This window comes from Eurosta solidaginis, chromosome 3 (assembly GCF_040869045.1).
Source record: "Eurosta solidaginis isolate ZX-2024a chromosome 3, ASM4086904v1, whole genome shotgun sequence".
Taxonomy (NCBI): Eukaryota; Metazoa; Arthropoda; class Insecta; order Diptera; family Tephritidae; genus Eurosta; species Eurosta solidaginis.
Genome location: NC_090321.1, coordinates 67,150,587 through 67,404,062, shown reverse-complemented (window position 1 = coordinate 67,404,062; position 253,476 = coordinate 67,150,587). Strand labels below are relative to the sequence as shown.

The window sequence follows — 253,476 nt, the reverse complement described above, 5'->3', positions numbered from 1 at the left end:
TTAGCTATATTTTATTAAAATAATTTGTTAAAAATAAACGATTGTGAGCACACAAAGAAATCTATTTGTACTATGGGACTATTGTGAATATTTGCACTCATTACCGACAGTTGCTATTGTACGCTAGATGGCAGCGCACCTGTAAGTTTTAATTGATTGGCGGTAGTTTCTATTATACACTAGATGGCAGCGCAAGCTGTAAGTTCATAGAACAGCTGATTTCTGTTGATATTAGATAAGAGACTTTTATATTGATTGCGCAAGATGCGCACGGGTCAGGCTCATTGAAGTATAATAAAAAACGAGGGTCTCTTATATGATGTATACATGGAGCATGATTTAGTGCATAATTCGAGTAACATCGTCTGCAAAACACATTCGTAATAGATTATAGCAGCATTTAAATCAAAAACAGCTTCTTTCGAGCTGCAATATTTGTAGATTAGGTTGTAGCCCAACACATTTTAAACCTTTTCATTACAATTCTCATTTTTCTTCACATGGTTGTGACACCGAAAGTTAACAGACGAATCTGTAACCATCCTTTGTCCGGTTTGTGCGCTTCACTTGGGACCTGGACCGTAAATACCTCTTCCAATAAGAAGTGACATGCCTCTCTCCTTTCTTTCAGGTCGCCTCGAAAACAACTCTGCATACAGGGCACGATGTTAACGACCGTAGTAACTCGTGGTGTATATATAATAAGGTGGATTTCCCTAAACTCGACCTCATGATGTCGCCGTGCAATGGAAGCACTCTTCTCTCTAATTGCATATAGCCACTGCGCAGACCTGTATGCTTCTAACGAGCGGGAACGAATGACGTTGCTCGCGTTCGAAGAATGGGGAGAAACACCTCCTTTGAAGGTAAAGCTTAGGCTTTATGTTTTAATTCGCTACACTATGATGATGTCTGCATAAAACTCGTACAGCACATTACTATATATTGTCCGGTTCTCACCGCCGCCCCTGCGTAGAGGTCATTAAATTTGTCGAAGGTCTTTTCCCTCGAGCACTCCCAGAGCCGCCTTATCAAAAGCTGTCAGCTACGCTGTTTATGTACCATATGGTATTACAGGTACCATAGTTGGCTTGCAGAGCATGATTTTCGTTCCGGACTTTATTTTTCAATACCCAAGTCAGTCCAAAGTAGTGTCTGTTGGAAATAGTGATTTTCGCGTCACTTCTAGGCTGATATTATTGTTTGGGTTAAAGATGGACTTCAAGTAAACAATAATTTACTATTACGTAATTATGGCTGCCGTCAGTGAAGTTATTTCCAAGATGACAGCAGATACATCGTGTTTTTCTCATTCGCCACTAAACGCATCTTTCTCGCTTCTTTTTCCAGTTTGAAGTAAACAGAACGTGTGGTGCAGGTGTCGACGCCGACAATGTTAATATCAATACCAAATTCTGACTGAGCTGATGGTGTTGCTCAAGGTCATTTTATACAGCCGTTTAAGCTTTACGGGGAAACCAAATTCTGACTTAGCGGCACGTAGGCAGCTCCTTTTCGTGTGCTGAAGACGGCTTTAACATTGGTCATGCCTCGCCTTTGTTTTTTAACCTGGATATGGTTATTCTAATCGCGGTATAGTCGTGTAGGAAAACATCAAAATCATCTTCATCGATTGTGGCCTCTCCTAAGAGAGTAGATATGTAGATCTTCCTCTCGTAATCTAAGTACTCTCTGGACTTCGGTTACCTGGTTGCCATTTTCCTACCTAGGGAATATTGCCTTGTTCCGAAATTTAACGGGTGTTATTCCAGCTGGCTGTCACCATGAGCTCTTTGCACTTACACCTTTCTCATCTTATTGTTGTGTAAGCTCTGGGAGTATTCGAGGGCAGAGTTTCCCGGAAGATTTGTGAGCATGTCTGTTATGAAAACGGTGTGTATCGAAGGAGGCTGGGTCATATTATGAGAATATAAGAAGATGCTGCGACTCAGAACCGGCACCCGTATTTTGAAGCAAAGTACTGAGTTGGGAAGGACAGATAATGCTCCCAATTGGCTTCAGTTATCGCGAAACGAGGATAGCTGGCGTGACTTGTAGCGCAGCAGCCAAAATCGCCTAGACGATTAAGCGCCAATTAGTGCATGATATGATGAATGAATCTTTGGTTAAAGAACTTTCTTAACTTTAAATTCATATTTTGGTTTTACTTACATATTTACTGTTGTCATAAACTAATTAAAACTAAAAAGAATGCCATTTAAATCAATTTAGCAATTGACAAATTGTATTAACATTCCCAACATTACCATGAAATCAGCGTCGCACCTTAAAAAGCTTTGGAGTGTAAATAACAAGGAAAAGAAAAAATATATAAAAAACAAAAATAATTAAATTGCAGTATCTAAAACTTGCATTTGCCCTTTTGTGTATAGTGGCACTTGTCAAAGAGAGTGAAATCTGGATGAAACTGTCGCACCGTACGTAAGGCAGTGTGTATATTGCTAACATATCTACTGTCATTAACCTGTCTTGCGAGCACCCAAGTAGGAAGTATAAAAGCTAATATGTCTCCATTAGGATTGTTACGGAAATAAATTTAAAGGAAACATAGTTGCCAAATTTGCGGAAGTGAGCTTATCAGAACCGAAATCGGGGGTCGAGCAGGGCACAAGAGGCACATATCTAGTTAAATATAAGACTACGTTTACGTTAAGACCACGCACTAATCTACAATAAATCCACAATAGTTAATCTAGGCGTTCACATATAGCCCCCTGTATATGCTAACCACTTACCCTGCAAAAAGCGTTGGATCATGTGGTCCACTGGAGTACTTACCATTGTACTCCATTGTAATGCAGCAATGGACCAACTCATATTTCTACACGAACATATTGTAAGCCGATCATTGCTCGTTTTTAACGATTGTAATCACTACACGATGTTTATTGAACTGTGGGTACTCCATGTATTACTCTGATGTAATGCGGAGCTGGAGTATATGGTCACGTCCTAGGATATCGCAATGTTAATTGGACCATATTTTTTATATGAATTGTGGTTAATTTTGGAGCACTCGGTTGGTCCATAGCGAGTACTCCATACATACATGCATGCATGGAGTACTCGCGATTTTTGCAGGGTTAGCTACACTTATTGAGAAAATCGAGTTTTTATGTGAAAACACTCCCCACTCAGCATTTAGATGATTAAATTTTGAATTTCCCTACATATAAATACAATTTGATTACTCTTTCTAACTAAATAATGAGTTGTCATAATCAAATATGCATACTTTTGATGATGAAAAACTGAAAAACATTTTTCGATCACTTTTTGTAATCATATTTGAAGTCCTTTGATGATTAAATTTTAATATTTCATAAAAACCAACAAAAAGAATAATCAAATATGCTTATATTTGATGATCAAAAACTAAATATAGTTTTTCAATCAGATTTTGGAATCATATTTGAATCAAATGTGTTTACTTTAGGTGATCAAAAATTTATAATCATTTTTAATTCAGCTTTCTGAATATTTTCTGACTATAGTTGTTGACTGAATACTGAATTTTATACTTCTTAAAATTTTAATTTTCATTAAAAATCTTATTTTTTTCACATACACACTTTTTTTCAATCATGAAGTTCAGAAAAAATATTTACATAGTATATAAAAAGATATTCTTCAAGACAATATAATGCCAATGCTGCTCGACCGAAGAGTTCTCCAACCATTTCTCCACCTTCGGCTTCCCAGAAAATACATAATAGTTGGACAATATAAAGGTTGTGAGTTATTTGAACCCCAGGTAAGTGAAACTCTCTTGACATATGTACCTGGATATGTTTTCAACATCAGTATCTTATTTCAAGATATTGACGATCACATCTGATGTTGGATGTTGTAGTCGCGGGTGTATATCGGTCATGTTTGTTTGCGAGTGACCTGTGCTTCAAAAATGATTCAAAAATCTCAACCAAAAATTGAAATATGTTCACGAATATGATCAGAAAATGACTGTGAAAAGCAGTCAAATATTACTCTAAAACACCTAAGGCCCAATTTTACAATGATATCCAATATGAATAAAAAGCGTTTCGAGATAGGAATCATAAATGATTATACAAGAATAATCACATTTAAGGTACATACATTTTTCTCCCGACGATACATTAATTTTCCAACAGAAAATGCTTTTAAATTTGAACGTTTTTAATCATCTTGGGGTAGATAATTAGATATTTTATGATCAAAATTTTCAAAAAATGCTGGGTGGGTCATATGGCATCGATAAAGGTAAGGTAAACAAGTTTTAATAATTCTTATTTTTGATTTTTCATGTACGGACACATGATGGGGAATGCAAAACCAGCTAAGCCTTAAGCTGCCGAATGATTAACCAAAAATGGATCGCACGAAATCTCGAAATCGCAGTTTCAGATCGACAGTTGCTGCGTTGATGGTACACAACGTCCTTTCGTCGTGATTCGGGACAGAATTGGAAACACGTTCTTTCCAACCTTCTAATAAACATTGCGCATTAGTTTGAGATACCACTCATAATAAAATAAAATAAGGCCAAACAAAAGTTGGAACAGGGGGATTGGAAACACGTCCTTTTCAACCTCCCATTACATGTTGAGCTGTGCTGATCGGAATCTTCATGCATTCCGACAGCGTCATAAATGAAAATATATGTTCAAAATTTTGTTGCATTATGCTGAGAGTACTGGAGGATTGGAAACGCGTCCTTTCCAACCTCCCACAAAAGAGTGACTCCCAGACTCGCCCGTTTGTCATGCTAGTAAATATGCTGATCGGAATCACATGGCATTCCGACAGCATATTCAATAGAACTAAGTGATTCTAATAATGAATTGTATTTAGTAGTTTAAGTTTTAGGCCTAAACAGCTGTAATAATAATAAATTAAATTAAATTAAAGGCGAGGTATTAGTCAAATTAAATTACCTTCATAGTTTTAAGCTCCTTCTTTTACCACGTATCTACTTTTTTTATGGATTACGCAAATTGTTCAATAAGTTTTCTCGCTTTCCAGAAAATGTCTCAATTGCGGATTAACGAATTAACGGGATGACAATTTCGGTGTATGTAAACTTGGTCTTACACTAATCCAATAAATTCTCTGGACTTCGTTCATATTTACCGACCATTGAAGGGGAACGTAATATGGGAGTTCTTGTAATTAAGATTTACGTACGAAAATCAATCTCGTTTTATGTGAACCTGAGACGTCCCAATCAGATTACTTAATTACTAATTTGCGCTTAACCGTTAACTGGTGCCAATTGGTCACACCAAGGGAATTAAATCTTTTCCACCGGGTCCTTCCAACGAATGCGGGTTCCGATAAAAATACTTTTTTAGCCGGCGCATCATATATCATCCGCATAGCATAACCTAACCAGCGTAGCCGCTCTGTTTGGACTATGTTATTTTATTATTTCGAAATTATGGCTGCCAGCAGTGGGAACTGCTGTACAATAAATTCATTATAGTTAATCTACTCGTTTACATACATATGTTTCATCACTTGGAACTAGCATATTTGCTGTAAAATTTTCCTGTTACACTTTGTTTCGTGCTCTTTTATTCATCATTCGAACAAATTTTTCCCAACCTTGCTTGCTTCTGTTTCACAAAGACCTTTTTACTGATCGACCTCCGCTATAACTTCGATTTTAAACAGTCAAACACGAATTCGAAATCAAGGGTCTTAATCAATCGCAAATTCCAATGCGACCGAAGTTCCGTAGCGTTGCTAGTACCCATTCCTATACATTAGGGTTGTTCTAATAAATCGAATAAACGATTTTTTCTAGTCTCACCTTTTCAAATGGCAATATCAAGGTCAAAAATAGTAAAAAGAAATTTTAGTTCCAAATGGAGATGGTTCAAAGTTAAGATTTCTCTATGGAGACCTAAAAAATTTAAACTACATTTTTTGCTTTCTTATACCAAAACATAATTTTACTAAGGTTGGCGATATCAACATCATCATGATTAATTGGCGCTAAACCGCCTTAGCGGGCTTGGCCGCTTCTTAACAAATCACGCCAGCTATCCCTGTTTCGCGATAGCTGACGCCAATTGAGAGCACCAAGGGAAGGCAAGTCTTCCTCCACCTGCCTCTTTCCCCTTCCTCTGCTCCCAAGCCGTGGTGCCGACTGAAATACTTTCATGACCGGAGCGTCTTCATCTATTCACATAACATTGTACCAAAAATTTTTGAATATAAAGATTTTGCATGCGCGAACTTCGGTGGAAAGCAGCGGAGCGTAACAAAATTCTAGTAGGTCACTTTCACCACACCAAAAACTTTAACACAATTTTTAACATAATTTAAGCACAGAAATACACTGATTGGAGTTTTAGAGAGTAAAAATGTGAATTCTGAACACATTAGATGAATAAAAAGTGTACAAATAATTGTTAAATAACAAATACAGACAGTGGTAGTTTAACAAATTCTGCTGTGGTAAGTGGTGAATGTGACCTACAGAATTTTGTGAAGCTTGCCTCACACGATTTTTCGTCCATGCAATGTCTCTATATTATATCGTTTCTGATTATACAGCCTTTGGGCTTTTTTCGCTGCACTATCTTCATATCTGTTTAAAGCTCACCATTAAACGTCCTTCGATACTCGCCGTCGGCAGCACGGACAGCAGCATAAATCTGCCGAAGAACTTCTATTTCAAACACTCCAGAGCCATCTTATCGTCTCTCGACAGCATACATGATTCCGAGCCATACATTAGGACAGTTATGATGAGCAACGTGAAGAGCGTAATTTTTGTTCGTCGAGGACTTTACTTTTCAATTGCCTACTCAGTCCAAAGTAACACTTGTTGGCAGGAGTTATTCTCTGTTTCATTTCTAAGCTGACATTGTTTTCGTTGTTGATGCTGGTTCCCAGATAGATTAAGTGTCTCACAGTCTCGAATATATATCCGTCACCAGTGACGTGGCTGCTTAGGCGATTCTGTATGGGATGACAGGAAGTACTGGGCTTTGTACTTACATATTTGCATCAATACCCACTTTCTTCCTTCTTCATCTAATGCGAGGAAGGCAAAATTCACAGCGCGTTTGTTCAAGCCAATGATATCAATGTCATCAGCATACGCTCTTATAATAGATTGTGTCATCACGGTTTCTCCTGCTAGAGTTATGTATCTTCTTCAGCATTGTGTTAAAGAAATTGCACGAAAGAGTCGCCTTGTTAGAAGCCTCTATTGGTTTCGAATGGCTCGGGCATGACCATTCAAATCCTTGTGGAGCCGGTGGCGTTGCTTAACGTCATTTGCCAGGGCATTTTTAACTTTGCAGGGAACTTAAATTAAAGCATAGCAGCATACAATCTACTTCTTTCCGCGCTGTCTAAGGCTGATTTCAAGTCAAAAAAAGACGGTGCGTATCAATTCCCTTATCGTGAAGGTGAGGTCTGAAGCCGCAGTGATAAGGTTCCATAAGTTGGCTGACTATGTTTCAGTCTTATGCACAGTGTGCTAGACAGACATACGTTCACCCGACCATATTTTGCATTCTCTTTCCCAACTCTTCGGCTTCGTATTTGAACAGCTCGGTGGGAAGTCCGTCATTGCCCGGTGCCTTGTTATTCTTTAGCCGGGATATTGCCATTCTCACTTCGTCATAGTAAAGGGCAGGAACGTGTTTTCCGTCATCGGCGATTAGTCTATCGGGTGCGTCTTCTCGCTCTCTCGCTAGCAATGAGGAGAAGTTTTCTATCCACAACTTAAGCACACTCTGTACGTCAGTTTCCAGGACGCCATTATCATTCGTGCAGGGATCTGAATTAGCGATTTCACATATGATGAATTTCATATCAAAGGCTGAAAAAAACGTACATTTTGAACCCGACCCCCTCAGAATTTGATGAAATTTTGCATGGGGTTACATCTTACCCACCCAAACACAACCTCATTTTTAGAAATTGCATTTTCGAAAAATTGTGGTGCCACGCCCGGTATCGAAATATCCGAAAATATTAGAAAAATGACGATAATATGTACTTTTAAAGTGTGATTACTACGGAATGGCTTTACCGATTTCAAAGATATTCATACCATTAGAAAGGTATTGAAATAATCTTTCAAAAAAAAATACACTGTAAAAATTTTTAGTACACTGAAAAAAAATTTTTTTTTAAATAAAATTTAAAACTGAAAAAACACTTCAAATATCAAGCGGTTTTGAAAAATAAAATTTTATTTTAGAAAGGTCTATTTAATATATATAACATATCTGAAAACTAAAATGGGGTTTTTTTTTTAATTTTTTTAAGTAAATGCATCTCTTGGTTACTTTCTCATATTTGGATATCACGCGTAAACTAATCAACCGATTTCAAAAATTTGTATACCGTTAGAAAGGTATTAAAATCACCTTTGAAAACATATACTGTAAATATTCTATATTACACTGAAAGAAAACAAATTTTTTAATTTTTTTCAAAATTTTTTTTTTTCAAACTGGGAAAACACTTCAAAGACCAAGCGATTAAAAAAAATTTTTTTTTTAGAAAGGTAGATTTAATATATATAACATATCTGAAAACTAGAAGGGTGTTTTTTTTCTTTTTTTTTTCTAATTTATTTAAGTAAATGCATCTCTTGGTTACTTTCTGATATTTTGATATCACGCGTAAACTAATCAACCGATTTCAAAAATTTGTATACCGTTAGAAAGGTATTAAAATCACCTTTGAAAACATATTCTGTAAAGATTCTATATTACACTGAAAAAAAATTTTTTAAATTTTTTTCTACATTTTTTTTTTCAAACTGGGAAAACACTTCAAAGACCAAGCGATTTAAAAAAAATTTTTTTAGGAAGGTCGATTTAATATAAAAACGAAGGGTTTTTTTTCTTTTAAAAAAATTTATAAGTAAAACCATCTCTCCCACCTTTTCCTTGTACGTGAAGTATTCGAGCCGTTGTTTTGATGTTAGCTAGGGTGCAGCCCATTGGAATAAAAATTTTTTACAGTGTATTTTTTCAAAGGTTATTTTAATACCTTTCTAACGGTATACAAATTTTTCAAATTGGTTGATTCATTTACGCGTGATATCCAAATATGAGAAAGTAACCAAGAGATGCATTTACTTAAAAAAATTTAAAAAAAAAAAACCCCCATTTTAGTTTTTATATATTAAATAGACCTTTCTAAAATAATATTTTATTTTTCAAAATCGCTTGATCTTTGAAGTGTTTTTTCAGTTTTAAATTTTATTAAAAAAAAAATTTTTTTTTTCAGTGTACTAAAAATTTTTACAGTGTATTTTTTGAAAGCTTATTTCAATACCTTTCTAATGGTATGAAGATCTTTGAAATCCGTAAAGCCATTCCGTAGTAATCACCATTTAAAAGTACCTATTATCGTCATTTTTCTAATATTTTCAGATATTTCGATACCTTGCCACGCCCACAATTTTTCGAAAATGCAATTTCTAAAAATGAGGTTGTGTTTGGGTGGGTAAGATGTAACCCCATGCAAAATTCCATCAAATTCTGAGGGGGTCGGGTTCAACGCATATTGGATTTGATATGAAATTCATCATATGTATGTGTGTATACCATTTTCGGTCCCGATTGGAAACAGTTAAAGGGTGTCGCATGGTACACTAGGCTTTAATGGCCGTTTAAACTTGACGTATTCATATCCATATAAAACAGCTGATCCAACCAACCTTATGGAAATCAATGTAATTGGTCAATGGTGTCATACCATAACGCCTTAGCCATAACCATACCACAGCCAACCAATTGGATTTTGGGTTTTCGCCAACCTAAACATATTTGAGTTGGAGAATTTATTAACTTTTTGTAGATTTTATTTATTGTTTTGGATACGTTTTGACTAAGATACTTTTTTTTTGTTGCATATGTTTGTAATTTTTTGCGTTTTCTTCATTTTTATTTCACGATTTTTAGGTTAAGGCACCATTAACTTATGCCAATTGATATGGATAAGTAAAAATATGGTTATGACTATGGCGTTATGACTATGTCAACTTTGCCATACCCTTTAGCCGTTTCCAAGCGGAGCCAAAATGTAAAAAAAATCGTTTATTTGATTTATAAGGACAACCTTAATATACATACATACATACATACATGTGTATGTTAAGCTCCACATCTCCACCCACATAAAAAGAAATTGGTAGAAAAATTTGTGTTACCATTTTTGGAAAATGTCGCCGATGACAACAACATACACAAATAACAAATTAATAAATGCGTAATAATCGCACAAATACAAATTTCAGTGCATGCATATAATAATTATAATTTGTTTAGAGCTACACATTGCTCCAGAATAACACTCAACCAAAGGAAAAAATAAGAGTTATTGAAGGAGTGATACATTTTAGTTAGCAAAAATGTAACTTTTACATCTTGCATTAATGTGTTTGATGTCAAAACAGCTTTGCCTGCGGTGTGAATGCAAGAGTAAGGCGTAAGGTGTAAGCGTGAGTGCAGACCTTGTAACGAATGTTTCATTCAGTTAATGTGAGGTATTTATTGACCGGCCAGCTCAACACTGTAGCGTAATGAGGGAACAATGTACGTGGTGGTGATTTACAAGCGATATCAGATAGCAAATCAAGGCGAAGAATGAAAAGGAAAGGAAAAACGAAAAGGAGTGGAAAGAAAAGATCAAAAGTCAAAACTGAGGCCGGAATCAAAACCGGAAGGTGTGTTTTCAATTTGTTATCCAAGTATTAACGGTTTATTATCGATGAGTAATCGGTTTGTTATCGAAGGGTTATGGGCGTGTTGTCAATTCTTTTTGGACGAGTTATAGGTTTTTAAATGGGCTTTCTGACTTCGGACACTCCAGCCTTCTTACCACTTTCGACTTTATCCCGGACAGGACGGAGTATTGTATTCCGATAACTGCTACCTATACAACCTTCACCCCAGTCATTCCTCCGAGAGAGGAGTGGGGAAGAAGAATTATCTGGGGCAGGGGACCGGTTAACTTGTTCACGGATGGGTCGAAGTTGGACGGAAAGGTTGGTGGGGGGGGGGGGGTTGTCTTTTGTCAAGAGCTAAATATAAACCGCAAGTTTAAGTTGGCAGTGTATTCAAAGCGGAAGTTGCTGCGATTAAGGATGCGGTGGATGAAGTGCTATCCAGTGCTGCTACGGTTAGGGAATTTAACATCTACTCTGATAGCCAAGCGGCTATCAAGGCCTTGAGCTCAACTACAGTGCGATCGATGGTGGTATGGGAGTGCCTGACCTCGCTTACGATTGCATCGAACTATTTTAAAATTAAGATTATCTGGGTCGCAGGCCATAGTGATATCCCGGGTAACTGCCAAGCGGATCTCTTAGTCCGCATCGGTACAACTGAACCGGATGAAGATGGCTGTAGGGATTTCGGGATTCCGCTGGCTAACTGTTGATTGCTCCTCCATAGCTGGGCCTCGAGTCAGCTCAGCAAACGTTGGGCGGGCACCACCTCTTGCAGGGTAGCAAGATCTTTCTGGAAGAAAGTGGATGGCAGGAGGTCTGCTGAAATAATTGGGTTCACTGAGGCTCACCTATCAATGGTCATTGGAGTTTTGACAATTGATAGTCCCATGGGTATCCATGCGGTACGTCTTAATATACTGAAAACTCCATCCTGCTGCAGCTGCATTGAGGATGATGAGGTGGAATCTTCAAATCACTTGATGCTTGATTGCCCAGCTTTTGCAGAACTAGACGAAAGTATTTCGGTCGCCACTCACTTGGATCTCCCGAGGATTTATCCAAAGTTGAGATCGGTATCATTCTGAGCTTTATCGTTGCTACCCAACGATTCTCTAAGTAGCTATACCTACGTCACCGTTATTTTATTGTATGTGGTGTCACAATGAACCTTCGTGTTGTCCAAGTGAGCTTCCCTTATTAGGGCAACTACCACAGGTTTCCGAATAGGAATGAACGAGTTATCGATTTTTTATCGTAGTGATATCGAAAAGTTATCGATTTATTATCGGACAGCTATCGATATTTTATCAATAACCTATCGGTTTGTTATCCATACGTTATCGAAAAATTGTCAATTTACTATCGAAAATTCATCAATGTTATCAAAAAGTTATAGGCCGGCCGTGGTGTGGTGGTAGAGGTGCTCCGCCTATCGGACCGAAGATCCCGGGTTCAATTGCGGGGTAAAGCAACATCAAAAACTTAGAAACAAGTTTTTTCAATCAGAAAGTGTTTTGCCCCTCAGCGGTGATTTGGCAAACACTCCGAGTGTATTTCTGCCATGAAAAGCTTTTCAGTAAAAACGCATCTGCCTTGCAGATGGAGTCGGTGTAAAACATGTAGGTCCCGTCTCGCCAATTTATAGGAAAAATTAGTAAGAGCATGACTCAAATTGGAAGAGAAGATCGTCCTTAAACCTCTTCGGAGGTTATTGAGCTTTGTATTTATTATTTAGTTAATTTGTTATCGGCGTGTTATCGATTGGCGGTTAAAAGCCAATAAGTGATGAAAGATGGTAGTGTTTTCGATTTGTTATCGACAACTCGTCGGGTTCTAATGAGACAGATACCGAAGGAATTTCAATACAATAACAATGACAAATCTGTAACCCGTCGACAAGCAACGAAAAACAAAAGCCGATGACGCGGCGATAACAAGCGGATAACAAACCGATTACTCGATGATAATAATACGCCGATATTAAAACAATATCTGGTTGTTGTTGGTTGTCACCGATAAGAAGCCGATGAAGCTCTTATCAAACAGCGCGAAATTATTGGTGTCTGGTAAAGTTACCTCTGTTGGGGTTTAACTTCAAACCCTGGGAAAGCTCTAGTTATTAAAAGCGTTAGTTCTATAGATCCACGCTGTATGTTTACACATCGAAATTGACGAGTACTTGGTACTCATGCCGTTTTTTTTGCATTCTCCCGCTGGTTAACCTTATTAAATCGTAAAAGCAGCAATTATTTTTCGCTTTACTCGTATGTAGTTTGGAGCCCTGGAGATACGGGAAGTATATTAGTGCCCACTTTATCCGGCGCACATATACATACATACGTTTGTATGTTTGCCTGTTCAAATGTTGCACAAATGACTAGGAAGGCGCATGCACGTCAGCGCTATAAAGCTTTGCGCAGTGAATGCAAATTACTTTGCTAGCAATGAATGAATGATAAATGTGTGCACACTTAAATCGACGTATATAGCTCGAAATTATTTACACGACAAAAATTCATAATTGATAAAATAATAAAAACAATAATGTCATCAAATATCTAAGTTCTGAATAAGCTAAATTAGAGATACATATACGATAGGAAATTGAGATTATGCATGTGGAATGCAACTAAATTGAATGACAATAAAATGTTTTGAATATTATACTGTTTTCACACAGAAACTTAATGATCTCATTTCACCTGCTAATGAAATCGTAAATTTTTTGCTTTCACACAGAAGTAACTGCTCGATTAGTATGAAGGATGAGACAGACAATCATGGCGGAACGATACAAGGTGGGAGCATGGTGACATACCTACAAACAAAAAAAATTCCATGTACTTGTAAATTCGATGGACAAATGTCAAAATCGTACTGCGCCGGTAGTTGATGTATCAAATCAAATAAAAAAGGTTATAATCAGCTGTTCGATGCGGCCACCTTGTATCGTTCCGCCATGCAGACAATGACATTTGCTTTGAAAACTAAGAAGCGGAAACGGAAGCGGAACGCTGCCAACAGAGTTGCATTGTGCTTTTGACTTCATTAGGCATTCGATTAGCTACTAATGAAATAATAATGCTGGATTTTTGTTTATTGTCAATTACTTTATTTGACATTCCCAAGTGCTCATGGTTTATTAACAATTGTTTTTGTTTTTATCGGCCTATTGATAAATCATTCAAGGTTTGCACCAGATGGCGCAACACTGAATAAATATAGTTGGTAAAAAGGAATAGAAGTAGCAAATTTGCCAGTCAAACAAACACCGCTGTATAGCTAAATGGTTAGCGCAGCATGCCTAAAGCGTACTGATGATGAAGGCTTAGCACCCTTCGAAATGGATCTATCTGCGCAGCTATGGCAGGTTGTCTGAAAAATTTTCTACTTACTATTCCAAAAATAAAATACAATTTTTCAAATTTAGAAAAATTAAAAAATAACAATAATTATCATTAGAAAAAAAATTATTGTTCTGGCTTTGAGCTCGATTCGAACCTTGAATGATTTATTGAAATTATCAATTGATTAATCAAAATTTTTACTAATCGCAATTTAAGTTACTAAATTAATCGATTAGTTCTGATTTTTGTTTGAATAAGATGTAAGTTTTTTCGAGTAAAAGGTCCTGTTTCAGAAAATTTTTGAAAACTCCCTATAACAAAAAATGTTTGAAGAAGACCTTGTCCGTCCTGATGTCATGTTGTTTAAATTTTTCCCAAATTATTAAATAAATTATAAAATTAAAAATTGCTTGAAATAAATGTTTTCATACATTTAAAGCGATACGGGCAATCCCCGGTTAACTCATATAAGAAGACCATCGTATTTGAAAATTATTTTCAAAAACGACATACATACATACATATTTCAAAATTGTATTTGTGAAAATCTAATTTCAGAACCGGGTGAAAAAAGTCCTATATCAGAATGTCTTTCAAAAACGTCTTTTCTCAGCATAAATTCAATAAATATTTTACTTGAGATAGGGTGTTAATGGGCGTTCTGCATTCTCTATCTAAAATAGGGCGGTATACAATAAAATTCTGAGATAGCGCTTCCTTTAACCAAATTCTGAGAGAGTGTTTTTTGAAAAATTTAATAATCTTATATATGGTAGCGAACACGAAAATAGCAGTGACAATTTTATCAAATTTCGCCACTTATATTCTTCTTTTCTATATTCCATAATTTGAGAAAACTGTTTACGAACATTTCTTTTTATTTAGAATTGTCTAAATTTTTCGGGAGTATGCAGCTTTGCAGCGCAATAAATTTTAGTCTACCAAAATACAAGTTATAGGTCTTTTAAAATTCGTACTTTGTTAAACTTAAACTCTTTGGGTTACAAAGCTGCATATTCAAAAAAAAAAAAAACAATATTCAGAATTCTTTGTCGAATATTAGCATCTCTATGCTGTCAGTAAATAATCAAAACAACAAAAACAGCAAGCAGCCAAACTTATATACATGGAAATATTAAAGCAAGCAGCCACACTTATGTACAAGGCAACGAAGAATATTCCATACACAGAACCAGCAGCTTGAAGCAGAGCGATTATTCCACATGCATATATGTAGCCGGCAGATAAGAGTAGAAGTAGTTACTTACACATAACTAGCATATGGCTAGAAGAAAAAGATAAACTACAGATATACGTATATACATAGCCAAATAACCAAGCATGAGATACAACTGTTCTAGAAGGCTTGATCGTGAAACGTCTAGACCTTAGGAGAAATAGGCGAACGAGGTAGCCGAAAGTATAAAAGCAGCACAAGCTGAGGAATCAGTAATCAGTTTGATTTAAACACGCTATTAGTGAAGTATAATTGTGATTGTGAAGTACTATTCCCAAAGTAGGCTAATAGACACCATTTTGCAATACTGAATATTGGAGTTATTTATTAGACAAATCAGCGATACGAAGGTTAGCAGAAGGTGTATCTATAATTATCAGGAATTTCCCAGAATTCTTACAATACTTTAAAAAGTTCAAAGTTTTCGGAAAATTTTATCAAATTCTTAAATTCTCTCGAAAGTTATTTTGAGATTGATTCGCATAGTTTCAGGTAAAAAAAGTCTATGAATATAAATGACGAAATTCGACAAAAAACGCCTTTATTGTTATTTTCGCGTTAGCCGCTGACCGTTTTCAAACTGTAGGCGACATAGGATGGTCGGATTGAAATTCGAATACATCCGACAAAGGGCGAATGCGATTAGAAAATAAATTAGTTGGGTATATATACGTATTATATGTATAAATATTATTTATTAAGTTTGACTTGAAAACACAAGAAGAAAGTAACAAAATTTTTTTGAAACAATAACTTTAATTTCCAAGTTCCTTGCTTGTTTTGTGTTTTAATTTTGCATTTTTAAGGTATCATTGACAATAACACAGGCCGACAGCATCTCAGACCCAGAAACCAGACTATATATTTCCGAAGGTTTATGATGTGCTGTATCCAAATCTGGTATCAAAATTGCTCTATCAGCTCTGGTTTTCGAGATATCCTAACCTAAAGGTGCAAAAAACATCGTTTTTGCCCATATTTGAGGTTATTTAACCTTGCAGATGTTTTTTTTTCGCCAAAATTAAAGGATGGCATCTTTAAATACAAGTCTTCTTCTTTCAAATGGCGTTGAGTTTGCTCAAATATCATTTTTTTTCGCTGAGATATCGCATTTTGAAATTTTCAGCATATCATAAACCTTCGGAATTATATAGTCTGGTTTCTGGGTCTGAATGTTGGTTAAATTTTGTTGGCCTGTGTAATTTAGGAACACTTAACACTTTTCATATCGAACGCAATTTTCGCTGTTCGTACAATATTAAAAAAAAGGGGATTCACAAAATGTCACAACATGTCATATTATTATAATGTCATAAATTTATGGCAGCGTCACAATGAACTTTTTCATATATGTAGACGCGTTCGACGCAATCTTATGCATGATAAGTAGATTGCACGTACTTTTATGGTGATCGGCAGATCGGGCGAAACTAGCACCACCTGACACACAAAAGTTGGCAATCTTCAACTTTTGCCACATGCAAAGCATAAGCAGAAGAATGAGACATTTGTTTGGCCATGAGTGCTTCCACACTTTGCAGGAGAAATTCTTTTTCCCAGTCCTTGGTACTTTTCCAAAGTTTTTCACAAATAAAAACTGCATTTTAACAAAAGAATAGAAGACGAAATATGTTAACTGTAGGGTTATCTACTTGTAATAAATATACTTTGTTATATTTAAAAATTTTCTTGAACACAAGTTTATACGATAAAACAAAAAAATATGCAATTAAATAAAGTACAAAATTAAAAAGTGATATTTAAGAATAATATAAACCTTATATATACTTTTTACTTTATTAATTTGAATATTTTTTTGTTTCATTGTATAAACTTTTGGTCGAGAAAATTTTTAAATACTTCAAAAAATTAAAATTATTATTATTCGAATTTTACAATAAATGGGAATAATAAATATACTTTGTTATATTTAAAAATTTATTATTTTTAGATTGTTTATGGCTAATTATCAAAAAATTGAAAATATTTTCAGTCATCAAAAATATATTTTAAAAAAAGAAAGTTTAAATATATTATTCAAAATTAAATAGAAAATTATTATTTTCTATATTAACATGTATTTTTCTCGTATAGTGAGACTGTTTATAAAAGTTCTTCACAAAATTTTGTATGTGAATGAACAAGTCGATATAAGTTTCATCTGATAAGTCTGAAGTGCTGTTTATATTAAGAAACGCAACATCATTGTGGATAAAACAAGTGTGATAACTTCTGCATAGACGTCAAAATTACAAATAGAATGGATCACCTGATTTTTATTTGACTATCGCTTTCTAATTCTGTATCTCCTTCTATCAACCGCTGAAGATAGCTGGCCCTATGCGCCGCCATATTGAACATTCTGTCAGGCAGTTGACGGATAAGATATCACACTTGTTTTATCCACAATGCGCAACATCTTGCGTTATTGTCGCGATGCATGACAGTAACAGGCCAACCTAATATAAACGCACGCAAGTCATTTTTTGTCAAAAATGTCTCATGCATATATAAATTGTATGCGAGCAACCGAAAATGAAATTACTGCGTAAAAAGCTAACTCGATTTCCAATTTTTGTTCTGCGTGACATTTTGGTTTGACGTTTGCATACATGTTTTACATTGTCGCAACGCATGCTTATTTCGGTTAGGGCAAAAAAAGTCGTTTAATTGCGTGCGTTGAAAAATCGCAGTGCGTTTTTATTAAGTTGGCATGTAATGATATGTCTACACGGTACAAGATTTCGGTAGTATGATTTCGTAAATAACATTCCTGTCTACACGATTATGCTTCTTTTTTGCATAATTTCAAAACACATTTGTTTTCGTTTTTTTCCCCACAGCTGAATTAAATCGTTCAAGATAAACATATGTTTTTGAAATTTGACAGCTAGTGCGGGCAGACCATCGATTATTTTGTGTAAATTGTAAGCGACAACAGAGTCGCTCAGTAAATTGCACATAATTTGGGTCCAATTTCGATGAAACTAAGAAGAATATCTAATTTCGTTTGACAGTTTTCGCATAACGAAATTAACTAATTTCGAGCTAATTTCGGCGGAAATTAAGAATCTTCCGAAATCAACTTGATTTTGGGGCCTTGGAGACATAGTATAAGATTGCGTTGAACGCACCTATATGAAAAAGTTCATTGTGACGCGGCCATTATGACCCCGACAAAATTTATGATATTATATTTTACCATATGACGTGGCCACTAACGGTATTGAGTGAATCCCCTAACTTAACTTTTTTAGCATAATGTATGAAATTTTAATTTAATTGTGTGTTTAATTGTAAAGTGGTAAATTATTTAGATGAAAAGAGAAAATAATTTTAGTGAGTTCATTTAAATGATGTTTTGCGGCCACCGCTCCATATTGAAGTAAAAAATTTTTTTAAACCTAATCACATAGCATGAAGTGATAATTCATATTTTAAAAATATTTTAGTATCTTTTCTGATTTTTTGTTTTAAATTTTCCAGTTAAAACTCAAAAAGTCCCAGTTCAGAATTTCCTTTTCGAACTCAGAAATTTGACAATTATAAGGGGATCCAAGAGGTGTAAAAAAAACTCATATATTCTTATCATACTTTGTGAATCCTCTATATATTTGGGATGGTAATCGTAGCGCAGAGTCTTATCGGCGGCGTCTGACCTCCATAAGTCGGATTCCTGGTGCAAACGTCTATCCGCTATTCATATTGAAGCGACATTTTTTTATATCATTCATCTGTGCCCACACACCGACGGAGCAAAAGTACGATAAGGTGAGATGCATTCTATGAATACTTAGAGCGCACATACGAACCCTGGCCCTGCCATGATATAAAAGTCGTGCTTGGCAACTTTAACGTTAGGGTGGGCAAAGAAGGTGTTTTGGACCCACAGCCAAAAAGTTCAGCATTCACAATGAAACCTCTTCTAATGATCTGACGCTGATCGATACCGCGGTTGTTCGAAACATGGACATATCTAGCACGAAGTACATGCATACAAATATTCATCAAACTACATGGCTGTCCCTCGATCAAAATACTCACTATCAGATCGTCCACGTTGTGATAGACAATATTTTAGATGTCCGCACAATCCGAGGACCTAAAATCGACTCGGATCACTATGTCGTCGGCAAATTATGAGGAAGTACGGTACCTGAGAACATAGCCGTATGAAGCAAAAAATCTGTTTGCTTCAATGATATCCAACAGACATCGGACCTCTATGCCGGGAATTTCCCGGAAAATCTAGTTCTTAAACCAAATAACCAAAACTCGAGGAAGAGGAACGCACTCTACGTAGAGGAACGCGCGTCAATCTAGCTCAACTTCGATCTGCGTACTGTAATGTCCTGCTTGCAATGTGTCCCCACATGACACCAACCATCTCTTCAATTGCAATGTGGAACCAACGCCTCAAACACCCCTCTCACTATGGTCCACCCCCGTTGAAAGTGCAAGTTTCCTTGGACTCCCGTTAGAGGATATTGATGACAATTTGTGATCGGTCGCGCCTATTGGATGGGCGAAGCATTGCCACAACAATAACAACAATAAAGCTGCCTAAGGGGCTACGTTAAAAGCGAACGCAACAAGAAGAATGTGTGACGGTATCGCGACTTGAAAAGGGAAGCCAGACGCCTTCACAGAAAGAAAACAGCAGTGGCAGAAAGGCGCGAAGCTAGGAACTGCTACCCACTAAGAATGACGCTCGCAAATTTTACCAAAAAATTCGGCGACAGTCAAAAGATTTTAAGTGCGGAACAAACTCCTGTAAGAATTAAAACGGTGACCTTGTAACCGATATGCAGAGAGTACTTATATTATGGAGGCAACACTTCCCTGTCCTCCTACAGCGATGTACCGCCCAGGGATGGTGAACCTGAGCCCGCAATTGATGATTATGGAATGATCATCCGCCCACCCGATTATGACGAAGTCAGAACAGCAATAATCAGATTAAAAAACAAGGCGGCGAGAGCTCATAGCTTAACTGTGGAGCTATTCAAACACGGCAGCGAGGAGTTGATAAGGCGCATGCATCAGCTGCTTAGCAAAATATGGGCACAGTCCACTAGTAGGGGTCCTGCTAACTGGGCCAACTATCGCGGAATCAGCCTTCTTAGTATCGCATATAAGGTCCTGTCGAGCGTATTGTGTGAAAGATTGAAGCCCGCGGTGAATCGGCTGATTCGACTTTCTCAGTGCGATTTTAAACCTGGTAAATCTACCATCGAGCAAATTTTCGCTATCCGCCAAATCTTGGAAAAACACCGAGAAAAAATTAGCACGACCTTCGTCGATTTTAAAGCCGACTTCGACATCAAAAAAAGAAGCTGCTATGTCTGCATTTGGTTTCCCTGCAAAAATTTTACGTCTGTGCAAAATGACGTTGAGCATACACCATCAGCTCAGCCAGAATTGGGAAGGACCTCTCCGAGCCGTTCGAAACTAACCAGGTTTCCGACAGGGTGGCCCTCTATCGTGAGATTTCTTTAATTTCGAAAAAGACTTCGTTTAATTGGGAGCCAGCATTAACAAAAACAACAACACGACCTTTGAAATCCACCGAAGAATCACTTTTGCCAACATGTGCTACTTTGGACTGGGTAGGCGATTGAAAAGTAAAGTTCTCGCTCGGCAAAATAAAATTATGCTCCAAAAGTTACCTATCTTGCCTGATATATGGTGCAGAAGCATGGAAAATGACAACATCTCATGGGGCGGATATACGAGTGTTCGAGAGAAAAGCACTTAGAAAGATTTACGGACCTCTACGCGTTGAGATTCAAGGGTTTGATAAGCGCAATACAAAACTTTATAACTTCAAAGCTTTCGCAATCCAATTGCCAACTTCACCTACACGAGGGGAATCCTGTTACAAATATGAGTGTATCATACGCATATTTAGCAGGCAGGGGGTGGGAAAGGCGGGATGGCCTAGAAGGATTAATGTGGTCATATTAATCGTTTCCGAGATGGTCGTGCTAGTAACTTAACGGTGCTTTGTTGCAGGAACGTACCGGATCTACATATATCCGGCAAAGGACCATCAATATCGATAACACTTCCCAAAGCCTTCGGGGAGTGTCTTTATCGTTAAGTGCCGAAGAAGATTTAATGATGAGCTGTACGAGCTTTACGCAGATATCAAAATAGTCTAGCGAATTAAAACACAGCGGCGGAGCTGGCTATGCCCTGTTAGTATTGGCGCGTGTTAGCAAAGCGAAAAAGAGGCTGGCACAACTTGTTGGGCGGCCATAACCGAACGGTTAAGCGCCATTGAAGTAAGTATATTGTTCTGATTTGGTTTATGTACACTTCTCAAGGTGAACTTAAAAAAAAAAAAACGAATTTGCACTGTAACGTTTCGAAAAGGATACAAAAAATTCTGAATATGTACTGCTACTTTAAGAGTCTTAACTGGAAAGGGTATACTTTTTCAGGACAAGCGTCAAGTCTATAATAAAAAACTATTCAATCTCTTCTTTTATTAGAAAAGTAGATGTCGCAGCCGTAACCTTCGTAGATTGTTGCTCTGATTTTCCATCCTTCATACGCATATCTTTGGCCTCCGTATTTTCTGTTCTAGCGTGCTTATCATTTGCTGGTTTTGATGTCGGAGCGACGGTACTCGTTGTTAACGGTATTGATATATATTGCTGCCCACTGCCATCTGCAAAGTAAACGAAAATGTTAATTTACAATGTATGTCTTCTTTTTCATATTATATAATGAAACAATTTCCAATTTTATTCTCACCTTCTTCTGTATGCAATTGCAAGTGACCAGATTGTATTAACTTCATTAGCATTTCTTGTGGCAGACTAGACAAAGATGAAGTCGTGTAAGTTAAACCTTCAGCCGTTGATGGCATTGCTGTTGTTGCTTCATTCTTTTCTTGTTGTACATTTGAATTTTGGCTTAGTTTCGTTTCTCCTGGTGAACTGGATGATGACAAATCTTCAGCGACGGCGAAGTTAATATTTTTCACAGCAGTCACAGCGGGGATGGAAGTACTCATTGATTGCGGTTGCTTAACACTTTCAAATGTGGTCGACACGGATAGATTACTATCTTTGACTGCTTGTAAGGCGGGTCCAGGTGATTCTGCATCAGATGAGTCGTCCGACTCATTGCAAGACGAAAGTGGTGATCGGCCTTCCTGAAAAGGAGAAAAAAAAGGAGCAGGAAAAAAGTAAATAAGAAAAACATAAGTATCTATTAAATAAGTTTGCAAACATTGCTTAACAAGTAGGTGTGTTGTTATTGTAGCGATAAGGACACTCCCCTAAGGCCTTGGGTGTTATCGATGTTGATGGTCCTTTGTCGGATGCAGATCCGATACGGTCCGGTAACAAGCACCATAAAAGGTACTAGCCAGACCATCTCGGGAACGATTTGGTATGACCTCCCACTCCCCTAGATCCATCAGGAGTTCGAGGTCGCCAGAGCCTCGGCTGTTAATTAAACAGGATTCGCCATGGGCAGGTGAGGTTGGCAATTGAGTTGGAGAAGCTATGTATTGCGCTGGCAACACCTCGAAAGGGTTGCGGTACACAACCTCTTGAATCAAGTTGGTATTTTATTCGCCTCTTACGACAGCATGAGCTTCAATTGTAAAGTTCATTTGATAAATTACTTTTCTACATAACACGTGGCATCGCCGATTAAAAAAAATGTCTCCCAATTTCCTTTTACAATAAAACTTAGTAAGTGAAATATCATTGATACAATAGATACTATTTTTCGTTAAGCTATAGCTTTTTATTCTAGTCTACGACCTTTTAAACTTCTTTTATATAAAAGTAGGCGTGGTCCTTAGCCGATCCCGTCTATTTTCACAAAAAAATATTTCCTGCTATAGGGAAAATCTGTGTACCCAATTTTATAACGATATGTTAATTTTTCTTCGAATCATGGCTCCCGAAACATAGACATGCTTAGTCATAAAAAGGGGCGGTGCCACGACCATTTTAAAAAATTTGAGGTTTTCCTATTTGTTGTTATAATTTCACTTGCGAAAAGATATAATTGATATAACGCTCTTTTTTGCAAAGATATAGCTTATTTTATTCGTCCACGACCCCTTTAAAAATCTTGTATATAAAAGTGGGCGTGGTCTTAAACCGATTTCGTTAATTTTTTTCAAAGCATTCCTTATAGTAAAGGCAAGCTCTCTGCTGAATTTTGTTATGATAGGTTTAACGGTTTTTGATTTATGATTAATAATATGTATTTGTAAAATTGTGCCACACCCATTTTCAAAAATGTTTTCAAATTTTTTTCAAGAGTCAATCAAATTTCAACATTCTATCTGTATTATTTACTAAATAATTAGGTTTTTTGTGTTTTCTAAAATCTTATTTATATAAAAAATTTCACTAATTTTCAATACCAATCTATTCTGGGTCCAGATAAGCTCGTGTACCGAATTTGGTGAAGACATCTCAATATTTCCTCAAGTTATCGTGTTAACGAACGAAGAGACGGACGGGCGGACGGACATGGCTTAATCAATTTTATTTTCGATACTTTTCCTTCCAACCAAATTACTTTTTATTGGTCCTCAACGAATCACTTGCTTTCTCTTTAGTAGGTGTGAAAGATCCACCTTCCCAACCTCTGCCAGACTGTCGAAAACCCTGCGCCCAGAAATATGGGTCGTCTTTTCTGCAATCCTGGACATCGGAAGAGAGAAAGGTCGTAAGTGGGAGAACTAAAAAGCATGGTGAAGGGAGACGGAGAGGAAAGTGACTATAATGCTAAAGTATACGAGAGCCAACGTTTTGGGCCAACAAAATCTGACGGAAATTCTTGTAAGTAATAAAGCTAGTATGTTTGAGATAATCAACAGCTCTCTGGCACCATTAAATGTCGATAGTTACATCGATCTAAATCGAAATTCCCGGACCCAAGCTGCCGCCTTACCAAGAGAACGTGAGCCTAGAGACACTCATATCAGGAATCTCAGCTTGGATGTTATGCGGCTGGTAAATGAACACAAACGTGCCAAAAAGTAAGAGCATCTTAAGAACTGTGACCTCTCTACGGGTGTCGGTAAATTGTGGTCAGCTGCCAAATCCTTGTCTAACCCGACAAAATACATTGCAAAAATATCCATTGCTTATGGCGATAAAACTCGTATAACAATCGAAGAAATGGGCGAGCGCTTTCTGCCGGCGATTTGTGACGCATTATTCAGTAGACAAGCCAAGACGTCGTGCCAACAGACGCGCACAGAAACGGAAGCACGACTTGCCGCCCATAACCGTCACCCCCAGAGGTTAATAAAGCCATTCTAAAGGCCATGTCCTCCAAGACAATAGGCCCATACGGTATAGCTATGTCAAAGCTTCATCACTTTTGCGATGAGGAAGTAAGCTACTTGACGCACGTTTTCAGCTCCTCGTTGAAGTTCTTTGTCATTCCGGAATAAAGGGGAATGGCAAGAATAGTCCCACTCGAAAAGCCTGCAAAGCTAGCTAACGAAAGCGAGTCATATCGATTGATATCACTTCTTAGCCATTAGCGAAGACGTTAGCAACCGTCCTGCTACCTCAATTCGCTTAGCCACCCATCAGCATAACTTCCGCAAAGTGCGCTAAACGCCATAAAAACCCAGATAAATTACGGACTGAACCAATTACGGACAGCCAACCACGACACACCGCTTCCTTCCAGTTTAGGAGTGAAACCCCAACACCCCAAGACAATTAAACAGGGCCGCCACAGAGTGGTGTCCTATTCCTACTTCTGTTTAATTTCTACTTCTCAAAGCTGCCTTACACACCATCAGCTGCTATTATCTTTTTCTATGTCGAGGACTGCAGGAATATGGCAGCAGGACCTGGTCCTTCAATAGACGATTTAGTTTCCAAAATAAATAACTATATCCCCAGTATCACCGACCAAGTCCATGGCCATTTTTTACGACATGGAAGAACAGATGACGGAAATATTGGACCTTCACATCGATGGCCTTATACTACCGACTTTCAGTACCGACTAAAGTACAAATCCGCAATAAAATCCTTAAGTCGCCTGCCGCCAGCACTTGGGGAAAGGAAAAAGAAACGCTGCTAGCAACTTACAAAGCAATTGGTCGGCCGCTCATGTGCTACGCGTCACCAGTCTGATCGACTGATCTAACAAACACACACTGCCTCGGGATGTCTTCTTATGACCCCTGACCATCATCTACATAGTGAGGAAAAAGAGCTCAACATAAAAGGGCATCATGAAATGCTGAAAAGATAGGTTTTGATGAATTGCCACAAAGTTAGACATCCCAGCAAGCAACTGCTTGATCTAGACCCGCCTCCAAGAGGGATAAGGAAACATTTGCGGAAGCACTATGATGACAATGGTCCAACCATGTAGAAACTGCTAGTTGCCTTGAACTCCCGTTAAAGATCTTAGATGAAAAGTGTTCGCACCTATTGAATGGGAGGAAGTACTGTTAACACAACAACAACATTTAAATTCACAAACCAAGCCCAAATTTCCCTTAAGACTTACATACACCACTTTAAAGCCCAACCGTACAAATGTCAACTGTTGCCGCCGCCGGCCATGTCAAAATAGCAAATATTCAAAAGCTTGCTCGTATGTATGGGATATGTAAATAGCTTTTGTTGAATCGTGTCACCACCCGCCCAAATGACAACAGTAACAAAAAATCGCTAACAAAGAAGAAGAAAAACGCAGTGAAAAAGTCATCACCCAAAGACAATACGCAAAACCATACAACACAAATATCGTACTCTGGGGTACAGTAGAGTTTGGCAGGCGAACAATTGTGCGTTAGATTTAAAAGATCGCAAACGCGTAATACAATTTGCATATTTGTACGAATCCAAAGTAATAGTATGAATGTATGTATATATGTATGTGTGAGTGTATTCATTGAAGCGCAACCAGGCGTAATGCAAAAGCGCCATGATCAATGAAAACTGATCCCTTTCGAGCTTTGTTACTAAAGCTGCTGCTAGTGCTGTTGCTGTGAGCGCTGCTTCTGTTGCTGCTTCTTATTCGTTGGTCATTTTGGCAGCGCATTTGGTTTGTCATCAGTTTTGTTTGCTGGCTGGTTGGTTGTGGGTTGGTCGGTTTGGTTGGTAACCTATGACTATTTGCTTTGGTTGATATCAACGGCGGCAGATGTAGAAGTTTCTATACCTAATGCTGTTGTTTACAAGGTTGGTTGGTTTCCTAAACTTGCTATGCATACGTCCGTCCGAATGTTCGTTTCAATTTCAATTTCTGTCGCATTTGCCGCAATATTCGTGAAATCGAGAAGGTGCATGCAACATGCACCTATTACAATTTACAATACGTTTATGCATACACTTAATACGACTATTGTTTTACGGTTTCTAGTATACTCATAGTTTTTTATGTTTGCGTATACGGATATACCCAATTTGCTTTAGAACTAGGACGTGTATAAATCTGAGTTGTCTCGACGTCGTTATGGTGGAGTCGCTTGGGCGAACTTGAAACGAAGGCCTTTTTCCACACACCATGAATTCATCTGAATGCCTCTTCTCAGCGCGGCAGAATCGACTTATGAACGAACCTCAGCAGATTATGTGGCTTGCTATATTCCCGCGGTAGGCAAGCCTGAGGCAAGAGGCGACTAAAATCCACAGACCCGAAAGTTTTATTGGTCAAAAAAATCGTTCCCGAGCCAGTGAATCAAGTACCAGAAGAGGGTAGTACAGGCGAGTACTGGATTTTTAATCGGCAAAGGACTGCCCATATCCGCAACACTCCCCCAAACTTCGAGGAGTGTTATTGCGTCTACAGCTACAGCAACAGAACGTAAGCAACTGTGTTAGTAAAACCGGAGATATATACCCCCGAATCAGGGACCTCAATGGGACAATCAGGGAAATGGTGGTCCAGCACGGACAAAAGAATCACCTAAGGCCTAACGACAAGGTTTCTAATACCATCTTCGGACGAAAATATATGTGGCTCCCTACGGCGAATAAAGCCAAACACCGAGCAGACAGGCAGCTGCGTGTACGGAGAAATTAACATCAAAGCAGTTACGGAAGCAATCAACAGAGCAAAAGCGTCACATTCAAAGGTTTAAACAGTATGGATATGTTCGTGATAAAACACCGTGGACTCGGGGAAGCAAACTATCTATGAGAAATCCTTAGCCTATCATTCCAGAGCCACATCTCTCTTTTTACGCATTCGTGATAAACACCGTGGTGCGGAGTATTACGCATATGGGCACTGCTTTGACAAGCATGCCTACCTCGAGGGTGTTAAACGCCCCCAAACCAGAGGGATGTGATTCTTTGAGGTAATTGGAAGAAACATGCGAAACACTGGTTCAGAAATCGTTTTATTTTAATGTACGGTAGGTATATCCTACTCACGTCAAGTTGGTATGATGGCCAGGACAGGAAGAAAGCCAGAAAGTCTTAAGGGTGTTTGCAAAGCTTATTACAGAGTAACCTTCTTCTCCTTCAAAAACAGCTTTGATATTTATGTCAACCTGTTTCCATTCCAGGTATGTTGTAAAGGGGTTAGACTGAATGTAGTCTAACACCAGATTGGCGTGTTGATAAAGTCACTGTTTAAAGAGAGTGGTTGGCGAACGATGAGGAGGAGTTAAAAGCAGTTGAACAGTTTGAACAGATACATATGGAATGTTTGAAGCCATTGTTTTTGTAATGACAGTTGTGACTGAATATGTGATTGGCAGTATCAGTAAGTCCAGTCGCGGTGATGTCTTCAAAGCCGTCGTAGCTGTGACCTTACTGTCGTTGTGACAAAATTACAGGTACATGAATATTAGGCAAAAAAAAAAAGCTCATCGTGACACAAAAATCAAGGTATTTTAAGGCGATCTCGTCATGCGAAGTAAGAGCCAATTCTGGAGAGTTTGCAAAGGCTTAACCCTCATGTGAGCAGAGATAAAAGAAGACCAGTGGAACAATAAGCTACATATATGATAATTTGAGCTGTTGTTGAAGGGTTATACCATACATCAAAGACCCCTCAAAGGGAGGCGGAGACTACCGAACATATCCCCTTGGAACATGATCGCATTTCCAGTCCAAGAACAAAATTCTTCAGCTCACCATGGTCAGAGCGTACATACATACAAACCCTACCGCCGAAGGAAATATGTACTAAACAGCTTGCGGAAAGTCGGCTTGGTCGAGGTGATGTGAACGAGATATATCTATGGTCGCTTCCTCAACTTAAATATCTAATATGGGTAGGAAATTATTAGTGAGAGGTGAAGGACATATTATCCTTTAAACAGCCATCCTACACTGTACAAGATTCTTTCGTTGTTCATCAACGAGTCGTTTCTGCCGGTCCACCGGTGAAAAAAATTATATCCAAATCGAGTCGATATCGACTTTAATTCGAAGTCGTTTAGCTTATTGGGCATTTTGCTCTTCATGCATTGTGTTGTTGTTTTGTTGTCGTTGGTGGTGGCGGCGGCACGCTTTGCTTTTCAAATGTGCAAAGATCTATGAACATGTGTATATACAATTCAAATGTCCAGTATTCAGCTTCTGGCCGACAATGCCGTGTAAACTGTCTTAGAATTATCTAAGCTTTATGAGCTCAATTACTGTCAGCCCATTCACGAAATCCAATAAGCTACCCAAAACCATTGCATTCGTAGCGAAATTCATTGGTTGTTTGTTGTTTTATTTGCTGTTGTTGTTGTTGTTATGTAGTTCGCGTTTGCGTGCGTGTAATTAATAGATAAAAGTTTGTTGCGGGATTTAGTTTTCTCAAACTGTATTAATTAATTTTGTATTGCGGCAAATTGATTAAGAAATATGTAAAAATAAAATAAAATTTTAAGCGCTGCCTTTATATAAATGGACAAATATCAGCGAAAACTGTCTCCTTATATAAAGACATATTCTTGCTAAACTTTGATTTTTAAACGGTTTTATTTAGCTTGACTTGACAGGCAGGCCGCACGGCCGCATGGCCGCATACACGGCCGCATGCGCGGCCGTTGTGAACGAATGTTGTAATTGAAATTTAAGTAACTTCCCGATAAGCTACAAGCTTGAAACTTGGAATATAGTTCAGAACCCGATGACAATGCAATAATAAGAAAAAAATCGCCGCTAGGTGGCGCAAGGATCGATATATTCGAAAAAATCGTATTTGTGGTCCGATTTGGCTCATATTTGGAACACATAATACATACAAGAATAGAAATCGACCTATAAAAAAATCGCCGCTAGGTGGCGCATGGATTGATATATTCACAAAAATCGTATTTGTGGCCCGATTTGGCTCATATTTAGGACACATAATACATACAAGAATAGAAAGCAACCTATGAAAAAATCGCCGGTAGGTGGCGCAAGGATCGATATATTCACAAAAATCGTATTTGTGGTCCGATTTGGCTCATATTTGGAATACATAATACATGCAAGAATAAAAAGCGACGTATGAAAAAAAATCGCCGCTAGGTGGCGCAATGATCGAGATATTCACAAAAATTGTATTTGTGGTCCGATTTGGCTCATATTTGGAACAAATATTGCATACAGTCAGGTAGAAGTGACATCAAAATATTTTGGAGTTGAAGGAGGGACAAGCATACGTGGCGCAGAGTCAAGTAAAGTCTTTGGAAGGATTATGTATAGAGGACTAAGGTTGTAACAAATCGTCAGGAAAGAGTCCTTGTAATAATTAGTCACTAAATGAACTAAATAGAATGAGAAATAATAGGCAATTAAATAAAGACTAAAAACTTGAAAATAAAATAATTAAAAAAATTTGTTAAGTTAAACGGTTTTATTGAAAAGAATACTTAATAATGAAGTATTAATAATACGAAAAGCTAGAAAATAATTAGGTGGGTCCTAAGTACTAGTCATCACACTCCTTATCAATCTAGGGCGTTGATCAGACAATTAAATAATAGCGTTGGACGCGTCAAATTTCTATTGAAAGTCCTAAGTAAGACCAACTGAACCTTAATCAGGTTATGCTACGCCTCACATTTTTAGAAATTTCACGCGCCCAACGCTTTTATTTAATTGTCTGATCAACGCCCTAGATTGATAAGGAGTGTGATGACTAGTACTTATGACCTACCTAATTATTTTCTAGCTTTTCGTATTATTATTACTTCATGTAAGTATTGTTTTCAATAAAACCATTTAACTTAAAAATTGTTTTTAAATTATTTTATTAAATTTTGACATAGAAATTGCAAAAATGTATTTATGAGAAGTAAAAATATAATAGTGGAGCGCACATTACTTGGATTGGAAAGTTTGTAGGAAAGGCGATATTATTAGTCAATCAATTGCGTTCCAGTTTTATATTTTTACTTCTCATAAATATTTTTGCAATTTCTATGTCAAAATTTAAAAATCAAAGTTTAGCAAGAATGTCTTTGTATAAGGAGACATTTTTCGCTGATTTTTGTCCATTTATATAAAGGAAGTGCTTCAAATTTTTTTATTTTATTTATATTTTCTCCTTTTGTCCCTTTGTCACGGCGTCTTAATATATCTGTGAAGTTTCATGTTTGTAGCTCAATGAGAGTTACTTAAAAATCGATCTCAAAACTCCAAACTTCCAAATACTTATTTAAATATTTCGATCCGTGCGCCATCTAACGGAATTTTTTTTCTCCTTTTTACATTTTCTCGGTTTCTTAACATATCTGTTAAGTTTTACGCTTGTAGCTCAATGAGAACTTACATAAAAATCAATCCCAAAATTCCCTTCTTACCGTTTGATTTTTCTAAATATCTCAGTCCGTGCGCCCCCTAGCGAAACTTTTTGTATTGTGTCATCGGCTGTCATCGACCTCTGAATTAAGCTCTAAATTTTTAGCCTCTAGCTCATTGAGAAGTTACTTAAAACCTGGTTTCAAATTTCCAAATTATCTAATTTTTTCGATCCGTGCGCAGCCTAACGGAATTTTTTTCTCCTTTTGTTCCTTTGTTACGGTGTCTTAACCTGTGTCTGAGGTTTCATGTTTGTAGCTCAATGAGAAGTTACTTTAAAATCGATTTCAAAACGCCAAGCTTACATAAAAATCAATCCCAAAATTCCCTCCGTTACGTACGATTTTTCTAAATATCTCATCCCGTGCGCCCCTTAGCGAATCTTTTTGTATCGTGTCATCGCTGTCATCGACCTCTAAATGAAGTTTGAAATTTCAAGTCTCTAGCTCAACGAGAAGTTACTTAAAAGCTGGTTTGAAAATTTTCAAATTCTTATCTAATTCTTATCTTATTACTACATGATTCCCTACCTGCTTTTTGAGGGAGATCTTAAGGCCACAATAGAGGTGGACGGTTGGCGCAAGGGTGCGCAAATGGCGGACGAGGCGATACATGTGTACACCGATGGTTCCAAAATAGTGGAAGGAGTAGGGTCTGCGGTATACTGCGCTGATCCGGAATTAAGCAGATCCTACAGGCTGCCGGATTACTGTAGCGTTTTCCAAGCGGAAATATTAGCCGTAACCAAAGCAGTAGAAACCCTGGAAGAGAATAGCTTAAGCTGCAACCGTGTTAACTTTTATATTGACAGTCAAGCAGCAATTAAGGCAATAATCTCGCATAGCACAGCATCTAAATGCGTGTTAGAGTGTAAGCAGTCTCTGGAGAGAATCGGGACAGGGAGAAGCATACATCTATATTGGGTCCCAGGGCATATGGGAATAGATGGGAATGAAAAAGCGGACGAATTAGCTAAAAAGGGCGCATCCCTTGAAGCTTGCTCCGTAGACGTCCCAATTAGATTGGGCGAGATTAAGCGAAGGCGAGAGGTGCACATGATCGACCAAGCAGAAAAGGCGTGGGTTCAAGCGCGGGGCTGTAAAGTGTCGAAGATTATGTGTAGGTCTTACAACCTTAGACTAACACAGTTGCTTCTATCATTAAAAAGAGAGGACTGTAGACTCATGACGGGTATTCTGACTGGACACTGCCTTCTGGCGTCACATGCCTTTAAATTAGGCTTGGTCAGTGATAGCAGGTGTAGGAAGTGCGGGTTGGAGGAGGAAACGATCGAGCACGTTCTGTGCTCGTGCCCTGCACTTGCCAGGCTAAGACTCCAGCTATTAGGAGTGATACAGCTGTCAGATCTAAAAGCAGCAAGTGGCTTAAGTCCTAGGAAGATTCTAGTATTTGCCAAGAGGACGGAGTTATTTTATAACATAGGTCCTGCTTTTTGATAGGGTTTTTCAGTTTGGTCGTTAAAACAAACTTCTGGTAACACTACGGACTCAATCAGTCTATGTGAGGTCCTCATGGACCGGCCAGTTCAACCTACCTATCTAATTATTTCGATCCGTGCGCCACCTAACGGATTTTTTCCTTTTGTTGCATTGTCACGGTGCTCTAACCTATGTGTAAAGTTTTACGTTTGTAGCTCAATGAGAAGTAACTTAAAAATCGATTGTGAGATTTGTGTGAAAAGCGGACAAACATTCAACCGACCTAATATAAAGGAAGTAATAAAAATAAATGCGAAATTAAGAACTGTCATACCAAAGCAAAAATGGACGGTCTCAAGCTCAGTCAGAACTGTTATTCTTTAAATTGCTCAACTTATAAGCTAACTTTAGTTATCGCATAAAAATAAGCCTCTCGGGTGTGCAACTTACATAGGCCTCCCAAACAAAGAGGTATCGAGTGAATAAATCCAAAAACTCTGAAATATCTGCTGATAATTATAATTGTTAAAGATTGCGTACTCGCAGTAGGATCAGACAGAAAGCACCCGAAACCCAAATAAGTGTAGAGTTATTCGCAAAAGTTCTTTAGTTGGCGGAGCGGTAGCGGCCGGGTGATTTTTTATACTTAGCTGAAACTGTTACAGATAACGGCGAACGTTTTAGGAATTATGATTTGAAGACATGTGGTTTGAATACCTGGACCCTTCCAAAGAGGTCAGTATCTCTCGGCTTGTTGATATCCTCCTGAAAGCAAAGGCTGACATCGCCGATGTACAGCTGTCGGAATGGATGTCTATCATAGTGGGAAAGAGATCTCACCGCTAAGCGCTAACATTCACAGCTGTCAACAAGCGTTGCATAGCTATCCGCATCAAAGCAAGATTTTTATTTATAACATTTATCCGAACCTACGAATCAGCAGGTGAAGCGTCTCACGTGGATAATAAATCTTTCTATTTTTACAAAGAAATCTTTCATGACATTAAATCAAGTATGCCGAATTTTACGCGAGGAAGTGGTCTTTGGTCCTAATGGCGGAAAACTTAGCGCCCACTATGCAGCATCTGAGGTTGATTGACTTCGTCTTCTCTAATTTTGTTCCTTATGATCGGCGAACACGAAACCAAATTGATCCCGATGTGTTCGACGGCAGGCATATCGCTAGTATCTTGGATTCTACTAGGTCAGAATAAAGCTGATGATTACTCCACTTGACTCTTAAACCTGTTTACTAGGACAATTTAACAAAGAAATGCGGCTGCATATTTCATAGGCTTCCGAGATGGTCGGATTTGTACCTTAATGGTGCCCGGGACGTATCGGATTTAAGTCCGGCAAAGGACCATCAACATCGATAACACTCCCCAAAACCTTCGGGGAGTTTCCTTATCGCTACAACGACAACAACAATGTCAGTTTGATAATCAAACGGAAAATAGCTCCTTCCAACAAGTTCTGATTTGAACTGAGCAGCCAATAGTCTTCCGTCGGCGAACAAGTTACGCTCTACAAGCCACTCATCTTACTTGTGCGGATGTCTGGCTCGGAATTATGAACTGTGTCGACAAAAGATGAGAAGAGAAAGATTTATGGGCCTGCCAGTGATGCCGAATGCGAGTTTGGAAGGAGGTATAATATTGAACTGTATGAGGTTTGGCGGCCACCTTGGTGTGATGGTAGCGTGCTCCGCCTACCACACCGTATGCCCTGGGTTCACACCCCGGGCAAAGCAACATCAAAATTTTAGAAATAAGGTTTTTCAATTAGAAGAAAATTTTTCTAAGCGGGGTCGCCCCTCGGCAGTGTTTGGCAAGCGCTACGTGTGTATTTCTGCCATGAAAAGCTCTCAGTGAAAACTCATCTGCCCTGCAGATGCCGTTCGGAGCCGGCATAAAACATATAGGTCCCGTCCGGCCAATTTGTAGAGAAAATCAAGAGGAGCACGACGCCCCCCAGCGGGTTAGGGGATCAGAATATACCCGCGGTAGGTATGCCTGTCGTAAGAGGCGACTAAAGTACCATATTCAAGGGGCTCTGTAGCGCAACCCTTCAGGTTGCCAGCGCATTATATATGTCAACCTCACCTATCCGCGGCGAATCCTGTTTCACTAACAGACGAGGCACTGGCGACCCCAAGCTCCTCATGGAATTTGGGGGTAGGGAGGGAGGGAATGGCATGAAGGTTTAATGTGGCCACATAAATCGTTCCCGAGATGGTCGGGATAGCACCTTAATGGTGCCATGGTACCGTAGCGTACCGGATTTGTATCCGGCAAAGGACCATCACACCGATGACACTCCCCAAAGCCTTCGGGGAGCAACCTTATCGCTACAACAACAACAACAACAACAGGAGCACGACGCAAATTGGAAAAGAAGCTCGGCCTTAGATCTCTTCGGAGGTTATCGCGCCTTACATTTATTTATTTTTATGAGGTTTAAGCAGATATGAAGATATGTGTAACGAATAAAACAAAAAAAACAAAAAAACACTACGGTTGCGAAAGTATTCCGTATTTGGAGGTAGAGGTAACTTATCTCTGGAAGTACTTATCCTAAAGCACTGAAAATTGGTAAAAAAAAGGATGTGGTTAATGTTCAACGCCTCCAAAGAAATGTGAGGTAATGTAGGAGGGAGTGTGGCACTACTCATACAAATCCGATGTTTATACTGTATATCTCTGAGAAGAAATAGAGGGTGAGAATGAGGCATTGCGAGTAGAAGTGAGAGTGGGAATGGCGGTGGGAGTGACACTGGCAGTAGAAATGAAATGGGAAGGCGGAGGAAGACAAAGTGGAAACGAAAGAAAAGGAAGGAAGGAGAAGGAGAGGGTGGTGTGTGACAGTGAATGAATATGAGAGGGATAGGGAGAGGGGTATGCAATAAATTTTGTAAATACACTAGGCTCAAAATTCGGACAGAAAAAACATCTGCCAGATCCGCTATATATTTTATATAAAAATTTCATGCCTCGGCTGGGACTTATTATAAAATGACTTCCGATTAAAAAATTAGCGAGCCTGAAGCCGCTCACAAACTAAATGAAAATAACAGGGTTTTTTCACCTATATTTTCGTGCAGAAAATAGCAGTTGTTTTCCGAGCTTTTCACTTCGCTAGGAAAATAACGTTTATTTTTTGGGGCTTATTTCAGGTCGCTCGGAAATAACAGTTAACTACTTTCCGAATTTTTATTTCATTCAGGAAATAACAGTAACTTTTCGAGTTCTTTATTTTGCTCATGTACTAGCGGCTATTTCTCGAATTTTTTTTCGCTCAGGAAATAACAGTTATTTTTGAAGTTTTCAATTTTGATCAGAACGGAACAATTATTTATTAAGTTTTTTATTTCGCTTAGAAAACAACATTTATTTATTAAGTTTTTTATTTTGCTCAAGAAATAAAAGTTATTTAACAAATCTTTTATTTGGCTTGGAAAATAACAGTTATTTTCGGATTTTGTCTTTTTGCTCAGACAATAAAAGTTGTATCTACACAGAAAATAAGAATAATAGCTATTTGGAATATTTTGGTAAAAATAAAAAATAAAAATCCATTCATTTATAAAGTTTGTGTTATAAGGAACGTATCGGCATTTGTACTTCTCACTCCCACCCCTACAGTCTGATTGTTTATATTTGTATTTAAGTTAATTAACAGTTATTTCAAATCACTCAATTTAACAAAACTTTGGTAAAGTAAAAACAATAATAAATTATTGCATGGAAAAATCATATATGTGACCCGGCTTATGAAAAGGTGGCTTAAGACTCAAAAAAAAAGGACAGCTGTTAACAGCTGTTTCTCGAAATTTCTTTTTTGAGTCATAAGCCACCTTTTCATAGGCCGGGTCACATATATTATTTCTAATTGCTGTTTTTATGTACCTACGGGTCCCTTTTTCGCTCTTATTTGGAATACAAACCTAAAGGTAAAGTTTTGGTTGGTTGTAAAGATGGAGATTCGGGCTTTTAGCGAGCTTTGGGCAATTTTGGTCGTAATGCGTTTGTTTAGCTATATTTTATTAAAATAATTTGTTAAAACTAAACAATTGTGAGCACACAAGGAAATCTATTTGTACTATGGCACTATTGTGAATATTTGCACTGCATTTCCGGCAGTTGCTATTGTACGCTAGATGGCAGCGCACGCTGTAAGTTTTAATTGATTGGCGGTAGTTTCTATTATACACTAGATGGCAGCGCAAACTGTAAGTTCATAGAACAGCTGATTTCTGTTGATATTAGATAAGAGACTTTTATATTGGTTGCGCAAGATGCGCACGGGTCCAGCTCGTTGTTTATATTTGAATTTAAAATAATTAACAGTTATTTCAAAACACTCAATTTAACACAACTTTGGTAAAGTAATAACAATAATAAATTATTGCATGGAAAAATATAAAAAAATTGCCAAACAACATCTTTCTATAGAAGTTCAAACCTTCTAAATATGTGACTTTATGCATTAGCTCATAAGCCATGTAAATACTTATGAGTTTATTGACTTTCTACAAACGATGCCATTTTGAATTCTTCCAATTTGAACGAAATAATACGTATTAAGTAGTTTAAGAAACAACAAAATGATATATAATATTAACTCCTTAACTTTGTCAGCAACTGTACAAAATGGTCACTAATACTTGTAACTGCTGCCATATTAGCTCTCAGCCTATCTATGTAAGTATTTCCACATATCACTTAAAAATAGCAAATTCTTTTCCACTTCATTTTTTTAGTTTATTTTTGCTTCCGTTCCGTTTGTTGCTTTTTTTCCACATTTTTTCTATTTAACGAATATCTTCATGCACATCCATACATATTATTGTATTCATGCAAGTAAGTTTGTTTGTATGTACATATGTATGTAAGTATTACCAAGTTCCAAGTCAAGTCATATCAATATATTGAACATTTGGCATTTATACACATTACCGACATATTTATGTATGCATGTAAGTAGTAGGTGTCACAGTAGTAAGTCGGTCAGCTCAACTGTCAAATAAAATTTGTCATGCCGTCAAACTAAGCTCAACCCTAAAACCGATAAAAAAAATGTTTTAATAGCAGCAAGCAATAGGAAAAAAATATCAGAAGAAGATAAACAAAAATTAAATACATATGTACACAGGTGAATATGACAATATAAGACACGCCCCAGAGTGTAAGCTTAAGAGTAGACTTAAGGCTTGAATGCGCACAATACCAACTTTATACAAACACAGCTTTGTTGCCCTGCTCTTTCAACAGGAAAAAAAAGAGTCAAATGCGTTGAAAAGTCTCCAATTTCTCATTTTTTGCGAGCTCTTTCTTGTCTTCATGATCTCTCTCGCGGCCCATTGATGTGAGTGTTGCATGTGGCTTACTCAGTTACTAAGTTCCACTGTGTCATCGACGATCGTGCCAATCAGTAGCCGTTTAACGAGTCAGTTTTACGCCGGCACTTTTTTGTTAGTGTTGGTTATGGGAAAATATTTTCAAAGTTCTTAAGTGGCTAAGTGACGTTGGTGTTAAGACTTAAAGTGACTTTTAAATAAAGTAAATTAAACTAAGCTGCGACTTCAAAAAAAAAAAAAAAACAAAAAAAAAAAAGTTCAATAAAAATCTTAATGTAGGTAAGTTGGAATTTTAATTAAATTATTGATTTTTTTTATTTAAGGCTACTTGAACAAATTTATTCACTGTTACAGCCCGAAGTGCGCTAGTCATCCTAGTATTTTCAACAACAAAAAAAATCTTAAATTTTTATTTTATTTTATTATTGGTTTTGGGTTTGCAATTAGATATTTATATTATAAATATCTGTATTAATTAGCGAGGCATGCCTATATTGATTTATAAAATTGTTTTTGTTATTGTTATTAGAGAAAAATTACGAAGTTTACAAACGGCGATGGTTACTAGGACATGATTCTGAATTTCACGTCTTCTTACTAAGCTCTTGGAGCGCGCCTATAACTATTCCACACAATTAAGGTTAAAAAGCATATAGAATAAGTATGTACCTAAATGGTGAATAAAGGAATAGCAACAAAAAGGCAACACTTAGAGACTAATTGCAAAGCGAGCAGCGGGGCATTCATATGGCTAAGTGGATAAAGGCATCTGCCTTTACACTATTATAAAGTATGAATGTTAGAGATTTCGAGTTCAATACTCAGCTCCCGAGAAGCTAGTTGATGAAGAAGTGAAATTCAGAAACATGTCCTAGTAACCATCGCTGTTTGTAAACTTTGTAATGTTTCTTTAATATATATATTATTAATAACTTTTTAAATTACACTGCGGAACAAATTTCCACTTTTCAAAATTCCAAGGAAATTTTTATCACATACGATATAATTTTGTGTGCTGATTTTAGTTTTTTTGTAACAGCTCTAGTTTTCGAGATATTTTCGACTACCCGAAAACTTATCCCACAGGAGTAGAAAAGTGCAAAAACAAAAAATGCAACAATTTACAAAACCAAACCTCAATTTTATTACTTCATTTATTATTTGCCTTTGTTCTTTCATTTTAAACTATTGGTTTTTGTATTTGTTGTTTCATTTAACGAACATTTAAAAAAACCTACAATAATGTCAATAGAAGGACTCAGCGAAAGTGATCGACATTATTTTGTTTTTGTTCTTAAACTTTCGTTAAATTAAACACCAAATACAAAAACAAATAGTTTAAACTGAAAATGAAATTGAAATTTGCGTCTTTCGCTTTTGCACTTTTCAATTACTGTTCGTTCGTATCGGCTTTGACTAAAGAGTATTTATTGTGTTTTCTTATAATTAAGATTCATGATTTGCATAGCCATTTAAATCGGTTTCCTAAAAATCTTGGAGATTATGGTGAAGAGCAGGGTGAAAGGTTTCACCAGGATATTCGTGTTATGGAAGAGCGATACCAAGGAAGATGGGACACGCATATGATGGCCGATTACTGCTGGAGTCTTTGTCGGGATCTTGAACAAGACCCACAGGCAAGAAAGTCTTATGAAAGGCAATTTTGTGCTGATACGCGGTAAATCATTAAAATTAAGTATGTGAAACTTTCTCATTTTTGTAAGAATTTAACACCTATACGAAAATTAAAAACTAGAGCTGTTAGAAAGAAACAAATCAATATTTCGTAATCAGCACCCTTAAATTGACTTAAAACGACTAAAAAAAGTGGAAAATGTTTCACTGTTGACCAGTGTTATCTTTTGAGTGCACACTTTTTATGCAAATAATCAAGTCTATTTGAAAAAGCGACCCTTAATGTGTTCAATTATAATATTTTATTTAACAAGTGGGCTTGTTGATTGAAAGATTTGATTACAAGCTTAAGTCTTTTAAAGCGCAATCGAAATTTAAAAGTGTGGCTTGTGTGGGTGTATTGGAGTCGAGCTTGATTTTCAATGATTTTGTGATGGCTTCGCTTCTTGTCAATTGCGTAATTTTTAAGTTTTAGTAACATTTAGTAATCGGACATTCTGCCAGAACCACGGTTAAAAAGCTGTAGTTAAGTGGTTAGACTTTTAATGCATGAAAAACGTAAAGCAATCATACAAACTTAACTACTCCCACTCCTTCGCGAGCAAAAAGAAGCTTCTATTTTTATACTTTTCATGTAAATTAAATGATATATGTGACCCGGCCTATGAAAAGGTGGCTTATGACTCAAAAAAGAAATTGCGAGAAACAGCTGTTAAAGATACAAAAACTATCGAAACCAGAAAAAAAAAGTGGAAACATTTTTTTGGAGTCATAAGCCACCTTTGCGTAGGCAGGGTCACATATTTAGTTTGTAACAAATATCAAAATTGTAAGTCCTTAAAGGAGAAGAGATAGACCCAAACACCAGATACCGAATTGATCAAGATGACGATCTGAGTTAATTTAAGCAAATCCGTCTGCTTGTTTGAACTCAAACTAGTCCCTCAATTTTGGAGATATCTTGTTAAAATTTGGTGGGCGGGTATATTTAAGTGTCACATTAGACATTTATCGGAACGCCACACATATGTACCATATATCCCCCTTTTAACCGATTTTTCAGAAAATAGGACTTTTGTCATATCAGATTAAAGCTTTACATTTCAGCAAATGTTTATGTATACGTCATATATTGTTCAGATAAGTGAGTCATGGTCACAGCTTTATCATCCAGACCACAAGAAAAGTGAAATTTTGTATCCTCACACAAAGTAACGATCTATTTTTTAAACGAGTGTTGTTTACGAATTTTGTAATTGAAACTTAAGTAACATCCCGATAAGCTACAAGCTTGAAACTTGGAATATAGTTCAGAACCCGATGGCAATTCAATAAAAAGAAGAAAAAACGCCGCTAGGTGGCGCATGGATCGATATATTTTTGGTCCAATTTGGCTCATATTTGGAACACATATTACATACAGTCCGGTAGAAGTGATATCAAAATACTTAAGAGTTCGACGAGGAACAACGTGGCGCTGAGTCGAGGAAAGTCTTTGGAAGGATTATGTATTGAGAACTTAGGTTGTAACAAATTGTCAGGAAAGAGTCCTTGTCCTTGAGCCACTAAATGAACTAAATAGAATTAGAAATAATAGGCAATTTAATAAAAACTAAAAGACAAAAATCAGCGAAAAATGTCTCCTTATATAAGGACATATTCTTGGTAAACTTTGATTTTTAAATTTTAACATACATAGAAATCGAGCTCAAGGCCTAACAATAATTTTTTATCATTATTATTGTTATGATACATTTTTTCTTAATTGAAAAAATTTTTAAATTAGAATAGAAGAAAGAAAAAATTTTAGACAACTGCCAAAGCTCGTTGTATAGATCCATTTCGGGAACTGCTAAATTCCTTCATCGGCAACGTTTAGGCGCCGCTGCTATAACCATTCAGCCACCACAGCGGTTTTTTGTTTGTCTTCATTAATCCTACTTCCATTCTGGTTCGTGCCAATTGATATTCACAACACTGCGACATCTGTTGCAGAATAGCTGTGAAAATTGGACTTGTTTGTTGGCAATGCTGCCATAGTGTCATATTTTATTGACACTTTTTTCCCCTGTGCTCTGGGATGTATTAACAATTTTTGTTGTTATATCGGCCTACTGATTTTAAGATCGCGGGTTCGAATCGAGCTCAAGGCCTAACATTAATTTTTTATCATTATTATTGTTATGATAAATTTTTTCTTAATTGAAAAAATTTTTAAATTAGAATAGAAGAAAGAAAAAATTTTAGACAACTGCCAAAGCTCGTTGTATAGATCCATTTCGGGAACTGCTAAATTCCTTTATCGGCAACGTTTAGGCGCCGCTGCTATAACCATTCAGCCACCACAGCGGTTTTTTGTTTGTCTTCATTAATCCTACTTCCATTCTGGTTCGTGCAAATTGATATTCACAACACTGCGACATCTGTTGCAGAATAGCTGTGAAAATTGGACTTGTTTGTTGGCAATGCTGCCATAGTGTCATATTTTATTGACACTTTTTTCCCCCGTGCTCTGGGATGTATTAACAATTTTTGTTGTTATATCGGCCTACTGATTTTAAGATCGCGGGTTCGAATCGAGCTCAAGGCCTAACATTAATTTTTTATCATTATTATTGTTATGATAAATTTTTTCTTAATTGAAAAAATTTTTAAATTAGAATAGAAGAAAGAAAAAATTTTAGACAACTGCCAAAGCTCGTTGTATAGATCCATTTCGGGAACTGCTAAATTCCTTTATCGGCAACGTTTAGGCGCCGCTGCTATAACCATTCAGCCACCACAGCGGTTTTTTGTTTGTCTTCATTAATCCTACTTCCATTCTGGTTCGTGCAAATTGATATTCACAACACTGCGACATCTGTTGCAGAATAGCTGTGAAAATTGGACTTGTTTGTTGGCAATGCTGCCATAGTGTCATATTTTTAAAATCAGTAGGCCGATATAACAACAAAAATTGTTAATACATCCCAGAGCACGGGGGAAAAAAGTGTCAATAAAATATGACACTATGGCAGCATTGCCAACAAACAAGTCCAATTTTCACAGCTATTCTGCAACAGATGTCGCAGTGTTGTGAATATCAATTGGCACGAACCAGAATGGAAGTAGGATCAATGAAGACAAACAAAAAACCGCTGTGGTGGCTGAATGGTTATAGCAGCGGCGCCTAAACGTTGCCGATGAAGGAATTTAGCAGTTCCCGAAATGGATCTATACAACGAGCTTTGGCAGTTGTCTAAAATTTTTTCTTTCTTCTATTCTAATTAAAAAAATTTTTCAATTAAGAAAAAATTTATCATAACAATAATAATGATAAAAAATTATTGTTAGGCCTTGAGCTCGATTCGAACCCGCGATCTTAAAATCAGTAGACCGATATAACAACAAAAATTGTTCATACATAGAAATTGCAAAAATTTATTTATGAGAAGTAAAAATATAAAAGTGGAGCGCACATTACTTGGATTGGAAAGTTGGTAGGAAAGGCGATATTATTAGTCAATCAATTGCGCTCCACCTTTATATTTGTACTTCTCATAAATATTTTTGCAATTTCTATGTCAAAATTTAAAAATCAAAGTTAAGCTAGAATATGTCTTTATATAAATAAAAATTAAAAAAATGTAAGCGATTGCAAGATTTGTATGAAAAGCGGACAACTTTATGACTATCAATAGAAATTTCCCTTGCCCAACGCTTTTATTTAATTGTCTGATCAACGACCTAGATTGATGAGGAGTGTGATGACTAGTACCTAGGACCTACCTAATTATTTCTAGTTTTTAGTATTATTATTAATTAATATAAGTATTTTGTTCAATAAAACCGTTTACCTTAAAAAAATATTGCTTATTTTATTTTTATTTCATTTCATTGTCTTATTCTACTTGAAGAGAAGCTCGCTTAAAATCGCGCCTTAGATTTATTTTATTTTTTTTTATTCTACTTAAATTTATTTTATTTTGACATTTTATTTAGTTTAGTTTTATTATACTCAGTTGAGCAGAGCTCACAGAGTATATTAACTTTGATTGCATAACGGTTGGTTGTACAGGTATAAAGGAATCGAGATAGATATAGACTTCCATATATCAAAATCATCAGTATCGAAAAAAAATTCGATTGAGCCATGTCCGTCCGTCCGTCTGTCCGTTAACACGATAACTTGAGTAAATTTTGAGGTATCTTGATGAAATTTGGTACGTAGGTTCCTGGGCACTCATCTCAGATCGCTATTTAAATGAACGATATCGGACAATAACCACGCCCACTTTTTCGATATCGAAAATTTCGAAAAATCGAAAGTGCGATAATTCATTACCAAATACGCATTAAGCGATGAAACTTGGTAGGTGAGTTGAGCTTATGACGCAGAATAGAAAACTAGTAAAATTTTGGACAATGGGCGTGGCACCGCCCACTTTTAAATGAAGGTAATTTAGAAGTTTTGCAAGCTGTAATTTGGCAGTCGTTGAAGATATCATGATGAAATTTGGCAGGAACGTTACTCTTATTACTTTATGTCTGCTTAATAAAAATTAGCAAAATCAGAGAACGACCACGCCCATTTTAAAAAATTTTTTTTTTTTTAAATTCAAATTTTAAAAGAAAAGTTAATATCTTTGCAGCATATAAGTAAATTATGCCAACATTCAACTCCAGTAATAATATGGTGCAAAAAAATACAAAAATAAAAGAAAATTTCAAAATGGGCGTGGCTTCGCCCTTTTTCATTTAATTTGTCTAGGATGCTTGTAATGCCATAAGTCGAACAAAAATTAACCAATCCTTGTGAAATTTGGTAGAGGCTTAGCTTCTAGGACGATAACTGTTTTCTGTGAAAAAGGGCGAAATCGGTTGAAGCCACGCCCAGTTTTTATACACAGTCGACCGTCTGTCCTTCCGCTCGGCCGTTAACACGATAACTTGAGCAAAAGCGATATATCTTTACTAAACTCAGTTCACGTACTTATCTGAACTCACTTTGTATTGGTATAAAAAATGGCCGAAATCCGACTATGACCACGCCCACTTTTTCGAATTCGAAAATTACGAAAAATGAAAAAAATGCCATAATTATATACCAAATACGAAAAAATGGATGAAACATGGTAATTGTATTGGTCTATTGACGCAAAATAAAACTTTAGAAAAAAACTTGGTAAAATGGGTGTGACACCTACCATATTAAGTAGAAGAAAATGAAAAAGTTTTGCAGGGCGAAATCAAAAGCCCTTGGAATCTTGAAAGGAATACTGTACGTGGTATTACATATATAAATAAACTAGCGGTACCCGACAGATGATGTTCTGGATCACCCTGGTCCACATTTTGGTAGATATCTCGAAAACGCCTTCACATATACAACTAAGGGCCACTCCCTTTTAAAACCCTCATTAATACCTTTAATTTGATACCCATATCGCACAAACACATTCTAGAGTAACCCCTGGCCCACGTTTATGGCGATATCTCGAAAAGGCGTTCACATATAGAACTAAGGCCCACTCCTTTTTAAAAATACTCATTAACACCTTTCATTTGATACTCATATCGTACAAACAAATTCTAGAGTGACCCCTGGTCCACCTTTATGTCGATATCTCGAAAAGGCGTCCACCTATAGAACTAAGGCCCACGCCCTCTTAAAATACTCATTAACACCTTTCATTTGATACTCATATCGTACAAACAAATTCTAGAGTCACTCCTGGTCCATCTTTATGGCGATATCTCGAAAAGGCGTCCATCTATAGAACTTAGGCCCACGCTCTTTTAAAATACTCATTAATACCTTTTATTTGATACCCATATCGTACAAAATAAATTCTAGAGTCACCCCTGGTCCACCTTTATGGCGATATCTCGAAAAGACGTCCACCTATAGAACTTAGGCCCACTCCCTTTTAAAATTATCATTAACACATTTCATTTGATACCCGTATCGTACAAACAAATTCTCGAGTCAGGCCTGGTCCGCCTTTATGGCGATATCCCTAAATGGCGTGCATCTACAGATCTATTGCCCACTTCCTCTTAAAATACTCTTTAATACCTTCCATTTGATACACATGTCATACAAATACATTCCAGGGTTACCCTAGGTTCCTTTTACAACATGGTGATTTCCCTTACTTTGTCTCCACAGCTCTCAGCTGAGTATGTAATGTTCGGTTACACCCGAACTTAGCCTTCCTTACTTGTTTTCATTTTATTTGATTTTGTTTTTTATTTTTTTATTTCATTGTAACTTTATGTATTGAAATTTATTTGTTAATTTTTTTTTTATATTTTATTTCGTTTTATTTTGTTTTATTACTTCCTTCATATTAGTTTCGTTTGATATTTTTACGCCGATTTCCATACAAAATTGGAGAATATTGCAATCCATTTTTGAGTAACTTCGCCGATAGTTGGAGGCTTGAAACTTGGAACATGCATTACAACCCGATGATAATTTACCATGAGGGAATAAAAATTTGCTAGGTGGTCCAGGGATCGTGCAAATTAAAAAAATTAACCGAATTTGGAAATTTTGCTTTCGAGCTATATGGAACGTTCCGATAACTCAGTGACCTGAAACTTTAAACGAAGATTTGGGCTATATTAGGTTGTAATATTTAGGATAAAGGAGTTTTCTAGTTGGGACAGGGATCGAGATATTAAAAGATACTTAGAAAGTCCATTTATAAATGTGCAATCTTGCAATCGCTAGTTAAGTAACTTCCCGTAGAGGTAGATTCTTGAAACTAAGAACATACTTCAGAACACCACGACAGTGCAAATGAGGAAAAAACTTTCGCTAGGTGGTCCAGGGATCGTGAAAATTCCAAAAGATGTGCGAACGTGCACATTTTTCTTTCGAAATTTCAGGAATTTCGCGATAACCCTGATATCTGAGACTTTGGGTTTTATTAGGTTGTAATATTTAGGATAAAAGAGTTTTTTTTTAACATGGGACAGGGATCGAGATATTAAGAGATATTTAGAAAGTTCATTTACATGTGGAATCTTGCGACCGCTATTTGAGTAGCTTCCCCCAGAGCTACATTCTTGAAACTAAGAACTTACTTCAGAACCTTATGATAATGCGACACTAGGTGGTCCAGGGATCGTGAAAATACAAAAAAATCGTGCGAACTTTTGCTTTCGGGTTTGAAATAACTTCCCGATAACCCGGAGACCTATAACTTTCAACGAAACTTGGGGCTCTTTTAGGTTGTAGTATGTAAGATAAACGAGATGGGACAGGCATTGAGATATTTAGAGCTATTAAAAAGTCCACTTCGAATGACAATGCAACAAAAGGGGAAAAAAGCCGCTAGTTGGCGCACGGGTTGAGATAATTGAAAAATTCATACGAGATTTATAATTTTGGGATTGGTTTTTAAGTGGTTTCCCGACAACCGAGGAACCTGAAACTTTGAACATAGCTTACGGCCCTTTTTTGTTATAATATTAAAAGTAAAAGATTCTTCGAGATGAGGCAGGGAACGAGATATTTATAGATATTTTGAAAATTCCTTTAGAGCATTTGTAATTTTTCGATCGATTTTTAACTAGAAATGTAAAAATTTACACATGGTTCAGGTCACTGTTGCAATGCAACAAAATGAAAACAAATCCGTTAGGTGGCGCGCGGGTCGAAATATGTGGGAAAATCTTACTGATAGGATGGAATATTGCGATAAGTGTTTGAGAGACGGGGGTCGAAACATTTAGAATTTTCATACGAGATTAGAAACTCTGTGATATGTTTCTGGGATAACTTCTCGATGAGCTAAAGACCTGAAATTTAAAATATGGTTCAGAGTTCAACGGCAGTTAAAAATGTGTAACACAAAATTTCACTAGGTCTTGCACGGGTCTTCTGAAAAATCGTGCTGATGATAATGCATTACATATATGTATAAGGGGAACATTTCGATGGAAGGGGGAGAAACAAAAAATGTTTATTTAAACAAAGACCAATATAAAAATATTTATGAGGAACGACGTGCCCCAGGATTGAGGCGGAGATATTACAGATTTCTTTCCTTGATCTGTTTAGTAGGTCCTCTTTTCTCCTACCTTGCAGGTGTCCGAGTAGTACCAGGTGGGGCAGCAAACTCCTTGAACCTGCGCCATATAAAAATCCTGCCGTGCCCCTGCTCTTGCCTATGCGTCTGCCTTCTCGTTGCCCTCAATTTTACTTTGACCAGGCACTTATATAAGAATTATATTTACGAAGTTATTTGCGGCTTGAAGCGATCTCTAGCACAGCTGACGTCCTTAGATAAAATGATGGTGGCGTTGAGCGCCATGAGCGCTGCTTGGTTATCTGGCACACCTCGCATCCCTTCACAGAGTTCTCTGACAGAACTTCTGCTTGGAAGATACTAGCAAAGTAGGGAAGACGAACTGACAACGACAAGACACCCACTCCGCATTCAATTTCAGAAGCATCTGTGTAGAGTGAATCCTCTCTTGAGGAGAACTTAACCATATAACTCCTGACAAAACTTAGTGATGGTGTGTGATAATTTGACGACGGAGCTACACCGGGAAGCCTTTTGAAGATACTATTGTGGCCATACTACCTCGAGTTCAAATAGTCACATTCACGAAGTCCTACTACCAACAAGTAGCACTTTCACGTATGTGAAGGTACAGAGCTAGCTGGTCGTGGAAGCTCAACGTGGAGGAGAAAAAGAAGAAGGCCCCGACGGCACTTTACGCATGTAAAAGAATGCTGGGGTGTACGTGGGGCTTATCGCCCTCTCTTTCTCTTTGGGTTTTGACAGTGATTGTAAGCCCTATTCTATACTATGAAGTTCTTGTTTGGTGGAAAGCCACACAAAAAACAACCTACTCAAAAAATTAGAGGGGGTATGCAGACTATCAATCCTTAGCATTACGGGAGCCCTGAAAACAACCCCGGCGGCTGCACTGTATACTATTTTGCATATTCCACCTCTAGACCTGCTGGCAAAGGACATAGCGTTAAAAACTGAACTAGGCAGCTTGAACAAAGACCATATGGCCATAGTAGCAGGACGAACAGACTACGATATTCCGTATCTGCCCTTCTAAGGGCTCTTAGAGGTACAATACAATACAAACCAAAGCAGTATAAACACTTGAAGAAAATAGCTTAGGTCCCAGAGCATATGGGAATAGATGGGAATGAAAAAGCGGACCAGCTAGCTAAAAAGGGCGCATCCCTTTTTGCTTCCTCCGTAGACGTGCCAATTAGATTGAGCGAGATTAAGAGAAGGCGAGAGTTGTACATGATCGATCAAGCGGAAAAGGCATGGACACAAGCGCGGGTTTCCAAAGTGTCGAAGATTATGTGTAGGTCTTACAAACTAACAAAGTTGTTCCTATCATTAAAAACAGAAGGCTGTAAACTCATGAAGGGTATTCTGACTGAATACTGCCTTCTGGCGTCAAATGCCATTAAATTAGGCTTGGTCAGTGAAAGAAGATGTAGGAAGTGCCGGTTTAAAGAGGAAACGAGCGAGCAGGTTTTGGGCTCGTGCCCTGCGCTTGCCAGGCTAGGACTCCAAATATTAGGAGTGATACAGCTGTCAGATCTACAAGCAGCAAGTGGCATAGGTTCTTCTAGTAACTGCCAAGAAGACGGATTAGTTTTCTAAAATAGGTCCTACAGCTAGGGTCCACAAGAGAGGATAGAGTACACCCTCTCGATGGTATCCCCTAGTGGTCCCAATTGCCTCAGTTGTACTTCATAGCTCAAGTCTGATTTTTCTTCTTTTTAGCATTGATAGCACCCAGCGAATGATGGTGGACTTATATCCTTGCCATTTATAGCTTGCTCGATAGCTTGATGTGCTGTGTTATCGAAAGCTCCTGAGATGTCAATAAAAGCGCAGGGGACTTTATTTTTAGACTCCAAAGCCTTTTAATTTTTTTGTATGAGGCTACGAATAGCCGTCTCAGTGAATTTTTCTGACTGAAAGCTTAACTGTGTCCAACCCAGCGAAGAGCTTACTGGAATTCTCATCTACAGGCATGCGCTCATTCGACCATATTTAGCATACAAGTTGATGCATGCTCTTCATCAACTCGACAGGTAGTCCATTTGGACGGGATGTTGGCATTTTTAATTAGTCATAGTCGGGTGGCGAGAAGCATATTATGTCACCAGTAGACGGGCTATCGGGGTTTTCACCTACTTCTCTATCTTGCAATGGGGAGAAGGGTAAAATAATGTTACTCTTGGTAGTGTCTGCAAATTTCAGTATCTTATGCAAAAGAGTAGTTTTCACAACTAATCGTCTTTTCTAGAATTCTCAGCTAAGCTGTACCGTTATTTATAACCACATTCAAAGACACTTATCGCATTTTGCCTTATTGCATAATAAAAGTGATTTATCAAAATATTCGGTACTTCATATAATTCATAAAACTACCGAAAAACGCTACGCACAGCACACGAGAAAGGCATTATGGATATGGGAAGTTAGTTTGGCTGAGATGACCCCCAACGGCAATGATGATCGGATGGAAAGTGATTTCTTGTTTTGATTATGCCGACTCTGACTTGCAAGTGAAGACAAGGAACAAAGTAATGTATGTATGTATGTATGCGTGTGCGATTGTGTGTGTGTGTTTCTACATATATTTGCATAAACCAGTATGTAAATTTTAAATGCTTAAAATCATTGTTTGCTTAAACCGTATGAAGATCTTTTTGCTCGTGCTGTCTGTTGGACCAACTAAGCTCATATGTACGAGTCGTGTACATACATAGGTCCCATACAACATATGACGACGTCGTTATGTACGTGCTTCGCGTCATGGCATTACAATCAAATCTAAATTATCTCTATATTACATTATTTCATATTATTTTTTGCGGGTCAGATGTCAACGACATTAATTTAAATGCAGCGTCAATAAATAAATAAATTTTTTCTAACATTGCAACAAGCATTAACTTATAAATGTTTGTTTGTTTGCCTGTGTGTGTGTGTGTGTACTTTATTGCTTCTTTGTCTATCGGTTTTGCCAGTGTTTTGATGTAATATCTTGCGAAAGGACATAGAAACAAAATAGAATGTTCACCCGCAATCGCCAAATGGGCGCGTGAGTCCGTGTTTGCTTAGAAGTAAATTTTTCTACTCAGTTTCATGTGCTTGACTAACATAAATTTAAACAAAAGACAGTTGAATAAATTTATTCTTTCTTTGCTAATTTTTTGTTTGTGTTTAACGTAAAATTACGCACTTTGTGGGTTGGTGCCACTTTTTGCCATGAAATAAACATACATATTTTTACTTCCTTTATAAAGCTTAAGTCGCTTTCATGTTTGTCCGGAAAAGGAATCGATTTTTAAGTATATTCCCGTGGAGTTAGAATCCTGGAACTAGCATCATTAGGTTACGCCGGGAACGTGATATTTAAAAGACTCTTTCTAACTTGAAAATGTTGCGGTCGAGTTTTAAGTAACTTCCCCAAACATCGAACATGCTTCCTTAGAAAGTTTGTTAAAATGCAATATTTGAGATAAAAAAAGTAAGATAAAACAAGTAAGGACTGTCTTCGGCTGTGCCAAAGAATTCATACCTTTTTCATGAATGTGGCTGAACAATAATCTTATCCCATTCGTAATATCCAAATAATCGGCTGTATAAAATATGAAATATATAGTGAACAGATGTACATACCTAAGCGATTTTTAAGATAAATTAAAAATTAAAATTAAATAAAAAATTTTGAAGCACTTCCTTTATATAAAAAAAAAAAAAATTAGCGAAAAATGTCTCCTTATATAAAGACATATTCTTGCTAAATTTTGACTTTTAAATTTTGACATAGAAACTGCAAAAATATTTATGAGAAGTTACTTAAAAGCTGGTTTTTAAATTCGTATCTAACTATTTCGCTCAGTGCGCCACCTAACGGATTTTTTTCTCCTTTTGTTCCTTTGTCACGGCGGTGTCTTAACCCATAGTACAGGTTTACAAATATGATATTTATGAGAAGGAAACAATTCCTTTCTCTTTCTTACACACTGCCATTTGACACTTCGGTCAGTGTCAAAATATTGTGGAATTCAGTGGAACCTGCGTGGAACATGCGTTTGACACTGAACGAAGTGTCAAAATTACCGGGGTTGCTGTCGTGGAAAGCGACGCAGGGAAACAAAAAAAGGAGAGGAATATCAGATATGGGTTGCTGTGATGGTAAATATTTTTAAACGAATTTAATATGAAAATGTACCTAGTGCACCTATATCGGTCCTACAGAAAATTATTCAAAAGTCTTGAATTGGGGTATCTGAGGACGCGTAGTTCTTCCAGTATTAAAAATACAAACACGAGTGCTAAGTTTTTCTACCCGTTCAAAAGTTCTCCGCGAAAAACAGTTTCAAACCGAGGTCGACTGCAATAACCCGTCCAAAAATGTGGAAAGAGAAATGAAAGACGCGTTTTGTCCCGTTATAAATAGTCCAAAGCCGAAAAAGTATTCGAGTTATTGGAAGCGAGGCAAAACGCGTCTATTAATACCTTCCCCGACAGGTTTGGTCGTGTTTTAGCAATCGTCCCCGGTAATAAAGTATCACAATTTGTTAATTAAAACTGTCCAAAACATATTGATTTTAAGGAGAGATGTAATTAAGTGCTCGTTTGAAAGTAAATAAGGATATTTCTTTGTAATTTTACGATAAAAATTTTGCGCAGTTTTCGTTAGCAGCTACTACACTTTTCTTGGACCTAAGAAGTACAACAGTGCCAAATAGCATCCACAAAAAAAAAACGAACAAGAATAGGCATTTTATCAGGTGAGCGTGGCAGTGTATGTGCGTGCTGCTACATATCCTACTTGTAGACATTTATAATGTCTTAACCTTAGAACCGTGAGTTGGGCACTCAGTGCCCATATTAGGTTTTGATGTTGATTTACTGGGGACCGGGAAGTCCTATTAAATTTCTTTTTGGCAGACTGATAAATTGTAGATTTGTTTATGGGATTTTAGGTGTATAACTGTTAAAATAAAATAGTAACGGCATTTCATATGGTTGGTTCTCTGTACGTGAATTGGGGCACTCAGTGCCCATAATATTTCTTCATATATTTTGTATGGAAACATAAAAATTTCTTACGGATTTTGGAGGATATTCTGCATTTTTATCAGTTCTGCCTAAAAGTTTCAAGTGAACAGTTTGATTTCATATTTTATAAAAATTTTGTTTGAAATGAGTGAGCAATTAGCAGTTTATTTGGTAAGCCTACGTCGGGAATTAACTGAAGAAGAAGAGGAAAATCTTGCAAATTATTTCAATGAGCACGACAACGATGATGATGATGGTGGAAACGACCCTACATTTGAAGGCGATGATGAACCAATACCCAGTGACCAGTCTGACTTTGGAGACGAAAATGCACCGCCCATTCCAGACCCACGGTTTGAAGAATATGACCACGAGGAAGCACCACTAGATATGGATCCCGCTGAAAACGTATCTTTTTCAAGTTCAGCTATTGGGAGAAACCGTGGAGAAAAATATTGTGGTCAAGGAAGGAACGACCGAACTGTATGGTGGTCAATGCGAAGTCAAACTGAAGAACGGCGAACAGAACTGGCATTGGAAATGCGCAGACAATCAACGTCCATATGCACTGAAAGATTTGAGTCAAAAAGAGACACATTCATACGTGTTTTCCCAGTGTCTCTTGTTGAAGGTATTGCTCTTGATACGAATAGGAAAGCTAAAAGAGTAATTGAAGCCAATATGCGTCAAGCAGTTCCAAAAAAATTAAGATATTGGCAGGACACGAATGTTGATGAAATATATGCTTTTATTGCAATAATTTTATACGCCGGTGCTAAAAAAGCAAACTTAGTTCAATCCAAGGATCTTTTTCATAAATGAACATGCCCTTTTATAGAGCAATGATGTCATTGTATCGGTTTGAGCAATTGTGCCGCTTTTTACGCTTTGACGATTCCAGGACTCGCGCTGAGAGATTACGGCACGATAAGTTGGCGCCTATTCGTCATGTATGGATATTTTTCTTGGAGAATTTGACGACGCCCTACATTCCATGTAAAGAATTGACAATTGATTTGCAGTTACTTTCAACAAGAAACCGATGCAGTTTCCGCCAATATATTCCATCTAAGCCTGGAAATATGGAAAAATGTCAGTAATCGCTATTTGGATAAGGGTGTGAATATCACGATGGACAACTTTTTCACAAGCTACGACTTGGCAGAGGAATTGCTTGCACGGAATACGACATTGGTGGGCAAAATAAGAGGAAATAAGCCCCAATTGCCAAAGCTTTTTACATCTTCTGAAGAAGCAAAAAAAAGGGGTATATTTGAATCAGTGTTTTGCTTTTCAAATTGAATAGAATTGGTGAGCTTTACGTCACATTCAAAGAAAAACGTCCTACTGCTTTCAACAGCCCATGCCAGTGAAGAAGTGAATCATGTGACAAAAAACCACAAGTCATACATGACTATCTATAATGAGCATAAAGGAGGAGTTGATACTTTTGACAAAATGCTACGCGGATTCACAGGCAAAAGAAAAACAAACCGCTGGCCCATGGCATTATTTTATAATATGCTGGACGTTGCTGCACTCAGGCTTTTTGAGCATAGTAACCCTACATGGAACATCCATAAGTCTAAAAAGCGCAAAATATTTTCGAAAGACTTGGCAATGGAGCTAGCACAGAAACAATTGCACAATCGATGCAAAACACAAATTAATTATACAAATAAAATTGCAATGGACTTGATAGATTTTAAAATAGTTCCTTCAGTATCGAGATCGCGTCCAACAGTACAGGTAAGTTTTCCTAGCTTATATAATTTCAAAATGATTTCATTATTTTCCTTTCCCAGGTAAACACTTGAAACGACGGTGTGAAACCTGCAGAACTGCTAAAGTCGACAACAAAACAACGGCAGTTTGCGACCATTGTCTTACTCCGACCTGCACCAAACACTATTTAAGGACTTGCGAAAAGTGCTACTTCAAAAAATACAATGCCGGCGCTGATACGGACTCAGATATTGGTGAAGACGAGGACAATATTCCAACAACGTCAACAGCAAATCAAAACGCATCAAAAAGACAGCAGAGAACTTCGCCCATTTGAGAGATCCAAAACTTAAACTTTATAAGATTTTTACTTTTATATTTTAAAAAATATCTGTTTATAACAAAATAAATATGTTTCATTGAATTGTATATATAAATAAACGAAATATTGGCTTTTTCATAAAAAAAAACCTCTTAAAAAGCTTAAATTTTCATACAAAATACATTACCTTTCATGAAAATGAAATGGTATATTAACTTCGTCATGAATCTCAAAATTGTAAGTCCTTAAAGGAAAATAGATAGACCCACCAATAAGTATACCAAAATGATCAGGGTGAAGAGCTGAATTGATTTAGCCATATCCCTCTGTCTGTTTGAATGCAAACTACTCCCTCAATAGGAGGACTCATGATAGCATATAAACTTATAAGGTGTAAAATTATATCCATTTACACACGCTGTTATATGAACGCACCTAGTAATACTCTTGATAAACTTGATTGTTTATCAGCTGTATTATTGCCGAACAACATTTTTTGATTGTTATACAAATTAAAAAATGCCAAGACTAAGTGAAAAATCAAAACTAAAACGCCTTTACTTGCTGATGTTGGAGATTTTTGATGAAAATGCCGTCTGTAATGTCTGCAAGGTTGCATTCCTTTGAGTTTACCGCGTTTACACAATGAAATGTGCGCGTAAATTTATACAAATTGTGTAAATGATTTTTCATACAAAATTTGACAGCTCGTGCGTAAACTAGATAAATTTATACGTTTACACACTTTATAAGGCATTTATACGGTTACATGAGTCCCCCTAATGTTTGAGTTATCTTGATAAAGTTTGGTCAGCGGGTATATTTAGGTGTCTGGTTAGGCATTTGTCGGAACCGGCCGGATCGGAACACTATAGCATATATCCCCCATATAACCGATTTTTCAGAAAAGAGGAGTTTTGTCATATCTTTCCTCAATTTATCAGATTGAAGCTTCAAACTTCATCATATACTTTCGTATATTGCACATATTATTGTCAGAAAAAATGGATGAGATCGGTCGTATATATAACATATATCCCCCATAACCGACTGTTCAGATAAGAAGCTTTTCGTAATTACTGCCCCATTTAACAGCTAGAGGCTTCACATTTCACCGAAGGCTTGCGTATAGAGAATTAATTTCTATGTGGTCAAGTGCAATTATGATGTTTGTGGTAACCTGACGAGTTTAGAAGAAAACGGAATTAAGTGATCGGAAAAACATGACGCCGAAATTCTTCTGCCAAGCCGAGTACGTTATTGTGTGGAGGTAATGTAAGGCTCTCAGTTGTCTGCGTATTGTACCGAATATAGCAGGGGTGGAAGATACGGCAATGGAGGCAGATACATGGTTGTACACCAGTAGCAAAAAGAATGTTATGATCTGGAAGGATGGACGTCGTAATATCAAATCGTTGCTGAGAGACAGCTGGTCCAGTACCGGGTCTGTAACCATCAAAAGACTGTCTGAAAACACTCCGAGAACGCGGCGAGGAGTGTCTTTATCTTTCCTACTACAACAACAACAAGTGGAAATACAAAAGTAATCAAGAGTTATTATATAATACAGCCATATTTAAATTCAATGTCGTCCCTTATTGTGAGTACTTGAAGTAGCTTCGTGTTAAGGGGCTGTTTCTTTAGTAACAGACATTGATCGAGAGTACTAAATCTTTCGCGTAGACTGGTTGACATGGGAATGTGCAATGAAACTTGACTTCGCATAATACATCTAATTGGTATTTAACATATATGCGATTGGATAAAATAGTCTAGACAGTAAAGTAGCAATGAAGAATGAGAACACTTTTTCATAACAATCGCGTTGTGAATACAGCAATTAAACTCAATATTTGACAACAAATTAAAAATTATATCGATCACCAACAAACGATTGGCGGCCACCGTGGTGTGATGGTAGCGTGCTCCGCCTACCACACCGTATGCCCTGGGTTCACACCCCGGACAAAGCAACATCAATATTTTAGAAATAAGTTTTTTCAATTAGAAGAAAATTTTTCTAAGCGGGGTCGCCCCGCGGCAGTGTTTAGCAAGCGCTCCGGGTGTATTTCTGCCATGAAAAGCTCTGAGTGAAAACTCATATGCCTTGCAGATGCCGTTCGGAGTCGGCATAAAACATGTAGGTCCCGTCCGACCAATTTGTATGGAAAATCAAGAGGAGCACGACGCAAATTGGAAGAGAAGCTCGGCCTTAGATCTCTTCGGAGGTTATCGCGCCTTACATTTATTTTTTTTATTTTAACAAACGATTTGTGTGTAGGCTGCTCGATTTCAATTTCAATTCAAGTCGAAATGTCACGAAAGTCTCTTCAACTAAACTCTCACCAATTGTTTCTTATTATTATGTGTTTTTTTTGATTTTGAAAACAAAGGTCGTATTGCACGATTTACTCTTAATTGCAATCTAATTGCATTCTTTGTATATATTTTATAATCAATAAAAATAGAATTTTATGTGGAGATGTGAGCTCCCACCACAACATGAAATCCGACTGACCAAATGCCAATGTTCAAATGCATGGGGCTATCGATGTGTGTATATAAGCATGGATATTTGTATGTATTCAAAAATAATAGACTTTGCAACCACGGTTAGTCGTCGGTCAGTTTTGGCTGTCAGTAGGAGCACAAAACGATCTTTAAATCGCTTTAAAATATCTTCACTCCACACAACATCGATCATATTGAGTACGTATGGATGTATGTATGTATGTTTTTATTGATCTTGACTAGCATATGCCACTGTAGGCATTTATACCCTGGTTCGCTATCACAAACCATTATAAAACAAAAATTGAGGAACTTCAATAAAAATGGATACAAAAACAAGTAAGGACGGAACTGTGGCGAAGACCTCATACCTTTCATGAATGGAGCTGTTTTGAAATTTCAAAAATTCATAGAATCTGAACAATCAGTTGTATGGGATACATATTACACATACGACCGATCTTGACGATAACGTATGACATAACTCTAATCATCTGGGAAATTTCAATCTTCGAGCTGTTAAAATGAAGATTGAATAACACAAACCCTCTTTCTCGAAAAACCGATTGTATGGGGGATATATGTTATACTGGTCCGCTCCGGTCAGTTTCGGCAAATGATCAATCGCACAGCCAAATATACCAGCTCACCAAATTTCATCAAGATATAACAAAAATTGTAGGACTAGTTTGCGTTCAAACATACAGACGGACATGGGTAAAACAACTCACCTCGTCATCCTGATCATTTCGGTATACTTATTGGTGGGTCTATCTCTTCTCCTTTAAGGACTTACAATTTTGAGACTCCTGACAAACTTAATATACTATTTAATTTTCATAAAAGGTATAATTACAGGAGGTATCGACTAATAACTACGATCAACTTTCGCATCTGAATTGCGCGGCATATTTTCCGATGAGAGACATTAAAGTAAAAGGCTATCACGGATGTAGCAATATATACCTAGTTTCTTCAGATCCCATTGTAGGCCTTTACACAGCAGACAAAAGACCCATATTATCCTACGGCCCGATAGTGTGGTGGCATGCCCTGGACAAGCAATACAACATTAAAAAACTAAACAAAGTACAACGGGAGGCCGTGCAGGGGTAACAGGAGCACTAAGGTCGTTTCCAAAGGCTGGACTCAACCTCCACATACGTCTTACAAATACTACCTCTGCCATCAGACTTCAGGAGTCTAGATTCTGGAACGCGAAACAGTATGGCCACAGCGGTATCCTTAGAAGGAGACCCAACGTTGATTCGACAACAGATAATTTTTTGCCTACATTGAGCTTCAGCAATAATTTAAAGGTTAGAATACTCTCGAGAACGGATTGGTCAGCCGACATGGTATGTAAGGAAGGTGTCACCACACACACTGATGTGTCCAAAATGGACTGCTGTGTTCAGCAGGAATCTTCTTCGAAGAGCTAGAAGTCACACTCTTAATCCGTTTTCAAAACTTACCTAGCATCTTCCAAGCAGAGCTACTAGGAATGGAGGACCTGATTTTTCCTGCTGGAGAACTCTGCAATCGGTTGAGAAGTATGCGCCTTCTCAGATAGCCAAGCAGCACTCATGCCTTTGGATCCACCCCTCACGTTCCCAACGGCTGTCGATAGCTATAAGAAAATGCTGCACAATGCAGCAAACTCAGCGAACATTACACTCACATGGGTATCAGTTCACAGGAATATAGACGGCAATGAAAATCGGATGAGCTGGCAACGTCCTTGCTTACTTTCGTATCTCGTGAAAATCGCTATTCGAAATTAGTACTCTACAGACTCATTTAGGATCACCAAAAAAGAAATTGACCGGACTATATCGAAAAAGTAGGGTTTACTAAAATTGTCGAGGAAAGAAATATTTAGGAAGATAGCCACAATAACAGGGCACTAGCCATTTAACCTACACGCAGAAAAAAATCTGCGAGTAAAAACAAAGTCATTAAACAGTAATTGAATATATATTATAACGAATTCTGGGAAATTCCTGATAATAATATTCCTTCTTCGAATAAATAACTCTAATATTCAGTATTGCAAAATGGTCTTTATTAGACTACTTTGGGAGTAGTACTTCACAATTACAATTATAAATAAATAAAAAATAAAAAAATAAATGTAAGGCGCGATAACCTCCGAAGAGATTTTAGACCGAGCTTCTCTTCCAATTTGCGTCGTGCTCCTTTTTTAATTTTTCCTACAAATTGTTGGTACGGGACCTACTTGTTTTATGTCGACTCCGAACGGCATCTGCAAGGCAGACGAGTTTTCACTGAGAGCTTTTCATGGCAGAAATACAACCGGAGCGCTTGCCAAACACTGCCGAGAGGCGACCCCGTTTAGAAAAATTTTCTTCTAAGAGCATTCGGTGTGGTAGGCGGAGCACGCTACCATCACACCATGGAGGCCACCTTCTTCTTCTATAGCGTGTTCTTTACTAATAGCGTGTTTAAATCAAACTGATTGACTATCGCTTGCATCGCGCTGCTTTTATGCTCTCAGTTAGCGTCGTTCACTTATTTCTCCTAAGGTCTGAACTTTTCAAGAACATGCCGTCTGGAACAGTTGTATCTCATACTTGGTTATTTGGCTATATACATGTATATCTGTAGTTTATGTTTTTCTTCTAGCTATATGCATGTGTATGTGTTAGTAACAGCTTCTGCTCTTATCTGCTGACTACATATGTGTATGTGAAATAATCTCTTCGCTTCGAGCTGCTGGTTATGTGTGTGGAATATTCTGCGTAGCCTTGTACATAAGTGTGGCTGCTTGCTATAATGTGTACATGTACGTACGTGTGGCTGCTTGCTTTGTTGTGATTATTTACTAACAGCATAGTGATGCGAATATTCGCTACAATATGATAATTTGACCGCTACTTGGGGCCGACTTCGGTGGTCAGGCAGCATAACGAACCATCATTTATAAGTCTTAAGACATTATCCGCTCTTTTTAGGCCTTTAGGCTCATGCTTTTAGGCTTTCTTACCGTGTATTGCCTCTTGACCTGACACGCATATAAATTATATCTGATCAGTGACAACAAATATACGAAGTACGGTCTGCAGGATGAAACGTTGTATTCTTCCTTGTAGGGAATATATTAAGGGTCATTCAACAGAACTTGATCAGTGATATTTGATTATTAATTTGAACTGGATTTTAAGCTGAATGAAACGCAACTATGAACTCTTTGCTGAATCCAAAGATGAATTTCATTAAGGGAAGTTTTTACGTCAATGTGGATTTATTGAAATATTTTATGGCAAACTTTGAAGGCAATCCGAACATCACTGGAGAGTTTCAGGGGTTTGGTGAGAGCAATACATAGGTTGATAGCTTAGCGCTTTTAATAAAATTAATGGTTGAAAGCAACATCAATGGAAAATTGTATGGCAAAGATTCTCACAACAAATCATACCTCCACGGATTATATTCAAGGCGGCATAAATAGGAAGGTTCCCCATATGTGCAAAGAGTATTAAGAGCATAGGTCAGATAGAAAATAAAGCTTGAGCTTGGTTAGATTGAGTTGGAGCTAGGTTAGGTTAGGTTAAATCAAACTGAACCAAACGGAAAACCCCCAATTAGGTACCAGGACTTGTGTTATAGAACAACTCCGTTCTCTTGGCAAACGGGCTGAGAACTCTACCGTTTTTGATCAAGGGCTGCAACCTCCTCTGCCAACACATCGCCATTTTCATTATATTCTATTCCTTTATGACTGGGAAATGGTCCGGTATGAGCAAAGTTTCTGCTTCTTGCACTCCAGGCTACTTTTTAATGAAGTAGTGTGTGAGATTATTACCTTAATCGCCGCCTGACTATAAATATATGTACAATGGCGCTTAAACATGCATCATCCAGAATTTCTGCTGCAGAAAGACACTGCAGTAATCCGGCAGTCTGTAGAATCTAATCAGCTGACAAAGCAAACAACCGACCCGACCCCTTCCGTTAATTTGTAATGATCGTTATACACGTGCATATTATGTTTTTCAATTTCCGTATCCATGCGCACACCCTCTGGCTCTATTGTAGCCCCAAGATCTCTTTCGAAGCTTAGACACGAGGCCATGTAGTCCGTTCGACTTATACTGCCATACGGCCTGCACTCAAGCTGCCACTAGGGTTTAAGCCTTGTTGCACTTCCCAAGGCTATATTTTAGTCCATTAGGTCTGCAAGCGGTGTGTCTGACATGTCTTGCTGCTTTCGGGGTAGGTTTCTGGTATGCGTACTTTTTGTGTGAGAAATTAGTCGAACTGTTCTAAGATTATTTTTAATTTCACAATTGGGTATATAAACATAAATTTCGCCCGAATTGACGCTCTCTTACTTGAATTTGTATATGACTATGCGCTTTTACAATTACTTAAAAAATAACAAAATATTATAATTTTTTTTTGGAAACTCGCGTAAGGAGTCGCGCCACAAAAAGTGTTGCATAAACAAAAAAAAAAATAAATAAATGCTTTATGCTTAGCTTACGAGCGTGCTAAACGCTAAAGTATATGAATATATGCTCACAAGCGATTGACTGACGTTTTAGAACGAGTAGTGCCAGTCGACTAGTTAGTCTGTATATTAAAGCCATTACAACAAACAAATTGATCACTTTTCCAGTAGTTGTGGGTATAAAAAATAATTTTGCAAGCTTCCAAATAAGGATGACACATGTGAAGTGAGGAAGCTATAACTTTGCTCAAAAGCAATGAAAATAATTTGCGTTTGCACTTTCCGTTTGATTTAGGTGAAAATTACAAAATTTCATCAAAAGTGAATCGTTGAATTTGACATATACAAGAACAATTTTGATTAGAAGATCCATATGGTCTGATATGGATGAGGTGGTGACGACAACAAGCAGTGGCAGTGGCAACGGTGCCAGTGGTGCCAACAACAACAACAACAATAACATCGGTAAACAAGCGATCGACAACAACACAACAACCAAAAATCAACAACCGGCAATGTGAACTCTACCAATAACAGCACACACACACGCACACAAACTCTCATGCATATAGCCAACAAACAAAAACAACAATCAACTACGAAATCAAACTGCATGCGACTAACGACCGACGATGGAATCGATTTGTGATTACCCGTTCGATGGGCTGAATGTTTTTGGTCGACGATCATCGTCAATGATTATTGTTTGTTGTTTTTATTGTTGATTGCTGTTGACTGCTACTGGCGTTTTCTCATTGTTGTGGTTGCTGCTGGCTTATGACTTGCGGTTGCCGACGTTGCAACACGCGCTGCAGACGCTTGAAGTGTGGAGATCGTTTGGGGCATTTACTCATATCGTTATCGTCGATTTGTATGTATAAATGTATGTATCTGTGTAAAAGTTTCGGGACACAAAAAAATAACATCAAATTTTATGTGCAAAAAGCGCCAGAGCGCAAAATCAAAAGGGCAGAGTTACAAGGCATGATCGAAAAATACTTACAGCTGATAAAAAGGGAACATCTTCCCAACTACTTAAAAGCCACATTATCTCACAGGTTGATTTAAGATTGTCTTATAGTTTTTTATCTCGGGGTTTGATTGAAAGCTGTCTTGATTATATTAATACGGCGATATGACTGCAAGGAGATGAAGATCGAGGTTTCTATGACGTGCTACCTTTAATTTTTTCTGCAAGTTTGTCGGACACATATGGTTTATGTCGACTCCGAAAGCCATAAAAAAGCAGAACTACACTCGGAGTGTATGCTAAGCCACTGCCGAGGTGCGACTTTGTATAGGAGGTTAGGTTAGGTTGTTGTTGTTGTTGTAGCAGTGCTTCGCCCCATCCAATATGTGTGACCAATCACACATTGTCATCAATGTCATCTAACGGGAGTCCAAGGAGACTTGCTGTCGAGTCGAAAAAAGTTGATTGCTGTTTAATTGTTTTCACAGTTCGACAGTTTCTTCCTCTCTCGTTAACTGGCGCTAAATCGCAAATCAAGGGGTACCACCTGGTTCTCCACTTGGTCCACCCATCGGAGCGGGATTATTACTGTATTTGACTCTGAAATATCATTATTTTTTGTGCTTTTTCTAATTAATTTATAGCAGTAGTAGAGAAACAAGCCTCGGGTACCAAGAAGCATGAACAATTTTTGTTAAGGATATCCATTTTGTACGCTGAAATTTCTTCAGTAAATTCTGCCTTCTCTGCAATGCTAGCTTAAAAATCAAACATAGATAAACTCTTGTCATTAACGCTCTATTAATCTCTCATCGTACCTCTTCTAATGTATCGATCGGAATCATGGACCGTGTCGAGAGACAATGGGATGGCCATGTGTACGAGAGAAAAGTCCTGGCGACGATTTATGGTCCTCGCCGTGATGCCAACCTCATGTTGTGGGAATGCACGAAGACGCTCTGACACGGATAGTATACCTATCGGCACCCGTATTTGAAGGCAGACGAAGGGGGAGACCTCCAGTAAGAAGACTTGATCTCACTTGGTGTCAGTTATGTTGAAACAGGGATGCTGGCCTGATTTGTTATGTAACGCCAAAACCATCTAAGCGCTAATCGAAGTCACCAATACAATGGTGCATAGTCATTGTGTATGGTCCTAAATAAAGTCGAAACTATTTTATTTTGACTATGAATATGAGCCAGTGAAGGTAAATTTTATAAAAAATTACAATAAATATATTTTCTGCCCATTTTGATTAATTAATCAATATTAACTGTAAGATTATCAAAACTTCAAAGGCTAAAAAAAATCGAACGATTGCAGGGGCCGAAACTGTTATTCCTTTTATAATATAATTCCTTCCAAAAATATTAATTTTGGACTTTTAATATATTTGGATCAAGATAAAAATTATTTTCGGATTTTTATTTTTTGAGTCCGATAGAACTAGTTAAACTCGGACTTTTAAAAATAAAAGTCCGGAAATAAAAGTTAAATCCGGACTTTTAGTTTTTAAGGCCAAAATAAAAGTTCCGCTTGATAACAAAGAAACGGCTTATCCGAAAGAAATAATTTTTTTTAATTCGGATAAGCCGTTTCTTTGTTATCAAGCGGGACTTTTATTTTGGCCTTAAAAAATAAAAGTCCGGATTTAACTTTTATTTCCGGACTTTTATTTTTATGGAAAAAGTTCGAAAAATAAAAAGGATGCATAATTCGACATGATATTGCTATAGGGATACCTGGGAACTCAAACATTTTCACCTAGGAAAATTTTTTGACCAGGACTTTTTCGACTCCGATTCCCTGAACGATTCTTGAAAAAAGATTGATTAAATCGATTTAAAATCGAATCGAAATCAAGCTCTAAGTGTACCTGTACAGTGTACTCTCTCCTAACGCACATCTCTCTTAAGCGGACAATTTTTTCAGTACCAAAAAAATCCTTAAGCATTTTTTAAGTTTTTCCCTTTTGAGCGGACAACCCTCCCATAACAGAACGCGGACACTTGCTTTTTACCCCAAAGGGCTTTTTAATTTCCCATGACCGGACAGCTTACAACACTTTTTTTTTCATTTACTCTTTACCATATTCGTACAGCTGTTGCTTATTCACTAATACGTGCATGGATGTAGAGAATGCCCAAATACGAAGAACCTGTTTTCAATACAGTAAAAAACATAAAAATGTATGTACCTAATGCATACACCGTAGTTAGTATCTTCTTGTGTGTGTACGTACGTGAATCGCAATGCCCAAAGTTTTTTTTTTTTTTTTGTTTCGTGGAAGGAGGAAATGCTTTATGCACTGACCGGGATATTTAAGCCTCACTGCGAGACTCTCCGAGTGTAGGACTCCCTTCTTCCATGAACGCCTACCAACTAAAACCTAACCTCCCACGGCCCGCGCAAATCCCCGTACCTGACCGCGTTTAGCATTACTTCGGGTACGGGTGCGCGCTGCGTGAGCTCTATGGCTACTCTCACGCTAATGGGCTAGGCATCCGTCTTTTCGTACTGGTAAGTATATGCCTCACATATGTGCTGACCGTATCCCATCTGTCTCTTCGACAGGTCATGTTATTAATGACACTTCCCGGGGATAGGTCGCCAAGTACCTCTTCTACCCTCCTTCGCTGATGGGAGAAGTGCCTGCATTGGAAGAAGGTGTGGCGTACATCGTCTATGTTCCCACAGTACAGGCAGCTCGGGCTATCAACCTTACCCATTCTGTGTAGGTATTTGCGGAAGTAACCGTGTCCCGTTAGAAACTGGGTCAGGTAAAAGTCTACCTCTCCGTGCGGTCGCTTCAACCATGGACTTAGTTCAGGGATTAGTTCCCTAGTCCACTTTCCTACGATGCTGTTGCTCCACAGATCTTGCCAGCGTCGGATCGATTCTTCTCGCGCCTGCATGGCAACAGCAGCTCTACTTGCTTGCGATCCGTTGTCATATATTGTTTTTCTTTCCCCAACGAGAAGATATATCGGTATGGTTCCCGCAACGACCAGGACAGCTTCAGGTGATACCGTGCGGTAAGCCGAAGATATTCGCAGCGCCCCTCTGCGTTGGACCGTGGTGAGGGCTACTCGGTTCTTCCGGTATTTCATTGCGTTCGCCCAGATTTCTGCACCATATAAGAGTATAGAATCCGAAGCTGATGCAAGCAACTTCCTTGTGCATGGCTTTGGGCCACCTGTGTTTGCCATTAATCTACTCAGCTGCGCTATTATGCGCGCAGCTCTTTCGCAGGCCCCTCGTATGTGATCCGAGAAGTTGAGTTTGCTGTCTAACCTCACTCCCAGATATTTCGTTGAAGCGAGTGTTTCTATTGGCTGGTCCCCAACCATCATGTTCCTGGTAGTGGGAATACGTCTCTTTGTGAGGATGACGATCTCCGTTTTGGCTGTTGATAACTGGAGACCGTGCTCAGCCATCCACCTATTTACATTACGCATGACCTGGTTTAATTTTAGCTGTGACAGCTCGCAGCTTGGTGCTGTTATCACAGCTGCCACGTCGTCTGCAAAGGCAACGAGGAAGGTGCTTTCTGGCATGTCTAATCGAAGAAGACTGTCGTAAGTTATATTCCAGAGATCGGGACCTAGTACCGAACCCTGGGCTGCTCCACGTGTTATTTTTACCTTTTTTTGACCGTGAGTACTTTCATATATTAGATACCTCTCCCTTAGGTAGTCCCTTAAAATTTCTAACAAATGTTGCGGTACTTTGAAAGTGCTTTCTAGTGCCTCAAGCATGTCCTCCCACCCAGCTGAGTTAAAAGCGTTTTTGACGTCCAGCGTGACCAGCAACACTATAGGTCTTGCTCTGTGGCACGCTGTCTCGGCTTTCTTGACTGCGTCTATAACTTCTGCTATGGCATCGATTGTGGAGTGCCCCCTCCGAAAACCATGCTGTCTGGGCGACAGTCCTCCGGCGTCCTGTAACGCTCTGGTGAGGCGTTGCTTCAGGAGACTCTCCATCAATTTCCCTGCTGTGTCTAACATACATAGGGGACGGTAGGATGATGGAGAGTTGGGATCTCCTTTCCCTTTTGGAATGAGAACCAGTCGTGCTGTCTTCCATATGGTGGGGAAAGTTCTTTCTTCGACACATTTGTTGTACATGTGCAACATAAGTTCTGGGCAGTTATTTGCAGCTAGTCTAATTGCCTCCGCGGGTATTCCGTCGGGCCCAGATGCTTTCCTAGGTTTCATAGTTCGCACGGCAGTTTTAAGCTCTTCTTCTTGGAATGGTTCCACGTTGCGATCTTCATGGGTAACGTACCCGCCCTCCCTAGGCAGTTGGGTGGGAAACAGGCCATCCACAATGTTCCTTATTTGGTTCTCGTCCATCAGCTGGTTTGGCGGACGGAACTTCGTCATTACTATATTATATCCCTGCCCCCAGGGGTCTTGATCCACTTCCTCGCAAAGCGCTTTCCAGCACTTAAGCTTGCTTTGCTTAATGGCAGCACTAAGAGCTTTCTTCGCTCTTTTGTACGCTTCCGACTTTTCTAGAGCCTCAGGCCTGCCGCGCGCGCGAGTTGCTAGCCTTCGCATCCTGTGGCATATTTTCCGCCACTAGCATTATCAAAAACAAAGATCAAATTTTAAGACACTGACGTCAACCCGGAAAGAAAAAGGAGTCTGCTGAAGCCCAAAGGCCTTAATATTGATAAATTGTGCTACGACTGGTTTGTGAAGGCTCGAAATAAGAGCATTCCTCTGCCAGGCACACTTATAAGGAGCAAAGCTAAAGAAATTCCAGTGAGACTCAATTACGACGATTATAGTGCATCATCCGGTTCAAAAAACGTCACAACATAACTTTCCGTACAATTATTTTGAATATTTTGTAGACAAAACTTTATTCTTTAATTTATGAATAAAGCTTTATGAACCTCCTAACTCAGTCTTATTTGTATGTATTAATATTATTGTTTTGGAAATAAAACTGTTTAAACATTCATCAATAAGACTTTTCTCATAAGCGGACACCTCTCATAAGCGGACAAATTTGGCAGTCTCTTAGGTGTCCGTTTAAGAGAGAGTACACTGTATTTAAAAAAATATTACTCATACGCCATGCTGTGCCAATCTAATTGTTTCTCATTTCTGCTAATCATATCTGACTATTCTATATTTAGTTAGGATGTGTTTTTGATAGTTAGACGTGTTTCAATAATTCATTTATTCATTATTTTACATACATATATGCACATTAGGGTGGCCCCTATTTACCAAAGTGTTCCAATTCTCGATCTAACCCACCAGAAACATTGTAATAGCCTTAATTTTGTATGTGCAAAACTTTACGCCAATCCAAAAAGATTTAGAGGTTGTGCAAGGAGTTTGAAATCGTTAAAACTGTGAGATTTTACATTTCTTTGGTCCATTATAATTGTCTCTCACTTGTTATCAATAACCTCTACAGATTTTGCCTTCAAACGCATTTAAAACTACATAATAGTCTAAGAGCCCGTGACTGCCAGACCTTTGTCATTTTATAAAAGTTGAAATTTTGTCAGTGCATAAGTTCTAATAAATTTGGGTCATCAGTTTGCAAAGATTTTTTTCATATCGGCTGTCGTTACGACCCCATCGCTCTCAGCACACGGCTCTCAGAATTCGGTTGTTAAAAGAAAAATGTGAAATACAGCGGTCTGTAATTGATTCTTGCAATAGGGTGTTTTCGTACCGCCAGCCAGCGATATGTAGGTCGGGATAGACTGAATGTGTCCATAGTGTTAGCTGGAGCCTTGACCTGGCGAGCGCAGGACACGAACACAGAACACGCTCAACCGTTTCTTCCTGCAGCTCACACTTCCTACATTTGTTGTTACTGACGAGGCCTAACCTATAAGCATGTGACGCCAGAAGGCAGTGTCCAGTCAGTATGTCCATCGTGAGCGATATGTAGATTGTTGTTCATTTTTCGCTGAACGATAGAGAATACAAAAGCAAGGAGAGATGGGTAGGCAGCTGAAACGAGAAAGTGCTCGGTAAAAAATTTCAGCAACCTTATTTTTCTAACACACATCGTTAAGAAATTGAAAAGTTAAATAAAACCGTTGAGCAAAATAAAGACATAAAACAGCAAATGGCGAAATTGCGCATGAAGCAAAGAACACGGTGCTACTACTCGTTGCATTCGATGACACAACGACGGAATCGAAACGAAGCGCACACCAACACATAGCCGTTTGCACAACTACACATACATACTTACATAGTATGTAAGAGCAATGAGGCATACATGCATGGAGCTACACAATCAAGCATACATTAAGGCACTTAAGCTTTTGAGACACAATCGTAACTTGTAGTGCATGCAGCCAATGTAACTATGTATAATTTTTTTGATGGTTCTTTTGTTTCGTTTTTGTTTGCTTTTCCTTGTTCATTTATTCTTCATTTTAACTGATCAATTTCGGCAAAGCATTTTTCATCGCCTTGAGAATTCGGTAGTCAATTGATTTGACAACTGATAAAAAAAATGTGATAATTTTAAGTAGCTCTTAACATTCAGGCTACTGTTTCTGTTTTGTTGCTGTTATTTGTGCACAAATACGTATTTGGTATGTATTTCACAAAAGCTGTAGTTATACTACTTCTTGGTACAAATTTTGCTAAAAAAAAAAAAACAAAAAAAAAAAACAAAAAAAAAAAGTATGACATGTGTACGTTCACACGAAGTGTCCTCAATATCGGTTTTAAAATGTGATATTTTTTTGGCATTGAAAAATTGGGAGATTGTTTGAAGTGTGTCATACATACTTAGTTAGTTGCTGATCACGACATATTGTGCGCTACTGGTCAATGCGTCAGAGATTGAATTATGTAACACAATTTTTAATAAATAAAAAATTGGAAAAATGTTATAAATAAACAATACAATTTTGAATTTCGGTTATAAAGTTGCCTGTCTTTTGGAATAATGCACTCAACGATATAATAAAAAAAAGTCAATCAAAAAATTAATTTTGTAAATTTTAAGATCAAAAGTCGTAATTTTAAGATCTTTGCTATGATAAGCTTATATTCTTCTCAATACCGTATACATTTTTTATTTAACTTCTCTGCATCTCAAAGAAAAGATACCAACGGGATGCACCCCACTATTTTTCAGGCAAAAATCCATGCAATAGAAGTTTGCGGCAGAGAATGTCTACGAAGAGGCTTATTATCGTGGAGTATCCTCACAAGTAACACAATTACTTCTAAGCTAGTAGATGAATGCATTGGCATCCTTAATGTTCTGGGAGCCTAAAACAAAGTTTTGTTAGGATGCGTTCCCGGGTAGCAGGGACCATAAGGTAATGAACAGGCAAACTAAGCAAGGTGCAATAACAGCATTCTTTAATCCAGAGCTCTTGTAGTTCCACAAAGACATACACATGGGAAACCATAAGTAACTGGGAAAAACCGGGAAACAAAGCAATTAAGACAACACTGATTTGAATGCCCAGGGCAAAGACAGCCTTATTTGTTGATACTTCCAGCAACGATAATACCAGCCAAATTCATCAATCTATGCAGAGAGAAGATACGAACTCTCACCGGGTACCATACTCGACACTATAGTATATGATATCACCTAAATAAGTTAAATCTATCCGATACTCAAATTTGTCGTTTCTGTGAGCTGGAGGATGAAAGGCCGGTTCACATTCTCTAAGAATGCGTGGCTCTGGCTAAGCAGAGACTCTCCCATCTAGGTGGTGGACTCCTAATCCCTATGTGATATGGAGTAAAAAGCCTGAAAATGTACTTAAATACATTAAAATACGGGTTCAAGTCCCACTCCCGGAAGAAAAGGCTTTGAAAAATCTTACAAGGTATAATCGAAACAGCTGTCGCATTGTCCGTCATGATGTCAAGTTGTTTAAATTTTTCCCGAATTATTAAATAACCAAGTAAGGAAGACTAAGTTCAGATGTAACCGAACATTACATACTCAGCTGAGAGATTTGGAGACAAAATAAGGGAAGATCGCCATGTAGGAAAATGAACCAAGGGTAACCCTGGAATGTGTTTGTATGACATGGGTATCAAATGCGAGTGGGCCATAGTTCTATAGGTGGGCGCCTTTTCGAGAAATCGCCATAAAAGTGGACCAGGGGGACTGTAGAATGTGTTTGTACGACAAGGGTATCAAATTAAAGGTATTAATAAGTTTTAAAAGGGAGTGGCCCTTAGTTGTATATGTGAAGGCGTTTTCGAGATATCGACCAAAATGTGGACCAAGGTGACCCAGAACATCATCCTTCCGGTACCGCTAATTTATTTATATATGTAATACCACGAACAGTATTCCTGTCATGATTTCAAAGGCTTTTGATTTCGCCCTGCAGAGCTTTTTCATTTTCTTCTACCTAATATGGTAGGTGTCACACCCATTTGGCAAAGTTTTTTCTAAAGTTATATTTTGCGTCAATAAACAAATCCAATCACCATGTTTCATCCCTTTTTTCGTATTTGGTATAGAATTATGGAATTTTTTTCATTTTTAGAAATTTTCGATATCGAAAAAGTGGGCGTGGTCATAGACCGATTTCGCCCATTTTCACAAAAAACAGTTACCGGCATAGAAGCTACGACCCTACGAAATTTCACAAGGATTTGTACATTTTTGTTCGACTTATGGCATTAAAAGTATTCTAGACAAATTAAATGAAAAAGGGCGGAGCCACGCCCATTTTGAAATTTTCTTTTATTTTTGTATTTTGATGCAAAACATCATTACTGTAGTTGAATGTTGACATAATTTACTTATATACTGTAAAGATTTAAATTATTTTTTGTTAAAATTTTACTTAAAAAAATTTTTTTTTAAGGTGGGCGTGTTCGTCATCCGATTCTGCTAACATTTATTTAGCGCATATATAGTGATAGAAGTAACGTTCCTGCCAAATTTCATCATGATATCTTCAACAACTGCCAAATTGCAGCTTGCAACACTTTTCAAATACCTTATTTTTAAAGTGGGCGGTGCCACGCCCATTGTCCAAAATTTTACTAATTTTCTATTCTGCGTTGTAAGGTCAACCTACCTGCCAAGTTTCATCGCTTTATCCGTCTTTGGTAATGAATTATCGCACTTTTTCGGTTTTTCGAAATTTTCGATATCGAAAAAGTGGGCGTGGTTATAGTCCGATTTCGTTTATTTTAAATAGCGATCTGAGATGAGTTCCCAGGAACTTACATACCAAATTTCATTAATATACCTCAAAATTTACTCAAGTTATCGTGTTTACGGACGGACGGACGGATAGACATGGCTAAATGAGTTCCTTTTTTCGCCCAGATCATTTTGATATATAGAAGTCTATATCTATCTCGATTAGTTTATACCGTTACGGATTACCGTTATGCGAAAAAAAATTAATATACTCTGTGAGCTCTGATCAGCTGACTATAAAAATAATAATATTTTACTTAAAGCATGGCTTTTCTATATATTTTAACAATGGTCCTTTCCCGCCTTCTTATCACTCTCTTCCGCTTCTTCTTATTCTGTATCTTCCATATTTCCTTCCTGTACCGTGGAAATACAGGATGAGAGTGAGTATTTCCACGGTACCTCTCCCACTCTCACAAACTCTCCACTCCCACTCCCACTCCCAAACCCCATCCCTACTCCCACTCTACAACTAGCACTCTCATTCTCACCCCCACTCCAAGTCCTACTTCCAGTACCTCTCCCTTTTCCACTTCAACTCCCTCAAATACAGAATCAATTTAATAAATTTAATTTCAGACCCAATCACAGCTCTTCTCTCGCCAGAAAAAAATACTGTAATAAAATGAATCATGAGCCGTGATATGTGCGTCTATCTACTGATAGTTGTCGCAGTAAACGGTTATACAAATGGATTAACTGGTTCATATTGTCACAGCTGATCGCAAATACATTCAGTCAATCATGGAAAATTCTTCGAAGCAGTCATTGCGATCTTTCACAGTCGCTGTGATAAAAACACAGGAACATGAAACAAAAACCGAAACAGTAATATAAGTCGAACCCGGAGCCGACTTAAAAATTGGATTCGAGTTCAAACCCGAAATTGGCACTTCAGCTAAAAAAGCGGGTAAAACCAAATTTGAAACAATGACTTTTGATACAATGATTCTGATACTCGAAGAGAAATTCAGAAATTGATTTGGAAACAGCTCCAAAACAATGCACAAAACGTTGTATAAATTACTTTGAAATGATCTCGCAAAATACACCCAAACGACTACGAAATCCATGCAAATCCCGTCGTCAGTCTGTCTAAAAAATTATCAGCACATGTTCTGTCTAGGTGCCGTGTGGAGCAGTTTAGTTTTGGTATTTAGGCGCTGTAAAGAGCCTATACAACTTCACTGGATAAAAGCTTTGTTATAGACGGAAAAGCGGTCTAATTCAGATTGGACCTAATATGTCGCTTTCAGTAGAGTAAAGAGTTTTCTATCTCACCACAACATGACCTTCATTGTGGCAGTGTAAATGAACACCTAAACCTATGAAGACCTTATTTCGAATGAAGCTATAAAGACATTTTTCTAGTGAACCTTTAAAAATATTATTTCCGCCTATATATTGAGATAACAATAGACAGCGGTAGACGGTACTAACAAATTGTCAATGGCCCAACTAGACTTTTTTCGTAGGGACCAAAGATAAACTTCCTAGATCGACAACTCAAGCTGGGGGTCATTAGCATAAACAAACTGGCAATGTTCATTATGTACTTTTCTTGGAAGACTTATAATGTATAAGAAGAAAATGTAATGAACATGAAGATAGCGGCGATCCTTCGACGAATTAAAAATATACTAGGTCGGCATTTTGTCGCTTATGTGTCGTAGCTATCATTTTGGCGCTAAATAGTTGCGGTAAGAAACATTTTTTTGGTAAACTTTTTAATTATTACTTAGTGAAACAACAGGGGATACGAGATATTAATCCCTGAGAGGGAACTGTGGGTGAATGACCCAGATTGGCCCACTGATAGCATTCAGATCTAGACAGATGGATCTAAACTGGATAACAGGGTCGGAGGGGGTGTATATTCGGAACGATTGGACATATAAAGATCGATCGTTTCGCTTTCCGGATCACTGTAGCGTATTTCAGGCCGACAAGACGCTGTGGACTGCCTTAGGCCGAAGGTAGTTTCTCAGAAGCACATTTATATTTTCCCAGACAGTCAAGCAGCACTGAAAGCCCTTGACTATGTCACAACTAATTCTGAAACTGTAGTAGGCTGTCGCAGATCACTTAACGTGATGGCTGAACAGTTTACTCTGCACCTGCATGGGTTCCGGGATATAAGGACACACCAGGTAATGAAATGGTCGATGAGCTTGCAAGAAATGGTACCTCCCTTCCACTTTCGCCATCCTGGAAGAGGTTGGGCATGCCGCTCTTCACCTGCAAGCTCACGATAAAGGGGGCTCCACTGATGGAAGCGGGAGCCAGGTGGAAGCATCATGATAGATGCCACACGACAAAACTCACATGACCGGAATGGAATGAGAAGAGTCCGCGAGAGCTTTTCACCCTCCGTAAGAGCGATCTTTCCTTAGTTGTAGGTGTTCTCACTGGTCACGTTTGTATTGGACCACATGCGCAAAGGATTGGCGCTCCATTTAAAGATTATTGTAGAAGCTGCGGCAACGAGGAAGAGCCTGAAACTGTTAGGCATCTACTCTGCGAATGTCTAGCGCTCGGTAGAAGAAAGCAACGCTTTATGGGCAAGATGTTTCTCGTATATCTGACTGATATAGCTGAGGTCAATACACGACGCTTAGTTAGCTTCACAAACTCAACGTAGTGATTTGATTAGGAGAGTAGGAACAAATCCGTGTGGTTTCACAATGGGCCTATAAAGACCTAGGTGTGCCGCTCCAATGCGGACGGCAGCCACTTAAACCTAGCCTAACCTAGTGAAACCCCCAAAAAAGCACTTAAATGTTTCTTTTCGCAACTAATTAGCTACAAAACAACCGTCTGCAACTAACGCTAACTTTATTTGGCAAAAATCGTTCGGCGATCTGTCAGATAACGTACCGAATACCGTCATCCCGGGATAGTGAAACCGGCTCTAAGTTGCATTTCGATCAATTTTCACTAAAGTGGGGTACGAGGGTACTTACATAGATATTTTCATATAAAGTCAAGAGCAAAACAATTAAGCAAACAAATTTTGCTTTTTTAACTAGTTAGCGTCTAATTAGCGGCAAAATACCGGCTAAGTCACATTTCGATTAGTGGAGTCCAAGTCAGTTTTTGCGAGGGTATTTCTAGCGAAGCACGCCAGAAACATCATCATCATCGCAACTAATTAGCGGCAAAATAGGGGCTAGTGATTTTTTTATTCTCCATTTTATGGCCTGGATACTTTATTGACCTCCAAATTACACTTTGCGTTAACATCTCGACTTGAGTGCATTAATTTACTAATGCTTCCTTTAGGATATTGGTTGTTACTTGAATCCGATATTGGTTTAAACGTTGTGCTGGTTGGTTCGTTCCGGTCGTTTTATTTGTTTTAGTGTCGGCTTCAGTTTTGGTTCTAATCCAGGTTTTGATTTCAGTTCCACGAACGATTTGGGATATTTAGTGAAAACTATTATATTACAGAAGAAAGTTGGCAGAGCACACTGTTTCCAGGTTCTTTGAGGGTTTGATTGAGCTGAAAAAAGGTACTACGACCACAAAACCATGGAAATGTATACTAAAATGTCTCGCATGCGGTTGATTTGTTACAATCACTTTACATACATATGTATCTACAATTCGTGCCAAAAAACTTGTTGTCTATAGAAATCCCTAAAAGAGGTTTTAATTAAAATAAAAAAAAATCACTGTTCAACCACAGCATAACTGTTATTGACACAATGAGGATTTGCTCAATACAAACATGCAGATATTTCGAAATATACTAAAACATACCAACACGAAAATTTAGTTAATACAACTTTGAATGTGAATAACGAAACAGAACGGAAAAACATGTCAGGAATCAGCCAAGCATCGCCTATTGAGCAAAGACAACAAAAAATATAAATGAGACAAAATTGCACAGATAAAGAATATATATTAAGTATATTCAGTACAGAAAAAAAATGAAAAAAAGATAAAAAATTGTGGTTAAAATACCACACGTGCCAAAAAATAACAAAAACAACAAATGCCATGGTGGTGGTGCAGTTTTCGAAAAAATGTAATGAATATCCGAGTTATTCAATGGATATTTAGCAAACATACCAACGGCACCAACCCACAAAATAAACACAAACAAAATCTGTATGGACAATGAATGTGGAAAAAAGGTGTGAGGCCAGTTTTTAGTGACTGGATATCAACTTGACGTACTAAATCCGCGCATGCTAAACGTACATAACTGCGCTTCAGTATTTTAAGTATTTTTACTACGCGCTTATATTTAAGTACGTTTGTTGAGGTTTCGGCCTCGCCAAAGTGGTTAACTAGAAGAAGTTACCATCACTTAAGTGCGCTACTACACACAAAATTAAGTTACAAGAAGCCTGGGTACACCTTCTGCCATAGTAATAGGTGCACGCAATTAAAACTTAGTTATTCAGAAGTGGAAACAGAAACTGGACCACCAGCGCAAAAACTCAAACAAGCACAGGAACAACAACAGAAAGAATAATAGACATATCAGCAAAAACAGGAAGACAAAGAAGAACAACAACAGGAACAGAAATAACAACTGAACCATAAACATAATTGGAAATAACATCGCAAAAACTGAAAGAGGAACCGGAACAGGAACACAGAGAATGACAGAAGTATTAGCAAAAACAGGAACACAAAGGGGAACAGATACACACATATAGACAAATTTAAGAAAGCAAAAACATAAACAGGAACAACGACTGAAACATAAACCGAATCAAAAACACGAGGGCAAAAGCTGAAAAAGAAATCGGGACAGCAACAGAACATATGATAGGCATATCAGCAAAAACAGAAGCAACAAGAGGAACAGAAACAGAAATAGCCAAAGTAACGGCCAAATTATAAAGCAGAACAACAACTGAAACAGAATTGGAAATAACATCGCAAACACTGAAAGAGAAACCGGAACAGGAACAAAGAGAATAACAGAAGTATTAGCAAAAACAGCAACACAAAGGGCAACAGAAACACATATTGACAAAGTTAAGGAAGCAAAAACATAAACAGGGACAACAACTGAAACATAATGAGACATAAACAGAATCAAAAACACGAGCACAAAAGCTGAAAAAGGAAACGGAGCAGCAACAGCACGTATGATAGGCATATCAACAAAAATAGGAGCACAAAGAGGAACAGAAACATAAATAGACAAACAGGCAAAATTATATAGCGGAACACCAACTGAAACAGAAACAGGAACGCTGCAAAAACTTTAAGAGAGAGAGAGAAACAGCAACAGAACAAATCAGCAAAAACAGGAACAGCAACAGGAATAGAAACAAAACTTGTAAACAGCACCATCAACTTCAATTTAAGAAGAAGCAACCACAGAAACACCAACGCAAGGAGTAGCTGGAATAATAATAGAATCAATAAAGGCTCCAGAGCAAATACAGAACAGCTAGCAGGCAGTAACAAATACAGAAAGACAAACAGAAACAGAATAAACAACATAAACAGTAAGGACAACGGAGCAATAACAGAATAGCAAGTAGACGTACGTAACAAGTTAAGAAAGACAATCACAACCAGAAACTGAAACAGAAGCAAAAACATAAACATCAAAGACACCTGAGCAAGAACAGAACAGCGAGACTAATCACGTCTATCTCATCTACGTTCTGTGTAATACTCAGAAAGCTTGGCATCCTAACCCACATCTCATTGAAGAGGCCCCGCCTCCTAGGGACATAAAAACTCAGCCGTTTGAATCTGATGAGCATAAACAGGCACTCATCCTGATAAACGATGAGTCGCCAAAGTCCTGTGACCGTCCATCTGAATACTGTAAGAGGTTAAACTACTGCATGTAATGTATCTCTTTTCAATTGCATTGTGAAACCAACGCTTCTAACACCCATATCTTGTTCCGATCCTATTGAAACTGCAAGTTGCCTTCGACATCCATTAGAGGATATCGGTGCAAATTTGTTGGGGAGAAGCACTGCGAGAAGAAGATGAAGAACAGAAAAAACGATTTTTCTAATAGACAGGGAAACCCAAAAAAACAAAAGACATTTTGATGAAAAACCTAGCTTGAAATATACTTTTTGTTTTGAGCTGAACTATTTTTCATTGCTTGGCTGTTTCTGATTTCGTTTTTTATTCCCGTTCTATCCATGTTCCTGTTCCGCCGTATATTTCTGATACTGTTCTCGCTCTTTTTCCTACTTACATATATTTCTGTTCTCGCTTCTGTTGTTTTTTTCTATTTCTAAACCAGCTTCTGTTCCTTTTTCTATGCCTGAGTCGATGCTTCTTTGAGTTTGTTGTTACTGTTCTTGGCTCTGTTTTCGAACTAGTGTAGTTTATGTTTTAACTGCCACGGTGTCTGTTCCTGTTTCCGTTTGTTTCTTCCGTTTAAGTTCTGCTTCCTTTTTCCGCTCTTTCTTTCAGTTACTGTTTCTGTTAATTTTTTCTTGTGTTAATGTGTCTGTTTGTATATTGGTTTCCGTTTAAGGTTCGTTCTATTAGGTGTGTCTGTTTAAGCTATTTTGTCTGTTTGTCTTTTTGCTTGCTGCTTCTATTCTAGGTTCTGTTTACCAGTGTCTTCTTGTCTCGGTTACTGCGTCTGCATCTGCATCTGCTTCAGTTCCTTTTTCTGTTTGTATTCTTGTATTTCTTAGTATATCTGCTTGCTGTTCTGGTTTTGCTCCGATGTCCAGCGTTGGTCTTTCACTATCCGCTTCTGTTTCAGTTCTTGATTTTTTTTTGTCTTTCTTTGCTACTATGTCCGATTGCTGTTCTGTTCTGTTCTTGATCCGGTGTTTTTACTGTTGTTTTTGCTTCTGTTTCAGTTTCTGATTTTGTTTGTCTTTCCTTTTATGTTACTACTTCCGGTGCAGCAAGTTCTGTTATCGATATTCTTGGTAAAGACGACAAAATTGGGGTTTGGATCATTAGCTTGCTCTTGCAAACAACTGATACCTTCCGCCGCCCTGGAAGAACAAAACGCACGCTCTATAAGTCTCTTATCACATCTTTTTGATGTACATGATAAAATACTTGACGTTTCAGCATATGAATTGACATCTGGAACAATCCAGCGGTTGCCCAGACTAGGCATATGTTCTGCTCCAGAAAATAATCTCATCAACACCCGCTGGTGGTAACTGTGGAAAGATACAGTGGAGAAAGACTTGGATCACATAGATCTAGATAGTAGCGATTGTTTGCAATCGGCTTCAAAGAAGAAGGAAAATAAACCGAAATTGAAAATTAAATGTGACTCTATTTCTCTGACCGTTGCTGTAGCGATACGTATGTATTTATACAAAAACGTTGTTTGACGCGTAATAAAAGCGGTGTTGTATGCACATTTAAGTGGGAAGAAACAAACAATTTGATTTGCAATGTGCAAAGGTATCGCTTTAAGTGAGCTCCTTTTGCTTATGCACGACAATAACTCAACATTAAACACCAGGGAAACACGCACAACAAAAACAACATTAATAAAATCCACTTACTAAATGAATACAACAATAAATTTTATGTACAAGTATTGTTTCTATTTTTTTGTTGCGGCTGCTGCTGCTCAGCCAAATCAGTCAGTTAGTCGATTTAGCTCGAGCAAACCCAACCAACCCAGCCAATCCATCTATGCAGCCCAACCAGGCAGTGTAACGTGTAACATACGTTAATTCGCAAATAATTGCAGACCGCCAAGAAATGAATTGCTGATACGGCGCCATCAACTCCAACGAAAAGGTCTCCATCGCGTCGTCTTGACATCTTAATGACAATCAGAAGAAGAATACCTATGATATTTGTTCTCTGTTTTTAGTTGTTGTTTGCAACTTTTATTTTTCTTGGTTTATTTAGTAAACCCGAAATTGTATGCAAAATGGCAATGAAACATATGTGGACACACAAATTTACATATCTAGTAAATATGAGAACAATATGTTTTATTATGAATTGATAGCTGCAGACACACAAAGTCAGGTTGTGGCCAAAAAGCAATTCGAGTTAAAAGTATACTTCATAAGTACTCATGCGCATGAGCCATTAAAACATTCGTATTAGAGATGCTGCGTATATGAAAGACATACTCGTATGCGAATGCGGATGTTGGTAAGCGATTTTTATTTTTATTATACTCAGCTGAGCAGAGCTCATAGAGTATATTAATTTTGTTCGCATAACGGTAAACCGTAACGTCATAAACTAATCGTGATAGATATAGACTTCTATATATCAAAATGATCCGGGCGAAAAAGAAAATTCATTTAGGCATGTGCGTGCGTCCGTCCGTAAACACGATAAATGGAGTAAATTTTGAAGTATCTTAATGAAATTTGGTATGTAAGTTCCTAGGCACTCATCTCAGATCGCTATTTAAAATGAACGAAATCGGACTACAACACGCCGACTTTTTCGATATCGAAAATTTCGAAAAAACCGAAAAAATGCGATAATTCATTACCAATGACGGCTAAAGCGATGAAACTTGGTAGATGGGTTGACCTTATGACGCAAAATAGAAAATTAGTAAAATTTTTGGACTACGGGCGTGGCACCGCCCACTTTTAATAGGAGGTAATTTAAAAGTTTTGCAAGCTGTAATTTGGCAGTCGTTGAGGATATCATGATGAAATTTGGCAGGAACGTTACTCCTGTTATTATATGTGTTCCAAATAAGAATTATCGAAATCGAATGACGAACACGCACACTTTTAAAAAAAATTAATTTTAAAAGTCAAATTTTAACAACAAATTTAATATCTTTACAGTATAAAAGTAAATTATGTCAACATTCGACTCCAGTAATGATATGGTGCAACAAAATACAAAGATAAAAGAAAATTTCAAAATGGGCGTAACTCCGCCTTTTTTCATTTAATTTGTCTAGAATACTTTTAATGCCATAAGTCGAACAAAAATTTTGCAATCCTTGAGAAATTTGGAGGGCATAGCTTCTATCCCGGTAACTGTTTTCTGTGAAAATGGGCGAAATCGGATGAAGCCGCGCCCAGCTTTTATACACAGTCGATCGTCTGTCCTTCCGCTTGGCCGTTAACACGATAAATCGAGCAAAAATCGATATATCTTTACTAAACTTAGTTCACGTACTTATCTGAACTCACTTTATCTTGGTATTAAAAATGGGCAAAATCCTACTATGACCACGCCCACTTTTTCGATATCGAAAATTTCGAAAAATGAAAAAAATGCCATAATACTACACCAAATACGAAAAAAGGGACGAAACATTGCGATTGGATTGGTTTTTTGACGCAAAATAAAACTTTGCAAAATGGGTGTGACACCTACCATATTAAGTAGAAGAAAATAAAAAAGTTCTCCAGGGCGAAATCAAAAGCCCTTGGAATCATGGCAGGAATACTGTTCCTGGTATTACATATATAAATAAATTAGCGGTACCGGAAAGATGATATTCTGGGCCACCCTGGTCTACATTTTGGTCGATATCTCGAAAGCGCCTTCACATATACAACTAAGGGCAACTCCCTTTTAAAATACTCATAAATACCTTTAATTTGATACCCATATCGTACAAACACATTCTAGAGTCACCCCTGATCCACCTTTATGGCGATATCACGAAAAGGCGTCCACCTATAGAACTATGGCCCACTCCCTTCTAAAATACCCTTTAATACCCTCCATTTGATACCGATGTCATACAAACAAATTCCAGGGTTACCCTAGCTTCAGTTTCCTACATGGCGATTTTCCCTTATTTTGTCTCCAAAGCTCTCAGCTGAGTATGTAATGTTCGGTTACACCCGAACCTAGCCTTCCTTACTTGTTTTTATTTTTATTATATCCAGCTCCTTTTTCTTCATTCCTGCCACCGTTCTTGCTGCTTAACTGCTGTCCGTGATCTTGCGCTTTTTTGGGAGTCTTCAGATGGTCGCTCGACTCGTAGATCGACAGATGGGCCATTTCACTTCACATCGTATTTACTGCGATTTTCCGTGATATAACAAGGATCGCGCTTGCATATGTTCATGGTTGGCCCGTTTAGATCCGTGCCACACTGGTGCTACGAGTACCATGTTGCGCTAGTTATATTGGACAATAGTTCGCGGGTAGATTCGCCTGCGCCGACGATGTTAAGCATTATTCGCAAAAGGGACTCTACTAACTTTAGGAAATTTCTCTCAAACCACTCTGAAGTAGTGCTTAAAAGTTAATTTTGAGTCGATATTTACTCCGAAGTATTTCAAGTAAGGCTTTGAATTTATTTGATAATCTCATCCACAGTTCGATTTGAGGTTTCCATTACCACTAAAGTCTTAATGCCAGCCATATCCTGCCCCATATTCGTCAGAAATTCATTTATTCTTCCTACGGTGTCATTACATAATCCCTAAAGCAGATTCAGGTTTCTTGGTCACAGCTAAGACAAAGAAAATATCTGACAATTTGCTTGCCTCCGGTAAGGTGGATTTGTAGCACAGCCGTAGCGTTGGCCCCAGAACAGATCACGATCAGAGGGACGCCGCCGGCGAAGTTGTGCTTTCTTGGTTAATTATCCGCATCAAAGAGGAGTACTCGTTTCGCTAAAAGAGCTACTAAGTATTCTGCGCAAGAAAGCAGGGATGCCAATCTTTCGCAGCGCTGTCATTATTTGCATCCTTTCATTCAGAGTAATCAATGCTTCCTTTCATTTTGACTTCACGGCCTATATTGACAAATGTGACAAATGTTTGCATTGGATCTACTGTGATTTTCGAAATCCAAACATATTATTGACAATCCACCAGGAATTTCCAGGGTCTGCTGTAGGTGGGCACTAGTAATACGCACGAGAATGGTAGGCCATCTTACCAGATTTCAATGAAAGGACCGTTTTGACGTTTCCATGACGTTTCCTTCTCGGATACAGGCGTTGAGAAGATGCGTAAGTATTGAAGTTCTAGATCTTATCGCTGGTTTAAGGCACTTCATCGGGACTTGGGGACTCATGTGTTACGTTCAGTACCTCCTGCTCTGTAATTTGTGGGACTTCCATACCTTCCAGGTCCTCGTTTTGATAAATCAAGTTTTTTTGTGTCGTGAAAAGAGTTTCGACGAGTCTTCTAATTAGTATTGGGCATGTAAGTTGTTCTGATTTCTGCCCCTTAATTTTAGCCCTCACTGTTCTGTAAGCTAATTCCCAAGGATCAAGATCTGCACTATGCATTAGTTCTTTGGAGCACGCCCTCACTCACTCGGTTTCTCTTTCACTCCCACTGCTTCTAGCTTTCCTCCTACACATTTCCAGAAGCTTCCTTTTTCCGGAAAAAAGCACAAGCTCCAACTTCCAGAAAAAAATGTTCTATATTTTCAGGCTCCCCTCCCTTTCTTATCACCTTTTTTCTTTCCCCATCTACTTCGATCCCTCACTCGATCTTTCTTTCCCTCTAGCTCCTTTTGCTTTCAAAAGAAATAAGTTCCACTTTCCAGAAAAAAGTATTCTATATTTTAATGTTGACAAAAATTCAACCAACAAACAAAAAGCGAATTCCATAATAAATAAGATTTTTGGTGAATAGATCAATGCCTCGTCCACTTTCCGTTAGAAAAATAGTCTTAAATATTAGTCTTGGTAAAAGCCTACCTATATACCAAACTTCAAGCTAATCGCACCATAAACAAATCGGTTCCAGGTCCTGATCGCAGAAAAAATTTTACAGGGACACTCGCGGAGTTGCTATGTTCTGAAAAGTTCTGAAAGCTTAAACAAAATCGACAAAGTGTCCGGAGTTCATAAGCTGCATATCTTCGGGTTCAACTAAGTTGGTTTCAGACTTAGCGAAATACGCAAAAGACTGGCTGAAATCCGAGTCCGGAAATAGTGCAGAAAACAATTACGAAGCATTATATTGAAAAGAACCTTAGAACTATACCGAAATATTCCAGAAAATACGCCATAATTATCCCAAAAAATAGTTCCACAGTGACCACGAAATCGACGCAAAAAATAGTATTCGAAATGATCTCAAAAAGATGCCGCAATGATTACGAATATAAACTCGAAATGATCTAGTAGTCCCTTAAAATGATGCCTTTAATATCCCGATCCATCCGAAAACTATACGTGACTGAGAAAGAGATAGAGTTAGACGAAGATAGAGAGATAGGAATAGATGACGAAAGACGGAGAGTGAGAAAGGGACTCAAGGTATGAGAAACGCAAAGGCAGGAGTGAATAAAAGGAGACAGAATATAAGGAGAGAGGAGGAAATAATGCAGATAGACCAAAGTTAGGGCAGAACGTCTGCCGGGTCTGCTAGTTATAATTATATAAATGCGAATGTCTTTATGTTGTTACGTAATGGCCCTAGGCATACTTTTATCTCGCTAGGCGGTTAGGGTCTTGAGATATAGACCAAAACGTGGGCACGGATAACCTTAGGATGTGTTTGTATATTATGGGTATCAACTGAAAGCTACTTTAATACGGTGTATCGTACCCCGAGGTCACTAGGGTCTCGAGATATAGGCCAAAGTGTCGATGTGTTTATACAATATAGATATCAAATGAAAGCTGTTGATGTGAGCTTTAAACTAAAGCAATTTTTATTGTGATATTCTGTTTAGTTACATCAACCCGGCAAAACGGATAAATATGTGAAGCCGAAGGAAAGACGTTAATTGATAATACCTACATACATATTATGGCGAATATTAGCATCACTATGCTGTTAGTAAATAATCACAACAACAAAAACAGCAAGCAGCCACACTTATGTACTAGGCAACGAAGAATATTCCATAACATAACCAGCAGCTTGAAGCAGAGAGATTATTTCACATACATATATGTAGCCGGCAGCTAAGAGCAGAAGTTGTTACTCACACATACACACGCATATAGCTAGAAGAAAAACATAAACTACAGATATATATGTATATAGCTAAATAACCAAGCATGAGATGCAACTGCTCTAGAAGGCATGTTCGTGAAACGTCTAGACTTTTAGATAAATGGGCGAACGAGGTAACCGAGAGTATAAAAGCAGCGCAAGCTGGGGAATCAGTAATCAGTTTAATTTAAACACGCTATTAGTGAAGTATAATTGTAATTGTGAAGCACTACTCCGAAAGTAGTCTAATAACGATCATTTTGCAATACTGAATATTGGAGTTGTTTATTCGACAATTCAGCGATTCGAACGTTAGCAGAAGGTGTATAATTATCAGGAACTTTCCAGAATTCGTTGCAATATGTACATACGTCGGAAATGCAATGTCCGAGTTCAAACGCATAAACTCCGCGTTGCTATTATCTGCAACTCTGTTTTGGTGTCGCTTAAAGTGTTGCCCTTTGCCTAGATAATTATTTACGATGCAGAGTAAGTCGGAAAAAAGCTTTTTAAAATTTATGCAGTTAGGCCAAATTTAGAGCAGAACAACATCTGCCGGGTCTGCTTGTAGAATATATTTTTGGGAGAAGAGCTTCGATGACTGAGTCTCGAGAAATCGAGTTTATTTAGAAACTTTCAAACTCAAACGGATACTTATAAATAACCTAGTGTAGTAAACCAAAAGATCTCTGCAAAATCTCTGCCTAAATCAATACGAATACTCACAGCATCCCTAATTCATAGCTACCTACATAAGCACACATATTTCTAAAAGCAATCACATATATGTCATCGTACTAATAAAACAATAAAAAAAACATGAATATGATAATGTAAAACAATACTTAAAACAATGGCAAGTAGAAGCAGCAACTAAAATCGTTGTGACAAAAGGCGCCTGCGTAGCGCCTATTAGTTAAAGGAAAAAATCATTGTTAATCCCCAGCGAATTATCCAAGCAGAATCGACTCTCAACCTCGCCTTTTTATTAATTTTTACATTGGTTTGTTTCTTTATCGTGTATATCCTTTGAGATGCTCGTTTAATGGTTGAAAAGCTCTCATTATTGTTCTATAATGATTGCAGCAGTCGGCAGACACAAATTCAGTTCAATTAGATTTAAACCAAAATTGCATAAATATTGTTTTTTTCTTCTTTCATTTATTCATTTTTTGTACGATAGTCTATTTATATACGCACGAAATTGTGTTGCGGACAAAACAACGCTAGGAAATCCACTGTTGCACAGTGTTTTATTAATAGATCGAAAGCGTAGAGAAATTTATTTTAGAAATTGATATTTCTTGTGATCGAAGGAAAATATTATTCATTAACTCTGAATATCGTAAACGAGTAGGCTGCTTAGGTCCCAAAAGTTGCTTGCACCGGGTGCTATATACCCAACTCCACCGTAACGCACAGCGCAGCTCTTCGAGCCCTGATTATATGTTATATCAATGTCGTACCGATATGTTAGCTTAATTTTATCTCGAAAGCTGGAAAACTCTCTTACTCTAGCTAATATTTTAAGGCCCATAAAAATATCATATTTTCTTTTAAAAACTTTAGAAAAACTCTTGGCGTACTGTATCAGTGGGTCTAAGGACCTATTGCAATTTCTACAAGCTTAGCAAGATTATAGCAAAGGCCAATTAACGAGAACTGATTTGCCTTACTTCGCCAGATTCATAAATCCAAATTCAATGAACGCGCTGACCAGTGCACGGAATTTACCACTTTATTGGTAGATCTACCAACTTTTCAGACCATTTATACTACCACTTCTACCACCAAAGCCCAAAAATCTACCAACATTTGCCTTTGTAAGGAAATTAAGAAACGATTTAGTTTCGAAGACGTAAATTACACCTTTTGGAATATTTTGATGCAAAAAATATTCAATCTAGTCAAATGACAACGATTGTTCCCTTACTTAAAGCTTCTCCATTTCTCAAGACTTCCATGGAAATTCTTACCAACTAATGGCGATCATTAACGTTATATGATAAGGAAAAAATAGAAAAGATATTTTCCAACGATATTCTTAAAGGATGGATAAAATTGGGAACTGAAAAGAGTCTTCTAGAAAGTCTAGAGTCTTTGAAAATTTGAGTGAATAAATGTGCTCCTTAGCAATATTACCTCACAGTAGTGCAGCCGCAGAAAGTCGTTCGTTATAATAAACGACATAAAAACCGCCAAGCGTAATGGATTAAAAATGTCAAGCATTTCCAATCAAATATTAATAAAAGAGTATTGTATCGGACGGATTTTATTTCAGCCTCCAATTGAATTAATAAGATTTTATAAAAAAATTAAATTTTTAGAGGGTTTTTTTGCCTTGTATTTAATAACACCCATGTGGCACTAGATTTTTCTTTTGCGATTTTCTGACAATTTTTTGTTGTTGAAAATTTGGTTTTTATTTTGAAAAAATTGTGCACAAATTCAATACAAGAAATATATCTATATATATAAAAGAAAGTGGTGTTAGTTACACTACGCATAACTCAAGAACGGATGAACCGATTTGGCTGAAAATTGGTGGAGAGGTAGCTTAGAACCAGGGAACGGACATAGGATACTTTTTATCCCGTTCTGGCTAGGGTCTTCAGATCAAAACGTGGACCTGGATAATCCTGGGATGTGTTTGTACAATATGGGTATCAAATGGAAGCTGTTTATGAGTACTTTGATACTGGGTATTTTTCGTACCCCTGGGTGACTAGGGTCTCGAGATATAGGCCAAAACGTGGACCCGGGTACCCCTAGAATGTGTTTATAGGATATGGATAACAAATGAAAGCTGTTGATGAGTGCTTTAGTAGTGTAATTTTCATACCCCTGGGTGACTAGGGTCTCGATATATAGGCCAAAACGTGGGCCCGTGAACGCCTAGATAGTGTTTTTACATTATGGGTATCAAATTAAAGCTGTTGATGAGTGCATTAGTACAGGGTAGTTTTCATACCTATTTGTGACTAGGGTCTCGAGATATAGGCCAAAACGTGGACCCGGGTACCCCTAGAATGTGTTTATGGGATATGGATAACAAATGACAGCTGTTGATGAGTGCTTTAGTAGAGGGTAATTTTCATACCCCTGTGTGACTAGGATCTCGAGATATAGGCCAAAACGTGGGCCCGTGAACGCCTAGATAGTGTTTTTACATTATGGGTATCAAATTGAAGCTGTTGATGTGTGCTTTAGTACAGGGTAGTTTTCATACCTATTGGTGACTATGGTCTCGAGGTATAGGCCAAAACGTGGACCCGGATACACCTAAAATGGGTGTGTATGATGGATATCATATGAAAGCTGTTGATGTGTGCTTTAGTACAGGGTAGTTTTCATACCTATTGGTGACTATGGTCTCGAGATATAGGCCAAAACGTGGACCCCGATACACCTAGAATGTGTGTGTATTATGGATATCATATGAAAGCTGTTGATGTGTGCTTTAGTACAGGACAGTTTTCATACCTATTGGTGACTATGGTCTCGAGATATAGGCCAAAACGTGGACCCGGATACACCTAGAATGTGTGTGTATTATGGATATCATATGAAAGCTGTTGCTGAGAGCTTTAAAGTAATTTTCGTTGTGATGTTCCGAAATAAATACATGAATTAATAATACCCACATACCTATTTACATACGTCCTATTCGATTTATCTGAAATTTGGTATATAAATTTGCCTATATTAATATTTACGATGCTTTTTTCCGGGAAGTAGCCGAGAGACGGACTGGGACTGGGATTAGACTAGGACTAGGACTGAGACTGCGACTCGGAGTGGGACTGGGACTGAGACTCGGAATGGGACTGGAACAAAATACATACCATCCTCTGGGACTGGTAACAATATATGAAGAAGAATGAGAAAAACTTGAGAGAATAGAAAAGAGAGAAGGAGACTGAGAAAGAGATAGAATGAGACTAAGATGGAGATAGATGAAGCGAAAAATACGGAAGAAGGAGTGAATACAAAGATTAGGAAAAATTGTAGAGGGGCGAGGACAGAGTTAGACGGAAAAAGCTTATTAAAATGTATGCAGATAGACCAAATTTAGGGCAGCACAACGTCTGCCGGATCTGCTAGTTTGTTTATGAAAGAAATGTAGTAGTCATCTACTCGCAAATATTTTCCTGCGCTCTTTTCATCAGCTTTTTATGAATAATTTTGAACGAAAATAAAAAATTTTTAAGTAAACGGTAACATGCCAGTGTGGCAGAAAAATGCTGGTACATTGGAAAAATTGTTGTTGTAATTAGACGTATCGGTAACGTGCCTCAGTATTTCAAGCTCAAAATACAGGAAAAAAGCAAGTATCATATAGGCATAAGCTATATATGTATATACAAATTAACCTGAATTTTTTTGTTTTGTTTAAATGTGTTTTTTTTTTTTGAAGTGTTATTTCCGTGAAATGTGCTTTATTTGTTTTACAATAAAATATGAATTATTTTGTACAAATATAAAGTATAGCTATTGTTTTCTTGGGAAAAAAATCTACGTACTTCTACCACTATTTTAAATTTTCGTCTACCAACATTCTCTTTTTAAAGGTCCGTGCACTGGCGCTGACGTTGTTTGAATTTTTGTATGATCTGCGCATCTACGTCACATTATCAAATTGGATAGGGAGAGAACCGAAGAATACCGAGATAAACGAACGCATACAACAAACCAAGGCGAATCCATACCAGGTGGTGGCAAAGCGAATTCAACCAATTTGCCGTGCAGAAGAATGTCAAGTCAAACGAAAATTTTCATAGATTTCGATTAATTGACATATTGTATTACAATGCGTTGTATGGAAAATAATCAAGAAGAAGCAATCAGCTGTTGGGATAACAACACCTGGTACTGAATTCGCCTTGGACTTAACATTTTTCTGCACGGCGAATTGGTTGAATTCGCTTTGCCACCACCTTGTATGGATTCCGCCTTGCAACAAACTAACAACCGTAACAATAAAGAGATCGGAGCAATATTTGGCCAGAGAATCAAACGCAAGCATTGGATTTTTACTGTACAATGATAATATCACGTCACGCTCTATGAGCGAACTGGCAATATCGTAAAGAGAAAAGTGAGTGGATTATAACAACAACAACAGGCTTGTGCAATGCTAAATGTTTTATAGATCACTCTTGCTCTTTGGTATTTTGGACAGTGAACGTAGAAGGCGGCCACCATGGACGTAGTGTGCTGGCCTAACTAGCCAAAGATTCTCCAGTGACGGGACAACCAACATCAATATATATGCAAGGCGCGACAACCTCCGAATAGATTTTAGACTGAGCTTCTCTTCCACTTTGCATCGTGCCTCTTTTCAATTTTTCCTACAAATTGGCGGGAGGGGACCTACATGTTACGCCGACTCAAAACGGCATCTGCAAGGCAGATAAGTTTTCACCGAGAAGCTTTTCATGACAGAAATACACTCGGAGTGCTTGCCAAATCACTGCTGAGGGGCAAGCCCGCTTAGAAAAACTTTCTTGTAATTGGAAAAACTTGTTTCTAAAATTTTGATGTTGCTTTGCCCAGGGCGTGAACCCAGGATCTTCGGCCTGGTAGACAGAGCACGCTACCGCCACACCACTCAAAATACTTTAAAATTTTATTCGGGGTCACCCCTCGTCAATGGTATAAGCTCATCGAGTGTATTGTTGCCATGAAAAGCTTGCAGATATTGTTCGGAGTTTTTCCGGACATCAAATCGGGCCTGCAGGAGAACAAGTGCAGCTCATTTGATTTTCTACGAACCGCTTTCTATTCGACTTTTTACCAACTACATAAGTTTATGGAGATTATGAAGAAGGCGCTGTTCTTACGTAAGAGAGAAATTAGAGTTATTTGACAAAGTATAAAACTGGACCTATCCTACAGCTATTGAAGACCTGAAACGATGAGAAATGTGCCGCTGGTTCAGAAAGGAGGAACCCTACACAGGCATGTTACGTATGCTCGTAAGATGATATGCTTACCGAAGTTCGTTAGGGAAGCACTAATTCCCATAAGTCCAGGAAGAACAATTCTTCTCACGAGCTTGCCAAAAGTACCTGAGTAGGGAAAGAACCCGAAACCCTATTAGAGTACAATAGCATCTACAGAAAAGCTTCAAATAGGAGTTCACTAATCCAGACAATGATGAACTAACTGTTGAGGTGTCAAGCGGGGAGGTGTAGAGTTGTTCAATTCGTACAAGCGCATGGCTGCGTTGCGTTAGATGGAAAAAGAGGTATAGCTTGTTGCACATCTATGTAAGGGGGAATGCCAATAGTACCGTAATAGGCCAGTCTCTGATATGCTAAGAAGCAGACTCCAAAACCTAACCTAACTTATTAAGTATAAGCTTTGTACGTTAAATAAAAAGGCACACCGCTTTGTAGGCTATGTAAATGGACGAAAAGGTTTCTCTCCAGAATGCAGATCTATGTAAATATATATATGGGGTATTCCATCCCATTTCGACCAATTTTGAACCCGACTGTTAGAATTGGCTGAAAGTTTTTCTTTTTTTTCTAGCTTACGAAAGACGTTTTTCAGAAGTTTTTTTTCAAATTTTTTCATCCAACTCAAAAAAAGCTATGAATTTTAAAAAAAAAAACACCGCTTTTGTTTTCAAAATGCTATAACTTTACCAAAAATTGACCGTTTGGGATCATTTTTTTTTATTTAAAATATGTTTTTAAATGTACTTTTCGGAAAAAATACAAAAAAATTTTAAAGTTTTTTTTTTTTCAATTAAATAAAAAAAAATTCTCGGCCCACTCCGGGATTGGTGGGGATGATTGCAGAATTGATTGAAGTTTTTTATGAGAAAAAAAGGGCGAAATTCGAAAAATCTCGAAAAACTGAAAAATTACAAAAAAAAAACTTTAAAAATTTTTTGGAATTTTTTCCGAAAAGTACATTTAAAAACAAATTAAAAAAAAAAAAGATCCCAAACGGTCAATTTTTGAAAAAGTTGTAGCATTTTGAAAACAAAAACGGAGTTTTTTTAAAAATTCATAACTTTTTTTGAGTTGGATGAAAAAATTTTAAAAATTTCTGAAAAACGTCTTTCGTAAGCTAGAAAAAGAAGAAAAACTTTCAGCCAATTCTAAAGGGGTCGGGTTCAAAATTGGTCGAAATGGGATGGAATACCCCCTATATATATATATATATATATATATATATATATATGAGCCGGACCCGTGCGCATCTTACGCAACCAATATAAAAGTCTATTATCAAATATCAACAGAAATCAGCTGTAGTATCAATCAATTAAGACTTACAGCTTGCGCTGGCATCTGGCGTATGGTAACAACTGCCGGTAATGCAGTGCAAATATTCACAATATTGCCAGAGTACAAATACATTTATTTGTGTGCTCACAATTGTTTATTTTTAACAAATTATTTTAATAAAATACAGCTAAACAAAAGCACTACGACCAAAATTGCCCAAAGCTCGCTAATAGCCCGAATCTCCATCTCTACAACCAAAACGTTATTTATAGATTTGGATTCCAAATAGGAGCGAAAAAGGGACCCGTACATAAAAACAGCAATTAGAAATAATATATATGATACGAGGGTGATAGCGGAGGAAAGATGAGACCATTGCTCTGGATTTCATTATTATTTTTTAAACTAACCTAAATTTATGGATGTTTTACATTTGCCGTCGGCGTTTGCAATTGATAGATTTGCTGTTTTTGTGATTTAGCGACTACAAATACATATTAGCTGCTCTACTTTATATAGATAAAGCTCCGCCCTTTATCAAGTGAGAACTCTCCAGATAGGTAAAGCTTTTAGGTTAATCATCTCCGACGGCACCTCTATACTGATCAATTTAGTCTTTGTACTCTCGTATTATTTCTACAATAGGGCACAGATATACTACAATATTACCAAACTAAAGCATTATATCGCTTTGCTGAAGTTACTAGAACCCGTGATACTTCAATATTACAGACCGAACTGCCACACTTCAGCACTGATTCTACTAATGCATAGCACTTAATTTCTTAACCATTCAGGCTAACCAGATACCGAACCTAGAAACTGGACAACAAAAGACAGTTTCCACAACTCTTCTGGAGACTGCAAAGTTGAACCGCACACTATCTGAGTAGTCGGCAAATATCAGTAATGAAATTATCATTCATATCGTTTGTCGACCATTCAGCAATTTGGGGTGTCATCTTTGATAGCATCATCTTCTACCACCGTACATGAAACCATAAAACCACGTTCTGGCAAATGAGTGCCGCAATATCATATATATTATTTCTAATTGCTGTTTTTATGTACGGGCCCCTTTTTCGCTCTTATTTCGAATCCCAATCTATAAATAAAGTTTTGGTTGTAAAGATGGAGATTCGGGCTTTTAGCGAGCTTTGGGCAATTTTGGCCGTAGTGCTTTTGTTTAACTATATTTTATTAAAATAATTTGTTAAAAATAAACGATTGTGAGCACACAAAGAAATCTATTTGTACTATGGCAATATTATGAATATTTGCACTGCATTATCGGTAATTGCTACCACATGCCAGATGGCAGCGCAAGCTGTAAGTTTTAATTGATTAACCGAACAGCTGATTCCTGTTGATATTTGATAATGGACTTTTATATTGGTAGCGCAAGATGCGCACGGGTCCGGCTCGTAATATAATATTATGCTAACAAGTAGTTTCTGGTGGGTTTTTAGCTAAGGGAACATCCCAACGAACACTTGAATACATTTTGTCGATTGTGAATGCAGTCGGTAAGTGCCGGTTTGGGGCGTATTTGCTCAACCATATACTTCTTTATGAAGATACTTCTGGGAGGATGAATGTAAACTGCTTTAAGAAACACGCGCTTTTTTGGCACAACTTCGCTCTGGATATTGAATTGAAATTATCCTTTTCCAGATTGGTCGCTGACTAGCATATTTTCAGTATGTGGAAATGCTCCGTATATGCTTAGAAATCAAAAGAAGGTAACTGAAAAGAAAAATCGGAAGACACGGCCTGTAGTGCGTTGGTAGGGACAGGTTAAGGACAACTTTAGCTCCACTTGAGAATTATCGAGAAAAAGGTGTGGCTGCCTTGACTTTTTTGGCGTTAGCAACTGCAACGTGGCTCAGTGCCTCGGGGCAGCTTGAGTGCAAACCAAACCGCCATAGTAGTAAAGCGTCACCAATTACAGGACGAACAGACTACCTGATTCTACAAAGCTCACATATCACTGTAGCGTTTTTCAAGCGGAAGTAGTAGCCACAAACAAAGCAGTAGAAACACTGGCAGAAAATAGCTTAAAATGCAGCCGTGCCAACTTTTATATTGACAATCGAGCAGCAATTAAGACAATAATCTCGCAAAGTACTACATTTGTGTCAGAGCGTAAGCAATCCCTGGAAAGAATTGCGTCAGGGAGAAGCATACATCTATATTGGGTCCCAGGGCATATGGGAATAGATGGGAATAAAAAAGCGGATGAACTAGCAGGGGAACATCCCTCGAAATTTGCTCCATAGACGTCCCAATTAGATTGGGTGTATTCTGGTTGGACACTGCTTCCTGGCGTCACATGTTGTTTTATAAGATTGGTCCTGGTTTTCGTTTGGTCGTCAAACAAACTTCTAGTAACACTACGGACTCACTCAGTCTATGTGAGGTTCCCATAGACCGGCCAGTTCAACCTAAGCTGCGGTGACTTTTTAGCCAACGCATAAAATTGCCTAACGAATAAATGAATCAAGATGCGCCGCTGAAGTTTACGAACACCGCAACGCTTTTTGGCTTCACGATTATCTTTTCTAATTAATTATACTTCTCGCTTCCCTCTTCGCGCCGTAAATAACGCACACTTACACCGCACGCTGTGGAAGGCTCCGTCCGGCCACCGCTGGGTTATCTCCTAGGGAGAATCGAGGAATATGAGAACAGGACAACGGGCTTGCTATGGACCAACAGGGTTGACTGCGAAGCCTCAAGGTCTTTATGGCCATGCTTGGATAGGAAAGGCGCCAGCTTCGTTCTCAAACTGAACAAATCCGCGGTGAGGGTACTTACGGGTGTCATCACAGGTCATTGTGCTATCGCACCAATGCTCCGACGGTGCCGAATACCAACAATCTCCCTCTGCAGAAGCTGTCAGGATGACGAGGAAGATGAGTCGATCTACCACTTTCCCTACCGATGTCCGGGGTTTCAAAGAAGAAGGCTCAGAATTCTGGGCGCACGGTTCTTCGACAGCCTGGCAAAGATTGGGAAGGCGAACGTCTCACTTCTTCTTGGATTCATCAGGGAAAGCAAGTGGTTCGTTGAGGACCACTAGGAGGTAATGGGGTTAAACTAATGTGCCGCCACCCTGCACTTTCTGAGTGCAGTCACAGTGGACAAAAATATTTCCGCGTGGAAGTGTGGGTAATACCGACGCACTCTCTCTTAACCTAACCTAACCTACACCGCACGCTGCGCTTGTACGTAACTTGCCCCTGTAGACAGCATCCTTCTTTACCAAGTAGATGCGACACTCCCCATTGTACTAGTTATTTCTTCGCGCTTGGTGGAGCTGTAGAATGGCACTACGTACGGTAGCGAGTGATCAGTATGCCCCCCTCGGTCGCGTGGTGCCTCTAAGTTATTTCAAAATATTCTGAACCACAAACGAACTATTGAAAAAATACAAACAATTATTTCTACCTCCTCCACTGTAACGATCATTTCATTAAACTAACAAATATTTGCAACAATATGCGAAATACAAAGCTAACCGATTGTCATTTTCTTCTTTACAGAACCGCAAGGGAAGCGTACATACGCAATAGAAGACGCCAACATATCGAACAGGACTGCGATTACTTACAATGAATTTTTAGCGCATGAGCAAAAAGAAAAATATTCGTATATGCTGTCCATCTATATCTTCCAGCACCACCAACGCTAAAAGAGCAACAGCAACAACAACAATAGAAGGAGCAACTGCAACAGCAGAAGCTTTAGAAAAAATGCCGAATTCCAGAAGCGACTACTAAACAATCAATTGGATTACAAAACAGTACGCTTGGGCGATATTATCAACTGTATGAAGTGAGTGCAGCTGGATAGACGGCAAATATGTGGTTGATCAATAACAAAAAAAACAAAAACAACACCGATTGTGGATGACTATTGAAATTAAGAGGGCATATGCAAGAAGTTTGTATGATCCTGCACAGAGCGCAGCGTAAGAACACGTACGCGCATTACCTTTTGTTGAAGCGATGCGTATAAAACAATGCGAAAGGTTAGCAAGGCGGCGGCGACATGAGTGAGCTCCAAGTCAATAGTACGTCGACGCGCAATTGCAACTTGGATTACCGCCTTGCATTTGTATAGCAACGAGTTGCTAACTGCCAACTGCCGACTTCAATCTTATTATACGACAAAAAGAAAAAAAAAATTTTTGCTGTTGGTATGAGCGCACGCAAAACTGCACAAAGGTGAATACAATGCGGAATGCTTTCTAAGATTCTTGTCGTTGTTGAGTAAATGCATTAAGAATATTCGTTGTTGGCGGCATTGAATATCGCGCCAATAACCACCAATGATGGGCAAACAAACAGCGGGCGCAGGCGCATTAGCTGCTAAAGGTGCACTAACACAAGGCAGATGAGTGGAGGAGTGAAGGAAGAATACGGCAGGCAGAGTGTGACAACGCGCACGCTTAGTTAAAGGATGTGTGACGCGGCAAGAGCGCGCGCGCGCGTATACCTTAGCGATAGCGATGAACGCGTGCCGTTGTACTTCAAATGCCTTGAATGCTACCGCCACCGCCACCGCTAAGCCATGTAATTAAATTTACGAATGTTGGAGGAAGCTATGTAAAAAAGCGCACGTGGTCGCCAAATAGTTAAAAAACAGAAGAAGAACTTCAAATAGGCTCGCAAGAGTTGATGCAATAAAAACCGAAAAAAACCCAACTAAAATACCAACGTTGAGGGCACAACGCAGCACATTGCGATACACACGCAACACGGATATATGTAACAGGGGCGGTTAATAAAGAAAGACTGAGTAAAGACTGAGCGCTAGCTAGGAGGGCGCATGTAAATGATATTTGTGCTGAAGAAGCGTGCGCGTTCGAATGTTGGAATTGATACGCGAATTAGTCGCGTATGCGCTACAGTAGGAACGTTCAATTTTGCGCGCGGTCGTCGTTCAAAGATAAAACAAATGGCGGCGTTGAACTTTTGTGTTAACTTCAAAATAAGGCTGCTCGGCATACTTACGACTACGTAAACTCATTTGTTGTTGTATGCGCAAGTTATTGACAGTCGATATTTTCGTGCGCCAGCAACAACTAAGAGCTGAGGGAGTGCATATAAGTTTGCGCAACACACCAAACGCGAGAAGCGCTAAGAAAATGTGATGCACGTTGTTTGTTTGTGCGCTTGTAATTGCAAGAAAATTAAAGCTATGCTTCCAGCACATATGAATAAAAAAGTCGCTGCATGAAAAATGATTGTTATTTTTTTTTTTGCGTTTTACTCTTTTTTATTAAGGAATTACATTGGTAAGTTAACATCAAAGCGCACACAAAGTCGCGCGCTCACATAAGAAAGGCGCTCAATATCGTTGTGTGGCAACAGCCGAAAAATCATAAAAGAATCAAACCATATATGGATAGTCACGGTAAGAGCACAAACGCGCGCACACAAATACAATGTACTCATGTGCGCGCGCATACAAGCGTACATAGCACAAAATTGCACACCCGCGCAAAAAAAAGCACAGGAAAAGAAGAAGAAAAAGTAGATATTTATACAATTTTTATGCGCACGCTGTGCTAAACTAGTCTTTAATGAGTTGGAAAGCAACAACAATTAAAAAAAAATTTTAAATAAAATATAAATAAATTTTCTTAGGCTTTGTATTTAAATAAGTAACAAAAAACAAAAACAAAAATAAGACAACAATCAACCCACTACAAGATATCGTTCATTTAGCGCGCGCGTTTTAGCATTTAACCTTGACAGCGAACAAGCTGTACAAGAGAGTTGGCGGCGTTTCGCTAACCCATTCATTGAACAGTGACGCACACACACCCATACACATTTTGCCCACTCATGTGCACACTAACAGCGACAATTTAGATTGACTTGATCAATAACTTACTAACTCATTGACAAATTCAAACGTTCACTCACTCATTCATGCGCTCAGTTGTTGTTATATAAAACACTTAGGTACATTTGCGCTCAATTAAATAGTATTGGTGCACGTCGCGTTTTCATTTGTTGCCCTTTTCATTAGCACAGCAATTGGAGTTCTCAACATGTTTATTAGATTTTTGAATGACACTCACGCAGCGTTTCACTATGTCGGCAGTGCGGAGGTTTGTCGTAATATAGAAGTCGTACGAAAGCGCTGCATTGGGTCTTTATTTTATATTTCAATTAGGTTCTTAGATTTCGAGATGAAACCGAGTAACGTAAAGTATGAAATAAAACATGGCAAAAGACGACCCATTATACTGACAAGAAGACGGTTATAAGTTAAGCTGAAAAATAAAAGATCCGAAAGACAGACACACGAGGGACTTTGACTAAAAAAAATTAACCAATTCTTCACAGATAAGAATACGGTTATAGCGCTCTGGTGGGGCTAATTAGAGGACACAATCGATGGGGACAGCATACGGCAATAGGTCAGAGCAGGCAAGTAGGTCAGAAAAGCCTCTGCAAAATTTTTTAATTTTTTCTTAGCAAATTTTTTGGATGATTTATGGATGAAAGATAGCAGGTGCAATATAAAAAGTGACAGCACAACGAATTTGAAAAAAGGGGTACAAGAAAATCCGAACGCGCGGCCCGCGCGGGCGTTTCTCTACAGAAATGAAACGGCAGATGCCAATGAAGACCGGTCAAACCTATCAGAAATGAGGTTCATATTCGATTGTTGACCATAGGCGATTTTAAATTGAGACTAAAAAGTAGGACGAACTAGTCTCTCGGACATGCTACCATGGCCAGAGGAAACTCAATCCAAAGGCTTGTAAGGGTAGAGAAGGCGAAAAAGGGGAGTTACCCAATCTAACTCACGTCTCGTCGATCCTCAGATCGCTCGAGTTACATGGCTTAGCAAGGAAAGTTATAAATACTTTCAAAGTCGGGTACGTCGACGCGTCTTAAAGTACTCGGATTGACGACCCGCCTAGGCTGCTATTTGATCTGAGCTTGGATGTCTTGATTTGCGACTCAAGAAGGTCTAGGCTACCAAATAAGAAATGTCGTAATGCGCAGTTTAGTCTATGCAGATGAGGCGGTGCTTAACTTGCACACGGTGACGTACGTATTTAAAATAATAAGTTCAGGTACCATTGGAAAGGCAAAGAAAGCCGGCATGTTTATTGGGCAATGACCAAAGAGCTGAGTTTGCCTGGCTCAAACTTCTGGACACGGATGGTACAAAGCAAATTCGAAGCTTTTAGTATAATGAGGTAATACTCATAGCAACCGACCAGGGGAAATTATACGAATTGTAGGTACGTACCCGCCTTTGCGGCTGGCGCTTCGCCAACCGAGCAAAACAAGCATCGAAGAATGGTAAGTATGGGGTCACAACCCCTATCCACAAGTCCCTATCGAATCCGACTAAGCACAAAGGCAAAGTTTCCATCGCCTTTGGCGATAAGGTGCTGTCGGATGCGAAAAATGCGCGAACGCTTTCTGCCGACAATATATAATGCATCCTACGGTCGACAAAGATAGACGGAGAGCCAATAGACACGCACATAAACACAAACTCAGCGCGTCACCAATTACCATCACCGCTAGAGAGGTTGAGGACGACATTGGTCGCGCCATGCCGATGCTTAAAAACCTAGGGAAAGAGGGTTTCAAATATTTAGCGCATGTCTTCAACCTGTCTCTTTCCACCTTTGTCATACCCGAGAAATGGAAAACGGCCAAGGTGGTCCCGCTACTAAAGCCTGGGAAACCAGCTAACGTAGGTGAGTCATATCGTCCGATATCTCTCCTATCGCCAGTGGCAAAGACGCTTGAAGCCATTTTGCTCCCTTATTTCCAAGCACATTTGCAGCTAGCCCCTCATCAGCATGGCTTCAGAAAACTCCATAGCACTACCTCCGCGCTAAATTTCATTAGCACCCAGATAAATTGCGGTTTGAATCAATATCCCCACCATAGAACAGTACTCGTAGCGTTAGACCTATCAAAAGCTTTTGATACGGTCAACCATGGCTCGTTACTGCAAGACCTGGAAGGGTCTACCCTTCCCCCATGTCTTAAAAGGTAGACCGCAAATTATCTGGGTGGTCGGCAGGCATCGGTGCAATTCAGAAACGAAACATCAAAACAAAGGAGAATTAAACAAGGGGTGCCACAGGGTGGTGTCCTATCCCCGCTTTTGTTTAATTTCTACATATCTAAGCTACCTTCACCACCGGAAGGAGTCACAATCGTTTCCTACGCCGATGACTGCACAATAATGGCCACAGGCCCAGGCCCAAAGATCGATGAGCTATGCAATAAAATAAACGGCTATCTCCCTGATCTCTCCAGTTTTTTCGCCTCGCGAAACCTGGCATTGTCACCGACTAAATCTTCCGCGACCTTATTTACAACATGGACGCCCCAAATGTCGACCATATTGAACATCCACGTCGATGGCACTACGCTACCGACTGTCCTACACCCCAAAATCTTGGGTGTGACGTTTGATCAGGATCTACATTTTGGTGCGCACGCAACCGAAATTGTTCCAAGAATTCAGAGCCGTAATAAAATCCTCAAATCCCTTGCTGGCAGTACCTGGGGAAAAGATAAAGAAACGCTCTTGACCACATACAAAGCAATTATCCAGCCGATTACGTGCTACGCGTCACCCATATGGTCGCCAAGCCTAAAAACCACCCACTGGAAGAAACTACAGGCCTGCCAAAATACTGCTCTCAGAATCGCCACGGGCTGTCTTCTTATGTCCCCAGAACACCATCTGCATAATGAGGCGAGAATACTACCCATCAGGGAGAGAAATGCGATGCTGACCAAACAGTTTCTGTTGAATACCCAGAAACCTGGGCATCCCAACAGACATCTGATTGACGAACCAGCACCGCCTAGGGGCCTAAGGAGTCATCTCCGTAAGCATTTTGAGGAAATACGACACCTGAGAACCCAGCCGTATGAAGCGGAAAAACACAAGCAGGTCCTTGGTGAACTCCATAGACAGGCGTCGGACCTTTATGTCGGGAATTGCCCGGTGAATCCAGTACTTGAAGAAAAATATCCAGAACTCGCAGAAGAGGAACGCATACTCCCCAGGGAAACGCGTGTCACTCTTGCTCAACTTCGTTCTGGATACTGTAACAGGTTAAATTCTTACCTATCCAGAATCATCCCCGACATACAAAATGTATGCCCTGCTTGCAATGTGTCCCCACATGACACCAACCATCTCTTTAATTGTAATGTGGAACCAACGCCTCTAACACCCCTTTCCTTATGGTCCACCCCTGTTGAAACGGCAAGTTTCCTTGGACTCCCGTTAGAGGATATTGATGACAATTTGTGATCGGTCGCGGCTATTAGGTGGGGCGAGCATTGCTACAACAACAACAACAACAACAATGGTAAGTATCGCAGATGTGGACACAAACTGAAGCAGCACACTCCATACCTGTATCACTGCAAGTTTCATTCTTCTGTGGGACAGGTTGGTCCGAGACTTGACATCGCCGTAGAACGTTGTTGCCTCATCCTGATCGATTTTGCCATTATTTTCGAAAATAGAATGGAATCAATCCAGGAGCTTTGGGAAGACAAACTTACGAAATAGCAGACCTAAGTCGATCAGCTGCGCCAACTCGGAAGTCAGGTTTGAGGCGTTCATAGCAGCCGGTATCTCGTATTACTAAACGCGATTGATGCGAAAGTTTATGGTCATCAGAAAACCTGAAAGTCAATCAATCATGTCGGCTTCCTGGCCTTGCAGTGTCTTTCAAGCGAAAGTCTTTATCTTAGAAAGAGTAGCTGGATTAACTCAGGATACTTTCTCGCTTAAATGTGTCTTCGGGCACCGCATTATACTAGGAAACGAATTAGCAGATGAGAGGGCCTGGAAAGGTTTTGAAATGGATATAAATGAGGCGGGGACCTCCGTACGACCACAACTATGTTATCCTCTAAAAAGGTTTCAAGATTCTACTGGCCATGCTCGGAACGAGCTTCTCTCTTTAAAGAAAAGCAAAAAGCTGCAGTGAAAGGATTGACGAGCGTCATCACAGGTCACTGTGTATCCATGCTTCGACGGTGACGTTTACCACAAGTGCCCTTCGCAGATCCTGTCAGAATGAGGAAGAAAAAGGAATCTTATGATGTCCAGCACCGCGAACAAAACGACTCGGAGTTCATGGGCACAGTTTTAGATAGTTTGGCGAAGGTAGTGGAGGTGTACCTACCTTAGTTCATAAGGGAAAGTTAGTGTGTTTATGAAAAATCTCGTTGTACGAATGGGCCGCCGTCTAGACACTCGCTGAGGGTACTCACAATGGGTAAAAATTTCTATGATTGGAAGTTTAGGCGATTCACATAGAGGCCCGTACAACATAACCTAACCTATGGCAAAAATTACGTGCGCGTGAGACCACGATTTGAACCTGAACCTCCCCAAGCTATCAATGCGTTTCCGACGTGAGTGCACCAAGTATCGAACCTAAGAGGCTACACAGCGCTTTTCAGAGCACTTTTTGGTGAAACTGAAAATAGCTTTTGTATAATCTGTGAAAAATTTAAACAATGTGACATCAGAATGGACAAGGCGAAAGATGTTTTGATTATACCTTGTAAATCTCTTTAAAGTTTCAAAGGGTGTGTGATTCAAACTCACACTCTTGCGATGATCGAACTGTTGACAAACGCATTCAGTCAAAGCCATGATTTTGTTTCAAGTTTGGGCTGATTTGGCTAGCGTTAATCCTTTGTCCGAAAATATTATAATGAATAATATAAAAATCGATTCAGTACTTTTGCGCTTTACTCCAGAGAATCATGTGCAATCTCTGCGCGTACTACCATTTTTATGAACACAACTGTAAGTATGGCGAACTACCTTGTCAATTAAACATGTGTATGTTTGTACAATTTACATGCTTACATCTAACAACCCCTACCTAATTTGGTCAATGAAAACGCCAAGCGGAAAGCGGTAAGTATATTGTTATGCATTTACAACAAAATTTTATAAAAAAAAATTTATATTTTTTTTTTTTGGATTTGTTTTTATTGTAATTATAGCACAAGAGTCAGAGTCAAGCAAACGTGTAGGTTGTACTATGTATTGATAATGCATTCAGCTGAGAGTTTTTTTGTTTTTGCTTCGAATGAGCGATCTTGTCATAGATCAGAATGAAGATCATCATACAAATTCATTCAACATCCGTCGATAAGGCGTATGCGTATTTAGCTCTCCGCTGACTGTATGAATTGTGCTTTGCAAAGCTGAAGCAAAGTGTAAATAAATAAATTAAATAATAACACCTACTAAACAGTGTGGCTTACATACATATATTATCTACCAACTCTGGCCGGTCAATACACTCGACCGCCTTTGCTTATTATAACAAGCTCAGCAAGTTGAAAATTTGCTCTGAATTTTTGTTTATATTTTTTACGTATTTCTGTGCTATCGGCAATGTCGCTTGTGCGCATGCGCTTTGACTGCCTACAACTTATCCAATTTGAATATGTATGAGAAATTGTTAATATATCAGTAAATATGTTTAAACATACAACGGATATATGCAAACTTCTGGGCGGCATGGCACACGTCATTGTGTCCCACGCTTAAGTGGTGCCACACACTGCCACTGACATTGACATTATTACATGTGTGTGTGTGAGTGCGGAAAAGCTCATTGAAGATCAATGGAAAAATTGCTGAGATCGCGCTCAATACCTTTTTAGCATGTCTTACATCATATTATAATAAAATTAATAAAAATATTAAAGAAAAAAGCAGCAAGCTAAATAACGCGCAAAATTATCAAACTGCATTGTCTCCTCTGTCTAGTGCAAGGCATGATTAAGTTTTACTCGAATCAACTTGTAGAATTTTGACGTTTCATTTCAAGTTTTGTTTGTTTATCGTTTATTTTAGTTTTTTTTTTTTTGTAGTTTGCGTAGGTTCAACACAACGGTGGTTTTACGAGAAGCGGAAGCGACGACGTAATATGAATTTTAATACGCATATTTACTGACAAGTGCTAAGAAAACTTATGCGTATTTTTAATTTAAATTAATGAATGAATGACTAATCAATGCAGCAAACTAAAGTTTGAAGTTTATGAATGGAGTGAAACACATTGATAGTCAGAGGAACGAATATACGTACCGCCTAACCAAAGAAAGGCAAATGACTCAATTTGGAGTTATGGACTAACAACCTTAAAATACCCTTGTTTTTGAGAGCTCCTTAATAAAATCTTTTATTTCTTACAAAAGAGCAAAAAATCGTTTTACGTCGGCGCACCGAAAATGAGTCACAAAAATGAGTCAAAAATGAATCTCACTCCGACAGTAATTTTTAAACGCGTTTGGATTTATCTCTAAAGGTTTGATCTTTAACTCTCCTTATAGAAAGTAGGGCAAAATACTCCATTGATAACCATAAAATACACATCAATCCAAGTTTTTCCTTTAGAGTTCATTGTGGAACCCTGAATGAGCAATCAATTGGAGCGTTTTATGATTCTTTTTCTACATTAGAAGTCTTAATTTTTCGAAGCATATCTCTTCGAGCTCTTTTCGGAGCAAATTGTTGTACGTAGGTGCACTTAAAGGAAATCTTAAAATTAGTAAAAAAAATGTCTGAATTCGTTGACTTTCGGGCGTTGTACGACTATTTTTAAATAAATTTCGAAAGTTTTTTCGGAGTCATAGTCAAGTTGGCCTTAACTTTTTGCAGTTATATTGGCATTATTTCAGTCATAGTCTAACTCTTCTAACCAAAAGCAGGATATAAAACAAAGTTTAGAGCCACGTTGGTACAAAAAGGGTGTATTATTTTTCAAGTAATTTCCTTCGCGTTTCTTTTGGGACTTAAAGCAGCAATAATCAAGCAGCTGAAAGGAATATTAAAAATGACTAAAAAATATCTCTCCAGCCGCTGCGGCAGCAGGTGCGTTTTATGCATCTTTTTTATAAATTTTTGAAGCTCATTGAATCAATATTGAAGTTATGCTGCCCGTATTTATAACTCACCTAGCCAAAAGAATGAATCATAAAATACTAATTTTTCGTACCAATACCTTCAAGCTGTTTTTGGAACCCTAAAATAGCTATAAACAGTTCTACGCGAGCGCACTGAAAGGCGTCTTAAAAATGAGTCAAAAACGACTCTGAATCCAATGAGTGAGTCATAAAACACTAATTTTTCGTAGCATATATCTTCAAACTCTTTTTGGAACCCCAAAATAGCTATAAATAGTTCTACGCGAGCGCACCGAAAATCGTCTTAAAAATGAATTAAAAACGACTCTGAATCCGATGAATTGGGAATGTTTTATGACTGTTTTAAAATAAAAACAAGTAAGGAAGGTTAAGTTCGGGTGTAACCGAGCATTAAATACTCAGTTGAGAGCTATGGTGAAAACATAAGGGAAAATAACCATGAAGGAAAATGAACCGAAGGTAACATTGGAATGTGTTTGTATGACATGTGTATCAAATGAAAGGCATTAAAGAGTATTTTATGAGGGAGTGGGCCATATTTCTATAGCTGGACACCATTTAGGGATATCGCCATAAAGGTGGACCAGGGCTGACTCTAGAATTTGTTTGTACGATATGGGTATCAAATGAAAGATGTTAATGAGAATTTTAAAAGGCGTGGGCTTAGTTTTATAGGTGGACGCCTTTTCGAGATATCGCCATAAACGTGGATCAGCGTTGACTCTAGAATTTGTTTGTATGATATGGGTATCAAATGAAAGGTGTTAATGCGTATTTTAAAAGGGAGTGATTCTTAGTTCCATAGGTGGACGCCGTTTCGAGATATCGCCATAAAGGTGGACCAGGGGTGACCCTAAAATTTGTTTGTACGATATGGGTATCAAACGAAAGGGGTTAATGAGTATTTTAAAAGGGAGTGGGCCTTAGTTCTATAGGTGGACATCTTTTCGAGATATCGCCATAAAGGTGGACCAGGGGTGACTCTAGAATGCGTTTGTACAATATGGGTATCAAACGAACGGTGTTAATGAGTATTTTAAAAAGGAGTGGGCCTTAGTTCTATAGGTGGACGCCTTTTCGAGATATCGCAATAAGGGTGGACCAGGGGTGACTCTAGAATGCGTTCGTACAATATGGGTATCAAACGAAAGGGGTTAATGAGTATTTTAAAAGGGAGTGGGCCTTAGTTCTATAGGTGGACGCCTTTTCGAGATATCACCATAAAGGTGGACCAGGGGTGACTCTAGAATGTGTTTGTACGATATGGGTATCAAATTAAAGGTATTAATGAGGGTTCTAAAAGGGAGTGGTGGTAGTTGTATAGGAGGTCGCCTTTTCGAGATATCGCCATAAAGGTGGAGCAGGGGTGACTCTAGAATGCGTTTGTACAATATGGGTATCAAACGAAAGGTGTTAAAGAGTATTTTAAAAGGGAGTGGGCCTTAGTTCTATAGGTGGTCGCCTTTTCGAGATATAGCCATAAAGGTGGACCAGGGGTGACTCTAGAATATATTTGTACGATATGGGTATCAAATTAAAGGTATTAATGGGGGTTTTAAAAGGGAGTGGCCCTTAGTTTTATATATGAAGGCGTTTTCGAGATATCGACCAAAATGTGGACCAGGGTGACCCAGAACATCATCTGTCGGGTACCGCTAATTTATTTATATATGTAATACCACGAACAGTATTCCTTCCAAGATTCCAAGGGCTTTTGATTTCGCCCTGCAAAACTTTTTCATTTTCTTCTACTTAATATGGTAGGTGTCACACCCATTTTACCAAGTTTTTTTCTAAAGTTATATTTTGCGTCAATAAACCAAACAAATTACCATGTTTCATACCTTTTTTAGTATTTGGTATATAATTATGGCATTTTTTTCATTTTTCGTAATTTTCGATATCGAAAAAGTGGGCGTGATCATAGTCCGATTTCGGCCATTTTTTTTACCAAGATAAAGTGAGTTGAGATAAGTATGTGAACTTAGTTTAGTAAAGATATATCGAGTTTTGCTCAGGTTATCATGTTAACGGCCAAGCGGAAGGACAGGCGGTCGACTGTGTATAAAATCTGGGCGTGGCTTCAACCGATTTCGCCCATTTTCACAGAAAACAGTTATCGTCACAGAATCTATGCCCCTGCCAAATTTCCCAAGGATTGGTCAATTTTTGTTCGACTTATGGCATTAAAAGTATTCTAGACGAATTAAATGAAAAAGGGCGAAACCACGCCCATTTTGAAATTTTCTTTTATTTTTGTATTTTGTTATACCATATCATTACTGGAGTTGAATGTTGACATAATTTACTTATATACTGTAAAGATATTACATTTTTTGTTAAAATTTGACTTTAAAAATTTTTTGTTTTTAAAGTGGGCGTGGTCGTTCTCCGATTTTCTGCGAAATTACAGCTTGCAAAACTTTTAAATTACCTTCTTTTAAAAGTGGGCGGTGCCACGCCCATTGTCCAAAATTTTACTCATTTTCTATTCTGCGTCATAAGTTCAACTCACCTACCAAGTTTCATCGCTTTATCCGTCTTTGGTAATGAATTATCGCACTTTTTCAGTTTTTCGAAATTTTCGATATCGAAAAAGTGGGCGTGGTTATGGTCCGGCCATTTTAAATAGCGATCTGAGATAAGTGCCCAGGAACCTACATACCAAATTTCATCAAGATACCTCCAAATTTACTCAAGTTATCGTGTTAACGGACGGACGGGCGGACATGGCTCAATCAAATTTTTTTTCGATACTGATGATTTTGATATATGGAAGTCTATATCTATCTCAATTCCTTTATACATGTACAACCAACCGTTATCCAATCAAAGTTAATATACTCTGTGAGCTCTGCTCAACTGAGTATAATGACTATAAAATATCTCTCCAGCCGCTGAATGAGGTGCGTTTTATGCATCTTTTTTAATAAATGTTTGAAACTCATTGAATCAATATTGAAGTTATGCTGCCCGTATTTATAACTCACCTAGCCAAAAGAATGAATCATAAAATACTAATTTTTCGTACCATATACCTTCAAGCTGTTTTTGGAACCCTAAAATAGCTATAAACAGTTCTACGCGAGCGCACTGAAAGGCGTCTTAAAAATGAGTCAAAAACGACTCTGAATCCGATGAGTAAGTCATAAAACACTAATTTTTCGTAGCATATATCTTCAAACTCTTTTTGGAACCCTAAAATAGCTATAAATAGTTCTACGCGAGCGCACCGAAAATCGTCTTAAAAATTAGTCAAAAACGACTCTGAATCCGATGAATTGGGAACGTTTTATGACTGTTTTAAAATAAAAATTAGAGTCATATCTTGGCGCCATTTCAATTCACTTTTTCTGTCGGTTATCGTTTTGATATCGAAGTGTTATTCATTTCGATAACAAATGTATTATCGGTTTATTATCATTTTGTTATCGATTAGGTTTTGGATGTTTCTCGGCGTTCGATAATACTTTAACCTTCAAGGCTCATGCCACCGAGATTGTTTCTAAAGTACAAAGCCGCAACAAAATCCTCAAGTCGCTTGCCGGCAGCACATGGGGAATAGATAAAGAAACGCTGCTAACCACGTACAAAGCAATTGGCCGGCCGCTCATGAGCTACGCGTCACCAGTCTGGTCGCCTGGTCTTAAAAATACACACTGGAAAAGGCTACAGACCTGTCAAAATGCTGTCATCAGAACTGCCGCCGGATGTCTCCTTATGACCCCCGAACACCATCTACATAGTGAGGCCAAAGAACTAAATATTAAAGAGCACAAAGAAATACTGAACAAGCAGTTCTTGCTTAATTGTCACAAACCAGGACATTCTAACAAACAACTGCTTGATTTAGCACCGCCTCCACGGGGATTAAGGGAACATCTCTTAAAGCACTATGACGAGGTCCGGCACCTGCCAACACAGCCGTTTGATCCAGGCAAGCATAAGAAGGCCCCTTAGCCAAATCCACACAGAATCGGTAAACGCCTTTGTCAAGAAGCGCCCGGTGAACCCCGTTAGTAACATGCTATATCCCATCCTTGCAGAAGAAGAAAGCAGACTACCAAGGGAGACACGAGTCACCCTGGCCCAACTTCGTTCTGGATACTGTAACATGTTAAACTCTTACTTGTCCAGAATCAACCCTGACATACGTAATGTATGTCCTGCATGTGATGTGTCCCCACATGACACCAACCATCTTTTCAATTGTAATGTGGAACCTACGCCTCTAACACCTATCTCCCTATGGTCCGCCCTTGTTGTAAAACAGCCAGTTTCCTTGGACTCCCGTTAGAGGACTTTGATGACAATTTGTGAGTGGTCGTGCCCATTGAATGGGGCAAGCACTGTTAATACAACAACAACGCCGCAACCCCATCGATAACTTTCCGATAACTAACCTATAACAAGCCGATATTTCGTCGGATGTTTTCTATAGCAAACCGATGACGAAAAGCCGATAATAAGCCAACGATGCTCTTCTTAAACAGCTCCGAAATTATTTCGAAATAGCCCTGGAATGATCACAAAATTATTCAAAATAGTACCGAAATACTCTCAAAGTATTACCGAAATAGTCGTGCAATTATTCCAGGAATCTCTTAAAAATTGAAAATTAAAGACCGGACGACGAACAAAAATCACGATGTACGAGTTAATACCTGCCCTGGCCCTCATCATACCTGTCCTGGTATACAGGTCGGAGTCACGGACGATGTCGGAAGAAGTTAATTTGGCTCTTGGAGTGTTGGAGGGAAATTTTCTGCGGAAGATTTATGGTCCTGTCCGTGATGCCGACAGCGAGTATCTAAGGAGATACAATAGTGAGCTGTAAGAACTTTCCGCAGATATGAAGATAGTGCAACGAATAAAAGCCCAAAGAGTTTAGTGGCAAGGCCATGATATGCGGATGGGTAAAGACGTTCCGGCCAAGAAAATATCTCAACCGCCACCAGTGGAGGAAGAATTGCTTGCCTTGGTGCTCCCATTTGGCGTCAGTTACCGTTTAACCGGGATAGTTGGCGGGTCTTGTTAGAAAACGACCAAAATCCCTTAGGCAAATACGCGACAATTAATAATAATGCAGGTCTCTAAAATATTCTCAAAATGATCTTGAAATAGTACCCATAACAATTCCGAAAACATTGCGAAAAAATCCAGAAATAGTATCTATAGAATATTGTGACGAATATTAGTATCACTAAGCGATACTACCATCACTAAGCCGATACTAAGCAGTACTCACATATACACACGCATATGGATACAAACTACAAATATACATGTATATAGCTGGTAAACAAGCATGAAGTTCACGAAATTACTAGACCTTAGGAGAAATGGGTGAACGAGGAAACCGAGAGTATAAAAGCAGCAGAAGCTGAGGCATGACTGAGCAGTTTGATTTATACTCGCAATTAGTTGTGAAGTATAAATGTTATTGTGAAGAACCTTAAAGTAGTCTAATAAAGACTATTTTGCATTATTGAATATTGGAGTTATTTATTCAACAGTTTAGTGATTCGAACGTTAGCAGAAGGTTTGGAATAAGCGGAATTTGCCTAAATTCGTTACAATATAGTCCTGAAATAATAATAATGTGGCGAATATTAGCAGTTCACCATGCCACCTGTAAATAAATACTGCACAACCACTACAGCAATTGTAAGCAGAAGAGAAAGCAAAAAGCACGGCAGCTTGGTTCCCGAAGTGGTGCCGCTATATTACGACGGCTAAAGAGCGGCCGGTATACTCGCGGTTTTCAGCGGCACCGCTTTGTTGTAAACTTCCACCCCTTACGGCAGACGATTCGCAAAATTATATTTTCCATTTTTGCATGGTTTTTATAATTTCTTTATTATTTTTTTAAATGCACCAACAAGAATATTCAAATAAATTTGAAATTTCAAATAAATTAGAAGTCAAAAATTTTTGTTATTTTATAAATAATTTTAAATAATTGACAAAATGTTCGCCGCTTTGAGTATACCGGTGGGAAAAAACGTTGATAAACGAGTTTGTACCGTCATGGCCGTAATATTTATTGCCCCGCCGGTATATTACGTTACGGTGAACTTCGCCGTCTTTTTATTTTCCACATAATTGGTTTTACACTGCAACATTTTTGATAATGTACTGTACCGCTATATAGCGGCTCCGCTTTCGAGGAAACCAAGCCTTAAGAGCGCAAATAATATTACTACAGTAAATAAGTAACTAATGGAGAAGGCTTTTCGCGACCCTGGCAGAAATGAGCGAACAAAGCAACTGATAGTATTAAAGCGGCGCAGTCCAAGTGATAGTGAATCGGTTTGTTTTTCACACACTATATGTGAAGTACGCGAATACATTAAATTGTGAAGATCTACTACCATAGTAGTGCTATAAATAAAGAGCATTTTATATACAGAACACTTGTGTTTATTTACAATTCAGGGATTCGAACGATAACAGAAGGCGCAAAGCAAAAAAAAATTTCCTAAAATTCGCTAAAATAATAATATAATTATAAAATTATACCGAAATAGTCTCAAAATTATCGCCAAACACTGCAGAAGTGAGCGCAAAATAGTAGCGGATATAGAATTTTTTTATGTTTAAACATTGAGAATTAATAACTATTTGCAGATACTGATAATAGCATAATGTTAATACAACATTACAGATATATCACTGCCGACTGCCTGTTTGTATCGCAATATTACAGTTGCTTGAAAACTTTTGGTAAATTATCTCAGTGAGTTTGAGAAAAAAATAAAAAAATGAGCAATAAAATAAATTTCTGTTCTCATTATAATTATATTCTTGTTTCTCTAATATAAATCAATTTAATTTAACTATGTTAGTTGTCTTTTATAGTTTAAATTATTTATAAGTTTTAATTTAATTTTAGACTTTCAAACGCCACACAAAAATATAAAGCTAGAGCTAGAAAATTTACTAAAAATTATATTATGTACCTTCGTATTTATGTAAATATTTATTTTTTTATAATTACAGCTTTTATTAAATTGACTTTTTTTGCAAAAAAAAAATATATTTTTTTGTGTAATAATAGATATATTGTTTTAAAAATAATTTGGAAGCCATTTTATCAATTTTAAAGTGCATTCACTAAATTTAAAAATATTTCGTGTTTTTTAAATATTTTTTCTACGATTTTAATTTCTGTTCGACAGAAATGTTCTCATTATATTTATTTTTTTTTTGTTTAATTATACATAACATAACTAAAGAGTTGCTTTATAAAACTGCGCCAAGCATACTAAAAATAATTTATTATAGACATGCACAGCAGTTCTTTAAAATATTTGTATGTAATTGTTGGAGAGTTTGAAATATTTATTTTAAAAAGTAAAACAAAAAGTATAACCATGGAAGTTTCAATTTAAACTGATGCAACACTTTTGGCTAAACTTTCATAAGGACTGGTACAAAAAGTTCTGCAAATTAAAAAATGCTTATAAAGTGCTTATAGTTACTTAATCTTTTTTTTTTGTTTTTGTTATTATTAGCATGGAAAGTTATAACAATGACAGGTAAAGAAATTGGATCAATTTATTTGTTACTATCTGTATGACCGAAAATTTCTCGAGAGACCCGACATCAAGTTTTGTACAAAAGAAGCACGTTGAATGGATTCAAGTTTTTCCTAACATAATGTCCATTGTCCACTTTTGAGTGACACGAGCGTAATATGCTGGAGCCAAGTGAGGCCAAAATATACCTGGATCATTATAACGACGTGGGAAGGCGTGGATTTATGCCCGCATACACAAATAAGGTTTAAATTCATTTTCACAATTATTTAAAACATTTTACATATTATGTATTAGCTTCACTATGCTGTTAATAAATAATTACAACAACAAAAACAGCAAGCAGCCACACTTATGTACATGGACACATTATAGCAAGCAGCCACACTTATGTACAAGGCAACGAAGAATATGCCACGCATATAATCAGCAGCTCGAAGTGAAGAGATTATCTCACACATACACACGCATATAGTTAAATAACCAAATATGAGATACAACTGTTCCAAATAGGGTTGCCAGATTTTTATTTCGGGTTCCCGGGACAGACCTAAAATTTGAGCCAATTTCCCGGGATTTTTAAAAATTTCCCGGGACATTTGAAAAATAAGACACACCTATATATTTGTATGGGTTGCACATTTCGGCGAAATAATTTTTAGATAGAATTAAACTTTTTAAACTCTTTTATTTATAACAAATATTTTTATGAAACAGACTAACAATTAATACGTTTACTGTGTTTAATGCGAATTCAATATTCTATGGATTCATTTTGCAAACGTTATTTTAAAACACAACACTTGCCTTGCAAAATGAATATTTAGGTGTGCGAAATGTCAAACATAGACAATATTCAGAACCACAGCAGAGAGGATTGAAATAATAAGAGACGTCAGTTCGATTTTCGATTGGCGGGTATTAGAAAATTGGCTTCTACACATTTTAAGAAGTTTATATTAATTTATATTATGATTGTTGGAAAGATGAAGAATTGTTTAATTAATACAATCCCTTAAAACAATCTAAAATACCTCATGCAAATGTGTAGAAGCAATTTAAAATTACCCCCCCAAATGGGACATTACCAATATATGTCACAAAAAGTATGAACTGACGTCTCATATTATATCAATCCTCTTTGACCGCAGTAGGGATGAATTTTGTGACGTTCCAATGAAGCGTGATCCAAATACGGATAGAAATTTAAAATGCAAATGCAACAACAATGTGAAACTTATGGATCAATCGCAAAGGTTTTTCTTCTTTACAGAGTTGCATGCAATATGCTAATGACCTGAATACAATCGAAGCCGAAATATGGCCATGTTTCGTAGCAGATTATAATTTATTAATTTTGATATTTTGAAAATGCCGGGGCATAGCATTTCCCGCCGGGACACTTTAAAATGTGTGAAAAATACGGGATGTCCCGGCCAATACGGGACATTTGGCAACGCTAGTTCCAAAAGGCAATGCCGTGAAAAGTCTGGCCTTAGGAGAAATATGCGAACGGGGCAACAGAGAGTATAAAAGCAGCGCAAGCTGAGAAATAACTAATCAGTTTGATTTAAACACGCACGTAGTGAAGTGTAATTAAATTTGTGAAGTACTACTAAGACCATTTTGCAATACTAAATATTGGAGTTATTTATTCGACAGTTCAGCGTTTCGAACGTTAGCAGAAGGCGCATAATTATCAGGAACTCCCAAAAATTCGTTACAATATTAATGATTTTTAATTTATAAATTATTCAACTTTTTTTAATATACTGCTCATTAGCCTTTTTATAGTGTCTTCATTAATTTTCTTTGCTTGAAGAAAACCATTTTTTGGAAAAGTAGTAGTGGTATCAGCAACTTGTTTTGTACCCTTCTTAAGCCTTTTAACCAGAGCCCAATATCTTTCGATGAGTCTGAGCTCCGGGAAGTAAGGTGGATTAGCGTCTCTGGGCGTAAAATATTATATGATTTTTCTGATACCACTCAACTGCCGTTTCGCTGTAATGGCACGAAGCCAAGTCGGACCAAAAAAAGTAGACACCTCATGCTCCCTTGTTTTTGCAAACACTCCTTGATATGTAACTCTGTATTAATCGTTACAGTTTTTACCAAAGGCTTGCTAGAAATTGATTGGCAAACCAAAAATATGGTTGCCTATCCGTAGCGAATTATCAGAGCCTAAGTAATACCGAACGCGGTTCTAGGTACCCAGGGAAAATCGAGCGGTGGCGAGTGCTAGGTTAGATTAAGTCGGTTGCCCCTTAGGCACGTAGCCCTACACTGAGTGTAGTACACTCGTAGAGTCGCGTTGATGTTCCGGTTAGTGGATAAAGCTTTTTCTCTTTGCAAGAAACTTACTTTTAAAGCTTGCCACATATTAAATTGCAAAATTATTTGAAAAGAAAACATAAATTCTAAAATATTTAGTAACGTAATAATTTGGAAAACGGCTTGGTATATACTATTACATCGAATTTGAGTTTTCACGTTTTCTAAGTTCATTTTAGCAGAAAAGGCCAAATGAAATTTTGAGCGATCCAAACGTATTTGTAAAAATTGTATACGAATTTTTAAGGTAAATGAATTTAAAAATTGTTTGCGAATACAGGAATTCAAGTTCTCTTTAATATAATTTTTCTTTCAAATTCAGCACAATATTCCCACTTGAGTGATATCTTATGTTAGAAAATTTTTTTTTGGTTGATTTTCGTTCTGTGCCAATAAAAAATGCAGTGCCTATTTTTTGGGTAGTCGAGTCTGACATCGCTACCATGGACCCAATAAATATTTGGAATGTGACTCAGCGCAGAGCTTTGATAACTAACATGGTTCTCAAGCGACATTTTTCAACAGTCGCTCAACTTGAGAATCACAGCGTCCAGCACAAAAAGCGGCTAATTTTTTATGGCAGAAAATGCTGTTTTTCAAATTGAGAAAAATATAGATATCAACATGATCTCTAACCGAAATAAAATGTATGAAAATAAAGTGAAATACTTAAAACGCTAAGGTAGTGAAGGTTCGAGAATAATTTGAAATTTAATGAGAACTATTAATTTCTCAAAGGTTGGAGACTAATTTTTCAAAGGTTGATAACAACTATAAATTTTTCAAATGTTGGAAACATTTTTAGCAGATAGAGTTGCCACCTAGTCATCAAAACCATTTTGGGATCGCTTTCCGGACTCCTTTTGGGATTGTTGGGGTCATCGATTTCGCTGTATTTGAGGATTATTCTCAGATTGTGTTCGTCATAGAGACTGCGTCAGTATAGATTCGGAACCAGAACACGTTAAAGGTACAACCTTTTCCCATTTAATCCATTGATAAAAATTTTATACGATCCATAGATTTGTATACTCGATAACTAAAACTTTTGGTATAAAAATATCGATGTCGAGCGACAGATATCTAGTAAAGATATTATAACGAATTTTGGGAAATTCCGCTTATTTGTAACCTTCTGCTAACGTTCGAATCGCTAAACTCTTGCAAACTGGTCGTTATTTAGATTACTTGGGAGTAGTACAATTATACTTCACAATTATACTGCACTTCGCAACTAATAGCGTGTTTAAATCAAACTGATTACTCAACTTGCGCTGCTTTTATACTCTCCGTTGCTTCGTCCGCATATTTCCCCTAAGGTCTAGACGTTTCACCTTCTATAACTTGTGTATCTCCTGCTTGGTTACCATCTATGTACATGTATATATGTAGTTTATGTTTTTCTTATACCCATATGCGGGTGTATGTGTGAGTAACTACTTCGGCTGATGATTACATGTGTTGTGAGATACCTTTTCGTTGCCTTGTATGTATGTGTGTAAATGATGATTGATTTATTCATGTACACAAGAGTGGCAGCTTGCTTTATTGTTGTTGTGCCTTTATTTACTAACAACATAGTGATGATAAAATTCCCCACAATATGTATTGGAGTAAGCATAAGACTGGGTCGAAAAAAAGTAGCTAATGTCCGCCCATGAATTTAAAGATTATGTTGAGAGGGTTTCGGAAATTTTTTTTATGTTCCTTCGAAATACAACCGAAAAGGTTTTTTCGTTGTAACTTGGTTATTTAACGTCCGATTTTTAAAATTGATATGTCATTATTTTGGCCTTGAGAAGCTTCACCTTTCCTTTTAATGTCATTTTAAGCTATGAAGTCGTTTTCACATGATTAGGTCAGCTAACATGTGACTACAGCCAGACTCTGACTTCTGACTTTTTACCTCGTATAACAGCTGTTATACTAAATTTCTCAAAATGTTACGTGTACGCACCGGTAGCAGCCTTTTCATATGGTAAAGATATGTTTGGGTGCAAATAAAAAGAACGTTTCTAAACAAAAAAAAAATGTGCGCATATAAAAATCAAGCTCCCACAACAATACAATAACTTTAAAGAAGTGCCTTTATTTTAATAATTTTGTTTTGTTTTTTGTTTTTTCAAATCTACCCACGTAAATAACAATAAAATAAGCAACTGCAAATAATATTTATTTTACGTAATTATGTACATGTAGTACATATGTATATACTTATATAACAACTAAAAACTTACTAATTATTACAAAAACAAACATATTATTCAACTGATCACGCTCAATCTTATATTTTCCATCCGCATTGCTCTACCATTTTTTTATAGACTCTGCAGCAAATTATTACTTTATACTAAACAGACATATATACATATGTACATATTTTATATGCATTTATTGCATATAGGCATGTATATATTTTTTTATTTAATTAAGCATTTATTTATTATATATATTGCACACAATATTCGCATAAAAAAAAGTTTAGGTTTTTTTTTATTAATTTGCATTTATTAAATTTTTTATACTTTTCCTAGTTTTGCAATAGCTAACGAAAACTCTTAAAGCTTTCGGGTTTAAGTAATGAAAAAATGGCACTGAATTCAGTTTATGATTTAATTTGAAGCAAAAATATTTCACTAGTTATCTTTTTTGCTTTCATTTAACTGTGTGTTCTTGGTTTTTCTATGACAAATTTTGTATTTGTTTTTTGTTTTTGTTGAATGACCTCCAATTTATGGCACTGGATACACGTTTTAAATGAAGAAAGTGTCTGCATGTGCGTGCGCATATATTAAATTATGCAAGGACATGCTTTAAGCGCCTAAAAGTAGACTTCAATTGCACTTCATTTATGCGGCTGTGGAGACATGTGTTCGCTTGTTTTGACTTTTTTTGGGAAATTCAAAGTTATATATGGCACAGTTTAATGAGAATTATTCTTGTCGTCTGGTATATATGTATTGGTCCACAAAAAAAAGAGCACAAAATAGATATCGCGCTTAAAAAAAATAGATATCGCGCTTAAAAAAACTGCGATAAAGAAGAATAAAAAATATTTCGAAAACTTCCAGATCTAACTTTTTAACAAAAAAGTATGTGAGTGCATCGCAAATATTTTTTTTTTTTTGTAGCAAATTATGAAATTTTCCTCCACTACATTTAATTTGTAATGTTTAAAGAGTAAAAAAAAAAACAAATTCAAAATAAAAAAAAAATGTTCATAAAAATTTGTCACTTTTAAATGGAATTTTTAGCTTTTTGTATTAATTAAAGAAAAAAAATTTTATAAAAATATGTAAAGAAAAAAATTTAGCAGCGATCCTGGTTTCAAGTGAGTGTGACGTCACAAGAGTATCACCAATTATTTCATTGATCTGCATAAAAAAAGAAATTATTGTTGGCAAAAATCTACAAAAATAAATTGACCGGAAAAATCATAAAAAGAAATTATAGTTAGCAAATTGAGAATTTTTCGAAAAACTTCAATATTTCTCAATTTTTAACCAAGCGCTCGAAAACTTAAAATCAAAATTACAAAATTCTTTTGTTATATACTTTTTGGTGCACTTTTTGCTGGTATAAAAAATACAAAACTAACAACTTTTTTACTAAGATATTTTAAGAAAATACTGAATCAAATTGAATTTAAAAAATAAAAATAATGACAGCAGCTGGGTTAAAAAATTATTTAAAGCTATGGCAACATTTTAAGTTCTTTAATTGAAGAAGGGGACGCGTTTTTTTAACATTTAATGAATTTCTTTAGTGTTTATAATATTTTTTGTGTTTTTAGTTGATAAACGCCTTCTTGGATTTTAAAAAAAATTTTTACATTAGATATACGCAATTTTTTTGTAGCTGAACCTGAAAAATATGCAGAATTTCAATAAACTTTTTTTTTTTTTATTTTCCATTTTTTTACAGAAATTTTCTCTATTTCTTTTTTAGTTATAAATTGTTTTACTTTTAATACATTTTTTTTGTTGCTTTTTCAATTAAGTCTTCAAATGTTTTTTATTTGTTACTGAATCTTGAAGTTCTACAAAATAAGAACTTTGTGCAAGAAATTTGGGAAAATTTTAAAGGTTGAAAACTGTTTTGATGGCAAATCGCCTTATCTTTAATTTTGTAAAAAAAAGGTGATTTTTTATGTGATTTTTATTGTTTTTTCAATGAATACTTTTAAAATTAAGTATTAAAGAAGTGCTAATTCTGAGCTTTTGAAATTTAAAGAGGAGTCAAGATGTTATTGGTTTAAAACAATTAAAATGTTCTTTTTTGTGGATTTTAAAATTTTTAAGTTTTCGTTAAGCCAAAAAGTGAATCTTTGAACTTTAAGGTTTTTGAATTTTTTATAAATAATAACTGAACTTTTGAGCTTAATAACATGAATTAAAAATTAACGAATGTTGCGCTATTAAAATAAATAACAGAATTAACTTTGTTTTATATCAAAATTAAATGAAATAAACTTTTCAAAGAACTGTTAAACAGTGGAAAAAATATTTTAAAGTTCTTCTTATTTTAATGGAAAATTTTAAATTTTTTAAAACTAATTTTTAATTTGGTATTTTTGTTTTTTTTTTTTTTTTTTTTGTTTTGTGGGAGCTTTTAATTTTTTTCAATAACTATTTTTAAACTCAGTATTGAAGTTTTAAAAGTAGCTACATATATTTTGCGTTTTTTTTTTACTTTTTGAAATTCGCAAAATTTAATATTTTTTTTTAACAAAAACCTGCATTAAACATTAAAATAGGTTGATTTTTTTAGGTTTTTGATTCAACCTAACCTAACCTGGGTTTTAAAAATTGTTCTAACAAAATTAACTAAATTTTTAGGAAGTGGCTATTAGTCCGATTTTTGTTTTATCGTTTAGTATGAAGGAAAACAAGAAGTAAAAAAAGCTTAAAACGGAATTTTTTTAGAAAATTTTTTTAACAACAGAAAATTAAAGAAAGTTGGAAAATTTTCTGCAATCCTAAAATCGGAAGCAATCTAAAAAGAACAGGAAGTAAAAAAAGCTCGATCAAAATCGAATTTTTTTTACTGAATTTTTTACTAAAAGCAAATTAAGGAAAGTTGGAAACTATTCTGGAATTCTTAAATCGGAAACCGTCAAAATTTTTAATTTAGATGTTTTTCCTTTAAAAGGCTTTGAAATTTGTTTTTGGGAAGTTTTTGAAGTTTTTTGGAAGTTTTATAAAATTTTTAAGCCAGAATTGAACATTCATATTAAATAAAATAAAATAAAATAAAATAAAACAAAATAAAATAAAATAAGTTTAAATTTTTTCTATGCAAGTTTTTTTTGTTTTTGTATAAAATATATAACAAAATAAAATATATTTGTTGATCAAAATAAAAGTGAAATAAAATTAAACAAAAAGTTAAACAAGAAGAAAACTTGTTTGGAATTTTTTAAATTTGGTCTCTTTTTGTTTAAAGTAAATAACAAATTAGTTTTATTTGATAGTTAAAAAAAAATTTGAGTAGTGGAACTCGAAAACCGTTACTGTCAAAAATATTCTAAATCTTGTGCTCCTATTATTATGTGGACCGCTGTACATAGTACGAGTACGTCATTATGTAGATTCGTCTTTATTTTCCGTTTAGATTCGTATCAACTCATCATAAATGACTAGTTTCGTATTTTTTTCGTATGTTTTGTTTTATATATTTTTATTTTTAATTATTAACTTTAAAGCAAATTAAAGTATTGAGCATTTATGTTCTAATTAAAGGCGAGATCATTGATCGTATTCGTTATTATTCGATAAATAAAACTAAGGAAAAGTGCAAAAATGTGAAAAAACTCAATCAAATGAAAGTGCAACTTTCATGCATTACTAACTTCTTTTTTTGCTTGAAAAGTTAAGCAAAGACGGATTAATGGAATGACGATTTAAGCTAATTTATTAATTAAGTACACGCGTTATCAAAAAAAAAAAAAAAAATAAAAAAATTACGCCTACAAAATATTACAACAAAAAGTCGCTAGCTTTCATGCTGAAAGCACACTTTTGCTTTTGTTGAGTGCCATTTAGCGCAATAAAAAAAGCTCAATTGTTGCAAGCTTTCAGCATCCCTAAACTTTCACACGCGCAAAAATTAGCAAAAGCGTTTATGCATATATTTGGTCACCCGTCGCACGCTATCTACATACTATAGCCATATACATATATACGCGTATATTTATTTATAGATATTGCCATATTTATCAACACTTATCGCTGCGAATGCGCATGTGACATGTGTGAATGTGTCGAATGTGGTACATGTGGCACGTGCGAATGATGCGTATGACCACCATGCGTTGCATAGGCTTGCGCATGTGATAGAGGAGACGGTTGACCACCACTATATGGTGATTGCATTATACTCTGTTCGAGTCCATAATGGGATGCAGGCGCTTGCGGATGACTAAGATGAGCGTGACCATGATGGCCATAAATTAATTGTCTTACTTTTGAGTCCTCGTCCGCTATGTTATAGCTTAATTCGGTCTCTTCGAAGCCAGTCGCTGACATACGTTGATCACCACCGCCTACACTGGGCGGATCTGGTGAATTTAGACATGTTTGTATTAGTTGTTTACCAGCCTCTGATGTGATCATTGGTTGTAATTTGCGTGTGGCAAACGTATAAACGTGCCCAGTCTCTGAGGCGACTAACAGCATTACTTGTGTGCCAGTTAGTGTGGAGAGCTCGTAAGCCTGTAAGTAGAAAAGAAAAGGAAAAAATGTTAAGTATTTTTTTTATTTGCGTTCGCATTCATTTTTTTTAAGGTTGGCAACACTAAATTATATGTTTGTGGGCTCATTACTGTTTCTGTTCATGAAGTCAAGGTGTTGTAAAAAAAAGTATTTACTAATTACGAGCCGGACCTGTGCGCATCTCGTGCAACCAATATAAAATTCTCTTATCAGCTGTTCTATCAATCAATTAAAAGTTACAGCTTGCGCTGCATACGCTACAGCTTGCATACGCTAGATGACAGTAACTGCCAATAATGCAGTGTAAATATTCACAATAGTGCCATAGTACAAATAGATTTTTTGTGTGCTCGCAATCGTTTATTTTTAGCAAATTATTTTAATAAAATATAGCTAAACAAAAGCACCCCGTCTCCGTCTTTACAACCAAAACTTTATTTATAGATTTGGATTCCAAATAAGAGCGAAAAAGGGACCCGTACATAAAAACAGCAATTAGAAATAAAATATATGATTGTCTGATGCATGGTATAAACATCAAGTGATGTAAAAATCACCATATCGCACAGCTACCAATAAAAAATCTGAAGTTTCGAAGTTATGAGTACCTCCGGGCTTTCCAAATCAATACCTACCGAACTGTATACGCGATTTACTAACACATCGATGAGTCACCGAGAAAAGACTTTGCAAAAATTAAAAATTGCATTGGCGCATATAGGAAAGACAGGCACCTTTTCACGTTTTCTGAACATTGCGATTTTTTTGGATTGATCTAGGTGTACGATATGTTGTATTTACAATAAGGAGAGCGCTTCTGACCGGAAAACTGAAGCGTCGCTGATGTTGTTATTGTAGTAACAGCACTTCACCCTGCACAATGCGCGATAACGCGAGAGGCGGGAAACTTTTCTCAGTGAGTGTAATTTAAGCGGAGCGACCACATTGTTTACACGGGCCGGTTTCCGTTCCAGTACAGTCACATGCATAAGGAACTAAAATTACTAATTACTAAACTATTTCTTGTGGGGAAGGGACTTTTGAAATATAGAAATTAAACAACAAAACGGATAGGAATTGTCGAGCCGACTTTCTACCAAGCACATACATTTCAGCTCAACTATAGACTCGGCAGAGTCGTGGCTTGGATTAGAGCTAACTAGCTAGCTCTGTGAACTCACAAGGGCACACTCTAAGAAAACATAAGTAACTGGGAAACAAAGAAGTTCAGGCAACACTAGATTGAATGCCCAGGGCAAAGACATGCCAAATTGTTTATACTCCATGCAACGAGATTATCAGCCAAACTCATTAATCTAAGCAGAGAGAACCCACGGACACTCACTGGGTATTATACGGAACACTGTTAGTCTACGATGTCACCTAAGTAAGTTCGCTTGTGTGAGCTGACGATGAAATGACGGTTTACATTCTCTGAAAATGCGTTGCTCTGGCATGGCAGAGACTGTCCCATCTAAGGTGCGTGACTCTTAATCTCTGCGTGATAGGGGGCAAGAAGCCTTTAGACTCCAAGGGTGATGCCGCCATATTCCATACTAACTTGCCTTGTATTAGGACGGCTGTGATAAGAGATTTATAGAGCATGATATTTGGACTTCCCGAAAGAACTTAATTTATCGATCGATTTAAAAGTTAAATACAGTGTGGCTGCACTACGCGGTATGAGTTTCCGGGTAGCGCAAGCTCTTTCATGCAATCTAAGTAAAAGTGATAACCAACCCGTCTGTAATCATTTTAGGCTTCAGATGTTAGTTAGCAGCTTTTATCCGCCAAGAGGTGAGACTGCAATCAACCGTATTTCTTGAAGAAAATTAATCAAAAATGTGCGAATATTGTCTGCCAAATGTCCTTGGCGATGACTGTGGGAAACGTTTTGATGGCGATTTTTAAGGCATTTATCTAAAATGATACTTTCCGGCTGAGTGATATGAAATTCAGACTGACAACTATGCTACACATGAGATGTTCTGCAAAATATCGCACATTTGCCTCCACCATCCGGTAGTGGAGTGAGACGATGGGACCATATGGTCTGTCTTCTTTTATGAGAGTTTAGAAGAAAGAGATGAGACAGACAGGTTTTTCGTCCAGAGACTTTTCGCGCAACTAAAGGCTAATGGAATCTTTACTTGGCGTTTAACTTGCTCTTCGTGAACAATCTTTTAGGCTGAGGAATGTCGCTCTGCCTCGGAAAGGAGAGACACTAACTGCAGATTCACGGTCCGTTTGATCGCATCGCTCGTTAATAGTCAGCGTTATCGTAACACAAAGGCGTAAGCAGAATCGGTCGAAAATTTACCCAACAAGTCGTCGAATGAAAATGGGGTCTGCGTTCAACCACCCTTTTTATGGTGACGTGAAAAAACGAAGCCCTAGTGAAGCAACAGCAGTGCAAACGACATCTGCCATTACCGAACCGAGATATTCAAGCCAAGGTTGAAAACTTGGTTATGCACATAAATCAATTATTATTTGCATGCCATAAATCAACTATTATTGGAATGCTAGAGAAAATTCGATATGTAGCACCTATTAGCTGTCTGCATGTTGCTATTGTTGATTGCGATTCAATGCAGAACCTGCCTAATGGCGTTGAGCAACTTAGCTGGCTCCATCAGGAATCCTTCGCATCCATCGCGCTAGCTATCTGGCAAGATGTCAGCCAGCGTGACTCAGCAAACGTTGTCCTGCCTGAAAATAGTACTCCCTTCCTATGTTTCACTTTTACTTCATACGCCTGCCCTATTCGCACTCCCACTCCCGCCTATACTACCATTCCTGCTCTCACTACTACTATCACTCCCAATCTTACTCACACTCACACTCCTACTTCCACTACCACTCCCACTCCCTCTTTCACTCCCACTTCCACTCCTACTTTCACTCCCACTACCATTCCCACTTCCTCTTTCACTCCCAGCTCCACTCCTACTTTCACTCCCACTACCACTCACACTGCCTACCTCACTCTCACTCCCATGACCTTTAACCAATAGGTGATAGCGAGTTGATGTGAATACCCTTACTGATTTTGGATGTACCTAATAAGAAATCTTTTACACTTAATAGAGAAATGATTGACAGTTCCAAAATGACAATTTTAGTTCTAAAGAACAACAGCAACAACAACCTAGTACGCTATTTGTATAAATGTCACCAAGTCAAGTAAGTTTATTTATGAACTCGGCTACAACTATTTAGGTATGTAAGTGGGTATTTACAAAAAATGATAATTGGCTCGATTAGATACTAAGTTTGGTAATAAAACACAAATAACATTACAATACAAATGATAATTTTTCAAAGAGCAATCAATGTTTAGTGGCAAAGCAAGCAATGGGAAGCCAATGATCACGAAGCAGAAATAGTAAAACAGACAGACAAACAGACTTTATGTGCAATGCAATATATTTATATATATACATAATATATTTAGATACGAGAATGTATTTATGTACTAGTAGCAATCTAAATATTCCCAACTCTAAACAACATCAATGTTCAAATAGTTAGACGCGTGGTAGATTCTATACGATATGTATATATATATATAGATAAATATTTATATATATATACATGCAATCATATAACATCGCTTTAGATATATTGCTAAGTTAAGCATGCGTCACATTGAATTTCCATTTCTTAGCTCGCCACTAACTTGACAGTCTTATGGCGAATCAGAGGCGGCTCCTGTCCTACGTGTTGTATCGTCGGGAATGAGAATGCTCACGCACTGGCCGCACAGGCAAAAGATCGAACGTTCATACATGAATACATATGAAAGTGGATGTTTGTTTTGCGCGCTTTCTTGCATTTAATAAGAACTGCTGCCGTGGGTAAAAGTGCAAAACGGCGCGCATGCGCATATAATTCCCATACAAATGACAGCGCGCCACAGAGCAGTGGCTGCAACGATTACAATAACACTGTGTAACATTTTCAAGCACATTGACTTGGGGGTGTAATGATTTCGAATACGGCCTAGGTTTGACTATTACTATAGGAAGGTCCTCGAGGTTAAAACGTGAAATCATGTTTAAGCTCATTTGGGTAGAGTTCCAATGATAAAGAAACTCACTAGAACACATAACTGATTATTTTAGACACAGAATTACTTACTTCGACTTACTTACTTACTTAATTGGCGCTTAACCGTTTAAACGGCTATGGCCCTCCAACAAGGCGCGCCAGTCGCTTCTTTTCTCTCCCAACCGACGCCAATTGGTCACACCAAGGCATTTTAAATCGTTTTCCACCTTGTTCTTCCAGCGGAGTGGGGGCCGCCCTCTACCTCTGATTCCATAGGCGGGTTCGGATAGAAACACTTTCTTGGCCGGAGCGTTATCTTTCATTCGCATAACATGGCCTAGCCAGCGCAGCCGCTGTTTTAATTCGCTGGACTATGTTGATGTCTGCTTCGACACCGACGATTTATTTACTTCGTGGATTAGCGATTAGTCTATTGAAGGTCAAAAAGATCTAGCCACCCTAAATGAAGAGATTTAGAATGAGCTTATGACCGTTAGGTGCCAATATATCGACTGCTCAGTGGTATATCATCGTATCTCGGCTGTCCTTTCGAAAACGCCCTATCTCAGAAAGCTTTTCAAAAACGGCCCATCTCAGAAATCGGTTGAAATATTTAGTAAACGCCTCAGCTAAAGTCAAATGTATTGAATTGAGGTCATATATGGCGTTTTTGAAAAAAATCTGATACGGCAGCCGAGATACGACGATATTCCACTCAGCAATAGATATTGAGCACTAGTACAGTATCAGTCGCCGTTGTTGTTTTTACGGATATGTATCTGGTATACTCCTATACTAGAACCATCTGATACCAGCCCGACTGCTGCATTAATGACTTTTTTAACGTTCGTACCTTCGGGACTATGGATGTTAGTCGCCTCATGCAGCAGGTATGCCTTATCGCCGGAATCTTATAAGCCTCTTAATCCGATAGGGGTGGATGCCGTTCGTCACTCGAATTGGTAATACACCCATTTTATTTTACCATCTGCTACTAGATCCCATCTTTGCCTCCCCTGCCACGTTTCCTAATAACCTCTACTCTCCCTTCCCAGGGCACTCGTAGGTTAGATTAGGTAGGTTAGCAATAGTCTTAAGTTAAGAGGTCAGCATACTTGGATACAATGGAACACATTCCGGTTACTTAGTGCATAGCTATGTTGCATCGACATATTGCCGGATAAAACGGATATCCGTCCTGCAAAAATTTTCCAATGATTCGATTACATCCAGAGTGTTGAGCAGCTGAGCACGAAATGACTTCAAGACTCCACCTTCCGGTAACACAGCTGGGATCGCTAAAATTCTCCAGCAGCGCCGTATGGACTCACATCTGGATAACATACAGACAGCGGTACTTTCGCTCTCCTCTCTTAACAGCTGAGCATAAAGTTATTTCATGAACCCACTTCGCCATCTTCTGCTAACACAGCTGGGATCGTCCAACGCATCCAACCGCACTGTATGGACTCACAGCGGTCTTATCTTCTTAACAGCTGGGCAGCTGGGGCAATGCTTTGTCAATACTTCAGACTTATTGATATATATACTTTGTGGACACAAAGAGTTCGGCTGAGTAATGAACAACTGTCAACAATTAGTCAGACAGATCTCTTCACCCGGAAATAGGTGGTCTAAGTGGGTTAAGGGGCTTGAAATATTCCTGTAGTAAGCGATGTATGTAGTAAGAATCTACTAAAATGGAGGATCGAGGAGTGAAAGATCGTACTTGCGGCAGTCGGGCTAGTACCATAAGGTGCTGCTACCGAAGCGTAATGGAGGCAGAGGACTATCACTATCCGTAACACACCCACAAACTTCCGGGAGTTTTTTGCGGCTACAACAACAATAACAACAACGAGATGGTGGTCTTCTTGTAAAAAATCAGATTCCAAGTAGTCAGCGGGACTCCGAAATCCATGCAAAAATTCACGTCCGATTTGCAAGTGAACGCTCACGCCAAGAAACCTGCTTGACAGCAGTGATATCCTTAAGATTTCCGTCTAGCTCGGAGCTTTTGACAAAATACTCCCTCGCCAATCATCCCATACATCTGGGATTCATAAGCTAACAAGTCAGCCACCCCGCTTTTCTTATTTCCACAAAAGCCTCGGGATTTACCCCACCAAGGGCTATTTAATATAATTGTTTTGCCGGGCTGACGTCTGAGATTATTAAAATGATGGAAAGGAAATGGTTGGAAAGTTTTTATCCCGTGACTCGAAGCCCAATTACAGCCTGAGATGCGGTAATTTTGCCATCAATTTCAGCTGTGTAAGGATATCGCAAAGCTCTCAGTAATAGAGTATATTTCATTTCAAGGTCACTGCTGATTCCAATAAGAACCAATCATTGCATGGTTTCCATCTATTCAACATAGTCTAGAGCGTTCCACCAGACGAAGAAAATCTGCTACAAATGATTGGCCAAAATAGCGCTTCATGCGATAATTCCGTGCTGTCTAACCGGCCGGTCTAAGCGACAACCAACCAAATTATATAACTAGTGTACCACGTTAGCCCCAACGTTTGCCAATAGCCATCCGAAAGTAGTAGAAGGCAACCGATGCCTTCCAGCCTTATCCTCCTCTATGTTAAGTACAGTCTCGGGGGATTTGACCCCATCCTACAGAAGAGGCAGTATTTGTCCACCTGAGACTGTTCCTAATTTAAGAATCCTGCATCTTCTTGTTAAATTAACTACCTCCGATTTAGTCGGATTTACAGCTAGTCCGCAGGACTGCTCCACCTATTTAGCGTAACCAGAAAAGACACGAAGGAAATCCCCCAGCGGGTTAAGGGGCTTAGAATATACTCGCGGCAGGTATGTTGTATAGCGCAATCCTTTGAAGGTGTTGCTAGCGCAAAATATAGCTTCTCCAACCCAATTCTCAAACTCACCTACCCGTGACGAATCCTGTTACTTTAACAGCCGAGGTTCTAGCGACCCCAAGTTCCTCATGGATCTAGGGAGTGGGAGGGCGGGATGGCCTTGAAGGTTTCATGTGGTCTTACTAAATTTCCGAGATGGTTGGGCTGGTGCCTTAATGGTGCTTCTTATCGGAACGGACCGGATCTGCATCCCGCAAAGGACCATCAACGTCGATAACACTCCCCAAGGCCTTCGTGGAGTGTGCTTATCGCTACAAAAGTAACAAGCCGAAGGAAATCCAAAAACTTGATTTCGATGTCTTCAGCATAGGCCATCACTTAACTGTTTCTACATTATCTCTCACAGCTTTCTCTCTCCCACCTTTCTCTTTCCCCACCTTTTGCTCACCCACTTCTTTTCTCACTCCTTCTCTCTTTTTTATCTACGTTTCCTCCTCTTTCTAGCGCTCTCTCTACTTTTACGCTCTTCTTATCTCTCTTCTCTCTTCTATTGCTACTTCTAAAATCTTCGCATGTCTTTTTAGCCTGTCTTGTTTTAATACAACTTCCAGACTAAAGCGCTACAAATGTTACAGAGTGTAACAAGAATAATCTCAGCTGCAACAAATGCGCGTCGAAAAGAAGAAGATGTAGTAGCAGCGCAAACTAAACGAGACTTCAGTGGCTCGCATGCGACAGCTGGCGGCTCCGCATTGGCTCGATGTTTCTTTGGTCAGTTGGTTGGCTATTTAACGGCTGACAATTTTACTAACTGAACGACCAAATGACTAATCGGCACAACATCCCTGTGTTTACCCATTCGCCCGTACGTCCGTGCATATACACTGATCGTGTTATTCGTTTAACAATCGAGCGAAAAAATGTCCGTTTACGCTTTCGTTTGTTTATTCGGTACCGTAGAGACCAAATCATTTGTTAGAACGCGATTATTTGTGTTTGCGACACAATGTTTGGGCTTTATCGGAAAGTAACGATCAGCAGCATCTTCAGCTTCAGCGGATAGGTGCCCCCGCGCGCGCCGCTTACCCAAATTGAACGCCATCGCCGAATGAAATCAAAACAGCAGCAACTACATGAACACCTATTTGTACACACATGTGGCGTGCTCCTCTACGCTCAGCGCCTTCTACACTTCTTGAGAAATAAATGAAGGTGAAAAAGACAATTGCCGCCTCTTGGCGTGTGAAGCTGTTGTGCTGTTGCTGTTGTTGATGCTGTTGTTCTTGATGTTGTTGCTGCTGTTGTTCTTGATGTTGTATTGCTGTAGCTTTGGCACTTCTGGCTAATGCTACGCAGATTTACAAGTAGCCAATAGCCAGCCGTTGGCAGCTCATGGCAGACAAACTGCGACAAGCTGCTGCAATCCTTCGTAAATTCAATTTAACACCTTTGGCGGCATCCTTTTGCGCGCTTCAATTTTTTTTGCTATGAATGCATTGTTATTTGTTGTTTCGGTAATGCGCGATGCTCGTTGCGGCATTTTTTCGATTTCTCTGTTGGCGTTGTTGTTTGTTTGTTTGTGGATCATGCTTTTATTTGTATTTTAATTTCTACGCCTGTATCTACCACTGTTTTACATGTTCTATTTGTGGTCATCGCACGTGCGACAATTTTCACATTGGATTTTTTCGTCGTCATTGACGTCGTCCTACCAAGAGGTAGCAGGAAGAGTAGTTGCACTACTGGTGGGGCGCGCTACGGGATGCGCGATGCAAGACGCGCGCGCTAAACATTCACATGCTCGCATTTGTATGTAGAATTCATGTTGCGACTGCCATTAATCGGTATGTCGGCGGCTGCGTTGACTCTGATGGTGGCAGCCGCAGTGACACCTCGTTTTTGGTACGCTACAAACCGTCTAAGCAGCGGCGGTGGAGGTGGTGCGGGCATGCGCATGGAATAATTTTCTTTCTGAAATGCTTGTCTTTTGCAAACTTTTATTTATTTAGCTCTAAATTCTATGATTTCTATATTTAATTATTGGCTGTAGGCTGTGTAGGCGGCGTATATACAAAAGATGATACAACAACATCACAACATGTGCTGTCAAAAATTGAGTAGAAGGTTAAACCCGCGCATGCGTGGTTGTTTGATATAAACTTACCCAACTCATCAGCCAACTAACTCATCTTTCTTTGTCTGATAATATCACAGTGCGAATATTAAAATGTTTGTAACATTTTGCCATATTGATGGTCATTATTTAGCACTTAAAGATCATGTTAAACATTTAATTAAGAAAAAAATCTGTGTTCATAAGATCGTTGCCAAAACCCGCACATTCGAGGCGCTTCATCAGAGCGCCCTACACTCTCTAGCAAACATCCACGCAAAAAATGTTAAAACATTGACCAATTTTGGTAGTTAACAGCGCACTATCATTGGCCTTCTCATTGTTGTTTTTTTATATGTTCATACAACAACAAAATCAGACACCCACATTCGAAAGATGTAGCTGCGCGCAAATATTTTTAAAAGATACAAATGCATGCATAGTTTTACTTTTGTTAAATTTTGTGCTATTATTTACTAACTTTTTTATAGTTTCCGTCTAACAGAACTTTGTCCTAAATTAAGCACACTTGCCACGCTTTCTTGCCCAAATCAGGATGTCTACTAAATATTTGCTATTTGAATAATATAGGAAAGTTTTGACTAATTTAACTGACTATGGCAATATTTTTAGTGGGATGAGACAGATGAAGAGTTCGCTGAACTTTATGTTTAGGTTGTTTTGTCAAATACAGTGGTCTCCCTGATGAAGGCACGAATGGTACAGAAACGCGTAGTAGTTTTGATTAACATGAAATTGAGGGGAGGGGTTAAATTGACTACAGACTGAATATGTACGTAGTGCTACTAGATGTTGTTTAAAGGCCAAAATGGCACTCCAGCTTACTCAACTTGAGGACTCGCAGATTTGCAATGTCTGTTGCGGCTATAGGTGGGCGTTAGTTCTGGATCAAGCGAATCGCTCGATAAATCTGCAACTATTAACTAATACCGCGCCTGAGTTGTGCTCTAGACTGTTACCTTAGACATAAAAAAAAACCCCATCAATGTAACAAATAAGTCACAAACCTCATTTGAGAAGTCTTTTCTGATGTCTTCCACGGCAAACGTTTAAAGAACCCTGATTTGTGGACATGTGTATGGAATGCTTGGGCGCTTTCGAAAGATGGTACCGATGCTCAAGGTAATAAGGTGGTGCAAGGACAGCGGAAAAATTAAGCGTTGAGACATCGAATGCAGTGGGCAAAAGAAGTAGGATTTGTGTGGTAAAGAGACTTTGCAGCTTAACGTTTTTTTCATATAAAATATATCTGCGCCTAAGCGCCAATAGACCCCGCCGCTCAAAACGATAAAAATAATTTTTATGATAAGCTAAAAAAGACATATGATGACTGTCGCCGTCATCAAGCAAGAAAACTTAGTGCCTATAGTCGGAAAATTCAGTCTCAACACTTCAATACCTCAAAAAAGGTCGAGGTCGCCTTTGCCGCTGCTCGAAATACTATCACCTGTGTAACCAGATTGTAGCATGAAATTATGCGCCAAGCTATTTGGCTGTCTCCGGATCAAAGAACATAAAATGAAATTGATCACCAATGTCCTGGATGGGTCCACCCACTTCCACTACCTTTGAAGAGCTAAGACTTGGAAACGCGGCTAATCAGCGGAGAAAATGTAGGCAGATACAGAAAGAAAGTTTTCCGTAGAGAAGCTGCTCATGAAGCAGGCGGTGATAATCACTACACTCGCTCTCACAGCTGCGGTCTGTTGCTCGAAAAGAGCAGAGTAGAGACGCATAGTTAGAGCAAATAAATGTGAGGCCTCATCTTTGCTAGTGCAAGCAGCTTCAGACGTTGGCTGATAGGAATATGAGGGTTTCAAGACCAGGGTTAACTACTGCAGGAATGATAATGGCCCTAATGACCCTTACAAAATCCATGTATTCTATTTACAGAGCGTACTTAAATGTGGACAGAACATTTTTAGATAACGAGGTATATAAAGTACCCGATACCCCTATGCCTGACGATGGCATATATCCCCAGTCATATTGACAATATCCTATATGTACGATAACAAAGCGAAGAGAAACTTCGGACTGCCGGCTGTTCAAACACGAAAGCGAAGAGATTATAAAGAGCATTCTCCAATGTCTATGGAAAATATGGCCAGAAGGGCACATGTCTGCAGATTGGAACTTAGGTGTGCTCTACTCAGTTCAAAAGAAAGATGATTTCATAAACTGTGCCGATTACGCGATATCGCAAATGAGGTTCTATCGTAATGAGTGATGGACTGAAGCCCAAAGGCAGCAAGCTGGTTGAACCTTATCAATGCGGCTTCAGTCCCGGTAAATCTGCTATTGGCCGGTAGTATTTCCACTATACGCCAAGTTCGGAAGAATGTAGATGATACGAGTATCGTCTGCACCATCTTTTGGTCGTCTTCAAAGCAGTTTTTGATAGCACGAGTAGTTTCCAGACATTGCTGCCAAATGACGTTGACGACACCACCATATCCGTAGGAATTGAAAATGAGCAACAAGTAGCATAGTTCCTCCCTAGTATTTCCCAAGAGGGCGAAGTTATTTTATAACATACAAAGGTCCTGGGTTTCGATGGGATTTTTCAGTTTGGTTGTTAAGAAAACTTATGGTAACAGTATGGGCTAGTTCAGTCCAAGTGAGGTCCTCAAGGATCGGATAGGATGCAATCTCAGGCGTAGTTGAGAACCCGATGGCAGTGCGTTAAATAGGTAGGAAAATTGCGATAGGTGGCACCCTGGGCCATTGAGCTACAAACTTGAAACCTCTCGTACGGAATTAAAAAATCTGGATGTACTTACATTGTTAGGGGACTTTCCATCGAGCTACAGATTTGAGACTTGATATTATTCGAAAATTATAGAATACGAATAATCCAATTGAGTTTCAAGTGGCTCTCGGACGGGCCAGAGGCTAATGGCAGAGCAATATATATTACAAAAAGTTCCGCTAAAGGCACTCTGATCGAGAGATATTTAGAGAAGCCGAAAAGAACTGCTATAAATATTTATGAGACTTTCACTGTGGCACAGACTTGAAACCTCGTAAAGAGTTCAGAACCTCGGTGAAATAATTAAAAATGTCGTCCAAGTGTTCAATCTTGCTATAGCATTTTTATTCAATTCCCAGCAACAGATTTTACACTTTTATCATAATGAAGAGCCTGGTGATGAAGTAATGTAAGGAAAAATTCTCACAGTGCAGATTAAAACCACAAGAGGATGGAGGTGCTGCTCGAACTAACGTCCCAACCATAGATAGATAGTGATTGAGCGGGCAGCCAGGCGCACGCTGGTAAACATTGGCTGTGACAAAGTAATATAGTCCAGGAATAGAGATAATAGAGATAATAAAAGAAAACATTCCACTTATCTGGCTTCCCAGAGATGACTCCAGGAAGCATATTAGGTTTGAAAAGCGTTTAGTTACTATAGAAGACACCAGGGAGCATCTGAGCGGTGATCTACTGTGTGGCCGGTGATCGACTAATATATTTAGTGTATAGGCTGAGATTGTCGCTATAAGCCGGTGTGCGCAGATCAGCCTGCTAGGGGGCTACAAAAATGAGAGAATATTTATACTCAGCGACAGTGAGGCCACGCGCAAGGCAATATCAGTCAGTTGCGATTAGATCTTCACCAGTCCTTTGGTTCGTGTAGAGTTTGAATCGTTTAGGAGCTAAAACACCATTGGTCTGGCTTGGGTACCGAGCAGCGGACGGGCTGGCCAGGAAGGCAGCGGCCGCAAGACCTATAGGTCCCGGAGCCATCATGGGGATAGTGTCTCACACAATAAGCGAAGAATTCAAGCAGGAGGAGGCACGTCTCAGGGAACGACACTGGCGTGGAACTCCAACACACCGGCAGACAAAGACACTGATAGCAGCGTATAACACAAAGCGATATAAAATTAAGATTAACCTCCCAAATAATAATAACTAGACTATGGTCTAATAACCTTTGTCGGTTCAGCGACAACTATGATGAAACGGCAGAAAACATGCTTTTCGAATGTGATACCGTCGCGAGAGAAATTCTAAGAATCCTTGGATCGCTAAAACAAGAAATTTGGCACATACACTCTCTAAAGCCGAAGAACTTCCTGGACTTCCCGAGGGAGCTTGGCTTGGATGAGTCGCTGTGAAGAGAATGAGAGCACCTATAGGTCGCAGTACATTACCTCGCAACAATCTAGCTATGTATGGTTGGGGCATCGAACGGACAATGAAAGTTTTAAACTTTTGGTATTCAAAACGCCGCAGAAACTTGGTACCATCACTGCCCTTAAAAAATCTTGGTCGTTTTCAAGGCTGCAAAAGTTCTTATCATTTGTCGAAAGCTTTATAAATCTACCGAAACCTTCACTTCGATTTGAACTCACAAACTGGCTGGTTAAAGCTTTTAAAGATTCTTATCACTTCATGATAAGAGAAGGGAAACATCTTTAAGTAATTATCATCATCATAAATATATGCTTCTCGATAACTGACGACAATTCGGACCATCAAGGGATTTCAAGTCTTCTTCAACCAGTTCCACCCAACTCAGTGGAGGTTTTCTTTTCCTCTGCTGCCGAATTTGGGTGCCGATGGGAATAGCTTCTGGTTCGGCGAGTCTTCATCCATTCGCATAGCATGACCTAGCTGACGGTACCAAAAAAAAAAATAATAATAAAATAACAGCATTCACACAATCCTACATCAATATGCCCACCTACTCACTATGATATGAACTCACCAACTGGTTGGTTAAAGGTGAAACAAAAATCTACCTACTTTACTTCGGCAAAAGCAATAAATTCCAAAAGAGATTGCACAAATAAGATTAAAAGGTAAAATCGCTTAATGCAAATGCGTAAGCGTGTGCCAAAGTGTTAACATTGTTATGGATTTGGTTTTGTATAGAAATAAAAGCCGCGCATCTTTTAAAAAGTAAATGCGCTCTACGGTCGTTGCATTTTGTATTGCAGTAGCTGGCATAATACTTTAATGTAGATTAGAGTTTAAATATATACCTATAGATATGACCTGACAAAGCTTCCGCAAGAATTTGCGATATTGATTTATTTCGGTTGATGCACTTAAAGTAGACCGTGAAGAGCTAAATGCATGTAATTTAGCCTATCTAAGGATGCGTATGTGTATGTAAGTGTAAAGATAAAACGCCTACTGATAAAGAGTTTGGGTAAAGGCAAGAAAGAGTAGCATATAAATCTACATATACTAACTTTGAAGCAGTTGAACACCGGGGAAAAAGCACTTAAGTTTTTGTAATCACAGTCTGGCAGTTTATTCCCTTCCAACAAATTGAATTACTAACCGACTGACTTCTATATTTAACTGTCACTCACTTTTGATACAACACCAATGCGTACTATCATTATGCTACTTCCCCAGCGGGTTAGGGTGCTTAGAATATAACCGCGGCAGGTATGCCTGTCGTAAGTGACTAAAATACCAAACTGATTCAAGGGATTGTGCAGCGAAACCTATTCAAGGAGTTGTCTGCGCAATTTATAGTTTATCCAACCCAATTGTCAACCTCACCTGCCCGTGGCGAATCATGTTTCTTTAACAGCCGAGGCTCTGGCGATACAAAGTTCCGCATGGATCTGGGAGGACGGAATGGCCCAGAAGGTTTCATGTGGTCATACTAAATCGTTCCCGAGATGGGCGGGCCAGTACCTTAATGGTGTTTGTTACCGGAATGTACCGGATCTGCATCCAGCAAAAGACCATTGACATCGATAACACTCCCCAAGGCCTTGGGGAAGCGGCCTTGTCACTACAACAACAACAACATCATCATCATTATGCTCCCTGTTGTTGTTGTTGTTGTTGTAGCAGTGCTTCGCCCCACCTAAAAGCCGCGACCGTTCACAAATTTTCATCAATATCCTCTAACGGGAGTCCAAGGAAACTCGCTGTTTCAACAGGGGTAGACCATAAGGAAAGGGGTGTTAGAGGCGTTGGTTCCACATTACAATTAAAGAGATGGTTGGTGTCATGTGGGGACACATTGCAAGCGGGGCATACATTTTGTATGACGGGGTTGATTCTGGATAGGTAAGAGTTTAACCTCTTGCAGTATCCAGAACGAAGTTGAGCAAGAGTGACACGCGTTTCCCTGGGGAGTATGCGTTCCTTTCCGCGAGTTTTGGATACTTTTCTTTGAGTACTGGATTCACGGAGCAGTTCCCGGCATAAAGGTCCGACGCCTGTTTGTGGAGTTCACCAAGGACCTGCTTGTGTTTTTTCGCTTCATACGGCTGGGTTCTCAGGTGCCGTATTTCCTCAAAATGCTTACGGAGATGACTCCTTAAGCCCCTTGGCGGTGCTGGTTCATCAATCAGATGTCTGTTGGAATGCTCAGGTTTCTGGGTATTCAACAGGAACTGTTTGGTCAGCATCTTATTTCTCTCCCTGATGGGGAGTATTCTCGCCTCATTATGCAGATGGTGTTCTGGGGACATAAGAAGACAGCCCGTGGCGATTCTGAGAGCAGTATTTTGGCAGGCCTCTAGCTTCTTCCAGTGGGTAATTTTTAGGCTCGGCGACCATATGGGTGACGCGTAGCACGTAATCGGCAGGCTAATTGCTTTGTATGTAGTCATGAGCGTTTCTTTATCTTTTCCCCAAGTACTGCCAGCGAGGGATTTGAGGATTTTGTTACGGCTCTGAAGTCTCGGAACAATTGCGGCTGCGTGCTCACCAAAATGTAGATCCTGATCAAACGTCACACCCAAGATTTTGGGGTGTAGGACAGTCGGTAGCGTAGTGCCATCGACGTGGATGTTCAAAATGGTCGACATTTGGGACGTCCATGTTGTAAATAAGGTCGCGGAAGATTTAGTCGGGAATAATGCCAGGTTTCGCGAGGCGAAAAAACTGGAGAGATCAGGGAGGTAGCCGTTTATTCTATTGCATAGCTCATCGATCTGTGGGCCTGGGCCTGTGGCCATTATTGTGCAGTCATCGGCGTAGGAAACGATTGTGACTCCTTCCGGTGGTGAAGGTAGCTTAGATATGTAGAAATTAAACAAAAGTGGGGACAGGACACCCCCCTGTGGCACCCCTTGTTTAATTCTTCTTGGTTTTGATGTTTCGTTTCTAAATTGCACCCATGCCTGCCGACCACCCAGATAATTTGCGGTCCACCTTTTAAGACATGGGGGAAGGGTAGACCCTTCCTGGTCTTGCAGTAACGAGCCATGGTTGACCATATCAAAAGCTTTTGATAGGTCTAGCGCTACGAGTACTGTTCAATGGTGGGGGTTTTGATTTAAACCGGAATTTATCTGGTTTCTAATGGCATTTAGCGCGGTGGTAGTGCTATGGAGTTTTCTGAAGCCATGCTGATGACAGGCTAGCTGCAAATTTGCTTGGAAATAGGGGAGCAAAATGGCTTCAAGCGTCTTTGCTACTGGCGATAGGAGAGATATCGGACGATACGACTCTCCTATGTTAGCTGGTTTCCCAGGCTTTAGTAGCGGGACCGCCTTGGCCATTTTCCATTTTTCGGGTATGACAAAGGTGGAAAGAGACAGGTTGAAGACATGCGCTAAATATTTGAAACCCTCTTTCCCTAGGCTTTTAAGCATCGGCATGGCTATGCCGTCTGGGCCCACTGCTTTGGATGGTTTAACGTGACCAATGGCGTCCTCAACTTCTTTAGCGGTGATGGTGATTGGTGACGCACTGAATTTGTTTATGTGCGTGTCTGTTGGCCCTCCGTCTATCTTTGTCGACCGTAGAATGCATTATATATTGTCGGCAGAAAGCGCTCGCGCATTTTTTCGCATCCGACAGCACTTTGTCGCCAAAGGCGATGGAGATTTTTTCAATGTCCTTACCTACACCGGCAGAGAGGTTACAATTCTTTAAGTGCTCCTCCCATTTCGCCCACAAGCAATCTTTTGCGTTGGTTTATATCCCTTATTTGGGGGTCGCCGGGTTCGTGCGGTCTTATAAGGTCACGTTCTCTTGGCCTCCGCCGGAATATGGGTTATCGGTGGTGATAGTCATTCCGGATATAGATTCTGTTCGTTTCGGCAAGAAGCGCCATTAAGGTACAAGCACAATTATATTGGGAATTATTTATTATTACCACAATAAACCTTCTGCGCCATCTCGCCCCCACCCGCTAGTTCCATGAGGAGCTTGGGGCCACCGGAACCTTGCATGCTAAAGGATCCGCCAGGCGTAGGTGAGGTCAACAATTGGGTTGGAGAAGCTATAAATTGCGCTGGCAGTCCCTTAATAGAGTCATTTAGAGTTTTGTATGGCAGATGCATGAGGTTTTCACAACTAGGTGCCGGGTTTGCCTTAGTATTCTACCAGTGGTTATTGTAGAGAGCACTCCTGCTAAGACTTCTTATTTTCAGTATCTAAAGTACAGTACATTTGCGGTTAGAAATTTGTATAGGGGACCTAGTGGAGTATGCATACTTTTCATCTTTAAAACTATCATTCTTTTCACTCACCTTTTTCATTATGCCGGTTTTACGTTTTGAAAATGTCGTATATCTACGCAATTTATTATCAATATACTCCATTTTAATTTTGACGCGACCTTTCGTCTTCTTGCCATTAGCAGGTGGTGATTTCTTATTTGCCAACGCCGTATAACTATCGTCCACCACATCGGGCACATTGCCACTCACTTGACTTTGTTGCTGCTGCTGTTGTTGTTGCTGCTGTTGCTGTTGTTGCTGCTGTGCATTTTGTCCACAATCTAAACCTTGCAATGATTGTGATGACATACCCGCCGAACTACTGCTACGATGATGATCTTCATAACAATCTGAACCAGCGCGTTTAATTCCACGCTGATGACTTGTATTGCCACCACTCGAACTATTGCTCCCACCACCAGACACCAACGATTGACATTGTGTGCTATTAGGCATGAGGCCACTTGAACCACGCGAGCTAAAGCCCAGACCCGCACCACCACCACCACCACCACCCATTGGTTGTATGAGGCCGCCGGATGGTGGACGACCGCCAAGCGCCGCAGGATTACCACCATAAATGTCGGCTTGATCGGCCAAACTAAGGCCAATACTACCCATAGGATAGTTGAGGTTGTAGCGCGAATCACCTCGCGTAGGATCCATTCTTAGATAAAAGTTCTCCACGGTGGCGATTTTTAATTTAACACTTTACACAAATAAAATACAATATAAGGAAGCAATTGCTTGTTGGTTAGCAATTGCTTTTGGTAGACGGATTTGTTGTTTGGCGTTTTCGTTGTTTTTTATTGTCGCGTTGACCGTGACTAGCTTTGCAACAGTTGCTATGTAATGTAGGCGAACACTTGCGCTGATGGTCAACCCCACACACAAGCGCTCGAACTCTTGCGTTTGCAAATCTTAAAATTTCTTTGCTTTTTAGATATTTTGTTCTAATAAAGCATTTGCACTAACAACAACACTTGGATGTAGTATGTTATGGGTGCCTTTTCGCAGTGGCCCGCACACTTGTATTCCAAAAATAACTACAAAAACGCACTTTTGACACTTTTTATTTAGTGGAAATCACCGCAGCTCGCATTTCTATAGATAACACAGCAGAATCGGATATCCTATAATACAATAACTTTAATGCTGATAAACAGCTGCATCACAGCAGTGTCAAATTAGCGCATGTGGCTCGCCCAATTGGGTGCACATTGTACGTCCGACAGAAGAAACAACCGAACAACCGCCGCAGGAAGATTACACAGACGCACACACACGCGCCGCGCCTCGTCACTTTAATACACGCCCTTGTCAACGAGCTGCTCTATGCAGCGTTTTACTATTTTTAATGCCAACAACAATTTCTTCTTTTTTCAAAGTAAAATTAACACAAATTCCAATTGCACACGTTTATTTCTTCGGATTCCTTCTGCTTTTAGCAATTGTCAGAATTAAACAAAAATGTCAAACTATATTTGGGTTGCTCTCATTATCGCTCTCTTGCTGGCGCCGCTGCTTCTGTTGTCAGCCGGTCGTTTTTGACGTTTAAATGTGATTTCAGTGTTGTAAAGCGTGCGCGTGTGCTAATAAGAATTTGTTATGCTGTTTTATGTCGGGGCACTTTTGTCGGAATGAGGCCAAGCTTCATTGATTATGTAATAAATATTTTAAATGTGTACGATGAATTTTACAGTTCTGTTTTCGATATTTGAAAAATCTCCAAAGCGTGAAATATTGTTTCGTTGTACCTTTTGGTGTAATTTTTTTTTATTTCACCAAAAACCTCGACAACAGCCTGAATAGAGATTTAGGTTTTTATTAATAAATTTGTATGGAACTCTTTAAAATGCGTAACTGTTGTTGCTGTGTTTTTTATTATTTCACCAAAAGTGTCACAAACTGGCATTATTCTCTTATAAATTGTTGAAGCTGTGTTTGCTGATGGGTTTCAGCTTTTTGGCCCTGTATATTTAAAAGTCTCCAAAACTCGAACAAATATTGGTATTTGTTGCTATTGTATATTTTAGAATTTCTCTATAAGCGTCTCAAGTGTTACAATTGTGTATGAAATTATACAGTTTTGTGTTTTTGAGACTCTCCAAAATTTCGGCTATTGTTGTTTAATTTGTTTTAATTTATTTTATTGAATTCGTATATAGCAATAGTTAGTTTCGCGTTTTGGTTGAATATGTCTGCTCTCCAAACTTGACTTGTTGATTTTTTTAATTTCACCAATATTCGCAAGATCCCAATAGATATTTTTTACAACTGTTAGATAAGGTATAGCAATGTTGGGATTTTTCTTCTTTTTTTCTTGTGTTTTTAAAGCTCGCCAAACCACACTTTTATTGTATTTTTGGCTTTTTAGTTTTGTTCACAATATCAAACAAAGTATAACAAATATTTTTATTTTCTTTGCGCAAAAATATGACATATGAGATGTTTCCAAAACTCTTCAAAATCTCGAGATTATAATTTGCTGTGAATTGATTTCGATTGTTTCAATTTGAATATATTTCATATTATATGACGCTTATTATCATTTTTTTTTTTAATTTTCAAATCTCCTCACTCAATTGTTTATATAGTATTGTTTGTTGTTGTGATTTTTTAAAAGAGCGCTCCAATTTCACAAATAAGGAACACCAAAGCTGTAAACTACTTCTGGTGATAAGTTATTTCAAATCCTCCTAAAATTATGTTGTTTTTGCTCCAGCTTCGATCACAACTTAAACAAAAAATCACAAACTCAGTTTTAAATTAAGATTGTAAATTTTTCGGTGTGCGAATTTCTGAGTATTGCAAATAAAATATTGTTTCCTTTCTACGAGAAACTGCTTTATTTTATATAATGAGTTTTCAAAATCCCACAATAACTGTCACGTTTTAAATGCAGAAAATTTTTAGCATTTCACCGAAAATGTTTGTGTTAATTGGTTCTTCTTTTGAATTTCTTAAAATTTTGCACTCCAACGGTGAATTCAGTTCATCTTTTTTTTTTAATAAACAATAGAAACAAATTGGAATATTTTCCGAAATGCCTTAATAGCTGTCACTCATCAAAAATGCAGAAGGAAATTCATAGAATTACACTTAAATCGCCAAACTGCATTGATTTCCTTTTTTGACTTTTAAATGGTTGTTTTAAATTGTTGCATACCGTTTTTCATTTTTAAATAATTTCCAAAATATCAATGTAATTTCTGCTATTGTTGCTCCTCCTCCTTCTTTTCCTGCTATGACTCGCAATTAAATTTATCCAAAAGCGTCGTTAACTAATTGATAAAGAATTGCTAACACTTTTTTCGTACGCTCGTTTGATATAGTTGTTGTTGTCACGTAATAGATTTACGGAAATATCGCTTATTAGCTTAGACAAATATGAATAGAACTCTATTTGCGATTTATGTCGTTATTGCGACCACCTTGATGTTCTCTAAATGGAGGCGCGCTACCGAATAAACTCGCTTTCGATCGCCTCACATAGCACCGCCGTTCTTTTTTTTTTAGTTTTCTTTCTTGTGCTATATTAAACTGGAGAGTTTAAAAAATAAGAAAATATTGCCAAGTAGAAGAGCATGCTAAAAGATCGTGAATTGCTGGAGTGAGCACTAACGCGCCCAGCCAGAGCGCCGCCTAAGGTGATCAAAAAAATGCACAGTGGGGCCTTTTGTTTTTTCTCGGAGAAACTGAATTTTCGACCTATAAAATATTAAAAAAAAATGCGTTAAAAATTGCAAACAAAGAAATTGGATAAGGGGTGTAACGTGTAAAAAAATTTTAACTACACCGCTTAAAAATTATAAAGGCATTTCTAGAATTTTGGCAAAAAATCAACGCTATTCGGGGTGTATTTCTTAACATGTTTTACTGATAAGGATCATCATGCAAAAGGTGTTGGGAAGTGTCAGTTTTTGAGGTTCTGACATACCGAAATTTTTGTAATTAAAAACAAAAAACAAGCTTAACCAAAATTGTTTCCTTTAGTAAGCACATAAATAAATAAATACTTTGCACGATTCACCTTCGATTTAGGCCGCGCTCCTTTTACAATTAACGTAGTGCTACTTCTTAATTTTACCTCCGTTGCAACTGAGAAGCTTTTCATGGCAGGAATATACTCAAAGATTTTTCTAAACTTTTCGCGGAGGGACTACCCCGCGTAGAATAACTTTTTTGTAATTGGAGAAAGTTTTTCAAAATGTTTGATGTTGCTTTGCCCGGGACTTAAAGGCCAATTAATGGTGATTTATCCATAACCAGATAAAACAGCTGACGGAACCAACCGTATGGAAATCAATGTAATCGAATGGTGCCATACCATAACGCTAAAGCCATAACCATATCATAGCCAATCAATTAGTTTTTGGTTTTTCGCCATATCCATAACCTAAAAATATTTGACTTGGAGAATTTATTAACTTTTTATAGGTTTTATTTATTATTTTGGATACGTTTTGACTAAGAGACTTATTTTTTATGGTATATGTTTGTAATTTTTTGTGTTTCATTTTTATGAAGTTTTCACGATTTTTAGGTTAAAGTACCAATAACATACAAATTTGATAAGGATAAGGAAAAATATGGTTATGACTATGGCGTTAGGCTTAAGGAAGTTTAATTGGCCCTTTAAACCCAGAACCTTCTGTGTGGTAGGCGGAGCCCGCTACTAACACTCCAAGGCGACCGCCGTGAAACTTTGCACCAGTGCAGTCAAGCTTAGATATCTGCTTTATGAAGTGCCTTGCAATTATATGCCCAAAATTCAATGGAGCATAGTCAAAGTCAAAATTAAATGGGTTTTAAATTTAATTAAAAATTTTTTGACAGTTACGAATCTATTTTGTTTTGACTATGATTAGGTATGGTAATAAACATAAATATTGGATTGAAGACAAACCGGTTTGGGCGTTGTGCATCTTCAGTGCCATTTTTTGCTCTGTTCAGAATGGCACAACTTCGACTGGAGACAAACCAAGCCAAATTTGACTGATGTACATCAATTATCCACCCTGAAGGAAAATTAACAAAACAAAATGAATGAATTACACTTAATAATTCTAATATCAGATCGAGCTCCTAATAATTATGATATATGTATTTGATTTTTGCGGTAAAAGCACCATAGTACGGCTTTCAGTTGTTAGAGAGTATGCACCCACCAAATACTCTTTGCTTGCGGTGTAAAAAGTATGATTTTCAGAATTGGAGACTTTACTTGCAGTTCAGCTCTTACAAAGTGAGTCCCAAACTGAGTTTTCATTCGCTGTCAATTCATATAACTCTCTTCTGTTCTCACCTAGTTAACCATGTTTCGAGAGACTGGCTTCATTCATAGCATATTGTTTTTGTTTCGCGTACATTGGTTTTTGTATTTTTGTTGCTATTTGCGTATATGCTTTTTTGGTATTGGTTTGTTGCTCTTTTGGCATTCACGAATATTCAAAACGTTCAAACCAGACTTTAATTAACTATTACTGCCAATGAAGGCCTTATCTTTTACAATACACAAATACTCACTCATACACACATATAATAATACATTCAGGCATAAACATATTGGCTGTATGAATATCTATGGCGTGCGCTCAAGCTAAAAACGATTTTGATTTGATTTGTTTATTTATATATGTATTTATATATATACATGTGAAGCAAGCGAAAATTAAAATTACAAAAACAATGACCATATCATAACTTCGGCTCAGACATTTACGGTGCTATTGGTTGGTCAATAGCACACAAACTCCTCCCATTGTAGGAATGCCGGCGCGACGCAAACAACGTACGTTATGCATTAGGTATTACCATTATGCTAGATATGACGAGTGATCGTTGTTTGGAGACAAGTATGTCTGCCTTCGCCAACGTCAAGCGCACCTACCGCATATGCAAATTAGCATGCCAGTAATTTTTCATATTTACACTTTAAGTTTAGGAAATTATTGCCGTACGTCTAAGCGTTTTTTAGGATTTTTATTGTTGATTGATCGTTAGTTTGCATGGTTATAGATAACTCCACTATACAAGATGACTATGTATGTATGTGTATGTATGTATATACACTAGAATGTCTCGGTCTCCATACAAAAAAAATGTCCACTTGTTAATTACAATTGTAAAATTAACTGTATTTTAGACGTTTGTTTTGTTCTTTAAGCTGGAGACATTCGTGCTTTATCGGTAACCGTATCGGTAACCTTTTAACAGCTGATTCGACCAATCTTATGAGAATCAATGCAATCGATTATTGGTGCCGCTAAGGTCGTAACCGTATCGTAGCCAACCAATTGGGTTTTGGTTTACCGTCGTAACGATAAACAGCTGATTACGTTAGGGATACGGATACAGCGATACGACATACGGCACCAATGACTCCGGCTTTAAAATTAATAAAGGGCCAATTAATGGTGACTTATAACCATAAAACCATAACCAGATAAAACAGCTGATCGAAACTACCTTATGGAAATCAATGTAATCGATTAATGGTGCCTTGCCATAACGCTAACGCCATAACCATACCTTAGCCAACCAATTGGTTTTTAGCTGGAGACATTGGTGCTTTATCGGTAACCGTATCGGTAACCTTTTAACAGCTGATTCGACCAACCTTATGAGAATCAATGCAATCGATTATTGGTGCCGCTAAGGTCGTAACCGTATCGTAGCCAACCAAATGGGTTTTGGTTTACCGTCGTAAAGATAAACAGCTGATTACGTTAGGGATACGGATACAGCGATACGACATACGGCACCAATGACTCCAGCTTTTGGTTTTTCGCCATATCCATAACCTAAAAATATTTGAGTTGGTGAATTTAATAACTTTTTTAAATTTGAAATAACAGGAAATACTCTTTTCCTGATAAAGTATAGCCTTCTTTAGACGTCTCAAATTTCAATAATCCGATGTCAAAGGATAGACATTTTTCTGATACTCCTTTTTGTTAAACTACTCATATTTGTATACGTTACATAATTCATTTTGAACCAAAATTCAAAGATAACAGTCTCTAGATGATCCTGAAAAATACCGGAACTATCATTTTCAATTCCCGAAAGATCTTCGGGGTTCGATACTTTAGTCGATACAGATTTACATAAACGCTTTGGCTTCGTTGCTTGCTTTGACATTTCGACAACGCACTTAGATAACAATGACACGCTTTGCCGCTGTCTTCGCTTTGAAGCTATCAACGCATTTCTGTAAATACTCCTTTAATAGTATCTTAACTTTTTGCATCGCTTTCTCTTCCACAAACTTTGTTTAGCAAGATATACATATATGCTGTCATACATTTAAATCCTGACAGGGGAAGCATTGCAATAAAGCGTGATGTGTGGAATTATGCTCAAGTTGTGGTATAACTAACTAACTTCGCTTCAAAGAGAAGAAAGCGGTAAGGCTTTTCATAGATGTCGCATGCGTCGCTCAAGGCGTCAAAGATAAACAACGCGACCTAAGCGTGCTAATGGATTTTTTATACAATAGTTTTCAAAAACTTTTGTGTTCAAGGGTTTTCGCTAAATATATTACATACATACGTCTCAAAACATATTAAAATTTCAAATGCTCTTGAAAAATTAGTGCCGATTTTGTAAGGACACTCTAATGTTCATAAATATGTACATAAGAATTCATATTGATTCAGGAAAACTTGTTTAGTAAAAATTTTCTATTTTGAAAATTTTATTCGAGTTGTGATATGTTAAGTCCGTTTTTAGACTTTTTGTAGGTGTTTAAACGTTTGGAATTCATCTAAAAGGAACAATCAGTAAAATGCCAACCATAGCCAAATTGAAAACGCACCTGCAATTAGATATGGCAAAATGCACACGTGATTACACAAATTTACTTGTTTTGTATATCTAGACCAGCTCTAAGGCAGTTGATGTCAAGAGATATGGCAAGCTTGTTTCAAAATACAGTGACTGTCAAAATGTGATGTACTTTCAAAATGATAATTGCTTTCAATGAAAGTTTCTTTTAGTTTCTTTTAAAGGCGAACTGACAATCCTTCCCGAAACTGGTGTGGACGTGCGATCTCTCTTCTCCCTTTAAGTGTTGATCACCTACTTACTCCAATGCATTTGCTATGTATATACATACTGTTACGAATATTAGCAACACTAAGGGGTACTGCCATCTCTAAGCCGATGCTAAGCAGTGACGTGAATGCTCATCAATAATTCAATCATTATGTCTACACATATGTACGTATACGAAGCAGAAAGCAGCGCACAAACACATGCAGATATCTTATCTGAGATATGCAATTATAATTGTGGAAGTGTCGCTCACAAACACACGCGCAAATGAGAGCTATACACGTACATCTGTAGTTATAATTATAACAGATAACCAACTAGTACATTCTAGAACAGATGCGCCTAGAAGATGCAACGAGGAAATCAAAGAGTATAAAAGGCCTCAACAATGAAGGCGCTACAATCAGTTTTGATTATGCACGCAATCTGTCGAGCAATATTAGAGTAAGTTTCATTTAAGCTATCAATCAGTTGAGTTAAGCAAGCTATCAGTAAGCGAATTATAAGTGTTATTGTGCAGTACTTTAATAAAGGCCATTTTTTGCATTATTGAAGATTGGAGTTATTTATTCAACAGTTTAGTGATTCGAACTTAGCAGCAGGTTGCAAATAAGAGGATTTGCAGTAAATTCATACATGTCGTCGCAGCGCTAACGAAAACAGTTATGTGTTTTTTTTCAAATTTTTTTATTGCCTATTTTATTATCACTATGTAGAGCCCACATTTCTGCATATGCCGTATTTTATATCTCTTCTGGTTTAGAAGTGATCGAAAACAGCTATGTGCTCGCAGTAACAGAAGTACTCTGAAAAACGGTTATGTACTTACTTGCTTATAATTTTTTTTAATCGCTAGCGAAAGTGCTTTGATTTCAATGTAAAAATAATTACAAACCATCTCGCTTCCCAATGCAAGGTTCTATAAACCGGAGCGATTCGGGAATTTTCCCGACCAAGGGCTGTCATTTCAGTGTAACCCCATTTAATTTGTTGCGTCCCTCCTACAAATTTTCATCCTCCCAGAAGATCCTTGCAGCGGGACTGCGCCATATTCTCCTGCTCCGAGAGGGTATCGAATTCAATTCAGGACCTGTACCTGACCCCGGTCCAGAGAAATGGTTTTGCTGCGTTTGCGGGAAAATAATCTTTTTAGGACGGTCACACTCTTGTCAGTATCTCACGTGCAAGGGATGGTTGAATCGGACAGGATGTTCTTGGCTAGACCCCAAAACCCGACGTCCTCGTATCTTTTATAAATCTTTTGTGGCTCCTTGCTCTTCACGCCCAAGGGCGTCCCGTAGTCTGCGCCTTAGCGCCCCACTACCTTCTAGCCGCCCCACTGCTCAGCAAGCCACAACAAGTGCCTGCTGCTGCTCGCGCCCGCTGCAGCTCATACGGCCGCTAGCAATGCCGAGCATCAGCCCGCCCCGTTTTCTTCGTACCCTCTGGTCGACACTAGCATTCGAGTAAGTCAGGAAAACAGACTCTTAGTCCCTACGACCATTTGCCAGCACACAATATATTAGAGTTGGGTCGTTTCGTTCTGAACTTGTTCAATTCACCAGGTCTCGCTTTGCACACAGAATATATTAACTTTGATTGGATAACGGTTGGTTGTAAATGTATAAAGGAATCGAGATAGATATAGACTTCCATATATCAAAATCATCAGTATAGAAAAAAAATTTGACTGAGCCATGTCCGTCCGTCCGTCTGTCCGTTAACACGATAACTTGAGTAAATATTGAGATATCTTCACCAAATCTGGTACACGAGCTTATCTGGGCCCAGAATACATTGGTATTGAAAATGTGCGAAATCGGACGATAACCACGCCCCTTTTTATATATATAACATTTTGGAAAACACAAAAAACCTGATTATTTAGTAAATAATACACCTAGAATGTTGAAATTTGACATGTGGGCTGATATTGAGACTCTTGACAAAAATTTGAAAAAAAAAAATTTTAAATGGGCGTGACACCGCCCACTTCTGATAAAATCAATTTTACAAATATTATTAATCATAAAACAAAAATCGTTAAACCTATCGTAACAAAATTCGACAGAGAGGTTGGCTTTACTATAAGGAATGCTTTGATGAAAATTTAACGAAATCGGTTAAGGACCACGCCCACTTTTATATAAAAGATGTTTAAAAGTGTTGGGGACGAATAAAATAAGCTTTATCTTTGCAAAAAAGAGCTTTATATCAATGGTATTTCATTTCCCATGTGGATTTATAACAATAAACAGGAAAAACTTCAAATCTAAAAAAATGGGCGTGGCCCCGCCCCTTTTATGACTAAGCAATTTTCTATGTTTCGGGAGCCATAAATCGAAGAAAAATTAACATATCGTAATGAAATTGTGTACACATATTTTCCTTATAGTAAAAATGGAAGGGATCGGTTAAAGACCACGGCAACTTAGATATAAAATAAGTTTAAAAGGGTCGTAGACTAGAATAATAAGCTATAACTTAGCCAAAAATAGTTTTGAATCAATGATATTTCACTTATCAAGTTTTATTGTTAGAGGAAATGTAATTTAAGAAAAGTAACTTATCTGAAACGAAATGTACAATTGAAGCTCACGCTGAGTATATAATGTTCGGTTACACCCGAACTTAGACACCTTTACTTGTTTTGAAGTGGGTTTAAGCATTTTTAATATGAAATAACTTTTTATATCATTAAACTGGTATTAAATGTTTTTTTTATTTGTAACATTATATTTAAGAAAACACATTTTTTTATTTTAGTTTTGATTAGTTCAGGATGCATTATTTTTCGATCCTGCAACTTTTTGTTTGATAAAATGAATTCATGTCAAAAATAATTTAAAAAGATTTTTAATCTCATTTCGGATCATTAGGCATTAGGCATACAGAAGGTGCCCCATCAATGCCGCCAGCTACCCCGCCATGGGGCACATTCAGCGAAATCAACTATTTTCATAAAATGTTAAAAAATTCAGCCCCGAATAAACTTATATCTGTTTCAATTCGTAAAACATTTGTCGAGATATGGCGCTCCAAAAAAGAGAGACGAAGCTACCCCGGTCCCCCTATGTATGTTAGTTTTAGCAAACATTTTTTTTTTTGGGGTTGGTGCATTCGTTAGACAGGTTTTTGTGCGAATACTTATCTTCTTGTGTGTTAAATTCTGTACAAATGCGAGCTGATTACATATATCAGGATAATTATCAAGCTCCTTCGGGTCGGGCGCTTTGGTCTAGATGTGACCTACTACCTCGAAGCTCCTAGGTATCAAAAAAATAGAGAAAAACTTGTTTTTAATAAGAATAAGAAACACCACGGTAGTGGCTTAGCAAAGCCTTCGAATGTATATCTGAGCCTAAAATGTTTCGCACAACAGGCAGGTCAACGGAAACACCTCTCCATACATTAAAACAATCCAAATTGGACGGCATATGTAGATATCAGCCCTGCACATACCTGCTAAACATGGGTTCAGGAGCATAAGCCAGTGGAAATCTAGAGACAAGCTCTCTTTCCGCTTCTGTGGGTTGTAAACTGACGGAGCTTGTATTAATTGTATACCAACCAAACCAAAATATCACCTTTCCGTCTTCCCTCTCTAAATGGTACTAAACTCGACCTCTCTGCGAGGGGAAACAAGGAGTTGATAAGCGCAATACAAAGCTTTAGAACTTCCGCAACCCAATTATATCTCATCCACGCGGGGGAATCCTGTTATATGTATGAATGTATCATACACCAGGTCCTCATGAAATTAGGGGGTGGGGGAGGGATGGAACAGAAGGTTTAATGTGGTCATGTCAATCGTTCCCTTAATGGTGCTTTGTTATCGGAACGTGCCGGCTCTATATCCGGCAAAGGACCATCAACATCGATAACACTCCCCAAAACCTTTGGAGCGTGTTTTTATCATTAATACAACAACAACAATAACGAGGCTTAAGAATCTGACCGGCGAGAGAGACAGCTTATCTGAGAAATAAGCATCAAACATAGAGTGGAAAGGCCTACATAGCACAGAACTCATGTAAAATAATTGTTAGCAGAAACTGTGGTCTAATACCTTATTTCGTGATATGAGCCTGTACAGCTGTCATCAGACCGATACTAATGAATGTTGGCCAGCCGTGGGCAAACTAACGCATTAAACGTCACCCTTAAACAGTAACTTCGGGACCTTTACATACATGGAACTGTGATCTGTTCGGCAGTGGAACTCTGTGGGTCCATGTTGGAACTCGAGTAGCGCTCAAGGGCAGACAGTTAACCTCAGCACGCTTTACAGCGTGACTTCGGACAGGAATTATCACACGACCTGAGTTTTCACAGAAGTTATCAGATAAGGTTCCAAATTAAAAAGAACTGGAGGGATGACTTCGTCTACAGAAAGGAGGGTTCCCTACATCCACTGGTTCAAGATGATCGGCGGCGTAAGAGCTGTTGTTTTCTCTGAACTACTTAAGGTTTCACTTACCGTCTAAGTAGTGGATATAAAGACGGCCTGTACACCTCTGTAGAAACACTCAGTGAGAGGTCGCGAGGTAAGTATTTACTCAAACAGTTAAGCGGCACTCATGCTTCCCTCATCGCATCGCGCAAGGTCGGCAGTAACTGAAACAAAATGATTCATGCTACTGCAAACTTAAACATCACATGCGCATGGGTTCCAGGGCTCATCGCCGACAACTAGAAAGTAGACAAGCTTGCAAACGCTTTCGAATTGCTAGATGCTACTGAGGCGGTCGAGTTTCATTATCCGTTCATATCGATCAAAAGAAAGATACATTTCAGATTCCAGGTGATACCATACTGCCTGTAGAATAACCAAACAAGCATGGTTGGTTTACGGTAAGAAGAGAACAGAGGATAAATTGGTCAAGGAAAAAAATCTCTAGAGCTATGGCCATACTTTCTCCACACTTGAGCCACTTGGACTGCATGCTGAGAGAATGTGGATGTCAAGTTCATGCATATATTAGATTTCAAACTCTGGACAGCTATGTATATACTTATGGAACTCAAGATGTTCCGTAAAGATATTCGCAGATTCATCTACCGAAGCATTCTTTCGATTAATCTTACGGCATCCAGTAACCATTGCTTCCAGGACAACGACAATTAATAAAAAAATGTTAGCGCGGAACACTTCTGGGAAAATTCGTTCGGTTAATATTTTCTACAATTTGGCAGACTAATATGTTTTATACCGACTCCTAATGTCATCGGTTAAGCAGATGAATATTTTTTGAGCAGGAGACCGTGTTTTAGGAAAATTGTCTCAAGTACATTGAAATTAGTTTTCCCGTCCCTGCGTCGGGTATCTTTGGTTACCTAGATCAGCGCACTACCACGGCGGCTGCCAGGAGTAGGGGCTGCATATTGGTGCACCGCTCGCCACTTGAGCTCGTGTCTTTTAGATCCTGTGCAGCATAGTAATCAATCAAATAACTCATCTGCCTTAAAAAATAACTTTCTGAATCGACGCAAAAATCGTAGGTTCCAACTTTTGGTAGAACAATTTAAACATGGTGTGGCGAATTTTAGCATCACTATGTTATTAGAAAATAAAGGCACTACAATAATAAAACAAGCTTGTGTACATGAACAAATCAATCATCATTTACACACATACATACAAGGCAACGAAGAGATAACTCACAAACACATGTATTCATCAGCCGAAGTAGTTACTCACGCATACACACGCATATGGCTATGAGAAACGCATAAACTACAAAAATGCACATATATAGCTGGTGACCAAGCAGGAGGTGCTAGAAGGTGAAACGTCTAGACCTTTGGAGAAATATGCTGACGAGGCAACAGAGAGTATAAAAGCAGCGCAAGCTGAGGAATGACTGATCAGTTTGATTTAAACACGCATTAGTTGCGAGGTGTAGTATAATTGTGAAGAATAATTGTACTAATCCCAAAATAGTCTAATAAAGACCATTTTGCAATACAAAATATTGGAGTGATTTATTCAACAGTTTAGCGATTCGAACGTTAGCAGAAGGTTTCAAACAAGTGGAATTTCCCGAAGTTCGTTACAATAGCTTACCATAAATCGGAGGAAAACTTCTACCCAAAACTCATTTCCATCGCCATCAGATGCCAAACCAACACGCGTTATCAATTAAGCTTCCAAAACATATTTTGTGAGTTACTGTTAATCGATCTTACACGCATATTCATGTATATGTAACTATGTTTATTTCTATTTTAAAGAAGTTTTGACAAATCCCACCGGAACATTCCATACCGGATTTTTCTCAGAATCTTAATTTTTTACAGCAACAATTTTTCCAATGTAACTTCAGTTGTAATTTGTGGTGCGTACGTTTGTTTTGCCAACAGTTGAGTAGAGTTTAGTGAGACATACTTGGGGCTATGGCTGCTATTGCGCCGTCAACTCCTCCTCCGTCCGCTCACCCGACGAGTGCAGCATAAAAGGCCAGAAATGGTAAAAACATGCGACAGCATTACAAACTCTGGAGGATTTGCGTAATGTATCATTATACACGTACGAGTACGTCACCAATATACATATATATGTCGGTTTGTACGCGAGACGGCTGCCTTACATACATACAACCAGACATACAAACTTGCATACCACCAAGTGCAACGCGAAAGTATTCGTCCTCAAACAGTCGAACTGACGACAAAATGTCGATGACGTTCAAATGGAACATTCACTACGTTAGTGAAATGATGAGGATGAGTTTGGGGATGGGGAGAAAAATTCGTAGCACAACCATATGAACTTATCAACAAACCTAGTTGATATTTAAGTCACAAATCATCGCAGAAGTTGCGTATCGTCTAAAGAATTTGTTATGCTGGTCCACAAATACATACAAACAAACATAACGTAAAAATATGCACTCCGTGCAGCAAAGTCTCGTTTGTCTATAAAGTTATAAACGTAAATATAAAGTAACAAATACATTCTACGTTCCGAATGATCATAGTAAAAAGTATTTCCCCAACTATCAAATCTTCAATCGTACATACACACACTTACGTATAGGTTTAGATGCCAGTCTCCTGACTGCTCACTGCTGGCTATTGACTATTGCTTGTTGCCGGCCTTACATCCTTAAATAGGAAATATTTTCAGTCCACGTGCATAGACTATCTATTGGTGTAGGCCTCAACTAAGTACTCACGTTTGAATCTTTGCGAATACAAGGTGGCTGAAAAGCTGTACTCAGATGTTCTTTGGCCGCAAGGTTAGGTTAGGTTGAACTGGCCGGTCCATGAGGACCTCACATAGACTGAATGAGTCCGTAGTGTTACCAGAAGTTTGTTTAAACGACCAAACTGAAAAAACCCTACAAAAAACCAGGACCTTTGTTATAAAATAACTCCGTCCTCTTGGCAAATACTATAAGCTAGGACTTAAGCCACTTGCTGTTTCTAGATCTGACAGCTGTATCACTCCTAATAGCTGGAGTTTTAGCCTGGCAAGCGCAGGGAATGAGCACAGAACGGGCTCGATCGTTTCCTCCTCCAACCCGCACTTCCTACATCTGCTATCACTGACTAAGTCTAATTTAAAGGCATGTGACGCCAGAAGGCAGTGTCCAGTCAGAATATCCGTCATGAGTATACAGTCCTCTCTTTTTAATGATAGAAGCAACTTTGTTAGTCTAAGGTTGTAAGACCTGCACATAATCTTCGACACCTTACAGCTCCACGCTTGAACCCACGACTTTCCTGCTTGGTCGATCATGTGCACCTCTCGCTTTCGCTTAATCTCGCCCAGTCTAATTGGGACGTCTACCGAGCAAGCTTCAAGCGATGCGCCTGTTTTAGCTAGTTCAGCTACTTTTTCATTCCTATTTATTCCCATATGCCCTGGGACCCAATATAGATGTATGCTTCTCCCTATCCCGATTCTCTCCAGGGACTGTTTACACTCTAACACGCATTTAGATGCCGTGCTATGCGAGATTATTGCCCTAATTGCTGCTTGACTGTCGATATAAAAGTTAACATGATTGCAGCTTAAGCTATTCTATTCCACGGTTTCTACTGCTTTGGTTCAAAGCAATTTTCGGCAAGATCATATTCTGGTGAATGATGAGTGTCAAAGTTGCCAGAAGATGTATAACGGCAGCACTTGTTGATAGGCCGATTACTGGTGAGTCGATGTCGAAAAGTGGTGGATTGGTGACCTATGAGTCGATGTCCAACAATCAGTGCATGGCGTACCACCGCCGTTGGTAGGGTAACGGTGGACGCACCAGTATCTTTCAGATGAGTTAAGTCACTAACAACAGCGTTTGTCGTGAGTGGAGTGCTTCTGCAGCATAAGGGAAGTGATCTGTTCACTAAAATTTTTGTGATACAGACCTACCTTACACGCAAACGACGCATTCAATAATTTGTCAAGTCGTATTAAAATGTTGGAAAAGCTCGCGTACTCGAGATACGCGATTGTCTAGCGAATGAAATGCATGCGGTCAGCTTATTAGACCGTGGGGTATGTAGTCGTAAATAAAGGTGTGACTATTTTTGATTCTATTGAAGCAGTCTAGCGGCTAGAAGTGTGTTGCTACTGAAAGACCATTGAAGAGACTGAGAAACACCTCCTTCTGAGATGCACGTGGAAGTCCCTTTCAGCATTAAAGGCAATCAATGTCTGCTCGAAAATTTATTTCAAAATTTTAAACTCTTTGCTCCTCATTTAAACTCGTGCTCTTCGCCATTGATGCTCATTATTTCACCTCGTCATATTCTATATAGCATTACATCGATTGTATTTCCATCGGATACTGTACTTGTCTGAACACCTCTCACCCACTCCCGTCCGGAAGGATGTAACTAGCCAGCGTTATTCAATCTGTCTTCACACTAATTCGTTTAAGAAAAGACTACAGATGAACAAAGACTTTGAATTCCTTAGCATATATTCGAATAACAGTTCAACCCTCTCCTTTTTTACGGTTATGAAGGTATAGAAGCTAACGAAGAGGCATTTAGCTGCTCACAGGACTGCCTTGCCTTGCCTGGACTGCCCTAAAACCTCGTTGATTCCAAACAGAGCTGCCCGTTGTCCTGTACAGTAGGCTCCACCAGATATGTGCCACGTGGAATACGATTTCTAACAGTTAGTTTCCTACCCTTTACCATGCCACTTGACATGTGACATACAAGGCGATTGCTGCCTTTCTCTCCCTTTTCTACACGTTAACCAGTATATTTCTGAGTTATTTACCAGCTGTATTCCCTAAATGAAGGGCAATCAGAAAGCAGGAATTTTACATATTGTCGTAAAAGTACGAGTTTCTCTTTGGTGAGGCTGACAGACAGACCACGAGACTCTGCCCACCTAGACTCCTTAAAGAAGGCTCCGCAAAACATCGCACAAGACGACATGATTTTTGACTCCAACTAAAGTTGTCAGTTCATCTTCATACGCAACATTCGACAGCAACTGCCTTCAAGGTTTTCAAAAAAACGGTTGAGACCATAATTGAAAATATAGAAGACAAAACCCCTTATCTAGTATGTACAGATATGTCAGGCAACAAAGCGTTTTTAGAAAAACGTCTGACGGCCTTGGGAGAGTTATGAGAACTTTTTTAGCACACAACCATCACACAACGGCGGTCGCCGTTACTTTGGGTAAGGTATAGTGAGGTGGAAGCTGTCCAGTTAAAGCTGTGAATAAGTGACATCGAACTTGAAAATTTCCAGCTGATAGCTGTATACCGCTTCGTCCTCGCAAAGACTGGACAAGTGATCATACAGTAACAAAATAATTCGACCTCGTCATGTTCCATATAGATTACATAGCTGGAGTCAACAACTGGCCGAATTGACCTCAGCGCAGCCCAGCGCTGCTTAGCTGGTACTATGCACACCTGTCTAGAAGTGGCCAGCGGAGTTTCAAAGTCTCCACTTCGCAGTGAAATCGTCCTGACTACCTTATGTCCTGGCACTCAGATAATTTTTACCAAAAAGTAGTTAGATGCCATCGCAAGTGAGGTCAAGCAAGCCCTCACAGCAATCGACCTCATTGTGGCAGTGTTTAGTGCTTTGATAACCGCCTGACTAACTGAGTATATGTTAAACTCCCTAGTTACAGCGGCGGATAAAACCACATCCCCTGCATCCTTTATAGCAGCAACCTGCACTTTAAAGACGCTATGCTGCATAAACTTGTGGCTCCCAACCATCTGGTACAGCCTTGATAGAACCGTGAAGAGGCTCAAACGACTCCCGCCCCATATTTATTTCCCACCACATTCCTTCTTTGAAGGTATATAAGTGGTGAGTATGGCAACAGGAGCGGAAGCCGGCACAGAGTAGTCTGTACTGCCAGGAATAAAGTTGAAGTCGGTTAAAATGCTGGAGAGTTCGTAATTCGCAATTATATTTCACGCCAAAAAGGGGTGTTGCAGCCGGGGCGGCTGCCACTTTGTCCATGAATTCAATAATTTTTGTCCCCGTTCATTCCAACCACCGCCAATCGCTGAACTGCTTCCTACCTTTTGGCCGTCGAAGAAATTACTAACGCTCACCACAGACTAAACGGTGTTTAACCTATTTTGGCGAATGTTGACATCACTAGGCTGTTAGTAAATAATCACGCAACAACAAAAGTATGAAACAGCCACACTTTTGTACATGAATACATCAGTCATCATTTACACACATATGTACATAAAAGGCACGAAGAGATATCTCACACACACACACATGAGTTCATCAGCCGAACTAGTTACTCACACATACATACGCATATGGATATGGGAGAGAGGTGGACTACAGATATCTATATATATAAAAAGAAGTGTACATTTTGATTGTCACTCCATAACTCGAGAACGGATAGAAAGATTGCCATGAAATTTTAGGAAAGATACAGGAAGGAGAGATGATGGTTAGTTGATTTTGAAATCCCAAATCGGTTTAGCCATTCTTGAGTTATGAATTTTTTTAGAAAAAATTCAAATTTGAAAAAAAGAACAAATTGAAGCTGTTGATGAGTGCTTTAGTAGAGGGTAATTTTCATATCCCTGGGTGACTAGGGTCTCGAGATATAGGCCAAAACGTGGACCCGGGTACCCCTACAATATGTTTATAGAATATGGATAACAAAAGAAAGCTATTGATGAGTACTTTAGTAGAGGGTAATTTTCATACCTCTGGGTGACTATGGTCTCGAGATATAGGCCAAAACGTGGCCCCGTGAACGCCTAGATAGTGTTTTACATTATGGGTATCAAATTGAAGCTGTTGATGAGTGCTTTAGTACAGGGTAGTTTTCATACCTATTGGTGACTAGGGTCTCGAGATATAGGCCAAAACGTGGATCAGGGTAACACTAGGATGTGTTTTTAAATTATGGATATCAAATTGAAGCTGTTGATGTGTGCCTTAGTACAGAGTAAGTTTTATGCCGCTGGGTGACTAGGGTCTCGAGATATAGGCCAAAACGTGGACTCGGATACACCTAGAATGTGTTTTTATATTATGGGTATCAAATTGAAGCTGTTAATGTGTGCTTTAGTACAGAGTAAGTTTTACACCGCTGGGTGACCAGGGTCTCGACATATAGGCCAAAACGTGGACCCGGATACACCTAGAATGTGTCTTTATATTATGGGTATCAAATTGAAGCTGTTAATGTGTGCTTTAGTACAGAGTAAGTTTTACACCGCTGGGTGACTAGGGTCTCGAGATATAGGCCAAAAAATGGACCCGGATACCCCTAGAATGTGTGTGCGTATTATGGATATCAAATGAAAGCTGTTGCTGAGAGCTTTAAAGTGATTTTCATTGTGATATTCGATTTAGTCGCATCAACCTGGCAAAACTGAAAAATATGCATGCGAAGCCGAAATAAAGACATGAATTAATAATACCCACATACGTATTTACATACGTCCTATTCGATTTGCCTGAAATTTGGTATATAAATTTGCCTATATTAGTATTTACGATGCTTTTTTCCGGGAAGTAGACCAGAGACGGACTGGGACTGTGATTAGGACTAGGACTGGGACTGAGACAGAGACTGAGGCTGAGACTGAGACTCGGAGTGGGACTGGGACTGAGAATCGGAATGGGACTAGAACAAAATACATACCACCAAGAATGAGAAAAACTTGAGAGAAGAGAAGAGAGAGAAGGAAAAGACTGAGAAAGAGATAGAATCAGACGAAAAATACGAAGGGAGGAGTGAATACAAAGATTAGGAAAAAGTGTAGAGGGGCGAGGGCAGAGTTAGACGGAAAAAGCTTATTAAAATGTATGCAGATAGATCAACAATTTAGGGCAGAACAACGTCTGCCGGTTCTGCTAGTACATGTATATAGCTCTTTACCAAGCAGGAGATAAAAGAGTTCTAGAAGGTGAAACGTCTAGACCTTTGGAGAAATTTGCGGGCGAAGCAACGGAGAGTATAAAAGCAGCGCCAGCTGAGTAATCAGTATTCAGTTTGATTTAAACACGCTACCAGTTGCGAAGTGAAGTATTATTGTACTACTCCCAAAGAATACCATTTTGCAATACAGAATATTGGAGTGTTTTATTCAACAATTTAGCGATTCGAACGTTAGCAGAAGGTTTCAAATAAGCGGAATTTCCCAAAATTCGTTACACTATCAACTTGGGAAGGGTGTTAACCGCATCACCTTGTATATTAGCCTTCAAATGTTTGAGTATGCATGTGTGCTCGTACGCTTACTACATACTACTTATCGAACTTTTTAAGACTGTTTGGATTGCTATGTCATCACAGTTATTGCTCCCTGATGATAATCACTGCATTCCAGCAAACAGCATGTTAGTTTATACCAAAATCAGGTTCATACAAATATACGCATAAATATATATTTGAAGATCTCGTCGCACTAACCATAATGGTCAATTCTATGCTGCTCCTGTTCACATTGACACTGCAACACACTCCACAGGCGAGCGGCGAGTGCGCGCAAGTACAACTAGATTTACCCCAAACATCACCACACTCCCCACCAACAAATCCCAATACAAAATAGAATAGATATATATACTGATAGAATAAGGCAATCACTAGCTGATCTTGCTTTAACGCAAAACACCAGACAGTCTAACAACCAAATACCGCCATTCTTACGTCCTGTCATCCCTGCATTACAAACGCAGCCAATTCCGCTGCACACATTCATCTAATAAAGTTTGTGTGTTTGTGCATCCGTGCAGCGATCGAATACATGCCGATCAAAACGATCGATGGCTGCCTGTTTGGCTAGGCTTGCTAGCTGATCGACTGGTTGGTTCCTACGACGTTTACAACTCGATATGCGTAATGGTTAGAGTGAAGATGACTTGTAATACTAGCTGGTGCTGATGATCACGATGATGATTGCTCGCTGTTTGATTGGGGTAAACGTTTTGTTGTAGGGGTAGGCGGTTGGTACGGTTGCGGTGGAGTATAGAGGAGACTTTTTGATGCATATTGGTAGCATCATCACTCCAAATGGCAACTTGCCTTTTATGCCAAGTGAACGACATAGTTGCACAACGTCGCCAGCATGTCTTCCACAGAAAAATTCAGAATCGCTTTGTAAGTGGCTGATGAATTTAATTAAATGAAATACCTTCTTGGGATATCAATTATTTGAGTTGTTCGCGGTCGCTCAAGCGGCGGCGGCGCCGTTGGAGGAGGTGGTAAGAAGCAGCTAAAGCGGACAAGTGCATATACAACAAGTACACAAGTAAGTGAGCAAGACAGCGTTCGATCGATCCATCGATCTTGCGGTTAGTTGGAGCGAGTTTGGTGGCAGGAGTTGTTGTACTTACTGTTTTACTAATGAGAAAAGTTAATCGTTATGATTGCCTAAAAGATCACTTACATTAGTTCTGTAAGAATGCTTGGCTGCAAGTAGTCAAGTGCAACCAAGAAGCCACTATCTCTACTCCGATTCGTCGTACTTCGCAAAAAAAAAGACATTCTCTAAAGTAAGTAAGTACACACTTTTGTTGTACGTCTTTAGTGTATTCATCAGTACATAAAGCACATCATTATTATGCAAGTATGTGAACACACACACACACACACCACAGACACATAAACATGTACATCAATATATTTGCGTTGTTGGAATTTCAAGAATTTATTCTAATATTAAGTATTTTTGCAAGCTTAATTCCATAGAGCCTTAAAGGAATTCTAAAGGCTTGTAAACCCTGAAACGTTGCGTCCCATTGCGGTCCTTTTGCCTATTTATGCTTTGGTCAAAATGGCGGTTGACAAATGTATGGTAATAAACAAGTTTAAGAAGAGATTTTTTAAAAGCTTTTCTTTTCATTCACTTCCAAATAATTACACAAGTATACACGGTTTTGGATCTAGGCAACTAAAAGTGGTTTTTAAGACAATTTATGGCGCTGAATTCGATTCTTCATTCCGTTTTTTAAGATTGATTCTAGTTTTTAATACAGTCAATAAATTCATTTTTAAAGATTTTTAAACTGTTTTATTTAGCTTGACTTGACAGGCAGGCCGCATGCACGGCAGGATGCACGGCCGTTGTGAACGAATTTTGTAATTGAAATTTAAGTAACTCCCCGATAAGCTACAAGCTTGAAACTTGGAATATAGTTCAGAACCCGATGACAATGCAATAATAGGAAAAAAATCGCCGCTAGGTGGCGCAAGGATCGAGATATTCGCAAAAATCGTATTTGTGGGCCGATTTGGCTCATATTTGGAACACATAATACATAAAAGAATAGAAAGCGACCTATGAAAAAATCGCCGTTAGGTGGCGCAAGGATCGAGATATTCACAAAAATCGTATTTGTGGTCCGATTTGGCTTTGACAAGTTGCAATCAGCTTGGCTAATGCTTTCACCTTTAATGACTCCGCCATCAATCAGCTTTGCCAGCATAGTTTGAAATTAATAATGAGCATAAACGATTTGATTTCGTTTTGATATGGCAGAAAACGAAACAAAATCATTTCGTTAATTCGACGTTCTTAACGTTAATAAACGAAACGAAATGACTTTGTTTCATTTATTAACGTTAATTATCGTAACGAAATTATATCGGTTCGTTGGTTAAGCATGCCTGGGGGTGTTGTTGTTCTTGTTGTTGTAGCAGTGCTTCGCCCCACTTAACAGACGCGACCGATCACAAACTGTCATCAATATCCTCTAACGGGAGTCCAAGGAAACTTGCTGTTTCAACAGGGGTGGACCATAGGGAAAGGGGTGTTAGAGGCGTTGGTTCCACATTACAATTAAAGAGATGGTTGGTGTCATGTGGGGACACATTGCAGGCGGGGCATACATTTTGTATGTCGGGGTTGATTCTGGATAGGTAAGAGTTTAACCTGTTACAGTATCCAGAACGAAGTTGAGCCAGAGTGACACGCGTTTCCCTGGGGAGTATGCGTTCCTCTTCCGCAAGTTTTGGATACTTTACTTTGAGTACTGGGTTCACCGGGCAATTCCCGGCATAAAGGTCCGACGCCTGTTTGTGGAGTTCACCAAGGACCTGCTTGTGTTTTTTCGCTTCATACGGCTGTGTTCTCAGATGCCGTATTTCCTCAAAATGCTTACGGAGATGACTCCTTAAGCCCCTAGGTGGTGCTGGCTCGTCAATCATATGTCTGTTGGGATGCCCAGGTTTCTGGGTATTCAACAGGAACTGTTTGGTCAGCATCTCGTTTCTTTCCCTGATGGGGAGTATTCTCGCCTCATTATGTAAATGGTGTTCTGGGGACATAAGAAGACAGCCCGTGGCAATTCTGAGAGCAGTATTTTGGCAGGCCTGTAGCTTCTTCCAGTGGGTGGTTTTTAGGCTTGGCGACCATATGGGTGACGCGTAGCACGTAATCGGCTGGCTAAATGCTTTGTATGTAGTCATGAGCGTTTCTTTATCTTTTCCCCAGGTACTACCAGCAAGGGATTTGAGGATTTTGTTACGGCTCTGAATTCTCGGAACAATTGCGGCTGCGTGCTCACCAAAATGTAGATCCTGATCAAACGTCACACACAAGATTTTGGGGTGTAGGACAGTCGGTAGCGTAGTGCCATCGACGTGGATGTTCAAAATGGTCGACATTTGGGACGTCCATGTTGTAAATAAGGTCGCGGAAGATTTAGTCGGGGATAATGCCAGGTTTCGCGAGGCGAAAAAACTGGAGAGATCAGGGAGGTAGCCGTTTATTCTATTGTATAGCTCATCGATCTGTGGGCCTGGGCCTGTGGCCATTATTGTGCAGTCATCGGCGTAGGAAACGATTGTGACTCCTTCCGGTGGTGAAGGTAGCTTAGATATGTAGAAATTAAACAAAAGTGGGGATAGGACACCACCCTGTGGCACCCCTTGTTTAATTCTCCTTGGCTTTGATGTTTCGTTTCTAAATAGCACCGATGCCTGCCGACCACCCAGATAATTTGCGTTCCACCTTTTAAGACATGGGGGAAGGGTAGACCCTTCCAGGTCTTGCAGTAACGAGCCATGGTTGACCGTATCAAAAGCTTTTGATAGGTCTAGCGCTACGAGTACTGTTCTATGGTGGGGGTTTTGATTTAAACCGCAATTTATCTGGGTGCTAATGGCATTTAGCGCGGAGGTAGTGCTATGGAGTTTTCTGAAGCCATGCTGATGGGAGGCTAGTTGCAAATTTGCTTGGAAATAAGGGAGCAAAATGGCTTCGAGCGTCTTTGCTACTGGCGATAGGAGAGATATCGGACGATACGACTCTCCTATGTTAGCTGGTTTACCAGGCTTTAGTAGCGGGACCACCTTGGCCATTCTCCATTTCTCGGGTATGACAAAGGTGGAAAGAGACAGGTTGAAGACCTGCGATAAATATTTGAAACCCTCTTTCCCTAGGCTTTTAAGCATCGGCATGGCTATGCCGTCTGGGCCCACTGCTTTGGATGGTTTAGCACGACCAATGGCGTCCTCAACCTCTTTAGCGGTGATGGTGATTGGTGACGCGCTGAATTTGTGTTTATGTGCGTGTCTGTTGGCCCTCCGTCTAACTTTGTCGACCGTAGAATGCATTATATATTGTCGGCAGAAAGCGCTCGCGCGATGGAAACTTTGTCTTTGTGCTTAGTCGGATTCGATAGGGACTTTACGGTGGACCAAAGTTTACCCACACCGGTAGAGAGGTTACAACCTCTTAGGTGCTCCTCCCATTTCGCCCGCTTGTGATCATCCACAAGCAATCTGATGCGTTGGTTTATATCCCTTATTTGGGGGTCGCCTGGATCAAGCTGCCTTATAAGGTCACGTTCTCTCGCTAAGTTTGCGGCCTCCGCCGGGAAGTGGGGCCGGATTTCGGGAATTCTCCCGGCGGGAATGAAACGTGCCGAGGCGGATTCAATGACCTTGCGGAAGGCACGCTCCCCTTGGCGGGCATCAGTCGGGATAGGGAGGGCAGCAAAGAGGTTGTCTGTAAAGGATTTATATTCTTCCCACTTTCCTTTTTTAAAGTTTATGAAAGTGCGTTTTTCGGTGACGATGAAGTCGGCGGTACGCTCAAGCGAAACAAGTATAGGCAGGTGGTCGGATGCCAATGATACCATCGGCTGCCAGTTGACGCAGTTTACGAGTTCTGCGCTCACGATTGAGATATCTGGCGAACTGTGACAGCTTCCTACCATACGTGTGGGGGCGTCTCCGTTTATTGTGCAGAACGTCGTTTCTTCTATTTGATCCGCCAACATCTCGCCCTACTGTCCGCCAGCAAATTTGAATGCCATAGATCATGATGGGCATTGAAGTCGCCTAAAATAATGCGATTGTTTCCAGTGAGTAAGGCTCTGATATTAGGGCGGTATCCACCGGGGCAACAGGTGGCAGGGGGATGTAGATGTTGATGATTTCTAGGTTTGCATCGCCTGACCGGACAGATAGGCCTTGACGTTCTAAGACGTTGTCCCTGCGGTCGATGCCAGGATCAAATATGTGATATTGCACAGAGTGGTGTATTATAAACGCGAGGCCGCCTCCATTTCCGCTCTCGCGATCTTTTCTGTGGACATTATACCCAGAGCAGGTCTGCAATGCAGATCGTGCTGTGAGTTTAGTCTCTTGAATCGCAGCAATGCGGATGTTGTGCCGCTTCATGAAATTGACTATCTCCGTAATCTTCCCAGTTAGTCCATTACAGTTTAACTGCAGAATTCTGAAGTGCATGAGGGGAGACGTCGCCACTCTGGGGGTAAGTGACGGGTGACTACGCCTGGGTTGAGGAAGGCCAGGACGCAATTGCTGTTGTGGCCCTGGGACTGGGCGTCGTTGGGCAAGCGTTGGGGTACCCGGATGATTTGGGTTTGCGACCTGGCAACATGGCGCGATGAAACCCGTCGAGGGGTTGCCGTCGCGGAGACCAGAACATCTAGGAAAGTGGCACCACCCAAGGCAGGAGCTGCATTGGGCGGATGTCGCAAACATATATATTCTGTGCTGGCCTGGGGTCAATTCCGTAACTGTGAAAAACTGAAAAATGTACACTCATTGAAAACTCATTTGCACACGCAATTTACACTTTAAATTTTCATGCGATTCTGTAAATTATTGTGTACATTGTTTTGCTGAATGAGCGCTGAATGTAAAAGTCTTATGTCAGTGAGAAAATATTCATCAAACGCCATGAAAACAAAAAAGTCATTCTGCAACAGTGCGTATGAGTTTTGAATGTCAGAATAGTGTACACTGGCTGCCAAGAAAACTCACGAAGTTTTTGTCAGTGAGTTTTTTTGTTCACAGTTTTGCTTTACAGAATCAGAATTTCAAAGTTTACACAATTTCTTGTGTACACTTTAAAACTCACAGTTAGCGAATAGGGCCCCTGGTTCAGACTGTCAAAATGTGCGTGTTGGTATTAGGAAAATGGAATGGAATGAAAACATAAAACTTTGAAATTTTTGTTTGTTGTAAGAAAATGTGTTCAAAGTTTTGGTTTCATTTTGACTTTGCCATGTTCTTTTGACAATTCCGACTCCAGTGACATGAAAAATATAAAATCAGCTGATGAAATGAGCCAACCATAAGATTGAGCCATACGTAACTGGGAGCCAATTCCCTAACTGTGAAAAAATGAAAAATGTACACTCATTGAAAACTCATTGAAAACTCAATTGCACACATAATTTAAATTTTATATTTTCATGCGATTCTGTAAATTATTGTGTACATTGTTTTGCTGAATGAGCGCTGAATGTAAACGTCTTATGTCAGTGAGAAAATATTCATCAAACGCCATGAAAACAAAAAAGTCATTCTGCAACAGTGCGTATGAGTTTTGAATGTCAGAATAGTGTACACTGGCTGCCAAGAAAACTCATGAAGTTTTTATCAGTGAGTTTTTTTGTTCACAGTTTTGCTTTACAGAATCAGAATTTCAAAGTTTACACAATTTCTTGGGTACACTTTAAAACTCACAGTTAGCGAATAGGGCCCCTGACGTTTAAATCTACTCAATAAACACACTTTACAAGGTTGCATTTGCGGTTTGAAGCAATTTATTACGCAATTTTTTTTAAATTGGCAATTTATTATTACAATTTATTGTATGATAAATTACGTAATAAATTGCCCAAATGGTATAAATTGCCAATTTGGTGTGTGTTTGTACATAGTATTAGTTTATCTTGCGAAATTAAATGTGTCGCTTCCATGACAAAGTCCTTTCACTGCTCGGGGCTATGGAGTTAAAGTTTCCAGGACGTTTCCACTTATACTTGGACAAACTGGAAATGAATCATTAGTACGTGGAACTGGCTTGGATACTGATGATACATCAGGATATTTATATTTTTTTTATTTTTTTGCATTCATACCCGTAACTTTCATCAAACAAAAGTAGCAATCATCTACATGGTTTTGGGTTCTCTCTAGAGCGCTGGCATTGAAAGGGAAAAGTACTCACGTTCTCCCCAGCTTTGTTTAGCATGCGTTACAAATAAATTTCGGTATCCATGACTTATGAGTGTCTGCTACTCTGAAACCAAAGTAGTGCAGATACGCATCTTTGAGCGCATTTGTTATTATTTTGCCACTTTTTTTAATCATATAACTACCACAAACGTAACACAAACAGTTTGAATCAACTTTGCAACACTGTCTCTGCATTTTTATTTACTCTAATCACTTATATTATTGTACAGTTACAGTTGAAATGACTTATCAAGCAGTGCCACTATTTAAAAGCGAGAACTCAGAAACTAGAATCAATCTTAAAAAACTGAATGCAGATTCGAATTCAGCATATCAAATATAGTTAAGAATCGTTCTTATCTGCTCAGATCCAAAAGTTGGCCTGAATTTGTAAACTTGTGTTATTTGTATTTCATAATTAATTAGAGCTAAATACATGTATCTATTTGTTTTTGTTTCAAGCACATATTTTATTGTTGTATGACAATCCTTTACTTTATTCAAAGCTGAATTTGAATAGTCAGTGCATGCAATTTTTTTTTCCAAAAAAGGATATATGTAAATGGAACAAACATTTTTGTTCGCATTCCAAAACGTAGACTCATAGGTGCTTTTACCCTCCCCCCATGTTGGGGTGGAGCCTCCTCGTGGAGACACTTGGTTACGCTTCGGCGGCGACCCTATCATCTTATTTCCCTTCTTCTCTCAGCTCCCATCGGTACTCCTTTCCTCCTTAATTCAGGGCCAAGTTTAACACGGAACAGGAGTTATTCTGTAGCCCAAGATTGACCATACGTGACGAATAGCATGTGTAGCTGTGTCGCACATTCTCATCACAAAGTGTGGGGGAGCACGAACATCAACATCAACATCAGCGGTGAGTACCTCCTTAAGTTTATTAGTAATATCTAATAATGCAAGGCGCTATAACCTCCGAAGAGATGTTGGGCCGAGTTTTACTTTCAATGTATGTCGTGCTCCTTTTGATTTTCCTATAAATTGCGATGTCTAGAAAGACACCCAGAGCAAACTCTTTATGTTCTAGGGACCCATCTAATTACTTTATAATCGAATGGAGATCCGTTTCCGTTGATCTGCCTTTACAACAGGCATGGTGCGAAGTCGACAGTAACCCGCGATGAATCCCTTCCCGTAGGTACAAATCGAACAATCTTTCAAACGTTTAAATAAACAAGTAAGGAAGGCTAAGTTCGGGTGTAACCGAACATTACATACTCAGTTGAGAGCTATGGTGGCAACATAAGGGAACATAACCATGTAGGTAAATGAACCGAGGGTAACCCTGGAATGTGTTTGTATGACATGTGTATCAAATGAAATGTATTAAAGAGTATTTTAAGAGGGAGTGGGCCTTAGTTCTATACGTGGACGCCATTTAGGGATATCGACATAAAGGTGGATCAGGGTTGACTCTAGAATTTGTTTGTACGATATGGGTATCAAATGAAAGGTGTTAATAAGTGTTTTAAAAGGGAGTGGGCCTTAGTTCTATAGGTGGACGCCTTTTCGGGATATCGCCATTAACGTGGACCAGGGGTGACTCTAGAATGCGTTTGCACAATATGGGTATCAAATGAAAGATGTTAATGAGTATTTTAAAAGAGCGTAGGCCTTAGTTCTATAGGTGGACGCCTTTTCGAGATATCGCCATAAAGGTGGACCAGGGGTGGCTCTAGAATGTGTTTGTACGATATGGGTATCAAATTAAAGGTATTAACGAGTATTTTAAAAGGGAGTGGCCCTTAGTTGTATATGTGAAGGCGTTTTCGAGATATCGACCAAAATGTGGACCAGGGTGATCCAGAACATCATCTGTCGGGTACCGCTAATTTATTTATATATGTAATACCACGAACAGTATTCCTTCCAAGATTCCAAGGGCTTTTGATTTCGCCCTGCAAAACTTTTTCATTTTCTTCTACTTAATATGGTAGGTGTCACACCCATTTTACCAAGTTTTTTTCTAAAGTTATATTTTGCGTCAATAAACCAAACAAATTACCATGTTTCATACCTTTTTTAGTATTTGGTATATAATTATGGCATTTTTTTCATTTTTCGTAATTTTCGATATCGAAAAAGTGGGCGTGTTCATAGTCGGATTTCTGCCATTTTTTACACCAATACAAAGTGAGTTCAGATAAGTACGTGAACTGAGTTTAGTAAAGATATATCGATTTTTGCTCAAGTTATCGTGTTAACGGCCGAGCGGAAGGACAGACGGTCGACTGTGTATAAAAACTGGGCGCGGCCTCAACCGATTTCACCCTTTTTCACAGAAAACAGTTATCGTCCTAGGATCTAAGCCTCTACCAAATTTCACAAGGATTGGTAAATTTTTGTTCGACTTATGGCATTAAAAGTATCCTAGACAAATTAAATGAAAAAGGGCGGAGCCACGCCCATTTTGAAATTTTCTTTTATTTTTGTATTTTGTTGCACCATATCATTGCTGGAGTTGAATTTTGGCATAATTTACTTATATACTGTAAAGATATTAGCTTTTCTTTTAAAATTTGAATTTTAAAAAAAAAATTTTTTTTCTAATTAATTTTTTTTTTTAAAGTGGGCGTGGTCGTTCTCCGATTTTGCTAATTTTTAGTAAGCAGACATATAGTAATAAGGGTAACGCTCCTGCCAATTTCATCATGATATCTTCAACGACTGCCAAATAACAGCGTGCAAAACTTCTAAATTACCTTCTTTTAAAAGTGGGCGGTGCCACACCTATTGTCCAAAATTTTACCATTTTTCTATTCTGCGTCATAAGTTCAACTAACTTACCAAGTTTCATCGCGTAATCCGTATTTGGTAATGAATTATCGCACTTTTTCGATTTTTCGAATTTTTCGATATCGAAAGAGTGGGCGTGGTTATTGTCCGATATCGTTCATTTTAAATAGCGATCTGAGATGAGTGCCCAGGAACCTACATACCAAATTTCATCAAGATACCTCAACATTTACTCAAGTTATCGTGTTAACGGGCAGACGGACGGACGGACGGACGGACATGGCTCAATCGAATTTTTTTTCGATATTGATGATTTTGATATATGGAAGTTTATATCTATCTCGATTCCTTTATACCTGTACAACAAACCGTTATCCAATCAAAGTTAATATACTCTGTGAGCTCTGGTCAACTGAGTATAAAAACGACGAGGGAATGATTTGCCTGATACATCAGAGCTTGTGCCTACCTTCGGCACCGAGGCCTAGTAATTGTACAGCTCAAGCGGAGTATACTCTTATTAGGCTTGGAAGCACTGCGACCTTTTTGTAGATCTATTGTGCATGAGTAAACTATTGAAAAGTAAAGTCTTCTCTCGAAGACAGGAAATCACACTCAACAAATCGCTCATCATATCTATCTTGATATATGGCTAGGAATCATGGTCGGTGCCAAGTGAAAATCAGATATCGAGATGCCGACGGCGAATATCGAAGCAGGTATAATGATGAGCTGTATGAGCTTCACGCAGATTTGAAGTTAGTGCAGCGAATAAATGCTCAAAGGCGTCGCTGGCTGAGTCATGTTATGCGAATTGACGAAGACGCTCCGGCCAAGAAAGTATCTCAATCGACACCGCAGTTTGGAAGCAGATGAAGAGAGAGACCTCCACTAGGTTGGGGGAGGCAAGTGCAGGACAATGTGACCTCCCTTGGTGCTCCCAATTGTGGTGAGTTATCGCAAAACAGGGTTAACTGTCGTGACTTGTAACGAAACGGGAAAAATCGGTTGGGCGGTCAAGCGCCAATCGATGATGATGATATTTTAAACCAAAGTTAAATAAAATAAATAAATGTAAGGCGCGATAACCTCCGAAGAGATCTAAGGCCGAGCTTCTCTTCCAATTTGCGCCGTGCTCCTCTTGATTTTTCCCTACAAATTGGCCGGACGGGACCTACATGTTTTATGCCGACTCCGAACGGCATCTGCAAGGCAGATGAGTTTTCACTGAGAGCTTTTCATGGCAGAAATACAATCGGAGCGCTTGCCAGGCACTGCCGAGGGCGACCCCTCTTAGAAAAATTTTCTTCTAATTGAAAAATCTTATTTCTAAAATTTTGATGTTGCTTTGCCCGGGAGTTGAACCCAGGGCATACGGTGTGATAGGCGGAGCACGCTACCATCACACCACGGTGGCCGTTTGGTCATATATGACTAGTACAAAAAAGTTTCAGATTTAGGCTGAAACTTTTAACCACGTGCCTTTGTGTGTGCATCTGAGAACAAAATAAAAATATATATGCACAAAACTACAAACATATTTACAAGCATATCTATAGCAAGATATACAAATATGTATAAAAATAAAATCTCATGCACTTACAAAGAATGAATGAGCACCAAAAAACAGAAAAACAAAAAAAAAAAAAAAATAATATCTACTATAAATAGTCTTAATGTCACACAAAAGCAATAATACGCTTATGCTTCCGAACAAGAGAAAGACCTAAATTTGAATGTAAAATCTCAAAACTTAGTTCCTAAAAATAAAAATTAGGTAAGAATGCTACAAATTGACTTGTATAAGTTTAAATATTTTGTTACAGATCCAATGACCAGATTTCATATCAAAGCTTAATAGCAGAGCGGTTCAAACATTTTTGTATTGAAGTGCAAATCACAATTTGTATACAAAATTGTATGTACACTGAAACTTTTTTAAATTGAAAAAAAAAATATATAAATTAATTATTTTAATTAATATATTTTGAATTAAAATTTTTCTCAGTGCTGCAATATTTTTGAAAAATTGTTTGTTGTCAATTTGTTAGTGTAAATTTGAATATCATACCCATGATTCAATCACAAGAGGTTTGCAAATTTTTTGACAATTGCAGCCATTTTGCTCCCAAATCGAATTGACATCCGTTAACTGTGTTGTTTCTTTGCGATTTTTCGAAAAATATTAGTAGTAGAAATAGGAGGCAATTAGTTTACAAATACCCGATAAGTACTGAACTGCATAGTTCCTTAGAACATTTATTTAAATTTTATGATGAATTTATTAACTATGCCATGATCTATTAGTGTGGCTGAACATAAGTTTTATGAAAAGTACGGACCCCAAGGAATCGTGCACTTTCGTAAACCTATGAACATACGAAACCTAAACTAATTCAAAATTCATCGACTAGTAAATCGATTCACGTAAAAATGACATTAGTAAATAATGGAGATGCCATAACGAAATGTACTCATTGAGCATGTTAACTTTAAGAATTTGGGGAATCGGTTTATTTTTGGAATATTATGTATATTCGGACCTCTAGAGGTAGTATCAAACGACCTTGTTCCGAATATTCTAAACGGCAAGCGACCGAAGGTAGTGAGCTTCTCGAACCGCATGTAAAAGAATCCCCTTGATCATTCCCTGGTATATAATAATTTGTAACGATTCTAATATATGTAAATATTACTCTGAACTATTCAATGCAAATTTTTCTGCTTGCATATGCAAATTACGAAGGTTACGTATACGCACCGATGTCCACTTATAAAGGCTTCAATACAGTTTAATTGGATTTATATATGCATATTATAGACTTGTAGTACGAAAACTAACACCGGGTTATTTGCGGCTGACGAAAACCAATACTCATACTGAGTTTGTACACGGTTAAAAGTTTGAGCCTAAACCCTGAACTTTTTTAACTTCATATATCAACGTGCCATGCCAAAGCTGACCTGAAATTTTAGTATCTGGGGCTAGCTACATATGTCAATTTATATTTGGTGATCGCCGCTTTTGACTTTACTGTCTTCAAATACTTTCCACTCTTGTATTCAGAGATACTCTCAGCCTGGTGTTTGGTTGCAGCTGGGTATCCTGCAGGCTGTCGATAAGCCAGATCTGTTAGATTGTTAGTTCCAGCGTAGCTGCCATGTCCAGTACCCTTATTCTTATGGGGTTCGTCGTTGGAATTCTCCAATCAGTGGCTCTTAAGTTAAAGTTAAGATTGCCACTATGTCCATTTCCCCGGCGTGCCTTTGATATGGTAAAAATTTTGGTAGAACTCCAGTATCGCTGGGTGTCAGGTAACAGCCTATGGTTGCGGCATACGGAGATTGTGCAGAGACGTGGTCTGTTCCGCTTCCTTTCCTAATACGAAAAGTCTAGTTTCCAGGTGGGCACCAAAGTGCAGCGGTTCCAGTGCAGTTTTTCAGCACGCAGCCGTCGTCTTTTCGTTTGTATTCTCGTTGATTATAGCAACATTTACACTTCGTTTCTTTATCAGTTGCGTCAGAAATGCGTCTGTGGTTTTGATCCCGGACATGTTGCCTTCCTTGCAGTACAATCATGTTTTTCCTTGGCCTTCGTACATCCGAGCGCAGCAAGTGATCTGTCTTGTTTTGTTCAGCTGCAACTGGCAGCCTATTGGGGCCTTTGCAGTTCCAAGTGATGTAGTTTGGACCAAAATATTTCTAGCAGTGCCTTATACCCAGGCGATTATTATTCGAGGCTTGCTGAGGAGAGGGGCCGCATTTTCCTTGGTTAGTGTCACAAAGATGCGTACTTCCTCTCTTGAGTTTGGTGCTGTGACGTTCACTATTACCTCCTCCGTTTCTTTAGATGTACAGGATTTTCTTGCTTCGATTGCTTCCTCACTTATGGGGAGACTAGTTCACTGATCTTCACGGTAACTTTTGGTTCAAGGATGTATATTACCGCCAATTTACGTACTCACCTCTCACTCACTCAGCCAGTATTGCACCGGCCCTTGTCTTTTGGCCGGCCTTGATTTTGGCTTCAACCTCACCAGGTTTCCATTTGTGGGGTTCAATAGGACTGCATCTGTGTGTTGATTTTCCCTAATGGGTGTGTTGATTTTCCTTAATGAGTACTCTACTTTTTTAATTCCCTAATCTTCCTTTAAAAGGGAGTGGGCCTTAGTTGTATGGGTGGACGCCTTTTCGGGATATCGTCATAAACGTGGACCAGGGGTGACTCTAGAATGCGTTTGTACAATATGTGTATCAAATGAAAGGTGTTAATGAGTATTTTAAAAGGGTATGGGCCTTAGTTCTATAGGTGGACGCCTTTTCGAGATATCGCCATAAAGGTGGACCAGGGGTGACTCTAGAATTTGTTTGAACGATATGGGTATCAAATGAAAGGTGTTAATGAGTATTTTAAAAGGGCGTGGGCCTTAGTTCTATAGGTGGACGCCTTTTCAAGATATCGCCATAAAGGTGGACCAGGGGTGACTCTAGAATTTGTTTGTACGATATGGGTATCAAATGAAAGGTGTTAATGAGTATTTTAAAAAGGAGTGGGCCTTAGTTCTATATGTGGGCGCCTTTTCGAGATATAGCCATAAACGTGGACCAGGGGTGACTCTAGAATGTGTTTGTACGATATGGGTATCAAATTAAAGGTATTAATGAGGGTTTTAAAAGGGAGTGGCCCTTAGTTGTATATGTGAAAGCGTTTTCGAGATATCGACCAAAATGTGGACCAGGGTGATCCAGAACATCATCTGTCGGGTACCGCTAGTTTATTTATATATATAATACCACGAACAGTATTCCTTCCAAGATTCCAAGGGCTTTTGATTTCGCCCTGCAAAACTTTTTCATTTTCTTCTACTTAATATGGTAGGTGTCAGACCCATTTTACCAAGTTTTTTTTGCGGCCACCGTGGTGCGATGGTAGCGTGCTCCGCCTATCACACAATATGCCCTGGGTTCGCAGCCCGGGCAAAGCAACATCAAAATTTTAGAAATAAGGTTTTTCAATTAGAAGAAAATTTTTCTAAGCGGGGTCGCCCCTCGGCAGTGTTTGGCAAGCGCTACGGGTGTATTTCTGCCATGAAAAGCTCTCAGTGAAAACTCATCTGCTTTGCAGATGCCGTTCGGAGTCGGCATAAAACATGTAGGTCCCGTCCGGCCAATTTGTAGGGAAAATCAAGAGGAGCACGACGCAAATTGGAAGAGAAGCTCGGCCTTAGTTCTCTTCGGAGGTTATTGCGCCTTACATTTATTTTATTTTATTTTTTATATTTTGCGTCAATAGACCAATACAATTACCATGCTTCATCCCTTTTTTCGTATTTGGTATATAATTATGGCATTTTTTTCATTTTTCGTAATTTTCGATATCGATAAAGTGGGCGTGGTTATGGTCGGATTTCGGCCATTTTTTATACCAAGATAAAGTGAGTTCAGATAAGTACGTGAACTGAGTTTAGTAAAGATATATCGATTTTTGCTCAAGTTATCGTGTTAACGGCCGAGCGGAAGGACAGACGGTGGACTGTGTATAAAAACTGGGCGTGGCTTCAACCGATTTCGCCCTTTTTCACAGAAAACAGTTATCGTCCTAGAATCTAAGCCTCTACCAAATTTCACAAGGATTGATAAATTTTTGTTCGACTTATGGCATTAAAATTATGCTAGACAAATTAAATGAAAAAGGGCGGAGCCACGCCCATTTTGAAATTTTCTTTTATTTTTGTATTTTGTTGCAACATATTATTACTGGAGTTGAATGTTGACATAATTTACTTATATACTGTAAAGATATTAACTTTTCTTTTAAAATTTGAATTAAAAAAAAAAAAAATTTTAAAAAGTGGGCGTGGTCGTGGTCGTTCCCCGATTTTGCTAATTTTTATTAAGCAGACATATAGTAATAAGAGTAACGTTCCTGCCAAATTTCATCATGATATCTTCAACGGCTGCCAAATTACAGCTTACAAAACTTCTAAATTACCTTCTTTTAAAAGTGGGCGTGCCACGCCCATTGTCCAAAATTTTACTAGTTTTCTGTTCTGCGTCATAAGCTAAACCCACCTACCAAGTTTCATCGCTTTATACGTATTTGGTAATGAATTATCGCACTTTTTCGATTTTTCGAAATTTTCGATATCGAAAAAGTGGGCGTGGTTATTGTCCGATATCGTTCATTTTAAATAGCGATCTGAGATGAGTTCCCAGGAACCTACATACCAAATTTCATCAAGATACCTCGAAATTTACTCAAGTTATCGTGTTAACGGACAGACGGACGGACATGGCGCAATCGAATTTTTTTTCGATACTGATGATTTTGATATATTGAAGTCTATATCTATCTCGATTCCTTTATACCTGTACAACCAACCGTTATCCAATCAAAGTTAATATACTCTGTGAGCTCTGCTCAACTGAGTATAAAAAAAAATTTGGAATGTTGGCGTGTCACCACACACATTTAGAAGAAGAAAATGTCGAAGTTTAACAAAACCCCGTTAAAGATATTACATTGAAATTTGGAAAAGACACTATCCTTGTTAAATATAGACTGAGTGAAGATAATCAAAATCGGTTTAAGACCACGACCACTTTTTCTAAAGGTCTAACTTTAACTGAGTTTGCAATAACTCTATGTTATTTAAATACACTAGCCGGACCCGTGCGCATCTTGCGCAACGAAATACAAAAGTCTCATATCAAATATCAACAGAAATCAGCTGTTCTATCAATCAAAATTTTCACACAGATTACAAGAAAAAAATAGAAAAACTAAAACTTAACTAAAAGTTTACGTATATAAATCATTAATTAACAATTTAAATATGTGTTTTGTGACCCACAGGATTTGAAAGCGTATTAAACTCTTTTAAAGCTCTGAAAATCGGAGCATTAGACGCATAATTTGTTCTAACCGTGTCCAACCAGAAAGTATCGTGATTCCGTAGACTCCTCTTTGGGATGTTGAAACAAATTCCGGCTAGCAGAAATGGGCAGTCAATCGCTCAACTTATTAAGTCGAAAACAAAGGTGAGAGACAATAATCGAATGTCTGCTGTCTAACGACTTTAGGCTAATAAGCAAACAGCGATACTGTAAGAAGGAATCGGGTCATTGAAGTGCAACGACCGCAGAGCAAAGCGAACAAAAACTTTTTGTACACGTGTGACAATTATAGTATGGTCTCCAGATAAAAACAGCGTATTCTAGTTTAGACCGCACAAGAGTGGTGTATAGCAATTTTAGAGTGAAAGGATCAGTAAAATCAGAGCTAAAACGTTTAATGAAGGCAAGTGTTGAATATGCCTTCGCAATTATGTAATTCAAATGGGTTTGAAACAAAAATTTACAATCGAATGCAACACTAAGATCAGTAATTTCATTTAAAGAGGATAATCGAAGACCATTGATTTTATACGATGTGGGCAGCGGGCAGTGAAACTTTGTGTAGTAAACATGTGAGCACTTTTTATACTCAGTTGAGCAGAGCTCACAGAGTATATTAAGTTTGATTGGATAACGGTTGGTTGTACATATATAAAGGAATCGAGATAGATATAGACTTCCATATATCAAAATAATCAGGATCGAAAAAAAATTTGATTGAGCCATGTCCGTCCGTCCGTCCGTCCGTCCGTCCGTTAACACGATAACTTGAGTAAATTTTGAGGTATCTTGATGAAATTTGGTATGTAGGTTCCTGAGCACTCATCTCAGATCGCTATTTAAAATGAACGATATCGGACTATAACCAAAATTTCGAAAAACCGAAAAAATGCGATAATTCATTGCCAAAGGCGGTTAAAGCGATGAAACTTGGTAGATGGGTTGAAGTTATGACACAGAATAGAAAACTAGTAAGAGTTTGGACAATGGGCGTGGCACCGCCCACTTTTACAAGAAGGTAATTTAAAAGTTTTGCAAGCTGTAATTTGGCAGTCGTTGAAGATATCATGATGAAATTTGGCAGGAACGTTACTACTATTACTATATATGTGCTAAATAAAAATTAGCAAAATTGGATGAAGAACACGCCCACTTTTTAAAAAAATTTTTTTTTAAATTCAAATTTTAACAAAAAAGTTAATATCTTTACTGTATATAAGTAAATTAAGTCAAAATTCAACTCCAGTAATGATATGATGCAACAAAATCCAAAAATAAAAGAAAATTTCAAAATGGGCGTCGCTCCGCCCATTTTCATTTAGTTTGTCTAGAATACTTTTAATGCCATAAGTCGAACAAAAATTTACCAATCCTTCTCAAATTTGGTAGGAGCATAGATTCTGTGACGGTAACTGTTCTCTGTGAAAATGGGCGAAATCGGTGGAAGCCACGCCCAGTTTTTATACACAGTCCACCGTCTGTCCTTCCGCTCGGCCGTTAACACAATAACTTGAGCAAAAACCGATATATCTTTACTAAACTTAGCCCACGTACTTATCTGAACTCACTTTATCTTGGTATAAAAAATGGCCGAAATCCGACCATAACCACGCCCACTTTATCGATATCGAAAATTACGAAAAATGAAAAAAATGCCATAATTCTATACCAACTACGAAAAAAGGGATGAAACATGGTAACTGGATTGGTTTATTGACGCAAAATATAACTTTGGAAAAAACTTTGTAAAATGGGTGTGACACCTACCATATTAAGTAGAAGAAAATGAAAAAGTTCTACAAGGCGAAATCAACAGCCCTTGGAATCTTGGCAGGATAACTGTTAGTGGTATTGCATATATAAATAAATTAGCAGTACCCGACAGATGATTTTCTGGATCACCTGGTCCACATTTTGGTCGATATCGCGAGAACGCCTTCACATATACATCTAAGGGCCACTCGCTTTTAAAACCCTCATTAATACTTTTAATTTGATATCCATATCGTACAAACACATTCTAGAATCACCCTGGCCCACCCTAATGGCGATATCTCGAAAAGGCGTCCACCTATAGACCTAATGCCCACTCCCTCTTAAAATGCTCAGTAACACCTTTCGTTTGATACCCATATCGTACAAACATTCTAGAGTCACCCCTGGCCCACCCTAATGGCGATATCTCGAAAAGGCGACCACCTATATACCTAATGTCCACTCCCTCTTAAAATGCTCAGTAACACCTTTCGTTTGATACCCATATCGTACAAACATTCTAGAATCACCCCTGGCCCACCCTAATGGCGATATCTCGAAAAGGCGTCCACATATAGACCTAATGCCCACTCCCTCTTAAAATGCTCAGTAACACCTTTCGTTTGATACCCATATCGTACAAACATTGTAGAGTCACCCTTGGTCCACCTTTATGGCGATATCTCGAAAAGGCGTCCACCTATAGAACTAAGGATTACTCCCTTTTAAAATACTCATTACCACCTTTCATTTGATACCCATACCGTACAAAAACATTCTAGAGTCACCCCTTTCCCACCCTAATGGCGATATCTCGAAAAGGCGTCCACCTGTAGACCTAATGCCCACTCCCTCTTAAAATGCTCAGTAACACCTTTCGTTTGATACCCATATCGTACAAACATTCTAGAGTCACCCCTGGCTCACCCTAATGGCGATATCTCGAAAAGGCGTCCACCTATAGACCTAATGCCCACTCCATCTTAAAATGATCAGTAACACCTTTCGTTTGATACCCATATCGTACAAACACATTCTAGAGTCACCCCTGGCCCACCCTAATGACGATACCTCGAAAAGGCGTCCACCTATAGACCTCATGCCCACTTCCTCTTAAAATGCTCAGTAGCACCTTTCGTTTGATACCCATATCGTACAAACATTCTAGAGTCACCATTGGTCCACCTTTATGGCGATATCTCGAAAAGGCGTCCACCTATAGAACTAAGGATTACTCCCTTTTAAAATACTCATTACCATCTTTCATTTGATACCCATATCATACAAACACATTCTAGAGTCACCCCTGGCCCACCCTAATGGCGACATTTCGAAAAGGCGTGCACCTATAGACCTAATGCCACTCCCTCTTAAAATGCTCAGTAACACCTTTCATTTGATTCCCATATCGTACAACTAGAGACACCCCTGGTCCACCTTTATGGCGATATCTCGAAACGGCGTCCACCTATGGAACTAAGGATCACTGCTTTTCAAAATATTCATTAACAGCTTTCATTTGATACCCATATCGTACAAACATATTCTAGAGTCACCCCTGGTCCACCTTTATGGCGATTTCTCGAAAAGGCGTTCACCTATAGAACTAAAGCCCATTCCCTTTTAAAGTACTCATTATCACCTTTCATTTGATACCCATACCGTACAAACACATTCTAGAGTCAGCCCTGGTCCACCTTTATGGCGATATCCCTAAATGGCGTCCATCCATAGAACTATGGCCTACTCTCTCTTAAAATACTCTTTAATACCTTCCATTTATACACATGTCATACAACCACATTTCAGGGTTACCCTAGGTTCGTTTTCCTACATGGTGATTTTCCTTATCTTGTCTCCATAGCTCTCAACTGAGTATGTAATGTTCGGTTACACCCGAACTTAGCCTTCCTTACTTGTTTATATTAAGATTTAACTTATTCCGTTTACACCAGTCGGCAACATTGTCTATATCAGATTGTAGGCTTATCATGTGTTACTTGTTCGTAACTGTCGAAAAAATCTTTAGATAATCAGCATACAACAGAAAATTTGCGTAATTGAAGCAACTGGTTATATCGTTGATGAAAATTACGAAGAGAAGCGGACCCAATATGCTACCCTGTGGAACGCCAGAAGTCGCAATGAAAGGATCAGATGACGCCCCATCCATACATAATAATGTTAGGTCACTTAGGCGACCTTGCCCTGTCGTTGATCGTAAATATGTCAAAATCAGTTTTAATTTGCTGAATGAACGTTCGCAGCCGCGGAAGGACCAACATCTCTAGCGGATTCTCCGACCTTTTTGCGGCGCCTTCTTACACGTTGTACTATATCAATATCCCATTTTTCACAAAGAGACTTCGCATTTTCTATTGCTTCTTCACATAGAGTGTCTCGAATTTCGGATAGTTCAGTCGCTAATGATTTCAGATAATGATACGCTTCTCTAAAATTCATTCTCCGATTTTGTAATCTGAGCTGCACACGATCAATCCTCTAAAATTTCATACCAGAAATGAACTAATGTTATGAAACTAAAATTTAGTATATTTTGCAACAGCAATGTAGCTTCGCTTCTAGTGTCACTTGTGGTGTTAGTGTTCTCTGCTAATTGTTCTAAGTGTTCTACTACATTCTCTGGCCCATCGACGATAACGCTAACCGCTGGCTATACTGGCACTCCATCGTGTTTCAGTTCACGTTTGACAGTGATATATGCTTTTAATTATTCCGCAATTGTTCTGGATATATGCATATATTTTTAGTATAGAAAATATTTTCCAGAAAGCAGTTATAATAAAAATACAAATTATCTAGGAAGTTCTGCTTTGCGGACCATTTGGCGCTCCCCTGGGAGTAGCGCCCGGTGCAATATTCCCCCATTCACTACGCCACTGTAGATTTGGATTCCAAATAAGAGCGTAAAAGGAACCTGCACATAAAAACAGCAATTACAAATAATGTATAGGATTTGACTGATATTCTACCTCAGTAGTGGTATGGTTTAGCTAAGAGCAAATCTTGTACAAATTTCGAAAAAGGGTCTGACACTCGCCCCCCTTTTAATGCCATAAGTGGAACAAAAATCTCCCAATCCGAACGAAATTTTACATAACCATTTTTTCCATAGCTACAACTGTTTTTACCCGCTCAAGTTCATCGTGGTAGCCTCTGTATCCTTTTTGCTTATTTTGAACGAAAATGAGTTCAGAATGGAATGGAATATGTATTATTGCGCAGCCTTACAACACTATTAATCACACAAAGCAAACAACAACAGCGTTGCAAGTGCACAGCTGGGTATGTAATGTTAGGTTTCACCCGAACTTAGATTTTCTTACTTGTTAATTTAGCGAATGACAAACTTAAAATATATTCTGGACTGCAAACAAAATTTATTCTAAGTTTATGGTCATGCGACACACACCAAATGATTTACCTATTTACATGCCAACAAATGTGCCTCACATACATACATACATACAGACACATATACATGTAATATATATTTTACATAGATAAATTCATTATTCTTTGCACATTTAATAACTCATCGCCATAATTATTGATTTCTCAATCAAGCACAAGCCGCGCGTGCGCAATGCGCGCTTCTGCATTTTGAGGAAGTTCAGTAAGTTTTTCAGTTGACTACACGTACAAAGCGGTGGTGTTGTTGCTGTTGTTGTTTTAGATCATATTGTTGCGTCCTGTTTATCGGCTGTTTATATGCAAAGCCTAAATGTCTAAAAATACAAATGATGATAATACGTGTAGGCGACTAACAGGTGTAGAGGTGTGAGTGTGTTGTTACTATTGTTGTTGCTTCATTTTTAGAACGGAAGAAGTTCGGTACGGTCACCAGGTTGCTTAGCTGTTTTGTTCGCCATCCGTCCTCCCTGCAATGCCTGCGCTAAATTTTGACCACCGCGACGCTATGAGCGCTTTGTTTTTTTCTTTTTGTACTTTGCGTCGATGGAACGGTTTTGTGGGCATTCAGTTTACTGTTTGCCTCATTTGCTTTGGCGGGCAGGTAATTTCAACCAGGTTGTTGTGGCAGACATCCGTTATGAACGTTGGCCGATGAAAACTTCACCCATTGATTATGAAGTGTTCAAGTGGCATAAAATAAGCAGCCGTAGGACTGTCAATAGTGGGCGCGTGAGTGGAAAGCCGTGGGTAAAAGAGTTACATTTAATTATGTTGCGTATGCGCTTTTGCCTGAACATTAAACCTCAAAGTATTGCACATTTGAATCAATTAAGTCGTTTGATTATTGTCGGGTACTTAGTTATCAATACTGCGCCCACCCTATCACCACTTTTCAGCCTTAATCACAACCTAATACCAACTTCCACAAAATGTTCACACTATGTGAATTTCAATTAATGCTTTATGTATGTGCCTTCCTGGCCTTTTTACTAACTTTTTTTCCACTTGATTTTTCCTGTTTTCACTTGAGTTTAATATTCGTTGTTCGAAATTTGCGGTTTCTGGCACTTAACTGATATGCGTTTCCTTCCGGCCAAAGGGCACACAAATTAATTGTTTAACATTGTTTTGATTTTATCGGGGATTTTTTTTTTAAATATTTTTCTAACCCAATTCTCAGCCGTACTTAACTCTGTCACGAACACACACACATACAAGCTTTTTCCTTCCTAAAAGGAAGGTGGCAACCCTAAATTTGCCAGTGTGAGAACTAACTCAAAAAAGCTCTAGCATAACCTCTGCTAGTAGTAGAGCGATACTGACTGTGCTGACCGTGGAACAGTTCTTGACTAGATATACAACGCGGTCTTTCTGCTGATTAAACCCGGCTGTTCTGGAAACTAGATTCTTTGTTTCAAAACTGCTGCATTGTCTAATCAACTCTCGTACATTCGCGTACATGTATGCCGACCACTTAGTGGTATAGCACCATATCTCGAATGCCCACCACTTACTTACTTAATTGGCGCTTAACCGTTGAAACGGTTATGGGCGTCGAACAAGGCGCGTCAGTCGCTTCTTCGCTCTGCCAACTGGCACTAAGGGAGTTTAAATCGTTTTCCACCTGATCCTTCCAGCGAAATGGGGGCCACCCTCTTCCTCTGCTTCCATAGGCGGGTTCCGATAAAAAAACTTTCTTAGCCGGAGCGTTATCTATCATTCGTATAACATGGCCTTACCAGCGTAGCTGCTCCGTTTTAATTCGCTGGACTATGTTGATGTGTGCGTATAGCTCGTACAGCCCATCATTGAATGTTCTCCGGTACTCGCCAACGTCAACGCTTAGATATCCATTTTTCCAAATTTTCTCTAGAACACTCCCAGAGTCGCTTCATCTGATGTCATGGTCCATACTTGTGCACCATATAGCAGGACGGGTACGAGAAGTGACTTGTAGAGCATGATTTTCGTTTGCGGAGAGACGACTTTACTTTTCCATTGCCTACCTAGTCCAAAGTAGAGTGATTCTTTGCTTGATTTCAGAGCTGACGTTGTTGTTAGTGTTAATGCTGGTTCGCAAATAAACGAAGTCTTTTACTATTTCAAAATTATGGCTGCCAACAAAAGCGTGGTTGCCACCATTTAAGGGCATGAAAATTCAGAACTCATTTTAAAAGTAACTTAACTTAGTCGAAAAGACCCGAAGCACCAGGAATATGACCTTGGTGTTTGCCTGGAGTTTGCCGGGGCTCTCAACAATATCTCGAAACGAACAATCATGGACAGTGTTAACTCGATTGAAGTTCATCTGGCCTTAACAATTTGGATTGACTTCTTGCTAAGCTGCAGAAAGATTACATCGCAATGAGACCCATGGGAGATCACAAAATCTGTAAACAGAGGAACGTCGCCGAGAGGGTATTATCAATAATGCTGTAGACTGTATGTTTTCAAGAGAATACTAGAATTCACTTAGGTCCTATCGGCCAGGCTCTCTTATTTACGGCAATTATCAACCCCACACTTGATTAAGGGTCCTTGTTTGACGGACAGCCAAGTACGTATTTTAAAAAACAGATTATCAATGATTAGCATAACGGGAGTCCTAATAACTACCACGCACGGCATGCAAATTCTGCACATTTCGCCTGAAAAGCTTATAGAGTTAACAACTGCAACAAGGTCTCGGGACAGGCTGAGTGCAGTTCGTACAGTCATAGCAGTACAGCGCCATTAAGTATAGGGTAAACGGACTATATAGTCCCATATCTAAGCTTCGAAAGAGATATTGGGGCTGCAATAGGGAAGGAAGGTTGGCGTAAGGCTGCGGAAGTTGCGAAACACACTATGCACGTGTATACCGAGTTTTTCATTTCCCTTGGGCGTTGGGGCAGGGCACTGCCCTCAAGTTGCCCAAAGAAACCAGGCTAATCCTGTTCATGTACCTACACCCCACCGCCCTTAGGCATAACGCAACGAGGGGAAAGGCGATTTAACGGCACTGCTTCGCATGCGCATTTCTCTGCGCTCCCTTTCGGCATGCATCAATTGCGTCAGCACTACAAACGCCATTTTACGCACAGCAATCCAACAATGTATGTCTCTGTACATTAGGGGACTAAATTCCTTATGGAAGGATCCTCTCCAAAAGCTCTATATACAGAGAGTCTTTCACCGTTAAAACGGGGACATTGAAACATCATGTGTTCTGCATGTTCCATTTCGGTGGGACAGTGTAGACAGAAAGGATCCTCCTCTGTCCCACGCTTATGTATGTAGATACTCCTTGAATTCACAGTACTCACTCAACATCTTCGTGAGGTAGTAATTAAGTTCACCATACTTCCACTCGTTCCATTCCGCTATATTCCGAACAAACATGAAGGTCCAGCGTTTTTTCGTGACTTGCGCTTTTCTTGGCATCTTTAGAAGGTCTGCCGATTCCAATGCTATACCGATCGGCCGTTTCATTTGACAGCAGGTTTACAGAGATTTTCTTAGATAAAACAAGGACACCACCCAATAAACACATGCTATTCGTATAGCAGTAATATGGTAAGCCGCTAGTACATTAATTTGAGGCGTCATTTTAGATCCGTGCCGTACTGGTGCTGCATATAGTATTATCGAGCTAGTTACGTTGGATAATAGCTGACGGGTAGCTTCGCCAGGGCCGCCAATGTTTGGCACTATTCGCGTCAAGGCTCCAATAACTCTAGACACTTTCTCACCCACCGCCCTGAAGTGCTCCTTAAAAGTTAGTTTTGAGTCAATGTTTACTCCTAGATATTTCAAGAAAGGCTTTGAATTTATTTCATAATTTCCTATGATTAGGACTAACTCAAGTAGAGTACGCTTTAAGCTCACCAAAACCATTTTCGTCTTACTACTAGCCATCTCCAGCCCCATGATCCTCAACCATTCCTTTATTCTTCCATTCCAGGGACGCTTACTAATAATATGCTCGAGAATTTTTCCTATCAAATCAAACATGCAAAGTGGCCTTTATGAGAATGGCTGGTCGGACATCTTTCCAGGACCAGTCTTTGACGTTGCCATGAATTTTTAACGTTTCCATGGATATAGGCGTTAAAACCGTAAGAACTGATATTCTAGACCTCTAGACTTCTTCTAGACTATCGCGAATTAAAGGGCTATATTTGGCACTCCATCCGGCCCTGGGTACTTATTATCTGCAACTCTTTTTGATGCATTCAGTACCTCATGCTCGGTTATTCGTGGGATTTCCATACCTTCAAGGTCCTCCCTTTGATAGGACCAGTTATCTTGTGTCGGAAAAAGAGTTTCGACGATTCTGCTAATTAGTAGGGGGCATGAAGGTTGCTCTGATTTCTGCCCTTTAACTTTAGCCATTACCGTTTTGTAAGTCAATCCCAAAGGATGAACGTCGGCACACTCCATTAGTTCTTTGAAGCACGCTTTCTTGTTATTTTTGTATCATTTTTTAACGCTGCCTTTGGGGATTTGTAGGTAGTGTGTAGCTCATCATATCGGGGTGATGAGCGTGCCTTCTGTGCCCTTCGCCGTGATTTGTGTCAATTTCTACGCTGCTCCGCTATTTCGTCGTTAAACTAGTATACAGAAGTCCGATTTACTTTTGCGGGACTTCTGGGCATGGATGCATCACACGCCATACTTAGATATTTGAATTGACAGGTCCTCCGCATATGTCCTTCGTATTGTGACATCATTCCATACAACATCAAATCTTGGTGTTTCGAAAAGGTGTTGTTTCCATCTTATTCTTTGTAGTTGATTGGAAGCTATCCTTGGTGAAGTTTACACAGTTTACAGATGTAAGCTAATAGCTTTGTGTTCGCTGTGCGTGTAGACGTTGCTGATTGAACGCTTTGCTCGTCTCGCAATTTCGCTACTAGCAAACATGAGATCTGTAATGGATCGTGTCGAATGTATATTTCCCCCGTTCATTCTGAAGTCCTAGTCTCAGGGGTGTAAGGCTTTCAAGAAGAGCTATAGCTCTATCGTTAGTTCGACTGCTATCCCAACAGTTGACCATGCATTGAAGTCTCCACCTATTACAAGTGGGTGCTTACCCTGTGCTTCTATGGTCGTCCCAAGAATCATGCTCTCAAAGTCCGTGCTAGTCATGTTCGGAGGTGCATAGGAACAACATATGTATATTTCTTTGATTTTTGACCACCTGAATACAGCCATCATCGATGCCATTTTTTCCTGGTATCCAAATTGAGGCTCTCCCAGCTGAGTCCGAGTCCTTGCTCCTAAGTATTTCTGTACCGCTATCTCAAATCTTCCTTCAAGCATGGTTTGAGATGAGAGTTCTTGAGCCACTAGGCAGTAGTTTAAATTGAGTTAGAACAATCATATTAGGCAAGCTGATTGCCTAAATAGAATATCTGTCCGGTCAGGTGATGCCACTACATACGACCACCTGACCATACTCTTATCGCTGGAGCGCTTAGCTGAGTTCATCACGTCTAGCCGTCGTTCTTTCACCAACTAAAAAAATTTAAAGTGGGCTGACTATACAACTTACACAGAAAATCTTTTTGAGGGCTCCACTCTCGACTCATGTCCGTCAAGAGAAAAGTGCCTTCATAAGCCCATTGAATTAGCGTTGGCTCCATTTATTCCCGCTAAAAGAATTACGGAAATTGGGCCACATTTTTCAATAGATTCCGCAATCTTGGCGAGAGGGCGTGACCCTGTGAAACAGCTACGCACAAATCAAATACATAAACCTGTGTATCAGACACCTTGTGGATAAACACAAGCGGCCGAAATGGGAGGAACATCTTAAGAACTGCAACCTCTCTGCCGGTGTTGGTAAGCTATGATCAATTGTGAATTCACTTTTAAGTCCGATTAAGCACAACGACGGAATATCCACCGCCTTTGGCGATAAAGAGCTGCCGGACCCGAATAAATACGCCTGCATCGTGCTAGCAACCAGCATGGCTTTCGAAAATTACATGGCACTACCACCGCGATAAACGCCATCACCAGAAAAATGTGGACTTAATCAAGAATCCCACCATAGAACGGTGGTCGTAGCATAGACTTATCAAAAGCTTTTGACTCAGTCAAGTGCAGCCCATTACTGCAAGATTTGGAAGGGAGGAGTCTCCACCATCGGTTCAGTTCAGGAACGTAACATCGAAACCAAGAAGAATTAAACAAGAGGTCCCAACTTTTGTTTAATTTTTACATATTGAAGCTCCCTTCCCCACCGAAGGAGTTATCATTGTTTTCTAATAAGATGGCTGCACGATAATGACGTGGACCGCAAGAGTCAAAAATATTGGACATCCACTTCTATGTCATTACGCTACCGACTCTGCGGCAACAAAATATACTGGGTGTGATATTTAAAAATTACCTGCATTTTAGCGAGCATGCAGCTGTAACTGTACATACTTTAAGTTCAAAGCCGTATTAAAATCCTCAAATCCCTCGCTGGCAGCACTTGGGGCAAAGACAAAGAGACGCTTTTAGCAATTAGCCAACCACTTATGTGCTTCGCGTTCCCTATATGGCCGCTGTCAAAACTCCGCGCTCAGAACTGCCGCGGGATGTCTTCTTGTTTCGCCAGAGCATCATCTGCAGAGTGAGGCGAGAATCAACTGCTTAAGGAAAGAAACGAAATGGTGAACCAGCAATTTCGGTTAAATTCCTCGGAAACCTGGGCATCCCAGCAGACATCTGATTAAAGAGGCCTCCCAGGGACATAAGGAACAATCTGCACACCAAAATTTAACCAAATTTATATATTTCGTTAAGTCATATCAAGTTTCATCACTTTATCTTTCTTTGGTAATAAGTTATTAAGTATTTACATTTTTCGAAATCTAAAAAGTGGGCGTGTTTGTCGGTAGATTTTGCCCAATTTCCGCATCAATCTATATTGATAAGTCAGGTATCCAAATTTTATAACCATATATCAATTTTTTCTCAATTGTGTTAACGAAATCTTTTTCAGTGGTGATAATTTTATATGTAAAATTCTCGTATCACAGTATTCGTGGTTGAACTCCTCCGAACTCGAGTTCAATAATCAGCTCCCCAGAAAGGAAAAGTGAAAAGTGTGATATATTAGGCTTAAACGTCAAACTTATAAACAGCTGTGATCACCTGATTTTCTACCTAACTATATTGCATTCATTCCCCGTCACCTTCTATCATTCGTTAAAGATAGGAGTTCGGTTTGGATCGGATGCGCAACCATCTGTTTTGATTTTGAGCGGGTACGATTTTAAATTATGACTTTATTACTTATTTGATAGTATTTTTATATGGCTTTATTTCCAATCTGTACGATTATTTCCAATCTGCATTGGAAATAACGCCATATGCTGTTATTTCTCAAATCAATTGGAAATAACGCCATATGGTCTTATTGCGTATGATGTTATTGCATTCCACAGTGGTCGAGCACGCTACCACCACACCAAAGATACCTAGCCGCCAAATTAAAGAATCTACTCTCTCCTTGACATTTTACTAGGAAACCTAAAGCGAAACAGGAAATATATCACTATTGAACTATTCTGTTTTGCTTTGTGGTCCCACATCAGCAAGGGCAGCACTTTTCGCTTGCATCTTTTTCCAAGAGCAAGCTCAAATGAAAAGAAAAGGATAGACTAATATTTACTATTGGGTTGAACCCAAAATTTCGTAACTGGTTTTGTTTATTCTTTAATTTTATTTATTTACTCAAAATCATAACAATTTATTTGTACATCATACAAGAAAAAACATCGCCATTTCAACTGCGACTGTGGAATGTCACCATATCTCAACTGCTGTTTCGAAAACAACCTAGCTCAAAATGTTTCGAAATTCGGTGTTCTGTCGAATAAGGGTGATATTCCACTCAACAGTCAATGTTGTTATAAACACTCTTCATTCCATATAATAATCTAAAAATTCTCGAACTAGTGAATTTGTTATATCTGTAAATAAACTCGGAGTATTGGGACACTTAAAACCACCTTGTACCACCGCACAAAGCTGGTCATTGAAAAGAGCCCCTGCTCCAGAATCTCCAAAACTCGTATCACTTTCCTTACTTTGAGCACAAATGATTGTGGCTGCTAGAGTCAGCGGTTTCTGTAGTCCCTCATAGAAATCTTGGCATCCACACTTATCTACTATACGCATTGTAGTAGATTGGAGAAGAGGATTACGACCCGTATCCCTTTCAGTTACCGAACCCCATCCACTTATTCGAATTTCCATGTCCGGTACTAATTCGGCTTCGCAAAGGTTTACTGCTTGTACTTCCACATTCCCGTCAAATAATGTATTTACTTTAACCAAACCTATATCCATATATGTTGATCCTGTAAGAAAATCATAAGGATAAATTATATCCTGCGCATCACGTTGTTGTCCTATTTCTGTGCTTAATCGACCTATATCGGATACACCAGCTCGAACGCGGACTTCGTTTTTTGGTTGATTGAATACGCAATGTGCAGCTGTGACCACCGTTTTCATAGAGACTAAGGTACCAACGCAAAGATACGCGGAATTACGAAATATTGATACTGAATGTGGGCTCTGCTCAATTTTTGTAGTTGCACCATTTATAACGCGAAGTTGCGCATTCGTACAAGACACAAAGCAGCACAGGATCGCGAAATGATGGCATGAACTCATTTTAGTTTAAGAACTTTTCCACCACTTTTTAAGTATAAACTACACCGAGATTAATTTTGTGGACGCTATTTATACTTAAATTGGTCAGTCATGTGATAAAATAGTAAGCAAACACTTTTCAGTCAAAATTTTTAGGAATTCTAAGTAACAAATTAAACCTATACAATACAAAATTTTGTTTGTTTTGCACTCGGTACATTTTAAATAAATAAATGCAAGGCGCGATAACCTCCGAAAAGATTTTAGGCCGAGCTTATCTTCCAATTTGTGTCGCGCTTCTTTTAGTTTGTCTTACAAGTTGGCGGGACGAGACCTACATGTTTTTCCGCCGACTCCGAACGGCATCTGCAAGGCAGATGAGTTTTCAATTTCTAATTGAAAAAAAACTTTTCTTAATTTTTTATGTTACTCTGCCCGGGAGTTGAACACAGAACCCTCGGTGTGGTAGGCGGAGCATGGTACCATAACACCACCGCGGCCGCCTCGATCCATTATAACTTGTGTACATTTTTGTGTGAAAGTGCGTGCTAAAACTAAAATTTTATTCATAGCAAATACAAAGAGCTTATTAAGCGTTTATATTGACATTTCCTAATAAGCCTATTTAATTAATAATTATAATGGAAACTTTTATTTAGTTAAACAAACAAATTTGCTTTGAATTGTTCAGTTAAACACACGTGTGGAGTGGCCGAATTTTTTTTGAATAAATTCAGAAAAGTACAATACGGTACACTTAATTAGTTGTATTTGTTTCCAAACTCCTAATATCGTCTATTGTATACTGCCACAAAACCATTGTTGGGAGCGGTTCACTAAATTCTGAGCAACAAAACTGCTCGAACTTAAATGGGCTGACATAATCAGGATCTCGTGTTAATAAGACGTTAATTTTAATGGATTTAAACGTCTGTTCATCTTTCACATATTCGTCAAACTAGCCAATAACCGCGTCCTAGTCGGCACTATATGATCTATACTATAATAAATCTCTAGAAAATCGTGTCTGTACATCCAAGATTTCTAAAAAAAAATGAGTGTACTTGACGTTTGGAATGTCGTAGAATCCATCGGCACCACTTTTTTCTGTTTGTCTGTATGATATCGATAATCTCGGAAACTAACGAATTGATTTTTATGAGACTTTCACAGATGGATAGCCTGTAATCCAGAAGGTAATCTAGAACTTATTTCATTAAAATCGCTGAGAAACAAAAAAGATATAGTTGTTTAAGCTATAATTAAGCTACTTTTAAGATTTTTTTTTTGAAAAACGAAGGAAAATGCACTTAGTTTCCAAACAAATATCAAATAATGCCTTTGCAAAGTTTTTTTTCAATTTCATATAAATTAAAAATCAAATTCATGAATAGATAGAGTGGCGTACCAAAAAAAAAATATTTCACGCTGCCATATTACGATAATCGGTTAAAATGGGGTTACCTAAAACCTCTAAATATGCGTACAATATGGGCATCAAACAATAGAGGAAGGTCACAGGTTTCATTTGAATTTTGTGATATTTCGATAAATTAATCGATAACTGAGTTATCGGTCAAAATGTATTTGCTCCAAAATCTTTAAATTTACCTACAATATGAAATACTTTTAGCTAAGATTTTAAACCTTTTACACGCGTTAATCAGGGACTCAAACCTTTTGGTGCAATTCGGTTTATCTATTCGCTGACAGATGGCGCAAAGTTTTCGTGTGTACTGCGATGCTTTGGTAGGTGTGCGATTGGTTGTCGTACAGATACACTAAATAAAATTAAAAAAAAAAAAAAATAAGGGCCACTTTAATATAAATACGCATCCCGAACAACGTCGGGTACCCTGCAAGTCTTGAATAAAAGTAAAGAAAAAAAATTTTTTTAAAATAAGCTTTTATTATTGGTTAATAAAATTAACTAAAAAGTAAAAAATAAATTGACTGTAAAGAAATATAACACTTTATAAGTTCATTGTAACCTTTAACGATAATTAGGCTATTTCGTCTGCGACAAAAAAATTCCATATTGTACATAATTATATATTTTTAACATTAAAATTTTACATCTAAATTATTAAATCTTACAGTTTATATCACAGTCCTAATTGTTCTAATAAAAGCGTGTTACATTGTGATAGCAAGAAAAGGAGGTTCTAAATGTTCTTAATTATACCATCAAAATTGAACACGCTTTTTATTAGAACAGTTAGGACTGTGTTATAAACTGTAAGATTTAATAATTTAAATGTAAAGTTTTAATGTTAAAAATATATAATTACTGTTGTTGTAACTGTATAAAGAATGTACATAAGTATGAAACTTTCTCGTCATTCACCATCGAATGGTCCACGGGTACACTGACCATCAGTATGGTAATGTGCTTAAGTCTAAAACCAGGCAAGTTCATTCCGTCATAAACTGTTTCATGTTTTTCTGATGGACCGCTTTACAATGAGTATATTAACACTATTGCTTGCTGACCGAGATGTGCACTGGAATTGGCATCTGCCACATAAAACAACATACATATACATGAAAACAAAAAAGCCACCAAGCGATATGAAAGAGATATGGTCAGTTGTAGAAAAGCTTGACTCTTGTGTAGTAGTTCTTTAATGTAGCATTAATCTACGAACTACAGACGAAGAATATTGCATTGTACTAGGGCTTGTAATGAACTTTCGAGCGCTACTTCTACCAATATATAAAATTGGGGCTTATCGATTTAAACGCCAGGGTTAGCAAAAGTGTGCCTGTGTGAAACCTGAAACATTGGCAAGGTGATAGTTCTGTCTTCCGACCATTTTGCCTCAGTCGGAAATGCTTTCGGAATACGCCTCAGAACGGCAAAAAGCAGGAAAAAAGCACCTGGAAAGGAAAAGCAAATGACCCGATTAAAAAATATAATTTAAATATGTATGTATTATAATGAATATTTCAAAAAAATTACCTTCATTTTGCGACGAAAATATTAAAATCTCTATAAATTTGTTAGATAAACAAAATTATTTTATGAAAATTGTCACGAATTCGAATTGTATGAAAGTCAACACAAAATAGATTTGGAGAAAAAAGTGACGCCATTCCATAATTTTCCAGAAAAATTGATTTTTGTAGTTTTTAGGACAGTTTTTCTTCTGAATAAAAAAGTAGTTTTGCAAAGAGGCAAATTGAGTTTCAGAGTAGGAGTTCAAGATGGCGGATAAGAAGGAGAAGCTGCCAACGTCAGTCACCTTGTAATTGCATCATGATTATGTACAATATGGAATTTTTTTGTCGCAGATGAAAAAGCCCAATTATCGATAAAGGTTACAATGAACTTATAAAGTGTTATATTTCTTTACAGTAAATTTATTTTTCAGTTTTTAGTTAATTTTATTAACCAATAATAAAAGCTTATTTTTAAAAAAGTTTCTTATACTCAGCTGAGCAGAGCTCACAGAGTATATTAACTTTGTTCGCATAACGGTAATCCGTAACGGCATAAACTAATCGAGATAGATATAGACTTCCATATATCAAAATGATCTGGGTGAAACAAGAAATTCACTTAGCCATGTCCGTCCGCCTGTCCGTCCGTCTGTAAACACGATAACTTGAGTAAATTTTGAGGTATCTTGATGAAATTTGGTATCTAGGTTCCTGGGCGCTCATCTCAGATCGCTATTCAAAATGAACGAAATCGGACTACAACCACGCCCACTTTTTCGATATCGAAAATTTCGAAAAACCGAAAAAGTGCGATAATTCATTACCAAAGACCGATTAAGCGATGAAACTTGGTAGGTGCGTTGACCTTATGACGCAAAATAGAAAATTAGAAAAATTTTGGACAATGGGCGTGGCACCGCCCACTTTTAAAAGAAGGTAATTTAAAATACTTTTAATTTGATACCCATATCGTACAAACACATTCTAGAGTCATCCCTGGTCCACCCTTATTGCGATATCTCGAAAAGGCGTCCACCTATAGAACTAAGGCCCACTACGTTTTAAATAATCATTAACACCTTTCATTTGATACACATGTCATACAAACATTTTGCTAAATGGTTATTTTCCCTTATTTTGTCTCCAACCGTGGTGTGATGGTAGCGCGCTCCGCCTACCACACCGTATGTCCTGGGTTCACACCCCGGAAAAGCAACATCAAAATTTTCGAAATAAGGTTTTTCAATTAGACGACAATTTTCCTAAGCGGGGTCGCCCCTCGGCAGTGTTTGGCAAGCGCTCCGGGTGTATTTCTGCCATGAAAAGCTCTCAGTGAAAACTCATCTGCCTTGCAGATGCCGTTCGGAAGTCGGCATAAAATACATATGTAGGTCCCGTCCGGCCAATTTGTAGGGAAAAGCAAGAGGAGCACGACGCAAATTGGAAGAGATGCTCGGCCTTAGATTTCTTCGGAGGTTATCGCGCCTTACATTTATTTTTTTTTAATAGAAGCTTGTTCTTAGAAAAGCTTTTCTCTTAAATTTAACTTAAATATGAATTTTTTTTAATTTTTAGTAGGGTAAAATATTGTTTAAATTAGTTATGTAATCTTTACTTAGTTATCTGTAACGTTCCTCATCCTGTTAACTAACTTAAAATCATATTTTCTTGTGACTTTGCCTATGTCGCGTTCAGTTTACAACTACTCATTGTAGATCTCTTCTCTGTGGGTTAAATCTGTTTTAAAATAAAATTCCAACTTTCGCTTATACGCCAATTACACGGCTCAAGTATCCTTGTGCCAATTACCAATTTGCACAAGTATTCGCCCGGTGTGTGCACTGGTTGCGCTATTTGCGCAGAGAACTGTGCTAAAATCAAAACGATTTTGATATTTACGCATGTCTACAAATATTGCACATGCTTTTTTCTTCGTGTGTGGTGAATCTTACACAGTTTACCTGTGGTTCCTGATAATATAACATCAGTAATTATTGCTTAAAAATGTTAATATCGAAGGCGTAAGGACCATCTCTAGCTTGTAACAGGAATTCACACAAATTTAATAATACATAATAATTTTTTATGCAATTAGAACACATGTTTCATTTGTTGCGCTAGTTGAAAAATGAAAATTGCGCAGTGCTGCATCGAGTTGAGTTGGTCTTGCAATTAAAATATATATTTTATAAATACAATGGAAAACAAGTAAGAACGGGACTGTCTTCGGCTGTGCCGAAGACTTCATACCTTTCATGAATGGGGCTGAACAATAATCTTATCCCGTTCGTAATCTCCGAATAATCGGATGTATAAGATAAGAAATATATAGTGAACAGATCTACATACCTTAACGATTTTTAAGATAAATATAAAATAAACAAGTAAGAACGGGACTGTCTTCGGCTGTGCCGAAGACTTCATACCTTTCATGAATGGGGCTGAACAATAATCTTATCCCGTTCGTATTCTCCGAATAATCGGATGTATAAGATAAGAAATATATAGTGAACAGATCTACATACCTTAACGATTTTTAAGATAAATATAAAATAAAAAACAGGTAGGTACTTTGTGTGAGGATGCAAAGTTTCAGGTTTTTTGTGGTCTGCGTGTAAAAACTATGACTACGAATCACGTATTTCAAAAATATATGACGAAAACGTAACTATTTGATGAAATTTGATGAATTTTGAAGATTCTAGCCGTAAAAAAGGGGTCAAAATGACAGTTTATATGAAGTATATAATATATATACGACCGATCTCTATGATTTTTTCAGACAACAATATATGCTATATACGTAAGCATTTTGTGAAATTTGAAGCTTCTAACTGTTAAAACGGGGCAGAAATTGCGCAAAGTTTCTTATCTGAACAATCGGTTGTATGAGATATATACTATTTATACCACCGATCTCAATGATTTTTTCAGACATCAATATATGCTATACACGTAAGCAGTTGGTGCAATTTGAAGCTTCTAGCTGTTAAAATGGGGTAGAAATTGCGAAAAGTTTCTTATCTGAACAATCGGTTGTATGAGATATATACTTTATATACAACCGATCTCTATGATTTTTTCAGACAACAATATATGCTATATACGTAAGCAATCAGTGAAATTTGAAGCTTATAGCTGTTAAAATGGGGTAGAAATTGCGAAAAGTTTCTTATCTGAACAATCGGTTGTATGAGATATATACTATATATACAACCGATCTCTACGATTTTTTCAGACAACAATATATGCTATATACGTAAGCAATCGGGAAATTTGAAGCTTATAGCTGTTAAAATGGGGTAGAAATTGCGAAAAGTTTCTTATCTGAACAATCGGTTGTATGAGATATATACTATATATACAACCGATCTCTATGATTTTTTCAGACAACAATATATGCTATATAAGTAAATATTCGGTGAAATTTGAAGCTTCTAGCTGTTAAAATGGGGCTAAAATTTGCGAAAATATATATATATATACTATATATCTATACTATATATACCACCATATATATACTATATATACCACCGATCTTTATGATTTTTTCAGACAACAATATATGCTATATAGGTAAGCATTCGCTGAAATTTGAAGCCTCTAGCTCTTAAAATAGGGCAGTAATTACGAAAAGTTCCTTATCTGAACAATCGGTTGTGGGGGATATATACTATATATACGACCGATCTCATACATTTTTTCAGGCAACAATATGTGCAATATACGAAAGTATATGGTGAAGTTTAAAGCTTCACTCTGTTAAATTGGGTAAGATATTACAAAAATCCTCTTTTTCTGAAAAATCGGTTGTATGGAGGATATATGCTATAGTGGTCCGATCCGGTCGGTTCCGACAAATGTCTAATCGGACACACAAATACACCTGCTCACCAAATTTTATCAAGATATCTCAAAAATTGAGGGACTAGTTTGCATACAAACAGACAGACGGACAGACGGACAGACGGACATGGCTAAATCAACTCAGCTCTTCAACCTGATTATTTCGGTAACTTAATGGTGGGTCTATCTATTTTCTAATAAGATGGCTGCACGATAATGACGTGGACCGCAAGAGTCAAAAATATTGGACATCCACTTCTATGTCATTACGCTACCGACTCTGCGGCAACAAAATATACTGGGTGTGATATTTAAAAATTACCTGCATTTTAGCGAGCATGCAGCTGTAACTGTACATACTTTAAGTTCAAAGCCGTATTAAAATCCTCAAATCCCTCGCTGGCAGCACTTGGGGCAAAGACAAAGAGACGCTTTTAGCAATTAGCCAACCACTTATGTGCTTCGCGTTCCCTATATGGCCGCTGTCAAAACTCCGCGCTCAGAACTGCCGCGGGATGTCTTCTTGTTTCGCCAGAGCATCATCTGCAGAGTGAGGCGGGAATCAACTGCTTAAGGAAAGAAACGAAATGGTGAACCAGCAATTTCGGTTAAATTCCTCGGAAACCTGGGCATCCCAGCAGACATCTGATTAAAGAGGCCTCCCAGGGACATAAGGAACAATCTGCGCACCAAAATTTAACCAAATTTATATATTTCGTTAAGTCATATCAAGTTTCATCACTTTATCTTTCTTTGGTAATAAGTTATTAAGTATTTGCATTTTTCGAAATCTAAAAAGTGGGCGTGTTTGTCGGTAGATTTCGCCCAATTTCCGCATCAATCTATATTGATAAGTCAGGTATCCAAATTTTATAACCATATATCAATTTTTTCTCAATTGTGTTAACGAAATCTTTTTCAGTGGTGATAATTTTATATGTAAAATTCTCGTATCACAGTATTCGTGGTTGAACTCCTCCGAACTCGAGTTCAATAATCAGCTCCCCAGAAAGGAAAAGTGAAAAGTGTGATATATTAGGCTTAAACGTCAAACTTATAAACAGCTGTGATCACCTGATTTTCTACCTAACTATATTGCATTCATTCCCCGTCACTTTCTATCATTCGTTAAAGATAGGAGTTCGGTTTGGATCGGATGCGCAACCATCTTTTTTGATTTTGAGCGGGTACGATTTTAAATTATGACTTTATTACTTATTTGATAGTATTTTTATATGACTTTATTTCCAATCTGTACGATTATTTCCAATCTGCATTGGAAATAACGCCATATGCTGTTATTTCTCAAATCAATTGGAAATAACGCCATATGGTCTTATTGCGTATGATGTTATTGCATTCCACAGTGGTCGAGCACGCTACCACCACACCAAAGATACCTAGCCGCCAAATTAAAGAGTCTACTCTCTCCTTGACATTTTACTAGGAAACCTAAAGCGAAACAGGAAATATATCACTATTGAACTATTCTGTTTTGCTTTGTGGTCCCACATCAGCAAGGGCAGCACTTTTCGCTTGCATCTTTTTCCAAGAGCAAGCTCAAATGAAAAGAAAAGGATAGACTAATATTTACTATTGGGTTGAACCCAAAATTTCGTAACTGGTTTTGTTTATTCTTTAATTTTATTTATTTACTCAAAATCATAACAATTTATTTGTACATCATACAAGAAAAAACATCGCCATTTCAACTGCGACTGTGGAATGTCACCATATCTCAACTGCTGTTTCGAAAACAACCTAGCTCAAAATGTTTCGAAATTCGGTGTTCTGTCGAATAAGGGTGATATTCCACTCAACAGTCAATGTTGTTATAAACACTCTTCATTCCATATAATAATCTAAAAATTCTCGAACTAGTGAATTTGTTATATCTGTAAATAAACTCGGAGTATTGGGACACTTAAAACCACCTTGTACCACCGCACAAAGCTGGTCATTGAAAAGAGCCCCTGCTCCAGAATCTCCAAAACTCGTATCACTTTCCTTACTTTGAGCACAAATGATTGTGGCTGCTAGAGTCAGCGGTTTCTGTAGTCCCTCATAGAAATCTTGGCATCCACACTTATCTACTATACGCATTGTAGTAGATTGGAGAAGAGGATTACGACCCGTATCCCTTTCAGTTACCGAACCCCATCCACTTATTCGAATTTCCATGTCCGGTACTAATTCGGCTTCGCAAAGGTTTACTGCTTGTACTTCCACATTCCCGTCAAATAATGTATTTACTTTAACCAAACCTATATCCATATATGTTGATCCTGTAAGAAAATCATAAGGATAAATTATATCCTGCGCATCACGTTGTTGTCCTATTTCTGTGCTTAATCGACCTATATCGGATACACCAGCTCGAACGCGGACTTCGTTTTTTGGTTGATTGAATACGCAATGTGCAGCTGTGACCACCGTTTTCATAGAGACTAAGGTACCAACGCAAAGATACGCGGAATTACGAAATATTGATACTGAATGTGGGCTCTGCTCAATTTTTGTAGTTGCACCATTTATAACGCGAAGTTGCGCATTCGTACAAGACACAAAGCAGCACAGGATCGCGAAATGATGGCATGAACTCATTTTAGTTTAAGAACTTTTCCACCACTTTTTAAGTATAAACTACACCGAGATTAATTTTGTGGACGCTATTTATACTTAAATTGGTCAGTCATGTGATAAAATAGTAAGCAAACACTTTTCAGTCAAAATTTTTAGGAATTCTAAGTAACAAATTAAACCTATACAATACAAAATTTTGTTTGTTTTGCACTCGGTACATTTTAAATAAATAAATGCAAGGCGCGATAACCTCCGAAAAGATTTTAGGCCGAGCTTATCTTCCAATTTGTGTCGCGCTTCTTTTAGTTTGTCTTACAAGTTGGCGGGACGAGACCTACATGTTTTTCCGCCGACTCCGAACGGCATCTGCAAGGCAGATGAGTTTTCAATTTCTAATTGAAAAAAAAACTTTTCTTAATTTTTTATGTTACTCTGCCCGGGAGTTGAACACAGAACCCTCGGTGTGGTAGGCGGAGCATGGTACCATAACACCACCGCGGCCGCCTCGATCCATTATTGTGTACATTTTTGTGTGAAAGTGCGTGCTAAAACTAAAATTTTATTCATAGCAAATACAAAGAGCTTATTAAGCGTTTATATTGACATTTCCTAATAAGCCTATTTAATTAATAATTATAATGGAAACTTTTATTTAGTTAAACAAACAAATTTGCTTTGAATTGTTCAGTTAAACACACGTGTGGAGTGGCCGAATTTTTTTTGAATAAATTCAGAAAAGTACAATACGGTACACTTAATTAGTTGTATTTGTTTCCAAACTCCTAATATCGTCTATTGTATACTGCCACAAAACCATTGTTGGGAGCGGTTCACTAAATTCTGAGCAACAAAACTGCTCGAACTTAAATGGGCTGACATAATCAGGATCTCGTGTTAATAAGACGTTAATTTTAATGGATTTAAACGTCTGTTCATCTTTCACATATTCGTCAAACTAGCCAATAACCGCGTCCTAGTCGGCACTATATGATCTATACTATAATAAATCTCTAGAAAATCGTGTCTGTACATCCAAGATTTCTAAAAAAAAATGAGTGTACTTGACGTTTGGAATGTCGTAGAATCCATCGGCACCACTTTTTTCTGTTTGTCTGTATGATATCGATAATCTCGGAAACTAACGAATTGATTTTTATGAGACTTTCACAGATGGATAGCCTGTAATCCAGAAGGTAATCTAGAACTTATTTCATTAAAATCGCTGAGAAACAAAAAAGATATAGTTGTTTAAGCTATAATTAAGCTACTTTTAAGATTTTTTTTTTGAAAAACGAAGGAAAATGCACTTAGTTTCCAAACAAATATCAAATAATGCCTTTGCAAAGTTTTTTTTCAATTTCATATAAATTAAAAATCAAATTCATGAATAGATAGAGTGGCGTACCAAAAAAAAATATTTCACGCTGCCATATTACGATAATCGGTTAAAATGGGGTTACCTAAAACCTCTAAATATGCGTACAATATGGGCATCAAACAATAGAGGAAGGTCACAGGTTTCATTTGAATTTTGTGATATTTCGATAAATTAATTGATAACTGAGTTATCGGTCAAAATGTATTTGCTCCAAAATCTTTATATTTACCTACAATCTATCTATCTATCTATCTATCTATCTTCTATCTATCTATCTATACTATAATAAATCTCTAGAAAATCATGTCTGTACATCCAAGATTACTAAAAAAAAAAATGAGTGTACTTGACGTTTGGAATGTCGTAGAATCCATCGGCACCACTTTTTTCTGTTTGTCTGTATAATATCGATAATCTCGGAAACTAACGAATTGATTTTTATGAGACTTTCACAGATGGATAGCCTGTAATCCAGAAGGTAATCTAGAACTTATTTCATTAAAATCGCTGAGAAACAAAAAAGATATAGTTGTTTAAGCTATAATTAAGCTACTTTTAAGATTTTTTTTTTGAAAAACGAAGGAAAATGCACTTAGTTTCCAAACAAATATCAAATAATGCCTTTGCAAAGTTTTTTTTCAATTTCATATAAATTAAAAATCAAATTCATGAATAGATAGAGTGGCGTACCAAAAAAAAAATATTTCACGCTGCCATATTACGATAATCGGTTAAAATGGGGTTACCTAAAACCTCTAAATATGCGTACAATATGGGCATCAAACAATAGAGGAAGGTCACAGGTTTCATTTGAATTTTGTGATATTTCGATAAATTAATTGATAACTGAGTTATCGGTCAAAATGTATTTGCTCCAAAATCTTTATATTTACCTACAATCTATCTATCTATCTATCTATCTATCTTCTATCTATCTATCTATACTATAATAAATCTCTAGAAAATCATGTCTGTACATCCAAGATTACTAAAAAAAAAAATGAGTGTACTTGACGTTTGGAATGTCGTAGAATCCATCGGCACCACTTTTTTCTGTTTGTCTGTATAATATCGATAATCTCGGAAACTAACGAATTGATTTTTATGAGACTTTCACAGATGGATAGCCTGTAATCCAGAAGGTAATCTAGAACTTATTTCATTAAAATCGCTGAGAAACAAAAAAGATATAGTTGTTTAAGCTATAATTAAGCTACTTTTAAGATTTTTTTTTTGAAAAACGAAGGAAAATGCACTTAGTTCCCAAACAAATATCAAATAATGCCTTTGCAAAGTTTTTTTTCAATTTCATATAAATTAAAAATCAAATTCATGAATAGATAGAGTGGCGTACCAAAAAAAAAATATTTCACGCTGCCATATTACGATAATCGGTTAAAATGGGGTTACCTAAAACCTCTAAATATGCGTACAATATGGGCATCAAACAATAGAGGAAGGTCACAGGTTTCATTTGAATTTTGTGATATTTCGATAAATTAATTGATAACTGAGTTATCGGTCAAAATGTATTTGCTCCAAAATCTTTATATTTACCTACAATCTATCTATCTATCTATCTATCTATCTTCTATCTATCTATCTATACTATAATAAATCTCTAGAAAATCATGTCTGTACATCCAAGATTACTAAAAAAAAAAATGAGTGTACTTGACGTTTGGAATGTCGTAGAATCCATCGGCACCACTTTTTTCTGTTTGTCTGTATAATATCGATAATCTCGGAAACTAACGAATTGATTTTTATGAGACTTTCACAGATGGATAGCCTGTAATCCAGAAGGTAATCTAGAACTTATTTCATTAAAATCGCTGAGAAACAAAAAAGATATAGTTGTTTAAGCTATAATTAAGCTACTTTTAAGATTTTTTTTTTGAAAAACGAAGGAAAATGCACTTAGTTTCCAAACAAATATCAAATAATGCCTTTGCAAAGTTTTTTTTCAATTTCATATAAATTAAAAATCAAATTCATGAATAGATAGAGTGGCGTACCAAAAAAAAATATTTCACGCTGCCATATTACGATAATCGGTTAAAATGAGGTTACCTAAAACCTCTAAATATGCGTACAATATGGGCATCAAACAATAGAGGAAGGTCACAGGTTTCATTTGAATTTTGTGATATTTCGATAAATTAATCGATAACTGAGTTATCGGTCAAAATGTATTTGCTCCAAAATCTTTATATTTACCTACAATCTATCTATCTATCTATCTATCTATCTTCTATCTATCTATCTATACTATAATAAATCTCTAGAAAATCATGTCTGTACATCCAAGATTACTAAAAAAAAAAATGAGTGTACTTGACGTTTGGAATGTCGTAGAATCCATCGGCACCACTTTTTTCTGTTTGTCTGTATAATATCGATAATCTCGGAAACTAACGAATTGATTTTTATGAGACTTTCACAGATGGATAGCCTGTAATCCAGAAGGTAATCTAGAACTTATTTCATTAAAATCGCTGAGAAACAAAAAAGATATAGTTGTTTAAGCTATAATTAAGCTACTTTTAAGGATTTTTTTTTTTTGAAAAACGAAGGAAAACACACTTAGGTTAGGTTAGGTTAGGTTGCAAGGGCTGAGCTGAACACTATGGTAACAGCTCACTACTTAGGCCACCAATGGGCCCATTGTAATACCCTATACGGTCTCAAAAGAGGACCCCTACCCTGCCTAAAGCGGGTCAAACCACCTCGTGGAAATTATAAATTTTGCCAGAGCCTTTACTTCATAGCAAGAGACCTCAGCGAGGTCACGTAGAAAAGGTTTACCAAGGATAGCCATCCTACGCCTACCAAGCGCTGGACAGTGACAGAGAAGGTGCTGGACGCTCTCTTCCTCTTCTGTATATCTGCAGCTGCGACAATAGTCGAAGGTCGTTAACCCCATTCTAGCACCGTGCGTGCCTATCAAGCAATGCCCTGGATGTCTCACACGATGATATGGCTGACCATAGTCCATTTGCGATTCTTATAGTGCTTGTGTTCACACGAAGCCTGAAAGTGGCCATGGGTATGCCTATCATTTCCCGGAAGGATATCGTCGGTGGTGCCTCTTCTGGCCAGCTCGTCTGCCCTGCAATTGCCCTCGATATCCCTGTGCCCAGGTACCCATATAAGGCTGATACTGAAGTGCTGAGCCATCTCGTTGAGAGATCTGCGGCATTCAGTGACCGACTTTACGTTGTCGACGAATGAGTCCAGGGCCTTTAAGGCGGCCTGGCTGTCTGAGAAAATAAACACCCGTTTACCATCCTTAGGCATAGACCCTAGATGGTTCACAGCCCTGTGTATCGCCAGCATTTCCGCTTGGTAAACACTACAGTAATCTGGTAGGCGAAAAGAGACCTCTAGACCCAGATCCGGCGAAAAGAGGTCTGCTCCCACCTCCCCGTCAAGCTTAGAACCATCCGTGAATATGTTGATGGCACCCGGTACCGTATGTTGTCTGGTATTCCAGTCCTGTCGCGATGGTATATATACTATAATTTTTAACGAAGACGTTATTTGGCGTGCAGTAGTCAGTGCGCACCGGTATTGGGACTGGGGCGCTCGTGCCCAGGATTGTTGCGTGTCCACTAGATCCATTTGACCAGAGACCTGTTTCCCTTATGCGTAGAGCGGCGATGACCGCTTTTTCTTTCGCCACCAGGTCAAGAGGTGGAAGGTATAGCATTGTGTTGAGTGCTTCAGATGGAGTGGAGCCGAGAGCCCCGGTGATGCAGAGCTCCGAACTCCGTTGCATCTTTTGAAGCGTCTTAAGATAGGTAGTTTTAGCTAGTGCAGGCCACCAGACCAAGGCACCATAAAGAAGAATCGGGCGCACAATGGCTGTATAAATCCAGTATGTCACCTTGGGGGAGAATACCCAGGAGGTGCCAATTGCCCTCTTGCACGTGAACAGCGCTGCTGCTGCCTTCTTGCTTCGCTCCACTATATTGTCACTCCATAATAGCTTCCTATCCAGAATTATTCCCAAATACTTGACGCGATCGCTAAACGCTAAAAACGTACCCCCAATTCTTGGCGGTGTTAGATTTGTACCTTATACCTCCTCGTGAAGAGGACAAGCTCGGTTTTATCCGGGTTGACTTCCAAGTCTGTGGCTGTGGCCCAGTGCGAGATTTTGGATAGTGCCCCTTCCACTAAGTTGCAAAGAGTTTGCGGAAATTTCCCCCGCATGGTGACGCAGATGTCATCTGCATACGCGATCACTTGGTGACCTTCCGAGTCCATGAGGCGGAGTAGTTGGTTGACGGTAACCACCCAAAGTAGCGGAGAGAGAACACCTTCCTGCGGAGTGCCTCTGCCGACCGGTCTGCGGATCACGCATCCACCTAGCTCAGTTTTAATCTGCCTACGCGTAAGCAGATTGTATATAAACTCCATCAGGCACGCGTCAACCCCCAGATCGGTCAGCGCCGAGGTGATGACCTCCGGGAGAACGTTGTTGAAGGCACCCGCTATATCTAGAAATGCCACCAATGTGTATTCCTTGAGGTCTAGTGACCTTTCGATAGCGGATACCAGTGAGTGCAAGGCCTTGTCAGTTGACCTGCCCTTAGTATAGGCATGCTGTGCTTGCGAAAGAAGCAGCGGCTCAATCCTCATCCTGATGTGGTCCTCTAGAAGTATTTCGAGCGCTTTAAGCAGAAAAGAAGATAAGCTTATAGGCCTATAATCATTTGGTTTAGAGTGGGAGGGTTTCTCTGCCTTGGGGATAAAGACCACGTTGACTTCGCTCCACGATACTGGTACGTAATTGAGCCTAAGACAACCTATAAACATCCCTTTAATCCAGGGCGTTATAAGTTCGGCAGTATACTGGAGCTGAGCCGGAAAAATTCCATCCGGCCCCGGCGATTTATAGGGCTTGAAGGTATGTAAATCCCAATCTATCCTTTTATCATCTGTGATTTCGCTTATCAGCTGATCATTAGGTGACCCTCCGCTGACAATACTTGAAAACACGCCCGTACTTGCTGGGAAGTGCGTATCCATTAGCAAGTTTATGGTTTCAGCGCTGGAGTCCGTCCAGTGCCCATCCGGCTTTTGGACGTAACTTAGCTGAGTTGGAGATTTCGATAGCACCTTCCTTAACCGGGAGGCCGCTAATGCGGATTCAATCCTGCCGCAGAAATCTCTCCAGGAGGATCGCTTTCCATTTCGGATTGCTTTTTTTTTATATATTTATCTTCGCTTTATAAGCAGCCCATGAGGATTCATATCCATCATGCTTTGCTTTATTGAAGGCCGCTCTACATGACTTCCTAAGTTTATCAAGATCAGACGACCACCATGGTGTTTTGTGAGTTTCCAAAACCTTTTTAGCCGGGCAAGCCCTATCTAAAGCATTCCTGCAATTTTGACTGAAATTGTTCACAAACACGTCCAGCTCCTCCTCGCTTTCTGAGACTCGTACCTCCTCAGATAGCTTTTTACCTATAATCTTCTTATAGTAGCCCCAGTTAGTTCTTCTAATATTTTGTATATACTTAGGACTTGCGTGCGCCTGCGATATAGAAAAACTTATATATCTATGGTCAGAAAAGGAGTGCTCCTTTAGAACCCTCCATGAAACGATCAGGTCACTGAAAGAATCTGTGACCAGTGTTATGTCAAGGACCTCTTCGCGGTTCCTCGTAATGAAAGTGGGATCATTTCCCCTATTACATATACTCATATTAGTGCCTAACAGATAGTTGAATAGAGAATCACCTCGGTCATTTGTATCTCTGCTGCCCCATTGGGCGTGATGAGCATTGGCGTCGCCTCCGAGTAGGATAAAATCGTTTCGTGGATTTGCCGCTCTCACGAACTCCTTGAAATTATGCGGTTGTAATGAGCCTTGGTGATCGTGCGCTAGGTAGAAGGAGGCAAGTTTAAAGCTCCTTCCTAGCACCTCGACGCTGACCGCTGTCAAATCCCCATCGCTATAATTGGGTAGAAGAAAAACATTAAGAGTAGACTTAGCCAATATACATGTGCGAGGCTTACCCTTTTCCTGAGCGCTATAAAGCTTATACGTTGGTGTCCGCAGGCCATAGATCCTATTGCCAGCGATCCACGGCTCCTGGACTAGAACGATGTCTACCGCACCTGAAGACAGGTGCAGTAGGAGTGCAGCTGATGCTGCTTTGCAGTGATGCAGGTTTATTTGGAGGACCCGGATCACTGCTTGTTTGTGCTCTCCTCCGTGAGCGTCGCGTCGGTATCGCCATCCTCCAGAAGCTGACCCTCAGAGTACAGCCCTCTGAGAGCCAAGCTTCCGCTCGAACCTGACGAAGTATAGCCACCAGCTTCTTCGCCCTCGTCTACCTCCATCTCGTCTTCACTGGGGGGGGGGGGGGGGGGGGGGGGGGGGGGGAGGGGGGGGGGAGTTCAGCCACCTCCATACGAGATGCAAGGTTTACCAAGGCTTCGACGTCAGCCTTATAAACCTTAAGGCTTATATTTTTGAAGCCGTAGCTTACCCTGAAATCCTGCCTTTTCAACGCTTCGACGCTTGCGCTGTCGAGCAGCAGGACTATCTGCATCGTGGCCCGCTCAGTCTTCTCCACGTTAACCAACTTCCAGTTTTGGGTCGGTAGACCCGGGTTGTACTCCTGGAGCAGTTCCAGGATATCAGCGGGGTCCGTTGCCGTCACTGGAACCCAGGCTCTCGCCCTTGGTCGTGAGGGGATATCACACGCCTCCACTACCTTGAGGCGCGCGCCCGGATACACCTCCCCTATCAGCGAAACGGCGGCTTTATAAAGCTTCGCCGACATGGCGTCGTCACACGCAATTAGTTTTATATTGCCCTGGAACCACCCCGCATCGGTATAAGAAGGCGGCGGACCAGGGTTATCTTTTTTGACCTTAACGGCCACAGTAGCGAGCGCTTCCTCAATCCACTTCCACTGCTGTTTCGGGGTCCTGCCATCTTCGCTGCTCTCGTCCATAACACCAATGATCTGCCGATCCTTGGCTATTTCGGCGAAAGACCGAGTCCAGCCTCCCTGCATCTTGGCCCTTTTCGGCGCCGTAGACCGCTGGCGCTTCGAGGCTTCATCGCTCTCGACCCAGTCCGGCCTGAACTCCGGCAACATCTGCTTTGCCCAAGCCTTCGCCCAGTCCTCCGCGGAAACTTCCCCCTCCCTTATCGGCAAGGAGGCATTCCTACGCAGGATCCGGGCAGCCCAGCGCTTGTCCTGATGACTGGGATTTTTTACTCTCTTGACCCTAGAGCCGGCCCCCCGCACCCCTGGAGCCCCCAGCAGCCAAACCGCCAGACGCTTGACGCTGAGTGGCAGCCGTGCTGGTGGCTACGAGATGGGCGGCAGCCGCCCCAAGGGCCTCCCGGTCGGTGGCCCCTCCCCGTCAGTACCCCCTCCATGAGAGGTACTGGCCATCGGACTGCTCGAACCGGATAAACTCTCGGCCCTTTTCCGCCTATCTGCCGCTGCAGCAGCGAACCTCTGAGGAGTTCTCTCAGCTAATTTTAGGCCCGGCTGAGCCGTAGCCTTTGCGGAGCAAGCTCCTAACGACTTCTTATTTGGAGAGTCGCCCTCCTTACCAATTTTTGAAAATTTTTCCTCCATACTTAAAGTCCCACGAGTAGCGGAGAAGGGGAAAGGTCCACCCGGACAGAGATCCGCGATGTCCGGGTAAGGCTTAATAGCATCGAAGGTCGCCCGGTATTCGATGCACTCCGTTAACGACTGGGCTATTTATGGGCCCCCAGCCAGGCTGATCCTCGGCACGGGTCGTATAACACCTTGATCCAGCCCATTAAGGAGAAGGGGAGAGAAAAAGGAAAAGGAAGAAGAAGGAAAAATAGGGTTAAGGGAATTGGGAAGAGAGGTCGCCGCTCGAATTAGCCGCCGAAGCGGTACCAGGTGCCACCACGAGGAGGCTCCGCCCCTACATGAGGGAGGGAGGGTGTAAAAACACCTACGAGTCGACGGTTTGGGGTGACGCCGGTGAGTGCAAGGCGCAAACATGAATAGATACAGTGCCGTACCAAAAAAAATTATTTCACGCTGCCATATTACGATAATCGGTTAAAATGAGGTTACCTAAACCCTCTAAATATGCGTACAATATGGGCATCAAGCAATAGAGGAAGGTCACAGGTTTCATTTGAATTTTGTGATATTTCGATAAATTAATCGATAACTGAGTTATCGGTCAAAATGTATTTGCTCCAAAATCTTTAAATTTACCTACAATATGAAATACTTTTAGCTAAGATTTTAAACCTTTTACACGCGTTAATCAGGGAGTCAAACCTTTTAGGTGCAATTCGGTTTATCTATTCGCTGACAGATGGCGCAAAGTTTTCGTGTGTACTGCGATGCTTTGGTAGGTGTGCGATTGGTTGTCGTACACATACACTAAATAAAATTAAACAAGTAAGGAAGGCTAAGTTCGGGTGTAAACGAATTTAACATACTCAGTTGAGAGCTGTGGAGACAAAGTAAGGGAAAATCACCATGTTGTAAAAAGAACCTAGGGTAACCCTGGAATGTGTTTGTATGACATGTGTATCAAATGGAAGGTATTAAAGACTATTTTAAGAGGAAGTGGGCCACAGTTCATTAGATGGACGCCATTTAGGGATATCGCCATAAAGGTGGACCAGGCCTGACTCTAGAATTTATTTTGTACGATATGGGTATCAAATGAAATGTGTTAATGATAATTTTAAAAGGGAGTGGGCCTAAGTTCTATAGATGGACGCCTTTTCGAGATATTGCCAGGGACCAGCGGTGACTCTAGAATTTGTTTGTACGATATGGGTATCAAACGAAAGGTGCTAGTAAGTGTTTTAAGAGGGCGTGGGCCTTAGTTCTATATGTGGACGCCTTTTCGAGATATCGCCATAGAGGTGGACCAGGGGTGACTCTAGAATTTGTTTGTACAATATGGGTATCAAATGAAAGGTGTTAATGAGTATTTTAAAATGGAGTGGGCCTTAGTTCTATAAAAGTGGACCAGGGTTGACTCTAGAATGCGTTTGTACAATATGGGTATCAAACGAAAGGTGTTAATAAGTGTTTTAAAAGGGAGTGGGCCTTAGTTCTATGGGTGGACGCCTTTTCGGGATATCGCCATAAACGTGGACCAGGGGTGACTCTAGAATGCGTTTGTACAATATGGGTATCAAATGAAAGGTGTTAATGAGTATTTTAAAAGGGCGTGGGCCTTAGTTCTATAGGTGGACGCCTTTTCGAGATATCGCCATAAACGTGGACCAGGGGTGACTCTAGAATGCGTTTGTACAATATGGGTATCAAATGAAAGGTGTTAATGAGTATTTTAAAAGGGCGTGGGCCTTAGTTCTATAGGTGGACGCCTTTTCGGGATATCGCCATAAACGTGAACCAGGGGTGACTCTAGAATGCGTTTGTACAATATGGGTATCAAATGAAAGGCGTTAATGAGTATTTTAAAAGGGCGTGGGCCTTAGTTCTATAGGTGGACGCCTTTTCGAGATATCGACCAAAATGTGGACCAGGGTGATCCAGAACATCATCTGTCGGGTACCGCTAATTTATTTATATATGTAATACCACGAACAGTATAACTTCCAAGATTCCAAGGGCTTTTGATTTCGCCCTGCAAAACTTTTTCATTTTCTTCTACTTAATATTGTAGGTGTCACACCCATTTTACCAAGTTTTTTTCTAAAGTTATATTTTGCTTCAATAGACCAATACAATTACCATGTTTCATCCCTTTTTTCGTATTTGGTATATAATTATGGCATTTTTTTCATTTTTCGTAATTTTCGATATCGAAAAAGTGGGCGTGGTCATAGTCGGATTTCGGCCATTTTTTACACCAATACAAAGTGAGTTCAGGTAAGTACGTGAACTGAGTTTATTAAAGATATATCGATTTTTTCTCAAGTTATCGTGTTAACGGCCGAGCGGAAGGACAGACGGTCAACTGTGTATAAAAACTGGGCGTGGCTTCAACCGATTTCTCCCGTTTTCACAGAAAAAAGTTATCGTCCTCGGAGCTAAGCCTCTACCAAATTTCACAAGGATTGGTTAATTTTTGTTCGACTTATGGCATTAAAAGCATCCTAGACAAATTAAATGAAAAAGGGCGCAGCCACGCCCATTTTGAAATTTTCTTTTATTTTTGTATTTTGTTGCACCATATCATTACTGGAGGTGAATGTTAGCATAATTTACTTATATGCTGTAAAGATATTAACTTTTCTTTTAAAATTTGAATTAAAAAAAAATTTTTTTAAAAAGTGGGCGTGGTCGTTCTTCGATTTTGCTAAGTTTTATTAAGCAGACATAAAGTAATAAGAGTAACGTTCCTGCCAAATTTCATCATGATATCTTCAACGACTGCCAAATTACAGCTTGCAAAACTTCTAAATTACCTTCATTTAAAAGTGGGCGGTGCCACTCCCATTGTGCAAAATTTTACTAGTTTTCTATTCTGCGTCATAAGCTCAATTCACCTACCAAGTTTCAACGCTTAATGCGTATTTGGTAATGAATTATCGCACTTTTTCGATTTTTCGAAATTTTCGATATCGAAAAAGTGGGCGTGGTTATAGTCGGATATGGTTCATTTTAAATAGTGATCTGAGATGAGTGCCCAGGAACCTACATACCAAATTTCATCAAGATACCTCAAAATTTACTCAAGTTATCGTGTTAACGGACAGACGGACGGACGGACGGACATAGCTCAATCGAATTTTTTTTCGATACTGATGATTTTGATATATGGAAGTCTATATCTATCTCGATTCCTTTATACCTGTACAACCAACCGTTATGCAATCAAAGTTAATATACTCTGTGAGCTCTGCTCAACTGAGTATAAAAAAAAAAATAAGGGCCACTTTAATATAAATACGCATCCCGAACAACGTCGGGTACCCTGCTAGTCTTGAATAAAAGTAAAGAAAAAAAAAACTTTTTTAAAAATAAGCTTTTATTATTGGTTAATAAAATTAACTAAAAAGTAAAAAATAAATTGACTGTAAAGAAATATAACACTTTATAAGTTCATTGTAACCTTTAACGATAATTAGGCTATTTCGTCTGCGACAAAAAAATTCCATATTGTACATAATTATATATTTTTAACATTAAAACTTTACATCTAAATTATTAAATCTTACAGTTTATATCACAGTCCTAATTGTTCTAATAAAAGCGTGTTACATTGTGATAGCAAGAAAAGGAAGTCCTAAATGTTCTTAATTATACCATCAAAATTTAACACGCTTTTTATTAGAACAGTTAGGACTGTGTTATAAACTGTAAGATTTAATAATTTAAATGTAAAGTTTTAATGTTAAAAATATATAATTATGTACCATGATGTAATAACGATAAGGTGGTCTATGTAGTGACGACTCATTTTGAAAACTCCCATACAATACGAATGATGAGAGAAAGGGGAAGAATAGAAGAGGCCGTTTTGTGAAATAGTATTAAATAAAGTACTTTTTTGTATGAAAGCCGAAGTGCGTTTTTTAAGCTTTTCATGAAAATATATCTTATATTAAAGTACGTTTATGGCAAGCTCTCCGAATATACTTCTGTTTCTGCCATTAAAAGTTTCTGCCGTTCGAAGTTTGCATAAAACATGGAGGGCCGCCACTTAGGTAGGTAGGTAGGTTGAACTGGCCGGTCCATGAGGACCTCACATAGACTGATTGAGTCCGTAGTGTTACCAGAAGTTTGTTTTAACGACCAAACTGAAAAACCCTATCAAAAACCAGGACCTATGTTATAAAATAACTCCGTCCTCTTGGCAAATACTAGAAGCTTCCTAGGACTTAAGCCACTTGCTGCTTCTAGATCTGACAGCTGTATCACTCCTAATATCTGGAGTCTTAACCTGGCAAGTGCAGGGCACGAGCACAGAACGTGCTCGATCGTTTCCTCCTCCAACCCGCACTTCCTACACCTGCTATCACTGACCAAGCCTAATTTAAAGGCATGTGACGCCAGAAGGCAGTGTCCAGTCAGAATACCCGTCATGAGTCTACAGTCCTCTCTTTTTAATGATAGAAGCAACTGTGTTAGTCTAAGGTTGTAAGACCTACACATAATCTTCGACACTTTACAGCCCCGCGCTTGAACCCACTCCTTTTCTGCTTGGTCGATCATGTGCACCTCTCGCATTCGCTTAATATCGCCCAATCTAATTGGGACGTCTACGGAGCAAGCTTCAAGGGATGCGCCCTTTTTAGCTAATTCGTCCGCTTTTTCATTCCCATCTATTCCCATATGCCCTTGGACCCAATATAGATGTATGCTTCTCCCTGTCCCGATTCTCTCCAGAGACTGCTTACACTCTAACACGCATTTAGATGCTGTGCTATGCGAGATTATTGCCTTAATTGCTGCTTGACTGTCAATATAAAAGTTAACACGGTTGCAGCTTAAGCTATTCTCTTCCAGGATTTCTACTGCTTTGGTTACGGCTAATATTTCCGCTTGGAAAACGCTACAGTAATCCGGCAGCCTGTAGGATCTGCTTAATTCCGGATCAGCGCAGTATACCGCAGACCCTACTCCTTCCACTATTTTGGAACCATCGGTGTACACATGTATCGCCTCGTCCGCCATTTGCGCACCCTTGCGCCAACCGTCCACCTCTATTGTGGCCTTAAGATCTCCCTCAAAGTGCAGGTAGGGAATCATGTAGTCTGTTCGTCTTGTGACTGAGGACGCTATACTACTATGGCCATATGGTCGGCGCTCAAGCTGCCCCGAAGCACCGAGCCTGGTTGCGGTCGTTAATGCTTTGTTCTTTGCTACCAGGTCTACAGGTGGAATGAGCAGAATGGCATACAGTGCAGCCGTCGGGGTTGTTTTCAGGGCTCCCGTAATGCAAAGCATCGATAGTCTGCATACCCCCTCTAATTTTTTGAGGTATGTTGTTTTTTGTGGCTTTCCACCAAACAAGAACTCCATAGTATAGAATAGGGCTTACAATCGCTGTAAAAACCCAATGAGAAAGAGAGGGCGATAAGCCCCACGTACACCCCAGCATTCTCTTACATGCATAGAGTGCCGTTGAGGCCTTCTTGACCCTCTCCTCCACGTTGAGCTTCCATGACAGCTTACTGTCTAGGATGATTCCTAGATATTTTGTGCAAGGTTTCTCCTGTAAGGTCACCGCTCCTAACTTAGGCCTGGTCCAATTTGGGACCTTGTACCTCTTTGTAAACAAGACCATATCTGTCTTCTCCGCATTGACTTTCAGCCCGACATTAGATGCCCAGGTATGAATATCCCGAAGCGCCCGATCCATCAAAGAACTAATCGTTGGAAGGCATTTTCCACTTATGACAATTGCAACGTCATCTGCGTAAGCCGTAAGGTTTACGGGTCCCTCATCGAATTGCCTGAGCAGTTGGTTGATGACCAGTGTCCACAGCAGAGGTGATAGCACCCCTCCCTGCGGCGTGCCCCTGTCCACTGATTTCGTGGCCTCGTACAATCCCCATTGTGATGTAATCTTTCTGCAATTTAACATGCAGCCGATCCATCTGATTAAGGCAGGATGTACTTTAATGTAATTAAGACCATCCATAATCGCCCATTTTGCAACATTGTTGAAAGCCCCGGCAATGTCCAAGAAGACTCCTAGAGCATACTCCTTATATTCCAGGGATTTCTCTATGCTTATTACCACCCTATGCAATGCGGTGTCTACCGACTTGCCTTTGGTGTACGCGTGCTGTGTTGTGGAGAGCAGCTTTTCATCCACGTTGGACTTTATGTACACATCTATCAGCCTCTCAAAGGTTTTGAGCAGAAATGATGTTAAGCTAATGGGTCTATAGTCTTTGGGATACACGTGACCGATCTTCCCCGCCTTTGGTAGAAAAGCTACACGAGCAGTTCTCCAAGAGTGCGGTACATGATTCAGTCTTATGCACCCATCGAATATTATTTTAAGCCATTCCACGACCGCCCTACTTGAGAATTGTAGCATGGCCGGGAATATACCATCTGGGCCCGGCGATTTAAACTTAGAAAACGTCTTCACTGCCCACTCGATCTTGGTATCGGTCACCAAGCCCGGCACCACTAGCTCCGTGATCGAAGTGTGAGTGATGTCTGCTGGTTCTTCTAAACCGTCTCCCGATGGGAAATGTGTATCGAGAAGCACATCAAGGGATTCCTCACTATCACGTGACCATTCCCCGTTCTCTTTCTTTATTAGTCCCTGGACTATGTTTCCCTTTGCTAGGACTTTTTTCAACCGTGCTGTTTCACTGGAGCACTCTATGTCCGTACAGAAACTTTTCCATGAGTTTCTCTTCGCCCTGGTAATTTCACGCTTGTAGATCCTCAGTAGATCCCTGTACTCGTCCCGACACGCTTCGCTTTCCGCGGTCTTTGCGAGTTTAAACATTTCTTTTACCTGTCTTCTTAGAAGACTCAGCTCATTGCTCCACCATGGCGGCTTTGCTTTTCCTCTGAATCTTCTTAGAGGGCAAGCTTTGTTATACGCAGTCATAAGCGTCCTTGTTAGGAATTCATTCGACTCCTCCAGTTCCTCTACATTAGCAACCTCTTTGGGTTGTCCCAGTTTCGTTTCTACATGTTTCTGGAATTTAGTCCAATTCGTTGCCCTAGGGTTTCTAAAGGTTCCTCCCTTCTCTACCCTCTTTAGTGGGATGCTGAAGCTTATATACGCATGGTCGGAGAAGGATGGTCTATCGAGAACCATCCAATCATACCTTGATATATCACGCTCGGAGCTCAATGTAATATCCAGAACATTGCTGGATGTTGGACCAATGTATGTAGGAACATTTCTCCTGTTGGCTATCTGCAAATTGGTTTGCAGGATGTAACAAAATAGAGATTCGCCTCTCTCGTTCGTATCTGCTCCTCCCCACGCATTGTGGTGCGCATTTGCATCTGCGCCTATGACCAACCGCCCTTTGCGCCCTTCCTCCTGTATTATCCTTTTGCACTCCATCGGTGGAACCTCCGCAGCATGGGCCGCCACTTAAACATAGATAAATATTCGTAAATTCTGTTGTAGTATGGCAAACCTGAGATATTTCGCTTAATTTGTGTTCCGAAAGGCAAAATTAATTACAAGAAGAATAAACAGTGACGGTATGGGGCAACTTAATGAAGACCAAACTCCTCCACTAATGCTTGCGGCTGTTCTACATAGTAGTTATTACTAGTTAGGTTAGGTTAGGTTAGTTTCAAGTGGCTGCCGTACACATTGGAGCGGCACAATTAGGCCTTTAGAGGCCCATCGTGAAACCACACGAATTTTTTCCTACTCTCCTAATCAAACCGCTTCGTTGAATTTATAAAGCTAACTAAGCGTCGTGTATTGACCTCAGCTATATCAGTCAGATCTACGAGAACCATCTTGCCCATAAGACGTTGCCTTCTTCTACCGAGCGCTGGACATTCACAGAGTAGATGCCTAACAGTTTCAGGCTCTTCTTCGTTGCCGCAGCTTCTACAATAATCATTAAATGGAGCGCCAATCCTTTCGGCATGCGGTCCAATACAAACATGACCCGTGAGAAGACCTACAACTAAGGAAATATCCCTCTTACGGAGGGTGAGAAGCTCTCGCGATCTCTTCTAATTCCATTCCGGCCGTGTGAGTTTTGCCATGTGTCATCTATCATGATGCTTCCACCTGGCTCCCGCTTGCATTAGTTCAGAAATTACTTTCGCTTTCTCGGCCGTTTTTAAAGAGCAGCGAGAGCTCCTTTTCAAGATTACGCAGTGAGGGATGGAAGTTCGATGCCGTTGCGCTGACGATGGAAATACCAGTGGCGTGCTGTAGTTTGTAATACGCCTGGCGGGAGGTAGGGCTGATCATTTTACTTGAGTAATGAGATACCCGGGTACTCATGTGGGGAGATCCAAATACCTGGGCAACCGAGCATTACCCATAATCAGTGAACAATATAAATAAATAAATAAAGGCTAATCCTCCGTGCTAACCTCCGAATGGATTTAAGGTCAAGCATCTATTCCTATTTGCATCGTCCTCCTTTTAATTTTACCTAAAAATTGGCGGGACGGGTCCTACTTGTTTTATGCCGACTTCGAACGGCATCTGTAAGGCAGATGAGGTTCCACTGAGAGTTTTTATGGCAGAAATACACTCGGAGTGCTTGCCAAACACTTCCGAGGGGCGACCCCGCTCAGGGAAATGTTCTTCTCATTGACAAAACTTGTTTCTAAAATTTTGATGTTGCTTTGCCCGAGGAGTGAGCCGAGGATCTTCGGTGTGGATGACGGAGCATGCTACCATAACACCACGGCGGCCGGAATGTAGTAACTGCATATATTTGTATATGAATAGGAGCATGAGTTATTTCAGAGGACAAGAACGAGTCAGACAATACCCGGCTATCCAATTACCCGGTTAACCGGGCATTACCAAAATTACTGAGGCAGCCGGCTCCAATAAGGCCATGGCAGTTTGCCATGTCGGGCATTGAATCGTACTGCTACATCATATGAGGCACGTCTCACAGCCCCATCCGAAATTAATCAGTGAGCACCGCAGACAAGACGGGATAACCTGCGGGGCTAAAAATTATAGAAGGTTGTAACTGTATAAAGAATGTACATAAGTATGAAACTTTCTCGTCATTCACCATCGAATGGTCCACGGGTACACTGACCATCAGTATGGTAATGTGCTTAAGTCTAAAACCAGGCAAGTTCATTCCGTCATAAACTGTTTCATGTTTTTCTGATGGACCGCTTTACAATGAGTATTTTAACACTATTGCTTGCTGACCGAGATGTGCACTGGAATTGGCATCTGCCACATAAAACAACATACATATACATGAAAACCAAACAGCCACCAAGCGATATGAAAGAAATATGGTCAGTTGTAGAAAAGCTTGACTCTTGTGTAGTAGTTCTTTAATGTAGCATTAATCTACGAACTACAGACGAAGAATATTGCATTGTACTAGGGCTTGTAATGAACTTTCGAGCGCTACTTCTACCAATATATAAAAGTGGGGCTTATCGATTTAAACGCCAGGGTTAGAAAAAGTGTGCCTGTGTGACACCTGAAACATTGGCAAGGTGATATTTCTGTCTTCCGACCATTTTGCAACAGGCGGAAATGCTTTCGGAATACGCTTCAGAACGGCAAAAAGCAAGAAAAAAGCACCTGGAAAGGAAAAGCAAATGACCCGATTAAAAAATATAATTTAAATATGTATGTATTATAATGATTATTTCAAAAAAATTACCTTCATTTTGCGACGAAAATATTAAAATCTCTATAATTTTGTTAGATAAACAAAATTATTTTATGAAAATTGTCACGAATTCGAATTGTATGAAAGTCAGCACAAAATAGATTTGGAGAAAAAAGTGACGTCATTGCATAATTTTCCAGAAAAATTGATTTTTGTAGTTTTTAGAACAGTTTTTCTTCTGAATAAAAAAGTAGTTTTGCAAAGAGGCAAATTGAGTTTCAGAGAGGGAGTTCAAGATGGCGGATTTAAAGGAGAAGCTGCCAACGTCAGTCACCTTGTAATTGCATCATGATTATGTACAATATGGAATTTTTTTGTCGCAGACGAAAAGGCCTAATTATCGTTAAAGGTTACAATGAACTTATAAAGTGTTATATTTTTTTACAGTTAATTAATTTTTTAATTCTTATTTAATTTTATTAACCAATAATAAAAGCTTATTTTTAAAAAAGTTTTTTTTTCTTTACTTTTATTCAAGATCATATAGTGCCGACTAGGACGCGGTTATTGGCTAGTTTGACGAATATGTAAAAGATGAACAGACGTTTAAATCCATAGCAAATTAACGTCTCATTAACACGAGTTCCTGATTATGTCAGCCCATTTAAGTTCGAGCAGGTTTGTTGCTCAGAATTTAGTGCACCGCTCCCAACAATGGTTTTGTGGCAGTATACAATAGACGATATTAGCGGTTTGGAAACAAATACAACTAATTAAGTGTACCCTATTTTACTTTTCTGAATTTATTAAAAAAAAAATCGGCCATTGCACACGTGTGTTTAACTGAACAATTCAAAGGAAATTTGTTTGTTTAACTAAATAAAATTTTCCATTATAATTATTAATTAAATAGGATTATTAGGAAATGTCAATATAAATGCTTAAAAAGCTTTTTGTATTTGCTATGAATAAAATTTTTTGTCGCAGACGAAAAAGCCTAATTATCGATAAAGGTTACAATGAACTTATAAAGTGTTATATTTCTTTACAGTCAATTTATTTTTTAGTTTTTAGTTAATTTTATTAACCAATAATAAAAGCTTATTTTTAAAAAAGTTTTTATACTCAGCTGAGCAGAGCTCACAGAGTATATTAACTTTGTTCGCATAACGGTAATCCGTAACGGCATAAACTAATCGAGATAGATATAGACTTCTATATATCAAAATGATCTGGGTGAAAAAAGAAATTCATTTAGCCATGTCCGTCCGTCCGTCCGTCTGTCCGTCCGTCTGTAAACATGATAACTTGAGTAAATTTTGAGGTATCTTGATGAAATTTGGAATGTAGGTATAGTGTTAAACTATATATTTAAATAATTTTATTCTATGTATTATTTAGTATTTTCACTTTTTAAAAATTTTAAAAATAACTAACTAAAAAATTTTCATTTTGAAATAAGATTAAAAGTATTATAACATAAAAAATAATTTACAAAATTAAAGTATATTTTACAAAGTAGATAACCCTACATATACTCCCCCTCCAGTGAAACGAAAAATTTATGTTTTAAATGTTAATTTATAGTGTATATTGATTACTGTAAGGATTTTGTGTTGTAGTTTGAAAATCAAAAAAAAATTTAATTAAGTGTTAATTGCGTTAAAAGTTTATGTTAGTATTGATGTAAGTACCCAATCTTTTGATGATTCGATGTACTTGATAGCATACTTTTAGGTGTCGTTATTGTTGTTGTTGAGGTTAAAAATAACTTAATAGTTGTTTGGTAAATATTGTCAATTATAATTATGTATTTGAAGAACCTAGAATGAGGTTGAATGATAGTAGATGGCAACTTTGTGTGCACAATTACTCAAAAATTAAAAACTTGTATTATGCAGAATATATGTTCAATATATAATTGTACTCTGCATAATGTATGTCCAAGTTGTTGATAAGTAATGAAAAGTTATTTCCTTAATTCGTTTGATGGTGATATGAAATTGTCAATGATTCGTGTAATTTTAATGAGCTTAGTATTGAGTTTTTATATGATTTTAATTTCAATATGAAAGAATTGATATTTAGAAAATATGTCGATACAGATTATTTTAAGAATTTTTTTAGAGATTTTTTAAAATTGTAAAAATTTGTTTGATTTTATTTTAAAAATCAAAGTTATTGCTCTGTTTTGTGTTATTTTCGAATTTAAAATGAAGATATTATTTAAATATGAATCTATTTGTATTGTGGAGTTTGTATGTCGTTGTTGTAAAATGATAATGATTGTGTATAAATATTTTTGAAAATAAACTGGAGAAGGAGTGCACATAATTAAAAATCTCTTAATGAAAATATTATTTAGGAAAACTAATTACATTTTTGAACATATTTAAAAATTTTATAAATAATTTGTATTAAAATATAAATTGAATACTTTGTTTGTAAATTTTGATAATTGATGTTCCATTTGAGTAGTTTGTTCATAATATTTAAATTCAAAATAGAAGATCCTATGAAAAAGGTTTTAAGTATATCGTGATATCCTTAGTATCCACGTTTAATTTAAAAATAATTGTTTTTATATATATTTAATTTTAAAATACATTGTCCACCACAAATATTTTTAATTTTTTTAATATATGGACGTGTAAATATTATAACTGATCAAAGTTTTCTTTCGAACTATTTAAATTTGTTCATAAATTTTTTATGTAATTTTTCTTTAAAAGTAATATAATGATCATTATTAGCTCAGAGCCGATATGTAAACGCTTAAATATTATAGAATTTAAATGACCATCTGAACGCCTTGTGGATCTCACTTCAGCATAATGGAGTGTCGCATACTCTGAACTTTCTAAACGCTTAGTTAGTAGCAAGTCATCAACCATATAGAATTCTCCATTTTGATATACTATTAGATCTAGTGGTAGTTTAATATGTGTCTCATCCCCGGCTTTATTAATACATACAAAATTCACTAAATCGATCACTTATATTTGTTGGTAACGATGTAATGGACTTTTGTGAAAGAGCAACAAGTAGCGATTTGTATCTTCATCGGGAAATTGAAAGATCGAGTATTGATCATTGGTTTCTAAAAGTTCACCATTGTAGGTATCTTTTACGTCTTCAGGATAAAATGCGCTGCCAACATGTTTTAATTTTAAATATTGGACAGTAAGGCAATTTGTTGGTAAAAGTTTTTTATCTCCGTTTTGGTTATCATCATCATGATGATGATCTTCAAAAAATGTCTTATCACTAGGGGTGAGTTGAATATATAATTAGAATCTTCCAGATTCTTCCGGATCGCCATAAATATATAGTGTTAAACTATATATTTAAATAATTTTATTCTATGTATTATTTAGTATTTTCACTTTTTAAAAATTTTAAAAATAACTAACTAAAAAATTTTCATTTTGAAATAAGATTAAAAGTATTATAACATAAAAAATAATTTACAAAATTAAAGTATATTTTACAAAGTAGATAACCCTACAGTAGGTTCCTGGGCACTCATCTCAGATCGCTATTTAATATGAACGAAATCGGACTACAACCACGACCACTTTTTCGATATCGAAAATTTCGAAAAACCGAAAAAGTGCGATAATTCATTACCAAAGACCGATTAAGCAATGAAACTTGGTAGGTGCGTTGACCCTATGACGCAAAATGGAAAATTAGAAAAATTTTGGATAATTGGCGTGGCACCGCCCACTTTTAAAAGAAGGTAATTTAAAAGTTTTGCAAGCTGTAATTTGGCAGTCGTTGAAGATATCATGATGAAATTTGGCAGGAACGTTACTCTTATTACTATATGCATGCTTAATAAAAATTAGCAAAACCGGAGAACGACCACGCCCACATTTTAAAAAAAAATTGTTTAAAAGTCAAATTTTAACAAAAAATTTAATATCTTTACTGTATATAGGTAAATCATGTCAACATTCGACTCCAGTAATGATATGGTGCAACAAAATGCAAAAATAAAAGAAAATTTCAAAATGGACGTGTCTCCGCCCATTTTCATTTAGTTTGTCTAGAATACTTTTAATGCCATAAGTCGAACAAAAATTTACCAATCCTTCTTAAATTTGGTAGGGGCATAGATTCTATGACGGTAACTGTTTTCTGTGAACATTGGCGAAATCGGTTGAAGCCACGCCCAGTTTTTATACACAGTCCACCGTCTGTCCTTCCGCTCGGCCGTTAACACGATAACTTGAGCAAAAACCGCTATATCTTTACTAAACTTATTCCACGTACTTATCTGAACTCACTTTATCTGGGTACAAAAAATGGCCGAAATCCGACTATAACCACGCCCACTTTTTCGATATCGAAAATTACGAAAAATGAAAAAAATGCCATAATTCTATACCAAATACTAAAAAAGGGATGAAACATGGTAATTTGTTTGGTTTATTGACGCAAAATATAACTTTAGAAAAAAACTTTGTAAAATGGGTGTGACACCTACCATATTAAGTAGAAGAAAATGAAAAAGTTCTACAGGGCGAAATCAGCAGCCCTTTGAATATTGGCAGGAATACTGTTCGTGGTATTGCATATATAAATAAATTAGCAGTACCCGACATATGATTTTCTGGATCACCCTGGTCCACATTTTGGTCGATATCGCTAAAACGCCTTCACATATATATCTTAGGGCCATTCGCTTTTAAAACCCTCATTAATACCTTTAATTTGGTACCCATATCGTACAAACATATTCTAGAGTCACCCCTGGCCCACCTTTATGGCGATATCTCGAAAAGGCGTCCACCTATAGAATTAAGGATTACTCCCTTTTAAGATACTCATTACCACCTTTCATTTGGTACCCATATCGTACAAACACATTCTAGAGTCACCCCTGGCCCACCCTAATGGCGATATCTCGAAAAGGCGTCCACCTATATACCTAATGCCCACTCCCTCTTAAAATGCTCAGTAACACCTTTCGTTTGATACCCATATCGTACAAACGTTCTAGAGTCACCCTTGGTTCACCTTTATGGCGATATCTCGAAAAGGCGTCCACCTATAGAACTAATGCCCACTCCCTCTTAAAGTGCTCAGTAACATCTTTATGAGGTGGGTTTGTTCAAAGGCTGAGGTATGCTCAAGTCAATCCAGAGTCGGATGGAGGTCCCACTTCCCCCACCTAAATAAATACACAGTAAATTAGTGTTTTTATTTCGAACACACACACACATGCGGCTCTCAGGCTAAAATATCCACAACCTTGAATCCAGGAGAGAGATAGAGAGAGAGAGATGTTCACTAGGTAGTGTCGCTGACAGTATAGTGTAACCCAAGGCCGACGGCTCTCCACAGAGAGAGGGAGATAGAGTGCTAGCTAAGCGGTGGCTGAGATGGTGAAGACGACGGTGGCTCTCGCTAAGGGGTGCTGACGGTGGCTCTCACCAAATAGCTATGACGACGATGGTGGCTAGACTTCGGGATGGGATGTCCGAGGATCGGGATCGTGGCGATGTTGTACCTACGGCGAAGTGTGTATATTAGTATGAGGCTAGTCTAACTAACTACAATATATTGGCTCGGGTATTCGGCTAGGGTAGTAGGGGAGTTTGTCCCGCCGCAGGCGTTGGGAAGTGTTCCCCTCTTACCTGAGCTGTATATCCGTGTATTACCCTTCCTCTGGGTAATAGGGGGGTGAGCCCCGTCTTACTCAGAGGAGATGATAACAAAATATTAGGGTTGCCCAATAGGCCGGGAGGGGAAGTACCATCGGCAGAACCGCCAATGGCGGCCGACACGCACTTCAGTTACCTACGGCGAAGTGTGCCTGGTGTATTCCGGCCAATCATTTTATTCATATGTAACTATGAACACATTGGGAATTATGCTCGCATTGCCACGCACAGCGCGCCACGAATGAAAATTCCCAAGCATTGTGCGTTCACCATCGCTGTCTTGCCTTGTACTTGCGCGATGGTTGTTGGGCCGGTATGTATGTATATATGTATGTCCGTACATACACTACTAGGGGTGGGCAGTAAATGGAAAATATAATGTTAGGGGTGGGCGCTAAATAGGAAATAGATATTGTGCTACGTTACAGCCCCCCCCCCCTACTTCGGCGGACGAAAGGTTGTGGCATTCTAGGGTTTTTGCGCGGAGGCCTGAACTACCATGGGCAGAGCCCAGGTATGTTTTATCATCAGTTGAATCCGATGGCTCGGCCGACATGTGTGTATATGTGTTCGTTGATGTTTTTATTATTATGATTGATTGATTTTTTTTTCTTCTCTTTTTTTTTCAACAATAATGTGTACATTTCATTTGATTCCCATATCATACAAACACATTCTAGAGTCACCCCTGGTCCACGTTTATGGCGATATCTCGAAACGGCGTCCACCTATGGAACTAAGGATCACTCCCTTTTAAAATACTCACTAACACCTTTCATTTGATGCCCATATCGTACAAACACATTCTAGAGTCGCCTCTGGTCCACCTTTATGGCGATATCTCGAAAAGGCGTTCACCTATAGAACTAATGCCCACTCCCTCTTAAAATGCTCAGTAACACCTTTCATTTGATTCCCATATCATACAAACACATCCTAGAGTCACCCCTGGTCCACCTTTATGGCGATATCTCGAAACGGCGTCCACCTATGGAACTAAGGATCACTCCCTTTTAAAATGCTCATTAACACCTTTCATTTGATACCGATATCGTACAAGCACATTCTAGAGTCACCCCTGGCCCACCTTCATGGCGATATCTCGAAAAGGCGTCCACCTATAGAACTAAGGATCACTCCCTTTTAAAATATTCATTACCACCTTTCATTTGATACCCATACCATACAAACACATTCTAGAGTCAACCCCTGGCCCACCTTAATGGCGATATCTCGAAAAGGCGTCTACCTATAGACCTTATGTCCACTCCCTCTTAAAATGGCCAGTAACACCTTTCATTTGATACCCATATCATACAAACACATTCTAGAGTCACCCCTGTTCCACCTTTATGGCGATATCTCGAAAAGGCGTTCACCTATAGACCTAATGCCCACTCCCTCTTAAAATGCTCAGTAACACCTTTCATTTGATTCCCATATCATACAAACACATTCTAGAGTCACCCCTGGCCCACCTTACTGGTGATATCTCGAAAAGGCGTTCACCTATAGAACTAATGCCCACACCCTCTTAAAATGCTCAGTAACACCTTTCATTTGATTCCCATATCATACAAACACATTCTAGAGTCACCCCTGGTCCACCTTTATGGCGATATCTCGAAACGGCGTCCACCTATGGAACTAAGGATCACTCCCTTTTAAAATGCTCATTAACACCTTTCATTTGATACCCATATCGTACAAACAAATTCTAGAGTCAGCCCTGGTCCACCTTTATGGCGATATTCCTAAATGGCGTCCATCCTTAGAACTATGGCCTACTCTCTCTTAAAATACTCTTTAATACCTTCCATTTGATACACATGTCATACAACCACATTCCACGGTTACCCTGGGTTCATTTTCCTACATGGTGATTTTCCTTATTTTGTCTCCATAGCTCTCAACTGAGTATGTAATGTTCGGTTACACCCGAACTTAGCCTTCCTTACTTGTTTTAATAGAAGCTTGTTCTTAGAAAAGCTTTTTTCTAAATTTAATTTAAATATGAATTTTTTTAAATTTATAGTAGGGTAAAATATTGTTTAAATTAGTTATGTAATCTTTACTTAGTTATTTGTAACGTTCCTCATCCTGTTAACTAACTTAAAATCATATTTTATTGTGACTTTGCCTATGTCGGGTTCAGTTTACAACTACTCATTGTAGATCTCTTCTCTGTGGGTTAAATCTGTTTTAAAATAAAATTCCAACTTTCGCTTAGCTAAAATTCCATCGCCAAAAATCTGTAAAACAAAATCAAGTGCGCAGAAAAGTATGCAACATTTAGCGATAGCAGCCTAATTTCTTCGTTCGTTGTATACACAAACAAAGTGAAGTTACCTGCGCTCTTGACCGCTGTAGGTTATTCGCCATCCCAATAAACAAAGAACATGGAAGTAAGCGTGGGATTCACCACGTGGTAAGAAAATTTTCTCATATAAAATGGTATGGTGAATCCCATACCCGCGTAGTAATGGCATGGAATTGCTACAGCGGTTCGTATCCGTGGTTCTCGCAGTTCATTCATTCATTATGTTTCATCATCATCATCATCCTCCTCCTCAGCTCCTATTGGAGCATAGGGCCTCGACCACCGACTTAAATCTTATTCTGTTAGGTGCAGTTCTTGTGATGTCATTCCACGTATATCCTGCGTCTTCGAGTTCTTTATCAACAATTCTGCGCCAAGTTTTCGCAGGTGCACCAGGTCGTCGGCTTCCTTGTGGATTCCATCGCAATGCTTGTCTGGCTATATTTACTAGAGGTCTTCTGAGAGTGTGACCAATCCACGACCATTTACGCTTGGTTATTTCTGTGGCAGCCTTAGGTTGATTTGTTCTAGACCATAAGTCGTCATTTAAAACTCTTTCCGGCCATCGAATTTTCAGGATTCGGCGCAGACATTTATTAATAAAAACTTGTAGACGTTTCTGAATTGAAGTTGAGCTTTTCCACGTCTAGCAAGCATAAAACAGTACTGATTTAACATTCGAATTAAACAGTCGAAGCTTCGTTTTTAAAGATATTTGGCTGGACCTCCACACGTTTGCCAGTTGCCCAAAAACCATTCTTGCTTTGTTTATGCGAGACTGAACGTCCTCATCTGCACCGCTCTTATTTGAGACAATACTACCAAGATAAACAACGGACTCTACACCTTCGATTTCATTTTCGTCAACCGTAAGCATCAATGGCCTTGATGAAATATTATAGCCGCATCTTATGACTTTGGTTTTCGCTGTATTGATGCTTAGTCCGGCCTCCTTTGCATGTGTGTTGACAGCTTCTAAATTGTGTTGAAGGTGAGTACTTCTGTGGCTTAGCAGACAGACATCGTCTGCATATTCTAAATCCCCTAGCTGAGTGAAAGGCGTCCACTGTACACCGTGTCCACCATTTTCTGTGTTCCTCATAATCTCGTCTAATGCCAAGATAAACAAGAGCGGCGAGAGTATGCATCCCTGTCGCACCCCGCTTTTAATTTCGGAGGGTTCTGAGAGGCACCCATCGTGACTGACCCGGCACTTAAATTCGGCATACATTGCCTTTATAATGTTGATTATTTTATTGGGCATCCCTCGTTTTCGTAGTATTTCCCAAATATATTTCCTGTCGAGACTATCAAAAGCCTTTTTAAAGTCGATAAAAAGTAAATAAGCTGATGTTCTGTATTCACAGCATTGTTCAACAATGATTCGGACGGTATTTATTAGATCAACACAGGATCGGTTTTGTCTAAAGCCAAACTGATTTTCTCTTAGAGTTCCCTGCACCGCCTGTTAAATTCGGGACAGTAAGATCGTGGAGAACACTTTGCTAGGAATCGAGAGTAAGGTGATACCTCTGTAGTTGTTACAATCAGAGGTATCTCCCTTTTTTGCGACTTTTACAAGTATGCCTTCATTCCACTGACGAGGGTAGGATTCTTCTTCCCATACCTGACGGAAGATTGGAAGTAAGGTTTCAGCTGCGGTATCTGGATCTGCTATGAGGTATTCAGCATATATGTCATCAGTTCCTGGGGCCTTGCCCTTTTTTAAGGACTTGATTGCTGAAATTATTTCATTTTTCGTAGGGGGCGCTGTTTACCCCATTGAAGTGGGGTTGGTTGTTGTAGTTTGCAGCAATAGTGTTGGAATTTAAGGTCGTTTCACCTACAGGATTATTTAATACTTTCTTGAAGTGTTCCACCCATACACTCATTTGTTGTTCGCTTTCAGTAATAAGATTTCCGTTTAAGTCTTTTACTGGTTTTTGACCACTCCTGTATTTTCCGGTGAGTTCCCTACTAATCTCATAGAAATCCCTCATATTATTTCATCTTCATTATGTTTACAAGCAACAATCGCCTAAGTCTCAGACTTCACGGATAGGTACCGCTGCAGCTAGGCCGGGTTTGTCTGGGACTTAGGCTTTTATTGCTTGTGAGCACAAATCTTTACCGATAACTCTGTTATCGATTAATTTATCGAATTCTCGCAAAGTAATATTGCATTGTCATCGGGGTTATACATGCGTGCAAAATTTCAGCTCGATCGGACAGCGGGAAGTGTATCAAATTTAACTTGCAAGATTTGATTACAGACAACAGCCAAGTGAAACTAAATAAAAGCTTATAAAAAACAAAGCCCTTCTATATATTTGTATGTATGTGTATACATACATTTGTATATATATAACTCCGCATATGTCATAATTATATTCTTAGCGCCACTTTCAAATTATGGAAGTGGGTTTACACGACAACATAAATGTACATATTACGGATCGGATGAATTAAATCGAACATAAAAACATCAAATGTATGCGAGAGTTGAAGAGAAGACCCATTGTTTACGGTCTTCACAGTGAGTTGCCACATTTGGGAATATTGCTCGAATTTTTAAATTATTCCAACACGCATGCGCTTTTAATGCGTAGAAGTGTGTGTGCAACTTGCCTGAAACAAGACACAAACATAGGCGCATATATATTAATTCAGAACTAGTCCGAAAAAAATAGACTCGTGTTAAATATAAATCAAAAGCTTTGGATAAAACAGGAATGTGTGAGGGACCCCGAAGCCTATTTTCGATCGGAGCTGTTGTTGACTCCGAAACTTATGCCACACATTGCTCAATGCTAAGGTTCTTCTATGTTGGAAAGACCCTCCCAATCCAACTAGCACTTCCATAAGCACCTTTCCTTTGGAGAAATGCTTACTCGACTCGTCTTCCTCTTCATCACGACAGCTGCGATAGAATAGCACGTAGTGGTGACACATGTCAGTGCCATCCCGTATAATTTTTTTTTTTGGATTGAGCATAATTGTAACCAAATCGACGTTGAAGTCATTTTTGGTACTAAGAGTGAAGTCTTAGCTCTTTCTCCCCTGCTGAATTCTGAGAGGACTATTCAGATATTCCAAAAGCCGCAGCGAGTCTCTTCCGCAGATGCTTCTAGTATAGCTCAGATTCAGCTCGCTGTTCCATTTTTGAGCCAGCTGGTTTGATTGCATCCTTCCTGCTGCTATCTAAACCGTGATTCCTTACATAAAATGTATGAGTTCGTGCTGCAAGTCGTGATCCCACTGAGTTTCGTCTGTGTCATATGTGTTGGCTGATTTAATTATGTTGAACTCTCGCATCGCAGAGCACATTTTCCAGATGAACCTTGAATAGAGGCTTGCAATGGTGTCAGATAAAAAAAAATTACGTATAGTCTTTTCTGAGATCCGTTGGTTATTTATCGAAGTCCTTTCATTATTTCTCTTAACATGAACGAGACTTCCCTTTAGGATGTGAACCCAATACTGCAACCCTGTATGACAACATGGCGAACTTCTAAACAATTTACTTGGAGCTCTGCTGCTGCAACCTGGTTGTCTGAAAAATAGAATCGTCCTATTACACTCCTCACCACGCGTGGCAGAGACATTTTAGGCCTTCACTTTCCGGATTACGTATCACACTTGCGCCCGACGTCGGCATATATTCGCAAATTCAAACAATACCCACTCGGTCTGATTTCCATATCAGTGTCAGTTAACTTTTCAAATGCTTTCGTGATGCTTCTAAAGGTTATTTGGCCATTAAAGGAATCTGTGCTGTTAAGTGCTATCAACAACAGAGACGAAGAGTTATTTCACAACTTGTAATCAGCGTGCTGTTGTTGTTGTTGTAGCGATAACGACACTCCCCGAAGGCCTTGGGGATTGTTATCGATGTTTATGGTCCTTTGCCGGATGCAGATACGGCGCGTTCCGGTAACAAGCACCATAAAGGTACTATAGCCCGACCATCTCGGGAACGATTTGGTTTGACCACATGAAACCTTCTAGGAGTTCGGGGTCGCCAGAGCCTCGGCTGTTAAAGAAACAGGATTCGCCATGAGTAGGTGAGGTTGACAATTGGGTTGGAGAAGCTATATATGCGCTGGCAACCCCTTGAGAGGGTTGCGCTACACAACTCCTTGAATCAATTTGGTATTTTAGTCGCCTCTTACGACAGGCATACATACCGAGGGTATATTCTAAGCCCCCTAACCAACATGCTCTTTACGGTATGTACCTTTGAACCACTAAAATTGGTCAACTCCACCTTTCATCTTCATGACCATAACCTTCTCTATTGAATTACAATTAGCAAGCGATATATTACACTTGCTCCAAAGACTGGCCCGCTCTCCACGCCATACGATGCAAGGCCGTCATTTCAGCACTTTATTTCAGCCATTTTGCAGACCGCCATTAAGTCCTTGAAAAAATCTATGAATGGATCCGATAATGACAGAATTTGTGAAAAATTTTGAAACTCTATGTTAGCTACCTCATACCGTCTTAAGCAGAAGTTTTCTCTCTGTTCAGACTCACCAAAATTTTGTCCTGTTCTCCAATATAAGTTATTCAGCCCTATTGTAGCATTATGCGTCATGCCCACCTATGCAATACATTTGCGGCATTACGCACCATGAACTTCTATGCCAATAGATTTTAGTAATAGCATAATCATATTACTATATTATGCGACATAAATTACATTGACCTAACACAGCTGTTCGCTAACATCAATGGAATGCCGAATATGAAACCTTTGTCAGTTCACACCTAACAAATTCTGCCCAGTCACACACTCCGGTCAATACACTGCCGATCGTCAATATTAGTTTGTCACCAAAGTATTTACATACAACCAATAATGTGAATTAACCAAATATTCACATACAAACATTTTACATGAATATCAATCTGCTGACTTTGCATACAAATCTACATGTATGCATAGTAGTGATACAAATCTACATGTATGATAGTAATACAAATTTACATATTTTTAGTTTGTTAGTATTAGGATATTTATGAATGTGTAGGTTAAGAAATTAGCTATAAAAGAGAAAGAATTTTTTTAATAAATTGAATTATGATCAGACTTCCAAAGTCAAACATTATTTTCATTTACCTCGAATATTTCATGGCGATCCTGCCAGCTTGATCAGAAATCAGCAAAAACTGCTAGAAGATCTTGCTGGAGGAAAAGATCCTGCCAGCTCAGATCAAACATCAGCACAACTGCTAAAACGATCTGACTGGAAAAGATCCTGCCAGTTCAACCTTTAAGCATAAAATTTGCTGAATAAGCGGAAAATTGCTAAAGGCGATCATCTTGAATTAAGAGCCTGCCAGATCCTGCTAAAGATCTGAAAGGACAAAGTAATTATCAAAATCCCAAAAAGGATTCAAATGATTTTTTTCGAAAACAACTATTTAATTGTTGGCAAGGATGCAAGTGACCCCATTTCACAAAAACTTTACAACAACGGACGCATGGCAGCGAATGCATAATTGAGTGGAATAGATATTTCGGAAAAAAAAAGACGGTACAGCAACAATCCCAATCCAGACTAACATTAAAATGGAAGCTACATTATGTATATAAATCTTTATAATTTGTATTAGAATCAATTGGGCGGCCTCAGGGACGCTAAACCATTAGCAAAAACGCAAGTTTTTGCTTAGGAATTTTTTTTTTTTTCAAAAAAGTAGGACTAGGTTAATTGAAAAAAAACTACATTTCTAAAATTTAACGAAAAATGTTGAAAAAAAATTAAGAAAATACAAAGAAAATTAAAATGTCTTATTGGAAAAAATTTTTAATGTTAAAATCTAAAGGAATTTTTTTTAGAATTAAAAGGATATTAACGCTATCATTGAAAATGGCATAAAAATTAATTTTTAAAATATTTTGTAAGTTGAAAAAAAAATAAATTATATTAACAAAATTTTTATACTTTAATAATGTTAACTAAATAAACAAGTAAAATGGAACGCTTAGATAAAAACAAAGAAAATTCTATCGAAATCTAAATTTAGTACACCTTTTTTTACGGAAACAAGAAAATAATTATATTTCAAAATGTCGTGGTGGACAAAGATTGCACACAGCATAATGATAGCATTAGCCGGATATAAATTAGGAAAGGAAAATTCAGGAAATTCAGAAACAGAAAACAGGATAGTTAAATATGAGCCACCAAACCAATTAGACACAAAAAACACCCCAAAAATGCCAGATGCTTGACTAGGCGCAATGATTTGCGTAGTCGGGCTATTAGTCATTGCAATAGCCACTATAATCAGAAAATATATGAAAATCAATATATGCAATTGAAAAATCTGCAACAGCGCATCTAAAATTGTTTTTTCTCCTCTTCTCAAACATCTAAATTCGTTTTACCCAAAACTGCGGAAGAGCAATAGGCAATTAAAAATAAACCTTTAACCAGTAACCCTCAAAATGTCGCAAATGACATTAAATGCAGCTTTCATAAGTAACAAGAATACAATCGCACAAATAAAACTAAAACTAAAAACTGCAATCAAAGGCGAATCAGTAGAAGTTTTGACAGCAAAACTCCTGAATATCCAACAGCGTAGCAAAACTGCAAATCAATACACTGAGGAGATAAAAAAGATAACTAGGTCATTGGAGGGAGCCTATATCTCGGACGGATTAAGCCCAGAATTGGCAAGGAGATATGCTACCCAAGCAGCAGTCAAAGCTATGTGTAAGAACTACTCCAATGATAAAGTGAAAATGATAATGCTGGCGGGAACGTTCACAACAATGAACGACACAATTTCAAAGTTCACAAACAGCTGCACGGAAATCACAGGCAGCTCGAACACAATCTTAAATATACGGCAACAAAATCAATATCGAAGTAATTTCCGCGGAGGTTACCGAAGTAACAACTATAGGAATTACCGAGGCAGAAGATTTAGACCACAGCCGAGATACAACATTAGTTCAAGAAGAAATAACAATGCTCAAAGAGGACCACAAACCCAAAATGACAATAGACAGTACAATCAGACGCGCAACGTGCGAAATTGTACCCAGCAGGAAAACCAAGAAACTCCACTTCAAAATCAGTAGATAGGAAAATATGTGTACTAAATCTACACTTAAATAATTATATATCTACAAAAACATCATTAAATAACTCAATTTCAAATTTTTTAGTAGACACAGGGGCAGATATCTCCATAATTAAAAAGAATCAAGTACTTAATCATACAAAAATAAATACCGAACAAATAACAGACTTAAAGGGCATTGGTCAGGGTATAACAAGTACATTAGGCACAATTAAAGCTGATTTAAAAGGCGATGACCTTCTAATTTATCATAAATTTATTTATCGTAGAAGACGACTTTCCAATACCGTGCGATGGAATAATAGGTTTGGACTTTATAAAGAAATACAATTGTATTCTAGATCATGGCAAAAGAGAGGGTAAACTAATCCTAAGACCATATGTTTATGGCAGAAAATTCATAATTAAAACCGACCATCGCCCTTTAACATACCTTTTCTCGATGAAGATTCCTTCATCTAAGTTAACACGAGTAAGACTCGATTTAGAAGAATATCATTTCGAAGTGGAGTACATTGCCGGAAAAGAAAACCACGTCGCGGACGCATTGCCTCGCATTAATATAACAAACTTAAAAGAAATGTCAGTGGAAGCATGCAAAATAATGAAAGTCACAACCAGATCAACAGCTAAAAATATAAAAAGTAATGTTAAAATTAAAGAAAGTCACACTGAGAACTCCAAAATATATGAAGCGCTAAATAAATTTGAAGTAAAAAGACATGTCAGGCTCGTTTTCAATCCCCCGAAATTATATTTCAAAAAGGGAAAGAAAATTTGTAGCACCATAAATACAAGCAACCTAATTGTAGATGATAATATTGACTTAGGACAATTCTTTATCAGGCTTGAAAAAGAAGCCGCCAATTTAGGACTTGAAAAAATACAGTTGTCTTTAGGGGACAATTTGTTTAAAAGTAATTATACTCGAGTAGGCAAATTTATTGAAACAGGAAACAGGATTCTCAAAAAACTAACAATTGCACTAACCCCAGAGGTTATGTACATGACTAATCCCGGGATAATTAGAGAAATTCTGCAGAAATATCATGACGATCCTATTAGTGGTGGCCACCCAGGAATAAATCGCATGATAAAGAAAATCAAACAAAGCTATAGCTGGAAAAATATGCGAGGTGACATAAAGAAATACGTAAATAACTGCATCCACTGCAAGAAGAATAAAATAAATAAGCATATCAAAGAGCCAATGACAATAACGGAGACACCTCCGAAGGCTTTCGATATAGTACAGACCGATACGGTCGGACCATTAGCGAGATCAATAAACGGAAACGAATACGCAGTTACCATTATATGCGATCTCACCAAATATTTTGTAGCCATTCCAGTTCCGAGCAAACACGCGATAACAGTTGCTAAAGCTGTATTTGAGCAATTCATTCTGATTTATGGTTGCATGAAAACAATCCTAACAGACATGGGAACAGAATACAAAAATTGCTTATTCGAAGAACTCTGCAAACTGTTAAAAATTGAGCATAAAACCTCAACACCATACCATCATCAAACTTTGGGCACTGTAGAGCGTAGTCATAGAACGTTTAATGAATATGTACGTTCATACATATCCAGTGACAAAGATGATTGGGATGAATACCTTAAGTTTTTCGCGTACTGTTACAACACGACCCCATCGACCGTACACGGATATTGTCCTTACGAGCTTATATTTGCGAAAAACCCCCCGACCTACGAATTCCTAGACGAAAATAAAATAAGTCCATTGTACAATCACGAAGCTTATGACAAGGTAGTTAAATATAGACTTCAAATAGCACAACAAAGAGCTAGAAAATTAGTGAAAGAAGCTAAGGAAAAACAAAAAGTTAATTATGGTAAAAGGAGCGCCAGTATAGAAATAAAATTAGGCGACCTAGTGTTAGTTAAAGAAGAAGCTTCTCATAAGCTAGATAATAGATATAAAGGAAGTTATAAAGTCAAAAGTATAGACAAAAATAATAATTACATATTAATACCTAATAGTATAGGAAATAGAGATAGTACAAACAAAACAAAAGAAATAATAGTCCACAAGAATAGGCTTAAACCCATTTAAAACATCTTTTGTTAATTTCAAGCAAATAATCATTCCAATTTACTCGGTTAATTAATAAAAGCTTCTAGAAACAAGCGAATTTTAGGTGGGTCGACACATTTAAAATCCGGCTGTAAAATAAGTAAAATATAGAAGACAAATAAAACCCAATAAATAAAATAAGTAAAATAATCGTTAAATTAAAAATTTTTGAAAAAAAAGATTTGTATAAAACATTGAAAAAATATATAAACAAAATGTAAAAATAAGAAAAGTATCAAGGTCAGCATATTAAAAACAAAGTACACAAACTCGTTCACTATAATATCAAGTTACAGTAAAATACCAAAATCATTTAAAATTAGAATCATTTAAAATCATTCAAAATTCGAACAAAGAGTCTTAATTATATAATACTCTTTTTCTAAGGCGGATGGTGTAGCATTATGCGTCATGCCCACCTATGCAATACATTTGCGGCATTACGCACCATGAACTTCTATGCCAATACATTTTAGTAATAGCATAATCATATTACAATATTATGCGACATAAATTACATTGACCTAACACAGCGGTTCGCTAACATCAATGGAATGCCGAATATGAAACCTTTGTCAGTTCACACCTAGCAAATTTTGCTTAGTCACACACTCCGGTCAATACACTGCCGATTGTCAATATTAGTTTGTCACCAAAGTATTTACATACAATCAATAATGTGAATTAACCAAATATTCACATACAAACATTTTACATGATCAATCTGCTGACTTTGCATACAAATCTACATGTATGCATAGTAGTAATACAAATCTACATGTATGCATAGTAATACAAATCTACATGTATGCATAGTAATACAAATCTACATGTATGATAGTAATACAAATGTACATATTTTTAGTTTGTTAGTATTAGGATATTTATGAATGTGTAGGTGAAGAAATTAGCTATAAAAGAGAAAGAATTTCTTTGATAAATTGAATTATGATCAGACTTCCAAAGTCAAACATTATTTTCATTTACTTCGAATATTTCACTATTCTGCATTTCGACTTGATTGGAATTTTTTCGATTTGGCAATTTTGGTATTCTGTGTTCCAATGTCTTTCGATCCAACTTCGAATCATTCGATTTTGTGTAAAAAAATGTAAGTAAAACTTGTTAAGAAACGTAAAAGGCTTGATGATGATTGTTTTTTATATGTTTCCAGGTGTTGAAGTCCTTGGACGTATTTGCCCCGCAAAAGTATCTAACACATACTTGAAAGCATCCTTATTAAGTCGAAAGTTTCTTTTTTAACCTAAATAAGAAAATAAGTCATTAAAATTTACCACTTTTAAGTTCAATTTCTTACAATTCGTCACTCATCTCAAATGGATTACACAAATCTCGCAATATTTGCCTTTCCATTCTCGCCTGGCCATTTTCATATGCGTTGCTTTCCAACTCCACAAATAATGCCGCGATTATTGATTCCATTATAATAGACAGCTATAATTTCTGTCTGTTCGTTGGGTCCACTTATATTCCAAAGCAAGCTGCCGGAGTAGGGGAAGGTGAAGCGAAAACGTAAACAATCCTTGCGGAAAGAATAAATAAATCTTCATAAAGTATTTTGGCCAGTGCAATGAAATTAGCATCCATAAAATTCAGAAAATGTCAACTATATTCGTGCAGTAATCCGTTTTAACAAAACTTGGTGGCCACGGAAGGGAATTGGCCAAAAGAACGACAAAAACACACTTACAAAATTATGAAAGCACTTCAAAAAAATATAACATGGAGGCAATATATTCTATTGCTTTTTTTGTACAAAACGGCGTGGATAATAAAATATAAACGTTTTTCAGTGTTTTTTACAAATTTTCTTTAATTTATTTTGTTCCAATGTTCACACATTCCGTACAAACAGCTGATTTCGAAAAATCATTTCTCTTCCTCTTCTCGTTACGATTCCGTCGTAATGCAGGATACCCAACTTCGATTAAAGCGGAGCGTAGAACGGGAACGTAATCGAAATGCACAATAGGGGTGAGAGTGTGATGAGTCTGGAAAGAGAAGAACAGTAGAGAGTGGTACGGAGTGAATAAGAGAGCCCTCCCACGGTACAGGGCAGCATTAAATGCTGTCAAGCGCTTGGGAGCTGTGGTTGATGAAACGAACCGGGAGAGTGTGCGCTTGGCATGTGCCTGTGAGAAAGTCGAAGTAAATGGAAGACAGTTCGCTTGATAAGATCTGTGCCGCGAGAAACTCTCGGTGCAGCGATCGGTATGAGGAGGAAGAGAATTCGGGAAGAAAGGCAGTTATCAAGTAAAGGTAACAAGAAGCCAATCTCATGGTCCTTTGCAGGCTAGTCGCACCGACAAAACATTTGAGTCTAAGATTTTAGAACATAGGAAGATAAAAAGTAACTATCTCGAAAGTTGCAAATCAGAAAATAAAGGAAATAGTGGCGATATGCTAACAACAGAGAGCAAAGGTGTCGAAGCGTGTGATAAGCTAAAGGGAGGTTGCGTCATGAGTCTGGCTCGTGTAAGTAGCTGGTACATGGTGATATCTCTTCACATACTCAAGGATTGGTGAGGATTTAATGCCAACCGATGATATTGCGTTTAGTGCGGGATCGCTACAATTAAGTATTGCGTAATTCTTATTTAAATATCTGAGTTGAGAACAGAGCAATGGCAAAAACCAACGCTCGAAAGATGTTCGGAAATCGTTTTAAAGGCGAAGCAAATTGCTAGCCGCTAGAGTTTTCGGGTAGTATATAAGAAAATGTATTGTAACGAATTTACTGCAATTCCCCTTATTTGCAATCTTCTGCTAACGTTCGAATCACTAAGCTGTTGAATAAATATCTCCAATATTTAATAATGCAAAATGGCCTTTATTAAAGTACTTCACAATTCAGTGTTATTCACAATCAATAGCTTGCTTAAATGAAACTGATTGTCGCGCCTCTGCTGTTGCTGCTTTTATGCTGCTTTTATGCTGTGTGATTTCCTCGTTGACTCTTCTAGGCGCATCCAGAATTTACTTCATTACTGGTATATAATTATAACTACAGATGCACGTGTGTAGCTCTCATATGCACTTGTATTTGTGAGCGACACTTCCACAATTATAATTGCATACTTTTGGGAGCATCTCAAATAAGATATCTGCATGTACGTACATATGTGTAGACATAGTGATTGAATATTGATGTGCATACAAGTCACTGCTTAGCATCGGCTTAGAGATGACAGTACCCCTTAGTGTTGCTAATATTCGTAACACTGCCCTCCACCTAAGTCTGATCGTCCCGATCAGACAAATCTCTCGATCTAAAAGCTGCTAGCATCTCCAAATGAACCACCCTTCTATTTCGTGGTTTCCCAATGGTTTGAATGCGGTAGATGGAATTACTTATCTTCTTCACAACTTTGTACGGGCCTTCCCAACTGCACCAGCATTTGGATGGAACACCTTCCCGCCGGTGAGGGTTGTATAACAGTACCAAATCTCCCTCCCGGAAACCTTCCGAATTATTGTTCTTATCGTACCTGTGTTTCATCTTACTACTCATAACCCGGGGCCGTTCCCTCACACTCTGCTGTTTAGCCAATGAACTACTTCGTAGAGCTTGAATTGACGGATTGGCTTCGCATAATCAATATCGTTCCCACGTTTGACAACAGTAGTGCGCCCCGGCTTGAAACTACCCTCGCATTCTTTCTGGGAAATTCGTGCCTTCGTTTTTGTGCGTCCATTAGGGTTTGTCAATGCCAGTGTTTCTCTCGCAGGTACTTTTGATTTCGCTTTATTTGGCACATTCGACCCATCAACCTTTACCTTTGACTTTCGTGGTCTTTGTCGAGTCTTCTCCACCAGTACGCGATTACTGCTGAACCCTTTCTCCAAACTAAAGTTAAGTGGTATATCCTGGTTCTTATAGCGCATAATCTTTCTCCGCATATCGATCCTGATGTCATGGTCAACTAAGAAGTCCACTCCCAATATGACTTCATCAACAATCTCCGCCACAATGAATTTGTGTAGAACAATGACCTTTCCAATTAATACCTCACATACCACTTCTCCTTGGACTTGGTTATACTCGCCAGTGACCGTACGCAACCTTGATCCAGGTAACGGTTTTACTCTCCTGTTGACCAAGTCAGATCGGATTAAGGAATGAGATGCGCCCGTATCTACTGTCAGTACACGCTTCTTGCCATCCAGCTTTCCTTCGACGGCAAAGACTGCTCGATTTTCTTCCAATTTGCGACACAGATATCATAGGACATTCAATACCTGGGGCAAGTTTTCGTTCTTTACATCTGACACGCTCTTGCTCATCTCCGACAGCTTTGCGTTTACGGCCACCCAAACTGTTGGAACTATTAGGACCAAGATCGCAATGACGTGCAGTGTGACCGGTCTTCCCGCATTTGAAGCATTTGATAACTCTTTCACTCCGCTTTTGCGATCCTTTCAGCGCCTCCAATATTGCGTCTACCCACTCTGGCCTTTCTACTTCCACACGGCGTGCTTTGAAAACTGGCTTACACAGAAGCGATGCTGTTTCCTGAATCAGAGCTTGTGACACCGTTTGTGCGAATGTTGGCTTTGGGTTTGCGTATGTAGCTCGCTTTGTTTCGACGCCCTGTATGTCATTTATAAAGCTCTGAATCTTTACCCTTTCAGTGTATTCCATGGGTGCGTCCGCATTCGCTAAATGTGCCAGCCTTTCAACATCCGACGCAAACTCTTGCAATGTTTCACCAGGCGTCTGGAAGCAGTTCAGAAACTCCATTTGGTATATCTGTCTCCTATGCTCAGTTCCGTATCGTCTCTCTAGAGCGCCCATCAATGCTTCATTACAGTTCCGTTCGCCCTCTGGAATGGTTTGTAAAATCTCAGCTGCAGGCCCTTTCAATGCCATGAACAATGCAGCAACTTTATCTTTAGCATTCCAGTTGTTCACTGCTGCGGTCTTCTCAAACTGTAGCTTAAATACCTAGAAAGGAACAGAGCCGTCAAAAGATGGAGTTTTTACCTTCGTATTGCTTGCTGAAACAACTGGGCGATTTAGTTGCAGCTCCTGTATACGACCTTTTAAAGCATCCACCTGAGCCTCGATTTTGTTCTCAAACTGCATTATTTTTTCGTCCATACGGGTTTCTAGTTTTGCAGAGATCTGCGATGTTACCTGTGCTGAAATTTGTCCCGAAATTTCGGATATACATACGTGCCTCCTGTGCTTCAATCCTGGATGCTATTTGTGACGACATTTCGGATATACGTGCCTCCTATGTTTCAAGCCTGGATGTTATTTGTGACGACATTTCGGATATACGTGTCTCCTCTGATTCCATTTGGGATACCATAAATGTCTTCTGTTCTGCCAGTTGAGATGTTATATTTGTCTTTTGTTCTTCCAGTTGGGATGCCATTGTCGATGTTTGAGCAGATATTGCAGCCAAAATCATGTTCAAGTCTGTGCTTGTAACTGTCTGCGATGTTTCGTTTTTCTCTTCAATATTTGTTGTTGTCTCGTCCCCATCAGGATAAAAGACATACTCGTCCACATCAATTCCTTGCGACTCCATTACCTCTCGTAGCCGTGCATGAAGTTCGATCTTATTGCCGGTTGTATTCAATCCACTGTTCTCCAACTCCTTTTTCAATTTCTGGATCCTTAATTCACTTAACTTTGCCATGTCCTTGTTGTCCTCTGGAATTTATATGACAATTCCCCTTCTGAAACCAATTGTAATGAATTTACTGCAATTCCCCTTATTTGCAATCTTCTGCTAACGTTGGAATCACTAAACTGTTGAATAAATATACCCAATATTTGATAATGCAAAATGGCCTTTATTTAAGTAAATACTTCACAATAACACTGATACTCACAACCAATAGCTTGCTTAAATGAAACTGATTGTCGCGCCTCTACTGTTGCTGCTTTTATACTGTGTTATTTCCTCGTTGCATCTTCTAGGCGCTTCCAGAATTTACTTAGTTACTCGTATATAATTATAACTTCAGATGCACGTGTGTAGCTCTCATATGCACGTGTATTTGTGAGCGACACTTCCACAATTATAATTGCATACTTTTGGGAGCATCTCAGATAAGATATCTGCATGTGTTTGTGCGTTGCTTCTCCGCTGCGTGTACCTACATATGTGTAGACATAATGATTGAATTATTGATGTGCATACAAGTCACTGCTTAGCATCGGCTTAGAGATGACAGTAGCCCTTAGTGTTGCTAATATTCGTAACAGTATACCATATGGTGTCATCTCTCAATAATATTTTAAATCACTTTTGATACCGATATTTTGAGTAATATCATAACGGGGCAGCTGAATGAGTGGGAACTGCTATCTCCGTTTCTCCTTATAACTGAACTGAAAGGCTCCAACAAAGCCTTCCAAAGCTGTCTTAAAGACAATGGGAGCCACACTAAGTTAACTTTATCTCAGACTGCTATATTTTTAATCGAAATCTGATAAACCCCACCTCGTAAGACATCGCCCTATAAAAAACGGAAAGGCAACTGGTTGATTAATTGGGTTTGTGATTCATACTAGTTGTGTGTAGTTAAGGACTAGTTGATCTGCCTGCAGGGTTCATATAACAGACTAAATATCAATATCGACGTTATTGACCGATCCAAACATTCCATATGCCACGAGATGTGGTCGATGTACCAAATTGCGGCACCAAAGAGGCGGCAATGATCAAGATGGGAGGCAGCACGCGGTCAGGCTCACCTCGAGCTTCGCCTACAAAACAATTCAGTTGCGAAATACCTCGATTCGATGCATTGCTGGTGAGTTTATTTGTTGCTATGACCGAACTTCTGTAGATATGAGATTTTGTGTAACTTTTATTTATACTTAATTTTTCCGATTTTTTTCCTCCAACGAGTTTTTTTTTGTTTTGGTGTCGCTTGCTACGCATTTTGACGAGCGCGCTAAGGAATGGTATGGCTTGGTATGCCTACCTCGCCTCCTAATTTCGCTGCTACTGCATCTACTTCGTCTACCTCTTTTTCGCCATCAACAAAAATTGTAGAATTTAGCATTGGAAATCACAAACAGTAGCTGCTGCCACAAAACAGCAACAACAACAGCAACTGCATAGGAGAATCCAGAAAAGACAACAATGCCAAAAGACATCTCTACGCCGATGTGACCCAATCGCGGACAATACGAAAAAAGCTACCGTTTGCTACTTAACTTTTTCTTGACATCTTATGCCATTCGCAACATCCGCATACAGTTCAATCGATGATGTACGATTTCGAGCGCTGTACGTATGCGGACGGACATGTTAACGAGAATCGCGATCGTACTGACGAAGCAACAAACAGATCAACAAACGAATGCCTGCAATACGGAAAAAGAAAGAAGGTCGGAGGAACTGAGGACGGCGTTGGAGATGAAGGACGTTACTATAACTCATATAGTCTCAGCTGAATTTGAGCGCAGGAGGGTAGTGCCAGCGCTATCCACTAGCAGCATAATATTAAATATTAAATAGCAGCTCAAACGTGTAGATAGACGTCGCGTCTCGTTGCTTTTCTGCTGTAATCAACCGATTTTCGTCAGCTACTCTTCATGAGGTACCGGTCTTTGCTGCCTTTGCGTCCTCCTTCTCCTGGTGGAATTTGTATCGCACTCGTGTTGTTTGCATTGTTTTCTTTATTTACAACGCGCAATCTCATGATGTCGCCAATGCGTCGAACGTTAAACATCGATTTGTTCTTCTTGTCTGCCAGCTCGGCTGCCTAACTACTGACTTTGGTTGACTGACGAAAGCCTATCAAAAATCCATCGATCGCGCACAACTCGTCTACTCGTCTGCCGCCGTTCGTCCAGTCATCTTGTGCAGCTTGCCAATCTTGCTGTTGGACGGACAGTTTTATCCAAGATGCGTGGGATAATTCTGTTCTAATTTGTTGCATGCGCTACTGTTAGGGGGCACAAACACATCTCACACTCGCGCACACATATCACAGACATATTTTACAAATGAAATTCAACATTATTGTAAACGGTGTTAGTATTCTGCGCATTTTTTGTTTCAGCACAACGGTGTTCCGTACCGTTGCGTTAGCGAGCTAGTAGTTGGGTTTATCGCAGGACGGCAAACCGTTTTGAGCCGGGCTTTAAGCCGAACCATGAAAGAAAAATAGTTTATTTAGTGATGCCCCAAGCGACTAGCTTACGTACCCAAGGAAGACATAAACGACTATTTCTATGATAGGTTGGGTTAAAGTGCTTGCTCCACAGCCGGCTGACGATTGTGAGATGAGTTAGGAACCTACATCTTTTAAATGTGTAGGAAATTGTACAACATTGTCCGTCCAATGTAGCAGAGATCTCTTTTGATTTCATTAGAGCCAATCTTCGCTTAGCAGTCAATGAGTTGACTGTGCAGACGTTAAATCGATCAACATGTATACCTCTCGTTCGTCCCTTCAGCTCCGACATGAACCATTCGTTGTCACTCGCATGCCTTCACCGTGTACTCCCATCAGACAATGGCTCGTAAGTATCCCAATCAATGAACCTAAGCAGAGACGATAAATCTTAATCAGGAACATGGTTCGGTTCTCCTTTATGTCGTACCAAAATTTTCTGTACACCTCACATACGGGTTCACCTGGTATCAGCTTTCTTACAGTGACCAGCAACCTCGGTATATTCAGTTGTCAGGTACACCACTATCACATGACACCCATAACACCGCTGTGAAGAAGATAGGCAGCTTCGTTTAGCGACCGTCAGTTGTTCATCACTATAATCGATGGAGTGTAGGGCTTGGATCGCTGTTTGGCAATTACCTAATGAGCTGTCGGCTTTTCGGCTGCTAGTTTTGCCTCACAGACGTTCCAATGGCAGCAATATGTTGAAGGAGAATTAAGGTATATCTGAGTAAATACCACTACCCAAATTGCCTCTAAGTTTGGCGTCATACGCGAAGGCCTTAATCATCTTCCCATTTGTGCCTTCCTGGGATTCTTATAGAGAACTTATTATCTAGAGCATAATCTTCTTGACGTACGTTTTCGGTAAAGACCGCCGTAGTGTTGGAATGGCCAAATCTTGTCCATCTGAAGAATGTTAAGTGTAACGATCCATCTGCCCTCGGATGATACAAAATTCGTTCTGTTGTTGTTGCTTTAACTGCAAGAGAACTTACCGAAGCTTTAAGAAGTGTTACGGATATGGTTAGTCCTTTGTCGGATTGAATCTGCCTAGTACCAGTCCGTCTGCCTAGAGAAGTATTTTTTTCACCACGCGGACCTTATGTCTGTGGATTTGTATCACCTACCATGATAGGCATGTATACTCCAGGAATAATCTTATTCGTTCTTTGCGACTTAAAACAAGGTTGAGAAAAGAAAGTGTACTTGGTCCCACAGACGTAAATTTTCTTCCACTATATAACATCTCCATTGAGTAGCCGTGGTAAAGAAGTAGGCTGCTCTCCTAACATATAAAAGGTCATAGGTTTTTGAAAAGTAACAACATAATACTTAACAAATCTTGTTTTCAAGTTATGTCACCCCTCGGAATCAGTATGGTAAAGACGTACAGTGTATTTCTGCCATAGAAGCTTCTCAGCAATATTGAATATGCCTTGCAAATGCCGTTCGGTGTCTTCGTAGGACATGTAGGAAGAATATAAGAAAAAGCTGTAAGTAATGGAGGCTCATTGACTTCTCGTTCTTCCGAATATCAATGCCAGCCAAAGTTTCAGCTCCAAAAGATATCGCTCTTTTCAGATCACTATATTGACTCAGTACCACCTTCCGGTGAGAGAGAAGGAACACACCAAATTAGTACAGCGTAGAGTTATGTATATACGTACAGGCAAAGAGGATAAATACAATAAGAGCCGTCACTCGTTATTTTGTGGCGAGTATCTCGCTGGAAATTGAAAAAATTGATGCCGAATGTTTTCTGAGAGGGACATTTTTAATTGTCTCGCATTTATCCATGCCGTGTAGGCCCCTTGTGCAACTATGATTTTTGGAAAGAGAATTAAATAAATTAATTAAATACAGTCGAAAAATAAACACAAATACCCCACGAAAATGTTAAGAAGACGTTTATAAACATCTCGCCCAAAAAAAAGTAGCGACTACCTCTCAGTATACATCGAGTAAATGCCCAAAAAATAACGAGTGACGGCTCTTATTGTATTTATCCTCTTTGGTACAGGGTTGCAAGGAAAGAGACATTGTGTATTGGTCTGTCGCCGAATGGACCGTGAATTTGCCTATGATTCTAAAGATTTGTTTCCTTGTTTGCTTGCTCATTTAACTTACTACCTTACCTTATAGTTCCTGTCGATATCAGCGAGCGCGAGAGATATTCTGATATCCTATCTACCCCGGGAAACACGTTCAGAATACAGACCGTCGGCAAGTCCGTTAGGCATAGCCTAAGTGCTAAGCCTCATTAGACCGCCAGCTGTATCTAACTTAGCTTGTTAGTTAGGCCCCGGCCTAACTTAATGGATAGCGAATGATTGGTGCCATTGAGTGAAAACAGTCAAAATTGTGGGACTTGGCAGCCAAGTCTGAAAGATACAAATTTGTAGCTTTGTCTATTTGGGAACCACCGTTATAGGCGAAATGGAGGGGTGGAGCCGTGTGTAGAAGTCCATGAAAGTGGGGAAAGCTTCTGATCGCCATTCACCTGGGAATGGCCATAGCGATTCTTTTGCATGCGGTTCAAGCAGCTCACTACTTCCGGTCGCTTGGAGCAAAGTATCATCTGGGTAGCCACTAAACATCCGTTTGGTGGTGAGCTAATGTGAGAAGGCGACAACCTGGCTAGGCTACTCTTACATAATCGTTTTAAAGGCTAGCCAGGGGATCTTTCGCCGAGGGGCGACGCCGCTAAGAAACCCGTTTTTCTTATTTAAAGAACTTTTTTCAAAATTTTTGATTTTGCTTTGTCCTGAACTTGAACTTAGGGCTTCATTCTGTATTGAGAACTATAGGTCAGACGAACGATTCGCCCCCAAACGATTTCGTCTAGCAATGATATTTTCTATCATTTATTCTATCTCTATAATTTATTCTTCTATATCTATCATTATCGTTCGGCCTGTACGTTTCTTACTTTATGTCAAACAGGAAGGCGAAAGCAGTTGTCAAATGAAATTATGCTGGAAGTTGGATTTTATGAACACATTTAAGTTAAAAAGGGAACGAAAGTTGCATAAGTAATTATATATGAAATCTGCTTCGACGGAAGTGCCACTACCCGACACTTAAGACGCTCTGACCAAGAAGGTATGCCTGCCGATTCTCTGCAGAAAAAAGAGAAGGGCTCTACTAAAAAGAAAAATAATAATTGGTGTAATGCACTTCCGAGGCTGAGCTTCTTCTCGAATTTTCGTCGTGCAGCTTTTTATATTTTCCTACAAATTGGCGGGACGGGACCTAAGGCGGCTAAGTGGCAATGAAAGATGATGGTAAATAAACTGGTTCGAATTTCTGAACCGACGCCATGTGCATTTGTTTGCATCGCTGCTTTATCGTTTCAAGACGATTGTTGTTTTTGTTGTTTGGTTGCATCGATTTCCAGCATTGTTCAATGCATTAAAGTATTTGAAATTCTGCAGCAATACTTATTGAAACAACGTAATTGTGCCTGCTGAGCACTTAAATGCGCTTTCTTCTTCATCGATCTCGGACTCCATCTCCACCTCCATTGTCGTCTTCGCATTCGTTTACTTCCTACTTTCCATGGTTAGTTGGTACTTTTTTTTTAATTTCCCAACCCCGCTGTGCGCACAGTGAATAGCACAGTAACAGTTTGATGTGCGAATTTATGTGTAAAAATTATCTGTGCGCGTTGATAGGTGGATAAGTAGCTTAATTGCCAGAAACTTATTTCAAACTTAATTAACATTATTGAAACAAACGAGAATTTATAAATTAAGTATCGACGAAGAGGCATGGAGTTAAACATAAAGAGTGTCACTCATAATAATATGCATTCCTTTAATGTTCGGTTGAGATGTGCGGCATAGCTTGAATATCCTGAACTCTTCGCACTAACCACAATTGTTGGAACCATAAAGATGCTAGACAGAGTAAGACTTGTATGCATTGCTTCAGCGTGGAAGGTGGGTGTGTAGGTATAAGCATAACCGGAACCTTAAAAACTATTCAGACAGCAGCGTTGCATTCCATTCTACACATCCCGCCTGCAGACCTAACGGTCAAAAACATCGCGTTAGCAACTAAAACAAGGCTTAAGGTCTCGGGCAGCTTGTGTGCAGGCCTTATGGGAACAGCAATATAGCGCCATCTAATATCGGGCAAAGGGAATATATGGGCCCGTGCCTGAGCTTCGAAAGAGATATTGGGGCCACAAATGAGCCGAAGGGTTGGTGGCGGGGCACAGAAATGGCAGAGCATACACGTGTATACGGTTGGTTCAAAATGAATGGAAGGGATTGGGTCTGCTGTTTACTGCGTCGACCCAGAAATAAGTAGATCCTACGGGCTGCCAGATTACTGCAGCGTTTTTCATGCGGAAATTATAGCAGTGAAGAAAGCAGCAGAAATTCTGGAGGAAGCATGCTTAAGCTGCAGTCGCGTCAATATATATATTGATAGTCAGGCTACGATGAAGGCAATAATCTCACACAGCACTCCATCAAGAAGTGTTCTGGAATGCAAAGAAGCATTGGAAAAACTTTGCTTAGGCCGAACCATACATCTATACTAGGTTCCCGGTCATAAAGAGATAGAAGGTAACGAAAAGGCAGCAGAGTTGCCACATCTCGAGGCAGCAATTAAGCTGGGTCCTAGAAAACTGCTAGTATTTGCCAAGAGAACGGAGTTATTCTATAACATATGTCCTGGCTCTTGATTTGGGTTCTCCCGTTTGGTCGTCAAACAAATCCTGGTAACACTATGGACACATTCACTCTATCTGAGGCCTTTATTGGCAGGCCAGTTCAACCTAACCTAACCTATGGCCGTCAGTTAGGCAATTACTGCCTTATTATAGACGGGTGGTGGCAGGAAAATGGGAGTTGCATGAAAAAGAAAATCGTTCAGTGACTTCATATAAGGAACTTTGTACACCATAGACTTCCTTGTTGATGAACAATCAAGTAAAAATTAGAAAGCTACATATGCTTGCGTCCCTAGGAGTAGGCACCTCACTTCAATATTCGTTAAACGATACTTTCCATCTGATTCCGTGTCATATGCTCGTTTAGGATACAGTTGCAAAATGAAACTCCTAGAGCTAGGGAGTATAAAATGTGCATATCAGTCAACAATTGCCGTATATGTATATGATGACATGGCACGCGGACGAGCTACTGATATAAAAACTGACCTGACACACGATAGATATTACGTCAGCTTGCAATATCTAGACAAGGGGGGAAATCGGGTGTGGAAGTTATGCAGTGGCAGGGAGGTTTCAATTCAATATCTTGGACTCAAAAATGAAAAACGGAACTGAGATTGGACTATACTCGAAGTATTTGCCGACCAGCTAGTCGTGGCTGTTATATGGATAAAGAAACCGCCAAAGGTTTCGATGAGAGTAGTCCATGTTGATAATTCTATCAACCACTTCATAGAGCAGGTATTCTCCGGAACTAGCGACTTAAGGTATTAGCACAACTATCTCGGGAGAGATTTGATATAACCACTTCGATTTGTCTAGATCATTCCACCTGCTCCAAACATTTTTTTTGTTGAATCAGCCAAGATGGGAAGAAAGAGGAGTCGATTTATTACTTCAGTTTTCTAAGTCCAAGACTATGCAGACTATGCAGACTATGCGACTCATGTCGCATATGGAAAGCATGCTTAAGTTAAGTAAAAAATATCTGCTTGTACAAATTTGCCTTCATTCGGCAATAACTTAGTGCGTTCATTATGAAAATGCTCTTTTAACGTGATCTAACCCATCCAGGCTCGGCTCGACTTGGAAATTACTGACTTTTAACAAACTCATCCAGAAGTTCTGAAATCACATAGACAGCACGACACTAAAATAACGAACAACCGCCTAACCTGATAAGCTCGAATGTGAAACTAATTAAACAGAGTCCGAAAGATAATAATAAAGTAATTATGCGCTAGAAACCGATGCTGCCCCACTGTTCAGGTAGTCTTTTGACTCGCTACTTTAAGGTGAAATCTACCTGAGTTACACGTCTTATAAATAATTGTCTTGGAAACCTGTGAAACTACCCAATTCCATACCTGCGCTTCGATAGGGCTCTAATAACGTAGGACTTGGCGAGATTAAGAGAATACAAGAGTTGCACACGATTGACCAAGCGGGAAACGCGTGGAACCAAGTGCGGGTCTGTAAAATGTTAAAGTTCCTGTGTAGGTCCTTCAACCTTCGACTAACTAAACTACTCTTATCATTAAAAAGAGAGCGCTGTATACTCATGAGGGCGTTCTGGCGGCATGCATGCTTTTAAATTAAGACTCGTAAGTGATAGCAGGTGTAGGAAGAGCGGGTTGGCTATCAGATCTAGGAGAAGCAAGTAGCATAGGTCCTAGAAGGCTTCATGTGTTTGCCATGAAGACTGAGTAATTTTATAAAAATTGGGACAGGTTTTTGATAGGGTTTTTCAATTTCGTCATTAAGAAAACATCTGGTAACACTATGGACTCATTCGGATTATGTCTAACCTTTATTTGTTCAGACGTTTTTTTACTTCTATTTTCAAGTAACTTCTCATAGTGCTAGAAATTAATAATGCAAAACACCGAGACAGTGCAGCAAACGAAGAAACAATGCCCACTAGGAGAAGCACGGGTTGAGATAACAAGAAAATTCATAAGAGATTTGGAATCTCGAAATCGGTTTTTAAGTAAGATCTCGGCAAGCTAGAGACTTGCAATCTTAAACTTATTTCAGAGGCCAAAGTATGTGCAAAAAGTACCGCTAGGAAAGAAGACAATGGGTCGGCTACTTTAGATTTTTCAAAAACCTCGAATATCTCGTCTCCATTCTTAACGATATTTTCTTTGATGTAATCACCCTTATTATGGTTGTCAACGTCAACCATCACATCGTATCGTTATAGACATCAACGTCACGTCCATGCGAAATGGTTATTTACTAAAACAATGTATTGACGTTGATGTGTTATCGATAGTTTTATAGAAAAACTATGATCCCTATACTTTTGACAATTTTTTATTTACAATTTCTACAGTAGTTATTTGGTAATTAGCGTAAAATTTGTGATTTAAAATGTCTTTCGTATCGGACAGTGCAACTTCGAGTGATGACGAGTGCAAGGAGATGTTACTTCTCCAAAGAAAAGGGATGCGCCAAAGATCTGACATTTTAATTTTGCCAAATGGGAAGTTAGTAATATAATTGCTGCTCTCCATTAGAGCACAATTCTCCACTCCGGGCAAAATATAATACAGGGCTGTCATGGAATCCAATTGTTGTCGGAATCGGATTTAAAAACGACAAAATAATTACTTTGGTGTCATGGAATCCAAGGTTATCGGTTTAATGTTCGAATTGGAATTAGTGTCGGTTTTAGGTGTCACAGAATCCGGTAATATCGAATTTGCTATCGGAAACAATCCAATCAGTTAAATGCTGTTGGATTTCATTTTTTCCTAGTTGTATTTCTCTTGCAGTTGAGTATTTTCTAAAAATGTAGTAAATAAAAGTTTATTTTGCAGTTGGCGGCCACCGTGGTGTGATGGTAGCGTGCTCCGCCTATCACACCGTATGCCTTGGGTTCAACTCCCGGGCAAAGTAACATCAAAATTTTAGAAAAAAGATTTTTCAATTAGAAGAAAATTTTTCTAAGCGGGGTCGCCCCTCGGCAGTGTTTGGCAAGCACTCCGGGTGTATTTCTGCCATGAAAAGCTCTCAGTGAAAACTCATTTGCTTTGCAGATGCCGTTCGGAGTCGGCATAAAACATGTAGGTCCCGTCCTGCCAATTTGTAGGGAAAATCAAGAGGAGCACGACGCAAATTGGAAGAGAAGCTCGGCCTTAGATCTCTTCGGAGGTTATCGCGCCTTACATTTATTTATTTTTTAAATGTAAATTTACATATATTTTCATTCTTAATAGGGGAAAACATAAAAATTCAATGCAAAACAGTATTTTGACTGAATTTATGGCGAAACATCCAGATATTGCGAAGGGCTTCACGAAGCACATCATCTTAAATCGTTGACACCGTGCTTCTACCTACACTCATACTAGAATCCTTTCCAACTGATCTTTGATAGGATCCTTCAACTAAAAATCGTAACGTACCTGCTAGTTGCAGCACTGGCAGACTTTCGAGCCAGTTAAGCATCCTTCAATGGTGACCAATACCATTCGGATAGCCTCTTTGTTTATGCGATAGTATTGCAATGTAACTGCAAATACACTATAAATATTTAGAAACCCACAATAAGAAATATTTTTAATTACGCTGCCTCTGGCAACTTAAATGGATTGCTGCGGTCTCTCAAAATATTCCTTTTGACCCTCTCGCAACTTTCTTCTTCCAATAATATAAATGGTAAAACTGCTGATGCCATTATGATGTCAATAAATTTGTTTATTTCTGTTTAAATGCACAAAACAACTATTTTATAAAATTTTGCCAAAAAATTAACATCAAAACTGCCGGTGCATCGCAAAACAGCTGATTCGAACATCCCTTTTATTTACATTCGAAAAGAGCAAAACCAACACGGTTTTATGACCTTAATTTAAATCAATATTGGTTTGTAATTCCGACAAAACGCAAACCCGACTTGGATTCCATGACAGCCCGGATAAAGAATTTATTCAAAATTTATTGGAACTTCCTCCCTGTTAAACCCCTTGACAAGGGTTGGATTCTTTTCCAATTCTGAAACAAGCTGTGTGAATTGGTTGTCGTTGGTTATTTTTACCATTTTCTGAAATTTAATTAAAAATAAATAAATAACGTGCATTTATAAGAATAAATAAAGTTTACTTTACCAATTTTTAATAGCCGAATTTCGTATTGCAGCGCTTGTCGTCACCAAAAACTATGTTGACAAATTTTGCGTCACGTCACGTCAACACAACTTCAATATTGTTTTAGCCGATATCAGAAAAAAGCATCAACACCTGTCAATAGTTATCGATTTTGACAACGCCGATACCAACCCAGCAAACACAGTTTCTAACGTTAGAGAAATATTGTAGTTTTACATTAGAATTCTAATATAGTTCTCTAATGCAATTCGAATCAAAAACTAGGTTAGAGAACTAGGTTAGAATTCGACTGTGAAACGATTCGAATAACACCAGAAATGCGATGTTATGATTATTGTCACAGTTATCGATTATTTGCACGACATGATCACTCATTCTTAGTGTCATACAAACAAAATGAAAATAGTGGAAATATTAAAAGTTGCGAAATAAGTTTTTTTATTTATATGATAAATACTAGTAAGTGCAAATGAATCAAAAAAGGTTAAAAAAGGAAAGCGAGCAGATTATTGAAGGGCTACTTGAATGGCATTAAGAAAACGCTTCCTCATCCGTACCTCAAACCAACGCTGAGCTCAATTTTTAAGTACGTTTTTAATTTATTTTTTTATTTTTTTTTTATTTTTAATTTATTATAATAGAAAAAGCCTTTGAAATATGCCCTTTCTTAATACATAAGATTATAACCAAATAAACGTATTTGATATAATGAAAAAATGACAATTTCGCTAATTTTAAATAATTGAATTTAATTGCGCATCACTTGAAAATTCTCATTAGAAACTCATTAGAATTTGACGTTAGAATTCTAACCCTTTTCTCGATATCGAGAACGAAGTCCCCTTTTTGTCGAGAATGCTATAATTCGCGACAGTTTCGCAAATCGTCCTCTAACATTCTACCTTAGAGAAATACATTAGTATTCGATTCGTCTTCTAATCGTTTTCTAACCTAAATGTTTTTTGGGAATTCATGAGCATCGACACTACTTTTCTCACTATTGAGAACCATAATAGGAGTGAATATAGCAACAT

At 38.6% G+C, this 253,476-nt stretch overlaps 2 protein-coding genes and 1 long non-coding RNA gene across 5 annotated transcripts; 2 read left to right on the top strand and 1 right to left on the bottom strand.

Moving 5' to 3' along the window:
* Positions 1-15,967: 15,967 nt before the first annotated feature.
* bs (blistered) lies at positions 15,968-142,283 on the bottom strand. 3 transcript variants are annotated; one of them, XR_010950663.1, is made up of 5 exons: positions 138,862-142,283; positions 121,132-121,380; positions 22,061-22,463; positions 16,744-21,974; positions 15,968-16,637 (listed from the first exon to the last, which is right to left on the bottom strand). XR_010950663.1 is itself a non-coding variant. In XM_067772134.1 (4 exons), the coding sequence occupies exons 1-4, from the start codon at positions 139,495-139,497 to the stop codon at positions 21,772-21,774; spliced, it is 1,491 nt and encodes a 496-aa protein (XP_067628235.1). In that variant the 5' UTR covers positions 139,498-142,283; the 3' UTR covers positions 15,968-21,771. The 3 variants fall into 3 exon arrangements, 2 of the variants coding, with proteins under 2 accessions (XP_067628235.1, XP_067628236.1); XM_067772134.1 differs by having other exon boundaries at positions 15,968-21,974; XM_067772135.1 differs by lacking the exons at positions 15,968-16,637; positions 16,744-21,974; positions 22,061-22,463 and having other exon boundaries at positions 111,262-121,380.
* On the top strand, positions 37,911-97,063 carry LOC137246421 (uncharacterized). Its single transcript, XR_010951475.1, has 2 exons — positions 37,911-38,127; positions 95,361-97,063. It is a non-coding gene; the product is annotated as an uncharacterized lncRNA (long non-coding RNA).
* Positions 54,006-54,609, top strand: LOC137246891 (uncharacterized). Its single transcript, XM_067777913.1, has 2 exons — positions 54,006-54,300; positions 54,353-54,609. Exons 1-2 carry the CDS (start codon positions 54,006-54,008, stop codon positions 54,607-54,609), a joined length of 552 nt encoding a protein of 183 aa, XP_067634014.1.
* Positions 142,284-253,476: the final 111,193 nt, after the last annotated feature.

Bases quoted from the DNA above. Each gene is read 5' to 3' on its own strand.
- LOC137246891 (XM_067777913.1), top strand. From the start codon at position 54,006: ATGCTACGCGGATTCACAGGCAAAAGAAAAACAAACCGCTGGCCCATG. The intron at 54,301-54,352 runs GTTTTCCTAGCT...TTCCTTTCCCAG, and splicing joins GCGTCCAACAGTACAGGTAA to GTAAACACTTGAAACGACGG.
- bs (XM_067772134.1), bottom strand. From the start codon at position 139,497: ATGGATCCTACGCGAGGTGATTCGCGCTACAACCTCAACTATCCTATG. The intron at 22,464-121,131 runs GTAAGACAATTA...TCTCCTTTTCAG, and splicing joins TAGCGGACGAGGACTCAAAA to GAAGGCCGATCACCACTTTC. The intron at 21,975-22,060 runs GTGAGAATAAAA...TTTACTTTGCAG, and splicing joins GCAATTGCATACAGAAGAAG to ATGGCAGTGGGCAGCAATAT.